At 44.7% G+C, this 275,760-nt stretch overlaps 83 protein-coding genes across 83 annotated transcripts; 42 read left to right on the top strand and 41 right to left on the bottom strand.

Moving 5' to 3' along the window:
- Positions 1-520: 520 nt before the first annotated feature.
- AOL_s00080g216 (uncharacterized protein) lies at positions 521-1,000 on the top strand (the record flags this gene model as incomplete). Its single annotated transcript, XM_011124591.1, has 2 exons — positions 521-754; positions 977-1,000. The coding sequence occupies 2 exons, from the start codon at positions 521-523 to the stop codon at positions 998-1,000; spliced, it is 258 nt and encodes an 85-aa protein (XP_011122893.1).
- Positions 1,001-1,918: 918 nt separating this feature from the next.
- On the top strand, positions 1,919-2,802 carry AOL_s00080g215 (uncharacterized protein; the record flags this gene model as incomplete). The annotated part of the gene is made up of 3 exons (XM_011124590.1): positions 1,919-2,209; positions 2,375-2,506; positions 2,578-2,802. 3 exons carry the CDS (start codon positions 1,919-1,921, stop codon positions 2,800-2,802), a joined length of 648 nt encoding a protein of 215 aa, XP_011122892.1.
- Positions 2,803-4,110: 1,308 nt separating this feature from the next.
- AOL_s00080g214 (uncharacterized protein) lies at positions 4,111-6,000 on the top strand (the record flags this gene model as incomplete). Its single annotated transcript, XM_011124589.1, has 4 exons — positions 4,111-4,204; positions 4,301-4,988; positions 5,070-5,722; positions 5,801-6,000. The coding sequence occupies 4 exons, from the start codon at positions 4,111-4,113 to the stop codon at positions 5,998-6,000; spliced, it is 1,635 nt and encodes a 544-aa protein (XP_011122891.1).
- Positions 6,001-7,020: 1,020 nt separating this feature from the next.
- AOL_s00080g213 (uncharacterized protein) lies at positions 7,021-8,678 on the top strand (the record flags this gene model as incomplete). The annotated part of the gene is made up of 3 exons (XM_011124588.1): positions 7,021-7,099; positions 7,177-7,714; positions 7,781-8,678. 3 exons carry the CDS (start codon positions 7,021-7,023, stop codon positions 8,676-8,678), a joined length of 1,515 nt encoding a protein of 504 aa, XP_011122890.1.
- Positions 8,679-9,765: 1,087 nt separating this feature from the next.
- AOL_s00080g212 (uncharacterized protein) lies at positions 9,766-11,351 on the top strand (the record flags this gene model as incomplete). Its single annotated transcript, XM_011124587.1, has 4 exons — positions 9,766-9,835; positions 9,918-10,497; positions 10,580-11,196; positions 11,272-11,351. The coding sequence occupies 4 exons, from the start codon at positions 9,766-9,768 to the stop codon at positions 11,349-11,351; spliced, it is 1,347 nt and encodes a 448-aa protein (XP_011122889.1).
- A 1,732-nt stretch (positions 11,352-13,083) lies between these two features.
- Positions 13,084-17,197, top strand: AOL_s00080g211 (uncharacterized protein; the record flags this gene model as incomplete). The annotated part of the gene is made up of 2 exons (XM_011124586.1): positions 13,084-13,767; positions 13,826-17,197. The coding sequence occupies 2 exons, from the start codon at positions 13,084-13,086 to the stop codon at positions 17,195-17,197; spliced, it is 4,056 nt and encodes a 1,351-aa protein (XP_011122888.1).
- Positions 17,198-19,028: 1,831 nt separating this feature from the next.
- Positions 19,029-20,371, bottom strand: AOL_s00080g210 (uncharacterized protein; the record flags this gene model as incomplete). The annotated part of the gene is made up of 3 exons (XM_011124585.1): positions 19,029-19,474; positions 19,572-20,123; positions 20,200-20,371. The coding sequence occupies 3 exons, from the start codon at positions 20,369-20,371 to the stop codon at positions 19,029-19,031; spliced, it is 1,170 nt and encodes a 389-aa protein (XP_011122887.1).
- Positions 20,372-20,773: 402 nt separating this feature from the next.
- Positions 20,774-21,118, top strand: AOL_s00080g209 (uncharacterized protein; the record flags this gene model as incomplete). The annotated part of the gene is made up of 1 exon (XM_011124584.1): positions 20,774-21,118. The coding sequence occupies one exon, from the start codon at positions 20,774-20,776 to the stop codon at positions 21,116-21,118; it is 345 nt and encodes a 114-aa protein (XP_011122886.1).
- A 228-nt stretch (positions 21,119-21,346) lies between these two features.
- Positions 21,347-22,387, top strand: AOL_s00080g208 (uncharacterized protein; the record flags this gene model as incomplete). Its single annotated transcript, XM_011124583.1, has 2 exons — positions 21,347-21,630; positions 21,709-22,387. 2 exons carry the CDS (start codon positions 21,347-21,349, stop codon positions 22,385-22,387), a joined length of 963 nt encoding a protein of 320 aa, XP_011122885.1.
- A 62-nt stretch (positions 22,388-22,449) lies between these two features.
- Positions 22,450-23,553, bottom strand: AOL_s00080g207 (uncharacterized protein; the record flags this gene model as incomplete). The annotated part of the gene is made up of 3 exons (XM_011124582.1): positions 22,450-22,558; positions 22,614-22,889; positions 22,961-23,553. 3 exons carry the CDS (start codon positions 23,551-23,553, stop codon positions 22,450-22,452), a joined length of 978 nt encoding a protein of 325 aa, XP_011122884.1.
- Positions 23,554-24,656: 1,103 nt separating this feature from the next.
- On the top strand, positions 24,657-25,135 carry AOL_s00080g206 (uncharacterized protein; the record flags this gene model as incomplete). The annotated part of the gene is made up of 2 exons (XM_011124581.1): positions 24,657-24,870; positions 24,963-25,135. The coding sequence occupies 2 exons, from the start codon at positions 24,657-24,659 to the stop codon at positions 25,133-25,135; spliced, it is 387 nt and encodes a 128-aa protein (XP_011122883.1).
- A 176-nt stretch (positions 25,136-25,311) lies between these two features.
- AOL_s00080g205 (uncharacterized protein) lies at positions 25,312-26,100 on the bottom strand (the record flags this gene model as incomplete). The annotated part of the gene is made up of 1 exon (XM_011124580.1): positions 25,312-26,100. The coding sequence occupies one exon, from the start codon at positions 26,098-26,100 to the stop codon at positions 25,312-25,314; it is 789 nt and encodes a 262-aa protein (XP_011122882.1).
- A 485-nt stretch (positions 26,101-26,585) lies between these two features.
- Positions 26,586-29,798, bottom strand: AOL_s00080g204 (uncharacterized protein; the record flags this gene model as incomplete). Its single annotated transcript, XM_011124579.1, has 3 exons — positions 26,586-27,286; positions 27,391-28,686; positions 28,763-29,798. 3 exons carry the CDS (start codon positions 29,796-29,798, stop codon positions 26,586-26,588), a joined length of 3,033 nt encoding a protein of 1,010 aa, XP_011122881.1.
- A 1,150-nt stretch (positions 29,799-30,948) lies between these two features.
- On the bottom strand, positions 30,949-31,995 carry AOL_s00080g203 (uncharacterized protein; the record flags this gene model as incomplete). The annotated part of the gene is made up of 1 exon (XM_011124578.1): positions 30,949-31,995. One exon carries the CDS (start codon positions 31,993-31,995, stop codon positions 30,949-30,951), a length of 1,047 nt encoding a protein of 348 aa, XP_011122880.1.
- A 3,177-nt stretch (positions 31,996-35,172) lies between these two features.
- Positions 35,173-36,300, top strand: AOL_s00080g202 (uncharacterized protein; the record flags this gene model as incomplete). Its single annotated transcript, XM_011124577.1, has 1 exon — positions 35,173-36,300. One exon carries the CDS (start codon positions 35,173-35,175, stop codon positions 36,298-36,300), a length of 1,128 nt encoding a protein of 375 aa, XP_011122879.1.
- Positions 36,301-38,644: 2,344 nt separating this feature from the next.
- AOL_s00080g201 (uncharacterized protein) lies at positions 38,645-39,182 on the bottom strand (the record flags this gene model as incomplete). The annotated part of the gene is made up of 2 exons (XM_011124576.1): positions 38,645-39,065; positions 39,160-39,182. 2 exons carry the CDS (start codon positions 39,180-39,182, stop codon positions 38,645-38,647), a joined length of 444 nt encoding a protein of 147 aa, XP_011122878.1.
- Positions 39,183-41,942: 2,760 nt separating this feature from the next.
- Positions 41,943-46,332, top strand: AOL_s00080g200 (uncharacterized protein; the record flags this gene model as incomplete). Its single annotated transcript, XM_011124575.1, has 2 exons — positions 41,943-42,187; positions 42,375-46,332. The coding sequence occupies 2 exons, from the start codon at positions 41,943-41,945 to the stop codon at positions 46,330-46,332; spliced, it is 4,203 nt and encodes a 1,400-aa protein (XP_011122877.1).
- A 1,103-nt stretch (positions 46,333-47,435) lies between these two features.
- Positions 47,436-48,098, bottom strand: AOL_s00080g199 (uncharacterized protein; the record flags this gene model as incomplete). Its single annotated transcript, XM_011124574.1, has 1 exon — positions 47,436-48,098. One exon carries the CDS (start codon positions 48,096-48,098, stop codon positions 47,436-47,438), a length of 663 nt encoding a protein of 220 aa, XP_011122876.1.
- Positions 48,099-49,959: 1,861 nt separating this feature from the next.
- AOL_s00080g198 (uncharacterized protein) lies at positions 49,960-52,504 on the bottom strand (the record flags this gene model as incomplete). Its single annotated transcript, XM_011124573.1, has 2 exons — positions 49,960-50,705; positions 50,785-52,504. 2 exons carry the CDS (start codon positions 52,502-52,504, stop codon positions 49,960-49,962), a joined length of 2,466 nt encoding a protein of 821 aa, XP_011122875.1.
- A 928-nt stretch (positions 52,505-53,432) lies between these two features.
- On the bottom strand, positions 53,433-54,677 carry AOL_s00080g197 (uncharacterized protein; the record flags this gene model as incomplete). The annotated part of the gene is made up of 1 exon (XM_011124572.1): positions 53,433-54,677. One exon carries the CDS (start codon positions 54,675-54,677, stop codon positions 53,433-53,435), a length of 1,245 nt encoding a protein of 414 aa, XP_011122874.1.
- Positions 54,678-57,664: 2,987 nt separating this feature from the next.
- AOL_s00080g196 (uncharacterized protein) lies at positions 57,665-58,789 on the top strand (the record flags this gene model as incomplete). Its single annotated transcript, XM_011124571.1, has 1 exon — positions 57,665-58,789. One exon carries the CDS (start codon positions 57,665-57,667, stop codon positions 58,787-58,789), a length of 1,125 nt encoding a protein of 374 aa, XP_011122873.1.
- Positions 58,790-59,072: 283 nt separating this feature from the next.
- AOL_s00080g195 (uncharacterized protein) lies at positions 59,073-60,768 on the bottom strand (the record flags this gene model as incomplete). The annotated part of the gene is made up of 3 exons (XM_011124570.1): positions 59,073-59,254; positions 59,340-60,619; positions 60,692-60,768. The coding sequence occupies 3 exons, from the start codon at positions 60,766-60,768 to the stop codon at positions 59,073-59,075; spliced, it is 1,539 nt and encodes a 512-aa protein (XP_011122872.1).
- Positions 60,769-62,842: 2,074 nt separating this feature from the next.
- On the top strand, positions 62,843-63,800 carry AOL_s00080g194 (uncharacterized protein; the record flags this gene model as incomplete). The annotated part of the gene is made up of 2 exons (XM_011124569.1): positions 62,843-63,658; positions 63,756-63,800. 2 exons carry the CDS (start codon positions 62,843-62,845, stop codon positions 63,798-63,800), a joined length of 861 nt encoding a protein of 286 aa, XP_011122871.1.
- Positions 63,801-64,765: 965 nt separating this feature from the next.
- On the bottom strand, positions 64,766-66,307 carry AOL_s00080g193 (uncharacterized protein; the record flags this gene model as incomplete). The annotated part of the gene is made up of 3 exons (XM_011124568.1): positions 64,766-65,598; positions 65,657-66,100; positions 66,187-66,307. 3 exons carry the CDS (start codon positions 66,305-66,307, stop codon positions 64,766-64,768), a joined length of 1,398 nt encoding a protein of 465 aa, XP_011122870.1.
- Positions 66,308-67,790: 1,483 nt separating this feature from the next.
- On the bottom strand, positions 67,791-68,201 carry AOL_s00080g192 (uncharacterized protein; the record flags this gene model as incomplete). The annotated part of the gene is made up of 1 exon (XM_011124567.1): positions 67,791-68,201. The coding sequence occupies one exon, from the start codon at positions 68,199-68,201 to the stop codon at positions 67,791-67,793; it is 411 nt and encodes a 136-aa protein (XP_011122869.1).
- A 3,014-nt stretch (positions 68,202-71,215) lies between these two features.
- Positions 71,216-72,109, bottom strand: AOL_s00080g191 (uncharacterized protein; the record flags this gene model as incomplete). Its single annotated transcript, XM_011124566.1, has 1 exon — positions 71,216-72,109. The coding sequence occupies one exon, from the start codon at positions 72,107-72,109 to the stop codon at positions 71,216-71,218; it is 894 nt and encodes a 297-aa protein (XP_011122868.1).
- Positions 72,110-72,555: 446 nt separating this feature from the next.
- AOL_s00080g190 (uncharacterized protein) lies at positions 72,556-73,884 on the bottom strand (the record flags this gene model as incomplete). Its single annotated transcript, XM_011124565.1, has 1 exon — positions 72,556-73,884. One exon carries the CDS (start codon positions 73,882-73,884, stop codon positions 72,556-72,558), a length of 1,329 nt encoding a protein of 442 aa, XP_011122867.1.
- Positions 73,885-74,397: 513 nt separating this feature from the next.
- AOL_s00080g189 (uncharacterized protein) lies at positions 74,398-74,772 on the bottom strand (the record flags this gene model as incomplete). Its single annotated transcript, XM_011124564.1, has 1 exon — positions 74,398-74,772. The coding sequence occupies one exon, from the start codon at positions 74,770-74,772 to the stop codon at positions 74,398-74,400; it is 375 nt and encodes a 124-aa protein (XP_011122866.1).
- A 1,418-nt stretch (positions 74,773-76,190) lies between these two features.
- Positions 76,191-78,177, bottom strand: AOL_s00080g188 (uncharacterized protein; the record flags this gene model as incomplete). Its single annotated transcript, XM_011124563.1, has 4 exons — positions 76,191-76,386; positions 76,448-77,375; positions 77,639-77,982; positions 78,050-78,177. 4 exons carry the CDS (start codon positions 78,175-78,177, stop codon positions 76,191-76,193), a joined length of 1,596 nt encoding a protein of 531 aa, XP_011122865.1.
- Positions 78,178-79,061: 884 nt separating this feature from the next.
- Positions 79,062-79,702, bottom strand: AOL_s00080g187 (uncharacterized protein; the record flags this gene model as incomplete). Its single annotated transcript, XM_011124562.1, has 2 exons — positions 79,062-79,271; positions 79,469-79,702. 2 exons carry the CDS (start codon positions 79,700-79,702, stop codon positions 79,062-79,064), a joined length of 444 nt encoding a protein of 147 aa, XP_011122864.1.
- Positions 79,703-80,667: 965 nt separating this feature from the next.
- On the bottom strand, positions 80,668-81,126 carry AOL_s00080g186 (uncharacterized protein; the record flags this gene model as incomplete). Its single annotated transcript, XM_011124561.1, has 1 exon — positions 80,668-81,126. One exon carries the CDS (start codon positions 81,124-81,126, stop codon positions 80,668-80,670), a length of 459 nt encoding a protein of 152 aa, XP_011122863.1.
- A 54-nt stretch (positions 81,127-81,180) lies between these two features.
- Positions 81,181-81,816, bottom strand: AOL_s00080g185 (uncharacterized protein; the record flags this gene model as incomplete). Its single annotated transcript, XM_011124560.1, has 1 exon — positions 81,181-81,816. The coding sequence occupies one exon, from the start codon at positions 81,814-81,816 to the stop codon at positions 81,181-81,183; it is 636 nt and encodes a 211-aa protein (XP_011122862.1).
- Positions 81,817-83,983: 2,167 nt separating this feature from the next.
- Positions 83,984-85,120, bottom strand: AOL_s00080g184 (uncharacterized protein; the record flags this gene model as incomplete). The annotated part of the gene is made up of 3 exons (XM_011124559.1): positions 83,984-84,067; positions 84,489-84,568; positions 85,024-85,120. The coding sequence occupies 3 exons, from the start codon at positions 85,118-85,120 to the stop codon at positions 83,984-83,986; spliced, it is 261 nt and encodes an 86-aa protein (XP_011122861.1).
- A 906-nt stretch (positions 85,121-86,026) lies between these two features.
- AOL_s00080g183 (uncharacterized protein) lies at positions 86,027-86,755 on the top strand (the record flags this gene model as incomplete). Its single annotated transcript, XM_011124558.1, has 1 exon — positions 86,027-86,755. The coding sequence occupies one exon, from the start codon at positions 86,027-86,029 to the stop codon at positions 86,753-86,755; it is 729 nt and encodes a 242-aa protein (XP_011122860.1).
- A 718-nt stretch (positions 86,756-87,473) lies between these two features.
- On the top strand, positions 87,474-88,687 carry AOL_s00080g182 (uncharacterized protein; the record flags this gene model as incomplete). The annotated part of the gene is made up of 4 exons (XM_011124557.1): positions 87,474-87,486; positions 87,577-88,502; positions 88,560-88,602; positions 88,662-88,687. The coding sequence occupies 4 exons, from the start codon at positions 87,474-87,476 to the stop codon at positions 88,685-88,687; spliced, it is 1,008 nt and encodes a 335-aa protein (XP_011122859.1).
- A 1,054-nt stretch (positions 88,688-89,741) lies between these two features.
- Positions 89,742-90,461, bottom strand: AOL_s00080g181 (uncharacterized protein; the record flags this gene model as incomplete). The annotated part of the gene is made up of 1 exon (XM_011124556.1): positions 89,742-90,461. One exon carries the CDS (start codon positions 90,459-90,461, stop codon positions 89,742-89,744), a length of 720 nt encoding a protein of 239 aa, XP_011122858.1.
- Positions 90,462-93,822: 3,361 nt separating this feature from the next.
- On the top strand, positions 93,823-95,346 carry AOL_s00080g180 (uncharacterized protein; the record flags this gene model as incomplete). Its single annotated transcript, XM_011124555.1, has 1 exon — positions 93,823-95,346. The coding sequence occupies one exon, from the start codon at positions 93,823-93,825 to the stop codon at positions 95,344-95,346; it is 1,524 nt and encodes a 507-aa protein (XP_011122857.1).
- Positions 95,347-98,224: 2,878 nt separating this feature from the next.
- On the top strand, positions 98,225-98,703 carry AOL_s00080g179 (uncharacterized protein; the record flags this gene model as incomplete). The annotated part of the gene is made up of 2 exons (XM_011124554.1): positions 98,225-98,562; positions 98,640-98,703. The coding sequence occupies 2 exons, from the start codon at positions 98,225-98,227 to the stop codon at positions 98,701-98,703; spliced, it is 402 nt and encodes a 133-aa protein (XP_011122856.1).
- A 353-nt stretch (positions 98,704-99,056) lies between these two features.
- AOL_s00080g178 (uncharacterized protein) lies at positions 99,057-101,321 on the top strand (the record flags this gene model as incomplete). The annotated part of the gene is made up of 4 exons (XM_011124553.1): positions 99,057-99,677; positions 99,753-100,310; positions 100,408-101,061; positions 101,265-101,321. The coding sequence occupies 4 exons, from the start codon at positions 99,057-99,059 to the stop codon at positions 101,319-101,321; spliced, it is 1,890 nt and encodes a 629-aa protein (XP_011122855.1).
- A 2,778-nt stretch (positions 101,322-104,099) lies between these two features.
- On the top strand, positions 104,100-105,787 carry AOL_s00080g177 (uncharacterized protein; the record flags this gene model as incomplete). Its single annotated transcript, XM_011124552.1, has 2 exons — positions 104,100-105,113; positions 105,200-105,787. The coding sequence occupies 2 exons, from the start codon at positions 104,100-104,102 to the stop codon at positions 105,785-105,787; spliced, it is 1,602 nt and encodes a 533-aa protein (XP_011122854.1).
- Positions 105,788-114,037: 8,250 nt separating this feature from the next.
- On the bottom strand, positions 114,038-114,355 carry AOL_s00080g176 (uncharacterized protein; the record flags this gene model as incomplete). Its single annotated transcript, XM_011124551.1, has 1 exon — positions 114,038-114,355. The coding sequence occupies one exon, from the start codon at positions 114,353-114,355 to the stop codon at positions 114,038-114,040; it is 318 nt and encodes a 105-aa protein (XP_011122853.1).
- A 5,026-nt stretch (positions 114,356-119,381) lies between these two features.
- Positions 119,382-121,441, bottom strand: AOL_s00080g175 (uncharacterized protein; the record flags this gene model as incomplete). The annotated part of the gene is made up of 4 exons (XM_011124550.1): positions 119,382-119,513; positions 119,692-119,736; positions 119,903-120,421; positions 120,485-121,441. 4 exons carry the CDS (start codon positions 121,439-121,441, stop codon positions 119,382-119,384), a joined length of 1,653 nt encoding a protein of 550 aa, XP_011122852.1.
- An 805-nt stretch (positions 121,442-122,246) lies between these two features.
- Positions 122,247-123,167, bottom strand: AOL_s00080g174 (uncharacterized protein; the record flags this gene model as incomplete). The annotated part of the gene is made up of 5 exons (XM_011124549.1): positions 122,247-122,279; positions 122,353-122,502; positions 122,832-122,955; positions 123,068-123,081; positions 123,144-123,167. The coding sequence occupies 5 exons, from the start codon at positions 123,165-123,167 to the stop codon at positions 122,247-122,249; spliced, it is 345 nt and encodes a 114-aa protein (XP_011122851.1).
- Positions 123,168-123,721: 554 nt separating this feature from the next.
- AOL_s00080g173 (uncharacterized protein) lies at positions 123,722-131,009 on the top strand (the record flags this gene model as incomplete). The annotated part of the gene is made up of 3 exons (XM_011124548.1): positions 123,722-123,931; positions 123,991-124,110; positions 124,251-131,009. The coding sequence occupies 3 exons, from the start codon at positions 123,722-123,724 to the stop codon at positions 131,007-131,009; spliced, it is 7,089 nt and encodes a 2,362-aa protein (XP_011122850.1).
- A 540-nt stretch (positions 131,010-131,549) lies between these two features.
- AOL_s00080g172 (uncharacterized protein) lies at positions 131,550-132,678 on the top strand (the record flags this gene model as incomplete). The annotated part of the gene is made up of 7 exons (XM_011124547.1): positions 131,550-131,652; positions 131,823-131,888; positions 131,969-132,127; positions 132,215-132,260; positions 132,330-132,357; positions 132,424-132,532; positions 132,611-132,678. 7 exons carry the CDS (start codon positions 131,550-131,552, stop codon positions 132,676-132,678), a joined length of 579 nt encoding a protein of 192 aa, XP_011122849.1.
- A 937-nt stretch (positions 132,679-133,615) lies between these two features.
- Positions 133,616-135,269, top strand: AOL_s00080g171 (uncharacterized protein; the record flags this gene model as incomplete). Its single annotated transcript, XM_011124546.1, has 2 exons — positions 133,616-135,142; positions 135,207-135,269. 2 exons carry the CDS (start codon positions 133,616-133,618, stop codon positions 135,267-135,269), a joined length of 1,590 nt encoding a protein of 529 aa, XP_011122848.1.
- Positions 135,270-136,632: 1,363 nt separating this feature from the next.
- AOL_s00080g170 (uncharacterized protein) lies at positions 136,633-139,837 on the bottom strand (the record flags this gene model as incomplete). Its single annotated transcript, XM_011124545.1, has 3 exons — positions 136,633-139,032; positions 139,098-139,750; positions 139,816-139,837. The coding sequence occupies 3 exons, from the start codon at positions 139,835-139,837 to the stop codon at positions 136,633-136,635; spliced, it is 3,075 nt and encodes a 1,024-aa protein (XP_011122847.1).
- Positions 139,838-142,726: 2,889 nt separating this feature from the next.
- Positions 142,727-143,575, top strand: AOL_s00080g169 (uncharacterized protein; the record flags this gene model as incomplete). The annotated part of the gene is made up of 2 exons (XM_011124544.1): positions 142,727-143,267; positions 143,382-143,575. The coding sequence occupies 2 exons, from the start codon at positions 142,727-142,729 to the stop codon at positions 143,573-143,575; spliced, it is 735 nt and encodes a 244-aa protein (XP_011122846.1).
- Positions 143,576-146,218: 2,643 nt separating this feature from the next.
- On the top strand, positions 146,219-150,453 carry AOL_s00080g168 (uncharacterized protein; the record flags this gene model as incomplete). The annotated part of the gene is made up of 6 exons (XM_011124543.1): positions 146,219-146,266; positions 146,333-146,775; positions 146,844-147,753; positions 147,851-148,314; positions 148,797-149,845; positions 149,924-150,453. 6 exons carry the CDS (start codon positions 146,219-146,221, stop codon positions 150,451-150,453), a joined length of 3,444 nt encoding a protein of 1,147 aa, XP_011122845.1.
- A 387-nt stretch (positions 150,454-150,840) lies between these two features.
- Positions 150,841-151,474, bottom strand: AOL_s00080g167 (uncharacterized protein; the record flags this gene model as incomplete). The annotated part of the gene is made up of 3 exons (XM_011124542.1): positions 150,841-150,858; positions 150,980-151,368; positions 151,462-151,474. The coding sequence occupies 3 exons, from the start codon at positions 151,472-151,474 to the stop codon at positions 150,841-150,843; spliced, it is 420 nt and encodes a 139-aa protein (XP_011122844.1).
- A 2,004-nt stretch (positions 151,475-153,478) lies between these two features.
- On the bottom strand, positions 153,479-154,840 carry AOL_s00080g166 (uncharacterized protein; the record flags this gene model as incomplete). Its single annotated transcript, XM_011124541.1, has 3 exons — positions 153,479-154,033; positions 154,102-154,531; positions 154,596-154,840. The coding sequence occupies 3 exons, from the start codon at positions 154,838-154,840 to the stop codon at positions 153,479-153,481; spliced, it is 1,230 nt and encodes a 409-aa protein (XP_011122843.1).
- A 3,343-nt stretch (positions 154,841-158,183) lies between these two features.
- On the bottom strand, positions 158,184-160,833 carry AOL_s00080g165 (uncharacterized protein; the record flags this gene model as incomplete). Its single annotated transcript, XM_011124540.1, has 14 exons — positions 158,184-158,374; positions 158,431-158,475; positions 158,532-158,543; positions 158,612-158,711; positions 158,771-159,162; positions 159,218-159,649; positions 159,707-159,739; positions 159,797-159,964; positions 160,022-160,141; positions 160,210-160,317; positions 160,379-160,382; positions 160,442-160,482; positions 160,557-160,617; positions 160,705-160,833. 14 exons carry the CDS (start codon positions 160,831-160,833, stop codon positions 158,184-158,186), a joined length of 1,836 nt encoding a protein of 611 aa, XP_011122842.1.
- A 1,556-nt stretch (positions 160,834-162,389) lies between these two features.
- Positions 162,390-163,004, top strand: AOL_s00080g164 (uncharacterized protein; the record flags this gene model as incomplete). Its single annotated transcript, XM_011124539.1, has 1 exon — positions 162,390-163,004. One exon carries the CDS (start codon positions 162,390-162,392, stop codon positions 163,002-163,004), a length of 615 nt encoding a protein of 204 aa, XP_011122841.1.
- Positions 163,005-165,847: 2,843 nt separating this feature from the next.
- Positions 165,848-167,666, top strand: AOL_s00080g163 (uncharacterized protein; the record flags this gene model as incomplete). The annotated part of the gene is made up of 4 exons (XM_011124538.1): positions 165,848-165,944; positions 166,027-167,090; positions 167,144-167,288; positions 167,344-167,666. 4 exons carry the CDS (start codon positions 165,848-165,850, stop codon positions 167,664-167,666), a joined length of 1,629 nt encoding a protein of 542 aa, XP_011122840.1.
- Positions 167,667-168,969: 1,303 nt separating this feature from the next.
- On the top strand, positions 168,970-170,745 carry AOL_s00080g162 (uncharacterized protein; the record flags this gene model as incomplete). The annotated part of the gene is made up of 3 exons (XM_011124537.1): positions 168,970-169,141; positions 169,211-170,565; positions 170,656-170,745. The coding sequence occupies 3 exons, from the start codon at positions 168,970-168,972 to the stop codon at positions 170,743-170,745; spliced, it is 1,617 nt and encodes a 538-aa protein (XP_011122839.1).
- A 4,197-nt stretch (positions 170,746-174,942) lies between these two features.
- Positions 174,943-176,192, top strand: AOL_s00080g161 (uncharacterized protein; the record flags this gene model as incomplete). Its single annotated transcript, XM_011124536.1, has 4 exons — positions 174,943-175,074; positions 175,163-175,496; positions 175,591-176,045; positions 176,136-176,192. The coding sequence occupies 4 exons, from the start codon at positions 174,943-174,945 to the stop codon at positions 176,190-176,192; spliced, it is 978 nt and encodes a 325-aa protein (XP_011122838.1).
- A 3,803-nt stretch (positions 176,193-179,995) lies between these two features.
- Positions 179,996-183,571, top strand: AOL_s00080g160 (uncharacterized protein; the record flags this gene model as incomplete). Its single annotated transcript, XM_011124535.1, has 7 exons — positions 179,996-180,198; positions 180,290-180,364; positions 180,444-180,506; positions 180,589-180,802; positions 180,861-181,281; positions 181,362-182,843; positions 182,901-183,571. 7 exons carry the CDS (start codon positions 179,996-179,998, stop codon positions 183,569-183,571), a joined length of 3,129 nt encoding a protein of 1,042 aa, XP_011122837.1.
- Positions 183,572-185,983: 2,412 nt separating this feature from the next.
- Positions 185,984-186,211, bottom strand: AOL_s00080g159 (uncharacterized protein; the record flags this gene model as incomplete). Its single annotated transcript, XM_011124534.1, has 1 exon — positions 185,984-186,211. The coding sequence occupies one exon, from the start codon at positions 186,209-186,211 to the stop codon at positions 185,984-185,986; it is 228 nt and encodes a 75-aa protein (XP_011122836.1).
- Positions 186,212-187,222: 1,011 nt separating this feature from the next.
- Positions 187,223-188,055, top strand: AOL_s00080g158 (uncharacterized protein; the record flags this gene model as incomplete). Its single annotated transcript, XM_011124533.1, has 3 exons — positions 187,223-187,249; positions 187,307-187,526; positions 187,598-188,055. The coding sequence occupies 3 exons, from the start codon at positions 187,223-187,225 to the stop codon at positions 188,053-188,055; spliced, it is 705 nt and encodes a 234-aa protein (XP_011122835.1).
- Positions 188,056-191,121: 3,066 nt separating this feature from the next.
- Positions 191,122-191,974, top strand: AOL_s00080g157 (uncharacterized protein; the record flags this gene model as incomplete). Its single annotated transcript, XM_011124532.1, has 2 exons — positions 191,122-191,136; positions 191,243-191,974. The coding sequence occupies 2 exons, from the start codon at positions 191,122-191,124 to the stop codon at positions 191,972-191,974; spliced, it is 747 nt and encodes a 248-aa protein (XP_011122834.1).
- Positions 191,975-192,789: 815 nt separating this feature from the next.
- Positions 192,790-198,118, top strand: AOL_s00080g156 (uncharacterized protein; the record flags this gene model as incomplete). The annotated part of the gene is made up of 6 exons (XM_011124531.1): positions 192,790-193,658; positions 193,732-196,688; positions 196,748-197,026; positions 197,100-197,610; positions 197,676-197,952; positions 198,011-198,118. 6 exons carry the CDS (start codon positions 192,790-192,792, stop codon positions 198,116-198,118), a joined length of 5,001 nt encoding a protein of 1,666 aa, XP_011122833.1.
- Positions 198,119-199,319: 1,201 nt separating this feature from the next.
- On the top strand, positions 199,320-199,917 carry AOL_s00080g155 (uncharacterized protein; the record flags this gene model as incomplete). Its single annotated transcript, XM_011124530.1, has 3 exons — positions 199,320-199,515; positions 199,633-199,758; positions 199,838-199,917. 3 exons carry the CDS (start codon positions 199,320-199,322, stop codon positions 199,915-199,917), a joined length of 402 nt encoding a protein of 133 aa, XP_011122832.1.
- A 348-nt stretch (positions 199,918-200,265) lies between these two features.
- On the top strand, positions 200,266-202,983 carry AOL_s00080g154 (uncharacterized protein; the record flags this gene model as incomplete). The annotated part of the gene is made up of 4 exons (XM_011124529.1): positions 200,266-201,307; positions 201,401-202,171; positions 202,320-202,581; positions 202,689-202,983. 4 exons carry the CDS (start codon positions 200,266-200,268, stop codon positions 202,981-202,983), a joined length of 2,370 nt encoding a protein of 789 aa, XP_011122831.1.
- Positions 202,984-203,511: 528 nt separating this feature from the next.
- On the top strand, positions 203,512-204,252 carry AOL_s00080g153 (uncharacterized protein; the record flags this gene model as incomplete). Its single annotated transcript, XM_011124528.1, has 4 exons — positions 203,512-203,535; positions 203,683-203,752; positions 203,826-204,128; positions 204,212-204,252. 4 exons carry the CDS (start codon positions 203,512-203,514, stop codon positions 204,250-204,252), a joined length of 438 nt encoding a protein of 145 aa, XP_011122830.1.
- An 893-nt stretch (positions 204,253-205,145) lies between these two features.
- Positions 205,146-206,275, top strand: AOL_s00080g152 (uncharacterized protein; the record flags this gene model as incomplete). The annotated part of the gene is made up of 3 exons (XM_011124527.1): positions 205,146-205,537; positions 205,626-205,824; positions 205,895-206,275. 3 exons carry the CDS (start codon positions 205,146-205,148, stop codon positions 206,273-206,275), a joined length of 972 nt encoding a protein of 323 aa, XP_011122829.1.
- Positions 206,276-207,352: 1,077 nt separating this feature from the next.
- AOL_s00080g151 (uncharacterized protein) lies at positions 207,353-208,216 on the top strand (the record flags this gene model as incomplete). Its single annotated transcript, XM_011124526.1, has 2 exons — positions 207,353-207,387; positions 207,499-208,216. The coding sequence occupies 2 exons, from the start codon at positions 207,353-207,355 to the stop codon at positions 208,214-208,216; spliced, it is 753 nt and encodes a 250-aa protein (XP_011122828.1).
- A 1,649-nt stretch (positions 208,217-209,865) lies between these two features.
- On the top strand, positions 209,866-210,535 carry AOL_s00080g150 (uncharacterized protein; the record flags this gene model as incomplete). Its single annotated transcript, XM_011124525.1, has 2 exons — positions 209,866-210,275; positions 210,373-210,535. The coding sequence occupies 2 exons, from the start codon at positions 209,866-209,868 to the stop codon at positions 210,533-210,535; spliced, it is 573 nt and encodes a 190-aa protein (XP_011122827.1).
- A 1,102-nt stretch (positions 210,536-211,637) lies between these two features.
- AOL_s00080g149 (uncharacterized protein) lies at positions 211,638-212,714 on the top strand (the record flags this gene model as incomplete). Its single annotated transcript, XM_011124524.1, has 1 exon — positions 211,638-212,714. The coding sequence occupies one exon, from the start codon at positions 211,638-211,640 to the stop codon at positions 212,712-212,714; it is 1,077 nt and encodes a 358-aa protein (XP_011122826.1).
- A 6,327-nt stretch (positions 212,715-219,041) lies between these two features.
- Positions 219,042-220,341, bottom strand: AOL_s00080g148 (uncharacterized protein; the record flags this gene model as incomplete). The annotated part of the gene is made up of 3 exons (XM_011124523.1): positions 219,042-219,445; positions 219,500-219,575; positions 219,634-220,341. 3 exons carry the CDS (start codon positions 220,339-220,341, stop codon positions 219,042-219,044), a joined length of 1,188 nt encoding a protein of 395 aa, XP_011122825.1.
- Positions 220,342-229,706: 9,365 nt separating this feature from the next.
- Positions 229,707-231,004, bottom strand: AOL_s00080g147 (uncharacterized protein; the record flags this gene model as incomplete). The annotated part of the gene is made up of 2 exons (XM_011124522.1): positions 229,707-230,417; positions 230,474-231,004. The coding sequence occupies 2 exons, from the start codon at positions 231,002-231,004 to the stop codon at positions 229,707-229,709; spliced, it is 1,242 nt and encodes a 413-aa protein (XP_011122824.1).
- Positions 231,005-232,479: 1,475 nt separating this feature from the next.
- AOL_s00080g146 (uncharacterized protein) lies at positions 232,480-233,251 on the bottom strand (the record flags this gene model as incomplete). Its single annotated transcript, XM_011124521.1, has 2 exons — positions 232,480-232,694; positions 232,771-233,251. 2 exons carry the CDS (start codon positions 233,249-233,251, stop codon positions 232,480-232,482), a joined length of 696 nt encoding a protein of 231 aa, XP_011122823.1.
- Positions 233,252-233,943: 692 nt separating this feature from the next.
- Positions 233,944-237,537, bottom strand: AOL_s00080g145 (uncharacterized protein; the record flags this gene model as incomplete). The annotated part of the gene is made up of 5 exons (XM_011124520.1): positions 233,944-236,833; positions 236,889-237,128; positions 237,194-237,313; positions 237,385-237,424; positions 237,504-237,537. 5 exons carry the CDS (start codon positions 237,535-237,537, stop codon positions 233,944-233,946), a joined length of 3,324 nt encoding a protein of 1,107 aa, XP_011122822.1.
- A 1,270-nt stretch (positions 237,538-238,807) lies between these two features.
- Positions 238,808-239,581, bottom strand: AOL_s00080g144 (uncharacterized protein; the record flags this gene model as incomplete). Its single annotated transcript, XM_011124519.1, has 1 exon — positions 238,808-239,581. The coding sequence occupies one exon, from the start codon at positions 239,579-239,581 to the stop codon at positions 238,808-238,810; it is 774 nt and encodes a 257-aa protein (XP_011122821.1).
- A 692-nt stretch (positions 239,582-240,273) lies between these two features.
- On the bottom strand, positions 240,274-241,742 carry AOL_s00080g143 (uncharacterized protein; the record flags this gene model as incomplete). Its single annotated transcript, XM_011124518.1, has 2 exons — positions 240,274-241,145; positions 241,262-241,742. 2 exons carry the CDS (start codon positions 241,740-241,742, stop codon positions 240,274-240,276), a joined length of 1,353 nt encoding a protein of 450 aa, XP_011122820.1.
- Positions 241,743-242,493: 751 nt separating this feature from the next.
- On the top strand, positions 242,494-242,957 carry AOL_s00080g142 (uncharacterized protein; the record flags this gene model as incomplete). Its single annotated transcript, XM_011124517.1, has 2 exons — positions 242,494-242,496; positions 242,559-242,957. 2 exons carry the CDS (start codon positions 242,494-242,496, stop codon positions 242,955-242,957), a joined length of 402 nt encoding a protein of 133 aa, XP_011122819.1.
- A 2,866-nt stretch (positions 242,958-245,823) lies between these two features.
- Positions 245,824-247,592, bottom strand: AOL_s00080g141 (uncharacterized protein; the record flags this gene model as incomplete). Its single annotated transcript, XM_011124516.1, has 7 exons — positions 245,824-245,998; positions 246,050-246,336; positions 246,404-246,929; positions 247,011-247,121; positions 247,189-247,294; positions 247,372-247,449; positions 247,526-247,592. The coding sequence occupies 7 exons, from the start codon at positions 247,590-247,592 to the stop codon at positions 245,824-245,826; spliced, it is 1,350 nt and encodes a 449-aa protein (XP_011122818.1).
- Positions 247,593-248,480: 888 nt separating this feature from the next.
- On the top strand, positions 248,481-250,818 carry AOL_s00080g140 (uncharacterized protein; the record flags this gene model as incomplete). The annotated part of the gene is made up of 4 exons (XM_011124515.1): positions 248,481-248,654; positions 248,742-248,921; positions 249,010-249,226; positions 249,293-250,818. The coding sequence occupies 4 exons, from the start codon at positions 248,481-248,483 to the stop codon at positions 250,816-250,818; spliced, it is 2,097 nt and encodes a 698-aa protein (XP_011122817.1).
- A 139-nt stretch (positions 250,819-250,957) lies between these two features.
- On the bottom strand, positions 250,958-252,301 carry AOL_s00080g139 (uncharacterized protein; the record flags this gene model as incomplete). Its single annotated transcript, XM_011124514.1, has 2 exons — positions 250,958-252,050; positions 252,210-252,301. The coding sequence occupies 2 exons, from the start codon at positions 252,299-252,301 to the stop codon at positions 250,958-250,960; spliced, it is 1,185 nt and encodes a 394-aa protein (XP_011122816.1).
- A 2,073-nt stretch (positions 252,302-254,374) lies between these two features.
- AOL_s00080g138 (uncharacterized protein) lies at positions 254,375-255,369 on the bottom strand (the record flags this gene model as incomplete). Its single annotated transcript, XM_011124513.1, has 2 exons — positions 254,375-255,056; positions 255,149-255,369. The coding sequence occupies 2 exons, from the start codon at positions 255,367-255,369 to the stop codon at positions 254,375-254,377; spliced, it is 903 nt and encodes a 300-aa protein (XP_011122815.1).
- A 726-nt stretch (positions 255,370-256,095) lies between these two features.
- On the top strand, positions 256,096-259,819 carry AOL_s00080g137 (uncharacterized protein; the record flags this gene model as incomplete). Its single annotated transcript, XM_011124512.1, has 9 exons — positions 256,096-256,343; positions 256,450-256,584; positions 256,657-257,090; positions 257,155-257,499; positions 257,602-257,907; positions 257,959-258,431; positions 258,492-259,289; positions 259,363-259,517; positions 259,585-259,819. 9 exons carry the CDS (start codon positions 256,096-256,098, stop codon positions 259,817-259,819), a joined length of 3,129 nt encoding a protein of 1,042 aa, XP_011122814.1.
- Positions 259,820-260,249: 430 nt separating this feature from the next.
- Positions 260,250-263,668, bottom strand: AOL_s00080g136 (uncharacterized protein; the record flags this gene model as incomplete). Its single annotated transcript, XM_011124511.1, has 4 exons — positions 260,250-260,683; positions 260,802-262,812; positions 262,885-263,413; positions 263,523-263,668. 4 exons carry the CDS (start codon positions 263,666-263,668, stop codon positions 260,250-260,252), a joined length of 3,120 nt encoding a protein of 1,039 aa, XP_011122813.1.
- Positions 263,669-269,129: 5,461 nt separating this feature from the next.
- AOL_s00080g135 (uncharacterized protein) lies at positions 269,130-269,573 on the bottom strand (the record flags this gene model as incomplete). Its single annotated transcript, XM_011124510.1, has 1 exon — positions 269,130-269,573. One exon carries the CDS (start codon positions 269,571-269,573, stop codon positions 269,130-269,132), a length of 444 nt encoding a protein of 147 aa, XP_011122812.1.
- A 2,814-nt stretch (positions 269,574-272,387) lies between these two features.
- On the bottom strand, positions 272,388-273,484 carry AOL_s00080g134 (uncharacterized protein; the record flags this gene model as incomplete). The annotated part of the gene is made up of 4 exons (XM_011124509.1): positions 272,388-272,429; positions 272,539-272,622; positions 272,696-272,728; positions 272,807-273,484. The coding sequence occupies 4 exons, from the start codon at positions 273,482-273,484 to the stop codon at positions 272,388-272,390; spliced, it is 837 nt and encodes a 278-aa protein (XP_011122811.1).
- Between the last annotated feature and the right edge of the window lie 2,276 nt (positions 273,485-275,760).

Raw genomic sequence — 275,760 nt, 5'->3', positions numbered from 1 at the left:
CCAACCAACAGATATCTTATATTTAACCTTGGGTGGAGACCAAAACCATAGCCCTTTACATATATCTTTTCGTGTAGAAACTGGCCGGTTAGCCATTTTAGAGCTATAGAAGTCTGAAGCGAATGTTGATTTTCCTGTAGGCCTAGTGTCATGTGCAAGCTGTCATGTTCAATACAGCCTCACAAGGCGTTGCAACAGGCGCCACGTATCGGACCACGCAGGTTGTTGGAAGTAGCCACCACGAGATAGATCGATATGCAGAGCGCCATGGGCTCGGAAGGCTGAGCGGGGTAACTGGTAGCCTCGGATCAATTAAGCATTTTTCACTTTTGTAAAGGCACTTGATTTATATAAATTTATTCGACCGCTGGATCCATGGACGTTCACAGTACTGTACAGTATTGAAAACTGGAGAAAGCCCTGGCCCTCAAGGCTCGTCGTTCATAAAAACTTGAGCCGATATCGATATATCATCACTAAAAAATAAAATCTAGGATCCAGAACAGAAGTGGCTAGAACTATGGGGAATGCTAATGCTGCAACATGCGAAGTCTGCAAAATATCCCTCGATACACCTCAGTTGGGGGACGACACTGACGTCAAAATTTCTCTCTGCCCTCGTTGTCGTTCTGAATGGGAGTGCGACCTTTCCAGTATCGCGTGGTTCAAAGATAGTGAACGCGATCCCCTACGTGTCGAAAGAATCGATGTGCCAGTTCTTCGCCCAGACTCTCAAGAATTGGGGGCATTGAAGGTGAGACGTACGGATTTGAGTCTCGTTTAGTTAATTGATTCGATCAATGCATTTTTTCGATGTCTAATTAGGTCTTCTGATATCATTATGAGTTGGATAGGATAACCTACGCTTCCAGCGGGCGAACTCTCGAGTTGAGTAAGAAATAGCTTTTTCGCGGGATGCTAGCTTTACTGAGTGCAAAAGTTCGACTGTAGCTATAATATGATGCTAACCGTGAAGGAAATCGACTCTACCTCGGTGTGAACTTGGCTTAGTATCGCTCTATTATCGTCGAAATCAGATTTTTCAATTGCACACATTCCCCACTACGATGAACTCATAGATTCTCCTTTAATTGACCTACTCAAACCTCTTGATTCTACCCTTCGTATCGACGGTCGAGCAAGAAATTGTAAGTTAGTATAAGCTTTACACTCCCCATTGATTCCTTCATTGGGGAGTCGAAGGCTTAAATTCCTGCATTATTATTTCTTATTGTTATTCCTTTGTGAATTCTTCTTCTTCTCCTTCTTTTTCTTGTTTTTTTTCCCCTCCCCCGGCTGGCCACCTTGGCCTTGCATTGCATTTTATTTTTACATAGTCACTATGAATATTACGTTCTATAAGGTTCTTCCTGACCTCGAGTATCCGTTAATTAACGCATCCTCTAGACTTATCTTTTAGCCTTCAATTCCTTGGATGGCCCACCAACGGCATAGTCACCGGGGCTGAGTCTAAAAAATCGATGACTTCGCCTGAATATACTGACTCACTGGGTGTTCGCATAGGCCCTAGATTCCGATGGCCAATCTCACGTATTCACGTTTACATCAAATGCGACGTGACTTTTCATCTTAGAAGGTATAACTACTTACTTCTGATAGATCGGGCGGATAGCTCATTGGCTGTTGAGATGAAATCGCTATTTTACGATAGAGAGACGTCTGTAGACAAGGAGGACCCAAAAAAATATGATGCTTGGCAACCGAATGTGGTGATCCCGAAGATTTTGTACTTCATTGCGCTCCGATCATCCCGCTTCCTCAAGCATGCAGAAGCCCACTTACAGTCGCTAGCTGACACAGTATGGCCCCCTCAGCCGAAATAATCCCAAGACCTTACGAGTGCAATATTGATGTATATCTTTTTTGTTCCCGCACTAAATTTAAAAAACGACAGATAATGACGCGGCCGGATGAAAAACCAGATGTTAAATTTCAGATTGGAACTACGAAAGCACTCCATCAGCTTATGTTTATCTGGGCCGAACTACGCCGGCGAGTACTCGCAGCACTAAGCCTTGTTAAAGAAATACCTGCCCACCCGTTCATAGTATCACCAGGCCCCGAATTATGTCACTCCAACGGGGAGCCGAAAATGAGAACAAGCCTCCAGGAAGCTCGAGCGATGCTAAAAGATAATGTTGAACGATTGGATAGCCTCACCGAAAAGACAAAGGCCCTGAACAGTCTGGTAAGTTAAAATAAATGTTCATGTTAAATAATTATTTTGTTCAACTAAAGTTACACCACGTCGACTATCTGATGTTCGACGCAGGTAGTCCATTCTACCCCCACGCGGCTATATATATATATTAATATATTAGTTAGCATGTGTATACTAATTTCTTAATTTTAGGTTTTCAACTTAGCAAATCTGCACGACTCTCGTGCAGCAGTTGAAGAAGCAAGAGCTGCTAATGCCGTCGCAACAAGCCTTCAGCGCATCACTTCATTGACCTTTGTCTACTTGCCCATCACACTAGCCGCTGTAAGTAGCTAGAATATTATTATTGAGCCTTGAACCCCTCCACCTTACTGAGAATTTGTTTGCAAACACAGACGATATACGGGATGAACCTGAGCCCGATAACCGGTGATGAGGGACAAAAAGGGATTTGGGCCTTCTTCGCCGTTAGTGCGGGACTACTAGTGGTGACTATCGGGGTATTGGGTATCTGGATTTGGAAGAGTCAGATTGTAGGGTGGTTTAAACATGGGCACAGGGGGAAATCTAAGGTTGAACTTTACCAACAAGAGAAGAATATAGCGCTCGCAGAGCCATAGTGAAGGCGCAGGCTTTGACGTCGCTTTTAAAGTCCTGAAAGGGTGGTTTTGCGGGGAACTATATCAAAAGTTAATTATCAATTATTTGAATGCATATAATACGAAGTAGACCGGTCTTGGCCATTGGGAGCCAACCAATGTGAATACGTAATCCGGCATAAAAATGGTGGTAATATCGATAACTGATAACCGCTAGTACGGCCATTATCAATTTTTGAAAGAATGATCAATCAACCAGGGGATACATGTGTATTTAATATAAATCCATAGACTACTGGGCTGGCCTTAAGGCCTTGGGAGAGCTATATATTGATCAATAAATGAATAGAGCCACGATCGTGATATCATCTGCATGAGTGGCTTGATTGAGGGCCATGATTCTCCAAAATTCCGTGGTACTGCTAGATTTATGAACGGGAACATTTCAAATAGGATTACCGTGAAAACTTAAGAGTACGCAATTGGTAGCTGTAGAGGTCTGAGCGGGAAGGTTGTGCCTATTTGCGAGACCGGTCCAAATCCATAGAAAAAAAAGTATCGCTAATATGGGTGTAGCGGCCTGTATATACGTATACGTATAACGCAGCTGGGTACTATATAACCAAAGGATCCCTTGTATGTACTGTGCCATCCAGGCACCCAGAAGATTATCACTCTATAGTTATGTAGGGATCAACCCCCGTGAAAGAGCGACGTAAGCGCATGTATCGATATGGCACAAATCCAATCCATAGTAGCAGCAATTGCAGTGGGTAGAATTTCAATGTTCCCATCATGACGATCATGTATATGATGATGACCGTATTTTAAGCCTCAATTATCGATCAGTGAAATCGTCTATACGAGAAAAGTTCATATGAAAACTGTCTGTTAAAAAATCCGAAAATGGTGGCAAGGCATGAAAGTTGAAACCCCTCACCCTCATGCAGGAAAGTAAGGCGGAATGGCTGGGGTTTGCCTGTCTCAGTCGGAGTGGCTGTATAAAAGTTCATGCGTCGGGCCTGACGCCAAAACGAAATCTTCCCCTCGACTAACTCCCACACTTCCGAGATAAGATAGCGGTAGTATTAAGAGCATGCAGTGGAAGCGTTCGGAGAAGATCACAGTCTAAAGACTACAACAGCATTTCTAACCTAGCTCCTCTCAGTGATATACGAACGTCACTATCTTTTCGCACGCGCGGCTTTCATATAATTTCTTATAACACAACTGCATCTCTGGCCAGCAACCCCCGCCCCCACTATTCCCCACGTGTTCCAATCCCCCGACATCTGCGGCTTAAAAGTCGCACTAGTCTAGCTGCTCGAAATGGGAAGAGTTAAACCAACGCAGTCGGACAACCAGGTCGTCGATGTAGGCTCTGATGCTCATCTATGGGCGTTCATGGGCTCGTCGAGCGCAGGTTAGTGGCCCTGATCCTTGATATGTGTAAATATACCACAATTTGAGGGCGAGGGCGAGGGCTCTCCGTATGAAAAATATCTGACTGTCTTGTCAGACTCTCCTCCATGGCAGTTTTACGATCAGCTCCTCCCGGTGGACTCCGAATCCTTGTTCCAAATGCAACAACAACGCACAATTTTTAATACGAACTATCCATGGAACGGACTTGACTTTGACATTGAGAACTTGAAAGCAATGCAAGAAATCCCGGTTTTGCAGCAAACTTCTGCATGGGGAGAAAGCGACGGTGCTTCGCCTAACTCGCAGAACTACGTCCTCAGCGACAGTCGAGATTCTAGTCCTTGCGTATCAACAAATGCGGCTAGTGAATCCGACGCTCATAGACACAATATGGGCGATAGTTACTCTGGATTTCGAGATGACTTTAAGGCGTTACCCTTGACAGAGCAACATAAGTTATTGTCTTCTGAGACCGATTACTCTCGTAAGGCTCAGTTAACTGAAATCTTCATGGACAATGTATCTCAAATAAAAGCACGGGTTTTTGACGATATGGATGTAGCTGGAGTGTCGACAAATGTCTCGAAATTAGAAGCGGCTAAGCCCCGGGGTGGTCAGGGAAACCCAATACAACCAAGAACATCGAACAGTAAAGAACGGCTAAGAGAACTAGATTTTGATGCTGATAAAAAGGAGGCTAGGAGGGGAGTCCTACCGAACGAGGAGATGCCCTTTTCATGCACTCGTTGTGGAGTCGGTTGCAGAGATAAAACTAGTTTACGGTAAGGCCTGTCATTCGGTTCATTGATTAAGTTCTAGAACTCTTTATGTGCTCGGTACTTACGAGGAAATTTTTATTTTAGAAAACACATGTATGTCCACCAACCTCGCCGCTACTTCTGTGAGTCGGACGGTTGCAATATCGGATTTCATACGAAACGTGACTTAAGACGACATACCGATACCAAACATGGAAAAGCAGCGGCTGGAGTCATTGGTTCTAGGGTGCGACGGAAGTCTTTCATTTGCAAAATCGCTGCATGTGAACGTGGAAGAACGAAACCATTTTCGAGGCGGGACAATGCGAGACAGCATGTTGTCGGGGTTCATGGTATCAAAAACACTCGGGGAGAGGCAGAGAAAGTCATCGAGGAAATTGATATCGATATCGAAGGTGACACTGCTCCGGAACCTGTGGAAGAGTCAAAGTCCCCAACAGTGCACAGAGCCGAATCGAAGCCTTTGGAAGCACCAATAAAGCCGAGTGCAACCGACAGAGTTCCTCCCGTTTCTAGTCACAAGATTACTAAACCCAAAGAGTCAGAGGATGTCTTTGCGGAATTTACCAATCTGCAGGAAGAACGTCAGAGCAGCAGTGTAACAAAGGGAAATTCCTCGGGTCAACCCACACAGGCGCTACAAAAGAAGGTCAGCGCTTCGGAACCAGGGGATATCAAGCCTCCAATTGACTCAGGCCTCCCAACCGCCCAGGCGGAGCCAGATGAGCAATTCAAGTGTACGTCGCCTATTATTTTCCAAGGAATCTCAGAATTCGGAGAATTTACACTAACCCTGTGCAAACGCGCATGTCTAGCTTTACATCAACAACTCATCTCGTCTTCGTCACTCCTTGCTTCCTCACAATTCGATACTCCTGGGGAAGATATCGATCAAGCGTTGGACATCTGGGAACAGATGGCGAAAGCGGAGAAAAATGGAACTGCTCCCCCGATCGATCCTTCAAGCCTGTTCGATTTTGACATGCTGGCCGGGTTTGCCAAGATGCATATTTGAACACCTGTGCTTTCCTTGTCTTCAAAATCGTCCGACCAATTTTTCTTTGCATTCATGCTTCGTTCCCACTGCCGTTCTTTACGTTTTGCTTCTTTTAGCTCTTCTTTTCATCGGGAAATGCTTTGTGTTTATTGTTATTTATCGTTTTCCTTCGGTCGATTGTTTACCAATGCGCTTCGGATGTCGGCTTTACTAATCGCACATGCTACCAAATTATCCTGAGGCCATGACCTGTGGGTTTGTTTTTTTCAACATCGCATTTAACGGGATTCTAGTTTGAGCTATAGCTATATTGAGCCTGTGTTACCCCTGATTATTTATATATTTCTAGACATATATGCTCCGGATACCGATGTAGTCCATCCACAATTCTAACTGGGTGTGTAAATACCAGCCGTGCTAGAACCCTGAACCAGAACGGGTGAAGGATCTAAATTTATCAACTTGGCAAGGCAAGGGCGGGAAAGCCCAAAATACATCTCGGAAACCTTAACCTTGTGCATAAATTCCGTAAAACGGCTCGGGGACGTCGAAAACCGGGAAGTTCTCCAGCTTTTTTGAGGCCCCCCTTTTCCCTCAAAATTTGAAGGTCCTCTCTACCAATTGGCAAAAGTCGAGGATGCGTCGATGTCGCCAGGCGGAGCGGCAGGAGGTGAGAGGGTTGCAAGGATCAGGTACAAAGTTTTCCCAATCCGGATGCCGGGCCTGAAGTTGTCGCCTTGATTGGACTAATATTGTTGCCATAGCACAATCCGCTTGGGACCCGTCTACGTCTATAGGAAAAATGAAAACATGAGTCTAAGGTGTCGGACGATGAGTCGAGAAAGGGGTACGACTTTGGTATATTCTATGGGGCAGTTAATATGTATAAATAGCTGGTGAAGAATAGGGAGAATGTCACTTGTCTATCGACCCAACCGCAGAAAAGTCAGAATTTCCAAACTGGGCTTTAGCGCGCTGACAAGCGCTGAATTAGTTCACTTTTTCAGGGGCAATTAATTGCCTCTAACAATATTCAAGATGAATCCAGCACATTTATCTGATCAAAACCAACAATGGTGGGACCCAGATGCAAGTTTTGAAGGTTCCATGAATGCAGGTATTCACCACCCTACCATAGAAAACCTTTTTTGTTGGTTCGGCTTATGCTAATTGTTCATTTCTACATTTAATTAGGTGCATCATGGTACCCGGATTTAAATCAGGTTCCTGCATCAGAGTTCGAGCCCTACAGAATACCACACGAGCAACACAGCTACAATCACCACGAACCAGTCCATTCGTTCGAGGGTGGTCAGCATGGCCGGTCTCATAGATCACGAAAACGGTCTGATCAGAATCCTGACCTCAGGGAGAGGGATTTCAAAGTCAATTCTTATCGACCTGTATTTTCCGTACCGCCGGAAAATATATCAAGGACATCTAAAGATGGTAGTTATGACTTCGCAGAATCCTGCCATGCATTCAGGGCCAGACCCGATTCAGCGTCAGAAAGGGCACCACAGGATATCTCTAGACGGCATAGTATGAGAAGACAGGGCACAAATCGGAATGCCATGAATTACGCCCAAGAAGTTGAGCTTGACGATACCTACGTATCAGAGGCCCATCAGTCAAGCGAGTTTGAACACAGTAGCAATAAGGATGCAACACTTATATTTTACTGTCCTCATGTTAATTGTGGCTATGCAGGCCCAGACAAAAAATCTCTCCGGTAATTCCCTGTCCCCTTCTAAAATCATCGAAGAGTCGGGCGTCCTAACTATTTGACTGCTTTTAGAAAACACCTTAGTATCCATGGTGAAAGAAAGTTCTCCTGTGAAAAATGCAGCGCAGATTTTCATACGGCTAGGGATCTTCGGAGACACCAAGAAGCCAAACATACCATCTCGAACGCAAAAAAGAATTATATTTGCAAGGTACCGGAATGTACCAGAGATGCGACGTGGCCGTTTACGCGTAAAGACAACGCTCGTCAACATGTTATGCATGTTCACGAGATCGGGAACGGCAGGGTGGATGATTTCATTGAAGAAGTCGTTCCGCCATTCCGGGGTGGCCATAGGCCTACAAATAGCTCGTCGACCGACGATACCGTGTATTCCACTTTGTCGGGAGACTCGAATATTGGTTACCATAGCCACGAGGACCCAGAGGGTGAGGATATCATAGCAGAGTTCACATACCTTCAGGAGTATGACTCTGATTTAGATATCGGCTACCCTTCTACACAAGAGAACTGGCAGCAAGCCGGACTTGGCCCTTGGGATTTGGATCACGAAATCCAAGCGAAACCCTTCGATCTTAACCCGCGACTACAAGGACGAAGACGCTCAAAATCAGAAATACAATCTCGATCAGCTTTACACCTGGACCCACAGGCACCCCTGTACTATCAACAACAGGAGGGCATGGTCCAGGATGAAGACTTTCAGCTGTACCATCATAGCGAACAATCTAACTGTTATGATAGCCGATCCCCTATCAACCATATTTCGCAAATCAAGGAGGAGAGCCCAGGCCCAGGCCAACATTATCGCCTTCCTTCAACAGCTTCAACAGCAACCAAAAAGCCACCCAAACATTTGTCTAGCCGCACGAGTAAGACTTACCACCCAGAGGCTTCAGCCACAACAGAGTCTCTCGAGGCAGCCTTTGAAAAGGTTCTCATCATTTAGCGAGAAAATCGAGATCATGTGAGACGCAGGAAACCGTCAGTCATGTCTGGTCATTAAAAGAGCAATATATTTTGCAAAGCAAGTGATATCCCGTTTGCGTACTGTTTTCCGTTTTTTATTTCCGTCTTTCGGTTTCTGCTAATTTTAAAATATCCAAACACTCGTTACTGAGCCTTCATGTTTGTATCTTAAGTTGATAGAAAGTTACTGTTTGGATTAGTTTTTGCCGCAAGCATCTCAGAACCGAGTTCTGAAACTCTTGTCCTGTCTTAGTTTTCCTGTCTTGGTTCTCTACGTCATGTATTGATACTAGACTACAAGAGCGTTGAACGTTCAATATAACAATCAAAAATGTTTGCCCCCCGGCGGGGTTATCAACAAATTTTCAAACGTAGAAGTGGTCCTGCGAGGCTTCCACAGCTCTCATGGGTAAGTGAGACACGGGAACATACAGATAGGACTGTTTGAGGCTCATAATAAACTACATACCCTGTGCTACCCAAGCTCACTCTAACATCGTCGACATATGGCTAATCGAAACATATGTTTGGTCGGGTGATTCCCAGAGTTTTTCAAACACGGGGTTTCCTAACTGTGTTACCAGCCTAGCGCCTCGACTCAAGTTCCTCGCGCCCTTCAAAGCGTTTTATGTTCTGTAGTGTGCCGGGACAAACAGTTGGAAGGTATGTTTAAGGTCTAGAAGGATTTTCCCCGGGACGTATCAAGATTGCGGGACCTACTCACCCTTCTAGAACACTTTCCGATCATGCATCTATTAATATTCGCCCATTTCCTTCGATATACCCTCAGTTTAAACTATAGTTATACTAGTCACTCACTAAATATATAGGTACAATAGCAAGTCTATTAAGCCTCCCACATAATCTTTGCTAAATTATAAACCCAGGCTAGCTTCATTCCCGGGCCTCACTTGCAAAGGAAGACTTCCTTAAACTATAAATTTTATACACTCCAACACTCGAAAGGGAATCCTCGATTTAAAACCCTTTTAAAACTCTTCCTCTGCTTCGAGTAATACTAAGATTAATATCCTATCGAAACGCTATTTAAACCTATTTGTTGGATAATGGAGCCTAACCAGCCACCTCAGGCTCTGGACCATTCATCGATTGGTTTACTTAGTAGCTACAGCTGTTGTAAGTTAGAAGACTTCTACTAAAGCGGTTTTTTGAATACGATTTATCGGTGGCCTAATTGTAAATGTTACTTCATACATAGACCCGCCGCCACCACTCCCAGGGCAATCTGAACCTTGGATGTTGATGGCTGTGCCTGAACTCACAGCACGCTCTGGCTCTGAGAATATTTCGCTACAAAAAACCTACCCTAGTCTGCAACCGTCAATCATCCAGCCCGTGCCATCGTCATCACCAATACCACATTCTGTGATAAACACACAGCTACAGAAACTAGAAGTTGATTCCCAGGATATTGGGAGCCGAGTAATCAAGGGGCAGGACATCCTCGATTTGGGGCGAATTAAAAATCTGTCGTTGTCGGACCACCAGGGCTTGATCCAGAATCCCAAGGTAACGAAACTCGATATCCGTGATCAGATAGCATTGCATGAAGCTCTGGTGGAGAAATTGAATGCAGAGTACAGATCAAGAGTAGATAATCTCCAGCGAAGTCTTCATTCCGGATCTGGCGAAATAAAGCCAGTGAACATGATAAACTTCCGTAATATTGACGAAGTCGAGCCTGAGAAGGGGAAGGGGAAGGGGAAGGAGGAATTACTCAAGGGCCTCAAAGAATTGGAACAAAAACTATTTCAACCGAAGAGATCTAACAGATTGGGGTAAGTTTCGGGTTTAATTGGGTTTAAAAAGTATGAAAACCCACGCTTGTGGATCCAAGCTAACATGAAATCGAACCGATAGGGATATAGCAAAGCATTACTGTACTGTTGAAGACTGTGATAAGACTTTTGGCAGGAGTAGCGATCGCGAACGACATGAGCGTACTGTCCATGTACACGGAGGCTCAGGGCCAAATAGACTCCCTCGTAAAAGATATGTCTGCCTTGAGCCTAGTTGCAAAAGAAGCGAAGAATTTTCTGGTCTCGAGGCTAAAGAATTTTCACGGAAAGATAATGCAAAGGCACATGTGACCAAAATCCACAAACTTCGCGGTTTGGATGCGGTAAAGAAAATCGGGGAAAGGAAGATCTTGGTGGGAGATCTAGAGCAAAAATCTGAAGGATGGCCAACTACAAACCCTCAGGAGCCCTTCCCAATCCAGGCCCGAACTCATAAGATAGTTTCCTCTAAGCATACTGACCTTCAAGCTGATTATTTCAGTTTTGAGAGTGGGTTGAATGCCGAAGTCCTCCGTGGGGACTGGTGGAGTGATGCCAGAGGAGAACTTTCTTCCCAAACATCTCATAATGAAACCAGTCTCAACAATGTCGCAATCTCGAGTTGTTTTTTACCTTCTCAACGGCAAAGTATTAATTCTCTACAACTTCACCAAAACCAAAACGATATCACAATTTTGGGTGAGAAAAAGCCCATTTCTTTCGCCCGAAAGGAGTTCGGGGACGATTTAGCTAACACAATTGATGAATCAACAGCGCCACAATCCCGCATAGCCGAAGAAAGCAGTGGAGTGATTACAATTGGATATGTCGAACCGGGTGCGGAGGGTGTGTAAATATATAGCTAGAAAAATATCTACTGAAGGGTTGCAAGTGAAAGTAATATTGGGTATGCGTGTCTATGCCTCAAGCTGGTCTTAAGGTAAAATGGATACTATTTGAGCGTGTAACAATTAACTATTATTGTGGGAATTTTATGTCTTCCAGGTCTGGGTACGAGACAAATTTTATGTATATATCGGTATTACCGGATACTAGGTCGGTGCTCTTTGGATGTTTTTTTTCTAGATTATTTTTGAGTATAGGTATAACTACCTAGGTACCTAGCTAGCGATATTTGGGCTTTATATACTACAGGAAACACAATTAAAATCACAATGACAGCTGCATATAGGCTTTAGGCAAGTAGGTAGTCTAGTTTAGGTAAGTAGGTAGGTATACTTACTTAGGTATGCAACATACCTAAATACTAAGTACTTGATATGAATGCATTTACCTCAAGACTGCTTTTGATAATGCAATACTGGAATATATTTCCTACCTGACCTTGTGGGTGAGATTTACAAACAATACCTAGGTAGGTAATTACCGCTTCATAGATATAGCATTTATAAATTTAGTTACGAGCTAACTCCCACGAGAAACCGGTCTAACTGGCCCTTACGAGACCACCGGCCCCCAAACAAAAAACGAATATCTACAGGCTAGCACCATGTTGACTAAAGGGCCAACTAGGAGTGTTGGAAATGTTGCATTTTTTAAAAGAACGATTGTGTTGCGTCCGCACCCTGGCCACTTGGGACGCTTGGAACCAAACCAGGCAAGGCTAAAGGGAGGCCCGCCTCGCCTTATCTTTCCGCCATCCTTGTGATTCCCATCGCCATCGATTATCGACGAATCCACCTTCCTTCTCACCTCCATCACCACTGATTCGGCCACTATAGTCAAGACTGCTTTATCGACGCCAAGTTTGCAGAGATTATCTGAGAAAGGACAGGACTGGGCTGGAGGCCATCCTCATCTTCATCGAGTGAGCCCGGCTGGATATCACGCCCGGCTCCCCGACCTTCAGTACATTTGCATGCATTAGCTGGCTGGGCCTGCTGCATGCACGCCTAGGATTCTGCAGCTTCACCAAAGTTAGGATCCTTCGATAAAGCAGCATACTTGTCTCTACATACGTACTTACTTACACACATACACATTCCTCATATCAGAGAGCTTGCTTTCTTCCCTGCTTACTCCCTTGTTATCTGGATCCTGCTTGGAAGACGAAGAAGAAGGAATTCTCGATAACCTCGAACGAAGAGGCTTTTGGGGCCTGCTCGAATTGGATTTAAACGGACCTGGTCTACTTTTCGCCTCAAGGGAACCCGGACTGTACACTGCACACCCCCCTTGTTCCCCCCCACCAATAGGTTCGAGTATGCTGAGCTGTCATACGTCCTAAACACGCATCATCACCCGAGAAGGCGCTGGATTCACAAAATCACACCAACATTCCACCAGCGACGAGACGACACAAATACCCAGGTTTACACGTAACCGTATCAAAATTTGGTAGAGGAGGTTGGAGAAAGCGCTCTGGAAGCACGCTAGCCAGGTCTTTAAGCAACTACGGGAGACAGCTTGAATTGGAATCGGTTCCTGGGATTCCCCATTTCTCTTAATCTTTCCATCCTCCACATGCATTTTGTGCGGTCTTACATACGCCTGCGACCTTGAACTAGCATAAGCACTCAACTTTCCGACACTAAACCCTCTAGACGAAATATATTGTACCTCTAGATGCCGGTTACCATTGGGCAAAGTGAGACTGGAGACCATCAACTTTATCGCGACCATACCGCTGGTGCCCCTACGACTCGATCACACCACTCTGGAGTATCCTTAAACCCCTTCCAAAGGCGGCCACTCGCGGCTGGGTTTGCGAATAGAGACTCTCGAGCGTCTGCCCGGGCCAAGATCACTGTATCTTACAACGACGAAGACGATACACCCCCAAACGCCAACGTTGCTGAGGTTCTCGAGCCGGTAATGACCGATCACCAAAAAACAAGGAAAATACCGGATTACGGACAACAACACGAGATTCCATCGGTCGCTCAAGACAAATCAGCAGAGGTCATCTACACACCTCCAAGTACGGCATCGGAAGAGGACGAAGAAGAAACCATTACTACCGCCGGTGCTTCGCGTGCTGGACCATATCATTACGCCACCTTCGGCCAAACTTCCCAAGAAAAGTTTTATCCAAAAAAGGAAGAAGAACAGGGGGACGACGAAGAAGAAGAAGAAGACAGTGAATCCGACGCCGGGAGAATGATGTCGTCGGACAATGTGTCAATGTCTGAGGTGACGTCTGATGCTCGGCCAAGAAGAGGATACCGACGAACTAGCAATGACCAAACTAGGAGGGAGCTCAGGCAATTGATGGGCCAAACCTTGAAAGAGATGGAGGAGAAGCTGAGGGTTTGTTGATGCGTTTCCCTGATTCATGCATGGTTTGACAAGGCTAACAATTGAGTAGAACCTTGAAATGGCACGCACCAAACAAGATCAAGAAATAGCTGTTATGGAAGTTCATCACCAAAAAGAGCAAGATGAGCTACTTCTCCGATTATCAACGAAGCACCATGAAGAAACCCAAAAACTCAGAGAGGAACATGCAAAGCAAATAGTGAATGTGAAGAAGGAGGGGGCGACTGCTGAGCTTGTTCAAGGTTTACACAAAAGCTATGGTCAACAGCTTGAAAACCTGATCCTCGAAATTGGCGATGTCAAACGATTGAACGAATTGCTACAGGAAAGACTCAATGTCGTTGAACATGAAGAACGTGCAGCGAGTGTCCAAGAGACGGTTAGACCCGCTTCGCGTCATTCGACGATCCCCACCGTCCTCGAAGAACATCGTTCACCGCCTGGGTACCTGCAAGTTAGTTTACAGTTTGTGTCCTTTAACACAGCTTATGATGTCCCGTCTATTCGAGTACCCCACCCTGGAGCTTCATATACTGCGCTTTCGAAGAGTGTTCGATGTGCCATTGGGAATTATCTGGCATTTCTAAGATCTAAAGATTCTATTCACTCGTCCTCAGTCGATTCCGCATTTGCATATAGACTATCCCTGAACTTGGATAGTTGTACACGGTTGTTGTTCTTTGGTAAAGGCGACTTGAATGGCGAAGAGATCACGGAAGATAAATGGCTATCAAGATTCAATAAAACTGATGACCTGATTGCATGCGTTTCTCCACCACCACAACATGGCAGAAAACCACCTTCAATCAACGTTTCCCAGATTCCCGAATCACACACTCAGGCTTCCAACTACGAGGACCCTCCACCCACCGCTTCGACGGTTCGCACTTCTCGGTCGTCTGCTATCTGGGGGCGCCAGCCATCGAGTGTCACTTCTTCACTCCTCCGAAGATCGCACTCTTACAGTATATCAAGTGCTCGTCCCGCCACCAGTGACATTGCCGAAGAGGAGTCCGTCAGCACTGAATCGCCGCCTCGAGGAAGATCGCGTGTCAGATCGCCTGAATATGTTGCTGCGTCTGAAGCCGATGAGCCGACCGTGCCCTACTTTGATGCGGCCAAGGAATTGGAAAGGATCAACGACCAATTGAGCCAAATGGATGAATCTAGAACAACTGTCAAGACTGCATCGCTGATAGATAAGGAGGACAATATGACAAGGGTATCAGGGCACGCCAGTGGCATTTATACCTCTAGACAAGGCTCGTCAGCTTCAGTTATTGCGGCGTACGCTAGAGTTCGGCAACCTCTTCTCAGAACAAATACCGACAATGAAGAGGGACTAGAGGTTGAAGACCTCCGAAATGATGTTGAGGATGACGATGAAAGGGGAGAAGGTGTAGAATTAGAGGCTGGTTCGGTGTTGAATGCGATGTCCCCTCACTTGGTCCCTGATACGCGTGATCTGAGAGATGTTGAGGAAGTGCCTGGGATTCATGCATCTCCTGTCGACAGCCGAACACATCAATATGAAATGGTGGGAAGCGGCATCGATACTTTGCGTGTAGATGAATCTACTGAAGACGAAGAGGAGGACGAAGACGAATCAAAAGGGATGATGGTTGGGGACAAACGTGGGTTTGAGAGCCTACTTGAGAAAGAAAAAGCGCCACCTTCATACTTGGATGAATTCTTAATGCAGCCTTTAGAAAAGGGTGCGTTTCATTTTTCTATTGAAAACCCTGTTGGTACTGACTATCAAGTAGAAAAAGACCAACATGATCGCTCGAAGTCACCAGCTTTCCCGTCCCCAAACCAGTTGAAAGCTCATCTGACCGGGACCAAGAGTGTATATCAGCCACTCGAAGAGATGCAGTCTCCAACCAGTGGCCCCCCAGAGCAAACGGAACAACAGCAGAAGAGCCAAGAGGCTATCCACACTGTCCTCAAAGAACTCAAGACTGGCCCTTCTGGCACCGCTGAGAATCCTCTTTTGCAGGCGCTCGCCAGGTCCATCAATGTTGATGTCCTACGTCGGGCTCTTGACGAAACTGCAGCTGGGCGGGAGATTTTATTGTCAGCGACGCCTGTCCCCCGCCCTGTTTCTAATCGGGCGATGGAGGATCCAAAAATCATCCCTATGCCTGAGAGCGAGAATGTTCCATATGACAAAACGGGTTCATCTCGTTCCCGCTCCAATAATCCTTGGAGCCATAGTCGTCCAGCAGAAGTGTCTCCAAGGACTACCGAGCACCCTCATCCCTTGGTTGATATCTCTGGAAATTCTCCACCCCACCCTACCCCACCCCCTCTCGCAGAAGCTAAGGTACGAACAAGCACCTTTGCTCCTCTTCAAGGCCCTGCAGCTAAACCACTTCCGAATCCTCATCTACAGGCACCTAAGTTTGGGATCTACGGTTTTGTCAAGCCAGATGGACCACTTCCTGGTCGATCCCCAATCAGTACCCCTAGCATTATATCCCGGGAGGAGAATAATGAGGCCAAAAAGTTATGGATGAAGCAGACATTGGTGACGAGTGCGCCATTATCCCGCGTGTCTTCCCCTACATCTACGGAAGCTTCATGGGGGGCTGGAAAACAGCCAAGGAGTCTTACGTTGGAAGATGACGACGCGGCTACTGCACCAAGGGGAAGAGCTCGACTTTTAGAGCTAGACGACGAACCTCCATTCTATACAAGAGGGAGCCGAGGCAGCGGACCGTCCGAGCAATACCCTTCGCCATATATTACCTCAGCAAGCGTTCGAGGTAACACCTTCGCTGCACCGCCACCGCCACCTCATCCCTTTCCAACATTGGAAGAAACTTACAGCTTACGGGACGATGGTAGCGTAAGAAGCCAATACCGAGAACCATCCTTAGCGTCTTCGAATCCATTCTCAAATAAAATGTACATGGCACACCACCACTCACAAATTCCGCCGCCACCACCGCCTAGCACTTCAACAAGACGCTCACAGCAGGTTCCCGTATACCCAAGTCGAGAACAAATTCTACGAGTAGGTGAGTCTCTACGGGAAGCGGGACTGAATCCACAAGATTTCTCTACGTCGTTTTATGCGGAATTCGCGAGTGCGACCCCAGAGATGCAAAAGGAAGCCATCGATAACATTATTCTTCATCAAGCTCAACGAAAGCGTGTTGAACAAGTTCAGCAGGCCCAGCAGGCCCAGCAACAGCAGCAACAGGCTGGTTCGCCACAGATCGGTTCCGGATCACAATCCGGAAATGGAGGATGGGGGTTTACGAATGGAGTGCCCCCACCACCATTGCCAATGGGCTTTTATACTGGACAAACTAACGCGAGGCATGGGCATGGGTATGGAAGTATGAGCTCTAGAGGAAGTGGACAGACTGGCGGGGCCAGTGGATACCCTGGGAGTGGCTACCCTTGGCAGTAGCCAAAATTAATAACCGGTTGGTAGTTCTGAAGTCCTAATACGGAGGGCGGGATACTGTTTTTTTCTCTTTTTTTTCTGCCCTGTTATCCATGCCTATGGAATCTTTATTCATTGCTTCCTCGGCGGTATAGGTGTATTATTGGCGCTTCTGGTGTTCTTCTTTGCATAAGTTTTACTCGTTAGGATTTTCTTCTTCTCTTTTTTCTCTCTCTCTTTTGGTTCTGCCCCTGGCCTTGGTGCTAGGCATTGGAAGCAATTATTGCTATGGTACTTGCAGAATATTTTTTGGGACATTCGTGGACTAAATATGATTGGATAGGATTGGATAGGATGGGATTGGGGTACTCTGCACCACCTTTGACATGTTTCTTTTGTGATCGCTTGAATGAATTAATACCCTCGCCAGGACTAGAAAGGGCATGATCCCTTTCGCAATACCTGCAGGGCGTCTACGCAAAACTTTAGCTAAGCAAATTGTGCTTACAAGTATGCTATTCTTGACCCTCTTTCTTGCCGTCTTCTTTCATCTTCCCTTTTTCTCTTTGTTTTTGTTTTCCTTCATTTTTTGGGGACCGTTTTTCTTCTTTCCTTCTAACGTAATCCGCTTGAGCGAGGCCGGCCTTCAGACGCCTTATAATCTCTTTTGTTGAAATGATGCATATGCATTGGTGGAATTCTGAAGAGTTTTCAGCATATCGTATACACAGAAATCCATACATTTAACAATTTAAAATATCCCTTACTTCAAACTGGAGGTCCAAGCTATTAAATTTAGAAGTCTACCGCTGAATGACGTTTTTACGTACCATACACACTGGGCAGTTCTAGGTATATGCCACCTGCACTCGATTTTAGCTAGCTATGGTGTTTAAACATAATTACAATCCCAGGTGGTCATGTGGTTTGGCTCGTGGCTTGAAGTGCGCATACCAGAATTTAAATTTAACGACTAGACTATTCATGCAGTCGTACGGTGTGATGTTGAAAGTATGCTGTATTATACTAGCCTGCTTCAACAATCTCCAGACCGCTAGTACCTACTAAGCATACATTACTTTTCAATGGATTTAGGATTAATTTTCTATTGATATTCAATTGATCAAATAAAGTTCACGGGTATATTTGGCGTATGCGACGTTGATATAGTTTAATGTGCCCTCGGCCCCACCGCTGACCAGTAGATCATAAGTTAATTCCTAGCATTACACTAGACTTAACCCTTAATACTTCGTCCGATTGTAATTAACTTCTTTACCCCTGGCTTGCTTTTTATGTCATTACTAGGAACCCCGTACATACAACATGTCTCTCCTAGGGTTGATATTGGATACGGTTTTTGGAGGGATGATCGTGGTAAGCTTTGATGAATTAATTGTAATACTAGAAATTGTCATATTTAGGAGCGGTTTCATTATAACATTTTCCTTTTTATATAGAGTAGGCTGTATAAAATTGAGGTGTCTGTCAAAGGTTTGAAACAGAGATGGATATAAAGATGGGGAGAATTGATAGGGGTATAGGGAAGATCAGAGAGGCCCAGAAGAATACAATGGATCCGAAAGGAACGGGAGAAATTATTAAGAGAGAACCGCCTGGGTCTGATCAATTGTCAAGAAAGCCTCGAAAAGGGACAGTAAATAAATATGAAAGCAGGACTCATGCTCCTTTGTAAATTGGTCGAAATCGGTCAATATTTTAACCGATAGAAGAAAGGAACGGCCTTATATATTGCAAATTTCGCTATAAAAAAAAAGACACTTGCGGTCTAGAGTACAGGGGAGAATATAGATAAAAGAAACCTTTTTACGTAATATATTTCTGGGTACAGGTTTTAGGACTTAGGTATGCAGCATGCCCGGAAAAACGGTTTTGGGGCACCTCCAATTATTGGCCTCGGCGGGCCTCTAGGCCTTGGACGTCGTAGGTTTGGGTCTCTAGAATTTTTCCATCTAGGCTTTGTTCGAGGGTAGTTTACGTTCTTTGATGTGCCGGATTTTACCCTTTCTTGGGATGGTGGGGCCTTGAATGATTTCATTTGAGTAGACTTTGATTGCTCGTACTCTAGTGGTATTGGGGTTATCAAAGCTGGAGCTTTATGTTCAAATTCGAATGCACTTGGGATATTGGCTTGGGAGGGGTCGGTTCGAGGCTTATCGGTTCGAGTGCAGGTAGCTAGGGACCCTTGGCCCACAGCTGTTCCCTGAAGAGAAACTGTGGATTCGGCGTCTGTGATATCCAATCTTAAGTTCTTGTCGGGTAGAATCTCATATCCTGTGTCTGATACATTGAAGATTTTATTATTTTCATCAGCAAGTATCCTATTAGAATTCTACAAGGCTAGCCTATCCTTATTTTTGTGGAATCGCGCACTCACAACAAACTAATGCTGATGTTTCCGTGTCTGATTGAAAAGGAACCTCACACTTTTCAACTACTGAGAGTCCAGATGTCAAATGAAAATTAGAACTCCGAAGATAGAGTTTTGAAGTGAAGTCCCTTTGAGTTTTTTCAATTTGCTCAAGCCTTTCAAGAATGATTGTAAGGACATCTTCAGAATTGGTCAGATTGCACGTGCACCGGCTATTTTGTATACTATCACTAGTCGATAGTTCAGGGATACCGAAGTCTGTGCTGGAACACTCTTGGCTCTCTTTGTCGATAGAATTTGTATTTACTGTAGAGGCTTCTAGGCTGTACGGGTGCGAGCTGGCTTCTAGCTCTATCATTTTGATATTTAAAATTGAATCGGGGTCTTGCTGTTTATTTTGGGTGCTGTATTCTTGGGTATAGGCGTAGTTGTTATGCTTCATGTTCAACTCCAGCGTAAACTTGGACGGTGAATTCTGGAAATCAAACTCTAGGATATGTGGTAGATGAGTGTCGGATTTCCCATCGCTGGTAATATTACTATTGACATCCTGTAAATCTAAATAAGATATTCAGTGATCGGATTAGTGCTTGGAAAATGAAATTCCTAGGAAATCGCCCTATAGAAAACTTACCGGTTTCGTCGTGTTCACTCCGACCATGATCAAGACTGCCGTCTACCGTCCCATCAAAATTTGGATTTTGAGCAAGTCGAGGAGCTTCTTCTATTTCGTCTGAAGAAATTGAAGGTGTACGGCAGCAACAGCAAAAGTGCTTTAAACGCTTTATGACCTTCTTGAACCTCATTTCGATTTTCGAAGGTACTAAGCTATGCTGAAAATGTGGATTAGCAGGTTTCGATAATGTGCCATTAGCGTAGTTAAATATCCTACAAACTATGAGTTAATAATGATAATTTAGGGAGTCCATGGCACTTTAACTGTGTTAGACCAATAAATATAGTCGTTTGCGTCTTTATCCCTATATATAGGTCGACGGCTTGCGAGGTGCTTCCATATCCGTGCGTTGTAAACGTTGGAGTTCTAAATTAGGGAAGCTGCTGATCTTGGCTTCGTATCGGAGATAATATAAGTCCGGTAGTTATCAACGTTGGGCCAGCTTCGGGGTGTAAACTGATGTTATTCTTTCCACACGTGTTCGGGATTTTCAAATTCCCAATAGACACCTTCTAAATATATTTTCTGGAAAATGGAGTTCCAATTCATAGATAATACAAATATCGATGCATCAGCACGGAAACAAATCCGAAGTTCGGTCATGCGTGGCCGCAACACAGGTAAAACCCGATCACGCAAGGAAATAGTACGTTGCCCGAAGCCACGGGCTTTGGTGCCAGATGTTAGAAACCTAAATCGTAGAGGTTTGGATGGGAATAGTCCGAGCCCAGACGATGTGGTTGGTGGAATGTTGAGGACAGTGGGTAATGACTTTACGGCTCTGAGGTACCCAAAGCCACTAGAACCACCCGTACAGAGGATTTTGAGGCAGTGTGAGTCTATGAAGGCTTCATGGCTTTCCGGGAACCTGAGATAAACAGGTGACTGAGTTAGGATAATTGCTAACTATTTTGGCTTACAGTCATGGAGATGACTAGTTCAATTATTTATCCCAAAGAAGTATGCATAGAAGTCCCGGAATCTCATGGAATTTGGTTCGAATTTTTCCAAAGCGATGAGGCTTGTAAGCTATTCTCCTGCTTCCAATCACTTCGCATGTCCAAAGCACTAATCCAAGTGTATAGTCTTCCATTGCATACTCGCAATGGCACAAGCTTTCTCGGATTGGTTACAAGGAGGCGAAGGAGAGTCCATAAAAGTCATGCGGTATCTAGCGAATACATATCGCTGTGTGAACGATAAATTAAAAAAGGAGGGTACACCTGACGACGCCACTATTGCCGTTGTTATGTCAATCACGATGCACAATAATTTATTACGTGCACCTGGTGGGGCGAAAGTCCATCTTAATGCTTTACAGCGGATGGTCGAACTGCGAGGGGGGCTATCTTCGTTCCCTACTCTACTGCTACTTCATAAGATTTGTCGGTAGGAAGGAACACCGCACTGGCTAAGCTAGAATTTAAGTTTTTAAGAGTCTATGCTAACACTTTATAAATTTGATAGAACAGATATCGAGTTTTCTCTACAATCGGGTTCGCTACCCCGCTTTTATCGTGATGAATTCCCTTACACCACTATGCGCTCATCCTCAACATGGGTAGATACGACCTATGAAGCATTTATAAACGCCACAAATGCCCACATATATAACGTTGACATTCAAACAGTTTTTCGAGATATGCTATGCGCTTCAAGGTTTATCAACACCTTAAAAGTTACAAATCAGAAAATAGCGCCACTAGTGTTCCAAGAAATATTGATATCGACAGGGTATAGATTGATGTATATCTGTCCCTTGGATGGACCTCGACTGCTCCCTGCAGCAGACGATGTATGTCACTTAGCTTTGTTGGCTATGGTGACGACGATTTTGATTCGGAAAGGTTACAATCGCTTATCATACCCATATCTTGCTGGGTTGTTTCATGACTCGATCGCAAAGATAACTGAAAATCCATCAGTTTGCAATGGGTTCTTGCTCTGGCTATTGTTTATGGCGGGGATTTCGATTTTTGATGTCAAGGATGATGCTTGGTTGCAGTTAATGCTAAAGAGACATATCTCTCTCATGGAGCTGGAGAGCTGGCAATCTGTCAAAATTGAATTAACGGAATATCCGTGGATCGACTATTTCCATGATGGACCAGGACTTGAACTTTGGGACATATTGGCCAGGTCTTGAAGAATAAAAGCAAAATCACGACAACAAATAAAAGAACACTGGAAACTTGACTACAATTTGGCTCAGACACAACCTGGCTGGATAGTGTTCAACTTATTCGTCAAACTGTCCCATACCCGCTGTTGGATTCGCCTCCCGGATTCATTGGTCATCCACTCTGGAACATAGTGGCTATGCCATTGTTAGAGAAAAACACTTGAGCTAGAGATGTTGGATATATGCTTACTCTTTTACCACACATTCCGAACTATACTTTCCATGCGACTCCTCTCCGGCGAAAGCCCCTGCTAATAATGTCCGACTACCAACTTCCGTGCTCCGAGCAAAAAACAGTCTCATAAGGTTTATCTGGGTTCTAAGAATAAAGGGTGCGTTTCGAGTTAATTCGGAATAGCAAAGACCAGGGTTAATGTAATTTATTATGACGCCGGTTTTAGACACTGGGTTGAGAGAGGCAAGTTGTCGAACGGCGTACAGCTGCAGCAACTTAGACTCCTGATATCTATAGGGTTTAGGAACGTTAGTTTCAATTTAATTGAAGTTTGACTCCAGTGTGGGGTTGTATAACTATACCTGTCAGGCATTACCGAATTATTCTTTTTTCCCATCGAATCCAGAATGTCGCCTTCAACTTTTTCCAACCTACCCGGAACCATAAAGGCAACACCACTCCCGATGACTGTCAAATGTGTCTTCTCTCCAGTTTTTCTCGCTGTGTCTTTCAACTTCGGCAAAACCATCGCAGCCAATAGAAATGTGCTTGTGACATTGACCGTTAAAGTTGTTTCCAATCCCTCAGCAGGTTCCCAAACTGCCAACGCTACACTGGCATTCTCAATGATGGCATCCAGCCTATCCAATCCCTGAACTTTCTTTGCAAAAGCTTTAACGGAGTCGTAAGAAGATAGGTCAAGTTGCCATACTTCTGCGATTCCCTTCTTCCCAGTTTCGGCCTCTATTTTGGACTTGGCGGCTTCACCATTTTTGAGGGTGCGTACGGCGAGGATCACGCGAGATGGGGAGAAAGATACGAGATGTTTTGCGGCTTCAAACCCTAGGCCGGTGTTTGAGCCGGTGACTATGAAGGTTTTGTTGGCGCAGAGGGCTGGAGTTGGAATTATAGGGAGTTTGGTGTATTGGTCTGAGACGAATTGAGACAGAGACATTATGGGGTTAAATGAATATTTTACTTTCTTAGGAAGTAACTGGCTTTGAAAAAAGGTAGAAACACTAGAAGTATGGATTTTGTAACCTTTTCTAGTTAATTTATACAGCCGCACAATGCAGTAGCGGAGTTTACGAATTTATTGCAGTTCGATCAAGTTCGACTCGGATAACATTTTATATACATTCAGTTCACCCCCAAGGCTTCACGGGCTTGTTAATTTTTAAACTCCTAAGTCCATTCGAAGGACATAACTAAGTCCTTGAACATATATGACGACCACATCGACTGATATTATTATCTTTTTTAAGAAAGAAGGGAGGAAGGAAGACGACTAACTGGAGCTGCCGGCTTCAAACCCTCATGATATCATGCATCAGGAAGACAAGCGGGTTGGTGGACGCCAAGAACGGAAAGTTGCAGGGTTATGATTGGTTAATTATTGGTGCCCCGATTCGGAATAGGCCAGTTTAACTGACAAGGGTATAAGTGTCCTTCGGAGTATTCCGAATTTCAGCTCTTGGAGTTAACTTGAGCTCGCTCTACGAAAAAAAATTAAAAATTAAAAAAATTTAGATTCTGAGCGGTAGAGAGATCTATCAAACGTTATCATATGAGAGTGATTTAATTGGGTCTTCGAATTCGTAAACGGAAATATCCAATAGAAAAATATTAAAGGCAAACTGGTATTATGCATTCTATCAGCCAATTACCATGTAGGTTATGACTAGAAAGTACTCGATTACTAAGCCTTACTACTTGACACGGTTTGAGATATTATCTAATATGCTCCTCATTAGATTCTTTGGGATTGGAAAGCATCAGTAATCGTGCCGGTACGTGTGGAGTAGATAAACCGTAAGTTGGAATATCATGATGTGATTCCCAATCAACAACCTAAGTCGGCCGAGTCAACACAATAGTCTGTGGTATAAATGGCCGCCAATATAATCAACCGGATGAATTTTTATAATTTCATGTTAACTATAGGATCGATCAATATTCGACAGATTTAAAGATCCGCATTCCTTGCTTTCGAGAATTCCAGTTGTTGGATATCAGTTTAAACCTATAATACAAATAGAAAACACCCAAACTACCAATATGGCTTCTGCAGATCTTATTACTTCAATTCTCAAAGAGAACCTCTACGAGATCTTTGGTTCTCCATCCCACGAAGATCGTTTACAGAATCTTGCGCGCCTCTGGAACCCCGACGCCCTTTTTATCGACCCTTTCGGTGTCTTTAAGACTCATGAGGAGGTATCCAACGCTATTTCCGGGTTGCAGCAGGAAGGCTGGGTGTTCACGGAATTGAGTAAGTTTTCCTTTTTTTAAAAAATATATGTATCTATGCGCTTGAAATTGATATGCGAGTACTCTATGACTAATTATTATTTTTGAATATAGGCGAAGTACAGGTAACATCCCCACCAGGGAGCGAGATTGGAGTCGCGAGATTGCGTTGGGGTTATGGAAAGGCAAGCCAAGAGCCGGAGCTGACAGGGCTAGATGTTATTTCTGTGAAAGACGGAAAGGTTGAAAGATTGTACACCTTTTTAGATAGCAAGTCGGGCAACTGAATGTAGAATACACATCAATTGCAACTCTATGAAAGGAGATATATATATCGCCAATCTAGAAACAAAGTATCTTCTATTCTTTAGTTTCATCTAATAATTGCAGCTGAACTGAAAATGAATATAAGTTACTCCGCCAATAAGAAAAGCGAGGGATCATAAAGACGAGGTTCCAAGGGTTAACCGCCGACTCCAAATTTCTCACCGCCTCCCTCTAGCCACTCTTTTTCTTCGTTCGTTGATTCTCTGCCCAAACCATCATTCCGATGTGGATATCTACCGAATCTTTCCACAATCCGTACATGCATATTTTCAAAGATTTCCATAGTCTTCATAAACTCGGCTATCTCTTCATCTTCTTTCGTTTCTTCTTTTAATTCCTCTAAGATATTGATGAAATTTTTATGATCCGCCAAATTCTCGGAATGCATGAGGGGCATGTAGAACCATTGTCGGTATGGTAATGAATGTCTGATCCCCGGCAAAAGATCCCATCTCGTGCTCGAACCACCAATAGGCATCGAGGTGATATGCCTTGCCAAAGAAATAGCGATAGGGTCATAATGAGTGTAAACCAACGGTAGCGTTTCTTTGGTCCGGTATAGATTCCGGGGGATCTGATCCAACAAGATCATAAAACTCAACGCGGTTTTTGTCTTGGCTTCTGCATCCCCGCTGCCTTCCGCCGCTTCGATTTCGGCTACGAACGGTGCTGCGATTTCTGCGTCGGTGAGGCCTTTGATAGGGAAGTTCGAGGGAGAAATAGAAGAGATCGCAGGGTTGAGGTGGAGGTGGCATAGTTTATCAAAGGCGGCCTTGGCTTCTTTGGAGCCGGAGAACCAGCGTTGCGTTGCCTCTTCGGTGGGGGATTTGGCAGCCCATGGGAGCCCGGAGAACCAGAGGTCTCGAATGCTCTGGTAAAGAGTGGGCGTGAAAATTGTGTTATTCAAGACGCGGGGAGTAGCCATGATACCTGAATCTGGTACTAAAACTCGTGACGATAATGATCGATAGCGCAGCGCAGCAGAAGATATAAGGTATGGGCAATCCGAAATCCAACAAGGAAGCCTTCTAATGAATTAAGCTGACAAATTCGGCTTGCTTCTGGGCTGGGCTCTAATATCGTGCTCTGGGCACTCGCTTCTATGCTTTTAAAACCCTCGAACACCAGCACCTTATTTACATATAATCTACAGATATGAAAAATTCATACACAGAACCGACTCGAAAATACAGAATTGAAGTTGAGAAAGAGAATTGGGGTTATAACACACGTATGACTGCCATAAGTAATTAAATCTGTAACACAGTTGCAGTTGGTCCAGACTGCTGCTGCGCAGCAGCAATTAATCCTGGTTTACGAGATAATCCAGACCAGCCCCCCAAGAGAACTCATGAATGATCCCACACTGACAGGGCAAACACTTAGGTAGGTGTTAATCCGGCGTTGAAGCTATGGTTCAAGTTGCATCGCATTCATAAGTACCCGAGTGAGCTCTTCGCGGCCATTATTGCAATCCTGACAACGGCAAGTTCGCGCCTTCATTGCATCTAATGCATTTTTGTAACCACCACCCTCCGCATGGACATCAGCGCCAAGGTCAATTAGAGCCTTAATCACAGCGATATTTGCTTTGCTACATGTTCTTTGTGTAATACAGGTCTGTAGCAGGCTCCCAGAAGGTCGTTGAAGATTAATGTTTGCGCCGGCCGCCACTAGCATTTTTATAATGTTGATGTTGGTACTAACGTCAACTTCTTCGTGATCCAGCGACATCTGAAATCGCGAAAGTGCTGCAGCTTCTAACGGGGTTGTATTGGTACCGTGTTCTGGCGGGCATCCAGCCCGATTGGGGTCTGATCCACCCTCAATGAGTGCCTCGATGGTTTCTAGGGAATATTTGTATAAAATTACGTTCCGTATGGCGGAAACGAGAGGTTGATTCTGATTGATGTTGACGCCCACAGCTCCGGCGCTTATCTTACCGTTTGTCAGCAGAATCCTGACGAGGCCTGGGCAGTTTCTTCTAGATATAACCTGAAGCAGATCGCTGTCAGTAAATTTTCTAACAGAAAACCTGGCGTTCAGGCCAATGCAATACAGTAATTTGAGGACGTGAGGTTGTCTAAAAACCTCCAGGAAATGCGCCAGCTCTGTATCAAGCATTTCCGCCCGATATGATAGAAGATATTAGCTGCCGCATAATAAAAGAAATCGCATGATGGCAGCGCCAGTATCGATTTAATATCCTGCAAACTCCAGACCTCAGAAGGGGGGTTTTTTAGAGCCGTAAGACAGCAGCCAGCGAGCCTTTTATGACTTGCTTTAACCATCTGATCTTTAAGAATCGGATATAGAGTTTCAAGCCTCTGATTCCGAAGGAGGAAGTCTCTCACGGTCTCGTGGATAAATTGAGATCTTAAACTACTTTTGGAAACCTCGATAAGCCCTTTCGAGGTACTGGTAATATATCGCTTGATAACGTCTAGGGTGATGAGCGGATTTTGTCGTGCTTCAGGAACTAAGCTCTCAGGAGCCGTCCCGGCTATTACGGCTTCATATAATCCCTGAGGTTCTAGGTCGGAGGCTACAAACAACTGCCATTGAAGAATCAAAAGAGTTTCCTCTTTATGTGTGTTGTCCTTCCCTAGCAAATCTAAGAAGACTTTTTCGAGGCCTTGAGGTATTTGTCGAAGCTTGTACTCCACAGCAGCGATGTCACCTTCGTCAAATGCACGGTTGAGCATCTCGACAACAAGAACGGCCCACATAAAAACTCCTTCTGCCCTCGTACGCACTCCCGCCCGAATCCACTGAGTCTCCGGTATCATTGGCGTAAGTCTTTCTTGTATATAAATTTCGATGTCTTTTTGATGGTTGATGTGGGATTCAAGAATTATCTGGAGGCTCTTCTGCATCGTGATGGTGGGATAGTGGCGGCTTGACAGGCAAATTGAGAGATCAGTTTTACTAGCAATAGCAACGGAGCTAAGATTTTCAAGGTAGGCGACGACGGCTCTGATTTCTGCTTCATCACACTCATCGAGCGCATCCACAAAGAGGACAATCGGCCGTTGGCTTTGGGTGACGGCTCGAATGAAGAGATCTTTAAGCTCGCCTTCAGACCAATTCCAAATTTTGGGCCCGTGCTTTTTCTTCTTTTTGCGGAAGTATGAAATGAAATTCTGACATAACTGACTGTCTTGGTCTAAAACCTGATAGATCAGCGATCTTAGCATGCCAATAAAAGATTTCTCTAACCTCTCGCTACTGCGAGCGCTAAAGAAGTATGCTGCAATCATATGATCCTTCAAGAGACGCTCGCAATGATTCAATGTGTGCTTTAGCAGCGTGGACTTCCCAGCACCGGGTTTGCCCTTAATCCAAAGTACTCCATTATGAAGCTCAATATCTTGTCTTTGTAGCCACTGTGTAAAGACTTCGGTTTCGAAAAACCAGTCACAGGTATTGCGAATAGGTTTTTCGATGTTATCCCGTCGGTTATCGATCTCAAGAAACGAAAGCGATTGAAGAAACAGCAGTTCAATTTCTTCTAATAGATGAGTTAGAAATCGAATAATGCCACTCGTATATTGGCCTTAGAATTTAAAGCCCTTAGAGTTGCGTACCTTGATCATGATCTGGAATGATAACGGATTGTTTTTGTATTTTCGCCCCCGGAATTCCAAAGCAAAGGAGCTCTTTGGTATACGCAGCAGCAGTAGCTGCCGAATAATCCTGCCATTTTTTGTTTTTATGGGAATCGGCGTAATCACAAATTCCCCGTATCACCAAGCATGGAAAGGTGTCCATCAGGCCGGCGGCTTCCATTTCGACGCAGTATACACCCATCTCTTTTGCAAGTTTATTCCTCATCTGGCCATGTTTAATAACTTGATTTCCGGATGCAATCACGCCGTAATGAATTCGGGGTTCTGGGCTTGACCGAGAAGCCCTCCTCTCTATCCTGTTGATGTCACAGTTCCTGCATGTTTCCCCGCCGGTATGCTCATATTCCCAATCGAAAAGTTGATCTTGTTGTGCACCAGGATAAGTGAAGTTATCCTGAATTAGAGGATACTTTTGAATGGCTTGGGTAATAAAACGTGATATAGATGGTTCTTTCGTTTTGTGATCCGCCCGCAATTTGCTTACAGCGCTTAGTAGGGCGTGAGGAGGCTTATTGAGAACACCGATCCTTTGGAAGTGGCCTCCAGCAACCGTCTTTCCCAAGTCATACTGGACGACACCAGGTAGATTTGTGGTGGGTATGCTGACTACGATATCACCAAGTCGAATATCCGCATCATTGTCAGGTACACCCCCGCCGATGCCAACCATCAAATAGTGTTCGATTGATGGAAAACTAGCTTTTAACCTTGCGGCTGCAGCCGTGGCATTTATCGTCCCGTACCCTCCTGCCGGCAGACAGACAATAACAACGTTATGATGGGCAACAGATCCGAGTATGTAAGAGTTATCGTCATCGGGTATCTTCGGAGCTTCTAAGTGGATTTCGTCCAACATTGTTTTTGCCGCGGCCATCTCAAGGGATAGGGCGCATATCCATCCGATCGTATAGCTTCGTAAGGATATCGAGCCTGTGGCTGTCTGCAAGGAAGATTCCCCGAGAGTGCCTTCATTATTTCGCTTTCTCTTTGACATTTTTTTATTAGCGGGATAACGGTCCCGCGCCTGCGCCGTCTAAGTCTCTCAACCTTTAGTAGGAATCAGTCAAGCACCTGTGTGTAGTCTTGCCTGATTTCATGAAACTCTCCACCGATTACAACCTAGGCCTACCCAGCCAAGGAAGCAAACAAGGCTCCCACTAAGCAGTACCTAGGCAGCCCGTAGTTCAGCGTTTAGCCGCGATATACTAGTATACGGGTATTGGGGGCAGCGCGCAGTTAGTGATTATAATAATCTAGAACTAGTATCAATCTAGAATTCGAGCCGATGGGAATCGATCGCGTATATATCTGGGGTGTTTAAATTGTTGTTGGGTGGGGTTACAGCTGAATTAATAGGAGGTGAAAAACAAAAATCTGGCAATGTTCTTGGGATCAAACGAAGCATGAAGAGGCTGAAAACTTTCAGAACTCAAGCATGAGTTTATACTAACGAGAGGGCTTTGCATTTCCAGGATCCTAAGAATCCGTTATATCAATCGCAAGGCTTTCAACTTATAAGTTATTACTTTATCAAGGATTCAACTTAATTATAAGAACCATTTATGTTTGAGACTTTTATACGTATAAGTACTATATAACCAGAGAGCGCCTATGTTTTCTCGACAGACTACAATGGTCAGAGGTTGAAGTTCGATTAGATCTTAGGTTACAGTTTTTGTAGAAGGGTTAGCCAGACCCCTTTATATTTTATTTCCTGTATAGTTTCCCTACATACCATAGCTAGCACAATACTCACCATAGAAATTGGCAGGGCACTTGGGCATTTATATTTATCAAACATTCCGCTTTGTCTCAAACCAGACTTCGCATTTCCAATTATATTATTTATAAATTTCTGGACTAGTTATTTACAGAGTACTGTGATAATATTCCTAGATATCTTCGAGATACGCTGTGCGCATGTACATGCTTGCTAGTACTTGGGCCGATCTGCTCCCTTCGTGATGCCTGGGAGCGAGGCCATGCGGGCCCCTTTTTAAAAAAAAACCAAAATTAGACTTAGAAGGGAGTATACAAACAGCAATAAAAAACTACTTCTATCCACAGGACCCAAATTTTCTCAGATATTGTGGTATACCAAACTTGAAGAAACGAGTCGAAGACCAGATATGCATAATATTAGTCTAGACTGGATTGCTAACCATTCTCTTAATATACTCCCATATCTCTTGGCTCTGGCGATGGTAGGCAATGTTATATCCAGGAAAGCATTTGTATGAACGAATATTTTTCCCCCGTGCATCTCCGCCGTCCTGATCTGTCCATTCGATTTTACCCGTCGACGCCAGAGTAAACAGCGGATTGTCCATACCACCTTCTGGCTCATTGCAATTCTCATCTAGATAGAAATGACATGTAGCATGAACGACACTAACGTCTGTAACACGAAAGTTTCCAGATTCTGTATCTGGATGACCAACTTTAAGACATTTCCTGCTGTCCTCAATTCTGTGAACGCCAGGGCTCCAAGTCCCTTGGAAGCTGGCACCGTCCGGGATAGGTCCTAGTCTTTCTACTTGGTCCGGACGCCTTGCAGTCTTATTATCGACAAATGTCACTGTAAAGCCATCAACACCCCCCCAACTCTCAGCATATCTACATTTAATGCTCTGGATCGTATTGTCGTCTTTCCCGTTTCTCCACATCGCCTCATCCTCTCGATTGTAGGCAGCAAATCTAGAACTCTCCGGATGACAATCCTCGTCCGCAAAGAACTCACACTCACAGTATCCAGTAACCCTGAAAGAGGAGAGCTGTCGAGGGATGTTACTATTGAGATCTTTGAGGTTATTACACTGGCCACTCATTCCGTTTCTGTTGTCTCGAATGTTATCCCAATAGCTGTGGACATTGCCATTAACTGGATCTACATCCGGATTCCCCAGAGGCCATCCAACCCAGTTGTTTTTTGAGCGATATCCATCTGGGCTATGCTTCCAAAGGGCCACTAAGCAGTATGGCCCATCAAAAATCGGTGTCCGAGGACGATCAATGGGCTTCTTTTCAGAATCTGGCGCTGGTTGTAGCCCATTGACGTAAGAAAGATCCTCGAATAGCCAGTTCGGAAACACCTCATACTCCTTGGTTGGGATGAGCCTCGGGGCTAACTGGGATATATATCCCATTTGCAAAGGCACACCAATAGCAGCTGGTAGAGCTAAAGCAGGCATTTTCAATTCCTATTGATGTTCGGAGTAAAAAAAGAGTATGTATGAAGGAAGATAAATCCGGATTAATCCAAATTTTAAAAAGAGAGTTGATGTCAGAATTTGTAGCAACTGTTGATTGGAGTTCTGATCAACAGTTGGTCCAAGACAGTCCGCAGAGCCTATAATAGGATAGTTGGCATAGAAGATTCTAAACTAATTTTAAAAAATCGCATAGTTCCGGATAAGGCTCTTTATAGATAGCAGCCTTACTATAGTACCGGTATTTTGATCGATAGAACTTAAACGCTGTGGCTTAGAGAAGCAACTTTGATTACGACATTTTCCGTGTAATTTTTGTCGGTGGGGCTAGGTATACGTACGAGACAACATTCGAATATTCCCTGTACATGTGGTATACACATGCAAATTTACCCCTAAAACAAAGTCTAACGATTGCAAAAGACGTAAGAATATATTTTACGAAGCATAGCGAATTGGAGTTTTACTGCTGAACTAGGCGTAAGACGGTTGCCTTCCCAAGAACATATATATAACACCTAATGAATCAATATAGAAATACTAACATTACATGTATTTTGTTGGAGTTTGGAATTAGCATGTGTTGCAAGAGCCGCCTAGACAGCATAAAACCGACGACGAGACAACTACACACCAACCGGTACCATGATATCTGAATGGGCAGGGGCTTAGCGTTAAAACTATCGAAATCTACGACTTTTAGTGGTCTGGACTATATTTTCCTCATTCGGACCGTTATATTATCAATAAATTTTTGATGACCAGTTACGCAATTGCAATGCTCTCCTGCTGGTCTTAAGGCCTGGTCCCGGTCTTGTAGGCGGCTCATCATTTTTTCTCCTGTACCTTTTTTTACTGGTCCTAGTTATGACGACTACCCTACAATCTGAATTTAATGCAGACCGCAACAGGTTCTTGGCTAATATATTAATAGCACCTCGAAATAAGTACAGAGTATCTATATCTAGAAATATCTCCAATTAGCAACTCTAACACAACTATCAAGATGCCACAGGAATGCCCGAACGTACTTTGCCTACGTATATATAAAAAGTAGCCATCTGTATCGCTTTTAGCTGCCACTGCCTAGCTAACTTAACCGTCGTAAGCTAGTATCCATGGCATGCTTGTCCGATTAATATATTCGATTGTGTAGCCTTCGAAATTGCCTGAGCAATGCTTAACATCCGGATATCCTTACCAATGCAACGATAATAGATGGGGGAAATGGCGCATATACACGCTTGGAAAAGGTGGTGTTTGAATATACAGCCACCCGGTCGAGTTGGTCGAAGTTGACCAGAAACGATACGGCGCAATCGTGTATAGTCTGACGGAGCATGTGTACAGCTAGTTACCCCCCAAAACAGTACTAGTATACTATACTACTGGTAGTCTCGTTCCCAGTGGCTACGTCGCGAAACTTTATTTCTTCCAGCCGATCTGAGCTGCCTCACTACTCAATGTTGTAGGTTGAATCCTCTTACACAACGTTTGGGAATTTGAAACCCAACATGACATCGCATGAGTTGGTGCCACAGCTGGCAAAACACGACTCTCTGTTAACATGTTAACATGTTGCAGTCTAGTCGACATGCATGTTGGAACTCATACGCAATGAAATTTGAATTAATTCTTTAGATTCGAGGTAGCAGGAAAATAGATTTTTAAAGTGACCAGATATCTAGATACCTCTTGGTTTATTGAATTTGGCACAATTATACGATGGCGAGGACAAGGCCCGCCTCGCAATTGACGAGACCAGGCTGGACCCGAAACAAGCTCAGCAATGAATTTCAAGTCTCACTGGTGGTAGAGTGGCACCAGAATACAACAAGGTTTTAACCAACGCAGATCTAGATCGATATTCAGAGATATCGAGATTATACTAGCATGCGAAGTGGTCTGGACATGCGAAGCACAGTATGTTTGGGTATATGGACACCGCACGCGAACCTCACAGACCCTGGTAAAAAAAATAACAACTTAATTTTGAGCCACCAATACTCAGTTTCATGAAGCTTACGTACGTAGGTTGTAGATGTGTCAATGCAATGTTATGTTAGATTTTGACAATTTGGTATTTTCACTTGCCAGGCAATTGGACTTACTCCTCCTGTCAAAATCAAAGTGATAGATGTTTAGCTGAGCCTCCTAAAGCTTCAATCGATGTAATCTAATCCCCTCTGGATGCCTAGCTATAGGTTTTCGTAAAACCGCTCGTGGGCTAACTAGATTGATATTATATTACTTTGGTCGATTGAGAAGCCAGAGAAATGGGCATCATATGAAGTCCTATATGATACAAACGAACCACCCATCGGGACCAAATTTCTCCCCAACATCATAGCCTTCAATGCTATGTCAAAGACTTTATATATAATTTAAACTTTTGGCTACAACGAAATATACAGGCGCCGTCAATTAATTCTAACAGAATGCGCTAGAAACTTAAGGACATTGCATTGAGGCAGTGTGAAGGTCGTTTTCGTACTCAGTTGTGCCATACTAACTATCAATAGAAATGGTCTTGCTGTTTCAATTGCAATACTGAAGGCATAAGAGAACTAAAATTCAAACGGTAATCTGCCACCTGTTCCTCTTGTGGAAAGAGACCCAAGGGCTTGTAAAATATATATATAACCCATGCCTTCGTCCTTCCAAGCCGTCATGATGCCAAGTTCTTAGCATAATTCACCCTGCCCATATTCGACAAACTGCAGAGTTTATCCATCTTACGAGACTCCCTTTAAATCTTTAATCACAGATATATCGAGATCCACTATTTTGGCAACTTTCTATCTTGCTCCAGAATAGAGATTTAAATATAAACATATTACGGCTTCGGACAGCCCTCAGCGCTCTCTAGTATACTAGTGATTGTCTATCAATCTAGTTATACGTTACATACTCGATCTTTAATCTTCTCACTTCCATATATTCTTATTTATTGTCACCGTGGGAGAATAGTCTATTAGTAGATTGTGAACGCGGTCTCGATTCTACAATATACCGGCAGGTCCCATATACACTGCTTGAGATTATAGTCGAGGGTGGTCTCGTTAACGCGTTCCCAGGCTGAGGGTATAATTTACACCTTAATTAAGCTTGGTTTGCTGTCATTCTGTCTCATAGGCTACGAGCTTATAGGCTAACACAATGGTTAAATACAAACATTTACCAACCATCTTTACTGCGGTCGTAGCAAGCTTACAAGGTGTTGTTGCGGCCGGTGTCCCCAAATTCGACAAGAGACAGGACTCCTTGGATGACGATGGCGACCTACCAGGATTTAGTGACCCGGTACCGGTGGCGCCGCACCAGGTTTATGAGTGGTATAATCGGACAGGCCTAGCTGGGTTTGGGATGGCTAGATTGGGTCCCAATGCTACTGCCCAGGAAAGGTTGGAAACCCTCGGGCCCTACAAACCTGGGAGGTTCCAAGCGGCTCTCCAGAGCTGCCTCGATGATTTTGTCGATGAAAGTCAATATTGTATCACGAGATATGGTCATAGCACTGATCCTAATCCAAATGAAGAGGTATCCAGCGCTCCTCAAGGCAGTACGGCAATTCTTTGCTGCAAAGAGGGATACACTGCATACCTCTTCAATTATCGTAATCGGAATGCGGAGAATCCTGATGTTCGCATCAATTGCTATCATGCTGCCCTGATTGCCAACGAGACTTTAAGCTCTCTCCTTAATCAAGACACTATGGGCCCCGTATTTCAAGGCTCAGTAGAACCCGTAGTGCAGATTGGGGATAACTCGTCAAGCACATTCATGGCTAGAAGCTATTGGAGCGAAGACAAAAGCTGGGGTATCGATATTTATTATCTTGAAGGTGGCGGCAGTTCAAATTCCACGAATGATACCAGCGATGCCTGCCCTATCGAAACTCCGTACACCTGGGTTACAAGAGGTAAATGGGCAGATCTAGACAAACCAGAGGAGAATCCGGAAGATCCCCCAGAAGAAACTCGCGACCCATCCCCAACCATGGATCGTATGGATCCTGAAGAGACAACTACAGATATGATGAATCCTGAAGAGACGACTGCCGCCGAAGGATCAACTAGTACTATGGGGTTGAATAGTACGGCTCCGACAGCAAGTGCGATGATGAGGTCGGCTTCAATCACTGGAGAGGTTACGATCCAAACCGCAATCCCAGTACCTACGAGCGCAATGTCAATAGTTTCGACGACGCCCCAGCGAACGGGTACACCTGTTCGAAGTGCTACACCTGTCCCAACCGATGACGACCTAAGCGACGGGAGCTTCTAAGGCTGACTAATATTATAATGTATTTGCAGTACTAGTAGTTCTGATCAGGGTCAAAATATGACCATTCAGGATCGATGAAAACCCTTGCCCAGATGCCCAGATTTGTCAATACATCTAGCTGCTTCTTAGCACACTTCGTTCAGACCGTAATTTTCTTTTCTTTTGTCAAGTTGTTCGATTAATCCATCTGCTTTGTTTATGGGTCCATTTCTCGTCTTCTCGATTAGTTTCGATCCGAAATGCAAGCATATTCCAAAAGATTTTTAGAGTGGGTAGTACTTTTAGTTGGTTTTGAAATTTCCTGTATTTAACTAGGTTGCGCCTTCCTGTATGCATTTATCTTGGCTTCCTGATGGCTTGAACGTTTGTATACGCAGTATATAAGTATATGTCATTATGTGTTATAAATTCGATTTTAAATTTTCTGGGCAATTCTGGCGTAGTAAAAATAATCAAGAATGCATTTGTAAGCTTAGAAACGGCACCTGGCTTCGAACTGGGCTATGGAATTGATAAAATCAACGTCCACCAGGTACTAGCCGTGATAGTTTTCATAAACAACTTTACAACAGTGTCGCTTCTACCTGCACTGTACATATGTACATGTATACGTTTAGGGCGAAAAAACGTCAAAAAGCTCTTTCAGGGTGGAGCCATCTAACAATACCGACCAATGAAATATCCTCGGATCCTTTGGCACATGGCAGCCCTTTCGTCCCATCTTTCTTATCTGAGTATCATGCCCTGCTTCGAGCCCTCTCACTTTATTTGAGTTAACATACCTAAGACTACCCTAGTAGATATTCAGACGGCTTGTTATTTGGCCATTCTGCTGGATTGTTTTATACCCCGCACATCCTTTCGGGTAGATTCCCTTCGAATCTGACAAATGACATTATCGGAGACGGGAGAACAAGTGATAAGGTGTGGCTGGGCAACTGTGCATAAAGCGTATTATCAAGAATATTTCTTAGAATTGGGCATTCTTGACTTAATCAATATGCATGCACCATCCAACCTCATGGAAGATGAGCTAATAATAAGCATTTAATATATCGAAAGTTTGAATTCTTTTGGAAGGACAACGCAACAACTATTACCTTGCATTGAGAAACAAGGCTGGGTCGATACTTTCTGTTCCAGAAGTTTTTTTTTTTTTGATACCAGGCTACTCAATTACCCTAGCGTTCAGGTTAGGTTGTGGTAAGCCGGCAGTTGAACGCAAATGGGGCCTCACCTCACCCCACGGCCACATGCAACGATGTCGTATTGTGACGGAAAAACCATCCGACGGGTTTGGCTTGGCTACCAACCCTTTTAAGTATTCCGAAATAATAGTCTGCATGTGAAGACGTTCGCAGGGCCTAGGAGTTAGAGTAGCTCAAAGTGGTACGCACTAGTACTTGGATACGATCTATGCATGCGTGAACACCCAATGATATCTGGTTGCTAACATTGATAGTCGAGTAATTCACAGCCGGCCGTCAGCGTCCAATATACCATCGGTATCATCGAATTTCATTCGTATCTTCGTGGTTTGTGAGAAATTAGAGCCAACGGATCGCTACATTCCAAGCTGACAAAGCTGCTGCCTTAGCAATATTATTTTTTAAACACATGGCTGATCCACTGATGTTAATTCTTTATTCCCTGCTAAATAATCTACTAACAATAAAAGAATGTTCCTTCCCAATTTAAAGTAATTAACCTGTGCGGTGGGATCCGCACCCGTCTTCCGGACGGCTTAAGTATATAAATCATGTTACACAGATAATTTCATCTGTCAAGGCTTAAAGGATGCAGGTGTGAGGAGGCTTCGGAACCCCAAAGGTTCCGAGCTCCTAAGACCCTGCCGTCGATCCTTCTTGATACATACTATCAGCTGGCTGAAACAATGTTGTGCAACCTTCTAAAGTGTGGAAAATGTGTTGATTCACCTAAAAATACCACATTAGTTAATTCACAATGCATGGGTGGCTTAAGCCGGCCGGTCTCCATGAAGGATACAAACAGCTGCGCAATGGTAAGGAATTCATCTTATTCCTCTCTTTTTCTGGTGCATATCAGAGCTTGTGATAGAAGAGTGGTTAAACTAATATATCAGTTAGTGCAGTTATAATGTGATCGGGTTTGGGGTTCGTATTCGATCAGTACCCGTGCGGACGCCTGCACCGGTGCCGGACCGGATGGGTTCCCGAAGAATTTGAATGGCCTGATAGTCGAGATATAAATCCACAAATTTAGAGGAAAGGTATTGTTCCAATCATTGTCTCACAATATACGTTTAAGACTGATCTGTCATCCCTAGATTCTGCCGGTATATACATGACAATACTTTCTATCCTTAGAACGCCGCAAGCAAAGCAAGCAACCCAACAGCCATAGCAGAGCCAACCTTGACACCTGAAGCCGTATTACTAAACACCGGCGCAGGTAAAGCGGAAGTCTTAGTGGCACCACTGCTACTTGTAGTAGCAGCCACGGCCTTATCTCCAGCTGGAGACTTTTGGGTGGATGTAGTAGCCGCTTTTCCTTCATGATGAGCATGATGGTCAACAGAAGTAGTGGCTTTGCCACTCGGAGCACTTTTAGCTTCTTCGCCAGCCTTGGAAGTGGTAGTTTTTAAGGTGTTTAGAGCTGATGTAGGAAGAGAAGTTGTCGGTTTAGCTGCTTCTGAAGTGGTTGCGATGTTTGTGGGTGGGGCTGATGAGGTTGCTGCGCCGTCTTTTTCTGCGGCGGCTACAGAGCCGCAGATGGCCAGAAGGCTGCGATTACAAGACGCAATGTGAGTTAAACTTCTTCCAAAATATTTAATATTTGCGTGATGCACAGTTCTGAGGCTTAACGCATCAAACTGACCTAAGGAAATGGAGCAACTTCATTTCGAAATTTAAACAAATCAGTGAGCGTTAAGGTCGTAAAAGAGCGTGAATGGACGACGATTTCGTATAGAAAATTTAAAATGAAAGCAAAAAGGAATGATATAAGCATAGATGGACAAATATTGAGGCCGGAATAGAGATAACTCAGGGCACTGTAACACTTTATTTAACCTCTGCTACACAGCTTTACTCTCGCCCTGTCTACGTGTATACTCCTCTTTGATTGATCCTTTATACCTAGTAGGTATCTATTCAAAAATTCACGGGTGTTTTCAATTCCGAGTTCCTGAATAGGTATTTTATTCCAGCGAAGACGTGGGCACCGCTCGAAGTGTTTGTTTCCCAAGAAAACATCATGGCGTATCACCGGGTGACTGGTACCTATTCTTGATTTTCTAGCCGGGTTAACGGCCTCCTAGGCGAAAATGTTTATAGACAGCGGAGGAAAAACATAAATAGCGAGAAGTATGCTAGAGAATTTGTTTCCATTGACAGGCTAGCCGATCCAGGTATATACCGGATATCGATGGTGCGACCGTTCACGCTTCGACATTTGACAGGTACAGTCGGAGCTTGGCCTTGACCTTAAATAAACAACAAAAAGCTACATGTCACTAGCATTATCGGTTAACCTAGCTACGTTAGAATATCTGGGCAAAAGCTTGAGGCTCCAAATAGGAGAAACGGCGGAGAGGATTATAACATCATGTCAGAAAGTAAGCAGGCCGTAATTACGACGGATGTATATGACAGTCATCTATATAGTCAACAGGTTCTCTAACAGTTAATATAATCATCACATAGCATGAATGGGCATAGGCAGTGAAGTAATGCTATAACCTTGAGGAGTTTTGGAAAGGGCTGCTTCAAGAAGGTCAGTAATACAGGAATGTTTCAACCGAGTCGGAGTTATGGCAAGGGTGGTCTGCTTCGCTAGGGTCTGACGAGGCGTCAAGTCGAACCGAGATGCCCATTTGCCATCTTTTCGATGCAGGAGAAGGGGGAAACGTCGAACTATCCGCCTACTTGGGGGGCAAGGGAGGCAACAAACCAGCTCTCTGGAGGGGACATGTACACGGAGTACATGGAACATACCGAATGTTCGCATCATGTCGGACAGAAGGTTTGAACCGGGTATCACTGTGGGAGGACGTACATACGTATACCTTTATACAAGGTTACAATTGATTAGAGGTCAAGATGGATCCAGCCATCGGTGTTAAATTACGAATGCTACGACAAGCCCTTGCCTCCCGTTTGCGCCGATAAAAAATTCGTCGACATGCCATATGGCCATTCCAAACCTGATTCTTGATTGACCGATTGATTCACCGATCAAGTTTTTTTTTGTTTGCTCCCCTTTACCCCTTGAAATTGACGAATTAATTCTGAGTTCATGATATCATCCCGTCGTTAAAAGAGGCTTTTTGCGTATACTACTTAAGTTAAGTACCTATACCATCCGTCCATTTTAGCCGCTTGAATAGGGAAAAAAAAAAAAAGAAGAGAGGGAGAGAGAACGAGAGGGACACATTCGCCGTCTTTAGTTCCTTAGTTCGCTCTCTGACTCTTTTCCCGCTTTCCCACGTTAAGCTCGAGCTCGTCTGCTAATTCTAGCTTCAAGCTAGCCCGGTATATCATATCATATCATATACAGCACTTACTAAGGAATTGAAATATTATCATATGCATATCAACATTATATGTAATGTATGTTGAATTGGCGCACTATCGCATTACGTTATTCAGACTGCCAGTCAGTTTGGAATTTTAATTCAAGGCTTGTAACATTTCTCTCTTTCGTATTTGGTCTGAGGCTGAAGATCTGATTCGTACGACTCGGCTCAGTTCTTTCTTTCTTTTCCATCCAATACATTTGATTCATGGTAATCCATGATCAGTTATTGCCATCCATCCATCCATCCACCCATCCATCGTAGGTGCGAGCCGTAGGAGCAGAGTCCATAGCACATACCCACATAAGTAACTACCTAGGTACGTTGAAGATATGCACAAGACTGACCACCCTGGTGATATATTAGAGTAGTAATCTATATTTGGGGGCTGTTCTTTTTCATCTTCTGGTCGTTCTATGTAGTCTTATTCTCATTCTTCATCTCTTTCTTAATCTTAAATCTCGACAAGCCTCAAGCTAGCTAGGCAGGCTTTCCTTTGGACTTTACAAATCGAGACGCATCTTATTACAATATCCAAGAGTACTCTATAATATCTATCCACCCGGGAAGCACCAGGGACATTTTTTAATCGAAAAAGAACTCCTTGGGCTACATTCGACGGTACATTGCATCACAAATCCAAGGATACTAAGACTGGCCCCCCCAGCAAAAGCAACTGGGACTGGACTGGACTAGGTCTAATGCAGCGAGGAAAGGGATACTAAATTGGGCCCGCCTCCCGTTCGCTCCATCCCTTCGATTTGCTTGCCTGCTTGCCTAGTTCACTATTTGACTTGCTTTTGACCGCTTCTTTACTTAAGCACTTAACATCTTTATTACCAGAGAAAGAAAAAAACCCGCAGCTGGACTTCCCTTTCGATTTCTCCTTTGTCATCGTAACACAGGAACACATCCCGCCGAAAAATATACAGCTTTGAAAGGACGAAGGCGACATTCACGAAGACGTAGGGAGGGCGTACAGAGAGTGTGAAAGAGAGAGCGCGATAGAAATATATCGGAGGAGACCGATATATATCGATACGCACGCCAACCCGCTGCTCCAAACTTGGTTCGAATCACCACAATGTCTTCAGCCTCATTCGACCAAGCTGCCTCCGACCAGCCAATTCTTGTACAAGAACAACAGCAGCCGCATCCAAGGAACTCAATCGACAAGAAAGGCAAAAGGAGAATGTCGGCGGAGAACAACTTTGACCAGAGCAACAACACATCGCCCAGCAATGGCCATGACTCGCGGAGGAGTTGCGAGAAAGGTAGAATGCGGGGCCCTTCGGCATTTTCGCGTCTCCCCAAAGAGATAATGCAGCAGTGAGTTATCTTTCCTCCTCTGCTACTATACATGCATTTCTTTCTCTCTTAAGCCAACATGCTTAAGTGCACCTTCGTCTGATGAATCAATTGTCCGATGAGGTGTTGGAGATTTTGAATTTGGATATACTTCGCGATGGAAGCGGGATCACGCTAACCGCAACTTGCGTTGCCGTCATCTTCCTAGGATCCTCTTCTTCGTCTCCCCCAACGAATTTGACTCCTTGACCCTTATAAACTCCTCGTGGTATCAGGCGTCCCGATCATGTTTACTATACGCCCGTCAGCTGTCACAATGCGGTGTCGTCGTTTCCAAGGATATCGAAGACACCCCAGAGAATCTCGTATCGCTCATTCATCAGTTCGGTCGCGCTTCGCGAAGAGGCTTGTTCGAATCTATGCTCCGCCCGGAAACAACAGAGATCCAGTTGATATGTCGCAGTTTGTCATCCTCTGCCGCTGTACCCGGAGGCGAAGTTTTCAAATACGAATTTTCACCAAAGGGAACACACTTGGTGGCTATTTCTTCTTCGAGGATGGTGGTTATCGATACTGCGACATCTTCCAAGGAGTTACCTTTGACTATCAAACGTGAACTGAAGATCCTACGAAGGCCGATCAGCGCTGCTATATTGGATAATGGAACAGTCATGGCAGTTCTTTCGACAGAACACAAAGTCAATATCTACAACCTGGAGGAGAAGAAGATCAAAAGGGTGAAATCGTTAGATCTAGACAATGCACCTCGAGCTATAGCACTAGCTCCTGATGGTACTGTCCTGGCCGTAGCATATGATGGAGGAGTTGAGGTTATTTCACTTTCCCCGGGTTTCGAACAAAAACGAGCTGTCAAATGTGACCTCGTTGATACACTTTGCTTCTCACTGGACGGGACGGTCCTAATCGGATCAACTTTGAACTCGGGAAGCCCAGCTACTGTGGTCATTTCGGCACCATACTTCTCAGATGTTATGGTTGCTACGGAATCGTTGGTTCAGATGTGGACGACGCAGATCCTGTTTCCCACGACGTCGAGAGACATCTCGCATGCTACACTACTAACTCACCACGGCGATAATTCCTCATGGACATTTACGTACGACAAGGCGTTCGCTGCTTTCCGGGCTGTCCGCGTCGACGATCTAAGAAATGGGCATACCTACTTTTCGACACCAAACACTAGCCCATTGCCGCCGACTATGATACCAGCTCCAAGCGCTGATGGTAGGGTTGTGGCCTCAGGATTCAGTACGAACTCGGTGTGGATCTATGGAATCCCATCAGATTTGGAGAACCCCGTGGAATCAACAGCCGAAGGCAGTGGGAGTAACTCTCGGAACAGCCTCATGATCGGAGCCACATTTGTACCGTGGCAGCATTCCGTTGAACGAAGTAGAAATAATTTCGTTCAAGGCAAGTTGGTTGGGGAGGTGTCGGGTTTGGTTGGGCTAAAATTTTCTATGACCAGCAAGGGTGAAAGACTGATCGCAGTTGCTGCTGGTATTAAAAGCGAGGAACATGACGAAGGCCCGGAACCTGAAATATTGGAAGGTGGCCGAGTGATTCTATACAATTTTTCAAGAAGTCCAAGCACAGGGGAGCGGAAGGTCATAACTGTTGACGTAGGAGATGGCTCGAACGTTGAATTAGAGCAGCTTGAGGAACAGCAAAATGATATCGAGGCAGAAGTTAACATCGTTCGACGCCGAACGGTGGCTCAAAGACAGAGGCTTTCTGTTGTGGGGCCTGTACCGCCTGTACCTCCACTGCCTAGTGCGGTACCACTTACCTCGCACGCCAACTCATCTTCGACGAGCATTGCTACGACACCGACTGTCTCCCGCCAAGGAACAGATGTATCCCATCACGAGGAGGAAGAAGACGGTGTATCATTGAGCGAGGCGATTGAATGGTCATACTCGCATACTGATACTCGGTCCCATACTATTCTTCAGCGGGCGGCCACAGCTGCACGAGCTAATGCGGAACGTACACCCCGTCGCAGGCCAGACGCAGCCCCAGGTCCGAATTTCGCTGTCACGAATTATCGCCTTCTCGGCCTTCGCGAGGAGGAATGGGTGGAGCCACCCCCGCCATATGTTGAGAAGCTCACTGCGGTACCGCTCTACGACTACGAGGCTAGGCTTTTAGAACGTGCTAGGAGTATGGGTATCCTGAACCCTAATGAGCGAGTCCGCCGGCGAAGTAGCGGAGGTGAATTAGATATCGATAGAAGGGAACGTGATCCTCTGGCTTCTGGAGCTTCAAGTCCTAGGCTCCGACGGAACGTTCCGAGCTTGAGGATTACAAGTCCTGTGAGTCCTGGCGGTGGCGGCCTTTCTCGAAACGGGTCCGTTAGCGCCGGACCAAGCACAACTTTTCAAGGTTTCAACTTCACGGATGGGTCATATACCAACATGGGAACGCCACCAGCTACCAGTTCTAGCTTTATGACGGAGCAAAGACGACCTTCAACTGCACAATCTCTTTCTCGCAGGAACTCTATCCAACGCGAACCACCTGGTGGTATACTATCAACGATCAACGACACGGAGATATCGTATTCCCCTCCTAGTCCACAACCATCCCGTCGTAGTATGGAATCCCAATACTCTGTGCCCCCAGCACAACCATACGCGCAACCTCAAAGATCGACAACTCCAACTATGGGCCGACAGGAATCCCCAACCCAATATCACAGCCGCCCGAGGCCACGGGATCCCGAAAGTATGCCGCAAAGAGTCTTTTTCGACGAGAGATCGCCGTCTATCCCGCCCGTGCCAGCAATCCCAACTCAGTACCGCTCAAACTCTATGCCCTTAGAACAGAATGCAACGCCAACTCCAGGCCTCCAACAGCGAGCCCATACCGAGCGTCCACAATCGGCGATGTACTCACATCCCGCTCCCTTTGCACAGCAGTCAAATAATAGTGTTACATCACTACCAAACTTTGATACAAGTCGGCCGTCAAGAACAACAGTATCACCACGAGCAGCTAGGATTCATCCCCAGCCTAGCACCCCACCTGCGGCACAAACGCAGTTTCAGACCTCCTCGCCCTCGCGGCCCGTATCTGCGTCCCAACGCCCATCACAGGCACAGCAAGCACAGGTATCCCCACAAACACCGCAACAATCTGGTCAGCTGCTTCTCCCTTTGATTTCTCGCCTTCCTTCCCATCGTTACAGCAGACAGAGTGAAGCGCCATCTAGCCCAGCACTTTCGATTCCTTCCACGACCTCTGCCTCCCAGCCAGTAACTCCAATAACACCTTTGGGGCTCCCTGCCACATCTGCAACAGCACCAGTAACACCAATTACTCCTCGTAACGTCACCTCGAATCCTCGAGGAATGATCCCCGTCTCAGCCATGGTAGCCCAACCAGGACCTCCACCAGGAAGCTCAGGATCCACGCACAGCAACTCTTCAGTCGGGCACCCGCAATTCAGAACCGCAATAACAGGTGGGAACCACAGGAACACCCTATCTCTCACCGTCTCCCCACCGCCACCTCAAGCAGGAACCTCCACAGCGTCTACTACTCCTGCTCAACCGACTGCAAATACCAATACCCGTAGCGCCGGCACTCAACGCTCCAGATCGCGTGGACGCCGAAGCCAGCACGGCCCTGCGACGGGATATGTCAACCCGGCGTTTATGACCGTTCCCAATGGTCCACCGGGACCAGCCCAAGTAGCATATGCGCCAAACGTCACTGGTGAACGTCCACTCCCATCACCAGGCCGCCGAGCGAGCCGACGATCCCCACTTCATGGCGGGTTCTACGCTCAAGGTGCACCGGGGACTCCAGGTGCGAGCAATTCATCAGTAAACAATCTCGCCCGTGGGAACAGTCGTGCAGAAAGGTCAGCAACCCGAGCTGCCTCGATGAAGAAGAAGAAGGGCTGGGGAAGGAAAGGGAAGGAAAAGAGTGCTGGTGCAATGATGATGGAGAATAATCGTGCTGCAGCAGCGGCTAACCATAGCCAAGGTGGAAATATTTCCGCATACTCTGAGAATAGCAGTCGAGGAAGAAGTCAAGTTGCCGGCGGAGGTGGGGTGGATGAGGGTTTCGAGGTTGTCAGAAAGGGCACTGGGAACGAAGGTGGTATTTCTGAGAAGGCGAGCTGTTCGATTATGTAAGATGACAGGGTGGGTATATGGGGGATTGTAACATCAGCGGTACATATAACTACGGTAATTTTCTTATATAACGGCGTACGATTTTTATTTCTTCTTCTTCCTTGTTATTTCCCCAAAACATGTCTTTTCAATTCAATGTTTTCATCAGCATTCATACATGACCCCAACAATATCTTAGCACTATCTTTTATACAGAGCCACGGAAATCACAGCGAAATGAAAAAAGGGAGGGGGACTAAAGGTGGTTTTGAAAGCGGTATGGAAAACTTTATGGAAACCTAGCGAGCTTGTTCCTTTTTTTTTAGCTAAAGTATATAGATTGCATTTTAAAGAGGTATTTAGCTAGCCTCTGGATGTTATTATTATTAGTAGTATAGTAATGAAATTCTTTACATGAACAAGGTCTATCATGCTATAGTACTATAGAATGAGAAATGAAATTTGAGGACAAGACGGTGGTTGCGATATTGATTGTGGCCTATCATAGAACTAGAATGCGATATATATCTCAATGCTATGAAACTACAGACTATTACCACGGAATCACAGAGCAATGCCCAAAAGCCATATATAGACGATATCATATGAAACGTAGCTGGGCCCCTGGGTATTGTTGGATTTTTTTCGTAGCAACACATATATTTCACTCACCAGACGGTGTAACGTAACGTAACGTTTAGGGAGGTTTGATATACACTTTGATGAGATCCGGTATATTGGAAGTACTACCCTCGCGATACATAGTATTGCGCCCAACGTCTTAAGATATGTAGTTTTGACTAGGCTTAAATTTACCAGTACACTAGCATCTAACCTTGAGCTAGTTTACGAGATAAGCCTCAAGGCCAATCGACAAGATGCAAGAAAATAATTGAATTATCTATTAATATAGGCTTTAGGCTGGCTAATGAAAGGTAGCACTGCCTCCGATTATACAGATATCATTAAAAGCAAGTGAGCTCAGGTCGTCCAGTACAGCACAAGATAGCTCTTTCCTAGTCATAAAACTGATCATCGCTATTTCTTTTCCTTCCTCGAGCGCCATAAGCCGAGTCAAGGTAAACTGACTCTAGTTCGCTTTGAACTTCTCTCTCGTAAATTTTTTACCACCCGACATTGTTGTAAAATAGAGGAGTGACAAATTCAGTACCAAGGCTGAAAGTAACGCAGTCGCTCTTCTTCTTGGATGGGACGTCTGAGTCCTTGACGGTAATTGTCTTAGTGTCGGCGAAGACCTGCCATGGGCCAGTGTTCTTTTTGGAGGAATGCTCTGGACATGCCCACCATTTCTTAACTTCGCGAGAGCGTAAAGTTTGGTATCGATTGGTGGATTTTGGGGCATCCCATCCGTTTGCAGCAGCAGTCCACGTCACCGGCAATGGCTCCTTGACTCCGTTGTAGCGCAACGCTCCCTTCTTGTCAATATAAACCTGTTGACCACCTAGTACGCCGACGTGAAGTCTAAGCATATATATTTCATGGTGGAGGATAAATTGAGCTTGGCTTGGTTTGGTGTTGCAGAGTTGGTCGTTTGCGCAGAGAGCTACTGATGAATTTCCGATGTAGAACCTGTTGTTATTGGCGTTGATGGCGCCGTTCTTCCATGGGGGAGATGGGCAGTCTTTCGATTGGACGCCATTGACCGTGATGATTGACGCCCATTCCTTCGTGCATGGAGAGTTTAGGCTGTTTTCGCGCTCCACGATGACGGCAGAGGATGCGACTCCAAGGAGGGCGATAAATGCAGTAGCTGGGAACCAAACCATTTTGGCGTTTCGCGTCCGCTGAAAAAATACAATAGATTCAAAAAAAGAGCAAGATCTATATATTAGATCAGAGATAGGCAAGCTAGCGATTGGCTTCGTGGGGAAAGCTTAAGATGCTGCTGTGGAAGCTGATGATGAAAAAAGAACACACCAGCTGGGGTGCAGAACTGTGGTTATATAGGCTTTTGAATTTAACTCACTAGAGCGACTACATTATAATATCAAAATATGACCCGACCATTGTATACGTACAAGGGTACAAACGGACGCGGTGCCGATGTGCCCTGTGCATGTACTGCAACATTGATCCTCGTCAATATTCTGTCTTGCAGGTGGGGTGGAGTACTGAGACTAGACTATGTTGGGTACGCATGTTTTCTGGAAAATGTTGTAGTTTGTCATCGCTCATAGTCTAGTTACTCTGCGTAACATTGGCGGCCCAAGCTTCTAGCCTCCTTCCGAACCGAACGAAAGATGCACAACAAGCTTAATCTGTTCTGGGCGTGTGGTTTTTTGAGGCCCCTGCTAACCAACAGTATTACGAGCAGCCAGGGGCGGAGAAACATGTTAACGGGGTTGAGCAGGGGCTCAGAACTTCTATGGGCATAGGAAACTTCAGAGGCGGATAGTTCATTCACCGTTACTATTTTTAAATAGCGAGTTTTTATTATGGATATCAACATCGTCGATAATAGACTTCTCAGCTGCGCAATACGGCAGGTCTAATCAACGATACGTTAGCTTTCGGGCAAACCGGGGCTAATTATAATGTCATGGCTTCTGCCGTGCCAACATCAACGCCTTCACCAGGACCATTTTTTGTGACCATTCCAAGTCAGCTCTCTACAAGAGCTAGATCCCAGCCATGCGATTTCCATCCATTGCATTGTAACATCGGAATACATGCGATTTGTGATTTCTTTCATGAATCCTTCCTTGTTGGGGCTCCTCTGATTCATCCCGCAAAAAATCGGATACTTCTCCAGGTTGCGATTTGGGCGCAAGGTCCTGATCACCTGTTTCTCCCTACACGCGGAGCTGCTATCTTCCGACTATGCAACGTCTTTCGCTTGCTAGGATTGGTGTTTGACGGGTATGTATGTGACACGATGTTACCCCATAGCGAAATATCTTCTCAATATAGATGATGGGTGATATCATGATTTCAAGAACTGGAATGTAGCCTGCGGATCTCGGCTATGAACTTTTAAGACATATCAAGGTCACGATTTCTGCATGATAAAGACTTGACTCGGTTTATGGACATGGTAGATAGTGAGCTCATGATGCACGCCATGTTGATTGTAACATTATATGAAACCCAATTCATAGATACCATAGTAAAATCTCCATATTCTTTAGAGCTTTTCCCATGAGACCGATTGCCCCACTCCGACAAACTTCGGCGCTTTGCCTATTCCAGTCGCAGGTGGACGAGCTGAGTAGCTTGTCGGAACTCGCCTTCTTGGCGGCCTTATTAAGAAATGCTGTTAAGATTCTCGGCCTGATGTATTATAGATATATGGTATACAACTTGGAATGAAGACAAAGGACATTCGGATCGCGGGGCCCGCGGGTGGAATGCATGCATGCATAAGTAAATCAACAAATAAAAATTGCTTGTACTTATACAGAACAAATAATATGATAGTTGTTGTAACATCTAGATATCTGACAAATCTATGCCGCATCTAGTCTACGAATACATTTATACATGCGCCGTGCTCCTGGCCATGCTTGGTAATTGACAAATCAAAAAGCAGAAAAATGAGAAAAATGTTCAAAGCATGCCAATCGCACGCAGAAGCAAAAATAACAAGGACTTTTGGTGATATAACAGAAAAAACTTTTGGGGATTTTATTAAATGCTGTGTAAGTTTGGATAATGTTTGGTTTTGAATTTCTTCCTCGACGCAGGATTGCCTGTTTCGACCTTGAACCTGAACTTCCTTTTATACCCGCCCTGTATTGTTTCCGCGTTGAGATTTGATATCTTACTTGGGATTGTTATTCCCTCGTCAACTCCTGTTTGATTATGATACCTCTGTCTTGAGCACATGGGTGCCTGGGGATCCGGGGGGTTCGGCGATGTAACATCTGATATTGGTGAAGATGTAGGCGTAGAACCTGAACGGCGGGCTGAGCGAATGAACCCCTCTGCCTCTTTAAATCTACTCGACACATAACAGGCATTCTTATACCGATCATGTGGGCATTTCACCCTTGCAGGGAGTTGGCTATGGTAGTAATCGGTAAAGTGTGCAACGATTGCCGAGAAAAAGTTCAAAACTGAGTGCGAAGGTTTGCATAGAACCCTGAGGAAAAAGATGGCGCATTCCTCGAGATCCTCTAAGCCGGCTAAGTAGCCCTTGAGGAAAAGATTCGAGGCTTTAGAAACAATGGATGAAGCCTGGGGATAGATTGGGCAATCCAGAGCCCTTTGCATCGATTTCACTACCTTTTGTCGTTCTTGGACATCTGGTAGCATGTGATCAAGGCATCCAGCCGATTGTGATAAGTCCTTCTTGTCATCGCAAACCCGACTCGCAAAAAGGGTTTCGAGGATTCCAAAACGATCAAGAAAGAGGATACCAGATGATTCGAGTTCTGCAAGTTCTCGTGGTTAGTATTCGGCGATATGCTGTTCTCTGAGGATTCTTTTAGCTAGTATCTGAATTGAACGCACCTTGTAAAAATGATGAGGCAGCCGTAATAACCAGACTCGCAGACAAAGATTCCCATGGGGGCGGACCCAGGCTCACAGGTGGCGAAAATAAGTGTGGGTCACAACATAGATCCGGGAATAAGGGGTCAGAAACCCCCGGATAGAGGGGGTCGCCGTCTTGAAAGACACCGGTAGTTGGTAAATCGGGATTTGTTTCCTCCTCAATCATAAGTTGCTCGCGATTAAGATTCTCGATCCATTCAGTTAGATTCTCCATAAGCTCCAGCCCTCCTTTCATCTCGGACCACATTATCTCCAGTAATTCCTCGAATACGTCTCGCTCTCGAACACCAGAGTCAGAAACTACAGGTAACCATTCTTTCCAAGTGGCAGCTGACTCTGAAAACTGTGTATCTGTTATTTGTGGAGAGTGCGATAATGTGGTAGAATGAGACATCGAATAGGAAACATGCAACATGCAGTAGATGCTTTTCAGGTCCTTTGGAACTTTCCGATCAAGAAAATCAGAAAGTGCAGCAGAGCCAGCAGTGATTATATTTTCCACATTGATAAGCGATGAGATGAAATCCTTAAGGGCTGGTGACCTCATGTTTATCGGGTCTTCAGTAGCGTCTATGAGCTTGAGGTATGCGTTATTCGCCTCTTCGAGAAACTTGTCATATAAATGTAAGACTCTGTGTTGATTGATTCGTTTATCTTTCGACGGTTCCATAGTTTTCCGAATCTTTTGGTCAAGAAGTTCAAAAGCTTGATGGGGTGTATTGGAAGGTGGCGTATAAGAAGAAGTAGGTGAACCCGTGCACGTGGGAAGTTGGCTCGTTAGTGTAACGAAGGACCGTGCATCTTCCTTTGCATTTAGGGCCTCTTTTATTGATTTTCTTATATCGTCTCCTTTTCTCGGCGAAGGTTCATCTGGAAGTTGTATAAGGGCATCCTCACCGGCGAGTTGAAGTAGACCTCGAAGATCAGATATTGATATCCGGTTCAATGGTTGCTTGACGACATACGCATTGGGCCCCCCTAGATCCTCCCACCCGCCGTCCCGTTGGAATCCCACCTCTTCAATCGAGGCACTAACTTCCCAGCTACTGTCAGTGATCGAGCACCAACCGTCCTCTGTCTCGCTAAATGACGTAGCCGTGGAACCACCCGGTGATGATTCTTGGGTACTAGATGCCTCTGAACTGGAGTCAGGATTGCTGGAAAGTAGGTACTGGTTGTGGTTCCCAATGTATGCAATGCCATCCGTTTGGTATTTTTCTTCTGGGTGTACTTGTTTTATATGTCGGGCGAGGTTATCAGGGCGAGAGAATCCTTTTTTAGATCGCTTGCAATTCGGAACTGGGCATAGATGTAGCTGCCTTGTGGCATTATGCTTTGTTCCTACGTGGCGCTCAAGTGTTCCCTTATGTTTAGAAGTGTAATTGCAATCACTACACTTAAAAGATTTGGGTGACGAAGCAATGTGAGATTGCCCTTCAGAATCTGTTGCCCTTGGACTCTCTATAACGTCGTGTTGACTTTCAGGAAGATCTGGTTTTCGAGAAAAACTACTAAACCGTAAGCTTGAGGCCAAGATTTCTAGAATATAGGGGGTGGGGGTGTATACATACTCTGATGGTATTGCTCGGTCAGCACAGGCCTGCCATATGCGGCGGAATATTCCTTGGCCCTGGCCTGAAGAAGGAACAAGATGTTCATAAGACATTCCAAGAGCCATTGCAACAAGGTGTATAGGGGTATGGATGCAAACAGCTGCCAATAGTAAAATATAATATCATATTAAAATACGAACATATACCCAGTTCTATTGGGATATAACGTTATATTAATTCTGCTAAGCTTAGCTGATTTAATATTTGCTGTATAAAGTAATGTTTCCTGCAGGCGTTCTGCCCAAGACTGCATTAAGGTCTTGAGAACAATCCGAACGCCCGAAGGCGTTATGAAATGTCTTGCGACAAAAGAAGAAAAAAAAGTACTATAGGCCACCGTCCTCAAGGTATGTAAGACGGGTAACTAGATTTCAAGTACTCGCGGCGATATGCATATGCATACGAGATACTGATTATGGGTGAAGAACAAAAGGAAAGTCCGAGATTGATGCCCGATGTGGTCCCATACAAGCTTATAAGCCTGATTTCTCGGCAGTCCGCTTAAATCTCAATTCGGTTTCCTCATTAGGAGATTGTGCCTCAGGAAGTACTGGGACCGGGGCCACCTAGGATATTCCAAAATCTCAAGCCTCACCAGACGTACTTGAACCTGAGCCTTGTCCCAGCCACAGTGTTGCATTTTTGAACGCGGCAACACAAAATGGGACTCGTACCTCACTTTTAGTCTCGAGACTAAGTCATTCGCTGACGCTGGTTGGCCACGGGTGCATGTACCCATGGATCTAGTGCTAGTCCTGCTCAATTTCGAAACTAGCTAGAAGGTCTTGCTGATGTCAATATTCAAGGTTTTATCTTTAGATATAGGCTAGGACTCATGTCACACAAAAGTATAATACGCACTGAAAAGATTCGATCCAATAGAATATATTGGTTGTTTATATACTACAATGCACCTAGCCTACTAGGTAGGCACACTACATACAGTTAACTAAACTAGCGATCCGCATCCACACTAACACTCCACACCCCCATCTAATAGCTTGGGGTGGTGTTACCACCACCACCTTCGTACTTGACAACGTTCCATCTTCCGCAAGGACCGTTGCTGACGTATCCTTGGAATTCCTCATCATCAGCGTGTGGCTGGAACATACCGACATTCTTGTTGCTGCAGGTGTTGGTGATTCTAAGCATGCAGGTAGACTGTCCATCGGTGGTACCGAAGAAGCTACCGGCACAGTCCTTTGCACCAGAAGCATTAGTATGAGCCTGGCACTTGTTGCAGCACTCTTGTGGAGTCTTGACGTTGCGAACTTCAACGCTATTGCTTCCGAGCTCAGCGCCAACGCTGCCAGTTGGACCATCGAAGATGTTGGCAGAGTTGCAGGCAGCATAAGAAGTTGTGACTGGACCAGCTGGCTTTGTTACGGTGGTGTAAGTGACCTTGGTGGAGGTAGATACAACAGTCGAGGTGGAAACACGGGTGATAGTGGTGGTTCGGGCCTGAGGATAGACAGTGGCGACGGTGACGCTCTTGGTATAAGTAACAGTAGCGGTGTTTCCGTAGACAGTGGAAGTGGTCTTTGAGCCGGCTGTGTAAGTGCGTGTGGAGATTGTCTGGAGAGTCTTGGTGCACTTGATGGTCTTAGGGTAGATGGGCTCGTTGGCATAACGCTTCTTGTTGTAGCTCTCATCATTTGGTGGGAAGTTTGATGGAGCATTGGCTGGGTCCCTGCTGGCATAGACGAAACCGCTTGGGGTTGGAACAACAACAGTGGATCCCTTAGCAGGGGCAGCTGTTACGGTCCTGCGGACGGAAGCAGTGCGGACGGATGTAACCCTGACCACACGGGTTGCATAGGCGGTTTTGACAGTCGCCTTAGCAGTATAAGTACAAGGCTTGGTGGTAGTCTTGGTGATGGTCCTGGTCTGATCCTTCCTTGTTACATAGTAGACTCCAGAATCTGTCTTGGTAACTGTCGAAACAATTGGGGAGTTGTAGACAGTAGCGACGGAAGTAGCCACGCTGGAGGGCTTTGCGAAGCACAATTCGGTGGTGCAGGTTTGGATGGTCCTAACCGATCCGACCTGGGTGCTGTAAACCGAGGTGGAGTACCTGTTTGGATTTGGACCTGCAGGTTGGGTAGGCGCGGCGCCATTGGCAATCGGGGTGCCGGAAGATGATCCGGCGGGATTGCCGTATGCGTATGCGTTCGCGTTATTCACGAACGCAGAAAGGGCCAAAAGGCAAGCCCCTGTCAAAGTTGAGAAATGCATTTTTAGCTGAATTCAAATGCGAAAACGATAAAACTGTTAAAATAAATCACAAAAAATTAAACTGATAAAATACGATAGATATAAGCGATTGAATGAGTGACTAGAAGAAGACAAAAGATTGAATGAGTGACTGGAAGTAATAGAAAGAAATAAAATGTAAAGAGTGACAGACTCCGTGATAGTAAAACCACAGGCCTAAATGATGCTGAAAGATGATAGTGAAAGATAGAGAACAAAAGTAATCCTCCAGGCGGTTTCCATGCCTTTAAATATTCATCCTGACATGCCCATCTATGCACCCCTTTACACTACTGTGCAGCTGTGAGAGCCAAGCCTTAGATCACAGTCGTCTCAAGAAGGTTACGACGACCGGGATATTAAAGCTTAAGTGCAGTGTCAAGCATAGGGTTATTAGTGGTGTCTTAATCCCTAAATGGGCCAACATTTGTGGAGCCGAGATTATTTTAACAGGGATTCACACCCTAGATTGAACGCCACACTCACAATTGTTGAAAGGCAAGCAAGTACCAAAAAAAGATTAAAATTGCCAGCTCAGAGAACTCTCCCTTTCGTGAATATTAAATACCATGAAGTGTCTTAACACCGCCCCCTCCAGAGCTGAAATTTCCATCGGTTTGAGTGCAAAAGTAGTACCAAGACATCTGCACTCAAATATCACATCGCCCAAGTTTTTGACAAGATACTAATTATCCATATGCCTCACCCTTAAAAACGGGAAACTCAAATCCGAACGCAACCGATCCGTCGGCGTTCAGAATCCGTAGTGGCCTAATTTTCGTACAGTTGCAAAAATGGCTGGTTTATGAGTATCAAAGATACCAAAGCCAGCATAAGCTTCATCAAGATGACAAACTACAAAAAAACCAAAACTGTTTGAACATCATTGGATACCCGATAGCAATCATCAGCGAGGTGGAACGACATTACTTTGATACTCGATTATGCCAAGTGTGCATGTGCACCTGGACAGTACTGTGGCATTTTCCCACGAGAATCAGGGATCTTAGGCAAAATCGCCAGATCAGGAGGTTAGGAGTGGTGCTGTAAGACTCCCCGGTAAACTCATAGGTCGTATGTCGTAAAGACTCAGGGATCAAGCTTAAATAGGCTTGTGTGGATGAGGTCCTTTCTATTGCCGTGCTACGTATGCAATGGGAGCTGATGTCGAAAACCAGGATTCAAGCTCAGTAGGAATAGGTTTTGACGCCTTTGCAAACTATTGACGGTCGGTAATGCTAGAGCTGTTTCATTTCAAGGTTATGCCAGACCCAACTGATTTGATCTTTGCGAATTTTTACTCTCAACTTAAGGTCTAGATTTCCAGGGGTAATTAAAGCAGGAGGTTGTGCATGTGTTGGCGCTGTTGGATTCTGGGTAGAGGCTTAGCCTCTAGATGTATCCATGATATTGCTTAAATTATGGGTGAGGCTCAAGCTCGATCGAATGACTTACGGATGACTACCTACATTCTGCCCTTCGTTATTATTGCCAAATATTCCGGAAACATATTTTACAATTTTCGTTCTGTCATGGCAAATCAGGTCTTTCGCGATTGGGGATTGACCGGGAATGAGACAGTACCAGATTGACGTAATTACGTAAGTGTATGTATATTGTGAAGACATTGTTATCTAGCCTCGAACTTGAGCCATACTTGAAACGAGAAAATATACTTGAGTCGACTTGAATGGTAGAAATTGTGATACCACTAATCATGCATAGAACTTCCTGATCCAAGGCCAGTCTGCGGTTTGAATGCCGGCACCAAAGCTAAGACCCTGATTAGCTTGACAAGACAGAATGGATATCGCGCTCAGACTATGCCTGACCAATCCTATTGGTTCTGACTTACACTAAATAAATCGGTATGCACGTTTCCTTCCGCTTAACTAATGATATCATTTATACGAGGCTGAAATCCTTATGAGCAGGGCAATATTGACACTCTGTTGCCTAGAATAATATCCCATCACCTTTCACCAACTTCCTTCTTCAGCTTCGAAGTACCCGAGGATTAGATATATCCAGTGTCCAATGTAGCAAAAATTCTTATGATCAGAATTTTCATATTATAAATGGACAACACTGAAGATGTTATGAGAGCTGGCTATAGGCTAGCTGAGCCACTGTGGCTAATCACATGGAGAGTTGTGTGCCCAACACAATGGTAAGCTGGTCTAGGACTAGAGTGCACCTGTACACCACAAAACGCGTTGCTGTTCATAATGCAACAAATCCCCCTAAAATACCCACTTAGGTAGGCTACCCTTCAAGATGGATTCAAATTCAGGCCTGACTGGTAGTCATCTAGATTCTGGGATCCTTTCAATAAGATCGAGCCTCGAAATCCCGCTCGAATTACCCCGCAGGCGAAAGGTTTAGCCGTTCCTCCTTGGTTTGCACGCCGCTAAATCGTCGCCAAGCCTCACTTACGTTAAGCTTCACTCAATCGATCTCAATCCAAATTTTGGATAGTTGGCATTATGACCAGCTAACTGCATCGAGGATTGTCTCAGAGGCTACTTAAGCTTTAACACGGAAGCTATCGCCGGCTTACACCGTTGGAATGTAGCACATGCAACGACTCATTCGCAGATGTTAAGAGGTATGTACGTAAGGCTATGGCTTTGCTCTTGTACGACAAGACCTTGGGTCGAGAAGCATAACGACATGCATACCTAGTTGTTCCCCCGCCTTGACTTCAATTGCTCCGTCGCGAAAAAACGCGTATGACGGTTTTACGTCACGGATAGTTGCGAAGTACTTCCTAGTCGGATGTATAAATTCCCTTCCAATGCATGTCGAAAGGATCCAAGAATTCTCACTCAATCAAGCAGCCCCACCTTTAAAAGCAAAGACTACAGTAATATAAACCCAATTGACATCAAATTTTCATCTTTTCAAAAATATTTCGTATCCTTGTCCAGAAAACCGTGTCCAGAAAACCGTCTTGAGATTCATACGAAATGTCCAACCCTACTCCCCTCCAGGCAACCTGCCTCTGCCGCACCAACACCATTCAGATCCCCACAACCCTCCCCCTAACCGCCCATGTCTGCCACTGTACCACATGTCGTACTTCTCACGGTACTCTCTTCGCCATGCACACCGATCTCGAGGTCCTCCCATTTTCCGAATCCTCCCCACCTTCAACCTTCCGAGTCTACCAATCCTCCCAGGACTCCGGCAAGGCATACTTTTGCGGCACCTGTGGAACGTACATGTTCGCTTCCTACTTTTACATGCGAGAAGGTGCACGCCATGAAGGTTTCTGTGTAAGCACCGGGTGCGTCTCACTCTCGGATTCCTATAAATCCGAAAACCCAACTACCAAACTCGAGGATGTGCTCTCTGTCGATTTCCATTGTATTATCAAGGATACCATTGACGGTGGTGCGTCGCCATGGGCTGGTGATTGGAGTAAGGAAACGCAAGTTCAATTTCATGGAAACTGGGAAGAACCGCCAATGCCTTCCCAAGAAGACGCAGAGGAGCTTGGTAGGAAATACGTATACCCTGCTGGACGTAAAGAGTTGGATGGGTGGTGTAGGTGTAAGAATGTGAAAGTTAGGATTACAAGAGAAGACACAACAAAGAAGTATAAGACAGGTGTTTGCGCGTGCGATAGCTGTAGGCTTGCTACAGGAACGGATGTAGCGACTTATACTTGGGTACCAAGGGACAACGCGTTCTTTGTTACAAAGTCGGAGAACGGGGAAGAGCAGATACAGGAGTGGCCGACGATATGGGATGATGCTACAAAAGCGAAGTTTGGAAATATGATTGTTTTTGAGTCGACACCAGGGAAAGTTGTGTGGGGCGCCTGCGGCACTTGTGGTGCTAGGATCTTTTATCAGAGATACGGCAAGACTTTTAATAACGGGAAAGATCTTGTAGAGCCTCTGACTGCCCTCTTTGGAGCGGATGATACGCAAGGTATCATGCATCTGGACTTCTTGGATTGGGCGGTTTCCGAGGATGGGATTTATTGGGCTGAGGAAGCAGAAAAGGCGGGTAGGGCTGGGATAATGACTAGGAATGTGAATTTAATGTATCAAAAGTGGGTTAAGGGATTACAGAGTCGTGCTTGAGGATTCGGCGGGAAGTTTAGCGTGCTCTGACAAAAACATGGCGCTTTGAATTTGCTCCACTAGCTAGGTATCAAACTACTATTAATACGAAATCTGGTTTTACATTTTAAGTTATATGTTGAGTTAGATTCCATAAAGATATTTCAAAACTCCAATCTCCGAGTCGCAAGCAGTTCAATAAAAAGATACAAGGCAAACATAATAGGCAATTAAATACAATCATCAAACTCGATCTCTTGTGTAGTATCCCGGTACTACTCAGCATAATATATAAATTCAAGCCTCAGGCCGCCGTCTGCATCTCAAATTCACTCGGCAAAATAGAACCGGTTGTATTCCCTGTCCGATTTACCCTCTCCTTCAAACTCTTCCTCAACTTCTTCAACGGTGTAATCTCGAAAACTTTATCCATATTCTCCAAAGACCCAATGCCCTGTGTCTCTGGCATGTACATAATATAAACCACTAAGTTATTTAGAATATATCAATTAGTCAACTTAACTCCTCTATAAAGATGTGTCTCAATATAGATCAGGAAGCGTATACTCACACAAAGCAAAGGCTGTACACCCCCCAAAGAAAAAGTACGGCCCACAAGCGCTCCTCGCTAGAAAGACGGGCGTAGTAAGCGCAATAACGTAATTAGCCACCCAATTCGCGCTATGGCTTAGGCTATTCACTGTTGCTCTCGTTTCCATCGGTTGTATCTCCACCGCATAAATTCTGAGGATCATGCTCCATCCAATTGTAAATGTTATTACGAAGAGATAGATTGCTGCAACGATGGTCCATTTTGCACCTGAAGTGTTGGCACTGGGACTAGCGTAGAGGCCACCGATCAGAAACATGGAGAGAACGATGCCAAAGCCGGTGTAGAGTAATGTGGGACGGCGGCCCCAGCGGTCGGAGTATGTAAGTGAAATAGCTGTACAGATCAACATGAGGATAGCAGTAACCCCTGACGCCAAAAAGCTAGAGGATTGGGAAGATAACCCGGCCTGAGAAAAGAGAACTGGAGCGTAGTAAAGAACTCCATCGATACCCGTGGTTTGCTGGCATATCATCATGAAGATGGCGAGGGATGCGCGCCAGCGATTTTGTTTCTTTGCTAGAAGCTTAAGTGACTTTCCAGCGCTGAGGATGGACTTGATACCCCGAGGCGCCTCTTGAGTTATAACATTTTCTCGAATGGCTAGAAGTTCCTGTTTCTCCTTTTCTGCCGCAGTACCCATGCCCATTCTCTCAAGGGTAACCATAGCTTCATCGCGCCTATTAACGTGAAGCAGCCATCTCGGAGAATGCGGCAGAAAGATCGAACCTAGTGAGAGTATTGTGGCAATCCCGGTCTGCCAAAAAAACGGAATCCTCCAAGCCATGGTACTCTGAATCTTCGAAGTCGCGTAACACAAGAAATAACCAAAACAGAGACCACCAGTTATCCCCATAAAAAGAATGGAACTAACCCGACCTCTAACATGACCGGGTGCTATCTCGATAATATATACCTGTGTAGACGTTAGGAAGAACCCTTCGCCAATACCGGCTATCGATCGTCCAAGAAGAAGAACTCCGAGCTTGGCGGATCTGGTACCCTCACCAAGACCAGCAATAGCCTGTAGCAGCGAGCCTATTGCAAATATTCCAGCGCCTAGGCATGTAGTGTATGTTCTAGATATCTTGTCCGCTAAATGCCCAGCAAACACAGAAGATATAGCCGCTGTTAGGAGTATCATGGATATTATAACTCCATGCATTGTGGGGGATGTATGTCCAAAGTCCTTTTGGAACTGGTCCATGACTGTTATAGGGCCAATTGAACCAGTATCAAAACTACGCAAAGAATTTAGAGCTAGAATTAACATCATTTCAACAAGGGGAGATAATTTCTGGAAGGGGAATTACCCAAAGAGCAATCCTGCTTGAGATACAAACAGGGCGTACCAGATATACATCGGCGGCGCCTTAAGCCGGAACCCCATTTTGATCAATTGTAGTTAAAAAGCACAATATTATCCTATATGAAGCCTCGAGGGGGAATATGAATAGCAATGAACCAATATGCAATTGGCCGACTATTGAGCCCTTTCGACAGATGTAATATGCTGTGTTGTCCTGTGGTAAATCCTGAGCAAGATTCCGCTGATTCTTCACGACAGCTCTTATATATACAGGTTTGAAAACTACACAATCACGTACAAAATTCGGTAGAAATCCGAATTGTCAAAGCGGTCAAAGAACGAAGCTACCATAATAGGACCATACTATGACGGCCGTTTTTTTTCTTCTCCTTATCGAATAAATTATGTGTGGAACTCGTGTCGGGGAGACCCAAAAAAAGATCCATGGTCGAGAACCTTCATAGGCGAGTATGTGGAGAAAAGAAAGAAAGAAAAAAAACCTAAAAAGATAGTGATAAGGTTGTGTGATTCCCTGCATGAAGGCGGGAAGGGGGGCGTTTATGTTTCTGATAACAAAAAGTCTAAATTCTATTCGTTATTGGTAGGCGGAGTTTCTCCGCAATTAGTTGAGAATCTAGGATATGTTAGTCCAAGAAGAAACTACATGTCTATATGAGCTTACTAATTGTCGTATTGCATTCCAGTAGGCCTGCCATATTGAATCAGCAAGCGGTGGCGGACGCAAATAACGACTATCTGGTACCGATCTTAGAATCAATTCTATGAATTCATGAATCATAAACTCATGCGGCATGCCCATCACATGCACATAGACTGCCTTGCAGGAGGATCTACGGCCGGCCGGGATATAGCATTCCGAAGCTAGATACTTATAGTTAGTCCCACCTTACGTTACTTAACAGTCTTATCGATAATAATCGAATCTTCAACATACGTATACATATACCAACACACCGGACCAAGATTAGGTGTGTGGTATCGTGAGATTTTTAGTCCTCCCGAGATTCCTCCGAGGAGTCCAATTACATGGCGGCAAGAAAGTATGTGCTAACTCCTTCGAGGAAGTTTAGTGAATAAGCATGGAATGTGTCGTGTAACCTCAATGTCGAAAAACAAAGTGAGCTCCGAGCAAAATGTGTGAACTAATGAACGGGTAAGCGGGTCGTCGCACACAAACCGAGAGTTCGGTTCGGCAGCTTGGAAATCCGACGATATGGCTGTTGATTACTAAATGTAAAGCGTAAATAACCGTTACATAATCAATATCTCGCGACAGTACCGACCAAAATACTAAAAATACCAGGCATCCCCAGGTTAGAAAACTACGACGTTCTGCTTGTATGTCGTGCGATCGATTCGGATACATATACAAGCTAATCTTAGATTCGGTAGCTATAGCCATCATACGTGCATGTTAGCTAATTAGTTCGGCTTGAAGAACGGCACATTATAATATTCTCGGACCACCTCGTCGAGCTCGACCTCCAACAATGCAACAGCGAGGCGTAGCTGCGCACAATACGTCATATACCTAGGTATGTAGGCACAGATGTTTGTGACAGACGTCCGGGGTCAAGTACGTAGGATTAATCCGGATTGTGCGGGCTCACAAGCCCTCAAGCTGGCCTCGACTGTTGGAATTTTGTCAGACACAACACATATTCCAACATTCTTTTCCTTCCAATTGCGAGAACGGCTTCCAATAACTAAACTGCGCCGCATCTCCGGCATATAATACCATGTAGACACTCTAAACTGTAGTCATCTAACCATTCTCAATAAATTTTTGCTTGGTTTATTACATGGCCCCCCTTGTTTGATAGTCTACAGCTGTTCTTCTAAAAACTGGTTGCACTTTCGAAGAACCCTACTATAACCGGCTAGGAGTCTTGGGTCTGAAACGGCCGGTAAGATATATCGTAGACCAACAGCTGTGGCGAAGATGTCTTCATACAAGGCCCAAGAAAAGGCTCAGCAACGTATTGAATATATATGTCCTGAACTACGGTTGCACCGGACATGGCCCTCATAGGATCTTTTCCCGTTGCTTAAGAACAAGTAGTTTTATCTGAATACGATACCAAAATACATAATTACCGACCTCAGTATAGAAAAAATTCTCGACGCCGGGGAAATGGCTCCTCCTAAAGAAGTTCCTCAAGAAGCTCCTCAAAACATCCCCCACTCTACTGGATTAGTCCAAAGAATTAAGGACATAGTATACAGAATCGGCGTCTACTTCAAACTTGACAACCTCGCCATCGTCCAGCTTCCCCTCAGACCCTCAGCTGTTTACATGCCCATCCTCCAGCCATTCGAAGACATCACCTTCCATGGTCCCACGATCGGCCCGCCTAACACCATTGAAGTCACAGATATTGATATCTGGTTGCTACCGGCCCAAACCTGTAGCATGGATATCCACTGGGTCTTTAAGGGGTTTTCACAGCGCGATGGCTCAGTAAACTGGAGAGACACCATTACCATGAAATTCTTCACCAATTCCGGACCTAACAAAGAAATTGTTGAAATACCATTATCCTCATCCCCCAAAACGGAATGTAACGGCGATAAGTCCAATAGATGCTCCGCAACTCCGATAAATAGTCGAACTATGATCGCGTCACCCCAACATTTTTATCGTCGTTCGAACGACGAATATACATTCAATCGGGATTATATACAGTTCTATTACGGAAGGGATGGGGAAGATGAGTTTATAGCCTTCCATACAGACACGAATGGTCGTGCGGAGGATAATTATTTAATTCCCTCGAGGTTTCCCAGTTGTACTGTTCCTCGACAGGATCCATCGGATGTGTATACTAGGCAGTGGGTGAGCGACAGACAAATGGTCCCGGCAATCCCCGGTTGGTCATACTATGAAATGCACGACAAGCATCGACAATTTAAAATCCTTGGGGATGATAAACCTTATTATGATGGTGATGTAAGTTTCCACTAGAGCTCTTTCATGTTATTTTATGTTATTCTATTTTATTTCCCTTGCCACGTAATTGAGACTAATAATATGGTAACTCTTACAGGCGTTGATGTTTACTTGCTTCTTCCCCTGTCCTAGGATTGGTTAGAACCCATCCGAGGCCACTCTCATGGCGGAGAGGTTGATAAGGGGTGCACCCCCAGGGCCGCAGATGCTATTATGATCTGAATCTAAAACTTTCCTCCTGTCCTTCTATCAATACGCTTCAGGTTTGTTTTAAGATACTTATATGCATCATAATTAGATAGAAATAAAACAGCAAAAGACGATATCGCACAATGAACCCCAGACTAGTGAAAGAAAGAAAGAAAAACACCTAGCAATGTCACCACCTTAACCTTTAGCCAAGCCACCCCGCAAACTCCATCCGACTATTCCAATTGCTTTTTTGTTTTGTTTAACCCTTCGTGAAAATTCTATAGAAGAAATGGTTCGTTGAGACAACATCCCAACCCATGCAAGGGCGCGAGGCCATCATATCCGCAGCGGCGCTAGCCGTTGGTGTCTTGGAAATACCAATTCCGGCCAGGGCACGCCTCGCGCCAGGGACTTTGCACCAAAACTGTTCCTGCATTTAAGGATTTGAAAGGGATCATGCATGCACGCACAATATGGGCCGACGCTAGCTTCGTAAGCAAAGGATGATACGCGACCTGAGTGTTGGAGGGTGGATAAACTCATAACCTCGACGATAATAATGAGAAGCGCGGCGCATTAACGTGGTGATAGAGAAGAGTATATGCACATGTGAATTAAAGGCTTCGATAAAGAGATGCAAGCTGCGTGACCAATCAGGCCTAAAAATATACCCATTATCCTCCAATAAAATCCATAAGATATGCGCACGTATCATCGGTGAAAATGAAAAAAAGGCGTTCTTTTTAATGACATAACAAGCAAAAACAATAAATGGCTCCGAGTGTGAACGTAAAATCGGGGAAGAGAAAGGGACAAAAGGGCAAAATAAAATTGTACTCCAACTATAACATGAAAAAGGTTTCAATGATAGACAAGAAATAAAACATGAGAACTACACAAAGGCTGCATATTCTCTTACAGAGTTACCATAAGTGCTCCAAGTACTAGCATTCCCACTAGATTTCCCCATACAAAGACCTGTCTTGTTGCATCACTACCCGCGTTCTGGCCGGATTTCGAGCTCTGGCTCCATTCAGTGGTGCCAGGGCCATAAGTTCCGTCAGTGTTGGATCCACCATTTCCACCGCTAGTACCACCGCTTCCATCATCTTTGTTCAAGTCCCCGGAGTCGAATCCGGCACCGTCCAAACCAGGCACAGTTCCGACACTCGATTCAGTAGGTTCGATGGTATTAACAACAGTGGTGGCCTTACCTGCAGCATCGGTAGTAACTTGGGTTGTAGTCTTCGTCTCAGGCTTTGGTAGGTCCTTATCCTGATCTTCACCAGTAGAGAGGAAAGACTTCAACCACGTTCTATCGTTGCTGAGGGTAACCGAGGTATTGACTTTATTTAGATCCGTAAATTTATAAGAAGTTTTACCGTTGCCCTTGGCGTTAGGTGCATTATAACATTCGACTGTGACGTCTTTGACCATGGCGTAATAGTATCCGTTCTTTTTGATCTCATCGGTATCCCATTGGATTAGACCACCGGCCCAGTCGATTGTGCCTTGGCCGTTAGTAGCAAGACCACCAGGCCAGAGGGAAAGTTGGACACGGGATGGAGTCTGAGGGAATTCAAAGTGGCCGGTGGTAGCATTATAGGTGTCGCCGCGTTTAGCGACACGGCCGACCTGGCCATCGACAGACCAAGTGATGGAATCCGGGGTCCAGTCGATGGTATATGTGTGCCAGTCGGAGTAGGTGTTTGTGTTACCGTCAAGGGTGATGTTGCCGGAGTGAGTATCTACAAAGTCTATTAATATTTGAACGAGGCAAGAGGAAATTGAGAGAAATCAACATACAATCCGGAATACCGTTCCAATAGTAGTTGGTCTGCGATGTTTGAAGGTCCACGCCAACCCACTCGTAGTCGATTTCGTCCTTGACATCGCTCATCATGATGAAAGCGCTAACCACACCAGCACCTATCGAAGTTCTCATGGTTGCTGAGATCTTACCATACCAAACATACCTTGTCGAGGCAAGGACGGTACCGACGGTTTCCGGCGCCATAGTAAGGTAGACGACTCCATTAGCGTACAGTGGTTGACCGTCAGAAACCCAGTCGGCCGTCGAAGGGTCACCGAGGTATTTTGTGTTGGAGAGGATTGGAGAGGATTTAGAGTCGGTGAATTTGTATGTTTTAGACTGGCATTGGGGAGCGGGCATGCATGATTCAAGTTTATTAGACCAGAAGGGGTCGCAGCCACCAAGACAGTATGCGCCGACACCACATTGGCCGTACTCTAAGTTGTAGATACTGATATTAGTCGGATACACCAATATATAATATAAATAATGAAGGGACGATCTCCAAAGAGAAATAACATACGGGAGCAACAAGGCTTGTTCGATGGACATTTTCCAAGACCGTCACCACATTCTTTCTTGATTTGAGCGGCTGCAGTGGAGGCGAGCAGCAAAGTCGCACCAAGAGTCGAGAAGCGAACCATTTTTTTGGATCTTGTCGGTGCTTCCGTATTATAGGAGTATAACTATTATTTAAATTCGCAAAATGATATTATAGCGGGAAAAACTGTCGGAATAAATGTCGGTGTACGTTCGTTTTCGTGTATTGTAGTTGAGGTCGTCTGTGGATTTGCCCCTTTCGAGTTTGATTGACCAGACTGATGGACGTAATATAACCTCAACGATCAACCTGCTAACGAGTGTCAAGAAGAATGGCTGGGAGAAAACGAGAGATTAGAAGATAGTTTAAACGGAAAAGAACGAGCAACTGCAAGAAACGAATGACAAGCAGCTGGCTCTATTTTGTTCTTTGTCTGAAGGATAGAAGGGGAGGAAGGAAAGATGTTGATGGGAAGAAAAGAGGGAAAGAGATTAAAGGAAAGAAGGTGGTGTGGTGTGCAGCGGGACTCGACTGCCGGATTTGACTGAACCAAACCAAACGACCACAACAAGGGTCTCCGACAAAAACGCTAGCTCATTTGGGGACCCCGGTTAATGCTATTTCAGGGGACGAAGCTTGTCGAGGAGCAGGAGGGTTACATCAGAATCAAACCTTTCTTCCTTATTATCGATATATACTTTCCATAGTGTATGTACATCACGGAGGCCAAATGCCATATTGTTGTAGACTGGCTCACCGGGTCACTTTAGGCCAATTGAAAAGATCAAAGGCGACCTTAGTATTCCCACTATTGCGTCAACTAGCAGCAGTATGCTCTGCCATTGTGGTCGTACCAATACACATTACGAAGCACCTGAGGAATATTATATTTGGAATCGCCTGGCCAGGAGGCGAAGAACTTTGCAGGTGCAATTTCGCTTCTGACCAAAAATGCACTTGCTGTGATGTTGCCAACGCACAAAATGCAACATCCCAATTACCCGGTTCTTGTCGGACTGCCTTGGCCCCAGATTCTCCACATTTGAAGTTCCATGGACCGAAATAGCTTTGAATTCGCTACCACTGATAGTAAGGCCTAAACCTTGCATAAGACGCTGTTAAAATAAAGCTCTATAGTTGACTGTGTAGATCACTTGATAAGGTAGTTTATATATGAGGTCTGAGATATCGATACCTACTTTAGTATATAAAATATCATACATATATGCATAGAGCACGACGTTTGAGTATTGAGCGCGGGGGCCATGCGACCGCGATAATGAATACACAGAGTAATACCCTGAGATAAAATAAAATCAAGCCAAATCAGATAGAAAGCGCCTCTAATTCCTGCAGAACCTCCCCAACATTCCCAGTCGGACTCCGCGTCAAAGTCAACCTCGTCTGCAGTGCCATAACCTCATTCATCCATTTCGACCCTTCGACCCTTTGACTTTCGAACAATCTGCGGAGTTTCTCCCTTGTAACAGCACTAAGCGGCCAATATAGCCCGCCTACATGGATTTGCAAGACTCTTGCAAACGCTTTTATTACGAAACATTGTTCACTAAGAGTAAAGATCCAGTTCATATTTTTTCGAGGCGTGTTAGAGTTAGAGCTGAGAATTGCTTTACCGGTTTATTAGTCTTCGTATTCGTCATAGTCTTAGTTGTCGTAGTCGTAGTTGTAGTTGTCGACGACGCCGCTACTGTTACCTCAGTGATACTTTCAGAAATTGCAGTTGCATCTTCGGTTATAATGAAGTTCGTCGCATCTTTGGGTGGGGAGTGTGTATTCTCTGGAGGAAACGGGCCCAAATCTGAAATAGAAGTGTTCGAGGCTGCTTTGGTTTTAATCTCCTCCATGAATAATTGAGACGCGACGACAGGACCTATCAACAGAGGCTCCGGTAGCACCTTGAGACTAAATTTTTCTTCAAATCTTTCTATCATCTGATTCAATATAGATTGCGCCTCAAGGTATAATCCATTCGACATTCTGAGAAAAGTGTGCAATTCATCATTTCCTTCTCTGCCGTCAGATGAATCTGAAGCTAAGGGCGCCATGTGGATTTCTATCATCAACTGACAATATACCATGCTAGTGGCGCGTTGGGAACTGAGATCAGCGAAAGCTCATGTTTTCTTCTTTTTTGAATTCGTCTTTTCTATCCTATCTTATTTCAACTGCTCGGAGAAGGGTAGGGAAGGGTGTGCATGACCGGAAAAATCTTTAGCTTACTGTGAAGTTGCGATGGAAGGCGCGCTGCTTTCTCCTTTTCTTAACCCGTTCGGTAAACCATCTTTCTATTCGGCAGTCTCTTGATATAAATGCGTCTTCTCTTGCACCGTCAGGGGTGTTACCCCTTTGCCTTCCGTAGTGTGTAGGTCGCATAATTTATAGCTTATGGAGCTGATGCTACAAAAGGCTCGAATGCCTTTTCCGGTTCTATCTGGTTCTGAAGGTTGCGTATACGGATAGGGCCGCCAAACCAATGGCAATTTTGCATTAGGGCTCCCCGGGCTAGCATCAGCGCCTCCGCTTCGGCCCTAGGGTAGGGGAATAGTCGGAATACCCACCAATGGTCGATTTTTGTAGAAAAGTGAATCTATGCTGAAGGGTATTAAGAGAGCGTATAGCTAGTAAGTACTGTCGCCAATTTTGCGAATGGGGTTCTGGTCTGTATTTGTGTACTGGTGGGCGTTAGAACTCACCAAGATAACCTAAAGGTGGCCCAAACAGTAGCTGATATTGCCCGCTCCATCTTCTCATCATTATGACTGTCTCCACAAGTATCCAAAATTGCGGATTCTTCCCTCCCCTCGGAGGCAGATTTTGCCTTCGATAACTCCAACTCAGCGAGTAATTTCTTTAACCGGTCTACAGCTGTCTGAAATAATATCGACCCTAAATTATCCATCCCATTAACACTAACAACCTCGGAAAGTACAAGCCCAGCTTGAACGTTCGTTAATGTCAGATTATCATATTAATGGTGCCAGATATTCATCGCCTCCTGTAGGAACCGATATCCCAAGGTATTCGGGTTGTGTGGGTCTGAGCGGATTGGTACCCTATTTGAAAAGTCCTTTTTTTTAAAAAAAAACTGGACTTGTCAACCCGGATTTAAGGCATCATCACCATTTGCAAGAGTGACAGGTTCAGTGGGACTTACACAAGCCATCGCTAGAACAGAGTTTGCAAGAAGTGGGGGACAAAAGTTGTGATTTTCTTTCTCCATGCCTTCCAGAAAGACATCCATATCAAAGAAATGTAATGCATTTGCATCCCAAGTTGGATATGACGAAAGAAGATGGGAAACCAGTTCGTTATCATCAGTTACTGTTGTCCAAGGCGCTGCCGGCAGATACAGGTTAAATAACGGTGTATCGTCGATTATTCCAAGATCCATCTGCTGCAAAACCGTCTACCCCGCTGCTTCAACATAAGTATTCGCTAGCAGCGTTAGCTCCATCGTCTCATGTAGCGGCGGCGAAAGGTCTCGTATAGGTAAAAGGGCACTCCCATCGTTGCGGATGAATGCAAGCATATCTTCAATAGAACTTTGGCCTTGTATCAAATTTATTGTTTTCCGTAGCGAAATGCTAGATGTCGTTCGCATGTGGTCAATTATTTCTCGATACTTCCTATTTTCGGCGCTTTCCAGCTCGATTTGGTGGCGAAGGTATGCTACCGACCGATGGGAATGCTTCTCTTCGGTTGAAGTATCCGGGGCATATTGGCACTCTTTGTTCAGACTTTGGCATCTGGCGCATTTTGGAATTTCTGCGGTGCACTTTTTTTTTTAAAAAAAAAGAGTAAAAGGTTAATAATTATCATCGAAAGTTTTAATGTCAAGTTTTTAAAAAGGTAATATCTGTATATAGGTATATACCTAGGTAGGTAGGCTATGCACACAAAGTGCCCGCGTACGAGGACGGCTTTTGCGGGGAACGGAATTGCAGCCAATGCAATATCGGAGTTTGTCAGGTAAATACTGGTTAGTACCTAAGTAGGTACGTACCTTCGTCTTTCCCCGCCTACAAGTATCACAAGCCTTCACAACAGCATGGCGCTTTGCTCTTGGCTTCGGCGTCGATTTCTCCACCGCCGATCTCGACAGGAGTGGCTGACGCTGCATGGCAATTCGATTCGAAATGACGGACTGATGTGAGCCGTGTGTTGTAGATATAGGTTACGGGTCTTAGTTTGTATTTTATAAGGTTATGGATACTTCTTCCAAGCTTGAGCCAGGCGAATAGGTTACTGATCAGCAGAAGACCAAGACGGGGACCAGTTGAGACAATTGGGGATTGGATTTCGACTCTAGCCTTACGAATGGAAATACAATATCCGGTATTAAATCAAGGGTCCTTTGCTTGCCGCAGGGAGTATTGCTCTGTAGGGCTTCGAATTTTGGCTCTGTTCCACGAAACGGTAAACATAACGGTTTGCTCTCGTACGCCGGGAATCGTGTCCGTCCAATCATTTTTTTTTTTTTAATTAACAAAAGATGTCAGGTGCGGGGAGAGGAGATTTAAAGAGTAATACGAAGTAGGATATCAGAATTTATGTCTCAAGGTTAACGCCCGAGCCATGTCAACAGTCAAAACGGATTCTGTGCTATATATTTGCATAGTGACGTCCCCATGGATTCAGAACTTATGTTTATAAATGGCAGCATGTATTTTGATACTGTTCGTCCGATAATCGATGCATATATATTCCCTTTAGATTGAATTTAATTGATTTATAGTATCCGTGGATATACAGCTTCCAATAAACACTGCAAGTGCTTAATCCATTATAGGCTCATAAGTCGACCGATCTCTGTATAACGGGGTGCTTGTACTGAGTATCATGATGGCAAGGGTTACATACCAGGCTTGTCTAGCTACAATCTAGCATTTCGACGAATAGAATATGTATATATTGGGATCAATTTAAAATAGTATACAATCCTAGCGAGCAATATGCTAAGTTAATAGGTAAGTAGCATTTTAGACGAACTTTATTCTATCAGCCTGTCCACGATAGACTCATAGCCACCACCGATGACCTCTACCGTTCCATCCTCCAGAACAACTTCCTGGCCCTTCTTTGCCCCCATTCTGCATATTTGCACACGATCTATCTCCACGCCTACCGCCCATACGTGGTCCTTGTACCTCTCCAGTACCTCCGAGCCATCAAACTCTACTCTTTCAATCTTATTTGACCTTGAACCCCTATCTCTGTTTCTGGTATTTCTGGAATCCAATGCCGGATTTATCCGTTTACAGTAGACTGTATTTATAACTGTCGCATGCAACTTCAACGGCCTATTTTCAGACGTTAAAATACCCTTTTCGATGAGATGTGAGCGAAGGGCTTCGCTAAACTGTAGTAGCCGGGTTTGAGACGACGACGAGGCATCTGTTGGTGGGAGAAAAATCACACGGCAACCAGCGATTGTGGACTTGGAGTTTAAGAATGGTTGCAGGCCCTTGAGGTCTACATAGAGCTTCTTATCTCCACCCGATACAGCAGGGGGTAAAAATTGTGAAAGATCTAGGCTTTTTAGTGTCGATATCGCATTTTCGACTTCTTCTTTGGTAGATAACGTCATAACACCGAGTGTTAGGTGTAGAGTATCAAATGGCCGGAAAGCATCCGGCGGGATTCTGAATTTCTCATCGGACTCAGACAGCCCACTTTCTGGGTTTGCCTCATCTATTGTGAACTGTTTTAGAGCTGTTTTTAAGGATAAATGAGCCGGTGGGAGTGTTTGGTAGTAGTTTCCGTGGAGAGGAAGACAGAGGAAATGGGTCGGCGACTTGGAGGGACCGCGATCTTTGAAAGTTGGGAATGATGATGACTGTCCCTGATCCCGCGCCCTGCTGTTGCTGGAGCTGCTTGAAGCCATCTGACCGATGGGTAAAAAGGCACAGGGGCGCAAAGGTAGGCTGATGGTTTTAGCTTGAACTGAACCAATCGTTCGGAATGGCCGTGGTAAGGTGCCAGTGCGGATGGAAATGGGGGTCCTGAACATCGACCGACTCTGAAGTCCGTTACGTAGCTAGTTCTCAGAGGTAGCTGGGGAATATTAATGACGTTATACATCGGCGGGAGTATGCAGGTAGTGACGACTTCTTTCGGCCGAAAAAAAACTGCCACCAAAAAATACCACAAATCAGCTTCACAGAATTCGCTTTTGGCCTTGAAATATAAATATCGATATGCATATATGTATTGAACAACAGGATTGCAATTGTAAGTTATTGTTATGTACATAATCTTGTATTCATGAATATATACCTAAACAACTATACTCTAGATACTATCTAACAAGCGGATTTTGGACAGTTTGTCTCACAAAACCTCTGGGATATGCTGGGCACGCAATAGAGTGGTTGGGAACCCGCCGAATTCGGATTCCCTACGATAACCAAACACCTCTTTCATACAATTTCTAAGGCACAGCAGATCATGTTCTCCATGCCTCCCCACCGGCCGGCCTTCCCAGTTATACATCACTCCCTGAAGATACTCCGCAGGCACGGTTCCAGCTTCGACATCTACAAATGTCGCAATGAACTTGACTATCTCGGTGTCATCTGCGCAGTTTTCGCAAATCCAATCTCTGCATCTAATACACCGTCGGTGTTGAATACAGTAGTAACATCTTGCATATAGCTCCGGATATGTTCCGTCCGGCCTTTTCAGTGGCCGCCAAGCAGCTTCTACTGAACTGGTTGTTATAGGCGGGGGCGCTAGTAGCGGTAACCATCCCGATGGCGTCTTGCCGTATATCCCTGGACCCTCTGGGGAGGATCCGCAACTCATACATCCGAATCCTAGAGGGAGGGTGGCGAGTTGTGATACGATTGGGTCTTCTGTGAAGTTTGGATCATGGTTCGGTCCACGACATAACATGAAATCAAACTTCATCACCCCCTCTGCAGCTTTTATAATATTGTCCGCATCTATCCCAAGAATATCCTCAAGAGAATCAATAATTTGGCGAGGAGCACAACCTAAAGGAAGATACCAAGGGTCCTCTGGTAAATATGCAACCGGCCCTGGAAACAGTCGCAAAGCCTCAGCTCTCCAATTTGGATTTTTGAGGTAGGTTATAGGAGTAGTACACCCGAGAATATAAAGTGCTTTAAGCCGTGGAGGTTTTGGCCGTGTAACCGCCAATCTTATAAGTTGAAGTATCTTTTTCGTTTCAACTTGTGGATAGTTAAATCTAAAACAGCCACGAACACTTAATATGCGAACATTAAATCCTCCGGAAGTATCCAACGTTATTTCCTCTAGTATATCCGTTGTCACAGCCATCCCGTCGAGGATAAGCGTGCTCACATTCTGGAGGATCTTTTGTTGTGTGAGGCTGTAAAATATTCCACGAAGTGGTCCAGAAAAGAATTCCTCTTCGGTAAGGGCTTCATCCATGCGCTCGGCGCGCCAAGATATGCCACCGGTATCAAGAGGTGTTCGGTCTACATTTGCAATCGGTAAGTCCGTGAAATCGAGGTATCGGAAAGTATCGGGAGAGGATTTTAAAAGCGAACGGAGTGAATGGGAGGTTGATAAAAGTGCAAGTAACGACTGGATAGGAACACGAGGTATAATAAGGTTAAAAATTAAGCTATTCGATAGTACCGAAATGAGACAAGGGGTGGCTTGCGAAGTCATTGAATCGTAGTAATGGAAGTATCAGTAAATTGCTAACTTGTCTTGTTATTGAAAGCTATCCGTGATCCGTCCGTCCGGACCATTCACTTTATAGCTGCAGAATGTTGTATTCTGAAGTATCAACGCATACCTAACTGGTTCAGGAATGAGGTCTGCGTCCGTTGAGTGCCGTGAAGACGTCAGAGTGGCTTTCTCTCTACGACGTTTTGATTTTTCGACAGTGTCAGGGCGCTCACTGGTTGTGCTTCCACGAATAAGTGGCTTATAGATTTCCGAGCTCCCAAATACGTATACAGCGCTAAACTGTGTATATATATGTATATATACGTAACTTACTTACCTAGGTAAGTACTTATATATATTTAAATATGTTGGTCAGTTCGCTCCTTGACCTGCTGGTGATGATGTATATATATTAGCAACACCTCAGGTTAGTTAGCCCCATTAATGTATACTTAATATACTTACCAAGTCCAAAAGTCCATCAAAACGGGGCCGCTGTTGGTTTGTGCTTCATATATTCTTTTTATCTAAAATTTTAGATAGCCACCCTGGCTCAAGTGTTTTCCCCTCTTCCTCTCCTTCCTCTCCTTCATTCTCTTTGATCGGATCCCCTTTCCGATAAGTCCTCAACCACTGCTCCTTTTCCTCGCGCTTCTGCTGTTCCATTCTTTCTTTTCTAAGCGCTATAATTATAGCGCCATCGGTTGCAATTTTCCAGTTCTCCGAAAGGTTCTTTGAGGTTGTTAATATTCCCCTCTGTGATCTCGAAAGCTTGAGATAAGGAATGATTGGAACCAAATGGTCAATATCAGACCCTGTGCTCGAAACTGTGGCCGTTGACGAATTCGAGGATGAGGTAGAGATTGAAGATATGCTCGACGGCATTTTTGATACGAATGCTGTGGGAGATACAGTTATTATAGTCGACGAGTGGACTCTTATTTAAATTTATTCGAGCTCGAGTGGTAATCCAATTCGATTAACCGGATAAGTATATAGGGGTGTATACAGAAATATGCGAGGCCGGTGTTAACTTCAGATAATTATTATAAAGAGACAAGGTAGAAATTTGAATTAACTAAGGAAATTTAAAATGACAGTACTTCAAGAGGATTGCTCTTTCGTAACCCAACTTTTCCAAAGTTTTAAATTTTTATAAAACACTATATGATAGACATGAATTTATTAATGATCGGCGATAGTCTTGAAAACAGTGAGAATGATCGTCCGATACTTGAAGACAATAGATCTAAGTCCCTATTTAAGTATCCCCACGTGGGAAATAGAAATTTGCTTCTGAAGTAAGTCTATTTTAGACACGCAGTAAATCTTGGTCCCTAATACCGTCCTATTCTGGATTATATTGGTCGATCAATAATATTAATTATAATTGGTATTATAGACTGCCGGTCGAGAAGCGTGTTTAGTTTCTCTTTGTCGACGTTTGTGTTCCATCTATTTTCTAGAATTCTAGGTTTTGCGTTCACCAATGCTTAAGCTTTGTATTCCAGTCTTCGGTGAGTACTTTATATAATAGATACTTAGTATGTATATAGGTATCCCGGTCCGAAGATTGAGGTTCAATATACTACAGATGTGAATAATTCTAACATAATATAGATCGAGCTTTTGCCAACATCTCGCGCATTCGAGTAACATACCCGAGACTAGCCTCATATCTAGGACTAGTGATTGGTAACAAAGGATATATTTATCAATAAGAAACGTATATACATACATTCGGAGATCATGGAAATCTCGACCATTGAGGCTGTTCCATAACGAGTGCTGAAGCTCGAGCTCTTATTCGGCTACAGCATCCATCTAAAGAAGGTCGATAATATAATAACATAGACTCTGCACTTCCTAGCTCGCTTCCACAATAAAAAAATGAGGCTTGGTTGTGGCTGGACAGTATCAACGGCGGGGGCAGTTAACTAACAGCTGTTTCATTCGTTATATATATACCCCGCATTTTCCTCACGCCTACAGAGTCTTAATTTGCCTAGGAGCACAGCGCTTCCCTGGTACATATACAGGGGTGTCACTGTGGCGTCTATTGCAGGGGAACGCCGGATCGGCGGGTCTCAGGGTATCTGTATGTCATGCCGACATGTTCTTTCACATAGGTCAAGGGTATCAGATGAACTTGAAAGACAACAAAAAAAACTTTTCCATGCCCCACCCAAAGCACATATAACGTACAAGCTGCGCCCCACCAAAGTAAAAGAAGAATCAAGAAGGGAATATCATAAAAGTCTATATGTACAATACAAGGCGCAAGGTCTAATACTTCGAAAAATCTAAGAGTACAACCTCTTCTCGAAGCTATGCAGACCGTGTACGTTTCCTTCCATCTGAGCGCTGGCGGTTCGGATTTCGAATCTAACAGTTCCGGCTTTAACACCTTCCTTCAATTCAGCAACGGATTTGACGCCGATGTCTTGAAGTGAGTGCTGAAGACCGGCTTGGAGGTACGGTACAAACTTTGTAACAGACCTATTAAATGAATTATTAGCATTGACTTCACTCCTTCACTGAAACTAAAATAATAACTTACCCTCTATCGGCGACACTGCCACTGACACCTTGCGCAACAAAAATCTTGTCCGCTTCACTGAAATACCTGCCGGTAGCCGCATTATCACCGGTCTTCTGGCTTTCCATGGCGTCGATACTTCCCATCCCTCTGTAAGCCTTAACCAGCTGTCCCTTCTCGCTCAAAAAGTACTTGCCAGGGCTTTCCGTTGTACCGGCCAACAGACCACCCATCATAACAGCGCTGGCACCCAGAGCCAATCCCTTGACAATGTGGCCGACGTTCTGGACACCACCATCAGCGATACAAGGTACCCCGAATCTAGCGGCAAACTCGCAGACGCTGTAAACAGCTTGAGCCTGTGGTCTTCCGACCGCCATGACTTCCTGTGTGATACATGCGCTACCAGATCCCATACCGATACGCAAACCATCTGCTCCAGCAGCGATCAACGCGGCGGCTTGCTCCCGAGTTACGACGTTTCCGCCGATAACATCGATCTGTGGGAATGTCTTCTTGATCCACTTGATCATCTCGATTTGGTATAGCGAGTTACCTTGCGACGAATCGATGACGATGATATCCAAACCGGCGTCAACCAACTTTTGCAATCTAACCCGATCATCGGGTCTTGTTCCAACGGCAGCACCGCAAAGAAGCTGCTTCGAAGCGGTGACTTTGGAAGCCAGGGGGAAGTTATGGTTTTTCATGAGATCGGAACGGGAAAGAAGGGCTGTCAGGTTGTCGTTGTTATCAACAATGGGCAGTTTTCCCTTTTTGCATTTTTGAAGGATAACATTGGCCTCGCTGAGGGTGACACCCTGGTTCGCAGTTACGAGTTCGGAGCGCGGAGTCATGACTTCTTGAAGAGGGGTGTTTGGGTCCCGAACGAATTGGATATCACGCATGGTGACCATACCGACGAGCTTCGAGGAGAGGGTACCGTTTTCTGATCAAATTGCAGCCATGTTAGCGAGCTGGTCACATTCCTCATGATTGAAGAGCATTTGATATCCATGTTCGAGGTAACGCTTATCAGGAGGTCTCCAAGCTTTTTTCCACAGGGACGTGAGTCCATTGCGGTTGAACGAAAGTTATTTAAAAAGCAAATTGGTCATCATTTGGGCGTTCTAGGGCTAGAAGGGATTTCCCTATCCGCCAGACTTTGCCAAGGTTGTTTGGAATATCGAAATTGAATGACTGAAAACCTACCAGTGATTGGGATACCAGCGAACCCTTGCTTCTCCTTCACTTCTCGAACATCCTTGACGCAATGCGAAGGGCTGAGAACAACAGGATCTAGGATAAACCCGTTCTCGTACCTCTTGACCTTCCTAACCATCTCGGCCTGTTCCTCGGCGGGGCAGTTGTGGTGGATGATACCCACACCACCGAGCAGCGCCATATGGATCGCCATGTCTGTCTCTGTAACGGTGTCCATAGGCGAGGAGACTAGTGGAATTTTGAGGGAGATGTTACGAGTGATTTTGGAATCAAGAGCAACCTCGCTAGCTGGAAATCCAATGTAGCCGGGGAGGACAAGAAAGTCATTATAGCTGTTTGTGACTTCTTGTTAGTAAATCTCCTGGACTTCGCTATTTTCCACCTGATACGGGGACGTACGTTAAACCACCGCGTTTCTTAGAGTCAAGTAGCTCAGTGACAGAAATACCATCACGACCTTCGTATTCCTTGAGGATATCAAGAGCCTTGTTGGCATCGAGAACCTCATTGTCGCCGTTGGAAGCCATCATACCAACAAAAATAACAAAAATTGAGGATTAAAAATAATAACAAGAACGAAGAAATTAAAGTAAGATGGGTGTTCCTTGTCTGTGGCCGACGGTATGGAAGGTATCAGGTGAATGAGAACAGTTGTGGAAATCGATGGGGATATCGAAGACAGAGAGGAAAGAAAGGGAAAGAGGTTTGTGCGAGGAAAAAATTTTCAAGTGGAATTTATAGGTTGGGTTCCTCGACACCGGCTGTTCGAAAGCTTGTCCTCACACTTTCTACTGAAAACTTTTTTTTTTTTTTTTTGGCGAGCTCGCCCAATTTGCCTGAACAGGCAAGGCGATTCTAGTGCAGGGATCTAAAGCTTATCGATATCGATAACTACGAGGTCAGCTGTGGGGAAGCTTAAGTATTACAATGTGCCAAAACTCCTCGATCGCAGCGGCAACTTCAACAGCAGATCGTAAAAGGACATAAACCGCTCTTATTGCAGGTATCAAGAGGCCATGACTCGACTAGACGACCGCTTGGACGCATTGGCTCAGTGGGCAACACATATATTGAGTGGGACACGTGGTGTGGGCGCTCATCTACACGGAAAACAACCGCATCTATAAACATTGAGACCTGGGGCTTGAGTCTGGTCTCGAGGCTAAACTAGAGCGTAGTTTGGTGAAGTGCATCTGCATGTGCGTATATATATATAAACAGAGCGTAAGGGTGTCGGATTGCAGAGGACTTTTTGTGGTCGCGTGTGGGCATATCATAGTCATGGGTTCCGTAGTAGAACAGAAAATAACTTCCGACGGTGCCAGTCCAAGAGAGGTGCTGTCATTGCTGCTAGACCGAAGCCTAACTTTCGGATCAAATAATATTGAATCGCTTGTACATCCAACCTGGACTATTTCTGGTCGTTCTTTTTGGAAGCGGCAGCAGCAGCTTCAGCAGCGATTGCTACACTACCCGATGGTACCGCTTGCTTATCCTCCGGCTTTTTATCGACTGTCGTTGTGGTGGCAGCTTGAGGTAGGGATGAAGCTGAAGGAGTCTCCAGTCCCAAATTCTGCTTTAGTTCCCCATATTCATTCCATTCCTCAACCTCCGTAAAATCCTGTACGAACAAACAAGGGAAGTCTCCGCCAACAGACATGTGTTGACGGAGGTTCGGTTTATGGTTAGCCTTCGTGTCGCATGGGGATGCTTTATCGAGCTTCGCCGCAGAAATAGAGGGGGGCAGAAGGTGAGAAAGATGGAACAGCTCTCAAGGGCATAATGAGCCAGTCCGGAGAGAAAGGAGTGAATACGAACACCAATAACCTGACCGTCTTTCACCAACGCTGGGAGTTTCTGCTTCGGACCCTTCCTCCGAGTCCATATACTCCTCGCCTTGTCATCTGTGCTTATATCTATCACGGAGAAAGGGATCTTGTTTGCTTTCAATATCCTCTCAAGAACGCGGAGTCCGGTATCGATTGTAGATGACCCTGCCGAGAGGGAGAGATAGATGTAGAGGACCTTTGGATCTTGAGCTTCGGAAGGCATCGTGATATGTATTCGAGCTATCGTAGAACTAAGGGCAAAATATGCGGGGTAGGTATGATATCAAAGCTAGTCGTGCGAGAGGCCGTCGCTATTGAGATATAGAAGGAAGTACCTACCTAAGTACTTTAAGTAGCTACTGATGTCCCAATTGCCAAATCCTGTCCGCGAGAATGCAGCTGAGGGATTATATTATGGCCCGTACCGTGTCCACCACGAAAACGTCCCGTCTTAACTTCTGGTTTTAAGAAAAGGTGGCGTGAGAAGGGAAGCTCGAGCCGTCAGTGCACCTGCATGGAAGTTGGGAGAAACTGGAACGAGAGAATTATCCGGTTTTTTGGAGCGCCAATGTCTTTTTTTTTTTTTCTTCTCTTGTTGAGTGCCTGCCACCACAACACATGCCTGGTGTTGGAATTAGTATCTAGATCTCCTGGTTACGAATCCATTGTCATGAGCTATAGCTAGCGCTAGTCTCACAGCTGTACAGGCTCAGTGGTAAGCTGCAGCTGGTTCAGTGTCGGAATTGCCATTCAGAGGGGCTGCCCAAAAGTGGTAGAAGTACTGGTGTATCCAGCCTCGCCAGGGTATATATTAGTACTCAATACTAGGCAGATCTGACCGAAGCTAAATATACAGAACGTAACGTTCGCGTATACGTATACGCGCACGTACGACAAACTTATAAATATACGTACAGGGAAACGAGCCTAGTGTCCGCAAATTCAAATACAAGTAATATACGCACCATCTACAGAAACTTAAACTCGGCTCGAATATCTAGTACATATAACCCTTTGAAAATTTGAAAATTATGTGCACAGCCTCTGCCCCCAAGAGTGTCTGGATTCGAGTCTAGTGCGCGGTTCGGTTGGCGATATGTTGATATCGATATATCATGATGATCTGTTGTTACTCGGCAAACAAATGTGGCCCTAGCGAGAATGACTCCACAAATTCTTTATTTTTTTCTAATTTGCTACAGCCCTTTCAGTATCCATTTCAAGACTGTTCTTGAATTCAAGGTCATCTTGAGCTTGGGGGTCTTGCTTGATATCTTTACCGACCCCCTCAATCCTAGATCGCTTCCAGGCTAATTCAGACCCAGAATTATAGCTCCCTTCAGATCGCCAGAAAGGTGTCCTTAGCCACTCCAAGTTTGTTTCCTTCTCCTGGGGATCAAACTCATCAGGACCCTCCAGGTCGTATGGTTCTTTAATCATTCCTAGGTCTAATTTTTTATCATAAGTAGCCCGATAGTTAGAGCTACCGTCATTCGATGACCCCATCTTGTTCCAGGACATGGAAAATCGATCTACGGGACTCCAGCGCCACCCTGGGTTCTTGGATTTCACAAAAAAGGGTATATTGTCCAATGCATCTTGATGTTCTTGGAATGTACTTTCAGGATCAACTTCGAGTTGGTGCATTGTAACTTCGCAGCGACAGGCTAAGGGATGGTTAGCCGACTCGAGATTCTTCCTTTACGTTTGACCTCCCATGGCTAACTCACCGAACCAGGCTGTGCATTTTGGAGTGAAATCTGCCATTCTACACCGGCCCCTTTTTCCTGGGCCGCCTTTAACAACAGGCAGACTAGGGTTTGCTATTATGTCGCCGTCATCAGAACAACGACAAGCTTCACAATTGAATTTGCCATAACGAAATGAATCTTGTTCGACTCTGTCCTTAGGATTCGGGCGCCGGCGTCCTCCTATCTTGGGATAAGCTTCAGGATCTGGGTTCATGATGTACCTCATCCGCTGGTGTGTGGGACAGACAACCCGCCATGCGTAAAAAGTTTTGCTGTTAATCGTCCTAGCGCTATCGTGATTTTGCGCTGATTTTCTGAAAAGGTCTGAGATATTCTGATCCGAGCTGACTAGGTCCGCTTCCATTAGGCTTGAAGAAGATGTCTCCGTATTTTCTGGCTTGAATGATGAGGGTGCAGCTAAGATCGTTTGATTTCCTTGCCATGCTGTTCGGCTGTCCTGTGGGATTGTGAGATTTCCCTGCAGCTGGGATACTAATGCTCCACTCTTTTCCAGAGGTGGTATTATTGACGTCGACGCCTCGAAAGCCGGCAGGATGAAGCCTAGAAAAAGTCTAGAAAACCGCATCGAGATAATACTGGTGTCGATATATTGTATAGAATTCAAATCAAAGTTGCGTTGAGGGGGGAGGGTATACTATCAGCCGGGTCAAGCGTAAGCATGCTGTATCTTGCAAGCTTGACATACACTCTTTTTAAATAATACTATCACTACTCAGGTGATCCCGTCTTAGGGGTGCGAGCCTGATTAACAGATGTTGATAGCCAACGTCTGCAATGTCCATAACAATATCACCATCTTGTAGGATCACACGTAACTTTCAAACACTTGATGAGCCCCTACAGGTTGTCTCAATGAGAAAGATGGACTCAGCTGTGCGCACGATTTAGTTTTTGAGGGCCTGTATCCGTAGACGTTTATCCCACATCAGCATTGAAATCAGCATCAAAATTTTCAAATTCGATTGTTTCATTCAGTTTGATCAATTGACGGCCAAGTGTAATTGGAAGTTTTGTTTCTGAATAACAGTTGGCCCTCGGCACTTCGTTTCGTTTCGAGGTTTCATCTAGTTAGACCTAGTGCAGTTTCATATTGAAGGATCAGCCCGGTCAGCTTTAGTTTCGATCAAACATTGTTACATGGCGAGCGCTTAATTAGTATTTATGCACATTGATTTTAGCATATTTTGAAGATCTAGACAAAGACAGTCATATAGGCCTATACTGTCAATGATTTTAGTTTACTCCAAAAACATATTTACCATTCTAAGACCTTCAGTTGTACCTGGGTTCAGTGTCATTCTTAAGTAAATCTACGCCTAACTGGTTGGGGTTTAAATTTTACGTCTAGATGATAGCGCAGTCTTTCTGTATACATGGCACAGACACACACCAACAAGGCCACAGAGCCATGTTTATAGTAAAACTCCACCAAGACTCGTTTCCGGCAGTGCTGTATAACTTTCCCAGCATGTGTTCACATACCTACCTGCCCCCTAGTCTTGTCCTGCCCCCCAAGTATACTTAGCTGAGATAGCAACATTAGAGACCATAAATTGAAGGTATCTTTACCTCCCAAAAGTCAACATATGAAAAAACAAGCTAATATGCATGCGTGAAACCTGTAGGATAGTCTGAGGGCTAGGCTTGCAGGGGAAAGTTAACTGAAAGTCTGAATTCATGAATTTAAAGCAGTGTGGCGACTACCTTATATAAGTAGTTATCTAACTATAGTACTATGAGTACGTTACTTCGTTTATATACCTAGATGCTGTATATTTATAAGCACCGACTCAAGAATATATAGCTTGTATTAAAACGCTTCGGCACGCGGCTGAATCCCAGTATAAAATGAGATCATTCACCCCATGGATCTAGTGCTGTGGTAGCGCTCTGTTCACTGCCTGGCAGGATAGCGAGGCTAATATATTAACTATTCTGGCTAGTGCATAAGGCGTAGAGTGCATGTGCATACACGTTTATGTGTCGAAAGCTAGCCAGCTGTCGGTGCCAGGGACCTGGTCGAGACTGACTTTTGATCTGGCCAACTTTCGAGGCTGTTGGTGCATTGAAGATAAAACTGTGGCGAGACCATGGCCATAACTTAGCTGAGTAACCAGTCTCAGCAGTAAACAACTTGTGCTTGAGCAGCTAAACTGTGAGCAACATCCAAAAATCTTCAACACATAATGGCAAGTTCACACCCACACGGCCACAAGGCAAGCGCCTAGCCCGGATTATTACAGCCTTCCTGAGTCCCGATACCGATCTAAAATAAGCCTTATTTTGAAGCCTTATTTTGATTGTTGATATAGAATGGCTCCAAGGGCCAGACAATAGCAAATAAAGGGCATTCTAGCGGGGACTGCGCGGGAAGAGCTGACCCAGTTGTCATCATGGCTGTCTACACATGAATTAGGCCAGTTTTGTCTCCTAGAACTTTTTTAAACTGGTAGCTGATGAGTCAGTTATCCTTCACCTTTGTTCAGATTGGTTTGCCTCACATAATTTGTTGTAAATGAAACGTCATTGAAGGATAACTCCCGCAGCCGGATTGCGAATGGCAACTCGTTCAGCATTTTCGGAGAACTCCCTTTGAGCAGGCCCGGACTGAATTACAGTAGCGCAAGCGAAAACGGTCATAAGGTCTCTCTGCGATAAATCGCCTATTGAAACGACGCACCATTACCACCCATGAGGCTCTCGGGTACTCGACTCACGTTTGGATATGCACCTCAAACAGCCAATCCCAAGCTGATTTTGCTTGGGATGTATTGAAAACCATTACCGGAGATGTCATATCCAAAGTCTTGGTCATCCTAGCGTTGATAATATACGTTAGGCTTATTGCAGGTCGTTGGCCGCTTGGTAGGTAGAGCGCTGCTTTTCCATCACTATACTTGTATAATACTCTTGTATAATAGTTATTCTATAATGCCCATCCTTAATCTTTTCCATTACCAGCCCTCCCAGTTATCGTAACAGAAGACCTAGAGCTCCTGCAGCCAGATAGGGGCCAACCGGTAGCTCGTTACCAAGAGCTAGGGAATTTTCATCGCCAGGAAACCATACCGAATTAGAGAAGCACAGGTAAGTACCCCAACAACGGCCACTATAGAGAATTCTCTATATACTACCCAACCACTAATCTATAAAGACTAACGTTAACATGAACATCTGCAAAGGACGTTATTATTTAATGCTTCTAAAAAAGCACTGCTGTTGCCACGCGAGATGTACCCTTTTAGTTTTGATCTTCTCAAGCCACATATCCCTCTTGATCATGCCTTCGCGGGTGGTATCGTCTTCTGGCGAATACTCTATTTAAATGACATATCGGCTTCGTCCTATGGGTCATTTCTTCTTCTGTTTCTGTTTAGACATATAATATAAGTTTTCGCCATTTGTATGTATTTTTTTTTCCCTCCTTTAATTATCATTCTTTCCCCTTCATATTGTAACGGCTACCTGTCTCCTTTGTTCGAATTCTCCCCCTAGGCGCATCTGTGTTGTATCTACGTCGTATTTTATAGCTTCGCTCATGCATCATGCTCATCAGCCCGGACATAGAGATATCGATCGTCAGATTTCCTCAGCATTACTATACATCGAAGATGATAATAATAATGATGATGATGATAATAAATAATATTTTTTATGTTCCTCTTCTATCAAAAGTACTGTAATAAAACTTAGAGCTTAGTTATCGCTCTAGCTATATATACCTAATACAGTTGATTAAATCATATCATAAAATCCGATCAATCGGACTTACCATCCGGTACAGTGTCATAATGCGTGAGAGGCTGTTTAAAGTCTGTTTGGTTGGCCGCTACAGCCTCCAGCTCCTTCAAGTCTGTTGGATCGGCCATGCTGAGAGTTTTATGTAATGCACGAAACTGCTGGATGTTATATTAATAATCTGTTATAAGGTCGGAACTGGACGGCTACCGCCTACAACACTACAACACCACTAATCTGCTTTCCCAACTACGCAAAGGACCTCGAATTCTTCTCGAACAGGACGTTTTGTCAAGTTTTCTGAGTTTCTAGGCGTGGAAGAGAGAACTCGCGAGGAGAGACTCTAGAGATCAAACGGATAAAGAAAATCTTCTTTTTCTACTCGAAATATTTAAATTTTTTTTCATGTTCAACCCATACATTGACGGTGAGTACCTATCATGAAATAGATATATTAAATATTTACATTAGGTTTATACTTATAGCCGTAGCTTAGCTTCTCCGGGCCCAGGTGGCGCTATAGTTGCGGCACCAATCAACCAGCGGCTACCCGCTGCGAGTAAAACTAGAAGGACCCAAGGTCAAAATCTATATTTACGTCACGTAATGTAATTACGAATGAGGCTCTGATAGTACTTAGCGCCAAAGTCTAGACACTAGATCGAACATTCGATGACAGTCGTTGATTACAGCAGCTGATATGCAATTGACCACTTTGGTTGTGGGCATCTATTTCCGCTTGACTACGGATATTCGTTTCCGTTCAACTGATATCAATATCTCGAATTTTCAATTGTTGCCATTTCATAGTCGATTCTGCTCTATATAAGACAGCCTCTGCTCATTTATTGACCGTTCACTCCACTATCTAGCACCATCATCCAAAAACCCAAAAGCCTAACGCATAGTACTCTATATAATCCCCCCAACCCACTACTTGCACTTAAAGCATTCCAATCGATCAGTCAGTTCTTCAAAATCTTAGTCGAATAATACTCAAATTAATTACATTATAATATTAACATTCCTTCCCGAAAATGGCACCAACTAATATCAAGCCAATCACCGTCTACGGTCACTACTTGCCATTCCCAAACCCCCCAAAAGTCTTTATTCTTCTTAAACTTCTCGGTATCCCATATAACCATGTTATGAAAGTCGCCTCAGATGACCCGACCCTTGAGGATGGAATCAAGCACCCGAACTTCACTTCTATCAACCCTAACGGCCGTGTTCCAGCCATTGCCGATCCAAATAATAACAACTTTCATGTTTGGGAATCTGGCGCCATTCTCCAATACCTCGCCGAGATCTACGACACAGATCACAAATTCTCCGGGAAGACCGTTGAAGAGCGATCTATGATCAATCAATGGATCGCCTTCCAGATTTCTGGCCAGGCGCCTATGTCCGGGCAACTGATCTGGTTCAGCGTTCCTCAAGGCCATTTGCTTAAATACGGCGAAAAGACCCCGGACCATGTCCTTCTCAGATTCAGGAACGAAGTTAGAAGGATTTATAGCGTGTTTAACGCTCATTTGGAGCAGCAGAAAGCGAAGGGGTCGGATTGGATTGTTGGGGATAGGATGACCATTGCGGATATTGCGTGGGCGCCCTGGACGAGAACTATGATTTATATGCCTACTTACGACCCAACCTTTTACGATGAATTTCCGGCGGTCAAAGCGTGGTTTGCTAAAATGGAAGCGATCCCAGCTGTGCAGGAGACTATTGCTGAACTGACCGCCCCTGCGCCTAAGAATTAAAAATGAGGGGGTTAGATCTGTAAAGGGGCTGTCATACCGTATTTGATAAAATTTTTGGGCAAATAAATTTGTTCTTTTCCTTCTAAACCTGTTTTTGGGCTTGAATTTAGGATCGATAATTTGGAAAAAGCACCGTGTGTTTATAATATTCTAGTGGAATATAGCTTCCATCCTAGACGCAACGTTACAATTAATCGAAATCTTTTTGCAGGCCCGCCTAATGAGCTTAAACCGTAATCGATCAATAAATAAATAAATAAATCGCCAAATTAAGAGGTGTAGTTTAGTCCTCTATAGACACCCTGAGAAGCAACTATGCATAATTTCGAGTATGGTCAGATTTGAAACTTCCCCAAGACAGAAGCTTGCTGCGTTGGGAGTCAAAAATGCAACAGCCCTCCAAAAGTGGTAAGTGCGGGAGCTTCCTATCGGCTCGCCAAAGTTTACCGAGGCGGAAGGCTAGTTCGGCAAGTATTCAAGTTTATACGTCACGATCCGAAGACTTCCCGGACAACATGCCGCACAACCTAATTCGTACTTTGATGGTTGTGGTAGATAGCCATAGGCGATTTGTAATCATTACCGATAAAGCTGCATTCTGTTAGGCCAACTAACTTCGTATTCACATCTTCATAACTCTTGGAAGTCGAAAGTTAAGTTCTTTCGTTGGAGTCGATATATATATCGATATACATACCTGAAATTCGTCTCAACAAAAATGAGGGCAGTCAGTAAGTTCAATTGAATCAAACCCGAGATCTGTCACATCTGGCCAACATTTATATGTACCAGGAGTATATCTAAGTAAACCAATGCGGTAGATATCCAAAACGATGTGGGTCCTGCGACCTCCCTATTCATAGACACGATTGCAGAGCCCTCTCTATCTCCCGGTCAAGTCCTCGTCTCAATCAAAGCCTTCGGCCTCAACCGAATGGACCTTCTTCAACGAGAAGGAAAATATCCATTGCCCCCACAAGCCCCAAAAACCATGGGCGTAGAATTCTCCGGCAAAATTGAAAAAGTCTACAACGAAGCCCCGGAAATCGAGTCTTTCAAAGTTGGAGATGAAGTATTCGGATTAGCATATGGTGGCGCCTATGCCGAAAGGATCGCGGTTTCGGCGAAGATGATAATTCACAAACCGAAGAAAATGAGTTCCGAGGAGGCAGCAGGAGTACCTGAAGCCTGGATTACAGCTACACAAGCTTTATTTCTAGTTGGGGGGTTTAAGAAAGGAGAAAGGGTGTTGCTTCATGCTGGAGCTAGTGGCGTTTCTATCGCGGCTATCCAACTTGCGAAAAATGCAGGAGCCTCAGAAATTTACGTCACTGCCGGATCGCAAGAGAAGATCGACTTTTGTGTCAAAGAATTGGGAGCAACTGCTGGCTTTAACTACAAGACCCAGGATTTCGCAGAAGAGGTACTAAGGTTGACTGACGGAAAAGGTGTAGACGTCATTGTTGACTATATCGTCGGACAAGGGTACCTAGAGAAGGACTTACGCTGTGCAGCATTTGACAGCCGAATCGTGATATTAGCTATGATGGGCGGAGCTAAAACGGAGGATAAAATCGATGTTGGACAGATATTGAGGAAAAGGATCAGAATCGAAGGGAGCACTTTGAGGAGTCGAACGCCGGAGTATCAACAATTGCTAAGGGATAGACTAGTTGAAGAGGCTATGCCTAGGTTTGAAGAGGATAGTTTCAATATCGTTATTGAGAAAGTGTTTTCGTGGAAGGAGGTAGGTGAAGGTTCCATAAAGCTGTAAAGATTTAGTGCTGATGCTTATTGGCCGCAGATTATCAAAGCTCACCAGTTGATGGAATCAAATCAAACTAAAGGTGAATATGAAATTATTTCAATTAAATACTCCAAAGCACTACTAACGGGATATCTGTAGGTAAAATCATCTGCGTGGTGGATTGAGTAATTTGTCAGAAGGTTTGCAAACGTGGAGCCTTCGCGAATCGGAATTATATATTATGTTTAATCTCGAATATGGAGAACGGCTGAAATTGAAATTTTAGCAATACGCATACCTATGTGATTACTTCTATTTAAAATGAATCCGAATCCTAGTTCGACAGCAATAAAGCAGATTACCCTTGCGAAATCCAGCATTCCCACAATTTCTAGAATACTATGTAACAGTAATTACTTAACGCACACAGTATAGCGGTAAGGCTTCGCTGAGGAGCTAATGCGCTAGGCCAGAGTATTAAGCGTTGAGTGACCTGATATATCGATATGGTAAATTCCGCCTGAAGCCTTTGGCGAGAGACTTGGCACTAGCGGCAGAGCTTCTTAAGGAAATTACTGAACCTGTTAGACATCTGGGCACCGTTCCAGATATGGGCGAGGTGGTTCGGTATCAAGATGGAGCAATATTTTGTTTCAGGTTCGAGGTTTTGTAGGTCGGAGGGATTGCGCAACGCCAGGGGTGTCTTCAGAACCTAGAAGTCATACAGAAGACGCATCCCACTCATGATTTTCTATTAAGAGAGACTAGTACCGTTCGATCCGTTGTGGATCTTTGCGCCTTTGAGGTGCTTCTATGTCGGTATATTCAACAAGGAACACGTGCACGCTATCAGTTTCCATATATGCCTTGGTAAGGACCTGTACCGACACCGAGCTTCACAGCGATATCACCGACTTTTTGATCTATGTAGTATAGCAGTAGTGCTATAGCTCACAATTCCTCAAGAGATCACTATGATGACTGCTCTAGCTTTGAATAGAAAGTTTCTCCCACAAGATAACGAAGCGTGCCGAAGCGAATACAAGACTGATCACGACTTTGTATCTAGGATTGAAAAATCCGATTTCCGCTTCCTTCTCTAGACAGAACGGTTACAAGATAAGACAGACCCCCGAGAAAGAAATAAGATAGTTATTTTCAAACGATTTATTATTAATATTGGGGCTGAAAACAAGATCGCGCTTCCATGATCTACTCCTCTATCAGAAGTTTGGATGTTTATCCTTCTTCAGAAGTCTCCTCTCCTGGCCCATTAGTTTTATTTGCCTCAATAAAGATCCCGTTAGTGGGGAATACGTTCTCAATCTCCACCCAAAGGCTGGTCCCACATGTCTCGTCAATATTATCTATGGATTGAGCAATTTGTACGAGGATCGTGTTGAATTGTGCATCGCTCGTGTTTGTTCCGGCTTGACGGATAGATATGGTAATAGTTTCTGCCATGGCTCGAGTAAGTGCCTGGATACAAGAATCCAGCTTGTTGATAGCTTTAACGATTCTCTCAATTCTTTGTGATTTTACCATGGAGCTTGAGAAAATCCCAAGAGCTCCTGGAGTTCTAATTAGCAGGGGATGAAAATTAGCTCCTTGGAGATCGATATCCTGACGAAGGACGACCACTTTATCGTTCTTTTCGGCCTTTAGGGCGTTGATGAGTTTGATAAAAATCGTCTTCGTAATTTCTACCTGAGAGATTGCCGCTTGTGGAAAAGCTGGGTCGCTCTTTGCGACATTGCTTCCAGGGGGGGCGCGGAACAAGCGACATTCCGCTAATTTCATGATTTCTCGCTTGTTTGGGATAACGTCTTCAGTCCCATTTCGAATAGTGTAAAGGGGTGATGGTTGGCGACTCAAAAGGGTCTCTAGTGGGCCGTTGACACCGTTCTCGGTCAACTGGGCCCCATCAATCCAATGTCCCCAATAAGTAACGGCGGGCATATCGATGGCTTTTGGACCTATATATTCATGAAAACCTGTTAGTACAGTCTTTGGTGCATTATTGAATCGATCTTCAAACTCCGATCCCCTTCGATCGACCATATATCATATATGTGTATTGAAATAACCGATAAAGTTGGGGCTAAACTTTTGGGTTGCTACGGTACCCCTCAAACTTACAAATTACTTGCTGCAGCTGCGCAGCTCAGAAAGAATAATCTATAAACAAATTGAATATGTTAGATAATACTATTTGAGATACTGATAGGTCACGGATCTAATAAAGAGCTTACGCTATGTAATATGATGTGGTAGTGAAACGGCGGGTGAGTTAGTGGTGGGAGCTCCGGAGTGGTAGGAGTGGTTGAGGAGCACAAACGCGTCGTTGCGATTGATATCCAAGTCTCTAATAGCTTGAGCCAGTCTAGTCTTATGTCCAGTCCCAAATGAGTTGTCATCACTCATTTAATTCCTCAGAGATCATATTCCACATATTTTGCCTGATAATTTTACATGGAACAAATAATTGAATGCTAGCTAGGGCTCTGTAGTTTATAATTAATTTAGAGACCTGAGACTTGGGGTTATTTTCTAGTCCAGGCTGGTCTCGTACATGCTTGATCTTTCGACACACTCGCATTTGTAGCACCACATAATTTTTTGGAGGAAGTTTAACATTAAAGCGAGAGGCAGACCTGGAAGTTTTCCCGATATAAGCAACATAATACCCCGTAGCTTGTGATGTCTAGGAATGAGCTGTGTTTTCTGCAAATGCGTTGTTTGTGGTGTTTTAATAGCAACCGGACCTAAACTGGCCTAGCAGAAGCTGTTCAATATGATCCGTTTCAGAGGAAGCTTCACAGTACATATGTCATATGTACCTAATATCAAATTTCGAGGCCCTTTAATTGTAATTTTTCTATTTAAACCAGATACGCCTCGTATAGCTGGACCTATAGACTAATGTTTGTGCACAATTGGGGTAGACTTGTTGATCGACGTCATCCTTCCGTGTTGGGCCAGAATATCGTCCCAAATTAGTTACGGTCTTGGAAACCAAATACAACAGAAACACGTTGTGTTGATATCAAGATCTGGACCGTCTCGGTGTACTTACTAACCACACTAAGTAGGTACTCTATGGAATCCAGATTTGCGAGGCACAGAATTAGGAAATAACGCATTAGATTATAATAGCTTTTGTGAGAATATTTGCTCATAAAACCATCAAAGTGAGCCGAAGTTAAGAGAGGAGACTGGGGTAAATATAAACATGAAATATTATAAAGTCGCCAAGTTAACCGTTAGCCCTAGGACCCTCCAATTCCTCCCAAACCAGCAGTTGTGCCCTGAATAGGTAAGTGAGAGATATTCGGGTCAAGGTCTTCCTCAGGAACTCTCGATAACATTGTCTGGCGCTGGAAATATTACAGTAATTCTAGCCAAATAGTACAGCTCTCCTCATAGAACTCATTATATTATCTTGGTTTTCCAATGCTATCCCTCAACTTCCGAAGGCGAACACCAAATTTCCCCATATTATCGGTGTGCTCCCACTCCGTGAACCACCTTGCCGCTTTTATAATGCATATCTTGACGATAATTTTCTGAGCATCCTCTTTTGCAAGCTCCCAGGCTGCCTGGATGGCATCAGAAGTGGGAGGAATGGGTTTTTGCACCAGTATCTCCATGAAAGTTTAAAGCCTCATTAAAGGCCGTGTCAACCGCAGTAACTATTTGGAAGCGAGCTTGAGTACCGAACTTGGGTACCCTGATAGATATCGCCTACGTAATTACAAGATATATCAATAAACGCGATGGGAGAACGAAGTTCTTGACTTTGGCTCTGGATCTTCGAGGCTGGATCTTTTTAGGTGTAATATTAAAACTAGTCTTCATCCCAAACAATATGGAGTACTACATACAATGTGACTTCAAGAAGGTCAATGGGCTGGGGAGCTAAGGACATAGTTAGTAAGGCGTAAATCTTCTGACAGTTGCAGGTTTAATTACAAGGAATCGAGGTACTTAAGTAAAACAAGGGAAATGAGGGGGCCATTTTCAAGGCGGCTGATTGACGGATAGTTTAGAAGATAATTAAGCGTACTAGGCATATTGACATTTGTTTTGTACAACCGGAGTATTAGGACCGTCCCTACTTTAGATTTGTACCTATAGAAACTAGAAATCCTCTTCAGCTACAATGAAATGCAAAGAAAAATTAACCCTACAGTGAAATCATGGGGGATACTCTACCCCTATGAAGAGGTTAGATTGTGGAGGAATCACTAGACACTACTCTATCTCTATTACTAAGTTTGCTTCAGACAAACAAGGTCCCAAGAATATGAGCTGTATACTTCTTTGCAATGGGTTTGTGCTATTTGATATTTGCACTTAGTGATAGAACTTGGGCCTGCCCAGGACTGTTGCCATCCAAAACCCCTACGTAGATGTCAGCTCGAGTGTTGTCATGGCTGCCGAGGATACCCAAAAGACCAAGTATTTAGCTGCCTTCTAACCGTTCTCTTCCATCCTCTTCCTCCTCTCCCCCTTCTCTTTCCTCTATTTGCTTCCTTATCTTCCCTCTCTTCTCCTTCCTCCCCCCTCCCTCTTCACTAACTCGAACTCGATAACCACCATCACATCAATCCCCAACAACATCAAAGTCAACATCATCATTAAAAGCAACATTTTCGATAAATGAATAGCATTATCATCTAGCAATTAACCAATCGATTTCTTCTTCTTTTCTCCTTCTTCCATCATAATATTTCGTCAATCTCGTCCATCTCGGCTATCTCCCCGCCGACTACACGAAATTTCCAACTTCTTCTTCTTCTTCTTCTTCTCCCCACTTCATCAATATCTAGCCCTAGTCCCCATTATTCCTTGTTGACTTCACCCTCCCTTCAGTCCGCTTTTTCTCTTTTTGCTTTTCCATATTTTGCAGAAAGCGAGTCCAACAAGAGGGTATTTGGAGCCCTCCTGCTTTATTCTCCCTCCGGTTCCCCGCTTATGCTCCTCGCCTCTAGCTAGCTTCTTGTCTAGAGTCCACCACGGGGCAGCTTTAGCGAATTAACGCTTTTTGCCGTCCGATTGCTTCTCCGCATTATTAAGTCCCTTCAGCTTTTAAACTTCAAGTCGGGTGGGATATACCTGTTATACAAATTCATGGCGGCCATGGTAAGATGATCCATTCGCAGTCGCTTACTACACCGTATATTCCCGTACCTTCGACAAGAATCGGTGGTTCCATAGCAGTTAATTCTTTCAATATGCCTGAACAAATGCTAATTCCTTCCTTTATATCAAGCCAAACCGAACCGTCTCAAAATCACATATTGCTGTGACAGCCGAAATGGTAGCTTTAGAAACCCGCCCCCCACGTGTCCGATACACCACACCTGCTCTCCCATCCCTCCCAAATCTCCCAACATCTAAGCCTGGTAGAGATGCATTGACAAAGGCGGATTTCCTCTGGGCTCAGTATCCGGAAAGCTACCGAACTGCCCACCTCCTGTATCAACCCTTGATGCAAACATTGATCACTTTCTGTCCAGAAGTTGACTGGACAAAGCTCCTTCAATGGATTAACCACTACAAGCTTCGTCGCCGAAGCCGAGATTTCCTAACATATCTACGTGCCGAAGACATCGAATCCTTCATCGACTACATGCTCAAATATCACCCTGTCAAAAACCTAGGTGATATTGCGAAAAATTTGGATGCACACTCGCTTGAAAAGGACTTGGTCGTTTATTTCTCTAAGTGGGATGCGATCTTAATGAAGGAGCGCGTGAAAAGAGAGGTCGCAAGGCTTGCTAAGAAGCAACCTTCTGCTAGTACCTCAAGCATTCCAACCCTCCTGCCGCCCGTTGCAAGCGGATCTAACGACCCTCAGTCACAATCACCACCTTCGCACTCCAGTCACACGCCTGATTGCAATTCTCCGCAAGCATCGCCTGGCACTACTCTGAAAAAGGATAACGGATTCGAATTGCCTGAGAAAAAACGTCTTCTTATCACCAAATTTGTCGAGGATTCCATTGATAGGGTCACTCGAGCCATGTTAGCAATTCATACTACGATGTATGGTGAAAAAAGAGGTCAAACTCCTAATCAGTCTGACGAGCCAGAAATAGAGAAACACACCAACATCATTGGAAGTAACGTTAACATTCAACGCCCATCTCCAGAAACCGAACCAGACTCCCGTGTCTCCTCGCCCGATGATACAGAGAACAGAGTCCCTACCTCTCCCATATCTGACATTGATATCACCATGACAAAGCCAATTTGTCTTTCTTCGCCCACCAAGTCGCTCGAGAGCAGCAGCTCTTCTCCTTCCAACAAGCAACTTTCACCTCAAGAAAAAGAAGCCATGAAAAAATACCTCCTCGCCCATGACTTGATTAAGAAACAGGCAAGAGAGGCTGGCCAATCCGTTGATGGCACTTTTTCTCTCAGTTCGTCGTTCCGACAGCGACTTACAGAAGCGAAACGCCCCCACTCGGCATTTTGCTTCAAGGCTCCAAAAACCGAGCTTGCTGATCCTATTTACAGCCCTCCTATTTGGCAGCCGAAGCCAGTCTCCCCCCATACTCAAGCTAAAATCTACAGTATGCACCAATACAACGTCACTAACGACAACTACGTCCTACCACTTCCCACTGAGCCTCAGCCTCGCCACGAAAATGATAACACATACGCCACTTTCCCTCGTTCCAACGCTGCCTATCCCAGTTTCCCCATCATGAACTACGTTTGGGAATATGCGGTCCCTATCGGACCCGAGACTACTCCGCATATTGCAATGTTCGCCAACCAACGCCGCGAAAGGGAACGAGAAGATGCAGATACCATGCTAAGAAACTGCTTTTAAGGATCTTGCGGCCTCGTTATTCTAACATTTATGATAGCCCTTACTACCACAAGAGCTCACAAGCGTCAGCACATGCTTTTGACTCCTTGGCTTCTTTACTTTGCATTGAGGCGTGTGCATTAGATGCTCGTATTTTCTCATATGGGCGGAACTTGCAGAGGAGAGAGCATCAAGTTAAGATTCTTTTTACGATTATGAATACTACAAGAGTGCTGTTTCTTTTCCCCTCCATTTTCTATTTTCATAGTTGTTATGCGTTATCATGCCCCAAGCCATTCCTCGATCCCCTTAAACATTCCGAAATACTCCTCATCCCAGTTTAAATACTTTAGCCTGTCATGTATCACCCTGAGGTTCTTTTGCCATGACTGTCCATATTTTGCGTTTCTCCATTTCGAAGTGTTAAACTCGTTATATATTCTGGGGCTCCCTGAATATCTTACTTGTTCCTAATTTCATAATAATAGAATTGCCTTTATCTCCGGGTTATTTTTTATGGGGGTATTGTACATCAATCTTTTAATTATATACTTTTCAATTTCCCAGTACTTCTTCCAGTACATTTCCATATACAAATGCAATGTCTGCTTTATTATTTTTTTTCAGGTTGCCCTACCTTGATCCCGTACTGCGCCCATATCCGCGCGATTATATCGATATTATGATGATTTTTTTTCCGCTTTAGAGTAATCGCAATCGCACAACTCGTCATGACTTCTCAAGAGGATCTCAGATATTGATACAGGGCTTGCAATTACAGTTGTAATATTCAAATTAATACGAGAGCAAGGTGGCCTGACCGACTCAGTCCCATGCCCTCTACTATTTATTTTCAATCTGAATTGCGAAAAATTTGATTGGATGTATAAAATATAGCACTGCCTCGATAACACGAACCGGGCGATTATCGATCTATTGGGTACGATAGTTGCTAGTTGTGGGTGTAAATATCATAGCCATAGAAAAGCGTTACACCAAAGCTTAGTTGTCGAAAATTCTAGAAGGTTACACGCAAAGCTAGTGCCTTTTTTCTTTTTCGCAATTTAGAGGCTGTGGAGGTAGTAGAATAACCAACTGAGTGCTTTTTCTCTCCCCTTTTTCCCGGTCTTTTTTTTTTTTTTTGGACAGCGGGTTCTTGCATATTTTGGTTGCATGCATGATAGTTTTTACTTTTATGCCGGGGTTGAATTAATGTGTAGAGTACATTAGTGTGGTACTGCAGATGACAGATGAGTGTGTATTTACATGTAAGTACATATGCATATACGTGCGTAGCATGTCAGCTAGCATGCCAGGGGTAGGTACAAGGGGGGCATAGGTTGCTGTATAGGTATTTATATGAGTATTATGTATGGTATCTATGTCAATTTGATTTACGGGTTCGTATCCTATAGGTTGGAAGTGCTCTAGCAGCGTGAGTATAGTATTGGTTCGATCGGAGTCTACTGGATGGAGGAGATCTAGTTAGTGCGGTATAGGAGATGTAAGTGACGGTGACGGTGGTATCGATAGAGGATCTGTTATGGTGGCTATGGTTGTGTATTAATTAAGTTTAAAGACTAGGGGCGATCGATCGGGGGGGAGGGGGGGCGTTGGTACCTATGGTATCTATCTGATGACAGATCACGTACTCATGATCACTTTGCGTTAAGGCTACGCTTTGAAGCCTTTGTTGTACGTGCAACGTATGTAACCTTTTATGGTATGTATAAGTCATGCCGTTGATTATGGCGATTTATACTGTAGGATCTACTTTTATACTTTTTTAGCCCGCGCGGTCGATGTAGATTTTGTATTGTCAGTTTTGCGATTGGAGTCTTGGAGGAGTTTGGTGCTTGTAGCTAGTCGACCAGTAGGATGGATTTCCGATGTTAATGTATATGTATATACATATATGGCTAATAAAGTACAGATTTAACAGTCTTAGTGTTGACAGACCTGCCCTATAGTAGTTACGTATATATAGAGTTGGGGGTACCTAGCTATACCAGTCGATGTATTTCAGGGTGTGTGCCCGGATGCTATGATATAATCGACACTTGCTATTGGTCATAAGTAGTACTTATCGGGTGAGTAGCTAGCTAGTACTTTACGTTCTGCCAACGCATCGATCTATCCGCCGACATCGTAGCGATAATTGCGTATCAAATACGTGCATTTACAATATACAGCCAGTAATATGATGGCTAAGCTAGGGTTGTACATATAGTGGTGTATTGCGTAGGCGAATTTTTTCGCGTTAGTGCTATTTGGGAAAGAGGAGGTATGGGATTCTATATAGCTGGGGGTGCATGGCGCGAGGTAGTTATGCGGTGTAACGTATGTATACTTAGTACTTAAGTAGTATCTATACTATGTATGTCATCGTAGTGCTGGTGCTGCTGTTAGTGTGATCCTGGGTATACATGGAATGATAGGCTAGAGGTTAATATTAATTAATGGTCATGAGGCTTTTTTTTTCTTTGACTCCTTTACTTTAGGCCTATAAAAGTGTGTACCATACCGGCCACGGGGAACGGTAGAAGTATACGTCTGGGGGGTAGAGAAGATACTTGATATGGCTCGTTTCAGACATTTACTAAGAAGTATAAGAATTGTATTCAAGAGTATGGACGACGTCGACGTGATGCCGCATAGCTTTAGGATGTACGATGTCGTCGAATAGGACATAACCAGCCAAGCCTAAACGGCACTTTATTGACAATAATGCGTTGTTTGCTCCAAAATGCAACAAATAGCTGTATTTGGCAGCATCAAACGCCGAATCCATCTTGTGTCCTTTTCAAGCCAACATCTCCGTCAATCTCCATGCATATCTTAAGCTTCCTTAGAGATACAACCCCCCCAACCAGCCTCAGTACTCGCATAAAAAGTCATCATGTCATCCTCCAAACGAAAAGACAAAGACAAAGATAAATCCAAAGATAAACCCAAAAAGCCATACCATATAAAACGATCCGACCTAGATCTAGAATTCTACGAACAGCAACAAGAACAGAAATCATTTTCGCTGTTATTCTCTCGTTCCATCAATTCTCTCATCCGTTCCAAACAGTTTTACGCATATTTGGTGTTACAAGGTATAGCGGCATGGTGGGGGTTGGGACAGGTGTTTTTCTGTGTGGGGATTCTGTGGATGATGTATGCGAATACGGGGTTGAAAAAGAAGGAAGGGGAGAAGAGTAGTTGGAGTGTTTTTAATAAGGGGTTTGAAGCGTATGTTAGATATATCGCATTGTGACGTCTTTGTGATATGTGAAACTAACCTTTTGGTACTTATACGTATACTATAGAATCGAAGGGTCGACGGATATGGAGGCTGTGGAAAGGGAGATTCGGTCGAGGGGGTTGATATGACCATATTATATATACCTGATATCCCTGATGTTTAAATTAAATGTATTTTTGCTTAAAAACTAAGTATGTAATACTCTGCTAATTATAACTTGCTCTTGATATAATATCGGAAATGGATCGATTCAATTGAATCGATGCAATCATGAATTGGAGATTCCCGCAGAGCCTCAAACGCCAAGCCTCTACCTGCAAACAGAAGCTTGAACTGAACCTCGCCTACACTTACCACACAAACGACTCACATCACAATATCATAAAAACACAAACCTCTAGGCGACAAATCCTCCCCATTTTGAAACACGTACACGCATGTGAGGAAAGGGAAAAGGAGGGAGGAAATAATAATAAAAAAGATGTCATCAAACAATCAATACAGAGACAGATCGGAAAGATACGGAGGCAGCGACAATCGAAACCGCAAACGTTCACGATCAGGCTCTCCACCCCCGTGGCGCGGACGTGACAAACCTTCTTCGTCATCCCGTCGCGATCGCGATCGCGATTCGGAACGACCAAACCACGGTAGATCAGGCAGAGGGGATCGAGATGGTGAAAGAGGAGGAAGAGGCGGCGGAGCAGCGGGACGAAACCGAGACGGAGATAGAGATAATCGCCGTGATCAAGACTCCTTCGCCAAAGAGCAAACCCGCCGGAATGCTTTACAAGAGGAAGAACAAATGCGGGAATGGGTCTCGCAAGAGGACGTGTTTGTGCTTAAACAGGCGAAAAAGAAGGCAGAAATAAGGGTTAAAGAGGGACGGGCGAAACCTATAGATTTCCTGGCGGTAAATCTTAGGGTCATTGATAAGGACAGAAATCCGTTGGATGATGAGATTGACGACGCGGATTTGGATATCGTGGATCCTGAGGGTGTGTTTGAAGGCCTTGGGGACAATGAGCTTGAGGCGTTAGAAAAGGATATCGCAGTTTATCTGGATTTGGAGACGAATAAGGAAAACAAGGAATACTGGGTGGTATGTGCCCTCTAAACTGGACGCCTTGTCACGATATCTTCGACCCTTGAACGCTAACACTGCCATCTGCTTCAGACCATGAAAGTCATATGTCAAGACCGTCAGCGAAAATCAAAGGCAGCTGCACCCGAAGGAAGAGCAGTGAGCTCAGTGGCAACTGATATTGACAAACTCTTGTCCAACAAATCTCTTACTGAACTTGAAACTCTGGAAAAACAAATAACCCGGAAACTCAGGTCCAACGAACCTATTGATGTCGATTACTGGGAGCAGCTGCTACGAAGTCTGATCGTTTGGAAAGCAAAGGCTCGCTTAAAAAAGGTCTATGAATCAGTTATTAATAGTAGGCTTGATATGCTGAGAAGACAACAGAAGGAAGAGGCTGAGAACATCCGACGAAAATTGGAGGTTGTCCTATCTGGACCATTACCTGTTAAGGAAATCGAAGCAGATGGTGATGAGATAATGGATGAAAATGCAAATAAAAACGAAGGAAGTGCCAAAAAACAGCCTCTTAGGGAGAGGAGACCGATTCAGTACACACGGGACATGGACCCAGAACCCATGCTAAAATTATCCTACGAAGACAAAGGCCTGGAGCAAATGGATGAGAAGGATTTTTTGCGTAAACTAGTAAGTATTCACGCAATCATGGACGCATCCTCGTGACCCCACATGAAACAGACAGCAAGTGCGCTAACAAGGCTCCTATCCGGCTTCCTTAATTTAGGCCGCGGAAAGATTGAAGGTATTGAAGCTTGGCTATGTGCCCATCAAGCGTGGCACAGCTCCTCACGAAAAATCAAGAGATGGCGGCCGAAACAGAAACAGATCGTCCATGAATGATGCTGGCGGTAGTAAAAATGGCGGTGCAATATCTAGATTCAGTGCCATCCCTAATGACGATTTCTCTCAAGCCACAAGGGCTCTCTACGAGAGGGAAGTCGCCAGAGGCGTCGGTGACAACGAGGAAATCTTCGCAACAGAAGAAGAAGTCCAAACGGCCTCAAAATCATCGTGGGCTAGTAAATACCGACCTCGAAAGCCACGTTATTTCAACCGTGTACAGATGGGATACGAATGGAATAAATACAATCAAACACATTATGATCACGATAATCCACCTCCAAAGGTGGTACAGGGGTACAAGTTCAATATCTTTTATCCAGATCTTATCGATAAAACGAAAGCCCCGACTTATCGGATTGAAAGAGAAGGGGGGAGGAAGAGGGGTCAATCCTTTGCACCGGCAGGCGAGGATGATACTTGCTTGATCAGGTTCATTGCAGGGGCCCCATATGAAGACATTGCCTTCAGAATCGTCGATAAGGAATGGGATTACTCTGCCAAGCGGGAGAGGGGATTTAGGAGCTCTTTTGAAAAGGTAAGTCCTTTTTTTCCCTCTTTGGCCGTTGCACGATTGCGCTTTCCATACTTTCAAACTCCTTCTATATCCCGAGAAAAGGACAGCCCTATATGGAACGAATTCGCCAAGTTTTTCGATCTGGCACAGATATTGAGAGACTTTCCTACAAAAAACTATGCAGGGGCGAGGCTGCTAACTTTTCTTTTTTACGGGATTAATAGGGTATCTTGCAACTACATTTCCAGCTTAAGAAGGTACGTCATCAGTCGGCTAGCTAGGCTTTTTTCTTCCCAATTTTTATTAAGTATAGCGACAATCTGACATTCGTGTTCCCACATTATTAGATATACTATCGAAAATAAGCAATTGCATCAGTCAGCCCCCGACACACATTTAATACTCAGATGTAAGAGCTCTGCACACCCGAGCCAAAGTTTGAGAAGAATGTTCCAACTCATGCGCGCGCAAACGGTTGGAAGAACGGACGGCAACGTCAAACAGGCCTCAGCCAGTTTATCTTATCCTCTTTGGGACATCACCGCAAATGTGATATCAGTCAAAATGGATTTGTCTGGGAATAATACAGTGTTCTAGGATAGCATTGCTAGATAGCTCTTGCTACCTAGATTAAGTCAGCCAAATAGTAATTGATATCAATCCATATGGCAATCCATCATTGAGTTCTATGAAACGAAATTGTTTTTTGGGCCAGGTCGATACGGTCACGTTCATTGTGTGCCGCCGAACGCTGCCAGATCTAAAAAAGAAATTCACAATATACAGATTAATGAATCGATTGAGTCCTTGCCACATGAAGTTTTTCTTCGAACCATCATGTTTAGCGACTTTATTGATGTTTGCAATGTGAAATTTTGAATGATATGACAAGTCGAGTCGGACTGCAACGGATATCACATGATGGCGACGAGCGTTTTGTCGGAACCCTTGTATTGATATACGATAACTGTGCCGTAATTCGTCGAAGCGCTTCATGGACTTCGTGTTAGCTGGCAATCAAGCGAGACCAGAGTATGTCACAAATTATGAGGCTCAGTCTTTTGCAGTCGAATCGATCGAATCAAAAGTTGACTAGACTTTTAAATTTTTACCGTTTATGTTGGAAACATCACAGACTTCTTAATTATTATACAGTAATGAACCTGTGATATCTCATAGCCTTTAAAAGAATTCAATTCAAAGGTTGTCTGCCTGGCGTGAGTTCGAATCCCGCGAATTCGGATCCTATAATTAAAGAGTTCACCATAACGACAGGTACCGGTATCATGTATCATGCAACATAAAATGACAAGGCGGGGCTCAGACCCCGCCCGCTTCTTCTGAAGGAAAATACCCTGAAGTAGGTTCATTAGTGGGTAAGTCACAGGTACCTCAGCATAATACTAGCAGCCAGGAAGACATCAACGAATATAATTCTAGATACGCATGTATGAACGGGTGTCAGTATTTGGTCTCGAGGCACAGAATCAAGTTGGCTGAATCGCTTGAGGAACCGCAAACAAAGGGCCGCAGTGCGGCAGCCCTTCTGGGCCGATAGAATACGTTCAGCATGCATGCAAAAGTTATTGCTGTGTAAGAAACCCCTGTTATTTATTGGGTAGGGGACCGATCCAACTTGCCGGGGTACTTACATTGTAAGTTAGACTTCACCAAATTGCGCATTTTGAGAATGCTGCAAGTTCGAACGATTTCTGTGGACTGGAGTTAAGGATAGATACTAAGTACTTAGTATATATTAGAACGGTCATCTCTTCGTAGATTTTCGAATGGGACTCAGACCAGACCAGACCAGACCAGACCAGAGAATACACCGGATATCACAACATTCGATATAATATTCATAGTACTTTTAAATTTTAACTTCGTCCTTTACAAATATTTAGTTCAAAACTTTCTTAAACAAATCTATACATATAAATAATAAGAAAAGAAGGATCGTTCCCTTGTTCTTTCTAGCTCTAAGCAATAAAAGTCCCGCCGAAGTCCCTCAGGGCACTCCTCATTTGCTTTTTTTTAAAAAAATCTGTGTCTCCCAGAACTGCCCCCGAGGTGCTCCACAAAAAGAGGGAAACGGTACCTGAGCTAGTAAATATCCACGGGCAGTAGATGCAGCTTTGGTTTCATCAACTGCCATAGTGTCCTTGCTTTTTTTTGTGTTCCTGGGGGGCGCATTGTACAAAAAAAGAAAAAAGGAAGAAACAAGCAAAGAGTAGAACAGACAGAGCAGAGGTTATTCAATCTGAGGACATCAGCAACACAAAACCGGTCCAGCACCGCTAACACCAAGTTAACCGCATCATACTTAATTATCATATAACCACACGACCGCCACCCTCGAATCTCTCACCTCACAGTTAGTTGACGTTAGACCAGGCCAGGAACTAATTAGACTTCTCAAACAACCTTCTTTCTTTTCTCCTCTCTTTCTTCATATTTGGATCTATAGCTATAGAATTTCTCATCCAACTTTCCCTTTAGCGATTTTATCCAACAGCCCGAACTTCTAGAAAGGATACCATCTGGCTGGCCGGCCCTCTTTGTTTCGGGTACAGGCATCTGTCGCTATCCTCCCCACGACAAACTACACAGTCATCATCTACTACTATCCGAATCACCCGTATTTTACTTTTCGTAGCTTCATCGTCATACACAGTACATTTTCCCGGTTTCTTTTTTCTTTCTTTTCTTCTTTTTTTCCTTCGGTTTCCCTGGTGGTTTTTTAGTTTCTTTCCCCCCCGACGTTCTACCAAATTCGTCTTCGGCCGCCGGTCCAAACCAACTCACACTCAGGGCCACTTCACTGCCTTCCTCGCCTACTCTTTCTGCGCTGGCAGCTGGCCAAAAGTACGCTACAAAGCCTACGGGAATACATAAGAAAGAAAAAGAAAGAATTTAAAGAAAGAGATAACAATTTTTTTTTTTTTTTTTGGAGATCGCAGAAAACTACGGGAGCCCTCCGCACGGTGCCAAAGTCAAAGGAAAAAGGAAATACGCATTGCCCGCCTTGCATATACACCGAAACCAAAAAAGTGGATACCATGTCTACTCTTAACCTAGGTGAAGGTCAGGAGATTATTGTTAATCCTATCGCTCCTACCGCCAATAGTCAAAAGCCATCGTACGTTCCGAGCAAATACCGATCCGGTTATAAAAACCAAGTCCAACCTGATCAACTCATCATTCCACAAGACTCTACCCTTCCAAACTATCCTGTTCCTCCTACCGTTCTTCCTTCACAAGCTTCTCCTTCCTCTCCTTCCTCCTCTTCTTATTCTTCCCATCATTATCATCATCATCAACATCAACATCACCATAGCCGACAATTTTCGCAATCATCTTCTATAAACGACACATCAAATATGGTTTGGGGCCAGGCTCACCTTTCACCTTCGCCATCGGAATCTTTCTTTCCGCCTCAGATGACACACACACATTGTGGGAAAAGCCTAAGTGAAAAGGTCTTTTCTATGGTATCAAGCGGGGCCTCGTCGCCCTTCCTTACGACTCTCGCCGAAGATATCAACCCCACAACGATCACATACGGAAGGAGTAATTCCATGCCTCTCTTCACCAGCAATTCGCAATTCTGTAACATTCCTGTTGCACCAGGATATAGCCCAGAGCAGCTTGAATACGAATCTCTGCTGCATCAAAGTATGGGGGATGTCTCTCCTAACTATCTCATGCATATGGGACAGTGGACACCACCGCTATCACAAATGCATGTTGGCGACGAAATTTACGGACAATCTATGATGGACGGTTCAGTCATGGGTCCAGGAGCACCGCCTACCTCTGGTTCTGTCTATGAATCCGGGACAAGGGAAATCAGTGTCATGACCCAGCCATATAATCCCGATGAGCAAAGCTATTCGGACGACAATATGCCTTCTTACGCAGAAATGATATATATGGCCCTCAAGAGCGCCCCAGGTCATCAGATGCATTTACAAGATATCTATCAATGGTTCCGAGATACGTATCCCAAATTCAGGCGTGATACGGGTAAAGGATGGATGAACTCCATTAGACACAATCTTTCCATGAACGGGGTAAGTTCGATATGGCTACTGGTGGCCTCTCAAAAATAAATAATCATGATAATAATAATAATACTAAGATGCTAATAATAATATAGGCTTTCGTTAAGGTCGAGAGACAAAATGGCGAGTCCGGAAAGGGATTCATGTGGCTCCTCGCCCCAGCTGCTGTCGATGGTGGTATAAAATCCACTACAAGATACCGAAAGCAGGGCAAAGCGGGCGAAAGAGTCGCTTTGACCCCAGATGCATCATATGGCTGTTACGTTACTCCAAAGCGGAATAGGGCCGGCAAGAGAATTCAAACAAAGGCAAGCCGACCTCGAACTATAAGAAAGAAAGCTCAACGCAAACAGCATATTAACGGAAAACCACAACAGCAGCTCGAATCGACTTCATTCCCCGAATTTGATAACACTAGCGGCATGGTCCATACGCCTGTTGGCAGTGAAGGACCACCATTGACCCCTGATCTTTCATCTCGCAGTTCTGAAAGTTTCTCCGAAACTCTCAGCGTTGGTTCTCGCCATGCGACACCGGCTTTACGAGGCACCGAATGGCATGCGCAATCGCCAGCTTCAGCTCATGGACACGCTTCCCCATTCTACATCAGCGACGATGGGTTCTGCGCTCCGTTCGAACCAACTTCATACTACCACCAATACGATGGCGAATGCACTTATTAAGCTTCCGCATCCCAATATCATTATGACCATCTAATTCTTAATTATAATACCTTCCAACCTATCAATTCACTACTCCGACAACACACCAGAACCTTGTAGCCCGAAAGGCAACGCTTGGTTTTTTTCTCTCAGTATCTCCGCTCACAAAGATATCAAAACCTCTTCTGGTTTACGAGACATTAACTTCGGCTGGGGCGGAATCGAAAGGATGTCGAATCCGGTCGAATGCGAATCCGACACTATTCTTTTTCCTTTCCTCTCGTCCCCTGCAGATGGCGCCTACGCTATTACTCTTACTTTTGGCAATCCATCGCCAGTGTAGTAGTGTACGGCCGAAACATCTTACACATATATCCCATGCATACATGCATCTACTGGACCTTAATCCCTGGTTCTTTTTGGCGGGCGCAACTACTTTTCGAAACCCCTTGCATCTAAACACCCACAACAACCTTTGCTTCGATTTCCCTGGTTCTTGCTTTGTAACTTGATTCTGACTGCGATGTGCATTTTCTTGTGGCGTTTGGTTTTCTTGTTTCTTTTTTCTTTACGGGTTTCCTTTCCTTCTCGGTTTTTGGTGAGGTGGAGCAAGCTGGACCAACTTCCCCTCACGACTTTCCGGTAATTTTTCGACTGTACTCAATTGGATTTTTTCTTAGCTACATACGAAAACCTTCTTTTTTTTTCTCCTCTAATCCTTCTTTGCAGGACTTTTTTTTTTCTCTCTCTCTCTGTTCTTCTCGTTTATTTTTGCTTTTCCGGGTATATCTCTTGTTCCATTCCCAACGGCGTTTTTAGATGAAGCAGAAAATTCGGTTTTTTGCATCGAAACTCAGGTGCTTGTTTGTCGGGGCTCTTATCACCAGGCCTTTTCACATTCCTTTTTTCGCTTCCATAAAAAACTTAGTGCTTTTAATTACGATACCACTTGTATTTACTATTCTTCTTTACGTTTTGTTGTTCTACTGACTCAACTTTTTACACTCATTTAATGAACGACACGGAAAACAATATCATTATTTTACTAAATAAAATGTTCTTTAAAAAAAAAACAATATTTCTCAGCCATCCCATTTTTCACTTCGTACTTTGTTCCCTGCCGTAGATCTTCAAAAATAGAGTGGTTCTTTTTGCCGGGTGTTTTTTTTACTTGAGGCGTAAGGAGTTTTATGGTTTACTTGGGGGGAGGGTTGTTCTTTTGATTCGGTTATCGAGCCGTGCCATCAGATGACCTGGATTAAGTGGAGGCGGGATTTTGACCAACCGTAGCCAGTCAAACTTGGAGTCGGCATCATGATCTGGATTTCGCGAAACACACTAGTTCGGATTTTTTTTTTTTTTTTTTTTGGTTCTTTGGGGGGTTTATGCGTATGGATGATAGAGCGGGAGGGTATGATGTGATGTTAAGGTGACATCGTCGGGAAGATAATACTTTCTTTTACTTTGATTTTTTTTATTTAACCTCATTGATATTAATGTGTATACATACACTTCTGTATGTGTGTTTGTATTATGCATGGAAACTTCCCGCTATCTATAGCTACTATCTATCAATCGTAGAACCATCTATCTGTAGAGTCAAGTAAGTACAAGTTTAGAAAAACATATCATCATCACCAAAAAACAAAGACAAAATTTGTCCGACTTCGACTAAAAATTTCTTGTTCCTAGAACATTGACAGTGCAAGTGGCTTTCCCGTTAGTTAACTAGTAGTTACTTAGTTAAGCTAGAAGAATTAATGAAATTCGTTCATGCGTGCGCAATCCTGTCGAGCTCTGAACCTAGTCTTCCCTTTGTTTTTTCTTTCTCGACTCTAAGCTTGATGTAGCTAGCTTCAGGTACGAGATTTGAAAACTTGCTCGAGCACCCTCTTCCTCCGGGGTGGGTCCACTTTTGGTGGCTGTTGTTCTTTGTGGTTGATGAGGTTTTCGTTGAGTGCAATTGGGTTATCATGCTTTCCTCTCTTCCGCTTCACTTAGTTCGATTGATCACTATATTTCCCTCTCATCTTTCTGAGACAGTGGAATTTGGTTGGTTATTCTTTGATAATGTAAGCTCGGACCTTCGTGAAGAGGGAGAGGAGGAGAAAGGTTTAATGCATAAACATCGGACTCTTCGTATTGGATTTGTTAATTAATTCTATAGCAGGTGTGTACATATATAAGATTGTCATTTTTTTACGTTTTAGTAATTAGATGATACATGCGATAGTATAATTCCATGGTTATACTGGGGTAAACCCGGTGGGGAGTAGCTAAGCTAACAGGAGATTGGGGAAAAGAATCCTACTTTTTTTTTGATTCTTTCTTTCTTAGTGTTCGAAATCGAGCATGAATGCAATGGTTCACATGGCAGCGGTGGACCCACTCTTAGATGTATATGTTATCTTGTATGTATGCATTGTATCATATGGAGTGCTGAGGCGGGTGTACCTTGCTCGAAAAGACAAAAGAAGACTTTTCTAGAAGGAAAATGCTATGAATGTAAGTAATGTAACGTATGTAAGTATGTAAGTATGTATGTATGTACTCCACATTAAGTCATTGCATGTGTTATCTTGGCCCACCCACTGCATCAAATCTTGTATGTAATGGGCCGGTACATACGTCTTTCTCAATTTCAAGTACAGATTGAGATAAGTAAGATAAAAAAGAGGAGTATAGTATCTACTATACTATACTATACTATAAAAGTGGGCCGACCGGCCCCTCCCAGGGCGCGAAAATAGTAAGAAGAAAAAAGGTATGTATGTACCTGACTTAACTTACAGATTATTATTATGTACTATTTTATGTATGGAATTATGGTGGTTGTTTCATAAGAGCAAACTTTAATGGGGGGAACTTTGAAGAAGGTGGGGCAAAATGAAGACTGGTTGGTGGTGTTTGTGCAGTGGTCAGGTACGAGTTTGTCCATGTGGGTCCAGGCTTTTGGTCCTTGTTAAAAGCTGAGCTTAATAGGTCTCCACTATTGCGCTATTGAGGAGGTGATGAATGACCTCTTTGGAAACTTGGACTAACTAGGGAGGGGTTAGAAAAAATCGGTACCATGGCGGGCCCGAAGGGAAGGGTGGAAGGGGTGTGACTTTTTTGTCAGTAGATGTTATTATATTTATGCCCATTGAAGAAGTTTCGGCATGGGTTCCTGTTCGGACGACAGCGACGACGGTTGTAAGATGGCCGGGTCAACCGATGGAGCTCCAAGCTTTTCTTCTTCGTTTTTTTTCTTTTTCTCCTTTTAATGGTTTCTTCCCCTTCGATCGCGATTGGAATCAACAAAACGACAAGGGCGCTGAAACCTACGTAGACGAAAGGGAAGGAGCTAGCGAAACGGCGTGCATTCAGGAACACGAGCTTGGCAGTAGATTGAATCAGAGATTATGATCAGATGGCGTTCCGGACCTTCCACCCCCCAGCAATTTTCCTTCCATCAAGGCCAGCTTGAACCAACTTGCACTGACGAGAAAAAGTAAGCTAAGTGCACTAAGCACGGAAAGAGAAACGGTACCTGAATGTCTCTCATTCCAACCACGGGTATTAGATCTAGCGTTCGGAATACGACTAACTATTTAGAGCTCTCGATAGCGAGAACTTTCTTTACGAGTTAGTTAACTGGCTAGCTAGGTTAAATCGTCTGATCCTCGGTGTAAAAAACCCCCCGGCCGTTTAGGGGTGGTCTGACGATGAGCGATGGCGATGAGATCCGATTTGAAGGGAAATGTCCTCGTTTCGTTAAGTTTCTCGATGATTCGCGGATTGCTTTTGCTCATCCTCCTAACCTCAATCGATCGATGTGTAGGTTTATTACATACTTGCATTGTACACATTACATGGGAATTTAAGGTCACAGGATTCGTGGCCAGTTACATCATGAACCTTCACTTTTTCTTTCAAGCGCCGGATTTTCAGGTTTTAATTAATATTAATATTAATCGCAAATAAATTAAAAAGGTACCATTAGTACTAGTTTGACTGAGCTGTGCCTTGAGAGAGAGCCAGCCATGTAGAAGTGGCTGGTCGGCTGCGCCCGATTGCTAGCCTTCTAGCTTTTGTTTTCTCGGCTCGGATTTTTGGAGTTATTAAATCTTAAAAATCTGCATAAGTGAAATAAAATGATGGCCAAAGGTGACGAACTAGTGACGGTGAGAGCTTCAAACTGAGTCAATCAATTGATGTCAAAAGTATATTGTAATTTTAAGTTGACGAACTCTTTCATGCATTCCCAAGTAAGTACATACATATGCACAAGGATTTTTTGCTGTTTTTCTCAGAGCTCTAGCCTTGTGGAAGATATTTCTGATACGATTATCAAGTTTTAAAACCCTTGAAGCTTTGGAGCTTATGATTACAGTGGCGGCAGCTTCCGCTTAACTGGTAGTCAGGTCTTGGTGAGTTGCATTCAATGAGGTTTCGTCTTGACGAGGACGTCAAACTAATGCCTGGGATGCTGATAACGTTATTATTCAAAACATTGCCAAGGGGAGAAAATATACCCGGTGCATATATCTATATGTACATCCATACAGGCATGTTTCGATCTATGGTGACTGAGAATGCCTTACAAAGTAATGAGTGGCTCTCAAACCATGGCCAACCCCCTCCCCATGCAAAACTGGTTGGATGTTACAACTAGCTGTGTGTGTGGAAAGCTGTATATATGGCCAGGGTGGTAGTCAATTAACTCCGATTAGTTTTAGAATACATGTATGTGGCGGCGATAAGCCACGAATGGGGGAATTCCTCTGTAATGAGCTTTTATCCTTGAAAGCCTTGGTCTTGAGAAAAGCCAAGGGGTGGAGTACCCGGTCTATGTTCTGGCCATGGGTGTAAAGATCAGTAATGCGGCAATATAGTTTTTGCGCGCATGCGGCGGATCATGCATGCATGGGGGAGGCATGCTACCACAAAGGGACATATTATGACTTTCCCATAAGTTTAGAATATATTGCTATATATCAGGATCTAGGATAGTGTTTCGGTACGCCGATGTGATAATCCATTTCTAAGAGAGAAAGAGAGAGAGAGAGAACGATGTGTAAATATAGAAATTACTCACGGACCGTACACCCCAAGGGTTTTTGAGGGTATCGAAACTCTGGGGGTGGGTATTTTCAAGGGGATATGGTACCTGCGTCTATACAGCTTCAGATCATGCCCGTTAAGGCCATGGGGGAGAGGGAATTCAGCACGTGGTTAATCGCCTATATCACGAAACAACCCGAATGGGTGTGAAAAAATATTAAAATAATGGTAGTAGGATTGTGAGTTAAAAGTTTTTTTCATTGAGGTGCATGATACATGGACATACGTTACTGGCATGACAGATGAAAGCAATCCGGGGCGTTCTATGTGCTCAATGGGGTCTAGACAAGGTGTCATATCCTAAGTTTATCTTTTTTTGGTTCTCAAGGTTAATTTCAATTGTTTGGGTATTTTATTTTTTTATGATCTCTCGGCTGGTTAAAATCGTGAAATTGATACCAGCCCTAGCTTCAGGTACGAGATCTTTGTTTTCACCAGCCTTTCTTTTTAAGGGAAGTTATTCCCCCGCCCGCTCTGACCCTTTCTTTATTTGAGACGGTACCTGCATACTCGAGATGATAAATTTGGAAGGTCGAGTGGATCGGTGACAGGTTTTCAGGAACCGGATTTCATGCCGCGAGAGCGCTCGAGCATTGGGCTACTTTCGCTTCGTTGGTGGCGAGCGAAAGTCGAGGCCCGTTTCATTTCGTTGACCGGCCTCTGGGGTGGTTGGGTTACTTTATCGATAACAGCACGGAGCACATGCACACCTGACCGGTCGACCGCGGCGGTAGAATTAGGAGGGTGATCCCGTAACTCGTCCCTGAGCATGGGAAAGCCACCCCAGCTGTGGAAGTGACATGACAGTCTTCTAGAAGATCCTGAAACACTTCTCACCCTGAATATTCGGAAAATGGGTATTCGATCAATACGTCATTTCAAAAGTGGTGGAGATAAAGACTTGGTATGTATGCAATGGCGCTTTTTTACGCCATCTGAACTCCTACGTTGACCCACGTTCGGGTTCGGATGCTGGTTAGATGGTTACTAGTATACTAGCTCACGCAATAATCCTCCGCTCAAAACCGTGTTATCCAATTGACTTTGTAGATATAGGTTGAATGCATCTACCGGGCTTCATACTAAGAGCCTTCACCAGAGGAGCCCTTCCGAGTTATCCACTTTCGCAGCTACTTTCCAAGCATCATCTGATTGCTGCAAGAATCAGCTTTGCAGGGGGGTGTGGTCCCCCAAATTCGGGTCTAGTGGGAACCCCTGCAGAGAAGCCGTTTCAGGATATGCTTGTTTTTGGAAGCATTCTGGAAGGCTTCGAAACCAACACCCCTGCAACGGCCAAGACCAACCGAGTCTTCCTTTCCTTCCAAGATGTAAGGATTGACATTTACTTTCTACTCACGAGGCTGACAAGGGAAATTGTGTCTGTAAATTATTTCTTTCTCTTCGTGATGGTGTGCGGGCACGCGCGGGTCTGCAATGGAAAAAAACGTGGGCATGAACTGACGCATGCAGGAGTGTCTTGTGGTAATGTATTGTCGTTTGGATCGATCGAGAACATAGTCCCGTTGGCTAATATTAGATTATTTTTCCTTCGTTCTTCTTCTTTTGAAATCAATGCGTCTATGTATACATGTATGTATGCATTCGTAGACCTTGTCGATGTTAACAGTTTTCTGAACTAACATCTTGGCTTGGCTCGCTCGGGTCCTCACAGTCCGAGCCGTCGAGGTTTGCCGCATCGTTGCGCTAGCTTGCTTACGTGTTATGCAGGATACTAATGCAAAATGAGACAGAATCTAGGCGTAATTGAAGCTTAGACGGTGAGCCTTCTTATAATGCGGTGAATCATGATGAGGCACTAGATTCTGATGTAATCTTTGAGATTTCATGCCTCGATCGTGCCTGCGATGTATACACAAAGTTATTCATGGCTTGGAATATTAAATCGATCGTGAAGCAAGTTACGAACAATACGGATTACTTCTGAAATGAGAAAGGTTTTTTTTTTTTTTCGTCTGGAGTAATCCTTTTAGGAAACCTATCCATGGGGGAGCTAGCTAAAGCATAAGCATTACATATTATCTTTTTGTCATTAACTACCGTCGAAAACACTCAAAAATGTGATAGGCATCGAACCGTGGGAGGGGAAAACTTTTTTGGTGGGTCGGCACTTGCCATAAATTCTGCAAGACAGAAGTCCGTGCCCACTTTCGGTAAGGTATTGTAGCACAGGCCAATCAGCGATCCAACATCACTTCAACACATAGACGGTGTGGTATATTTTTCGACGAATCCAAACACTAAGCGCCCGCCCTGCATGCACCTTTTCTCCACTCAACCTCGTGGCCATTTAGCCTCCCACGCTGACAGAAGCGAATGAAGGGCTGCATTCTAAGAGAACTCGCAGGAATGAATGAGTCCGAACGATAACCTGAGTGGTCGATCACCTCTGCTCTCGAGCACTTTTTTCTTGCCGATGCATTGTGAAATGTGTGAAATGAGCTGCGTAGGACTCTGCAGCTTGGGTTACATCTTGGGTGGGAGGCTAGCTGCGGGGTAAGAGGTATGTTCGGTATGTAAGATCAAGCCTCCATGTCATGCCCACGCGAGGAACTCATGGGCCTCGAAAACGTGGTTCGGTAGACTAGATCGGATGGGCACGCCGATATGCCGTCTCAAGATGGTGGGATACGAGTAACGGTTCGGTCTCCTTTTCCTTCACTGTGAGTCTAGGCATGCATAGTCTTAGAATTTCTAAGGCTCGGTGAGTTTTCTCCTGCCACGCGATATTTAGCGAATGTGCTTGAGTGTCCGTCGATTCTGCAGGGGTTCAGTCGAATCGAATCCCTATTCGCTATTGATTGGTACTTTCAGAGTTTCTGCAGAGTTAAGGTCGGGGTACGAGACAGGATGTAGAAAGGCTGCAAACTATTCACAGACACGGGAAATTGCAGTTCGAGATCCTATTTGTGGTTACTCTATAATGTTATTCCAGGGGGGTGTCCAATATTATAGACACCAGCCACTATATGCTCATCGATGATCCTCAGTTTGCACCACGAGGTTTATTCCCTTTCTGGTAAAGCTAGCAGCCGTGTCGGCGGCATTTTCGACGGAATCACGAAAACATTCAACACGGCAGAAATTACGAATTCCGCTAGTGTGTGTGTGTGAGTGTGCATGATATATATGCAACACCATCTATAGAGTTTAAGCTTCTGTACCTGGATGCCCATGTGGTTTTCGTCTTGGAAATGCGTCGACTAGGAGCCACGTGGTAATCGGTGTAGACGATAAAACGTGTGAGTGGGTCGGATCGCTCAGCTTAAATTGCCATGTGGTTGGCGAGCCTGCATACCCCGTATAGCGTGCAGCCATCGATGCACCCTCTTCAATGCGTCTATGGACATAACATTCTACAGCCCTGGCATTTTTAGCCAAGAGACGCCTTTTTTCAAGACCCGGTATCCTTACCCACGGATCCACTTTACACCCTCTTCCTTTCGTGGGTTTTGCTGCGCAGCTCATGGGTGGCAGCCACAATGATAATAGGGAAGATCTTATGCCTTGATAATCATCGTAAATTAACTTTTGCACTAGCTTGGGCGCATATGTAGCAGAAATATTGAGAGCAAACAAACAACGGGTGTCCCTGGCATGATGTATCGATGGCGAAGGGGGGGGGAAGGAACAATGGGCTTGACAGACGCCATAGTTTGCTTAATATGTTCGGGATTTTTTTAACATGCTCAAGGATATGGATAGATTGGACGTTTCTAACTGTTCGAAGTAAGGGAAAGGGGAGCCATGGTTTCGTAACAGGCTTGTGTCATCTGTGGCTGCATCGTGATTTAATGCTGGTCAGGCTGGGAAGATAATATTAGCGTTCGTACATAGAAAGAACAGTCTGGGTTTCTACATTTTGATCTACGCACGGGTGTTAAATTTCACGCCGATGTATACGCTAGTTCTGTATCCGGGTCTTGGGGCTGATACAGGGCCGCACTTCTGAATCAATCTTAGAGAAATGCGGCCCTGAATGCCTAGCTAGGAGGGCTGGTATACATGTAATATAAAATTAAATATCCTGCAGCTATTTCGAGTGTATGTTTGAGCTTCAATGGAATGCATTGCTACGACTTGGTCTTGTGGCCACTGCTATTTTGTGGTATATTTGGTCGCCGTAGTTGGCCTGTTTCGACGCTTCGTTGTAGCCTGGGGTCGCATGCATGTAGCCGAGCACGAGTGGCGGGATTGTGCCTTCCCCATGCTTAATGCCATACTCATGGTGGCACAAGCTTAGAGAGCCTCCAAGTTTGCAATTTTCGGATGCTATCATGATGTAGACATTTGGTAAATTAAATTTATATTGCCCAATAGTGGTTTGCCTGAAGCCCCGGTGGCTAGAATTGCAGATTTGCAATATGCAACTTCGAACCAAGGTAATTATCTGTCATAAATGCGGATGAAAAGCCTCAGGATTTCCGGATCTCGATATCCGGAGCTAGATTAGGTAATCTGTTGCAAATCCAATGATATAAATATATAAAACTGTTATATTGGGGCACAGTTTGGTAGTTAATCAACAAAGGTTTATACCGCCACGCATATATGGAAAGAATATCATGCAGTCCATGCATGTTGGGATTGGTCGATATTGGTATATGGTGGTCTCGAGGCTAGTATATGGTTTCGTAGCCGCTGGGTCGCGGCACATGCAGCCTCCTGGCTTCCAACATTCTAATTCTTGCCCTGCCCTTTCCCTGCGCCTGGTCTCGAGGCTATAATTCTTGTACTTAATCTGGTGCCAACGTTTGACTACTAGAGCATGAAAAGCTCAGCTGCACGCCTCAAGTTTCGAACCAGGCAAGACCCGTGGTATCACTTGACTTTTTATCAACCTGGTTCCAGGTGAAACTGCAAAACGGGAGGGTCATAGTTACACAGGATACCTACAGAACCCGTGGTTTGTTTCATAATTCGCTATTAGGCATTGGTAAGTAGCTCACAGCGTCTGGGCTGCAGATTAGTCTTTTACTTGATCTTGGTCCTATACTTCCTTGGACTATTGACGGCCGGACGTGTATCGTCAAATTTCCAAAACTTACCGGGTATATGTTTTCAAAATGAATTGATAGCGATCAATTGATTCGGCAAACTCCTTCAAAGTTTCAAGCTGATGCTAGCCTCCACTGGTTCTGTGGCAAATACTAGGCACATTCCTGATTACTTTGTAAATACAAGGCTGGTATCTGTTTACACAGCCGTAGTCGTACGTCATAAGCAGAATCATCCGTGTGCTATATATATATGTAACAGGGATGTCACTGGAAACGCGACCAAGGCGGCGCGAATTAGCTAAAAAATTGGCACTATAGCGAATTATAGCGCTCCATATGTATCATTTATCTCTATATGTTGGAGCCTAGTGCTAGATAGCATATCTCTACGGGCATGGCAATTCTGACGCCTTGAAGTATCTGCAGGGTATATTCGGCACAATTCAAGGCTGTTGTCAACTTTAAATCCGGACGATCGAGGGTACTCGAGGGTTAGGAAGATCATTAGGTCGTGCCCTGGTAAATTTTCTGTCATGTTAGTTGGGTCGGGTATAGTACTACCAGAAATAACATCATTCTTGGTGGATTTTGAGCCGTCTGATCATGTCCCGAAGTACTTTGCCTATGCAAACATCAAAATTTCTGCTATCAATTGATCAATAGGATAGCGATGAGACCCCCCTCATTCATCCTGATTTGGTTAGATATACTCGAGGCCTTGGTTGACTAACTTGTGCTACCTCTATGAAGGATCACATTCGCATATCATATGGCTTCGTGGATCTGAGGTTTAAAGGATTTTTTTATATATATAAATATATCGCAGGAGCGTATTATACTATAGTCTATTGCATATTGAAAGTTATCGTAAGGACCGAAATCTGGCCTAGGATCCTAGCCAGAAGGTCTACGCTAGGCCTGGGGTCCCTAGACTAAAGCTAAAAGCTCATAGGACACCTAGCTGCGCGAGATTCATTGATTTTGCTGGTTACCAGGTTCTGTGTGACCGAGTAAGTTATACACATGGAGCCAGCTGTGGACGAAATCCGCTATATTGAAGTTCGGCGGACTGTAGTTTATGTGTCGTACTAGCGCCGTGATTAATCGATCGATTTAGATGGTATCATTTGACCATCACCATCTATACATATGAAGCTCTGTGTCTATGTAGCGTATTATAAGGGCTCTTACTACGCATCTGTATGATATATAGGTATTTTTGACCCCGGCCTAGAAACCTAGAACACATAGCTATAGGTCAAGTAGATCGATATATATATCCTAGATTCGGTGGCTCAAATACCTGGTTCTGTTTTGAATTCATGGAGCCGACTTCAATTGATCAATTGATCAATTTCGTATTCGGTGATATAGTTGTTCCGAGAGCGATGGTATCTCCTGCAGCCTCTAAATTTATTAAAGAATACAAGGATAATTTCCTTCTTTATACCGGCATTCTGGGATCCCCATGAATGGGGGGGCCTGGCCGTGATTAAGTTATAGCTTTCTTAAGGTATCCCCGGCTAGATTCGACTCTCGCAGGTGAAAAACATGCATTTGAGGGCCGAGTCGAAATATGTATCCAAGACCCATCCTAAACTGATTAAGGTTGATGAACACGGGATATATCGTAAACACTCAGCGTGGTAATCTCGTACGCTCGTAACGTAACACATATTCATGTGTGATGATCTTACCTTCGATTCACCAATAGTGGACTGGGGTGACGACAGTACCCATCCGGAAGTTTTCCTAAGCTTGCATGGGGCGGCAGGGTAGGGAATGGGGGGTAAACATTTACAACCTCGAGATCTTGCAAGGCGTGGGGCTGAAGAATTGTAGTATTATCCTGGTACCTGACATGTGCCGAATTCAAGCTAACTGATATAGTTTCCGTTGGTTACACAACTTGTTAGCGACCAGCATTTTGATTACATACATCTGTTCTCGTTCCCGTGCAGATACATCCATCAATATGTATTATCGAGCACAAGAATATGCATAAGCATGTACATACGTCGTTCGATCCATATGCCTGGATCCATGGATCTATATCCTGAGCCCATGAGATGTAGTTTGTGGTACACTTCACGCAGGCACGCTAATAGTTAAGAGTCTACCTTGCATGTGTCTGCCATGGACCTCAGACACGGGCTACAATAGGATCTTGTTTGTGGCGATACGCACCGAACTATGATTTTATCGGTTTCTGATATACGGATCCCCGATGCCCCTGCTGTAGTTTTCATATGTATATATGCGCTCATGTGAGCCCAAGGACGTCGGGTGTTTTCTAGGGCCCTTTTAATTGCAGCTTTCAAGTTTACATAGCATGAGTATTGTTACCTCTGCAAATACTGGGTTTACGAGTTTGTGAGACATTAAGCCAATCCCATGGGTTAACACTCATATAAGCTCGCTCACAGTTGAGGAATCTGGCGACGAGACAAAAGCTCGCTAGTTAGCTCTAAAGCTGTAAGATCTCATAAAGTTACAGTCTGATCCGCTTAGAAGGTAGAAATTGAGAAACAACCAGGCTGATTTACTAGCTCACAATGGTTACTTCAAAAATACAACAGTTCATTCATAAAATTCGAACGAGATAAGGATATGATCACCATTTTAAACGTTATAACGTTAGGGAACACGAAAGCTATAAAAGACTTGGAATTTAGACTATCAAACCTCATGCTACACTTACATGTTTGATGTTTGCCTTAGCTATTTGATAGATTTATCTTGCTTGTCACGCGCTAAGCTAATCGTCTAATTGGCTCAGCCGGTGGGATGGTGAAAGAATATGGGGGGAAATATGAGTGCGCATGATATGTGATCGAGTAGGGAGATAAAAAAGATAAATTGCAGATACAAGGTGTACCTGTATTCGAAGAGCGGGGTGAACTCCGACTTGGACTTTGAATCAGGTAACGGAAGGAACCTCACGATTTGTATATTAAGGCTTTGTTGAAATAAGCTATATTAGACATTACATAGTAGACACATAATTGTATAATCTAACATGAGACTATTCAATTGCAAAAAAATCTAGGGTCGTGGTAGGTCTTTGGTAGTTTCTAGAGATGAGGCCGGGCGAATCTTTCGACAAGGAAGAATCAATAGAAGCAAAACTGTTGCCCGAGGCGTTTTTTTTTTTGATATTATGATGTGCCTTACTTACCCTGTGCATGCTTGGACTTGGCAAGATTAAACTAAGGATAGTGATACAAAAGAAACTGATACTTTTATAGTGACTCCGGAGCTCTTCACTCTATGCCCGAAAAGATTCACGGAGGGGAGATACCTTCTATGGCTTCAGTAGCTTTGAGAAGGCGTGCTTACTCCATGGGGCCAATTGAGACCTCCTGGCTTTCCAGCTAGTCGGAGCAAGGATATGGGAACGCCGAAAATAAACTCAAGGACGCCTTCGTCGTGCTAGAGAAGGGGAAACCTTGGCCCTCAGTGCCGTCTAAGTGTCACGACATTCCGTCCACATTTTAGAATTTCCGACCCCTCTTTTTCCCTGCCGCTTTAGATGCAAGTTGCCTTTGTAGATCTTCACGTCGCTTTTGTGCGGCGTCCTCGTCCATGCCTTGAATGGGAGGAGATTTCGATTTTGCCTTCTTTTTCTGCCGTTGTACTAGCGGTTAGTTATGCAACTTTGAGGTGAAAGGAAATACGGTGTGCTATCGTTTCGATATAAGGTTGTCCTCTAGAGAAAAATGGGTCTTCATGCATCTCTTTGGGGCGTGGATGAAGAGTTTGGTAAGGAAATTGAGAAAATAGCAAAGAGAAGGATAACCATACAGGCGGTGGCTTCGGTGCTTCTGGCTCCGGGTCGACCATTTCCTCCTGATAAAGAGAAAGAAATTGTTGTTAGCTTGCGGATCTTGTGATTTTCATCACTTCAACCACATTCAATGCTACCCCTGAAACATAGGTGACGCCGTTTGTACCACCAAAGAGAACGGCGGCCTAGTTCTCGGGTTGAAAACAAGAAGGAAAGGTTGGAACTTACATCACTATCTGGCTCTGGTTCCTTGCGCTTTGCAGGCTCTGCGCCTGGTTTGCGGCTTCCGATTGTCCCCTTGATCTTTCCCAGACGTTTCGGAGCCTCTGTTTCTTCTTCCACCTTGGGTTCTGCAGGAGGCATACTACTGTCTTCTAAATCATCTTGTGGCGGTTTGGGTTGTTCCTGCTTTCTACCACCGATTGTTTTCTTGATACCACCTGTTTTTCCAGCGGCAAGTGCCACTTTTTTTGGCTTGGGAGCTTCAGTTTCAGAATCACTGGTAGTTTCATCATATTCAACAAGTGAGTCAAGGAATCCCATTTGGCTGCGAAAGTTTTCTTCGAACTTGGATTGGCGGTCCTGTGGCTCCTTCTTCACAGCAGGTCTAGGCGAAGTGCTTTTCGTTTCCAAACGTATAGGGGAGACAGATCCCTTCGTGGGCAAAGGTGTGTTCTGTGAAGTTGAGGTTGACCGAGACCCCCCAGTGGGGATAACATTCATCAGATTGTCATCTTCGTCATCCGTCTTATTGCTATGTTAGCAAGAGTAATCAGACCAATAGGGATATAGGACCTTAAAACTACATACAGTTTCATCATCAAGAGGCGTCTTAGTAGGAACCTCTGGTTCGACCGCCGAAGCCCGGATTGGTGATGAAGGAAGCGCCTGGAAATCGTCATCTGAGTCGGTGTTTATCCTTACAGTCTTTGGCGGCGGCTTTTTCGGCGTAGTAAATGGAGTTCTTTCAGCCTCTGGCTCACCCTTTACTGTTGTTTTTCCTGAGAGTTTTTTCCACCACTGGGCTTCTGGTGCCTTTGGGAGCGAAATCTCTATCTTCTCCTCTTTCCTCGCTAGTTGATAGAATGTAGTCTTCACCAGCTCTTTCGAAGCCTTCGATTCGAACTCGGCAGCTTGTAACTCTTGCCGCCAGGCATTCCTATCGAACGGTACCAACCCCTTCGCCTTTCCCTGAGGCGTCCTACCCTTCTTATAACCTGGAAATATACTACTAAGATCAAATTTATACTCTTCAAATTTGTCCAAAAGCCGTGCGATAGTCGCATCCTTTTCGTCGATAATCGTTAACAGACTGTTCGTCTGCCGCGATAAAAGAGAGCCATAGTACAGTAACGGTAAAGAAAAATGCTTTGTAAAGACTGCGCCGGACTGAAGTTTTAACCGGAACCGCCATTCTAGCGGCTGTAATGGAGCTTGTAGCTTTTCTTTGGTATTGATATTAAAGGTGTCACTTCGAACTTCGAGGTCTACCGTGACAGAAGGGTTCAGCCCTGTTACCCCCGCTGCCAATTTCTCCAACAGGATTTGGAACTGCGAATCATCTGTAGATGGGTCGATGGAGCAGTTACGGTCCTCGGCGCGATCGCAGATGGCGCCTTGATCCAACGATTCAGCCCATATCGACGTCAAATCAGTGAGATATATCGTGTAAGACGTCGTTGTAAATCGGCGCTGAATGTAGAGCGGTGGACTGAAGGCGCTCTGAATGGGAAAGGGTTCCCAAGCCGCTATAGTAGTTGGAGCCATCAGAAAACACGGTCTGTCGTGGTGGACTGTCGAGTCGTGTGAGGTCGCGATTCGGCCTGTTTACCGTGGCTATGACGTACGGTTTAGTGAGGGTTTGATGCGCGAAGTGGAATTCCGATATCACCTTTCCATGAGTGATACGGCGGTAAAGTGTCAAATTTATAGTACACGTTGGTGTTTAAGTCGAAGAGGAGTAGCGATGACCGAAACTGCAGGAAAGATGGAGAAGTCATGATGGGCTCACTAGCATCAAGCTAACCCGCTGGGCTGTGACTCCGGGGCCCCGAATCCCAGTTTAGTTTCGTGTGTGCATTTTTGGGTGGGATCTTTTGTCACTTTTCACGGCCCAACACGGATTGGCAATTCTGTTTAAATCATGTAACAATATGGCCCACTTCGAGCTATAATGCGGCCTACGGTATCTACAAACTAAAAATGAGGTTCGTGATGGAGATGAAAAGTCCGGTAGCGGAGCTTGGAATGGTGGTTTGGTTCAAGCTATCGGCCGGACCGGCCTGAGTTTGAGAGGATGCTGATATTAAGTAAGAATTATTATCAACATGATGTCTATCGCCCCCAATCAATCCCTCGGGCATTCTCCACGCGTCGAAAGTGTAGAATCGGGTGGCGGAGCGTATGTAAAGAGTCGATGGTATAGAGGAGGTCGGACGGAAGAAGATGCATAAGATGTACAGAACAAGAATGAACACCAGCCCATGGGAAAAGGATCATTATAAACCCGTGCCGAAGAAGAAAGTGCGAAAAGATAAGATAGATACAAAAGAAAAACAGAGGTTCGCTACGTTTACTTCTTCTTGGCAGCGGCTTCCTTGAGGACCTAGATTTTGATATAGAAATTAGTTATTTGTTATTGTGGCTATAGGCCTATGAATAAAGAGCATTTGACCAACCTTCTTGACAATCTTCTGTTCCTCGATCAGGAAGGCACGGACGATACGATCCTGGACGCAGTTACCGCAGCGGGAACCACCATACGCTCTCGAGACGGTCTTTGTTGGCTTGGAGACCTGGGAGTATTCTCGTGGGCGGAGAGCTGGGATCTGTGGTGAGGAAATGCTTTGTTAGTATCTATTGTCAAGTTCCGTGATGTTGGCCGCGCTGTTGATCCGAAGTAGCCAATGCCCTGTCATCCATCCGTCGGTCTATTCCCTGACCCTGCTCCTGTGTTTTTTTCTGGCATCACTCTTTCTGCTCATTGCACAAATTTCAAGGCTTTATTCCTCTCCAGAAGTGCCGTCGCCCTCATCATGAAGAACCCCAATTGCATGTTTCCCATTGATCGCTTAACACTCCACCCATTTGATGACCGGGACAGCCGCTACTTCGAATCCAACTTTTGTCGTCCATGGTTTTCGGATATTCCACTTACACCAGAGAGCTTGGTCTTGCAGTCACCGCATCGTGGGGCCGATCCTCTCTTTTTGATGTGTAGAGCTCGGAGAGCACCGCCTGGGGTCTTGATGACACGGATACGGTTGCTGCGAGTGTTGTACCTATATCCATCAGATTGTCGTCAGAATTTCCTGTTCCATCTTCTTTCCCAAGTTCGACATGTCGTATAAAATCGCCAACGTCAAATTGTATCGTCGTCAGGGCATTACTTACGGATTTCTCCGTCTCTGTTGATTTAAACTGTTAGCAATTATCGTCTGAAGGCGTACCAGAACGGAATAGAACGTACGTAGGTGATTCTGGAGGAAGGCATGATGATTGAGGTCGGACGGGGGTGTCGGCGGGTCGGTAAAGCTGTCGGTTAGATTGAAGATGTCGATGTCGAGATGGGTCGTCTTGTCGCAGTATGGTGAAGCTCAGTATCGAAATCTTTTTCGTTAGCGTTGAAACAGCCCGTTCGTTTGGTGAGGGCACAAAGCCCTATGGAACAAACCTTCCTAGTTTGGAGGATTGCACGACAAGCCCAACACATTATCAAACGCTCAACGCATAAAATTAACTAGTCCTAATGAGGCTAGTCGAGTTTGTCTCCCAAAGTTTTCCAACAGAGAGAACGAGACTCATGGCGCATATTCAGACCTCCATCGCCTCCCATCAAACAGACATTAGATCTCTCTCGTTATCAACAATTCATTGGAGGCCGACGCGACTCGGACTATAGATCCATCGCATCTGACTCCAAAGACCATCATCAACCTCTGTAACCAACGTAAGAACCAGGTTTTGACGCGTGAAGCGCGTGCATAGCTCTAGCTCTGCTCAAACTGCTAACACGAGACTTGACTTGATTGACAAAACAGCTTCAAGATGGCGGGTCTACCACCTCCACCGGGATGGTCTGGTCCGATGATGGCAGGGGCGCCTCCGGGACCTAGTATACCGTTGACGGCTCCACCTCCACCAGGCTATCGCCCTACTGCTGACCCGCAGGCGGTGAAGCTGGAACAGAAAAAGAAGGAATGGCTAAGAACCCAGAAGAGCCGCTTCGGCGAGAAAAGGAAGGGTGGATTTGTCGAGGTAGGCGGTTAGACTCCTTATGGCTACTGTGAATTCCACTAATGATAATATAAATTTAGACTCAAAAGAGTGACATGCCACCAGAGCATCTGCGAAAGATCGTAAAGGATATTGGAGATGTTAGCCAGAAGAAATTCTCGGCTGATAAGAGGGCATATCTTGGTAGTTTGAAATACATGGTAAGGCCCACTGTCCGTCCTATCTTATATGATGTGCGAGGAAGTTGTGTACGCTAAACAGGTCCTGTGTGGATGGTTTCTTTGCAAAAGGCGTACGACCCAGTATAGACGCGACTAACATTACTATTCAATCTTTCTAGCCACATGCTGTCCTCAAACTATTAGAGAACATGCCTATGCCATGGGAATCCCAACGTGATGTTCGGGTTCTCTATCACGTCAATGGCTGTTTGACCCTCGTCAATGAAGTTCCTCGAGTCATACCCCCAGTTTTTGAAGCACAATGGGCAACAATGTGGACGGTTATGAGGCGAGAAAAGGCAGACAGACGACACTTCAAACGTATGCGGTTTCCAGTATTTGACGATGAAGAACCACCACTATCATACAGCGAGAATATCGAAGACGTCGAACCACTCGAGCCGATTCAGATGGACCTAGATGAAGCTGAGGATGAGCATGTGTACGAATGGTTCTACGATCATCGCCCACTTGTTGACACGCCACACGCCAATGGGCCGAGCTACAAGAAGTGGAACCTGAATTTGCCACAGATGGCTAATCTTTATCGTTTGTCGCATCAACTACTGAGTGACGTGAATGACCACAATTACTTCTATCTTTTCGATAGAGAGTCATTCTTCACCGCCAAAGCGCTCAACGTGGCCATCCCTGGAGGGCCCCGATTCGAACCATTGTACAAGGATATCGACACCAATGAGGATTTTGGAGAGTTTAATGCCATTGAACGTATCATTTTCCGTGCTCCGATTAGAACTGAGTACAAGGTTGCGTTCCCCTACCTTTACAACTCGCTCCCGCGTTCTGTCAAAATTTCGAGCTACCACGACCCGCAAGTCTGTTACGTTCGTGCCGACGACCCTGATCTCCCAGCCTTCTATTTCGATCCTGTCATCGCTCCGATCAGCAGTAGGGAAGTTCGCGCCGCGAACGCTAACTCAAGTATCGAGGATGACGTACTGGGAGTTGGAATCGAGGAGGATGATTTTGAACTTCCCGATGAGGTACAACCATTCTTAGAAGAGGAGGAACTATATACCGAAAATACCGCCAGCGCCATCCAATTGTGGTGGGCCCCGTTCCCATTCAACAAGCGTAGTGGTCGCATGGTTCGAGCGCAGGACATACCGTTGGTGAAAAATTGGTACCTCGAGCACGTCCCTGCGGGCCAACCGGTGAAAGTTAGAGTTTCGTATCAGAAGCTGTTGAAGGGTTACGTTCTAAACGAACTTCACTTCCGGCCGCCGAAGAGCCAAAACAAGCAAAACCTTCTCCGAAGCTTAAGAGGAACTAAATTCTTCCAGAGTACAACAATTGATTGGGTTGAGGCTGGTTTACAAGTCGTTCGACAGGGTTTCAATGCTTTGCAGTTGCTCATTCATCGAAAGAACCTCACTTATCTGCACCTGGATTATAACTTCAACTTGAAGCCCGTGAAGACGTTGACAACTAAGGAGCGAAAGAAGTCTCGTTTCGGAAATGCTTTCCATTTAATGCGAGAAATCCTTCGCCTCACTAAACTTATTGTCGATGCACAAGTCCAATATCGTCTCGGTAACATTGATGCCTTTCAGCTTGCGGATGGTATTCTTTACGCCTTTAATCACGTTGGCCAACTAACGGGTATGTACCGTTACAAGTACAAGCTGATGAGGCAGATTCGTGCTTGCAAGGATTTGAAGCATCTTATCTACTACCGGTTCAATGGTGGACCAGTTGGTAAGGGTCCTGGGTGTGGTTTCTGGGCCCCAGCATGGCGTGTTTGGCTTTTCTTCCTTCGTGGTATCATCCCGCTTCTCGAGCGTTGGCTTGGGAACTTGCTCGCTCGTCAGTTTGAGGGTAGACATTCCAAGGGTGTTGCAAAGACTGTCACGAAACAGCGTGTTGAGTCTCACTTCGATCTTGAACTGAGAGCCAGTGTCATGGCCGACCTGACGGACATGATGCCAGAGGGTATTAAACAAAACAAAGTCAATGTTGTCCTAGCACATTTGTCTGAAGCTTGGAGATGTTGGAAGTCGAATATCCCCTGGAAGGTTCCCGGTTTACCCGCTCCTATTGAGAACGTCATTTTGCGTTATGTGAAAGCCAAGGCCGATTGGTGGGTCAGCGTTGCCCACTACAATAGGGAACGTATCAGACGGGGCGCTACTGTGGACAAAACTGTCGCAAAGAAGAACCTAGGCCGCCTGACTCGTCTTTGGTTGAAAGCTGAGCAGGAGCGCCAGCACAATTACCTTAAAGACGGTCCATATGTCTCTTCTGAAGAAGGTGTCGCGATATATACGACAACTGTTCATTGGCTAGAGTCTCGAAAGTTCTCCCCAATCCCCTTCCCGTCTGTTTCTTACAAACATGATACCAAAATTCTTATCCTCGCCCTTGAACGTCTCAGGGAGGCATACTCCGTGAAAGGACGTTTGAATCAGAGCCAGAGAGAAGAATTGGCTCTCATCGAGCAGGCTTACGACTCCCCTGGTACGACTCTTGCTAGGATCAAACGGTTCTTGTTAACCCAGCGTGCTTTCAAGGAAGTTGGGATCGACATGAATGACAATTATTCCGACATCAACCCCGTTTATGATGTTGAACCGATCGAGAAAATTACCGACGCATACCTAGATCAATATTTATGGTACCAAGCAGAACAACGCCATTTGTTCCCCAACTGGATCAAGCCCTCTGACAGCGAGGTCCCGCCCCTACTTGTCTACAAATGGACACAGGGAATCAACAACCTAAAGGATGTTTGGGAGACTAAAGACGGAGAATGCAATGTCCTGCTTGAGACTCAACTCTCGAAAGTTGCAGAGAAGATCGACCTTACACTCCTCAACCGACTCCTGCGACTTATCATGGATCACAATTTAGCTGATTACATCTCCGCCAAGAACAACGTCTCCTTGAACTACAAGGATATGAATCACACAAATACTTATGGCTTGATCCGAGGTCTCCAGTTTTCCGCATTTGTCTTCCAGTACTACGGCTTGATCATCGATCTTTTGCTTCTCGGTTTGGAACGTGCTACAGAGATTGCTGGACCCCCGGGCATCCCCAACGAATTCCTTCAGTTCAAAGACGCTGCTACAGAGTCGGCACACCCCATCCGTCTCTACACCCGATACGTCGACAAGATCCACATCCTCTTCCGCTTTTCAGCCGACGAAGCTCGCGACCTCATTCAGCGATTCTTGACAGAACAACCCGATCCCAACTTTGAGAATGTTATTGGGTACAAGAACAAAAAGTGCTGGCCGCGTGATTCGCGTATGCGCCTGATGCGACACGATGTCAACTTAGGTAAAGCTACCTGGTGGTTGCTTGCCAATCGATTACCCCGAAGTATCACAACCATCGAGTGGGATGAAACCTTCGCAAGTGTTTACAGCAGAGACAATCCAAATCTCCTATTTTCCATGTGCGGCTTTGAGGTCAGGATTTTGCCAATTTGCAGGAACCAGAACAATGAATTCCCAGTAAAAGATAGTGTTTGGTCTCTCGTTAACAACTCCTCAAAGGAGCGAACGGCCCATGCTTTCCTACGTGTCACAGAGGAGGATGTCACCAAATTCAACAACAGGATCCGTCAGATTCTCATGTCTTCGGGGTCGACTACATTCACGAAGATAGCAAATAAGTGGAACACTAGCTTGATCGCTCTGTTTACCTATTACCGTGAAGCCGCCATATCGACCACGGAACTTCTCGATACCATCGTGAAGTGCGAAAACAAGATTCAGACGCGTGTGAAGATAGGATTGAACTCGAAGATGCCTTCCCGTTTCCCTCCAGCTGTGTTCTATACACCGAAAGAACTGGGTGGATTGGGCATGATTTCTGGTTCCCACATTCTTATCCCGACTAGTGATCGTCGTTGGTCGAAGCAAACAGATACCGGTATAAGCCATTTCCGTGCAGGTATGACGCATGACGAGGATACTCTTATTCCAAACATATTCCGATACTTGTCGCCTTGGGAAACCGAATTCATCGACTCGCAGCGAGTTTGGAGCGAGTATGCTATGAAGAGGGCGGAGGCCAACAATGCTGGTCGACGATTAACCCTTGAGGACTTGGAAGACTCTTGGGATCGTGGTATTCCTCGTATCAACACCCTCTTTCAAAAGGATCGAAGCACCTTGGCGTTCGACAAGGGTTGGCGCGTCAGGATGATCTTCAAGCAGTACCAGATGATGCGTAGCGCACCGTTCTGGTGGACTTCCGGCCGTCATGATGGGAAGCTGTGGAACTTGAATGCCTACAGAACCGACGTCATCCAAGCCCTCGGTGGTGTTGAGACAATTCTCGAGCACACCCTATTCAAAGCCACTGCTTTTCCGTCCTGGGAAGGTCTCTTCTGGGAACGTGCATCTGGTTTTGAGGAATCCATGAAGTTCAAGAAGTTGACCAACGCCCAGAGATCCGGTTTGAACCAGATTCCCAACCGTCGCTTCACACTCTGGTGGAGTCCAACAATCAATCGTGCCAATGTTTATGTTGGTTTCGTTGTCCAACTTGATCTGACAGGTATCTTCCTGCACGGAAAAATTCCAACACTCAAGATTTCATTGATCCAGATCTTCAGAGCTCATTTGTGGCAGAAGATTCACGAGTCCACGACTTTCGATTTATGTCAGGTCCTTGACCAGGAAATGGAAGCTCTGGGTATTGAAACCGTACAGAAGGAAACTATCCATCCCAGAAAGTCTTACAAGATGAACAGCTCCGCCGCCGATATCTTGCTATTTGCCTCAAACAAGTGGCAGGTCTCGCGGCCATCATTGCTTCACGATACCAAAGACAGCTACGAGACCACTGCCAACAAATTTTGGGTCGACGTTCAGCTGCGTTACGGAGACTACGACAGTCACGACATCTCTCGTTACGTGAGAGCCAAGTTCTTGGACTATACAACGGACTCTCTGTCAATCTACCCTGCACCGACAGGTTGTATGATTGCTATCGATCTTGCCTACAATCTCTACGATGCCTATGGTAACTGGTTTCCTGGTATGAAGCAGCTGATGCAACAAGCTATGGCAAAGATTATGAAGGCCAACCCAGCCTTATACGTTTTGCGTGAACGTATCAGGAAAGGTCTGCAGCTATATGCGTCAGAATCTAGCCAGGATTTCTTGAACTCGCAAAATTACTCTGAACTTTTCAGCAACCAGATCCAATTGTTCATCGATGACTCCAACACCTACCGTGTTACCATTCACAAGACGTTCGAAGGTAACTTGACGACCAAACCGATCAACGGTGCTATTTTTATCTTCAATCCTAGATCCGGACAGTTATTCTTGAAGATCATTGTAACGGCGGTTTGGGCTGGTCAGAAGCGTCTTGGGCAGCTTGCCAAGTGGAAGACAGCTGAGGAAGTGGCAGCTTTGATCCGTTCCCTCCCAGTTGAAGATCAACCGAAACAACTCATTGTCACAAGAAAGGGTCTATTAGATCCTCTTGAAGTGCATCTGCTTGACTTTCCGAATATCTCAATTCGTGCCTCCGAATTGCAGCTTCCGTTCCAAGCTGCCATGAAGATCGAGAAGCTGGGAGACATGATCTTAGCTGCAACTGAGCCCCAGATGGTCCTGTTTAACCTGTACGATGATTGGCTCAAGTCTATCTCGTCTTATACCGCATTCTCCCGACTCATCCTTATTCTTCGTGCTCTCCACGTTAATCAAGACAAGACCAAACTGCTACTTCGACCCGACAAGACAGTCATTACTCAGGAGCATCACATTTGGCCCTCACTTAGTGATGAGGACTGGGTCAAGGTTGAAGTTAGCCTGCGTGACCTTATTCTCAACGATTACGGAAAGAAGAACAATGTCAACACGTCGAGCTTGACAAGTTCTGAAGTGCGTGATATCATTCTTGGTATGGAAATCTCCGCACCAAGTTTACAGCGTCAGCAAGCAGCGGAAATGGACAAGCAGCAGCAAGAGCAGAAGCAGTTGACGGCAACTTTGACGGAAACCGTTAACGTTCACGGTGACAAGATGTTGACCTACACCACCACGCAGTATGAACAGGGTGCTTTTGCTTCCAAGACGGAATGGAGAACTCGTGCTATCGCAGCCAACAACCTTAGAAGTCGATCCAACAACATTTACATCTCTGCTGACGATCTTGGGGAGGGCAGCAAGTTCACTTATATCATGCCCAAGAATATTCTAAAGAAATTCATCATGATCTCGGATTTGAGGATGCAGGTTGCCGCGTACATTTACGGATCCTCCCCTCCAGACAACGACCAGGTGAAGGAGATCAAATGTTTCGTTATGGTGCCGCAAGTGGGGAATACTACTAGCGTGCAGCTACCGCGCCACTTGCCACAGCATGAGTATTTGACCAAGGAAGCGGGTCTGGAGGCGTTGGGGTGGATTCATACACAGAGCGGAGCAGAGACCAGCTATATGAGTGCTTACGATGTGACTCAGCATTCCAAGATGATGGCTGCACATAAGGATTGGGATTCCAAGACCATCACGATCGATGTCGCCCTGGTCTCGGGTGCAGTGTCGCTCAGCGCCTGGGGCCTCACACCCGGTGGGTATGAATGGGGTGCCCAGAATAAAGACCCTAGCGGCGGAGAGATGCCACAGGGATTCAAGATGGACTTGGGAGAGAAATGTCAGCTCTTGTTGTCCGACAAGATTTTGGGATACTTTTTGGTTCCTGAAAATGGTGTGTGGAATTACAGCTTCCTGGGAGCGCAGTTCAGTGATGGGGCAGAGAAGAAGCCATATCATGTGAAGATTGATACGCCGTTGCCGTTCTATAGTGATTTGCACCGACCTTTGCATTTCCAGAATTTCAACGAGCTAGAGGATCTGTGGGTTGATCGTAGTGATAACTTTGAGTAGTCTCGTCTAGACTTTAGTAGGATCGAAGTGGAAGGGGGGTATAGAATGGATAAGAGACGTGCATAGGTGGGCTTTTTTTTTCTTCTTTCCTTTTTACCTTTATTTTCCAACAAGAGCCTTGTTTCCTTTCAAAAAATTATTATATCTTTATGGCGTATGAAAATTGCTGTTTTCATGATGCAGCTGTATATTAGTGTATTCTAATTTCCGTAATTGACATGAATTCACGTCCTTCTCCATCAATGGCAAACTATCGACAGACAGCATGTATTGATTTATATTGCGAGGTTTTGATGATGTTGAAGTCAGGCCACCCATCCCAAATGTGTTGTGAAGGCAGGTAAGGTTTCCGAAGCGTCATAATTTTTGCCGGGCGAGTTTCCTCAACCAACCAGAAACACCCGAAAGACCTTAACGACGTCCACAACTCTCCGCTCTGCCGACACTTGCATTATATCACGACCTAGACTCCCAATTGAAGCACCAAAACCCCCTCCTCCTCTACTCTATTAATCGAATACTCCGACTATTTTCTTTACGATGTTCTCGAGATCGGTTATCGCTACTGCTCGTCGCGCTGCGGTGGCGCAGGGATTCAAGCCGGTGGTTGCGAGGAGGGCTTTTTCGGCGAGTGTTGTTGCTAGTATGTCATACTTTCCTCTTCTCTTCTGCTTTAGGGGGGCAATATAGTGGGGAAATGTCGGGATCTCTGGAATATGGGGATACTTAAATAGTCAATTGTGGAGGATAAAGAAGCATACATGGGAACTATTGAGGATTTTTAAAATACTGATACCATTTTTTTAACACTAGGAGGAGGACATTCTCACCATCACGAGCCAGAGGTTACCGGACCCGGTACTTTGAAGCCGCTTTCCGGTACGATATACCAACTTCTTCCATTTACAAAAACCATATTGGAAGGGAAATATCTAATTCAATATGGAGGATGACTATAGAAATCAAGGTTGCATCTGATCTCGTCGGTCCCGGAGCTCAACCTGGTACCGTCCCTACCGATTTGGAACAGGCGACTGGTCTCGAACGTCTCGAAATTTTGGGAAAGATGGAGGGAATTGATGTTTTTAATATGAAGCCATTGGATGCCAGCCGACTAGGTAATATATATATTTTCCTATGGGATATCAGCTTTGATATCTATACCCGAGGAAGGGGATTGGAGGGCTGATTGAGTGTCGAACTAGGAACTATGGAGGACCCGATTATTGCCCTGAGCGCTGGTGAAGAGCAGTACGTATCAACTTTCCTTGGTTTTATGACTACGAGTACAGAACATACTAACGGGGGTTTTCGATATAGCTACGTCGGATGCACCGGTTTCCCAGCTGTATGTTAACGATTTTCGTCAGATGATTGGCATGTCGGAGAGATACTAAAGGGCATGTGATTATAGGACTCCCACGTCACCATGTGGTTGACTCTATCCCGTTCGCGACCTATCGAGCGATGCACCGAGTGCGGAAATGTTATCAAGATGGAATACATTGGCGCTGAAGACGCGCGTATGTTTTATCCTTAATATTCTCCAAGCTTTCATGATATATATGATCAAGTCAGCAGCTAACGTCGTCCAATCACAGACTCCGATGCCCCAGAGGACCCGAAGACCATGGCTGACTTTGTCAAGAAGGAGTACTGGTACAACTAAGCTACCATCCTTGTTTCTCTTCTTATCCTCGAATATTTATTGTTGGTGTTTGTACAAAGCGAGATGATGGATCTGGCGGCAGGTTGAAAACAAAAAACAAGAAAACTTTAGAAGTTGAAATGGGAGTGAAAGCGAGGGGAATGTGAATATAACCTTTTCTTCTTATTTATTATTTTTTCCACGGTTCTTTTCTTTCTTTTCTATCTTTTGAATATATGTATATGCTTCTCGAATTCACAAAAACCGAAGTGTACAAACGACCATTCGGCAACCAATATCGACTGTAATGTCGAAGTTTATCCAAAGATCCTAGGGATCCCAAGTAGTAAAATATAGATAGTCACGGCAATAGTATGTATCGTATTTACGGGACAATCACTTCACATAATCCTAATAAAAGGAGAATCGGTGGCTGTTCTTTGGGAATACGAGATATCCTTCTCCCCACGGGCGCCCACACACTTCCCCCTCCCGAAGAAGAGAGGAAATGTATGAACAGTTTCAAGTCAACCTGGCAATGTCGAAGAAAAATATAAAATTTTCAGGCCAAATTTCGAGGGTGTCAACTTTCTGAGGAGAGAAAAGGAAGAAGAAGAAGAGAAAGAAAGACGGGTTGGAAGGGAAGAATTTATAGTGGTGGGTCCCTTCGCTTGTGTTTTTTTTCTTGGCGGAATTTTTGGATAATGGTGGGACCACTGGCTTCCAAGTTTGGAACGACCGACTTCAACTTCAAGCTTCAACTTCAAACCAACGTCACCGACGACATCGCCCTCGCCATAATTACTACACTCTGTCTTTCATTCAAACAATACAGCCCGTAGCTCCAAATAATCGAGGAACCGTCAATTGAGACCGAGGGTCTTCTTCCTTGCGGACCAAAAGAAGAGCCCGCTTGAAGCGGCTCCCCGCGTCCCTCCCAATGCTGCCCGCTAAGATCATGGCGGGGCGGCTGCTCCAACAGTCCTCAAGAACTATCATAACGCCATCACTATCCCGATACTCTGGCCGATTCTACTCTACATCCCTCCTTAGGTCGTCTTCTACCTCATCTGCTAGAAACTCTTTCGCATTACCATTATCGTATATAACTAAGCGAAGCTATGCGAAAACCAACCGTCCCGATGACCAGAGTCCTACATCAGACTCTCCTTCCTACTCGTCAATAGATCAAATCCCCAAGAGAAATGAGAGTACGGAACCAATCCGACCCGAAAATGTCGAATCCTCTGAAACAGAACCCGCCATGCCGAAATTCGATCCTCGTACGCTCCTAGACCAAGGCATTCCCCCAACTCCAGATCAATACTCCACCACCATAGCCACAAAACCCGATCCAACATCCTCGGAGCGATCTAAAGACCCCATCAAATCCTCTCAATCTCGAGGTTCTGGCGGTGGTAACCCTGAATATGTCTCTTCCACCGACCGAAAACGTGAACGTCTCGCCACCTACCTCTTCACACTCTTCATGCTGAGTGGCGTCGGTGGCGTGGTCTATTTGGGCCGTAACTGGGAGACTCAAGAGGAAATCGATGCTCACCCAGACGAACCGAACGGATGGGGTGCAATGCTCTTTTATAATCGTATCATGTCCCGCCTTAATGAGGTATTGGACTACTATAACCTCCCTAACGGCGATAAACTCCTCCCGGACATGACAAAGGACACTTACAGACCTTACACCCTCGTTATCTCCCTCGAAGACATGTTGGTACATTCAGAATGGACCCGAGAGCATGGTTGGAGAACTGCAAAACGTCCCGGTGTCGAATATTTCCTAACCTATTTGGGACAATACTACGAAATCGTCATCTTCACATCTCAACCAAACGTCATGGCCGCACCCATCGTCGCAAAATTGGATCCATTCAGAACATGTCATCAATTATACCGCGAAGCTACGAAGTATAAGAGAGGGAAATATATCAAGGATCTAACCTATTTAAATCGAGATTTGTCGAAGGTTATCATGATCGATACCAAACCTGAGGCCTGGGCTGAACAGCCAGAGAATGCGATCAAGATGAAGAAATGGACGGGAAATCCAAGAGATAAGGAACTTGTCTCTTTGATCCCCTTCTTGGAGTTTATCGCTGCAATGGGACACGTTGATTTACGAGAAGACATCAAGTCCTTCCCAGAAGGTTCCCACATCCCAACAGAATTCTCGAAAAGAGATGCAATAGCCCGTGCAGAACTACAGAAGAAAATCGAAGAACAGAAAAAACACAGAAAATCCAGCGGTGGTGGAGATTTCTTAGCCAGTTTGTTGGGTATGAAGCCCAAGGAGGTTAAGGAGGAGAAGCTACCGCAGGATTTAGTGAGAGAGCGAGGTCAACAGTGGTATGATGAGATCACCCGGGGTTTGAAGGAACACGGTGCGGAGATTTTGGAGGCGGATAGGAAGGCACAAGAGGAGATGATGGCCGGTATGAAGACTAGTTTGTCGAAGATTTTGACGGAGGTAAGCTATTACAATCACTGTATTCCCATATCTGAAGCTCGCGGCTAACATAATCGTGATTTAGGGAATGCCACAACCGCAATTGCCACCTTTGCCGGAACAGGAGCAGCCACAGCAGAAGAAGTAATCAATGATTGAAAAAAAAAGTCTCATTTCTGTATTATACTACTATTTACACCTTGAACATAATATTCCAGCCTTTTTTTTTATCTCCAGATCTAGCCCAGCTCATCTACCATCTTCTTTTGAATTGCAGGACTACATTCTTGAATGAACACCTCAACTCTTTCTTCCTCTTCCTTTTCTATTTTAACGACGAGTTTACGCTCCCTGGTTCACTTTACCCTTCATTGTATATAACTGAGTTCGCCCTTCTCTTCCCCCCTTTCCTTTTTCCCTGTCTTTTCCGTGGCAAAGAAGTATTTAGGTATCACCAACGCCCCTCTGTTTTGCCTTTCTTCTTCCTGTTCTTCTTCTTAGTAAAGTCCTGAGAGGTCCTGAGATTCCTTTTCTATGTGAATATATATAGTTCAGCAGGTTACAGGTATATAGCTGATGTGTATGGTGTATCCACGAAGCTATCAAGAATCCATCGACCTAATATCCAGATCTATAACCCCCAATTAAGAGAGAAAAAATCATTTACAAGGGGAATGAACTTTGATGCAAATTAGATGAGAGTATGTCATTCTTTGAAATTCGGTCTCTATCGCTAGCTAGTGCAGGTATATATCGGACTTAGGTAAAGACTGTTAAGTAAATTAAAATGAAAAGAAAACTTTTTTTTTGAGAATTGAAGAGAAAAGTGGGTAAAATAAGGAGAAAGGATAAACTACATATGGTGAAGATACCAATATATAGATATAGATTAAGGTTAAAAGGGTAGGGATATATATATGGATAGAAGTTAGAAGAGAATCGCTGACAAGGATACTTTGCTCATACACTATAGCCGCCGGATTTTAAAAAGAAAAAATGTTTGTTTTTGGTTTTGAAAAGGTTCCCTGGGGTATCATATGTCTGCGATTGATGGATTCGAAAGGAAAAACGAAACAAATGAGAGTTTATGCAAATGCGGTTTGGGGAGGTGTGGTAAAAGGAAAAGGAAAAGGATACTTTCAAACAAAACAAGCTAAATCGACAAATGATGAAAAATCGGAGAGAGTAAAGGTGGTTTTGGTTCCTCCTGATGTTGCTGTTTGGTCAAATTCGCAAATTATTTTGGTAAAAAATCAAATCGCGTAAAAAAAAAGGAACGGGAAAGGAAAAGAATAGGAATGGCAGAAAGTGCTAAATATCGCTTTTTGCTTCGGGTTTTGCTAGTCGATATTCGCTGGACTTGCTTTTGGGCTGAGAAAAATAATAAAAGATTTTTGTTTTGCTTGGGCCGCTTGCTGTAAGTGGATAAGTAGTAGATAAAAAAGGAATCGTGGAAACGGCGGGAGAACAGGTTGCGACCATCGGCGGTCCTCTGTCCCGTTCTCAAAGCTCTAATACCTCGACTCTCTATACTCGCAAACCGCCTTGATTCCATACAATAGTTCTCCCATGAACCTTGCCTGCGTCGCTAGCAGTGCCGTCAACACTACATCTTCACTCTTCAACCCCATCCCCACGCCTTTCCAATCCCTCATACTAATTAACTCAGGTTGCTCGCATATTCTGCGTAAGAACACGCGAGATCCCTTTGGTAAGAAGAATTTAATATGACTGTAGGAGTAATCATCCTTTTGGATTCCCAAAAGACGCAGTGAATAGAACCAAACTGCCTCGCTAAGATGGGGAATATCTTGCGCAGTGACGTTGGGACTACTTGTTGGTTGGCCGTGAGCGGAGAATCTGGAAGATGATGACGTATCTGTTGTCTGTTGTGATAGCGTGGGGGGATGGAAGGCTTCGATGGGTGATTGGAGACGGGAATTTGGAGTGTAGAATGATTCTGCGCCATCGAAGATTGAGAATTCAGAGATACCAGCTATGCTGCCTACACGGCTAGCGCGACCACTGTATGGCTGGCTGGAGTAGTAGCTATTCTGTTGGTATTGCTGTGAGTGGGATAGCGGTTCTTCGTTCTCGAAGTTACTATTATCTTCATATATTTTTCGAACAGCTTGGAAGTGCGAGTCGAGAACGTCTTCGAGGCCTTCCACATATTCACCGATTACCTCACACGCGTGTCTTTCCCAGTCGAATTCCTCCATAGGGAGGAACGAGTACTCTTCGCTGTTTAGATTAAACTCTTCATGAAAACCTGAGTCACTTACACCTGCTATTCCTGTTTTCGAAGGCGATAATAGGAAGCGGGCTGTGTCTTCCGCAAAGACATTAATGGGAACTTGTTCATTCAGCGATTTTGTAGAAGATTCAACAAGTGATGAGGTTGACGATGATGGAGAGAGAAAGAACTCTCGGCCTGTGGTGGCTGTGTGATATTGCGAGACACTGGAGACAGGGATGTATGAGCCCGGAGCGGAGAGAGAGGTTGAAAGGGCTGGAGGGGGGATATCTTCGGCGGTAACACAATCTTCGAAGGATTTGCGGCGTTTTTGAAGTTTGAGTGATCTTTGGTCGTTGATTATCGGGGTGGTAGTGGTATGGCCACTGCCGACGCGGAAGGTCTGGGCAAGCGGAGAAACGTCATGAGAGGCTGGAATCGAACCTGTAGGCGTTTTCAACCATTTGTCAGGTGATCCAGAGCTGCCCTCATCTGGGAGCGTCATTTGTTGACGTTTACGGGTCAACAGAGATATTCCTGGAGATGGTGTGCGCGGGAGGTCAAGTCGCTTCATTTCCGTAGATGCGTTTTCTTTGTCCGCATCTTTAGTGAGTTTAGAGGGGACCTGAAGGTAGGGGACTATAGATAGAGTAGTGTTTTTGATAGATCCTACTGTTCCACCGGGGAGATCGGTTTCTGGAACCAATCCGCAGGCAAGGGCGAAGCCGGATTGCGCGTGATAATAAGAGAGGATGCAAAGGGCCAGAACGACTTCTGAGGTTGACCAGTTGTCACCCAGTTCATCAGATGGGTTGTTTGTGCCTTTGATTAGATCTTGGATATCACCGTGTGTTAGTCGCCATGGTTGGTGAGCAAGTAAGGTATTGAGTTTTGCTAATCGTTGAAGTTTCTTTGGCGCATATTCCAAACCGCGAAGCCAGGTCCTATTGCCGCCGTAGTCCAGAAAGTATCTTGAGAGCAACGAGACAAAATATTGACATTTATGCTCTGCAGCGGCAAGGATACCGATGTACAATTTCCAAACACGGGAGAGAGCGCTTCCAGGCCGATTTACTAATCCATCGATAGTCTCCATGTTGACCGTCGCATATTTCGGGAAGAAAGAGAGAATTTTGTTCATATTTGTCACCCTTCCCTGCGTCATCCATGCGACCTTGTGAAATGAATGGACTTCTTTAGACGCCGGCCTGGACGAAGTGGTGCTACCTTGTGAACTTCCCTGTGATGACGAGTGCTTCCTCCTCCTGCGTTCGCGCACTGGTTGTCCGAATAATATATCATTTCCAGAGGGTGGTGAAAGTGGTGTTCCACGGTCAGAGTTCGAGCCTGTAAAGCCAAATGATTGATTATAACGTCTATTCCCTCTGTAGGACATGCTGTTACTAGCCCCACGGCCCCTTGACCTGGATCGTCCGTGGAATGTATGCCACGATTGGCCGGGGATCGCAATTGAGGCAGCGCCCGACATAACACTGTCGTGGATAGGTGATATAGGAACTTCATCCTCTTCATCCGAGTTGTCTTGGATTTCATTGAGCTTGTTACTATCGGTTCTCAACATGGCGTTGAATTTGTGAAGTCCAATCGTTTCGTGAAATGGAATCAGGCGTGAAGGACCCGTGCTAACAGGCTCGAGCAACTGCATGCCGCTATTCTGTTCTCTATTGTTAATATTTCCCCAAAAAATTATTGAACCGTAGCCTCCTTTTAAACACTTACAACAACCCTCTGGAGAACCATCCGACTGCTGATCCTAATATCCTTATGTGGGCAGTCTGTCGACAACCTCAATAGCGTAAGATAGTAGTTATCAAGGTTATTTTTCATTTCATGCACTGTCAACACTTCATCTTTCAGATCCTCCAACCTGCTGCGGTCGTCTGCATTCAGTATATGCTCAAAGATGGCCAAAACCGAGGTATTGTACGATATCGTAAAAGTCGGAGAGATAAAATCAGGTCGTTCATCATCATCGTCTCCGAAGCCTGAATCATAGGTCGGAGTCAAAGGAACAGCTATAGGACTCCTACTTGCGGATACAATCCTTGGATCCGAATCACCATCGAAGTCGTCGAATACATCGTCAAATTCTAGTCCAAGTTTTGAAGAAGATTCTCGCTTTAAATTTCTGGCCGTTGTAAAGCTCGCTCGGGGACTTTGGTTGATGGATTGATGAAGCGGACGGAATCCACTAGGGTGATGGGTGAGATCTCTTGTGTGGCGAAGATAGTAATGTGTCCATTCTTCAACAAGTGACCCTATTGCTCCGAGTATTGCTAGTCTACTCTGCTTCTCTTCCCTGTAGAGACTGGTAAACAGCAGGTTTCTGGCATAGGAGCAAGAGGGTGTCTCAGTAACATCATCGTAATCCGCTGCCAACGAGAAGAAACGTAAGTATTTTAGACATTCGATGGAAACTTTGGATAGAAGAACTTACAGGGTTTCGGCATTGTAAACATGAAAAAGAAGAAGCCTATATCAACTTTCTAGAAGCATAGCAACTATGTAGAGGAAGGTTCGTCGGGGGGTGTATAGATGTTGAATCTGATCCAGCAGATATTGACTTATGTGTAAGTCTATATTTATTTCTGTTTCGTTGAAATGTTTTAATGCGTCCGTCAGGAGAATATAAAATATCCGAAACTAAGCTCTCAGATCATGGATTGGATCCTAGAAGGTGTTGGGACGCATGGTATTTGCCTTATATAGTGGGCCAATGCTGAGTTTCAGAATCCAGCTGTTGGCTTCTGAAACCGGAGTGACGATGGAGCGAACGTTCGAATAGGTTACCAACGCAAGTCGAACCCCGAAACACTGGTTGACGGAGACGGTATGTTAGCCTGCCTTTTAACTTGAGATGTTTAATTTCTTTATAGAAAATGAATGGGACAGCTCAGACTCATTGAGGCTGGGGCCTTGTGGGGCTAAATCAACTCAAGAGTATATATGACTGCATCTGAAGAGAGGAGGTTTTGGCAAAAGGGTTTAAAGGTTTGTGAATGGCCAGGTCAGGGACACGTTCAAGTTTAATATGCAATCCAATATGCAGTGCAACAGCTCACTCCGACCGCGCAGGGGGGTTATGGCTGCTAGGTGACGACAGAACGCAAGAACGCGAAGCACAGCTTTTTCATGCATGCAGGAAAAAAAATTCTGCTATGGGTGTGGTGTAATCCTGATCTCGAGATCCTTCTTGGGGCACAACCAATCGAAGGGGCATGAACGTACCGAATAGGATCCAAATTAGGCCTTGAATAGTTCAAGCAGAGAAATAAAATGGACAATCTTTGAAGGAATGCGGTGAGAGGCTGACAAAAAAGGTTCTCTTTGCAAATTTGTCGATCCGTGAAACTAAAGTCTTTTGTCCGAATACTTTTCAACTTCTCGAATTTCCTTTCTCGCAATAGGCCAGCTCGATGGCGAAGGGGGTTTTGCGTGGGAAGAACCTTGTGCCTGATTGCACAATATCGCAGGGTTATAACTTTTTCTGTCTCTCGACCCCGCAAAATGCCTTGTGCCTGTGCGTCTTTCCACGGCTGTTTCTTTTTAAAAAAGAATTAACCAACCCAAGCTTCCGGGCTTCCCGGCAGCATGCGCAAGATGGTGGAATCTGGTACCAGGGGTTTGCAGATTGTTGCTGTTCGAGCAGCGTGAAGGGAGTTTTGCAACTGCTTGCTGTTCAAGGGAATTTAACTGTTGCGACGACGGCCTTCAAAAGGGCCTTGCCTGAACGGCCCACCTCCCAATATAGTTGCCAGCTTGGTGCAAGATTGCTATGACGAACGCCATTTCTGTTTCTTTGGCAGTTCCTTGCTTTTGTTTTTTAGCGACAGGGTGCGTGGGGGCCAAGATTCCTTGGGTTCAAGCACCAGACTACTTTCTTTTTGTGGGTGGCAGATGCTTTTTTCTCCGTTCGGTTTTCTTTCCTCTGTGGTCACTCAACGGTAGGGAGAGCATGCGATAAGGAGGTGACTTTAAACCGCTCGCTGTCTAGACAATATAAAAAAATATGGACAAATATTTCAGGGAAAATTTTTTCTTCTGAGTCTTTTTCGACGCTTGCCCAGCGATCATAGCTCCCTCGTCTATGCGGACAGGAAAGGGAGGATGCTGCCGTAAACCGGTTGATCTTTCCGCGGCCTGGCAGGTCTTATCTCGCAGCTTTTCTTTCGGTTCACCTGCCGAGTCGCTTTCCAGACCCGTGCTGCTGGGAGCTTGAAGCTAAGAGTAAAAAAATTTTCATCCCTTGATTGGTCCTCGGCGCATCTCTTGGTTGATTGAGCCGCTCAATCGTAAAAGAGAGATATTTGCTTGGTTCCTCATGGGTAACACCGATAGGAGATGTTGAGGCGAAAGGAGCGGTCCAACGAACATCTCCTTGCGCCTGCCATCTCACAAAATAACCAGAAACTTTCAAACCCAGGCAAAATGCTCCGGCAGGATGGTAACGTAACCACAAAAACGAGGAGATAGAGAGAGAAAATCCTTTCAATCCAAAATGCATTCATCGAAAGGCACCCTGGAGTGTCAGAAAGACGAGGCGCGACGGCCAGCCATGGGTTTACCCTGTTAGCCCCGCAAAAAAATAACTTTCCTCGAAAAAAAGGAACAAGAGAGGTGGGTACTCTCTTGCAGGGGAGGGTGCTCGATATGCAGGTTGGAAAAACTTTCCATTCAATAAATGTGCAAGCTGCATCTTTTCAAGTATGTAAGTGCACAGTACATCACTTATGAACCTAAATGTGAGGTGCTTAGGCAAAATGTGAGCTTCAAAATGCAAGGAAAATTTAGAAAAGTAGATTTGAGTACCTTTGAAGGGCGGAACAAACCCGTCGATTGCCGTGTCTTTGATCTCTCGACGGACGGCAAGATGGCAGAGCGGGTGCCCCTCAAAGCTAATCGACGGAAAGGCTCAGTTTCAGAGCTTAACTAGGTCTGAGACCGACCTTCCATTTGGGATGGCTCCCGTCTGCTAGTTACTTCGTTACATTAGTAAGAAGATACTGGTTAGCTTCCACAGGAATAGTTAGTTACATACCAGGGAAGAGCCGAAGCTTGTCGACGTCATCGGGTTCAGTGTTCCCCACAATCAAATTCAGATTCGGTATTGTATTTGGTGAGATATCACAGGTCATACTATATCACACCATCTTATATCACATCGGCTTTCTGAGAAGCTGCAGCCGCAGGAGTTTCAAGGAGATTGGTATCAATGTCTTCGACTTTGGAGATCCAATTAGAGGTTGTGTTGAGTGAAGTCTCTGCTCACTAGCTCACTAGCCTTGTCGCTAAGCTGATGCATTTCTACCGGATGCCCAATTAACTGCAACTTCCACAGCTTTCTCACCATGACCTCCCTCCCAGAGCTCACGACTTTGATAAGACCTCTGCTCCGCGTGAGCAGTCGCCGAATTGGAGCCTATTCCCAATGTCATCGATTAACTCAAACTCCCTGCTGGTTATCTTATCCCCGACGCCACCTTTCTCGGCATTCCCGATTCCCTGTGACTTCAGCCGTAGGCTTGAGGTACAATCTCAGACCATTCCACAGCACACCCATCAACTCCAAAGATGACTCCGGGAATACCTCAAAGCAAGAGCCTCCGCCTAAGGCAGGTCCAAAGCCTGGAGGCAATGATCCGAATGAGGTATTTACGGACATGAATGTACTTTCTGGGGTTCCACCGCCAGCCAGCGCTATAGAATGTGTCTACGAAGATGGATTTTTGCTCAACAATGGCATGAGATTTAGCGGAAAAGACGGAATCATTATCATCCACAATGAGGCGTTCAATTGGCTCTCACACGGAGCTGCAAGAGTTCGTAACGGAGTGCTAGAATTGGACGAAGACCTATGGGGAGTACTAGATGTTGTGGCTCCCAAGCCAGGTATGCATACACAAATTGTCCTTTCCCGCCTTATATTTCCTCCCCGATTCCAGCTTAAACTACTTTTGCTAGAATGCAGATTGTGATCTCAATGCTAATCTCTCGCGTATCTAGAATTACTGATTTTGGGGACTGGCGCACGATCTATTCCCATCTCCCCACGGACGAAGAACCATCTGCATCTCTTGGGAATCCGTATCGATAGTATGGATACGAACAATGCAGCTTCGCAATATAACATGTTAGCTACGGAGCGACCCGGCCAGATTGTAGCTACTGCTCTCCTCCCGGCCTTTTTCCGTTCCTAGTCGGAGGGTTTCGTATACCCCCGGACTTTGGGGGTCGTCCTTATCGACGACGTTCTTTCTCTTTTTTTCTTCGTGAGAAATTTCTGTTGGGATGCAAGCGTGTAAATTTTGCATTTTGTCACTTCGTCCGTCGGCAGCGTGATAGCAGTAAGAAATCCAAACTGCAATGGATGTTGGGAGGTAAGGCTGACCTTGCATAGATCATGCATTGAGATGATCGCCTCGTATTTTTAGTGAAAATGCGGGGGTGAAAAGCACGGATCAAAAACGTGGGGGATTTCATTGCCATTCATAGGGGAAGTCGGGAATTGGGAGAAGCTTCAGAGAACTACGCTACGATATCCACCCACGCAATTTTTTTTCACAAAAGATAGCGTCAAAAATTACAAGGGGCCCATGACCAAATCTAAAAATGTGATATCCTCTTCATATCAAAAGGTTTTCTTTCTTTCCGGGAAAACAAAAAAAATTCAAAATCAAAAATCAAAACCAAAACTTATGCATATGGTAACAGAAATTAGCAACCCTGAGCTATTTTTACGAAATATTTCAGCTCCATATGATCATTTACTTCTGACCACGTTGTTCGGTGGTCAGCGGCAAGTGGAAATTTTCTTTATACCCTCCCATTTGGGATATTTCTTTGTCGATTGAGCCATGCAATGGAAGCTTTTTTTTTTTTTTTCGTCCCTTGTTCGGTGTGAGTGGGTCCCATCGATATCGGCCTCGGCAAAAAGTGCTGTCATGTACCCCGCAAATGGCACCAGATTTGGTAACATTCGATGGGCCAATGACACAGAGTCATGCGACTCCGGGGTGAAGCTGAGGAGATATCGGGATGGGCCGGTGGCCGGAATTCCAGTTATACGTGGGACTATAAGGGGGTACCCGTGGGATGATCAACTCGACCCGGTTTGCCCCATGGCCCAGAGATCCCATCCAATACCTCTAACCATCGCTTGGAACATTTGTGGAATCCACTTGAGGATATCTGATAATTCAAGTAGCATGTATATTTAATGTATAGATTATTTTGATATGAGAATGCCACAGAATGATAGGTGTGCCTGTGGGGCAAAACTTATTCGACCAGCTTATATACCCACGCCTCTCTGGTATCTTATAGCCTAAGCTAGCCTCTGCAAAGTAGCATCCGACCATTCACAATCTGTATGAATCGCTCGAAGCCACCTTCAATCCAAAATTAGTAGCCTGGAGTCAGTCTCGCAACTAAGCCCTGAAGTCCGAGATGACCTCTTGCAAAATCCAACAAACTAATCGCTCATACCCCATCGGCCCTTGGGCCTCCTCCCATCATACAATATTGATCTCAGCAGTTTTTCGAAATATGACCATAACTCCCACGGTACAGGAAAGAACTACTTTAAAGTTTTCCCGAGTGCTTGACAGTCTAAGCTGTCTGTTGCGCGGTTGAAGTCAACAAGTACTCCTATATTCAGTCCCCTGCGCATGCGAATTAATTGTGAAGCCCCAAATATATATGCTGCCTTTGTGGTGGTTTTAAATGGATAAATAGTGGTACCTAAGTGTCAATGAGTTTGAATGGGAACTCGATTTGTCCTTGAGGTATTCATGATCCAGACAGTAAGATCTTAAGAGTAGTCTAGTTCCTAGACATCAGTCTAGAGAACTGGAAGAAGGCCCAAACCCAAACTAGAAAATCGGTGTCTACTACGAGCTTCTATAAGCTACTTAATTAATTACTTTAATAGTCACACCGGAAGATGCTAAAATGAGTATTGAAACGCCCTGTTTGTCCCAAAGATCCATGCATGACCAATCGGCCATGTGAATAGACCAATCCTGTAAACTTACTGGAGCCGAAAAGTTCAGCATTCTTCTTTGAAACTAGATTGGGTATAATTATGTCGTTTTCAGAGGCATTCCTAGCTACTTGGGTATATAGTCAGGATTCCTTGTCAGTCTACATGTAAAAGGTCTCAGTGAATGTTTACTAATCCTACATTCTACTAATGGGATTACAAGGAAAGCAGCTCGATCTCGGAGTTCTAATGTCGCACCGTTATCGCAATATCAATTGTAACACTGTTTGACCACAAGTCAAAGTTAGATCTATAGAAATAATTACCAATTCTGGTTTAAAATGCGAACTAGCTTCGTAAACCATGAGAAGTTTGCTTCCAGATCGATGTTAGCTTGTGCGCTCACCAACCGGCAAGCTAATATTTGAACTCACCCCACACCGGACAAAACCAACTTTACTTTTAAACGTTTCATGTGCATATGCGGGAGCCCGTAATTCTGTGAGCTTGAACAAAGCTTAATATTGCTTATGTATAGCCATCCCTACGCTAACATGATTTTGTGTTACCTCCTTGTTGCATGTTGGTGGACGGTTTAGTCACTTCAGCCTCAGCCCGTGCACGCGGCTGAGGCCTCCACCGCCAGCTATCTTGTGACTGGGTAGCCTCGAGACCATGACGCGACTAGGTCCTCTAGGTTAGTATATGCATATGAAACTGGCAAATACCGAAATTTTGGTATACTACGCCGAAACACCACTCTACAGGGTCATAGGGTCCTCCGAATTAACCGTCAATTGCAACCCCTCATATATTTCCTTAACTAACTACGAGTCCAATATTCACGACCCGGGCCAAAATGCTTCCCCAGCTGCCAAACGAGTTGATTGGAACGGTACTCGGTCACGTAAGCTAGCCTTTACCCTTCTTTTACGCGTAACAGAATATTAATATTAACAATTTTGGAAAATAGCTACCCCGTCGCGATCTTTTCAACATTGCACTATGTAGCCGCTTATTACACTCTCTTGTGATTCCAATTTTATATTCAAATATAGAATTGCGAGTAGTGAATAAGTTCAATACAAAGTTAGGGAAATGGGTGAACTTGGTGGACCCTGAGTTGACGCAACTCCTGCTTCACGACGAGCGAAAATATGGAAAGTATATTCGAAGGATTCGGGTGGTCTCAGGCCAGGGTGCTGCACCAAATGTAGAGATGGAAAAGAAAAAGGAAATTGATGGTGATGAGGGCGAAGAAGAAGAAGGGGAGGATGGGGACGGGGGGGACGATGAGCACGCATCCGTGGAGAGTAGTATAGCGGTGGATTCTCGGCCTAGTGATACAGATTTTGTGATTGCAAGTCAAATATCAACGCTGATGGAAATCGGGGAAGCTCCGTTGACGGGCTTTAAGTAAGAATGCGAACGCGTTCGAGAATGACTTCTTTCTATTATGCTAATCGAACCTGACACAATATTAGATGGCTTTTGGACACAGACATCTCCCCTGAATTTTTTCAAAGGATACTAGTCGAAGGGCTTGGGAGCAAACTCTCTACCCTAGAGATCCTCTCCTATGGAAGTAACTTGCCAGCACGCAAGTTGCCCGAGGACCGCCTACCTTGTCTCCGAAAGCTTTTGGTACGAGGGGTTTACTCGCCCCAACGTGTAGCAGAACTCCACTACATCCTCCGCGCGAGTCCGGGGCTGCAATCTTTTGGCTTTGGGGTTGGCGAAGCGGTTATCCCTGAGGCAGACTTGAATTCACGATTCCGCTTCAGCGACAGCGAAATAGCAGGAATTGGTTTGGAAAATGATGACTTCGGATGGGAGAGAGCGCCAACTAATTGGACCGACTTTATCGAGACTTGTATTTTCAAAAACTTACAAAGGCTCCCGCTAAGAGAACTCATGATCGAGGATGTTGGTCTAACGCCCATAATGGCAAAACTTCTACCTTTCGGCAGCCTCCGTCACATGAGCCTTTCGGGTATAGGAAGTTCGTTCAATTTCATTGAAGAAATTGATATGCAAAAATTACAACTCGAAACTTGCAATATTGTATACGAAAGATTCGGAGAGAACTGTCTGTTTCGTAAGTTCATTGGGGATCTTCAGCCCGGACTTCGTCATTTGGGGTTTAGGTGTAAGGCCTGGGACGTGGACATACATTTAAATGAGTTAGGTCATACCCTCGAGGTAGAGTATCCAGGGATATTCTTGCTGCCAGAAGGATTCACAGAAAAACAGAAGGATACTTTGGAGACCCTAATATTCAATGTGACCATACCTGATTGGAAAGGTGGCCGGGCCACTCCTCCCAAGAATTTCGAGATTTCATCGGAATTTTCAAAGCTAACGGAAGCCTCTGTTCCCTTGCTAATGATAAATGTCAGTCCCTCAATTGCCCTAGAAGTCTTGCATTTTCAAAAAAAACAAAAAACTAGAATTAAGCTGATCTCGCGTTAACCACAATTTCTGATCACAGACTAAGTCTAAGAAAAGACTCCCAAATGGCCCAATCCCCGGGCCCCAAACGATTTTTTGGACCTTAATACCGATACCTCTGAGCGGTGCATCCAGATTACCCAATCTCCGTACCCTCACCTTAACTCCAATTTCAACAGAATACCGAGCAGATTTCGTCGAAAGTATTTTCGAAACAGACATCCATTTCAAGGGATGGGTAGAAATGCATCAAGAGCATCTAGTGAAATATTTGGAGGATTTGGTAGGAGAGTACGCGAATGGATACATGCAGGAATTTGGGATAGATCGACAGCCGTCACTCGAATGGATCTTTGTGATCGGGGAAGAAAATTGCCATTACGAAGTTGGGTTCAGGATTGAATGGAGTCTCGTGAATGGAGGATTGAAATATGACTCTCGGATAACCTTGTTACCTGGAACTGACGCTCGAAACTCGATAAAAACGGAAGATATGAGATTTCGGTAAGTAACAGACCGATTAAATTCTTATTTTTTAAACCAAAACCCCACTAACAAAACTGTTGTGGCGTCTTTAGCAAAATCCAGAGTTAGGACTCTTCATGTAACTTGAAAATTATTCTGTACCAGCTCGCCTTAGCTAAGCTACCGCCATGTTGATATCGTGCAAATTTCTGTGTTGAATTTAAAATACCACACGTGGCACGTGTCCAGGCGTGGCTGATCATGAATGGGTTCTTGTTCCCCGCAAAAACCGCCGCTATCTTACTTCGCGATCCATAATCTTTTAATCATCAAGCATAGCATCTTTATAGCATGTCTTTCTAGCCCCGTTTTTGTACGATATAGCGCTTGTATATTCTTCCTCTTCTCGCTTTTCCAGTTTGTTTTTGGTTTGATATTATGCGTCCCTCCAACATTAACTTTCGGCTGCATTTACTGCGTCTATGCGTTCTACCGATAACCATATTTACAGCACCGTCTAGCACCGCCCAGATCCCATTATCGCCACAATTCGTAGAACACAGGCGTAGTGGCATAACTCTAAACTCAACAATTGGTTCCGAACCTCTGCGGTACCTGATTCATTCGTTCGAAACTCTACAATCCGTCTTCTTCTCTCCCGAACGTGGCGATTACCCTAGTGCAATCGATTGGACAGCAGCAGTAGTGCAAACCCATGCTGTATCTGCGTTACACAGCATCCTTCTATCTCCATTGCCCAAAAACGAAACCTTAAACATCATAGATATCTACTTCCCAGATATTATCTCTTTCTACCATACTCAAAATGTCGGATCTCTCAAGTTCCAGGCATATGATGATATGCTATGGGTCGTTTTGGGTTGGCTAGCTGGCGTTCGATTCCTGGATGCATATTACTACCTTTTCCCCGAAAGTTATAATCCGGATTTTTATACTTATCGTATGGACTTTGCTCTCCGTGCTCGGGAGTTCTGGGTCTATGCCGAAAAGGGATGGGACGAGTTATTTTGCGACGGTGGGATGATTTGGAATCCGAATTTGCAGCCGTATAAGAATGCCATTACGAATGAGCTGTTCATTTCGGCGAGCATACAGATGTATACGACTTTCCCACCGGAATTTAACCCGCCTGAATCTTGGGTTTTCTTTGGCGGAGGAGGAGATGATGGGAATGATAAAAGGAAAGGGCAGAAGAGGGATGTTGCTTACCTGGAATATGCGGTGAAAGCATATGATTGGTTTAAAGGCAGCAACTTCACGAATGATGCTGGATTGGTGACGGATGGGTTTCATATGAGCAGTTATTGGAAGAGAAAGTGCGATGAGAGGGATGAGCAGACATATACCTACAATCAAGGTGTGGTATTGAGCGGTCTGCGTGCATTATGGGAAGAAACGGGGGATAAAGCTTATCTTGAAGATGGATATCAACTTATCGAGAGTGTAATCGAGAGCGCGGGTAAAGTTGGGGAGATGGTTAGGGCCGATGTCTTAGAGGATCATTGTGATAGCTGGGGCTGGTGTAATCAAGACCAGCAGGCTTTCAAGGGTACGTCCGATACTACGACATATACCAAGAGGAAACTAGTGTTTACAGTGTTACTAACGAATGTGATATCGATCATAGGGATATTCTTCCATCATTTAACAGCCTTCTGCTCGCCGCATCCTTACACAAAAACCTGGAAATCAAAGGATGAGAAACACAGTCCTGAACTCAATGCTCATGTTGAAAAGTGCAAAACTTTCTTTCCCTTTATTGGTCGCAATTCGATTGCTGCTTGGACTACCAGACATCGAAATTCTTCAGTTTTTGGGATGTGGTGGTCCGCACCGTTATTCGAGAAGGACCCAGGGTTCGCCGACAAGCTACAAAGTGGAGACCTAGAAATGAGAAGAGATCCCAATGCAGTAGACCTCGTTAATACCGACAGAGGTGGTGATTGGGCAATCGGTGCCACGGAGGCCGAAGTACAACTTGCAAGATCTGGGAAGGTAGTTTGGGAAAAAGAGCCGAAGAATGGAAAGCCCATAACCCTAATGAATAGAATGGAAGATGATTTAAATGATAGATTTCTGGGAAGGACAGTTGAGACACAGACTGGAGGCGTTGGGGTAATGAGGGCAGCTTGGGAAATTGGGAGTTTGTTTTTGTAAAAGAAAAACTATAGCTGCTCAGGAGCGATCAGTTACGTACGGAAAATTTTTTGTTCTGCACCTATGCGGGTAAAACGACGTAATACAGTATCTAGTCCGTAGTCCCCGAGGGGACCAACTGCCAACGTGCATGGCATTCTGTGCACTTATCTTACACGAAATCAACTAGTATGAAGTAATGACTCCAACATAGCCCCGTGCCTAAAGCACCCATGCAGACAACAGACTCCAACTCCGTGTACACATCGAAACCGCTCAAAAAGCAAGTTAACCAATTGGTGCTGATATAATCTAGCTACGCATCAAATACGCGAACCACCGAATCATAACCAGCCTCTCTAGATCTACGACACCAACAGCACCAGACAGCACCGCAACGAGAACACCTCAGCCCACGTGCATAGCCTACGATATATATTTGCACTTCACCCACAACGGAGTTATTGTACATCATCGAACAATGGTCGCATATGTATCGGCTGATATCGAAACATTGAACACAATCCAGATCCGTCGTGAGACTGACCTGTGATGTCGACATAGTATCGGCGTTGGCACTGGATGGGGTATCAATGGGGTTGTCTGGGAGTATAAACCAGTCTGGGTCCTCTGGGATAAGGACAGGATCGTCTGATGATAAATCCATACTTTCATCCGAGATTGTGTACCCCTCCGAGCGTACCTCTAGAAACTCCATGGTTGCTTGTGTAACTGGTTGAAGTTCCGGCTGCTGTGGTTCGTAGATTGTAGCGGTATTTGAGGGGCCTCTAGAGCGGTGACTTAGCCGGGAACATGGAACTCGATTTGGGCGGGGCGGTTCGAGAATCGTAGGTTGTGGTAGTTGTAAACCGTTGGACCGAGGTAGGAAACTGTTAATCGTCATTCGTGATAAATTTTCCGAAACCCTTCTCACCTCTACAAAAATTAATTGTTCAAAAGATTCAGTGAGTTTTCAATCATTGATAGTATTTGTCCGTATTGCATTCACGGTATACCGGTGTTGCTTACCATTTCCATGCATTTCAGCGAAAATTCGGTCCACCCTTTGCCGAACGTTTGTTGAATTGTGGTCTTGTCTAATAGTCTGAGGGGCAGGAGGATTTAATGACGGGTCTGCTAGACTCCCAGCATCGGGGGACCGGGCCCCGTTCAAGCTAGCCCTTCGCGAAGGTGGCACCGGTATTGAGGGCGAGCCATCGTAAGGTCTCTCGATGTCGCCATGCCGTTCATCGTGGGGTTCGGGTCGAATATTTTCATTGTTCTTTTTATTACGTGAGCCAGGTGGCCTCCCACGCCTTCGAGTTGGTGAAGGAGATAAAGAATTCGAATTAGTAGGTGGGTGTGTTCTTGTAGTCCTTGTATGTCTGTGTCTGTGTCTACGTCGAATCGGGGATACAGATTCACCAGGACGAGATCGTGATCTTGATCCCGGTGGCCTCCCCCTGCCACGACGAATGGAAGGGCTGCTAGCGTTACCGACTGTATCGGTGGGCAGCTCCCGTTCCCTTCCAATTTCCGTTCCCTCCGGTGCCATACCCGTTGTGAAGCCGCGCTTGTCTCTGGGCTGACTGAAAATGGTAACGAAATCGAGAGACAGTGTAGTGCGTATTGTCTGGTGAGCGTTAGAGGAGGGCAAGGGAATGGGGTCACCAACTACAACTAAGGTGATCTTATTATAGTTTGTATTATGCAGTAATAATAGGTATAAAGTGGTGCATAATTTAGATGGACCTGATTTGATCTCCCTTCGATCCAGTTATCTTGAACATCATTATGGCCATATAGGTATATACCTAAGGTACTATATAGGCCTCTATACTGGAACAAGGCCTGGTAATCACGCAGCACAAAACCGAACCAGCATCGCGTTGCATATTTTGCGTTGCAAGGTCGTTTGTTCTGTGTCGGTCTCGGCGCTGTGTAACCTAGCGAGGCGACGGGCGGCATGCCATAGAAACGCAGATAATCACAGCTGCGTCCACAATGCAACTAAGCCGCAACTACCTACCTACTGCTCATAAGCACGTAGCTTAGCATCAAGGACTAGTAATGATTTTTATACTTGTTCACGAGATAACCTACTCTCTGACGTCTCTTGTCGATTGAAGAAGGGATATTTCACATGCGACTCAAAAGTCAAAAAGTTTTTTTGAGCCTTTTGAGTTTTCGGAGCTCCCAGACCCTGTCCTTGGTGAGTCCACCCATGAACGGGTAGCAGGGGAATGAGACCACATAATTTGGTTCAACACACACTAACAACCAAAAAAAACCAAAAAAAAAACTCTGCGCTTTGTTGAGCTTCAACGATCCATCTCCACAAAGAGCAAAAAAAAATATTCAAAAAAGAAGATCAGTTCCTAAAGAAACTGGTTGCTATAGAAGCCCAATGCGGGGGTCGAACCCGCAGCCTTCAGATACCATGGTAACTGGGTTGAAATCCCGTTATTAAGAGTCTGACGCTCTACCGATTGAGCTAACCGGGCTTTGTTGAAGATCGACACGGAAATGTGCAAGATGAACCTCCTTTCGATGCGACATCCATTGTACCATTCAAGCGCCGTTAATATTAGCCTTGAGCCCCATTAATATGCAGGTTCCGGCGGTCTATTATATACAATGGTAGGTTATGTTGTACCCTTGCGTTACGTCTCTCAAATCACTTCACATAATGCATCCTTATTGATGATGCGTGATGATACGGCTAATGATATCGAAGAAATATACCGAGAACAGTTAATAATTAATTGATAACCTTTAACGCCCAATACCCTATTGCAATTGCCTAGACCCTTCATAAAAACAAAGATCAAATTCGAAAGGACACGAAAAACAGTGTATTCCTTCCTCAAAGATCAAATCGGATCCTTGTATACAAAAACGTGTAAAATTGATCAAGAACAAAAAAGGAAGGATATCATCATGTACAAAAGAAATTCTTTATCCATGGCCCATTATATTCCCAAATCTAAGAGTCGGCCCCTTCCTCCTTCTAAATTCAGACGTAAAATTCTTTTTGTTTTTTGATTTATCTCCTGCCCATTAACTCACTATTCTCAACATCCCGGCTCGCCGCTCCTATTGGGGCACTGTACCCCGTAGGCGCCTGACCAACTGGCGCATATCCACTTGAAGCCCATCTGCCATTATCATAGGTCTGTCCCTGTGGCTCGTAAACTCCATTACCACTGTACGCCATTCCAGTACCTCCCATATAAGGCGGTGCCGGTGCCGGTGCGGTTCCATGGGAAGCATAGCTCATCCGCTTATTTGCATCCGGGCTCTGCATAGTATCGTATGGAGACTGTGCATACGGCGAAGTCATTGGTGGTGGCGCACCCATATTGTATTCTGGCTGGATATCCTGTGGTAGACGAAGGAAGTCCCAGCCTCTACCGCTAGCGATCATGAAAAGTGAGAAGAAGGCGCCGAAGAAAAAGAGTAACGAGATGCCGAAGCCGACTGTGACACCGATAGCTGTGAGGCTTCGTGGGTCGTACGCTTCGAGGAACAATTCTATGACATTGTAGAAAGAGAAGCCGAGGATGCAGATTATGAGTACTGGAATCCAACCCGTAACGCCCTTTAAAACATTGTGGTTAGCTTCTACACCGTTGGCTTTGAATGAAAATTAAGGATGAAAAAACACACCTGCTTGCGTTCTGTCTTTTTTGCCAACCGGATCCATGCCAGAACCAACCCAATAACAGCAAATATCGCCAGAAGGAGGTATAGTACCACATAAGCCTGTTGCAATCTGTCTCTTGCTCTTCCTCCTGACCTTGTATCAACGCTCTCCACACCCCATATAATCAAGCAGGCGAGTATAATCCATGCCAGAACTAAGATGAAGACGATGGAAAAGAAGATGGCGCCGAGGACAACCATTGTCCGTTTGAGACTAGTTGAGCCGGCGAGTTGGAACAGGCGATTTACCGCGACAAACAGGATGAGACCGAGTAGATATACTTCAGTCAACCTCTGAGTGACTATCATTGCAGTGCCGATAGCAGTAGAATCGAAGGAGTTGAGGACGCCACATTGGTCCAGAACAGCGCGAACGATCAGGAGTATAAACCAACTACGAAATTTAGCTAGGGTAAAGCAAAAGAAGCTATAGCAGAATGCATGTTGGAGATACTTACGCAATGACTAAGAACAGGCCGATTCCGTACTGGTACCATCTCAATATCGACTTTTCTTGACCAGCCTTCTTTCTGTTTCCACTTCGGCTGCTCGTGCAACATGCCAGTATTAAAAATAATAATAGAATTCCACCTGCAATACCAATTTGCGCCTTATAGATGTCGCTAGAAAAAGCACCGTATCGGTTGCACTGGTTATCGACAGAGCTGCCACTCCCTCCTCCACCACCTCTTCTAGGGGCCATGTTGATTTAGTTGGATAGATAGTTGTCCGGCTGTAGCGACTTTGTATATCTGCGTTGATGCTGTTTCGAATTTCAGGCTGTGATAGCTAGAGCTTCAATGTCGATAACCGAATCTGGGCCGGAAGGAACACAAACTTAAGATCTAAATTATGATCGGAAGGATACACCCGAGCTTATTAAATACCAAAGCATTACTTCTGAGCTACCAAGTGCTTCTTAAATTCTAATTTTTTTCTGTATTGAATTAGCCGGGGGGAAATCCGTTTCTCTTTCGTGCGACGTGTGCTGTGACCCCTCAACCATGAAATATAGCTTCGTCTTGCGAATTACAGGATCATGCGTTCAAACCATGCATTTATCCCGCTTTTGGTAAAGCAGGGAAAAAAAGAGGACCAGGGCATAAATAGAGCTCAAGGTGCATACATACGATTGTGGGATCCATCTTGGTGACAGCTCCCCTTTGGCGCGATTTTAGTGCACCGTAGGCCAAGAGAAAGTAGCTTTCTAAGCCTCCCCAAGACAACCATCTTGCGATTCTTCTATCAGACCCCCATAGCAGATGCGTTTGGTCGGATGAGCGATCGCGGGCCACTAAGACACCTTGATGTTTCAGTCTCTGCCTACCTAAGTTAAGATCAAAATTAGGTACCTAACCTACGTACTCTGTGCGCCTCCGGCCCAGGTAACCAACCGACCAGACAATAATCAAAATCCAGGCAGAGGACTTTCGCTCATGTAATAGGCTGTGGGCGGTTTAAATTTAAATTTGTCATCCTACCCTTGTTCGATAGACTTGCATTTTTGGGTCCCGTTTTTTTTTCTTTGTGCGAAAAGAAAAAAGTTGGCCCGCGGTTGTCGACAAGGGATCAGGGGAGGCTCATAACGTTAGCGAACAAACTTTGGTAGAAGGTGAAGAGGGGTGGTGTGGAGATCAGATCAAACTTGGCCTGGGCGAACTCAGCCTCAAGTTTTTGAACGAACAGGACGCAAATGACCGAATTATACGGGCGGACAACGCAGTGCAGCTCAATGGTCCACGCTTTATGAGGCCTGGAGTGGAAGCTTCGAGGGCAGTCTCGTATCCCTCGATATGGTTATATCTTGACATCGACAACATATATTTTGGTTAGATTGTCTGGTTTACAGGCAAAACGAAGGCGTTTGCAACCTTATACCACGCACAGATAAGCTTTTTCGCCGGAAATTACATCAGATATATTAAAATTCGCCCTGTTGAAAATGACACCTTTTGGAGAGTCAACTAGATACACTACACCAGTCATTTCTTCCAGTAAGGTTTTTTTTTTTTTGAAGATTTGGGGTTTTCGGGCCGCCCTGCAAGCTTTAGCGATATATTTCCACGGAGTACATGTCGATATGTACTCTACCTAGGTAAGTATTTATCCACCAGGTTTTAAGTTTCCACATACTATTTAAGTCGACGGAGTATAGCCAGAAAACCGAGAGACTAAGGGTGGGGCCAGACCACCCCGCTGCATGCACCTGAGTCATTCTTGGGACTCAATTCGCTATTGTTAGAAGAAGCACATCAGAATACGCATTTCGCAACCCGGACGTCGAATTCGGTTTCTCGGATGTTCAAAGCTAAGTCTGGGCCTAGCTCGTCCATCTTGGCATTTAAAGATGTAATATTTGGCCATGAAGGAGAACCTTCTGTCACTTTTCTGGAACATACATCCATAAATCTATCCCTCCGCGCAATCACAGATATTTCTACTTAATCATCCGAATATATTTTGATTCATACCAAAATATCGTGTTAACTATGGGTCTTGGTCGCCATGCTTACTCCGTTGTAACTGGTCAAGCTCGTGGCCTCGAGGTCTCGTTTGTCGGTTATGGATTTTCTTTATCGAATTTATCAAGGCTCTTTAAATTCACAAATTCAGGAAATTACGGCTACCTGTAAATACAAAAGTGTGGCAATGCGGTTTGGTTTCGGAGTCCCCTGGCTTCATACGCCGTCGGCTAGTTGATTCTAGGGCGACTCGCCTCATACAATAATTATAAGGTCGAGCTAAAGGAACATTTTGAGCGCGGCCAATTGCAAACTTGCAAACCCTTTTGAAAGAAACAATTATCTTCAATGCCGATTCCATCGAAAAAGACTAGCATTGGTTGAATACAAAAAGAGTTAACACATTATCACAATGACGGAACGACAGCTTGTATACCTCATACGAGACATGATAAAATAAACTGCGGTTTAAGATGAAATCGCAATAAAGCGCCTATTGCTATTCACTAAGGCTTTCGGCCCTGGGGCGCCCTAAATACCATGCGTATGCCGTTTCTACCCACCTTGTCCTTGCGCTTGTCCTTAACCTCGCATTTCCTCTTAGTACCATTCTTCCTCTTAGTGTAGCCCTAGACCATCTTCGAGACTGGGTTTCTGACGCTTGAGTAAGTCGATAATATAATCTAGTAAGCGCCTTTCCTAGGATCCTTCGCGCGATCTAGCGGGGCTAAGGCAAAGCCTTTCATATCGAGATCGACCGCCACCCGCAGAAGTGATTCAGCCAGGTCCTGCTCTACTTGGCTAACCAGTCTCGGCTCCTCTCCTTCCGTTGAATCAACCCGTTCAAATTGAAAAAGGGCCTACCGCCTACTATAAAATATTCCACGCATTCGATATTCAGCACTTCAGGCTTTGCTTGGTCTCGCTTGGTTGCCAGATAACACTACGAGACCATGGCCAGCTTTGCTCTACCCACCAGACTCTCCTTTAAAGTTGCCGAAAACACCTTCCTTGCTAGGTACTTACCTTACAAGCTAAGCATTGCGTCAGGTTTTGGTCGTATAGATCTCGCAAGCCCCCCCCATAAGAGAACTACACCGGCCACCATCTGGCCGAAGTCTCGTAACCAGACTCGCCTGGCCGATTGTGTTAAGACTAATTTTTGTTATTTTGTGTTGTCGTGTTTCATTATTCCAAAATCACATATTATGTAATCAACCGGCATGTTTGCACGAGAAGTGGTGAAGTGACGTCATAACACCCATTTTCAGCTGAACGCCTAGCTCTTTTATATGCGCCCAGCCACAGCTACAAATTCAACTAGAAAGACCGAAGAAAGTAATGCATATCCAATTTCACGTCTATCTCCGCACCAGTTGCCATGCAAACCTAAGCTAAACCATTATCTAGAATCGATACCGATATCCTTCACATGACAAAAAGAAAAAACCCCAGAAGGGAAGATTGGAAGGAATAGAAAGGAGCATCCTGGTATGTGTGTATATTCAAGTAAAAGGGGAGGGGGGAGTACAAGAAAGAATAGGGCGCTCGCGTTCTGGTAAAGTAAAGTCATACAAAGAGGGTTTAATCGTCAAACGCATCAAGAACGGCACCGCGACTTGCATCCGAGACGAGTCGAGCGTATTTAGCCAAGTGGCCACGATTGACCTTGAGTCTTGGAGCCTTCCATTTCGAGAGACGGGATTTGATTTCTTCGTCGGAAACATTCATGTTGATGGTATTGTTGACAGCGTCGATGGTGATTATGTCGCCATCTAGGTTTGAAGGTTAGAACGATATAAGAGGAAAATTATGAGGGGGGAAGATGTACCTTGAACGATAGCGATTGGGCCACCAGTTTGGGCCTCCGGGACAACTAGAAGTATCATGTTAGTATGCAAGAAAATCAAGAATTGTTGGAAACGCTCATACTATGTCCGACGACTAAAGATAGGGACGAGAGTTGTTAGTAAATGTATTCTCGAAGTGGATTTTTGATCTTGGTGACTTACTAAACCCGTGTGAAGCGCCAGAGTAACGACCATCGGTAATCAAAGCGACCTGCTTGAGACCGGCGCCGATCAAAGCACCAGACGATTTCAATTGTTCCGGCTAAGCAGCTTGCTATTAGTACTATTGTTCGGCTTGCTGACTAAAGAATCGGTACGTACCATTCCCGGACCACCCTTTGGTCCTTCATACCTGACAACTAAAACCGTTGACTCATTTGGATTCAACTGACCCGAATTCAAAGCGGCAGTCGCCAACTCCTCCGAGTCGAAAACCCTAGCCTTGCCTTCGAACTTAGTTCCCTCCTTACCTGTAATCTTGGCAACAGCACCACCTGGGGCAAGGTTTCCGAAGAGGACTCGTAAATGGCCAGTGGTCTTTAGTGGATTGTCGAGAGGGCGGAGAACGTCTTGATTTGTGAAATCAATAACAGGGGCGCTTGCGACGTTTTCCTTGAGAGTTTTGCCAGTAACCGTAATAATTTCACCATCCATGAGACCGGCGTGGATGAGGAGCTTTGTTACCGCAGGGGTACCACCAATCTCGTAGAGGTCTATCGATTGTATAAGTCCACAGCCTTACGAGTAATTGTAAAATAGGTGGCTTACCTGACATGTAGTACTTTCCACTAGGCTTAAGATTGGCAATATATGGGGTCTTGTCACTAACGCGCTGGAAGTCCTTGAGCGAAAAGTCTGGAATATCTGCAGTATGTGCCATCGCAAGGAAGTGAAGGGCGGCATTGGTACTTCCGCCGAGAATCATGGTCATAACGAGAGCGTTTTCAAAACTTCGCTTGGTGATAAGGTCTCTCGGGCGAATATTCTTTTCCATACAAACCCTGAGCGCTGCGGCTGCCTTCTCGCATTCACGCATCTTCGCTGGTTCGATGACGGCTTCTTGAGTTGGGCTGCCTCCTGCGGTAGTGGCAGGCCTGGTGATGAGAGTCATGGCCGGGATACTGCTGCTGCCCGGGAGGGTGAGGCCCATGACCTCCATAGCGGTGGACATGGTGTTCGCCGTGAACATACCGGGGCAGCCTAAAATTATTAGCATGACGCTTTAAATGTTTGATAATGGATCGTTATAATGAATACCGCCAGGACCGGGGCATGCATGTCTCGTGACGTCTATAGTTTATGGTTATTAGTCAAGACCTCGGTAAATTGAAAACTCAATGATCTTACCATCCAACTCTTCCTTCGATGCATTGCCATAGTGGAATGCACCAAGGACTTCAAAGCATGATGATACATTACTGCCTTGTGGAAACCTTTTAGTCTTCTTTCCCGGAAGGATTGTGCCCCCATAAATCAAGACGGAGGGACGGTTATGACGAGCCATTGCCATGATGCCTATGAATATTGGTTTAGCTTATTTACGGGTAGCATAATAGCGTAACCGGTACCTACAGCCTGGCATATTCTTGTCACAACCGGGAATCGAGATATTGCCATCATGGAGCTGGCCACATGTGGCTGATTCGATACTATCAGCGATAAGGTCGCGACTAGGAAGAGAATATCTCATCCCTAAATTATAAAACTGTTAGTATATATGATTGCTGTTCCTAAAGATTACAAAAAATGAAAATACTAACCTTCGTGACCCATCGTGATAGCGTCCGATATTCCATTGGGACTGTAAAGCCATCCGATAAAACCCTGCTTGTCGACAGCAGCCTTGGCAGCACGTCCAAGATCGAGCACTATGCGATTGTAAGATGCTCTGATCGTTTTTGGACTTCACAGGAATCAAAGCGAACTCACAGTGCTACACTGTTATTAGTTATTGTGATATCACACATCTTCTTTTGAATGGAATAAACTTACAGTGTTACACGGATTGCCTTCCCACCAAACAGGTGAAATTCCTACGAAGCAAAGTGTAAGGTCGATGCTGCGAATGGATGCAAGCTAGCTATAGCGATTCGAATCGGTGGCTCACCGATATGTGGCTTGAGCTTCATGTCATGCTCGTTTTTGATGCCTGCAGCATACAGTTGGGCCTAGTTCAACCGAGGAACATGGGTTAACCGGGATCAATTGGATAAAACCGATTATCAATAAAGACGAGATGAGATTGAAGTATGTACCTGAGCAGCTGCGAACTCATGATCGTTGGTGACGGTAGCAGACCAGCGATTGAGGATCAAGGAACCGTCCTCTCGTTTTGTCCCGTATGGGATTTCTTTGAACTGGATAAATTGGCTTGTCCCCGCCATTTTGAACGGATCAATCTAGGCAAGATTGTGGGGTAGATTGGCTGGGAGTAGTGACAATAGAAATAAAGATGAAGGCGAAGAAAGAGATGTCGCGTGCGCTGGAGGGAGAGGAGGTATCAATTGCAAAGTTCGAGAGGAAACAACCGGCTGAGCTCAGAATTTGAAGTTTAAAGAATAAGCAGCATTTTAATCCGGCGGCCGAATCATGATTTGATTCGATTCCAACAACCGCAAGTTACCTAACCTGAGCTCAAATCGCACTTGTAGACGGCACTAATGGCCACAGAGACATGGTACAAGACCAATTTACCCTGCTATTTTCCCGGTTGGCTGGCGTTCATTCCTCAGGTGCCAGCTGCCAGCTGCCCCTCGTTTGAAGTACAGTCCGGCCTCGTCTCGAACTAGCGGCTGCCCGTAACCTTATCGAATGAGTGGTCGCGGTTGTGGCCTGCCGGAGTGGCATTGGCATTGGCGTTGACATGGTTAATGTGACATTGCCAATACGGCTGTTTTCATTGGCCCTGTGGCCTGAAGAATGTCGAATGCGGCAGCACCAAGAGCAGCTTTACCGAGTAGCTAGCTCTGTATCGTGCGGGGAGCTTTGGCAAAGCCCGGCCGAGCTATTCGTGCCGAGGTTTCAAACTAGTTTGTGGCTCGTAACGACCGTTGCTGTCGAATGTTTCTTCGAACTTTGCCTATGAAAATTCTAACAAAAACAACACACATCGGATGCAATTCACAGTATAACATGTAGATATGGAACGTATATAGCTCACAGGTCTATATAATTATATATAAGTCGTCTATAACTTTCAAAATATAGCTAGGCCGGCTCATAGGTCGAGATCTATAGCTGTGGGGCTGTAGGCACCACTAACCTGTCCGGCTATTTTGGGCAATATCAACGGTTAAACTTTAACGTTCACTAATTATCATTCCACGTGCGTATATGGTCATATGGCAGATATAAGATATATATCTATTAATGGGTATGACTAAGTCGGTACTAAAATGATAATCGAAACTCCGATATGTATTATATAGAGATCCTTGAGGCCTTATGATCGGAATTTCTTTACCATATTCATGTTAGACTTCCGTTTGATGGGAATAATAACGGATATAATAACTACGATACAACAAGTATAACCTCTAGGCTCTTATATCGACGATCCGCCAATCGTGAATATGCGGCCTTTAACTTCAAAATTACATTTTAGACGAACCAACTTCCCACGAGTACGCGGGTTTATATATTCTAGTACATTGTCAACGCCGGTTTCTAAATTTAGTTTACCCTTAAGTAAATTATGGAAGGTCTTCGAGATTAAATGAAAGATCAACTACCACATGCAAGACAAAAAAACCTATATATCTATAACGATCAGCTTAACTCCTATCGCAGGGTAAATGTTGTAGATCTTTAAATTAATCCGGGGATACAAAGAGGCCTTGTTTCTCTATTCTCCCATCCTCATAATTCACTACCAATACGTACTACTCCTCAAACTTATTGCAATTTCGTAGCCCGGGGCTCACGTATCTTTTATTCGAGAATGTCCAAGGAATACGAGAAAACACCCATTCGGGATATATTCCCAGTGCCGGATTGCACACTTACACAAGTAGAATACAGGACTTCAATTCGAAACTACGCAATTCCCCCATGGTTTAATCCCGAATTTCAAGCACTGCGACAGGGGCCGGAGATCCTTCGGGAGGCCAGCCTATTCATATCGAAACTTTACAATGAACACTCAACCGAAGGCTTTGAAAACGACTTGGCCGAATTTATATATTTTTCTAACGCCATCGAAGACGCTGGCTTGAACAAACCCGAGACATGGCGGATTGTCAAACAAATTTTGGCAGACGAATTTGTTGAAGATGATGAAGAGTTTCTCTCACAACCCTCACGATTCTCCAAAATTCTACATAGGAAAGAAGTTATTCAGCATGTCCATGCCTATCTATACCTACAGAAAACTTTATCAAAAAATTTCTTGACTGAAGCAATCCTACTCGAAGCGCATAAGGTTCTCTTGCGAGGGATCCCGGCGGCGAGAGGCGAACAAGGGTACCAAGGAAAGTACCGAGAGGTTGCGGTTCAGGTCGGTCGACCTACGATAGAGGGAGGCGTCGAAAGCCCAGTATCATTAGAGAAGGTGTAACCATTGATGGCGAGATGGATCGAGGATTTCTGCAACTTTCAGCAAATTTCTGTAAAAGACCCTATAGCAGCAGCAGCTAGTTTAAAGCTACGCTTTGTCTATATCCATCCTTTCTTGGACGGAAATGGCCGTATGAGCCGACTGCTTTTCAATATTTTGTTGGGCCAGCATTACCCTCACATACTGTGTATCTTTGGTGAGAATGCTAGAGAGCGTACACGGTACCAGCATGCCATTCACCAGACAATTCATAAGGATAATGCGCGTATTTTCTCGTTCTATGCTTTACGACGGACCGTTAAGTCGGTCATACGGCAACTTGATAACATCCAGCAGTCACACGGGGACACTTCGGCTTCCGCCCAGGCGTCGGTGATGGTGGCTAAACTTGAACCGATCATGGGAAAGACATGATTTTGGGCAGTTGCAGGGATCTGACCGTGAATTCGGGGCCGTTGCACGATGTCATTTGCAATAATGAAATAGATTGGTACTGTTCTCTCAAGCTCTTAAGGCCTTTAGCTATTACAAGTGTTTTTGCTGTACAGAAATTATTCCTCGCTGGGATATATTGATTTTTTAGAGCATACCTGATGTCATCCATACTATAGTACTACCGTTTTTAAGCTTCAATTGCAAGCCTGTGGCCTGATCTGCTCGTATATTTGCTCGACTTGATTTTTTCGAAGGAAATTGGGTTCCGGTAGTTGACGAACTGATTAATATTAATATTGGGTCACCGTCTGCATAATTGATACGTAGTACGTACCTAGTATGCGCGTACCGACCTAAATACTTAAGTAGATAAACATCATGTATCGGTCGAGTCTCGTTGGTACAAACCCACCTACTGGTACCTACTCAAATATATATATATATATAGTGTCACTCCCAATTCAATTCGGGCTTCAGGTAATAGATAAACGTCAAATAGATAATCAATAATCAATTCAAAGATCATAGTGCGCTTACGTATACTTGAGTATACTACCTGAGTACTAAGTAGTAGGTGCCTTGGTACTTGTTGGTTCCCGTACTTTCACCCACGACAAATCGATTAAATATACGTGTTGTCTCTGCTGTACATGTGTCTGTAAACTACTCCGGTTAAAGCTTCCTGAGGTTCACGATTCACTTCGGTATACCAGTAGCGAAACCAAACGACCGTTATCTTCATTTTTATAAATTCTATGCGAAACATGAACGAAATGAATGGAGAACAGGGAGAATATGAACTTTACTAGCATATACTGCCCTTGAACTACCCCAGATCCGCCGCTGTAAGTTGCCGCAAACGGCCGGCTACAAGGGACGGAGCGGATTAATATAATAAATACCCTACCATCGATGCGTCTGGGAACGCTACCATCCCAATCAACATCGAACACCCTATTGCGTTACATTAATTGCAATCTACGAGCTACTCCTGTCCTGGAAAACCCCGTTCAGCCTCGTCTCTCACATACATACTACCTGCTTCCCTGAAAAATATTCCTTTGCTCATTCCTTGGTCGTCTTGTGTGATCTTATGGGTCTTTCGAACGAGGCGAGAATAGTCCGGCCCGGGATATATCGATATCCTAGCGGGGGCACGTGGCCGAGGCTTCAAATCTGACACGCCGAAACGAAAAAAAACCTGCCTCAACTCAACGGGTCTTACGTGGATTCTACAAAAGGCAGAAGAGGATCATGTCAGTGCAAGTCAGCCGGTTTTTGTGGCAGGACCAGGGCTTGTCCCGGTACAGTCAAAGGATGCATTCGAAGCCTAAACCGACATTGCATTGAACAACCATAACCGCAACCGCAACCGCAACCACCGAGTGTTATACAATTGTATAGCATTGAACCCATACGGCGAAAGATTGCCGACTGAAAGCGACGGATGGGCCCATGGAACCCGAATATCAAACAAAGTGCTACTCAGCTGTCCCTTGCATCGTCTTGGGCGGCCGGCGGTCGATCTAATGTCACCATAATCTTATACTTAGGCAATTAAAGTCTTGGCCAAGTGGATGTCATTATCCGAGAGCCGGCTGGTGCACATGAGAAAGAGAGAGGAAGAGAGAGAAAGTTCAAGTTAGAGAAACCGACCATCACGGGTGTTTTTGGTCGAATGGCGGCTGTTTGCCAGGGCACGATATCGAATGGATCAATCTGGACCGGTTTGTCGGCCGCCAAACCAACAGCTGTTGACCCAATCGGCGCAAGTTTCTTTTTCTTCCTCATCTCTACTACAACCTCCACCACCAGATGCATGATACAGTCCAGCTCGGAATTTGACGACAAAACGGTATGAACCCGCATACCTAGAAGTTCCCAGTACACCCAACCCGTCTCCGCCCAAGCATAGAGCAGCACGTACGTACGTGCAACGATGTGGCTGGTGTAACTGGCTGCATGGCCGGATGATTCCACTACAGGAAGGGAATCGAAGTTATATGGTAATGGTTACAAACTGTTACGTTACAAGTTATTGAATTATTCGAATAGAGCGATTAGCCAGCCAGGTCACAATTTTTATACAACCGTTTATAATTACAATCTTATATGCCCCAGCGATGCCTTCCAACTCCTTTCGGAACGTTGCCTCCTCCTCCTTTCACCCTTCCTCTCATCCCTTTCATACCCATTCCAACCTCTTCTCCACTTCTTACTCTCCGTTCCTTGTTTTCATTCTTTTTACGGCCTTCGCATTACCTACAGCTGCCGCTTCGAATGGGGATTTTTCTGTAATACCAAAACTTGGTGTCGTCATAAGAAGCCAGGTTTCGTCGTTTGTTTCCCGACTCGCAACCATCACACACCTGAATACCGATTGGATCGGGCACCAACGAATCATCATCATGACCCTTGCTGCTCTTTGCGGTATTGGGCCGGTAATACGATGGGCGACTAGTAAGAAGGCGCAGGACGAACAAAAGTTCGATGGCCGCATAATAAGTAGGTCATTTCATTCAATATATTTCCTAAAATTGTTAGGACTTGTTCTCCTTGAGCGAACGAATGAGCTAACTCTCGCCAGCGTCAAAGACAGTCGATACCCCACACATCATCGACAACACCCATCTTGAATCCTTCAAGACTACCAAATACACTTACCCTTCCATTCGGATATACAATCATCTACACCGCAAAGCAGCTAAACTCCCATCTAACTTACCACTAATCGTATTCCTTCATGGCCTTGGTGGACAAATTGGACAATTCCAGTATCTGCTGGAGTATTTTATCAATGTTTCACATGTATTGGCGATAGACCTTCCCGGTTGTGGTGGTTCCGAGATGTTACCGAAGGAGTGGGAGGCATACTCAACAGCCGCCTTCGCCGAATTAGTTAGTGTGATCGTTGAGCGATATTTGGAACCCGAACAGCAGTTCATCGTTGTAGGGCACTCTATGGGATGCTCCATCCTGGCTACACTACTCGGCAGTGGGAACTCCGAAATTACGGATCGATGTGCCGGATTTGTGGGAATATGCCCGAAAGCCGAATTGTCCGATAAGGAAAAGAAACAAAGGGATTTGATCACGACGTTGCCTCGGATTGTCTTTGACACTTACAGATTCTTGGACCGGAGGGGAGGTGTGAACTCGCCCAGTGTCAAGCGTTTTGCGTCACCATCGTCACCGAAGACAATACGAGAGTATCAATTGCTGATTAATGAACGATCAAGAACGCCGACGGCTTTGAGGGTGCTAAGGGGCTTCCTAACGCCGGACCCAGAGGTGTGGAGGAACATACAATGTCCGATATTGCTAATTACTGCGCAACACGATCATGCGACGCCACCGGCAAATGCAGACATCATAGCTGGGTACTTTTCTCTGCTAAATCAGGAACGGAAGAATAAGTTTAAGCAAGTTGAGTTGCCGGATGCAGGGCACGGGGTGTTGTACGAGAAGTATCATCATGTGTGCCATGTCGTTGCCGAGTTCTTCACAAGGTTTGTGAGTGAACAGTTGTCGATGGCATGGCAGTTGGAAATGTTAAAGGAGGGCAAATGGATCTTGAAAAATGAGAAGAAGTGGATGATGACTAGTAGTGTTAGTGGGAGGATTGGGACGAGTATGTTTAAGGCTATGAAGGTGGGTTTCAAGGAACGCCTAGTACTCCAGTAACCTCGCTAACAAGAGAATAGACATTACGGCAGAATGACCCAATTCATAACCCACAGGCATTCATCGAAGCGAATCCTGATGTGTCGCATATCGTCGACATCTCGTTTGAGGACCCGCCATATATTCCGTCCTCCTTTGATGGATCTCACATCACATACCACAAGTGTATGTCACCTTTGCCTCATTGCTCACCTTGAAACATACTAACTATTGTCACCAGTCTCGACAAAGTCTAAACTACCCCCAACTCTCGACCAAGTATCTCTTTTTATCTCTCTGATAGACTCGATTCTTGAAAAGAACCCTCTGCCACCAAACCCTACCACTGGCTTAATAGCAGTTCATTGTCATTATGGTTTCAATCGTACTGGACTATTTATTTGCTCGTATTTGATTGAGAAGCTGGGGTATTCGGCACAGGAAGCGATCGATGCTTTCAAAGAGGCGAGGTATCCGGGTATCAGACATGCACATTTCATCGATGAGTTGTTCGTAAGGTATGATAGTGGATCGGCGGGGATACGGCGGGCACCGACTTTTTAGTGTAGTTATAAGTAGGGCAGGAAGTTGAAAGGCGAAAGCTAGGAACGTTCGTTTCGTACATGTGCTGGTGAGCATGGATTGTTTTACGATACAGTGATTTTTAATGTAGTGAAAACTTAAGGGGGGCAAAGTCATGCAGGAATCGAGGCAGTATGAGAGTCTAGGATCAGGAGCCGGTCGTTTTTTAGGAGAGCATAAACGGTTATTCAAGAACATGAGCGGTCGTTTTTATAGAAGGGAAACATTATGAAGGCATGCATGGGCGTTTTCTAGTTTCTTCCTTTTTTTTTTTTCTTTCCCCCCTTTTATTATTATTATTACTTCTGAATCCAGTTTCTCATTTTTCATTTTCCAAATACCTCTCTCCTCTCAATCAATGGTATTGTCTGTGCGTATGATCATACAATGCACTATCAATGGAGGCGTGGAGCATATATGCTTAGTAATGATATCTAAATCCGTGGTCGCCAACGAAAAGATGTAGAACGCAAGGAGACACTAATCCCGTAGGCCCTGATCCAATTGACCTTTTAAAAAAAAGCCAAAGAGACTAAGAACGGGGAAACGTTCGAGAACAAAAAAGTGTACTATGAAGGTTCTAAAAAAAGGTAAAGAATTGATATTGCATAGTAAGAATTATACTCAAAAGATACACATCCGAAAATGAGATCTCTCGAGTTCCCTATGGTACTTCCATCCTAACCGGATCTCGTTCGCAAGACGCAAAGATGAGAGTGGTTATAAGTCTGTGAGAGTTCCCTGGAGGGGGAAGAGACGGATGGGTGGGACTATGCTGGTGTTTTATATTGATGCATGATGTTTCGTGAGAATTGTGGAACGGGGTGGATTGCATGAATGAATTGATTGCTGTATATAAGTACATATGTATATTCGTAACATTCAATTAATATGAAATATGTCGTTGACGTCGCTGAGTTTAGTTATTCTGACTTGTCGCGACGTCGGATGTATGTTGATGATGATGATGATATGGTGCATGATGTTGTGGATGATGTTGAGGAGAAGGTTGAGAATGGAAGAAAATTTGGCGGGTTAATTTTTAGGCTAAGCCTCGCTTGTGTTTTTGCGTTTTGCGTTTGTGGCAGCCACACAAATCGAGAATTAAGATTTGAACTTGCCCCCTTCCATCTCTTGTCCTGATCTTATCACCAACATCATCACCGACCGCCCTCTCTCTCTCTCTCTCTCTCGGCGTACCGTCAACTTCGACAGCGATATCGATATCGACGACTAAACCTACAACTAACCGAATAAAACAGCCGACGAATACCAACCCTCAAAGATGGTCTCCCGAAAGAAGCGATCTCACAAGGATGACGCGCAGGAGCAACTTGCGCGTCCATGGTGCTACTATTGCGAACGAGACTTCGACGATGTCAAGATATTGCATTCCCATCAGAAAGCTAAGCATTTCAAATGCGAACGGTGTAGGAAGCCCTTGAATACGGCCGGAGGTAAGTTCTGAAACTATCCCTAACCGGACTTTCACAGTTGACTAATCATTGAGCGCTTGAATTTAATAGGTCTGGCGGTGCATATGACACAAGTTCACAAGGAGACACTCAAAGAAGTGAAAAATGCTATTCCAGGACGTGAGTCCACTGATATCGAAATCTTTGGTATGGAAGGAATACCTGAGGATATCTTACAGACACACCAGACCCGAGTCCTGGCCCAGATACATCAGAAGGAAACTGAACGTCGTGCTGCTCAGGGTTTACCCCCACTTGGCCAGGAAGGAAACGCGAAGAAGAAGATCAAGGTCGATTCCGTAGATCCGGAAGAGATCATGAAGAGACTAGCAGCCCACAAAGCGGCACAAGCAGGGTCGGCAAATGGAGCATCACAAGCGACCGGTAGCCAGAGCCCCATGAGCACACATGATACCGGTGGAAATGCCAGTCCGGCTCCACCTCCATCTGTTATGAGTCCTGGATTTCCTCCAAATGCATATGTTGCGCCACCTTCTGCTAGCCCTCAACCATTCCAGCAGCCACCGCAACAATATGGAATGCCGCCAGCACCCCAGTTTCCAGCTGGACAGGCTCCGTTTGGACAGCCGAATCAGCCACCACCGTTCTATCCCCCTCCAGGACAACAGGGTTTTAATCCACCTCCTGTTCAACCATATCCTGCTTTTCCCCCACAGCAGCAGCCCCCACAGCCTGCTTACGGTGGATATCAAGCCCCGCCAGCCCAGGCTCAACCACCATATGGAGGATATCCGCCAACACAGCCCCCTCAAGCATATCCTCCTGCTCAACCTGCTTATCATGCACCTCAAACTCAACCTCCCTTCCATCAGCCGCTGCCATCTGTACCACAATCCCAGCCCACTACAATTGCTCCACCACAGAACATTCCAGGTCTGCCAGCCAGGCCTAACATTCCCGGTCTTCCACCAAGACCAAAGTTCTCCACTCCACCTGCTGCTCCCGGGGGTGCTTATCACCAGCCTCCTCCGAATCCTCAGCCGTCTTATCCAGGTGGCCCACCACAACCACAGAATCGTAACACAAATACATCGCCACCTTCGACTCAATTTTTCCCACCACCAATTCCAAGTGCCTACCAAGCTACTCCACCAAAGCCGTTTATTCCACCACCAGTGGGAGCCCAACAACAGCCCATTGTTAGCAACGGTGAAGTGATCATCAATGGAGACGGGCAGGTTATTCTTAGTGGCGGGAAAGACTGGACTGGGAATCCTATTCCCCAAGCTGTGGTTCCTAAAGGTGAGGCTAAGGCAGATAACGTACCCGAGCTGAAGGAAGAGAAAAAGAAGGATGAAAAAGAGGCCACAAAAGCCACCGAAGATACCGGCAGAAGAAGGGATAAGGATACTAAGATGGTGTATTCGGATAACGAGTATAGCCCAGTAAGTCACTAGTCCTTTGCCAGTTTTTTAAATGATTGGAAGACCCCTACGTTTCGTGATTTGTTTACTAACGACGTTCCCTTCGTATAGGAAGAAAAACGGGCCGCACTTGGAAAATACGCTGCATTTGGCGTTCGAATCCTACCGTCTGGGACAGATACAGAAATGACAAGCAGCTAAGCTCTCGCTCAAATACTAAGCAATGCAGAATTCAGATTTTAGTGATAGGCAAAACTCTAATTTTTTTTAGAAAGGGTTTTTGGCTAGAGGATTAGGATTTTATACAGTGAGGGAAAGCATGTTCACACAATTCTTTTCGAGTCGATTCGATCGAGAGAAAGTTGGGATGGGCGCAAATAGGTGTTTTACTTCAGTATGTTGTTAATCTGCTTCTTGATTTATCATTCGGACCCCTGGCTCCTCTCCTTCTTCCCCCCTTTGTATTTCCGTTTTTCCAGCGTTTGATTTCAGAACGGGGTGTTAGCCTATGCTTCTTCCGTCAAGAAACCCTTGGCCGCAGAGCGGAGACCAACACACCGTTGTCACTCAGTAAGTCCTGTTATATCTTTTTTCGGTATGTTTGTGAATTATATAACCTCTTAAGACCCAGATTTTCGATCACCGAAGAGATGGCAGATTGTGGATGGGAGGGTACTGTGAGAGGTCAGTCTATTTTTCGCGCAAGCCTTTGAATACTAATTATTCTTTACCTTTATCTTTACTCTATTATGCCGGTGTCCCTTTCTCAGACGATGACTGAGCAACTACCGTAAGTGACATATTTACTTGTCTGTTTAATATGAATAACCATAATATGCAGCGACAGAGCCGGCCCTTGTTGCCAGAGTTGGTCTGCCTAACTGTTGGGTTTTCCTCTGGGATTAAGGGCCGGCTGTGACTATTGATCAAAAGTACCTAGAACCGCTTGTGGAGGTTTCCCAGATACATTCCTTCGTTTCCCCGAATGGGTGGGTCCTGCGATTGCTCAAACGGTTAGATAAACAGGATTCGGATCTAAGAACCTTCTCATACTCATATTCGTCTCGTCTCTCGAATGATTATTGAAGTAAGTGTGCTTTCACGGCAAAGGTAACGCGAAGGCAGCTTAGTAGGTTCCTTGAATTATGCATTCCCCCATTACATGACACATACATATGCACCGCCCCTCGAATAGATTTATATCTAGAATGCTCCAGTTTGCTAGATATTTGTAGAATGCAGCTGATCATTTCTGATCCTGTCCCCGTGTTACCCGTTCGTAGACGATATCCACTTTTGGGGGTGTGGCCTCCGCCTTTTTTTTTTTGTTTGTTAATTTCCTTTTTCCTTTTTTTTTACTTCCTCTATCTTGTCTAGAGTATGAAATAGCTTGCAAACTTGGATTCTCCATCCTTGGATGCTTGATATTCGTGTTTTTTTTTGCTTCAGAGTTTTGTTTCTTATCAAGCCCGCAAGTGGCTTGGATACTAGATTAAATAAGAGAATTGATTGCGACGGCATATAGTTAGTGGATTTAGTCATGTCTAATACTATCACTTAGCACTACATCTCCAATATTCTGGACTAAGCCTGTATATACTGGATTGTGTAACCAAACTGCTGTCCAGCAACATAGTTTCTTGCATAGTTGAAGCTTGACAGAGCTAGAGAGCGACCCCACTGCACTGACTACTGTATATGCTTGTCAAAATCAATAGACGCTGGGGTATACGTAGTTATAATACATCTCACGACTCGAGCTCTATTATATAAGATATATCAAGTCGAGGCAAGGTCAACTAAGTCGTATGCCTCTAAACCATGTGCATGTGTGAGAGAGCAGTCGGCAATGCTAGGGGTATTAGCATGGTATTACGCATATCTTGACAGACGTGATTATGTAAGTACTTACTCATGCTCAGCCGACCCCGACATGTATGGCAGTTCAGGATTGTACACTTTTATGTATGAGGGAGATCTAGATCGCGGCTTGCGCAACCGGTTGGCAGTGATCTAGTCGCTACCTACTACGCCGAACAAAAACAAGAAATTTCGAAACAGAAACTTCTGGCAAGCAGTTAATTAGTTCAGCTACGGCACTTAACTGAGTATGCAAGAGGCTATAAATATATATTTTCTCAATCCACCCCGCTTCAGCTAGTTGCAATTTCCGTGCACGGAGCGCTAAGTGGACATGTGCATGTGCCCCATCTGCGCTTTTTATAAGTAAAAGAAATAGTATAATCTTGTTTGTAGTGGATACTGTGCCGTCTTTAAACTCCGTTCCTTTTAGAGATACATTACATCGGCAAGATTTCGTCTCATCTCTGAGAGTTTTCCCTCTCGATCAACCTCCTCTACCCTTTCTTTTTTGTTATTTCTATTTTTTTTTCTTATTCCTTTCCGATGATCTCGGCCAAAGGGATCCCGGGATACATCAAGTACGACATTCGTCGCAAACCAGGATATAATAGCCTAACCAGCTCCAGCAAATGCCACAATATCGGATAACAAACGACAGGAAGTACCTTGCAGATATTGCCAGAGCGAGAGGTGAAAAAAAGGGACACGAACCTGAATTTTGTAAATAGCCTATAGCCGTTGACCTTGGTTCGTGACAAAACAAGCTTTTCCTCCGGCCGAACGATATATAGTATGGTCATTGACTACTTTTTTTTCAATTCAACCGTTTGGCGTGTATGTATACGTATGTTATGTATGCAATATATGCGCGTGTGATACTGTGTAGTATTATATTAATTAACTACCCAGATATTAATACGGAAAAGTGGCTGCCGGTGTTTTGTAATAAGTGCCCCTTCGGCCTTCTATATGGCCAAGACAATGTGAACTCGGTAGCTGGGTCCTTTTCCTTAATGTTTGCAACTATAACCATAGCTAGACTTAAAAGATCACCAATCTCTTACGAACTAGATGCATGAGCAGGAAAAATAAAAAACAAAAAACAAAAAAATGTAAGTTATCCCATATACCGGGATTTAAATTTATATTGAAAGGTTTCTTATGGGAAAAAAGATGGTGGTCTGACAGGACATTGCTTCCCGACATCCCGAAACTGGCGGGCAAGATGAAACAAGGCACTAGGCTTGTGAGCCGCAGATTTATATGCAGAAATGCAATCGGGGTAACCAACGCGGATTTTCCAACATCTTGCAACTGTAGTTCCCCCCCACCTTACCAAACGGCTGTCGGAACACGACCCCGGACCCACATTTTCAAGACTCTCTCTCTCTTGTTCTTTCCTTAGATTTTGGAGCCATGTTTTCGACAATTTATTTTTCTTGTCCTTTAATATCAATCTGGTTCCCTCAACCATTGATGATGCGAACCCTGGATGGAGATCACCTGGATCATAGTGATCACTGCAGCACGTGGCTAATTACTTTTTTGCTTGCTTCCTACTTTCTTACTGGTCTGCTGGTCTTGTTACAAGTTGACGCCGGCATAACTGTTGCCGGAGCTAAAATATTGCGCGGGTAACTCTTCCTTACATCTGGTTACATGTACGCAGTGAAATGAACCATGGGAACTCTCTGTCCGTTTATTTCGGAATTGTGATGTATTCAGGAATTTTTTGGTTTCCCTGGGTTAGGATGTTACCTCCGTTCGTTAACCAAGACGAAGAAAACCTGTCCGGACGTTGTCAAGCCGTCTTGGAAGGGGCAACATGGTGGAGCGAGAAAATGAGCGAGCGAGAGAGGCTAGAAATATGGGTTGGCTAAATTGGATAGGGACGATGGATTGTGGATATCGTAGGCTTGGGTTAGTTGACTCCTGGCGGCGCATGGGTATCCCATGGATAGTTAGGAGGGGATCTGATAACCTTTTTTCTTTCTTTCTTGTTCGATGGGATGCATATGTCAAGGTACGTAATTGTTTATAGTATGAGCTTCATGGACAGTCTTTGGAGTATATATACCGTCGTCATTTCCTTTCTATAAGTTTTTTTTTTCCCGCTCTTAAATACTTAATCTTGAAGATATAGATCTTTATAAGATCATACAGAATACCAAACGCAGGACCGGGTTCTTTTGTGTATATATTCATATCATCATCTTTTTTCTTCTTCGACCTTTTGTTATACTTTTATTCCCTTCTATTGAGGTTTTGATTAGCCTTCGAACGCGATTTACAAAGTTCTGTCTTAATCCTAGTGATAATTAACGACAAAAAAAAAAAATTCACCATGAAGTTCCTTTTGGCCTCTGCCCTCTTGGGTGCTAGCCAGGTTGCTGGCCATGCTATCTGGCAAGATTTGTGGATTAATGGCGTTGATCAGATATGTTAACCCTTCCTCTCCACTGTTGTTTGAGGGAATATAATGATGGCGGAGAATACTGACATATCGAGTCTCTCTACGGATCTGTCTGTGTGAGAATGCCACCAGGAAACAGCCCAGTTACCGATCCAGCTAGCACCAACATTCGATGCAACGTTGGCGGTGGAAGCGGTATTGCTAGCAAGTGTGGTATCAAGGCCGGTGATCAAGTTACTGTTGAGATGCATCAGGTATGACTTGAAGAACGATTCTTCCAGTTAACATAATCTATACTCGTATATATATACAAAATACTGATAGATATATATATAAAAATAGCAAATCGGTGACCGATCCTGCAGCATGGAAGGTATTGGCGGTGCTCACTGGGGTCCAGTCATGGTTTACCTTTCCAAAGTCGACGATGCTTCCACCGCAGATGGTTCTGGTGGATGGTTCAAGATCTACCAGGACTCTTGGGCCAAGTACCCAACTGGTGACGGATCCTCGGATTGGTGGGGAACAAAGGATATGAACTACTGCTGCGGAAAATTGAGCTTCAATATCCCTACAAACATTCCTTCTGGAGATTACTTGCTCCGTGCTGAGGCTTTGGCATTGCATGCCGCTCAGTCGCCACCACCTAACGGTGCACAGTTCTATATGAGTTGCTGTGAGTACATCACTTATATTGATCATGATTGGTCAAATCAGATCAAGAAAGATTTTGGAGATCGGGATAGCTAACTGAAGTCAATGGGTTATAGACCAGCTCACCATCACCGGCGGCTCCGGATCCGTCCCACCAACTGTCAACTTCCCAGGTGCCTACAGCGCTAACGACCCAGGTATCTTCATCAACATCTACCAATCTCTCTCTACCTACATCGCCCCAGGTCCAACCGTCATCCCAGGCGGTGCCACCAAGTCTCCAAACGTCCTTGCTTTCAGCGGAAACTGTGTTGCTACTTCCACTGTTGTTGGTGGCGGCACTAACCCAACTACTGCTGCCACTACCACCGCTGTTAGAACTTCGACTACATCTGCAGGTACCGTCAGGACTTCGACTACTACCGCTCGCACTACTACCACTACTGCTCGTACTACCACTTCTGCCGCTGCTACTACTAGGACTACCACTACCGCCGGAAATACTGGATGTTCTTCGCCTTTGTATGGACAGTGTGGTGGTATTGGATACACTGGTTGCACTAGCTGCGCTGTAAGTTTTTATTCTTTTTTGTTGTTTTCTCTTGGGATCTTGAATCCATGGAGCTATGAAACACTGGTACTAATGAATTGTGCGAAATAGTCTGGATCTAAGTGCTCTGTTCTCAACGACTACTATTCTCAGTGCGTCTCTGCCTAAATCAATTGTTATGAGGGTTGTGATGTGAGAAGTAAGTATACATGGCGGAGTGTATAAGTGCATCGGACTTGGTGTTTTTATTTTTAACATTAAAAATTGGCTGTAGCGATTCTTGAGCATCTTATTCTTCCTTTCTTCTTTTTCTTCTTTTTCTGTTTATAATTTTTAAGTTGGAGGAGAGGTGTATATAATAGCTTGAAGCTGAAAAAAAAACTAAGATGAAGTCATGCCAAGTTTTTCCTCTTTAGTGTGTAACATTGTGCACAATGTTGGGGGGTCTCGTGATCATTGTGACTCCTTCGACCTGTCCTACGCAGGGCGTTTTTGGCGATACCAGGCTGGGGGCCTGATATATTGCAATGTGGGAGCTGTGGTACATGAGATGCATCTAAGCCTCAGTACAATTTTTGTCGGGAGCGCGGGGTTTCTATAACATGGATATGGGGTAACCTAATCCTTCATGCAGTGTTACAGGGCTCCCCCACAAAATCCCCATTCCCTCCCGCCCGGTGGCCCCCCCATGTGTGAAATAACTGCATAACTAAGAAGTACACTAAGTTGAGTAAGTAATATTAAGTATTAGGTGATTAGGTAGCTGCGTTGTTTTTGTTGCGATCTTAAAAGATCCGAACCAATGGAAAGCGCACGATGCTGTGTGACTTTGCTACGTCAACGGTCCGTTTCGTACTCGTTAACATTTCAATTTAATTTCTAGATATGGGGAAAATCATCCCGTCGCTCATCGGCTAAGCACCGACTGGCCGAGATGCTTGGCTAAAAAGTCTAAGGTCTTTATACTATCTTGGCGATTTGGGCCTTAGAGCTTTCCTGTCCGTTATTACTGTTCTGTCGGAGCTTGTCGGGATATAACGTTTTTTAGCGCTGATCCAGCCTTGGAGGAATGTGCTACACGTATTTCTTGGGGACTCTTGGGAGTGTGCTTAGCTAGATGCTTGATCATGTGAGTCTAGCGTGGGAGGCTAAATTGTTCTTCCCCATGTCTGTACATGTGTGACTAACGAGAGTCGAAAGGTCTGGGCCTCTTTGGGGATTCCCCTAGAGCTCTGAAACTGATTAATTATGCTAAGCCTTCTTATCAGCTTCCTTTTTGATATCTTGGGGTGTTGATACGAAAGATCGACTTGTGGAGATAGTTCCAATTGCGACGGGAGTTTAGTAAGTTTTTTTTTTTTGTTTTCGTGCTTGCTTTAGCGAATAATGATGTAGAGGATTAGTATTAGTTATTGGCATATGTATGAGTTTGAAGAGTTTGTTACGTTCCAAGAGATCCCGAGATATATCTGAGGCCCTTGGCTTGGGGGTATACACGGGGAATATATTGATATCATTTGCTGGAAAGGATATCTTAAGAAAAGATTGAAGACCAAAAAAAAAAAAGGTATTATCACCTTGCATGCGCAAAATATGCATAATGGCTTCCCGCGGGGGCGGGAATCGACTATTCAAAGACAGTCTTTATTTACCGTTTCCATTCCTTTTTGATGTTATCTGATCCTCTTTCAATTAATTGATACCTTAAGAGAATTTTTCGCCCCTTGTTCAAAAAATTTCTTTTCTTTAATTACAATGCGTTTTGGCAATTGGAAAGGGAATGAAGGCACGTGGACGTCTCGTGTTCGACGTTGCCAACCGTTTTGCGGAGTTCCCGTTGCATTCCACTGGGAACTTTTTGGTGTCTTAAGCTTTGGGGCTATATAATTATCACATACGATATACGGAAGCCGATTTGCATGCCGACGATTCTTGGAAACTCCGGAAACGTCTCGGGATATCCAATTGCTCACGCAATGGTGGGAGGCTTAGAGCGAAAGAAACCCGGCCTTATGAAGCCGATAAGCCGAGTCTACGGCGTTCCGAAGTACGCTAATGTCTATGACAAAATCGCAGAAGAGGCGAAGGAACAAAAGGGCTGGGCCAATTTTCTTGAACCGGTGCAAACCTTTTTTTTCCCGTTCGGTTTTCTCCAAGTTTCCATTCCATTTTTCCAATTAGTTGGTTTTTTTTTAAACCAGCCATCTGGCATCGGGCTTTTCCCAACCCGGCTGATGCCGAAAGCATTCCCCAGTCGTTTACAGCTGGGAACCCATTTTCTATAAATCTCCAAGACAGGCGTGCATTTCTCGGCACTCGGCACTGTCAACCTCGATTGGTTTTGATTGGTTGATAACCCCAGGCGCCCTTCTTGGGAAAACTCTTCCCCACAAGGTGTTATCTTGTTCGAAATAGCGTCGACGAGCTAGTTTTTTCTCTTCCCTTGTGTGTGTGTTTGCGTTTTTTCGCTTTCTCGTCTCCTAGGCCTTAAATCCTTTAAATTTCAGGTGGGAAAAGCGAGGAAAGTTTTAGAGTAGGAAGGGTAAGACAAGAAAAGGATCCCTGGAGGCAAAGGAATGGGCATTGCATCGATGGGGGATTTTATCGCCGATGGGGTTTCAGACGGAGTCTTGGAAGGTGGTAAGCTGGAGCATTGGCGAACATGTGGGAGCTTTAACTTGTTAATTGGGGGAAACTTATGACATCAATCTACTCGTGGACTCTTTTTTTTTTTTGTTTCTTCACACACTCTCTCCCACGAGGGAAGACTGAAGCCATACAGTCGGGTTATTAGCGAAAGCAGGTTGTGGATTTATGTATGTATGTACGTATGGTACGCACATACTACATGTACGTACATGTGGATGTATTGTGATAGATATGTGCATGATCGAGTGTGCCTTGTTGCAGATATTAGAAATGTTTAAGAGCGCGGGATATCACAGCAGACGAAACGGGTTTGGGGGTAACAATACATGACTGACCTACATTGACTAGTAATTGTAGACGTGGGCAAATACTGTTCGATCTTCGAACCCAAAAGAAAGGACCCGCATATACCTAAGATATGTGCATGTAGCTTTGTACACACACATACACACTGCTACTACCAAGAAAAAAAGTGAGATCGCGAAAAGATACCATCGAAATAACATGAGATATGGGTATTCCCTGCGAAGGCGAAAAAAAACAGGAATGGTGAGCAAACCGAGCACCGAGACGGGCTGTAATCAACTGGGACAATCCTCAAAAATAAGCAAACAAATCTTGCAAGAAGCACCAACTTTTCCGGACTCCGAGCTCAATACGTGATAGCCAAGGGAAGGCCTAAGGCCTTGGTGTTCGCGGCAAAGAAGGGTGGAGGGTAGTCTGAGGCTCGGCGTCTAACCATTTTTATATGTCCTAACGACTGCGCCAAGCGCCAAGACATCGAGATAACTCGGCGGACGTCTACAACGCCGTCATGGTGTTGAATCTGTTGACCAGCCCGCCCCATACGACAAGGGTCTCGATAAAGGACAAAAAAATAAAATATGGAAAATGAAAAAAAAGTCTTGGAAGATGTTAGTTAAGTTAGGCCGATGGCTGTCGGGCTTCACCTTGTGGATTTCCTGGATTTCCTAGAAGTCTTGCTTCGGGATTATAAATAGGAATGCTTCTGCCCTCTCGCTCGACGACCGGTTTTGGAGCAGTCTAGATTCTTAGTAGCAAACAATCAGCTCTCTGTGCTCGAATCCGGAGAACTTGACGAAACCGCCATCGCTACTATCATCGTCATCATCATCGTCATCATCATCATTACCTCAGTCACTTTCACCTATACATTTTTAAAGAAGCAGTCGAAGAAGCCACCAAAAAGACTGCAGACATCTTCTCCTCTGGAAGGATCAATTACATTGATCAATCTTTCCCCTTCTACCTTTCGCATAGTCAATCGAGGAATGATCCCTTGGTTGTCTTCTCCTTGAATCATGTCTTCCAATAACCCGGAACCAAAAATTAAATTCTCAACTCCACCTCATGCTCAAACTTTCGAAGATGTTGCCGCCGAATTGAAAACCAATGTAGACAAAGGGCTTGCGGCCGCTGATGCCAAGCAAAGGCTTGATGAATATGGCCAGAATATCCTCGAAGGAGGAGAGGGCGTTCATGTTTGGAAGGTCCTCTTCAAGCAGTAAGTATTTTCTTTGGGATTCTCTTATCCCACGTGGTTTTCCGAAAGCGCTGGATGCTGACCCTCTCTCTCTCTCTCTCGCAATTGGCAGGCTTACCAATGCCATGATCTTGGTCTTGGTCTTCGCCATGGTTTTATCGTATGCAACTAAGGACTGGATTGAAGCGTAAGTACTCTCTGTCTCTTTTTTTTTTTTTTTTCGAAAAAAAAAAGTCACCTTCTGCAACCGGTACTAATTGAAACAGTGGTGTCATCACAGGTGTCATCGTTCTAAATGTCGGTGTCGGCTTCTACCAAGAATACAACGCGTGAGTATCTTCCTATTCCTTTTTTTTCTTGTCAATTCTTGGGTGATGTCAAGGTTCGACTAACCTTATGCTTCGGGTATAGTGAGAAAACCATGGAATCCCTGAAATCGCTTTCCTCGCCAATCGCAGCTGTTGTTCGCGACGGTAACCTGGTCTACATTCCCTCTATGGAAGTCGTCCCCGGAGATATTATCGAACTAAAGACCGGCGACGTCGTACCTGCCGATATTCGCATGATTCCTGAAACTTTGAACTTTGAAGCTGATGAAGCTCTCCTAACTGGTGAATCCCTTCCTGTAAGTTTCTATTCTACTTAATTGAGGATGATTTGCAGATATACTAACCTAAAACTAGGTTGCTAAAAGCGCTTCGACCGTCCTCGATGTCGATATTGGTCTCGGAGACCGTATCAACCTGGCTTTCTCCTCTACTACCGTTACAAAGGGCCGTGGTCGTGGTATTGTTATCGGAACGGGCATGGAAACTGCCATTGGTGCTATCGCTCTATCCCTTCAAGGCAAGAAGCAACGAAAGCCCAATCGATCGCTCAGTCGCAAGAAGCATGGCCCTCTCCAACCCGCTAAGGGAGCTATTCTTCGAACATGGGATGCCATTGGCAAGTTTCTCGGTCTGACTGTCGGAACTCCTCTTCAAAAGAAGTTGGCAAAGTTGGCGTATTTCCTCTTTGGATGTGCTGTGATCTTGGCCATAATTGTGTTTGGAGCTAACAAGTTTAACATCCCACACGAGGTTGTTATTTACGCTATCTCTCTTGGTAAGTTTGATTGACGTTTATCTTTGCCTTGGACCCCCATCACCGCGGAAGGAGCGTGGCGCTAACCACACGTCTACTAGCTATTGCTATCATCCCCGAAAGTTTGCTTGCCGTTCTTACCATCACCTTCAGTGTTGGTATGAGACGTATGGTCCAACGTAAGGTCATTGTCCGAAAGCTTGACTCCCTCGAAAGCTTGGGAGGTGTCACAAATATCTCTTCAGACAAGACCGGTACCATTACCCAAGGCAAGATGATCACTCGTAAATTCTGGATCCCTAGCCTGGGTGTCTACAGCGTCGAAAATACTGCCGAGGCCAATGATCCCACTTCTGGTGACATTCGCCATGAAAGCGAGGCTCCAAGACTCGGTGAGAAGGCCGATGAATCCGTCAGCAAGCAATACAACTTGGATCTCATCTCTGGGCAGAAGGCTGTCGAGATTTTCACCCGTGTCTCTGCTCTCTGCAATGTTGCCACTGTTCGTTATGATGAAGAAAAGAAACAATGGCAGTCTACTGGGGATCCAACTGAAATCGCCCTCCAAGTTTTCGCCCACCGATTCGATTCCGGCAAGAAGCAGCTCCTCTCAAGAGGCTGGATCCAAGAGGCTGAATTCCCATTTGATAGCGATATCAAACGTATGTCTGTCATCTTCCAGGAACCTGCTACCGAATCCTTCCATGCATTCACCAAGGGCGCTGTTGAACGTATCATCGATCTCTGCACTTCCTATGGTATTGACGGTGACGAACACAAGATGACCGAGGAATACAAGGAGACTATCATGGCCCAAGTTGAAGAACTCGCCGGTCAAGGTCTACGTGTTTTGGCATTGGCTAAGAGATCTATCTCTAAGTGCGACAACTGGAAAGATGTTGACCGTAAGGATGTCGAACAAGATCTCATGTTCATTGGTTTGGCCGGATTGTACGACCCTCCTCGTTTGGAATCCAAGGACGCTATCAGACTGTGCAAGCAAGCTGGTATCAAGGTACACATGTTGACTGGTGACCATCGTCTTACTGCTGCTGCCATCGCTCGTGAAGTCGGTATCATTCCTGGTTACACTGGCCGTTTGTCCAAAGAAGAAGTTGATTCGCTCGTTATGACTGCCTCCGAATTCGACAAACTCACTGACGAAGAAATCGATGCTCTTCCCACCATGCCTGTCGTCATTGCTCGTTGTGCTCCTGATACTAAGGTCCGAATGATTCAAGCTCTTCATCGACGAGGTCTTTACTGCGCCATGACTGGTGACGGTGTAAATGATTCTCCAAGTTTGAAACAGGCTGACGTTGGTATCGCCATGGGTCTTGGTGGCTCTGATGTTGCAAAATCTGCTTCGGACATTGTTTTGACTGATGATAACTTTGCCTCCATTGTCAATGCCATCGAAGAAGGACGAAGGATGTTCGATAACATTCAAAAATTCGTTCTTCACTTGCTTGTCTCCAACATCGCAGAAGTTATCCTCCTTATTATCGGTTTGGCTTTCCGCGATGAAGATAACTTCTCTACCTTCCCATTGGCTCCATTGTCGATTATCTGGATTAACATGCGTAAGTGCTTCTCATGATACACTCCTGATTTCCGAAATACTAACGGTTTAATTACAGTTACGTCTTCGTTCCCTGCCTTCGGTCTCGGTCTCGAACCCGCCAACTCCGAAATCATGCGTCGTCCACCACACAACAACAAGAAGGGTGTCTTCACCTGGGAAATCATCACTGACATGTTGGTATACGGTATCATCATGGGCGCCTGCATGATCGGAACCTTCACCATTATTGTTTACGGAATCGGAAACGGTGATCTCGGTAGACACTGCAATACCTCTTACAATCCATCTTGCGACCTGGTTTTCCGCGCTCGTGGTGCAGTCTTCGTTACTACCGTTTGGCTCATCCTTCTCAGCGCCTGGGAATTCAAATCTATCCGTCGCTCACTTTTCAGACTTGACCCTGAAGATGAGCATCCCTTCCCTATCTTCAAGGATATCTACAGGAACAAATTCTTGTTCTGGGCTGTCGCTATCGGCTTTGTCTCTGTTTTCCCAGTCTTGTACATTCCCAAGCTTACTACAAACTTCTTCAAGCATAAGGGAATTACATGGGAATGGTCGTTGCCTATTGTTAGCGTTGTTATCTTCATCTTTGGTGTTGAGGCCTGGAAGTTTATCAAGAGAAAGATGCATTGGTTCGAGGCCGACAGGGGGATGTATAAGAGCAACCAACTTGATCGATTCTTGTCGACTGATACCAGATTCTCTGGAACCGGAAAGGTTTAAGAAAATAACCACTTCTATCTCGATACCTAGGAGGTTTTATGATGGGGAGAAAGGCATATTTGGCACCCTAGTTTTTTTAAAGGGATAATGTGCTTATGTTGCAATACCCTGGATATCACCCTCCAATTTTTTATTTTTTTCTCTTTTATTTCTTTTATTATCATGAAGGACCGTGTACGATCCTTACCCGTATTTTTCTTTTCATAGCGTTTTCTTTTCATTTTTTTCCTTGGTTAATGTGTAATGCTTTGATGGGTTTTTCTCGTTTTTCTTTTCATTTTTCTCCCCCTTTGGGTACACATATAAATACTTACATACATGTGAAATAACTACATCGGAAAGGTTGGAGAAAAGAGAGGTAAGATATTGAAGAGATGGCATAGCTTAGATAAAAGCGTTTAGATCATCGTTATGGTGGTCATTCTGAATGATATTGATAATGTTATTATCTTATTATACTCTCATGATTTATTAATATATATCGTTCCTAGAATTTTTCAAGTGTTCGTCTAGCTATCTACATACCGAAATACCTGAGTACCTAATATGTAGCTGTAGCATTGTTGATATAGCAGGTATTTAAGTTAAAATCATTTCAAGGGCCATATGTTCCACTACACTCAAATACGGAATACCGAGCCGACTCTGGATTCTCTCATCGAGGCATCGATCCAACCCTCAAAATTTAAATACGTATTAATACATCCTAAAGTAATTGTACTCTTGAACACTCTATACCATATTACACCGCATCGGCGTCGACTTTGAATTCAAGAATTTGATATTTGCCTTCGTCAACCTAGTACTAATTCAGTATAATTATCAGGCAACCGTCATGAATATCACTTCGAATTCGAAACAGACATTGAAAACTCTTCCCTTAGCTCAATCGATACATTCCTGTAGTCCGAGCAGTCAGTCGCAGCCTTACGTAAAAAAACAAAAAAAATATATTTCTCGTTAACCGATCATGCATTTCGGAACCTACCAAAGACTTTTATTCCGATCCGATCTACTCCGTGCTCCGTTTCCCGTTTCCGTTGCTGTGATCCCTGCTGTCTAAAAAGGGCATCGGTGCAGTGGTATGCCCTTTTAGGCCGTTTTACGCACACACACAACACAGAATTTTGTGTTGAGGCGGCGCTCTTTTGAAGAGTTTTTTGTGAGGGGGCTTTTAAGAGTATCACGAGATATTCACGAGATAATTCTATTAGTATCATTGGTAATGAAATAGTAATTTTTTTGAAAAGAGAGAGAAAGAAAAGGATTTTACCAGGAATATACGGGTTATGCTAATTATGTTTTTTAGTAAATTAATCCATCGGTGTTATAGGCCAACGAAGTCAAAAAAGTGGATATCTCAAAAGTTTTATTTCATGCAAAAGCAACGTATGTTTTGTTGTATTTTTTTATTATTTTTGCGTGGATGGAAATGATTGGATGTTAAACCATGTTACCAGCACGCCAGCTGCGAGAGCGAAGGATGAGAAAGGCAGCTGAGGAGGCTCTTTCAGCTATCGCGCTATCGATCCGTTCGATATCTCGGGTCGCGGGTTGGTCCCATGAAGGGAAAGGTCATGAGGGGCGGGGTCAGGCCGAAGAGCTCGCTTGAGAGGGGCACGTCACTGTTATGCACGATATCATTGGTCGCAAAAATAAAACGAAGAATATCTTCATAGTGTTCAAGATTCAACTAATTATTTTGAAGGAGAAGAATGGAAAAAGAGAAAAGCTGTCTTCAGCTCGTATTCGGTAGAAATCTCCGTGCCAGGCGGGGTTTTCTTCTTGGATTAAAATACAATTTAACTGTGAAAATAAAAATTATGCAAAATGCCGTGGTCCCATATTTTCTTATCCTGCACCCGTATACACACACAACCCCCCCTTGCAATTTGGATTAGAATTCCTCCCGTTTTGTGTATAGCCAGCCCATAACCGTATACTGATAGAAAGAAAGAAAGAAAGAAAGAAAGAAAGAAAGAAAGAAAGTAATGATGAATGTGCAATTTGTGATCTTTAGGTTTCCCTCCCATTTCGTATGAAAACAACGCCTTGAAACAAAAAGAAGAAAAAGAAAAGATAGCCCATTTGGAACGCCTGGAAGAAGAGGTGTGGAGACGTGTAAAGTGTTGTTATTAGGAGTGAGGTTTCATTTCAATCGCTCGATGGTAAAATTGTAATAAAAAGGGCCGGAGGAAAAGGAGAGGAACGCCTGAAGAACGAAAACTCCGTGATGAAAGATGCGAGGTCGCTGAAGAAAGAGATTGTGTCCGTTCTGTATATTTGCGAATGATGAAAGAACAAAGAGGCATGAAAAAGAGGAGTCGATGAAAAAAGACGTGTCGTTATCCGAGACATGAAAGCGATTGATTGAACGCCTGCCCCTTTCGGCGCTTTTGAAGAGAGGGATTCTCAGCGAATCCAGGGAACGTGAATCAACTCGGCGTATTTGGCTTCATGGCGAACAGGAGGATTCCACCATGGATGCTCCGATTTATTTGATTTTTGAGGAACTTGTGGCTCGTGAAGCTGTTTCTCAGAGAGCGATGTTTTAGAACGTTGACCTTGTTGGTTTTTGTACATCTTGTGAGAGTAGAAGGAGGCGATGGAGACGCCGAGGATAGCTAGTGGAGCTTTCATTGTGATGATTGTCGGATTGATTTTATTTCGATGTGTGAATCTGAAAGTGACAGTTGGTTGGTTGGTTGGTGATGATGGTTGATTGATGATTGATTTAAAGAACGGTTTGGTGGTTTCCTTTATACCCTTCCCTGGACAAAAATAGGTGATGTGGCGTCGCTTATATATGTAGAAAATAGAAAATAGGGTTTATGACTGACCCTGAAGTGAAGGTTGAGACAGTCTTGGCGAACCCAAAAAGTCCAACACTGCAACACACTTTACGATGTCCTCACAGCGAAGATGTTTCTGATAATTTAATTATGAGCATAGATATCTAGGGGATTTGTGAAGTAAGGGCCCTTTCCGTTAGATAACAACCGTTGGATTGTTTGTTCATTCCTAACCTCCTACAATAGTATTACTAGTGGTTTTGTGTTGCAAACGCAGCCAACATTGAATTGGCTGTGTTTGGGTGTTCAGGGGCTAATGAATTTAGCTTGGTAGTTACAGTATACCCCTTGAAGATATGCAATAAGAGGAGCTGGCTAGTAATCCGGCTTGGTAGAATTAATTTTGGGTCAAGCCCGAGGTGTGGCTAGTGGTGGGGAATCACCATCACCCAATGCAATGCTCCTGCTGGTCAACACTGAGCTTTGTTTTAGTGTATGCAGAGTTTGTCATGCAGTGTCACTTAACTTCAGGCATCTTTAGCTTTTTCACAAGTAGAGGGTGGTATCTATTGTATAAACTACATACAAAAATAAGGGCGGGTTACAAGATCGATACTTTTAAAGGAATTCCTGTTAATCTCAATTGTAATAGCCTTACGGTCGTCGAGGAATCCTGTGGGGTAAAATCTGTAAAAGGATAATTAGATAACGAGACTAGGATTCTTTATTCGCGGCGATGTTCGAGGTTTCCATTTACTAAGTTTTCAATTGAAAGCTCCTCCAGAGCTCTACTCTTTCCTTTAAGCTACCGGTATACCTCTATATATTATAAACGAAGCTAAGCCACGAGCTAGCCTCCATGGAATACGCTATTCCGACTGGACTAGTATACACACCCTTGATCATTGAACGTTATCAGTCGTATTTACTAATCCGTCTATAGCCTATCTCTTTCCAGTGCATTAAGGATTATTGGAATGCTGAACAAATCGAAGAAATATGGGAGTTGAGCCGACCTCTCCAGTTCGACCCATTAGGATCCATCTATAAGACCATCCGATGGTTCGGTGGTGGTGTCCCAAAAGTGTCCCATCACGCAGTATTAGTCCGCTTGAAAAACGGGGCGTTTCATATCATTGAGCGAGGAAAGGAATGCATAGAAGGTAAAAAATATGCTACATAATTGATGTAGTGTTGTGAATTCTGCTGACGTTCGGTTGTCTCCTTAACCTAGGTTCAACTTTGGTTGTCGTTAGTATCTCCGGATCGGGGGCAACCATCGACGGCGTCAAATGGGGCACGATTAGTAAGGGAAGACCAGTAAAGGATGGTCCGACTATAAAACAATTGATAAAACTTCGAGATGAATATATTAACCTCAATTCGTACCACTGGATGAAGGAAAACTGTCAGAAATTTGCCATAAAGGCTACTCTGGGTGTACTGGACTATGAGAAAGAAAATCTAATTCGTAAAGTTTTCCGGTGGAGGGTTTTGAAATTGGCATTTGCGGGGTTCCTAGCGATTTTACTTGCGAGGTGGTGGCGGCTGCGTTCAAGAGTTCAATATAACCAAGGGCGTTCTGACAGTCGGGTGGAACGAGATTTAGAGGTTGGAATAATTGACGGCGTCCCTGTTGAGGAGGCGGATTACTCACGAGATTTGAATCAAATCGAAGGGACCGAGGTGTAACAATAATAGACCTTACAAGTAATATATAATCAGTCTAGTTACTAAGAGAATATTACTGATTCACTCAGTAGCTATTGCTGGAAAGCTTAAGAAGGCACAACCATTTCAATTTGAGAATAGGCACACCTTAGCTTAGGCCTACATGAGAGGCCTGGCAGCTTTATTAGCCTAGGGTCGCTCACCTCCGCCTTGGAGGTACATGGAGTTCAGCCTCTTTTAACCCCTGCCCAACACGGTTTGCGTCGATCCATGTTGCAGTTTGGTTGTTACACCACGCTAGTCTAGGGGGCAGCAACCTGAGCATACATTGGTCTGGTAGAGCCTTCGCTGTCTAGAGCTAGAGAGGGAGGTGGGGTGGACGCAAAGGCACTTATCAAGATCACTGATGAAGATTTTAATGAATTAGGAACCTTAAGGATGCCGGATGGAACTCCTATGTTATGTTCTAGGTCTAGCAGTTACCGAGTAGTAGATAATATATGATAGTAGGTGGACAATCTCTTAAATTTGGGTGTTGACTGTATGGCCATATATATGACGCCATGGCTATGGTTGTATTCAACAATTATCAATTGTTTATGTACATATGTTGTCAAATTATGAAAAAGTAAAGATTTCTTTTCAATTTATCGCCTATTCTCCTGAAGTAATTGGGACATGTTTTATATGATTCCTATAATATGTAATACGACAATACTTATAGACAGGATAACCCGACGGTATTCGTAAAGCAAAATAGTTTGAATGCTGAAGATGATAAATCCACATCCCGAATTCGCAAAATCGCTCCGGAATTGTGCAGACGAAGTCCTTAATTTCCATAGAATAATCTTGGGAGATGAAATGCTCCGCTATTATCAGGTGCTCTAGAGCTCTTACATAATGGAAACGGGACTGGGCTCTAGAATTCGGTATCATAGGTATCGATAGAAATACAGCACACTAGTAACTGGCTCAAACGAAGCTTCCTTGACCGCATTTCTTGGCTATTCAAGCTTTGGCTAAAAGCTGCTGGGTCACATATCTAGCTCGGCAGACCAACTTACTACAAATCGACACTATATCATCCTAAGCCCCAGCGAGCGAGGGGTGTGGATGCAAACTTGATCAATTGAGCGAGGCTACGACATTTCAGCCGGGCCTTGGCGAAGTTGCAACATCAAGTCGGGTGCGGTTGGGATGGACTTTGACTGGCTGATGATGCATCAAAGCATGCATGGTGGGATGTGATATTCGGCAGGTTCCTTTCATCCTTAGGACTTCCGATATGGATGTTTATTAGGTTGGGTTACATGCATATTAATATATTCCTTTGGTTTTGAGGTTTATATTATGGAAGGCCAGCGGATGCGAAGCCTGGTAGTAAATACAATATTCGACTTGACCAACCACCTGCAACTGCTGGAATACCAAACACTATAGCTGTCCCGGTCATGGATCCGTCGCTACTACCTCAAAAGGGGTTTCAGCATAGTCTGTCAAAGTAAGGATTTAAAATTAGGAACTTAAGAGAATTCACGCTAATATGGCTGTATATATATTAAAAAAAACAGGTGTTCTGGCGAAATTATACGTAATCAATATCTTCATGTCGTTGAATATGTAAATCCAGTCCAACAGCCAGATTTCCCGGTACAAGCAGCACAAAGGGATCGGTACGCAAAGATCTATGCATCTTTGCAATTGGGACCAGTTTTAGTCGAATCCAATCGTCAACGAGATTTCCTTTTAAACCCCGATCTCGACCTCGAGCAGCTTATCATACCAACGAAGTATCTGAACCCCGGTATACAGCAAGTATGCTCATCAGATAAACTATGCTGTTTGAACAATCCATGGTTGTACCCAGAGCCGAATACGGGGGGAAACAGTGGCGATGAAGAATACGGCGAAACCCTTAGACGACAAATTAATGGCGACATATGTACATGTTCTTCGTTTGCCAGTAAACCGAAAGCTCGTCCGGCGTGGGGATAACGATATAACACTCTACATCCTCAACATAGTTGAGGAGTCTGGCGACGAGACAAACTCTACAGTACTGACATAAGCACAAAAATTTGTACCCCACTTACGAGGGATATAGCTAGCTATAGTATTCTTTTCGAGAAAATTATATTCATGAATGTTAATTTCTCTAACTAACCGAAGGTGTTGAGTGGACATGTACTGTATCGTGGCCACGCTGGGACAGCTCGAGCTCTGGGCAATATGCCGGCGTGCCATGTTGGTAATTGCGCAAGCTGCTTGTACAACAAAGACCCAGCAATAATATTGAAGTTCTTGTTAGTTTCATACGCATATTTAGGGGTGTCTGGCCTGGACATCCTGGCGTATAAGGAATATCGACGAGCTTGAAACATGTCCATACAACATGAACAAGGACTCCAGTACCGCGGTTACGAGAGTAACTTGGGCAGCGCTCTGTTGACTATCTTTGCATATCTTGTGGTACACGAGTGCAGTGTCGATATCGATCTTGTCGAGATCCTAGATTGTGATTAGATTCGGTAGTTACACAAGGCTGGACGGATTCGGTTCTTAGGCCTGAAAACTACGGCTATACTCCGCTCAAATGCATGCATTACAGTTATACTCTTTCACATCAACATCTAGCCTCGAGACTAGAATCAACATCATCACCATCGATATCACCCACACCACAACTTAAGCACTTAAATCCACAATTGTATAGGAAGGACCTGAGCAGCTACGCCACCACGTAACCAAGCTTTACTAGTCCGTCTTTACAACGCCAATTACTCCCCTGGCCCTGTATGGACTTACGTTGTCTACAAAATTTAAAACCATCGCAAACGATATATATGTGCTATGAGTGCCGCAATGATATCGTTAGAAGTGGCGGGATTTATAATCGCTCTCGCTCCCATTTTGACGTCCCCCTTCTCGTATTTTACATTATTTGTACGCCTCTACGGAGTCGCGGGGATATTTGTTTTCTTCTTTGGAAGCATAACGACTTGGAGGACGCAGCTTGAAGTTTTATCAGGTATGCGGGATGAAGACGCGTTAGCATTCAAAAAATGGATAATCGATGAATGCAACATGACTGCTATCACGGTAAGAAACCCCCCCCCCCCACATGATTACGACGGATGGCTATCGGTGCAACATATCGATTATTAGACTACATGGCGATATATATTATACTAAGTAGTCTTAATAGGGAGCAATCATTGCGCAACTTGTTATATCTTCCCTCTCGCTGGACCTCCTCAACGAAACTCATTGGTCAGCCCGTGCCTGCTTTATGTACAGCCTTGTGGCATCCCTTATGGCGGTATACTTTGCAGCGACGCAGTCACGGAAAGTTGGTATCCTGTTTAAGGGCAAGGACATCAGGTCTTGGATGAGAAAAGGACGACCGGACTATACAGAAGAACTTATTTTGGCAATAAGATCGGCTGAAAGTCTTGAGGACCACGAAAATATCCGGAGGGGAGAATACAAGCGATTTAAAGATAGGAGAGCCGCGCGGAAAGGTCTTCGAGCGCAAAAAGGGTTTGGGTGGGATGAAATAGACCACTTAATTTCTGTCAACATCACACCGGCTCTTACTTCACTACTATCGCTATCGGCCCCATCGATGCTACTCTCCAATTCGGTCTTCACGTTCTTGACTGGTATAGGGATATACCTTGGATTCCTTTACACAAGGCAGCTGGGTTTAGGTTCTGCTTTCGATGATGATCGCAATGTTTTTATCGTTTATGTTGTAGGGTTGGGTGTTTGTGGTATGGTATATTACATTGCTAGCAGTGTGAGGGCTGATATTCGAGACTTGACCTCGGCTTGGGGACTGTTGGCTTTTGATCGCGAGTTAAGAAAGGGAGTGGACACCCGGCGTGAGATGTTGACAGCCGCGTTGGACAAGCTAGGGGTTCAAGAAACAGTGTAGGGCCTTGAGAAGATGTACTCTGTAACTAAATGAGGTGTTCACTTAACGTTTTTGTTGCATGTTGTTGTTCATCCATATCCAGGTTAGTGAGCGAGTGGGGTCCTCGAGTGCTACAAAGTACATTTGTAAAGTCACGTGTTGAATATGTAGTTTGACCTGAGACTGTGTTGAGACGATTGACCATAGTCACCGTGGCAACGCGGGGCTTTGATTGGACCAGGTGCTGGAACGTAAACAGACAACAAAAGTGGCTTAGTCCTGTCTGTTTCCGTTAGGCTCAGTAGAGCGAAGCAAAGCAAAGCAAAGCAAAGTAAGGCAAAGCGGAGCACATGCAGAGAATAATATGTCCGCTAAGTTAAAAAGTAATAACTGGAATGGCGCACCCAATCGAAGATGCATCACAATTCCATCTAGCATCTCTGATATACCCCCCTCCCACGATCCTGAGGACCCTCCAGGGCTGTTAACGAGTCGGCCCGGAATTTAACCGTCGACGGCTTCACCTCGCGAGTACCAGCGCTTCTTATTCTTTTACCTGAGGAGTAGTAGACCGTACTAGTATCACTTGGCGGGCCAGCGCTTTTTGTTGTCAACAGAAAGAAGCCTGATCGCATTCGCAGATTGAGCTTCGACTGAGTTCTCCACCCGACCGACTGGTGTACTCCACCTCCATCGTACTTTCACGATCGTCATAATCATCATAATCATCATCAGGGCATCGATCAGCATCGATGAATCAAACAATTCCACAATAATAATAAAGCGCTTTCTGCTCTCTAACTACTGAGGCATCATCCTCGATGTCATCGTATAACATGTACCCCTCCTCCCCGGGGAACCGCCGCAATAGTTATCTCAACCAAACCTCCCACCACACTCGCCAGCTTTCAACGTCGTCTGTCGCATCAGGTGTATCGTCTGCTTACGGCTCCAACTACTCGACTCAGTCGATTGGTTCCATGCCTTCTCAAGCATCGACAAACTCGTCGGTGCCCTCCGTCTCCCGATATAATACAGATGGCGTTGTTTCTTCATCAACATCATCATATCTCAACAAGTACAATCTGAACATACCATCTTCGCCGGGGTCTGGGTCTCATTATACCAGCCGTCACCACCCGGATCCGTATTCTCCTCTCGAAAGTCCGGTTGCTAGTCCCACCGGAACGCCAACAAAAGGGGGGCACTACACAAGGAATCTTGGTGTGTCACAAACACCAGAATCTGCTGCTCGGAGGCTGGATTTTTCATCAAATAATACTACACCTCGCGGAAGTGATATCCAAGGTTATTACACGCCATCGGCGACCCCAACTACCGATCAAGCTTTGTCGAATGCCATTTCAGAGATTACTTTGTCGGAGAGAGATCCTTCAACTCGAAGAATGTCTCAGCGGCCGACTAGCATGATTCTTACTGGCGCATCTGGCGTTGCGACTTCTGCCGACTTGAAGGCTTTGAAAAATTCATCTGTTAGCCATCTTCGGACCCTTTCCGAGACTGGTGAACAAATCGTTGCTGCAACTAAGGCTCACGATGTCGTCGGACTTCATGGTAGAAAGGCTTTCAAGAAAATGAACATTAATGATGGTAGAAATAACTGGTCCTCTGTCACTTGGATGGATGCTCAGAGAAAGTACTTGAAAGCTTACGAATACCTCTGTCATATCGGTGAAGCAAAAGAGTATGTCATACGTCATATGAGTTTGTGGGATGTGAAACATTGACCTGGTAACTGACTATAATGCCTGTGGTAGATGGATCGAGCGTTGTATCGACGAGGAGATCCCTCCAATTATCGAACTGGAAAATTATCTTCGAAATGGAATAACTCTCGCCCGAGTCACTCAAGTCTTCGCGCCGGAATTGGTTCCACGTATATTTACTGACCCCAAACTTCAATACCGCCATACAGACAATATTGTTCGGTTCTTCAAGTTTATCAGACGCGTCGAATTACCCGAGGTCTTTTACTTTGAACTTACCGATCTTTACGACAAGAAGAATATCCCAAAGGTCATCTATTGTATCCACGCCCTAAGTTACTTGCTGTTGAGACTGGGCTTTACGGACTTTTCGATTGGGAATCTTGTTGGCCAACTCGAGTTTACAGAAGAAGAACTACATAGCACTCAACGGGGACTGGACCAGGCTGGAGTATCCTTGCCAAGTTTCAGGGGTGTCGGGAAGCATTTCGACGAAGAACCTCAGGAAACCGAAGAAGAACGAATTCAGCGAGAACTCGAAGAGGTAGAGAGTGAAGTGATACAACTCCAATCGGCCGTCCGTGGGGCACTGATCAGAGTTGCCCTAGGGTGGATGATGGACGACTTGTGGTCTTGTGAACCCGAAGTTTTGGATCTCCAGTCCCGAATCCGTGGAATGTTCGCTAGAGAGAGCTTTGCTTATACTTTTGAGATGAGCGGCTGGGCTTCTGATATGCAGGCTCTTGTCCGGGGTCTTTTGATCAGAAAAGCTATGGAAGATAAGAAGCGATCGCTCAAGAGGAATTCCAAATTGTTTGCAAAGTTGCAGGCTATACAGCGTGGTCAGCAAGTTCGTGAAGGTCTCGCACAGCAGAGGAAAAAGTTGGAGCAAGCGGCTCCAGCCGTTACCAAATTACAATCAGCGATCCGCGGCGCTTTGTTTAGAAATGACCTCGGTGCACACATGGACGATATCTACGAAGGCGAAGCCGATGTTTCCGGATTGCAAGCCCAGATCCGAGGCATGCTTACTCGCAAGGTGCTCGCCGACCAAGAAGCCGAATTACAACAAGCCAATAAGCAAATCGCTAAACTCCAAGCTATTGCTCGAGGAGTGATGTACAGGAGCCGAAAAGCTAGCGTTATGAACAAGCTGCAAGCAAAACCTGGGTCTTGGGAAGCGATTCAAGCTCGTGCCCGGGGTATACTGTACCGCCGAAAGCATGCCGAGCTCAAGAGACGACTACAAACCGCCTTACCGAGTATCATCAAGTTTCAGGCAGCCATCCGTGGTGCATCGGTTCGACACGAAATCATGGGCCACCAAGACGAGCTTTACGACGAAGAAGAACCTGTGGTGGATTTGCAGAGTAGCATCAGGGGTATGCTCACCCGTAAGGCACATCAGGCCAAACTTACCGCTCTCAATGCCCAAGTCAGCAAGATCACCGAGCTTCAGGCTCGTGGCAGAGGTGCACTTATGAGAGGAACCAAGAATGTCTTTGTTGCCGAGATGATCACTCACCACGAGGAAGAAGTTACCGGGCTCCAAGCTTGCATTCGAGCAGCTCTGGCACGAAAGGCTGTTCGTCATACTGTCGAGGCTGTCATTGATGAAGAGCCTGAAATCGTCGATGTCCAATCCCTCATCCGAGGAGCGCTCCAGCGTAAGGTCTTCCACGGAAAGCTCCAGCATTATAGGCAAAATATGGACAAAGTTATCAAGCTCCAGAGCTTTGTCAGGGCCAAACAGCAGGGTGAAGCTTACCGAAGTTTGATGTCCGGCAAGAACCCGCCCGTCGGAACCGTCAAAAACTTCGTTCATCTTCTCAACGACAGTGACTTTGACTTCGACGAGGAGATGGAGTTCGAATCAAAACGCAAGACCGTTGTTCAGCACATTCGACAGAACGAACTACAAGAACAATACATTGAGCAACTCGACGTCAAGATTGGTCTCTTGATCCGCAACAAGATCACATTGGACGAAGTCATCAAGTATCAAAAACTCGGAGGGAATCATGGTATTCTGCTCGGAAACACTGAACTGGGATCCTCCGACCCGTTCGACCTCAAGGCCCTCAACAAGAACTCACGAAGGAAGCTCGAGCTCTACCAAATCCTCTTCTTTGCACTTCAGACCCAGCCCGTCTATTTGTCTCGCATGTTCCAACGTGTGCGCCAAGTTGGGACCGCTGAAAAGGATTTGAAGAGACTTGAAAACTTGATAATAGGCTTATTTGGTTATGCTCAGAAGAGGCGAGAAGAGTACTACCTGCTCAAGCTCATCGCTAAGAGCATACGGGATGAATTGGATGCATCACAAGAACCACAAGACTATCTCCGTGGAAACTTCTTCTGGAGTAGACTAGTTGTTAACTACATCCGCTCACCACGGGACCGAAAATACATGCGTGACTTTTTAGGACCTATCCTTAAGGGACGGGTTGTTGATAACGACGCGCTTGACCTCGAAAGTAACCCACTTCAAATATACATGAGTTCCATCAACAACGAAGAGCTGAGCACGGGAAGGAAGAGTCAAAGACGCAGGGATATTACTCCAGAGGAAGCAATTCGAGATCCTGATACAAGGAAGGAGTTTGTGCAGCATCTCGAGGAATTACGCGACCTCTGCGATAGCATCCTTGATGCGATTGAGGAAAATGCTGCCAGGTTGCCCTATGGTGTGCGACATCTTGCACAAGTTTCACATGATGCTCTTCTCTTGAAGTTCCCACAAGAGCACCCAGATGGCATTATGCAGGTCGTTGTTCACTTCTTCTTCCTCAAATACTTCAACCCAGTTATTTTGAGCCCGGAAACTTTTGGAATCATTGATAGGAGCCTTGCCCCCGCGCAGAAAAAGAACCTAACAATTCTGAGCAAAGTGCTCAGCAACATTAGTGCTGGAAAGCTGTTCTCGCATGGTGAAGATGTTTATTTGCAACCCATGAACAACTATATGAATGAAGCTATCGGGCGGCTCTTGTCTATCTTCAGAAACAGTAAGTTACAAAATTTCCACTGATCCCGTAGGTAGATGTCATCACTAAGATCCGAATAGTTATCCAAGTGCCCAACGCAGAGAAGCAATTCGACATGGACGAGTTTGATGACCTAACTTCCCGACAGAAGCCGACATTATTCATCAAGATGGTCGATATCTTTGCTCTTCACGCAATGGTATCCCGGGAGATGGATTTCATGGCGCCTGAGCGAGAGGATCCTCTCAGGGACCTTGTCAGGGAGCTCGGTAATGTTAAGAATACGGAAATGGAGTTGGCGAGTGTTTCTAGCAGCGAAATCTGCCTTACTCTAGATCCAAGGCTCAGCAAAGTCGAAGGTAGGCCAATCAGATATATTAACAAGCTAAAGCGCCATACTAAGATTTTTTTTTTTTTTTTTTTTTCGCGTAGACCCCGAGAGCAACATCAAGGCCCTGTTCACCGAGACCAAGAGATGTGTTCTGTACATCATAAGGGTTCAAACAGGCACGGACCTCATGGACATCCTCGTCAAGCCAGTTACAGATGAAGATGAATATAAGTGGCAACAAGTCATCGCTGAAGATGCCGCCGACACTCGAAAGCGCGCCGCCTACTCTGACCATATGCCAACCCACCACACATTGAGCGATATCAGTCTAATGACTTATAGCGAATTGAAGAAAACGGCATTGGAGAATGTGTTGAAGCTGGAGAAGACCGGCAAGATCACAAGGAAGAACCAATTCCAGGACCTTCTAAATGCTATTGCGATTGATATCCGGACAAAACATAGGAGAAGGGTGCAGCGCCAGCGAGAGTTAGATGGTGTCAAGCAAACTTTGAGCCACTTAGGCGAGAAGGCGAGGTTCTTAGACGACAAGTTGCAGAGTTACAACGACTATATTGAGCAAGCTATGTTGACATTGCAAACAAAGAAGGGGTATGTCTCTATCATGAGTATAGCAGAACCGGAAGGGTTGCTAACATATATTTCTCTGGATATAGGAAGAAGAAGACTATATTGCCTTTCACGAAGCAGTACTTCCATCTCAAAGAACTCCAACGCTCCGGCCGGGTGCCGAAGTTCGGCAGCTACAAGTACAGCGCACATAACCTAGTCGAGAAAGGTGTCCTAGTCTCGATGGAGGGTTATCATCATTACGATAAGATTAACTTCACCCTCAGCTCTGACGAAGTCGGGGTTTTCCTTATCGAAGTTAGCCAGGGTGCTATGATGCTTCCCGGCGGCAGCGCAAAAATCCCATTGGATGATTTGTTGCAGGTAGGTTTGATTCCAAGTTTATAGCAAAATCTCTAGGGCTGAAGCTAATTGACCGTAGGCACAATATAACAATCATCAATTCATGACCTTGTTTGAGGGCATGTGTAAGTTGAATGTGAATCTGTTCTTGCATCTTCTGTTCAAGAAGTTCTATAAGGATGGCTGAATGAGTTGAATTGGTTTCTACTCTAACGCTCTCCTTTAATTCTCTGAGTTTCCTTTGGGCCTGCTGGATTGGCTCTTTTGTTGACTATATTCTTGGCTCGGCCCTTACGAGTAGCGTATTTTTTACAGCATAGTTACTTCTTTTTACTTCCTAGTTCTTCATCATGGGTGGCGCGTTATTCGATGATCAGGGGTTAGATAGAATGAGGCACGCTGTGACGGCCGTTTTCTCTCTCTTTTTTTTATTTCATTTCCTTTCTTTTTTTCGTTGAAAGAGGTATATGCGCAAAATGAGTGTTAACGTCGATGTCTTTTTCCCCCAACCTATTATATCCCATTTTGTCTCAAGTCTGGCGGTTTGGAAGATTGCATGCTCATATACTGATATCCTGTCCTTCTGTCCACCTCAAGTTTTGCGCTTGGAGTACTTCTCCCGTCTTGTTCTAGCGGGCGTTTTTGAATTTGTTGGCTTTTGTGTAACCGCTCCTTTATTTTTGTGCTCTTTTGTATGGCGATTGACTCGATGGGTGGTATACGTATACGATGCTACTAATATGAGTAATTACCTAAACTTAGATATATATCGAATATATAATATCGGCTGAGCTGGCCGTTTTTGATTTCATGGTCTTCCTTACTCTTGTTTGAAAGAGGTAACATGAATCTTCGTTGTGGTACTTTCGGATTCCAACTTAGATCTACTTATGACTTTGAGACTGCCTACGACTACTACTTATGCATGTAGAAGTTGATGTTGTGGTCTCGGGGACGCTCACCTCCGCCTCGAATTAGCGTTGAGCTCGTGGTTTTGTCGAAAGCGGTAGGCTAAAAGTGGATTTTTCGACACTCTGAACTATTTAAGCTATAAAGCTAAGAAAGGTTTAGGCTTCGAAGCCTATTTTTGTGTTTCAAGACGTCATTAGGGTTGTAAAGTCCCCGTCTGATAAGAAGGATGTATCGTCATACAGATCGGATGATCTGAGCCTGATGGGGGTTGTATACTAGGTATATATTGTGCCATATATTCACTGACAAGTCCGTGGCTGGTTACTGATCACTGAGTACTCTATCGTCACCTCATCATCGTCATAAGTCTCTTTCTTCTTCTCATTGAGATACAACCTCTCGAGTCTATCACCCCACAGAGTCTCTTCATACCAATTGAAAGAAGGAAACAAAAGAATTGATCAACAATATTCAAAATGAAAACATCGCTTTTTACTACTATCGTTGTTGCGGTGTCCCCGTTGCTTGTTACACCAGGGTTAGGGCTTCCGGTTATGAATGATCTGGAAGGGTTGGAATACCAACAGCAGCAAGAGGGAGGAGGATTGCCAGATATTTGGGGGTGTAGTTCGCAGGTTGAAAGTTTGTTGGCTATGAGACGGTGGGAGGGGGGTATGTATCTCCTTTCTCTCTTTCCTTTTGTACCTATTTATTTCCTGTCTGCTGGTATTTTATATTGAAGAGATAATTGTGCTAACTTTGACGTTTTTTGTACGGCTGGGTTGTCAGAAGCTGAAAAGATTTTACAGAAACAGAAGGCGTATTTGGCGGATAATAGGGAGAATTTGTCTAGTTGTGTAGAGTTTGAGGAGGGAAGTGTGGAGGAGTGTGTGACATTGGGAAAAGAGAGTTCGGGTAAGAATAGCCAATTTATTCGTCATATTATGTTCACTTTTCTTTTTACTGATGTACTTTTCTTTTATGAAAACTCTAGGAACTTTGCCGGAGGTTTATATTAACCATATCTGTCAACTGTGCATTAAGCTCGAAGATAGGAGAGTCCTCTGGTTTTGATATCAGATTAGGGGTATTGTGGCTATGGAATGTGCCGAACTGAATGGTCTTATATGTGCTCATGTTCGGTATGAGCTCCTTTCAATTGATGACATCAGAATATGAGACCAGTACTAGTACTCGAGTCAGTGATAGGAAAAGGATAGAAAACGTGCTCAGGTTCTGAAGCCATGAGAGAGGGAATGAGCAAACATTTTCATGTGCGCCGGATGGCCGGATTGCATGCATGTTTACCACCTGGGGTAGTTCTTTTTAAATTTATTTAGATGTATGGATAAAGCCTAGATTCACTTATACGAAAAATGCCACTCTTCGTTCGAATTCGCTGAACGTCGAAAAAGGGTCAAGATGCGGGTTGATGGAAATATCAAGTGGCAGCAGCTTCTGGCTGTTATTGCTACCTTGAAGGGATACCACGTGTCTGCGAATGGTGACGACGTCGAGAACGCCAATCCTGGTGGTAATGGTAACGGTAACGGTAACGGTGGCGGGATAACTCCTACATGGGGACAAAGCCCAAGTAGAGGGTTTACATTTCCAAGTCCGCCTTATACACCTCAAACTGGGATACAGAATACTCTTGATACTAGCAGGACTAGTCATAGTGGTATGGCAAATAGTCTAGCTTCAGGACGAGGCAATAGTTTCCTACTACCACCAAATGCAAATCCTTTACTCAGCCAGCCTGGGAGAATATTAACGTCGTCCTACCGACCGCCGAATTATGATAATAGTTATAGCATACATCGCAGCAATAACAATAGCAATAGTCCAGATAACTCTGGATACGATAGTCCTGATGAAGATCTTCCGGAAACCGAACCGGATGAGCTATTATACCCGAGAATAGGCCAGCGGACATCGCTTTTCTCAGATAATCCGAGTCGAATGTTAGAAAAGGGTCTGTTTGATAGAGGGTCGACGACTCCAGGGATGACTTTGGGGACTGCTATTAAGGCTCTGGGGATCAAAGAACCCGAAGAGAATATTAAAAATATCTGGCCCTTAATTGATCTACAGAAAACACCGCCAACTAGTGAAGCTAATACCCCCCGTTATGATCTTATAAGCGGACAGACTACACCGCGGTATGATCTTAGTGGGCAGAATACACCACGTTATGATATGAGCGGGGGTTTTACATCACGTCACGATAGTAGGCGGACGTCGAGATATGGAAGTCCACTTGCGAGAGATAGGTTCACGATAGCGGATCCGATCTCGGTAGCTAGTATGGGGGACGATGAAGGGAATGTTGAGGATGATGAAGAAGAAGAATTGGCAGTGAATGTACCGGTGTTTGGAAGGGCGACGGATTACCCTGGCTTGGAATTTACGGGGCCGAAGAAAGTTAATCCAATCGATGTTGATACGGGGACTATTTTTATATGTGAGTTATCAAATCATGGTTTTATATTTTATATCGCTATATCTACACTTACGTTACGGATACTGATTTTATATGATTGATGGGAAACAAAAGCGGCAACTACAGAGAAAGACATTCCAGCCGAGCCAGGGATTCCATCCCTACAATCAATCCCACAGGATACGACTGACCCGTTATATCCAAAAGCGTTCGTGATCACACCCGGCGGCGCCAGCAGCGCAGCAACAAAAATAAACGCTATCGTTAGCGAAAAGAAGGATTACCTGGGAAACCCTCAGATGATACTAGTGGCCCAATATCGAGACGTTAACCCTAATCCCAGCAAATGGATTGTAGACAAAGCGAATGGCGGGGTCCTTCGACTCGCCGGTACTCCTTATTTCGTTTATTTATGTCACAGACCTAGTGAAAAGGTTCCGTTTCTGGTAGGGAATTGGAATGAATTTGACAAAGTCTCGAAGACTTGTGTTGGCGAGAATACAGGTTACTTCTATTATATGGGATGGGAAGTAGTTCCGTCGACGCCAAAAGCCGGGCTTCCTGCAACGGCTGCTGAGGCTGAAGTACAATTCAACAACCCCAAGTTAAAGTCGCTTAATAAAGAGGGAGTCTTCAATATCAGATTCCCTCCGGGTGATAAAGACTATTTATGGGATACTGCTAAAGACGGCCGAATTAGGCTACCAAGATATGTACAGGTTACGACATTGCCCAGTTCAAAGGTTAAACAGGTAGTCGGGACCGCGATGAGCGAGGACCGTCGGTTTTGGATGTACGTGGGCAATGTGATTCCCACGGGGAATGACGTACCAAAAGGATGGACGGCCGCAGAAGTTTTGGCCGGGGATCCTATCCAGATACAGGGTGAGCCCAGATCTATCATAAGCATTAAGAGACTTATAATATAAGATGAACTCTAACGATCTTAGCCTCCGTACCAAGAAAATACCCGATGTCATGGTAAGAAATATATAGGACTAGGTCTCCTACTAAGTGTACAAATATCTCACAGAGCATCATTTTAGGTTCTTAACGGAGATTGATCCGAAGCGCTATACTTTTGGAACAGAACGTAAGTACGGAGCAGAGGTTGCTATGGCTAGTCTGGAAGGTTTTCCTAAGCCTGGTGTCTGGTCCTATAATGTTACGCGGAATCGGATATACAAACTGGGCACAAAAAGATTCATTTATACATGTAGGAGCGAGGATAAGGGAGGCGCATTTCTACTTTCTGGGCTTTACGCTGAGGCTTTGAAGGATTGTGGGAAAAAAGAGTAAGTTATTGTGCTATATCTCGAATGATTCTCTGGTTGAAGCTTGTTGATTGATTTAAGTATAACAAATGATAATTTTAATGGTCTTTTTTTTAAAAAAAATATAGTTGGATACATCCGATACACCCGAAGTTTGAAGATCATATTGGGAGCCATGGGCGACTTTCAGTATCTCTAGGCAGGGGTGTCTTATGGGTAACTCCGGATCCGGATTTTACGACACCGGGTTTAGCTTACAATGAAATGGGGGTACCGTTAGTTGGGAGGTTGATGACATTGGGGAAACCTGACTATAGCGGGATGTCGACCAAAAAAATTGCAGAAGCAAGGGAGTATAGAGCAGAGGCGACAATTATTACTGAGGTATTCGTGGTGGACGTAAAGAAGACCTATACGCAATAACCTGGCCTTGAGACTAACATTAATATATGGCCGTTTTTAGTCTCGAGGCCAGCAAAATGGCCGTTTAACTTGATATTTACCTAGGTATATTTAGACTATTATGTTGCATTCGAGTTGAATCAAAAGTGAATTTAGTCAAATTCTGTGTTGATGTTGTATTTATGAACCGTGTTGCACAGAACCGCCAAACTTTCCATATTTGGACCACACGACCGTCGAGGGCCCAACCCTACGCCCCCGATCCGGTTAGACCGCCTTCTCACACAAAGGACCCAGCCAACCCAAGCAAATTTGCTGGAATCTTGAATCTCGACGAACTATCACCAACATCGACGACGACACCCATCTATACCTCTCCCGACTTATACCTACCGACAACTTCCGAATCTTCATCACGTAAAGCTCCCCCTGCTGCAAATATCCGGCGTTAGGTCTTACGACGACGACGTTTTCGATTTCCTCGACAATAGGCAGTTTAGAGCTAATACAAGTCTTGCTATCGATTATAGTCTTCCAACAACCGCAATCATGCCTGGTGTTTCCGTTCGCGATGTACGTACAAAAAACCATTTCCGGGGGCTCAAAAATTACGATAGTTCAACTTTCTAAAGGGCTGGGATATCGGTGGTTTTTGGGAGGGGAATATTGCTGGATATTGGAGTGGACTTTAATGCTGATGGTTTATGGTGGTGGATATAGGTCCCTGCGCAGGATTTCATTGAAGCCTATGCCGCCTTCTTGAAGAGACAGGGCAAGCTGCCAGTTCCCGGTATGAGACAGCTTCAGGAATATATCTTTCGAGGATCTAGGAAACAGGAGAACTGATGGCTGGAAATTTCTAGGCTGGGTCGATACCGTCAAGACCGGTAACATGAAGGAATTGCCTCCTCAGTCCATCGACTGGTACTACACCCGCGCCGCTGCCGTCGCCCGTCACATCTACCTCCGCAAGCACGTTGGTGTTGGCCGATTAAGAAAGGTTCACGGTGCTACCAAGAACAGGGGTTCGCGTCCCAGCCATCACGTCGATGCCTCTGGAGGTGTCGACAGGAACATCCTCCAGTCTCTCGAGAAGATTGGTGTTTTGGAGCAGAACGAGAAGGGTGGCAGAAGCATCAGCCAGACCGGCCGAAGAGATTTGGATCGTACGTTGTCCCCGTATATTGTGGCGGAACGAAAGCAATTAGAATATTGTGACTTGAGATGCTAATTGATATTGATGATACAGGTATTGCCCAGACCACAATCGAAGCCGAGGAAGAAGAGTAAATTTGCTTTTTGACCTTTTGCTTTGTTCAGTCTTATCCTCTTGTCTATACCCACCTAATCCAAATCCTCGATTTACTCCGACCTTCATGGACTTTTCTATCAATCTCCGTCAAAAACCACCCCGTCGACCTGAAATCACTCCCAAACCGACCTCCCACATCTTATTCTTTCGTGCACCAAAAAAACAGGAAACGTCGTAATGAACATGACCTTTATACTTATTTTTGTCACACGGGGAAAAAGCTGCAACAACCTTTTTAACACATTTTTACATTTTCATTCGGCGTACCAATGGGCTGATTCTTTTTCCTTGTTCCCTGTAATATCGATGTTCCCCTTTTTTTCTTTCTTTCTTCATGAATATATATTTTTTCCATGATGGACGTCCTCTTTTTTTTGGCTGCCCACAAGCTAAATGGAGACGCAGGTTTTTTCCTCTGGGAATTGACTAGAACGAAGCGGATTCGAGAGAATTATAGACGTGGTATACTGGCACTACATCTTCATTCCTTATTATCTCCAACCACCGTGATGTATCAGTTGTAGTGACAAAAGCTCACCCGGAAACCGAATCACGGTAAATGCCATCGATGGCTGTAGAATGTGTAACTTTTGACAGCATTCTTGGCGGCTGTATCCTGCTTAGTGCTGATGCGGCTCGCAGTCTGCAAACGGAAAGGATGCATCGCCGCACCTTGTTTTTGGCGGCCCTGTGACGTCAAGCAGCGCCAACGCTCAAAGTTATCTCCAACTTTACTCTAAATTTAAATTCACCACCAGTAAAATTCTCCTTAACTGTTTATCTTCACGATCTATCCTTCTTCTCATCAATCTATTAGACACTTTTTACTATTTGTTCATACCTCATTCACGAAAGCCAATATCACACAATAATGGCAACTGCTCCGTTGGTGTCCATCAAGGACGTAAAATCCTCCCAGATTCCTCCGAACTCCTCTACGCCGATTCCTTTAAAATCGGGGACTCTAACTCTCACAGAGCCACTAGTTGGTTCCAATCCTACCTCTGCGAAGTTATTCCTTACAATCACCCCAACTGATCCGTCAGCGGATACTACGCCTCTCACACTACCAATTCATCCGGATCTCTTTCTAGGCAGTAAAGAAGGTCTCTGTCAAACCTTCAGGTTCAAGATTACAGACGAACTCGGGGCTATCGAGATTGAATTCCCAGAGTTGATTAGTGAGGAAGATGCGTTGACATTTGAGAAGGTTATGGTATATAATGGGTTTTTGAAGACAGGGATTGTGGCTGGAGCTGATGAGTATGTTCCCAAATTCTACTGTTTTCTTCCATAGGCCGGGTTGCAAGAAGGCGGACATGCATGATTAATTGAGCTTCATTTTCCGTAGCTTCTCGAAAACTATCGCTGAAACGGCCAATAACCTCAAAAACTACCTGAGTCGAAAGACAGACGAAAGAAACGAAGAGGCTGTAACTCCAGACAAGGAGTCTGAGTTTTCTGACATCACGAAAGAAATCGTAGATACTGCTGAAGTAGCTACGGAGAAAGTCGCCGAAACTTCAGCCACAGTCGGACAGACTATTTCAGTAAGTTATCCACTTCTACGACCCATTTTCTATTACACTGGGTTATATTAATTGCACGCATATTAAATAGGAAGCAGTCTACGGCGCTGGCACATGGATCGGAGAAAAGTCCGGCCTCAAGCCCCACCATAGTGAACCATCATCCGACCAGCCGAAATCACTAGCAAAGGAAACCTTCGACCAAACCATCGAAGGAGCGGCAATTGCGGGTAAAGAAATGGGCAATGGTATTAAATTAGTAGGGTCAGAAATCGGAGAATCAGCTTCAAAGATAATTGGGCATGATTATGGAAACGATGCTAAGAAGTTAGCCGATGGTACTAGACAAGCCGGGGCGAATGTGGGACATACAGCCGTGAATGTGGTCGAGGGGACAAGTGTTACCCTAAACTCCGCAAAGGCGGGGGTTGGAGCTGTATCGAAAGAGAAGGAAGGCGATGGACAGGAATAGGTGTTTAAGTTTGAATAGTGCATTGACGATGGATGGCGTCTGAATGTATGTAGGCTATTTTTTTTGGTCGTGCTGCGGAAACTGCACTGTTTGAGGCGGTCGGTTTGATATTTCGTGATACCTTTCTGTACTTCCCTTCTTTGCTACATACGTATACAATTGGACATCGCCCATATGCATGGTTTCAATATTACGGCCGGTATTATCTTTAGACCTCAAGGCCTCTATGGTCGTCTGATCATAAATCACACCTTCTAGATTCTAATTGCGACAGCGCCCTCCCAGCAGGTTTGCAATTTGAACGCCACAGTTCCAGACCGTAAAAATTGTAAGCGGTTGCGACTTATCGGTCTCAAAATCAATAAAACCCAATTCTAGCTAGCGCCAATGCTATTCCCTTGTTAGAAGGCGAGTCGCATTCCCGCCCGGTTGCAAAACAATTACATTTGCCGTTGCGGGCGAGCAACGAAAAGCTTAGCTACTTTCATTGGGCTCGTGTATTTCTGAAACTTGTGTACGCATACGTGTGAACCTGATTCTTCGTACGTACTTGAGCTCGAGGATGGGGTTTCTAGATTTTCGATGTAACGTTTGTCTGGGCTGGGCTGGGTGGCTGAGCCGGACGGGTGTTTTCAGAATTCGAATTCCCCATGTGGGCGCGGGATGGGATTCTTGAAACATCAATGTAGCGAGTTTCCCATTTTTCAACTTATGCAATTGTTGATTTCCATGGATCGAGATATATAAAGTCGAGGAAACGCCTCTAGATGAATTCTTTATTCTACAGATCAATCAATACTGCTTACATTCACATTCACATTTACTTTACACTTCACTTCACTTCACTTCAATTCAACTTATTTCAGTTCAATTCGATTCAACTTCAATTTCAACTTCAATTTCAACTTTTAAATTTAACCATTTCACTTCGACCCATTTCAATCCAAACCACTGCAATTCAATAGATTTGAATTAAAGCCAGTCCCATTCACTTTGCTTCTATTCCACCCATCTCATACACTTACATATACGCCTTCTTTTGAAAAAAAAAATCTCGTAAAAATACCAATTCTCAAAATGAAGTCCTTCGTTGCCTCTGCTACTTTGGTTGGGTAGGTTACAGCCTGTTCTGTTATAAAATAAATCCCCTCGTCGACACTCCGCGATTAGCACTTGAAGAGAAAAAAGCGATATATACTAACTCGAGGTTTACGACGATGTAGTATCTATGCATTGGGCGTTGCAGCTCAGCCTACTGCCAGCTGCGAAAGCTACAATACCCAGGGCGGCTGCCCAGCTGTCTATGACCCGTGCTGCCCCTTCATCTGTACTTCCCCAGAAGGCATCACCAGTTGTGTCAAGTCTTATGCCATTGAAGGGAACTCCGGTATTGTCTGCAGCGCCTGCCCGCGCCCATCGCCTGGATTGAAAGCCACTGTCTCGCCAAACCGCGGAGCTCAAAAGGCTACTCCACAGGCTACTCCAAAGGCCGCTACATGCGAAAGCTACGATACTCAGGGCGGCTGCCCGGCTGTCTATGACCCGTGCTGTCCCTTCGTTTGTACTTCCCCAGAAGGCATCACCAGCTGCGTCAAGTCTTATGCCATTGAAGGGAACTCCGGTATTGTCTGTAAAGCTTGCCCATCCGCTAAATTGAGCCCCCTCGCTCGGCGAGATACCGCAGCCCCAACGGCTGTTCAGACCTCTGGTTCCAGCTCCGCCGCCACGGAAGCTCCTTCTTCTTCTTCTGCTCCTACTAAAGCTGGAGGAGCAAGTTCAAGCGCACCTGCTGCGGCGAGCACTGGAAATCTTAGCACCAGCGCCCCAAGTGCACCCAAGGAAACTAAGGACCGCAAGTCTGGAGCTGCGGCTGGTATTTATATGATGTCCTTTGGTACCTCATTCGGGCTAGGATTGCTCTGCGCAGGATTGGTTTTGTAATCTCGAGCTCTAGATGGAAGTTTGCAGGGCAAAACCAGCTTCAGCTGTTTCTGTAGTATTTACATAAGAAACGAGTAAAAAGGATGTATTATATATGTTTATAGCTATTCACTTACCTAAGCAGCTGTATATCAGTTCAATACATGTACATAGGATCTTTCCTTGATTAAAAAGTTACATTGCATTTCTCTGTCCTTTTAAGAGTCATCCAACCCTAAAGTATAAGGCTTGATCCGAGTTAAGTTGTTTTGGTATCGAAGGTATAGCTAGATCTAGGTCTAGACCGAAAGTTGTATATATATTGCTGATAATCAAAATACAACAATCCTCTAATTAAGCCGTAGGCGAGATGCTTAGTATACGATATTTGGAGCCAACTCTCATGCTTACTATGAGGCAACGTGGCCGAGTGGTCTAAGGCGCTGTGTTCAGGCGAATCGATCTAATTGGTCGATTTTCAGTATCGCAGTGGGAAACCGCAAGGGTTCGAATCCCTTCGTTGTCAAAGCTTTATCTTTTTGCGTCTTTCGAAGTTTTTTTGTCTCGTTTTTAGAGTCGGGTTTCGTCGGCAAACCGTTTTTTCTCCTTCTCGTTGTGGATTGTTGGTTTTTTTTGACTCAATTTAAGAGGGATAAGTATTAGACAATGCTTGAGCTCCTTGCTAAAAAAACAACTCTAGCAAAAGCCTACTTAAAATTGAATGAGGTCCAAAGTATCGCGAGAGCTTCTGATCAGAAAGAAAGACAAGAATCATATTGCCTTCTGAGACCGAGGGGCCTGGCGCGCGAATGTCAATCCATAACAGAGATACTTCAATTAACAGTTTTGTGCAACCATGCTCTAGAGCTTGTGGTATTTTGAGTCTTGGCAGCTCCAAAAGGGAAATTCCGGGTGTATGTCGTCGCAGATACGATCGATACGTATCGATACCTCATCTGTACGCCAATCATGGGAAACGCTTCGTTTCGTGATTATATCAAACTAGCAGATATTTTTTATCAACACTTAGGTGTGTGTATTTTCTGGGTTAGGTTCCGGATCATCCGTTGGTTTGTGACGTAGTCCGGGTCGCGGAAGCTTCGCAACGGTATGAAAAGTGTTTCTGACTTGTTCATCGGTTTTGTAAAATACTACAAATTCTATCAGAATAGCATGTGATAGTAGTATATGGAACGACTTGGAAGTACGGAAGCTTAGGGATGCATCTTCACGTTAGAAGAATCTACCTGTACCCCGATAATTGATCTGATGACCCGCAAATTCTGAGATCAGGACGGGGCCGTTGATGACGTCGACAAAGTATCATTCCCGATTAACCGTATTTAAGTTAAATTTCTACAGTTCCGGACCTATAAAAAATCATACATTGTGAGTGCGGCGTTATAAGTTGCATATTGATGACGGAGAATGCCGTATGAATTGCGATATTCGGAGGTAATGTGGATACGTAGTGTATACAATCTTATACTGAATTATGGAGGCGGTTTGGTATATAACCATACTATAATTCAGTTTCTAGACCAATTTTCCCTCACCCTTTTTTCTTCGGTCCTGATAACCTACACCGACTCAGAAATCCCCTAAGGCTACTTTGCAACACCGAAAGAATCGGGCCAATATACACCTTCAATATCGACAATTATCTTGAAATGGCTGAACGATCGCAGAGAGACAGGGGAGGCCTTTTGGGGCTTCGTTTGCTTGAATTTATTTTTGCGGTTATCCTCGTCGGCATCTTCTCTTGGTTCCACTCTCAAATGAAAAGAGCTGGCTACTTCAGCTACTATGTCTCCGATGTACCCTTGGGCTTCTCAGTCGCCGCTCTTGTTCTCACAGTTCTTGCGAGTTTCAGCCACTTATTCCTCCACAACGATGCAAACACTCTCATCGCAATACTCGATTCCTTTTTGTTCATTGGATATTTTGCGTCATGCATCGTTTATCGACAAAACTTTCACGTTAGTTGTTACAAAAACGTTCTAGTGAGAGTTTTTGCAACAATTGGGTCTCCACATTGCGGCACGGTGAGGACAGGGGCTGCTCTACTGGTTCTTCAAACGTAAGAATTTAACGCCTTCATCTCTATCCCTCTCTATTCTATATTCATTTCTTTTGTTTTTCGGATAGGGAAAGGTTCGCTAATAAATATCTTGTAGGATCCTGTTCTTCGCCACAACAATTCTATCATTCGCGCTTGCTCGACGCCATCAGGTGGTCAATAATGCGACAGGTGTACATGAAGAGAAAAGCCGCTTTGGGTTCGGAAGACGAAATCGAGGGCAGCCTGCCCCTGCTCAGGCCGTGGGCACTACGGTCTAATAGTAAGACGGACTTGGAGTAGTGTATGTAGGTGCTGAGACGGTCATCGAAAGGCTTTCAAGAGGGAAAGATTGCCTTGAATGGAGAGGATTTTATAGCTACATAGCATATCAGAAATAGGGTATTCTATATGAAAGGGAATTAGTTACATTACTTTTGGGGTTCATGTCTGCGCCATTACTATATTTACATACTTAGGTCGCTATAATATTAACCATTAATAATCTAGTTTTATTATCTAAGCTCTTTTGTTAGCAACTCTCTGTGATGCTGATTCCTAATTAAGCAATATATATATATTAATAAATTAGTGAAAGTTACCCAACGGACATGGTAATATCTAGGGCCCAAGATACTACCGCGCAAGCCTCAAATCTCGTCTTATCATTTCGCAAACATTTAAATAGAACCGAAGACCCAGACTCAAATTCCTCATGATCACACACATACGGAAGTAGCAGCTTCCCGAGGGATATCCACGGAATCAGCTCCGGCTTGTCCCAGGACCGAAGGTTTTCGCTAATCGCGACCATATGTCTTACAACATTAATACATTCCACAGGCTGCCGAAACCCTGTCCTAGAACAGACATGTGCATATGTGCCAAGGCCTAGACACTGTGTTGAAATGGGTGGTTACAGTGGTTTAGGTATAACATTCAAGCCCCTTGTTGAGTTGGAGATTGTTTCTCTGGTGCTAGCCTGCCGGTACATGGTATGCATATGCATATTATGTCTCTAAATCTGACTTGGCCATGAAAGTAGAGATGCTGTTAGTATGATTGAAACGGAATGGTGGATTGGGATGACGACGACGAATGCCGAATGTTCGGGATTGCCGTCGGAATTCTCTAGGATTCCGCAAATTTCAATTCGCTAGCTAGTTGCGATAGTTGAATGTGTGATATATAAATACTGACTCTCGCCCCCACTGAATGGATCATGATCGAGGACTAACGTGCATATACAAGGAATATCAAAAGCTATTTTTATATACGGCTACCAGTCAACTAGCTACGCTACAAAAAAAAACCCCCCGACCACTCCTAATATATACTACCCGGTTTTGAACTTTACGATCAAATCATAATATCGATATCAAAATGGCCTGCGTACAAGATATTGAAGTAATCCGATACAGCGTATCTGCCTTTTACTCAGAGCACTCCAAGGATCTCAAAACAGCACAATCACTTCATGAAGCGGCAGTTATCGGGCTAAAAGCAATTGCGGAAGATACTTGGCATGATCAAGAAACACGAACAATATGTGATAAACAAGCAGAGTTCCATGCCAGCCGGTATCACCTTATCCGATCTATACTAGACGACAATAACTGTGATCTTCCATTGGTTCTACCGACAACATTAAGTGCTGAGGAATCGATAAATTCTACATTAAAAAGTGAACGTCTAGCGATTGGTCTCGAGGAGTCATTATTATCAGAGTATTTGGCTAAGAAAGAGGAGGATCCAGATCTTGCGGTGCCCGCTCAAATAAAAAATTTACTTGACTCTACCACTCTTTCGACATACACTTTAACCCTGGATTCAAGTCTTCTTCCAAAACAATACACGATCGCCGTCGAAATGGATTCCACAAATTATAGCTATTGGCTCAATGCCCACCCCATAAATCAGCCGGACCAAACGTGTTACCGCCTTAGAGCCAATCGGTGGGGGAAAATCCAATTCGATAATGTTGCATTTTATCGCGCTACGGAGTTCGTAATGCCGTGTATTGACATCAAAATTACACCTGTATCGTCTACGGGAGACAGAAAACTATCTGCGATGAAAAACCGAACAATAGAGTATACGACATCAAACAATTCGAAGCCTACTATCGAAACTCCCGAGATCATGGAAAAGCGCACATGGGGTTCACAGAAGTTTACCTATGCTGGAAGATCATTTGTGTGGATTACGCCGGAAGGGAAAGGAGCTATGCAACTTCCTACACTCTATGAGGTGGAGAATGGTGTACATGTGGGACTTGGCGTTAAAGAATCTGGGTACAAAGTTGTGGGGAACGAATTGTGCTGGGGATATTTCAAACCCGGGGCAGGCGCCTCAGCAACTGTGACAATTCTGGGTGCGGTTGATCAGCTATTTGAGGAGCTACTTCTAGCCAGTCAGATGACGAAGATGGCGATTTTCTTCTTCGGTCATGATATTTAATGTTACTAGTACTACGCATATTGGCAAGGCTTTTTCTATATAAGTCGGTGAATTGGATGTCGGACTTCGGAGACTCCTTTTTTAGCCCTGTCCATGAAATTAGTTTAATCCATTGCCAATTCATGTATCGTAAGCTTACATGTAGACATTTATACAAGAATTTGAATGCCTTTAACTTTCTTGATAAACAAAACTCTCTAATATGCATCCACCCTCGCTATAAAGTCTCGTAAGCCCGCAATATCGTTAAAACAATGAACACTTAAGTTACTTTCATCAATCATCTTACAATATAAAATACAGTACGCAATTGCCCGAGCTTCGAAGCTATTGTAATTAATAAAGCACCGTGCACCGGGAGGGTACAGGACCATGGGAGCCTGAACCCTTGGACTCTGTCCTGTTCCCTGCTTCCATGAGTACCTGTAGCCAGCCCTGTGGTTACGTACAGGAATTAACCCGTGCAGGCACAGACCATTGTTGAGGGCAGTTAGCTAATTACACGCTCAAACTTAAACCCACACTCGGGTTTACCTGTCCTTGTAATTGATAATCCCTCAGCTCCACATGGGCACGGAACGACGAGCCTTAGGAAAAACCTGCCGCTTGTTGTCGAAGCGAGGTCGAATACAAGATGGCATATTCCGGGTGGTTGATGTGGTCCGCAAACGCTTCGGCGTTGCCACAAAGTCGAATTACAAGTGTTTTTTGTGGTATCTCGGAAATCTGGTCCTGATGAGAGGGGTGCATCTGGCGTGCATTTTTATGTCGATCCCTGCATGTTAGTTCGAACATTCCACGTATTACACCAGTCGCACTCGCTGGGTTTTAGTCTGACACCGAGAAACCGAGTTTTTTTCCCAGTTCAGACCACCGATCATCAAATTTACTGGATATGTTATAGTGAGGTTGTAATTTCTTCCATACTTAGTATCCCTATTCGCTTTACCTAGATAAGTCTGTTCTCAGAGTAGGACCACCAGAAGACAGAAGTTTGAAGCGAAACCGGTATACTGGTAATTAAATTGCTTTGTAAGCCACCCTTCAAAGTGCTTGTTCTTCTATAAGCTCTAGCTCACTCTCGCAACGAAATAAGCTAGAAACTTAGAACTTGCGGGCTCGTTTGGTGCTGAGCGCTTCCCGTTAACTGGCCTGCACGGTTCAACCATAGGCACACAAACAGAAACAAAAACAACTTTAAAAGAAGTTAATAATGCGGTTGAATACATCCACGGTTAACTCTTTATATTTAGATACGCACATGCGAGGACAATCAATGAAGAAGGCATTATCGATGTTGCGATATACGATATGTTAGCCATATACTGTGCATGTGTTCGCAGCCGTTCTTGAACACAAGTAATTACAAGTGTTCTGATCTTCTTACCAATGCTCCATTCCATATATCTGAGATTGAAATATGCTGGTATGTAGAAAGCTAACTGTATATGGCATAGACGATGCTTGACGCCCTATCCATATGTCTGGCTTCTATTACCTTTGCAGCTATATCGCCTCTATCTCATAACCCGTTCCGAAATACTATAATATTATAAAGCTATCTATAATATATAGAGAGAATATTAATGGAAGAATATTTTACCGTGACTGATTTCTACATGGGAATGTAAATCGCTATAAGAACGTCTTTAATGGTCTAAACAAGCGAAAGTTGCACAACATATGCAAGCCAGCGCCTACAGAGTGCTTCATAGGCGTTGCTGTGTCAATGTAACTTACTAATGTATAATGTAACAGCTAAGACAGGTCGTTTGAGGAGGAAAAAGGAAACAGTAAGCTTGAATTGATATCGTTCACGGTTCGCAAAGCCAGTTTGGGCCTCCCGGCACGTAAATCATGCCATTGCTTCCCTTTGTTGTCACGCCAGATTCCGAGAGCTCTATGGGAACGGGTTCTCCGGCCGCATGATGGGATTTGAAAATTTGTCCATGTCTTTGCTTGCATTATTTTAGTCAAAATAATCGAATTTGAAAATGAATTCCATCCGGGGGCAATCGTAAAATCTAATGAGGACACTAAGCAAGAAGGAGTATGTCGTTTAGGAGCTGAAGGACGCAGGGCTTAAACCATATCTGGCAGCATGAGCAGGGCCCCGATAAATATCGGATTTTGCCAGCTAACAGATATGCAGCTTGCAACCGGCTTTCCACATATGATCTTGGTTGATGCTCGGTAATCTTTTAACGGATATAGTTTCCCCTCTTAGCTATAGCTATTCCATACGCTCTACCTAATTAGTTTGCCGATGGAGAAACTCGGGTAATGATTTGTTGCGTCGATTCGAATTTGAACGTTTGGAAACTAGTCGAGTCATCAATGCAATGATCATGTTATGATTCTCTAGCTCCACGCCCTTAATCATGCAAAAAAATCTTCCCTTTTGCAGAAAACATCTAGACTAAAGCCCTAACTTACTGGAATACGAAGCTCAATAAGACAGTCGGAATGCTAGAATATCGAATACTTTTTCGTCAGGACTCAGCACCAATATCGACAAGAGCTTCCTTTTAGAGCCTTTCCAATCCGACGTGTGTTGCTGATCTCCCGTAAGAGTGGCAAGCACATGAGTGCCAAGACAAGGTCGATGTCGTACAAACCCAGCTCCGTCATTCCTCGGATAGATCTCTTGTTAGACCTTCTTGTTCTGGGGTATTGATAGGGTCGGCCAGGTCCCGCTTTCTTCTTTTTATCTGTCAAGTGTATCATGATAAAATCGTAGGAACAGGCGTGCATAGCTTTTCAAACACCATCCGTCCGTTTCCTAACGGGGTACGTCTGGATCTGAAGTTCACTGTGGAGCCGATGCCAAGGGCGCCGGAATTCGAAGTACTCGGGATTTCGAGAGAGGCCACGGTTGAAATCTTATTGTTTAATGTAGGGCCGGACCCGGAAGTGTTAGTTGTAAGTCCAGAGCTGATGGTATATATATTGCTCTTCATCTTATATATTATCTGAGAAATCGATCAATTAATTAATTGGGTGTGGCTTGACATGGCCAGGCATGTCCTCACGGAAAACTTTTCCAATGCAAGTCATGCCAATTATTATATATGAGGAAGCCACTCTAACTCCCACAATTAAGTTTGTGGGGAGAATACAGCGATTAACGTCGCAGTCAATCCGACGCTAATGAATTAATTGCAGTTAATATGTAAGAAGTATGTACTTAAGCAACGAAGTTACGTCGTGGTAGGGCCGGAAATGCATTGTGGATAGAAATTAGCTTGTTTGCAGGGGCATCCGGGAACTTTCGAACCAGGAGCCCCGAGCACAGGATTATATTATCTGAACACCCCAGAACCCGGAATCAAGCTAATTAAGCCACACACCAAACGCAACATGGCCAACGCGTCGGTGCCTGAGCGTTGGATATTATACCCTTTACGATATTTTATACCCCCCTGGCACCGATTGCAAGATATCACCAATCTATTGAGATTGGTAACATGGGGTCTTCCCCTCGTCCCGAAAGCCTATTTTTCTTCCCCAAATTAACAATAACATATAACTAGCATGGTATTTTTACCAAGAATAATAGATGGCCATGCAATCTCAGCTTTGAAAATTGGAGATTACTCGGACGATGTCATGTCGGCCTTTATCCCTGCAACTTGACTGGACATATGTAGCCTGAGAACTTGTGATTTCTTTTGCATGCATTTGTACCCCAATGTTAGCTGAAAACATGATGATACTTTATGCGTTAAATTTCATCATCAAATTTCACCTGAAGAAGCGGAGAACGGTTTGCTTATCCCTCCGGCCAAGGATTGCTAATTCTTGACATAGCAAGATGGAATAAGAAATGATATTTTCAAGGCATTTAGACGCAAGTTTCGACGCGCAGTCTAATGAAAGCTTTTCTACCCTTTTACCCTTTTTGGGACTAATTACTAGTTTCCATAGTTCCGGCGCGTTGGGGGGTCTCTGCAGACGTATGGGGTTTCGACTACTCTCCGTTAAACTACGCATCAAGCCAGGTTAAGTGACTCGTGCTTCTTTTCTTGCCTCGCAATCGGCAAGACTCTACTTTTTTTTTATCACAATAGCCACACGGGATATTGTTCAAAGATGGATGTTCCTCCGCGTGCGTGTCCCAGCCGAAACGCTGCCAGGGGGCAGTCATTGAGAGCTAACTCTTTGTGCAATGAAATGGTAATGATTCTCGAAAGATCCGCGAATTTTTCTGCAAGTGGACTTCAATGTTCCGACATGAGAGTGGGTGCCTCGAATTTTCTGGAGGAGAAAGAAAGGCCTGTTGAACAAGTTGTCTGCAGCCAAGAACCGTTATATGGCATGCGATCCACACGTAGCGGCAGAAAAGTGTTCTGGCGAGCCACTTAACTCAAATGGGTGGGCTGGTTATGGGGGTTATGCTTTCTTCTTTCTCTAAATGTTTCCATAACTGTTTTGAGGGTCGGAAATAATTGCATGGACTGGCGGGGGACCGGGAAACATGCATCTGTCACCACAGAAAGAGGAGGCCAGGAACTGGCTAGATCCTTGAATGCGTCGGTGAAAGGTGGAGCGCAGCAGCACAGTTGTCTACACGGTAGGTAAAGGAGATGCTCCGCCGAAACCAGGACGTACTTGATGTATAGAATTTCCCTTCGAATGACGATGGGAATCCTGTGATAATCCCCTCAAAGGTCCGATCGCAATCAAACCCCGACAGCAATCTCCAAATTTGTAAGCTAGACCCGTTATTATATATAGCAGATAAAAACGGTTATTATATGTATTTTCATGGATTAATAAGGTTGTTCGGTTTATTTTGCTACAACTAAGGGCGGGTCTCTTTTTAGCTCCATGAGAGGGGGGATGTAGCTGTCGGTGCCACAAGTAGATGACATCTAGCTCTGTATACATCGACTACCATATTGAGACTGCAAGGGTGGTGAGTCTGGCTCTAGGATCAGATAAAAGGAATATTTCCTTATTTTTATTTTCAATCATCAGGCCATGTGCGGAGAACCAATGATCCAGAAGGCTTCCACAGGCTTTGGACCTTGAATGGTTCGAAACGAGGGGCTAACCTTGCCGTAACTTTGAGAGTTTCTGTAGGCCGGCCTGCAGGGCGGCTAGTTCGAATGGAACAGCTGAAGATTTTTCTCCCTTTCTCTCCTATGAGAAAACAAAGCAAATACTTTAGCTAGCTAAGTTCGAGGTAGCGGAGAAAGACAAAAAAACCAAGATCGGTACTGTGGAAAGGCTGAAGGATATAGGAGACCTTAACAATGATAATTGCACCGTCGACAGGGTGCAATGTTTAAGCAGTATAAGTGAGATGTTAATATTAATATTATATTATTCTAACATGTATTAGTCTTACCACGGATTTCGAACCATGATCGATCATCTAGGTTTCCGTTTTCTATGATCGCTTATGCAATCAAGAAACCTTCGATGGAACTCAAGACTTTAAATGTGCGACACATCCACAAGGTATATCATCTACCAGAGGTCACCTGTCCGTAAACCTCGGCCAAATTTACCAGCGCAAGTGTCAGAACTGGTACCCACGATGACATGATTCATGTAAAAAAGCTATGTGGATTCAGCTTTTCAGCCCTGAGTGTACATATGATAGTGGTCAGAAATCCTTTTAACCGTTTCTCCCTAAAGTTCATCGACTGAATCATTATATTTAATTATCACCCGCGAAGCTCGGAGATCCTTCCGAGCCGAGCATGCACGCGGAAGGCTTGTTATTTTATTTGGGCTTCATAATTACGCCTATATAGTCTCATACCCAAATTTGTGACGATTAATTTGAATTTTGATATTTCCATGAAGAATATAGCTTCATTTGATCAGTAGCTAAGATTTCTGCCGCCTCCCATTGATTTGCTCTAATAATAAACAAAATTCCCCCATTGAAGATTGGGATACATACATAAGAACCAGTTATTGTGGTTGATTCTTTCACCAAATTGAGATGAGATCTGACTGCCCCTAAAACATCGGAGACTTTCAAAGACGTTTACCCAGATAAATAATAAAGCGGATATAGCAAAATAAGTGAAACAAGGTGGTTGTGAGAAGAAAACAAAATAGAAATATTGCAAATCTTGGAGCAGATACCGAGGAACATAGAAACTCAGAATTAACGCCCCCGACCATGTAAGAAACCCAAGAGATAGATATAAAAAATTTGCACAGAATAAAATCGTAAGTGAAGATCCCGAAGGAAACAAAAACTCAACTCGCCATTATGCATGATCTTCGACAGAAATAAGATGAGGGACAAAAATGTTTGAGGAAACGACTCAAGGTATCGTTCTGATATAACTCTGCTGTGCGGTGCTAAGGATGTGGGTGTTTTGGAGGTAAAGTTTGGTAAGGATGTTGGAGATTCTGGTATCTATCGGGATTCGAATCAAATGGTAGGGGTAGATGATGTGGAACCGGTGCTGCTCTATGCAGCGGTGGAATCAAAGGCTGCTGAGACTGCTGTTGCTGTTGTGAAATAGGTTGTGACATCGGCTGTGGTATGGATTGCGGCAGGGTCTGTGACATTGGCTGCGGCATGGATTGTGGCATAGATTGCTGCATAGGCTGGACCATAGGCTGGGACAATGGTTGTTGCTCGCGGTTGTCTGGTTGGTTTTCTCGTTGATCGAAGGAAAGGGAGCCTTCGTTATCCCCAACAGGAAATCCTTCATGAGAAGGGGAGTAACTCCCCTCCTCGGACTTCCCGTCAGGGTCGGCTAGTCAAATGCCCATATCTTTTGATTTCTCCCTGCAAGCAGCTGGGGAGAAACCATTCCCAACTTTGGCAGAGATCAAACGCCATCTATCATTCTCATACTCTTGCATAGCATTTCTTAATCGTTGGACCTAAATAGAATATTAGTCGACCTTCATTCGAGAGTATAAACTGTACGAAAATACGTACTGTATCATCTGTCCACTGCGTCGTCTTTGCTTTCAGCTTTGTGCAATATCGCACCTGTAATGTCCCAGATGACCGACCAGGGAAAAACTCTGCAATTTGCTTCCAGGTCAAAGCTCTATTTTCTTTGAGTTCTAGTAGGAGCGCATCGTCTTCTGGTGTGAACTTGAGTTTTGGGCCTCTTGGACGGGGCATTGGCATTGGCATCCCTGGCGCCCCAACTGCTGTTGTCATGGATTGCGCTCCATGCGACATGTGCGGTGACCCAGGAACAGGCCCTAGCATTGGAGGACCGCCTTGGCCCTGCCTCAAAGGCTCTATCGGCGATAGATGGCCTTGGTTTCCAAGCCCCGTTGGTGCAAACATTTGGGCAGATTGCCCAGGAGCTTGTAATGATGGGGGACCTCCAAGAAGGCTCCCAGGTCCCCCCATTGGCATAGATGTTCTTCCGAGTAGATCCTCAAAATCAGCCCTCTGGATTTTAAGCGGTGGCGGTTGATCGGGGTGGTGATATCCATTATGGTTTGGCAGTTGGTGGTGATGGTGATGGTGACCATGCTGTGGTTGTAACTGGTGGCTAGCATGTTCTACATCGTGAACATCGTCATCCATATCATGAAATGTTCTACTACGGGGCTTTGTAGCTGAAGAATGTGGAGTGTGGTTTGGTGTCAAAGTATAATGGTCAGCATGAGGTAAATGGCCACCCATATTGCCATTGTTGGAGTGAGGTGCTCCTTGGTGAATAGGTTGATATTGCATTGAAGAATTGCTGAACTCCGTCAGAGGAAGCTGGCTAGGCGGGCTGGTTACGTTTGATTTTGGGAACGAAGGACTGAAATGCTCGTTAATAGGTGATCGCCAAAATTCAGGTTGGCGGAAACTATAGAGAGGCAGTGGCTCGCCTCTGGATATTTGGACAGCCAGGTTTTAAAATAATTGGGGAAGTCTGCCAAAGTCGAAACTTTGGAAGACTTGATCTGTTGGTAAATTGATAGGAAAGGTGAAGCGTAGATGCAAGCCGGGAGGATAGCAGTACCGCTCCTTTCTTAATACTCCTTAAACAATAACCCCAAAAGTATAACTCTCGCGAAATGGACAGCCGAATAAGGGTATGGGAAACTTTAAGTCCGCTATTGCGACTGTTGTTTGCTATCAGCTCAGTCGAACACACTGCAGCTGCACGTAGTAATAGTTAAATGTACTCTCCAGTAACAAGGCTGTGCGGAGGATAGTCGAGGATAAACGAAACAAAGGATTGGCCGAAGTATATCGGACGACGAGGACGTCAGGCTTAGGTGTATTTAATGGTCAGGATAGTAAATAAATATCCCCAGCGCGAGCGAGCAGGCCAGAAACCAAAGAAATAATAATAATAATAAAGGAAGTTCTGGAGGTCAGATCAGGAAGTACAAAAAAGATAGTTTCGGGGACAAGAGATGTACTATTATAGGTTTCCTTTTATTGTGTATAAAATAGAAAATAAGCAACCAGAGCGATGCTTAAGTGCGACTGATAAAAAACGGCCGCGGGAGGCTTTGTCCAGTTATTGTGTGTGTGCTAGCTGGTTCCTTTTTTTTTTTTTTTCCCTTTCCTTGTTTCTTCCCCGATGGGATTATATTGCTTTGACAGCAGCTTAATTCGAACGGCAAGCAAAAGAGCAGGGTGGGCAAGGCAGAGCAGGGGAGGGGAAACTTTGGCAGCAGTTCCGTTTGATACCAAAGGGGCCAAAAGGAGGGCGACTGATACTGTTTCTTTTTTTTCCTTTTGATTCCTTGCTGTCAGGAAAAAGGAGCAGAGGCATAAGATATAGTCATATAGTCGCTCGGCCCGTTGGTTTCTCCACCCTGAAGCTTGCCACACCAAAAAGCATTTTTGTACATGTATCCGTCAGTCGACGAAAAGAAAGATGGTTTCTTCTGCAAATATGGTACCAGGTTGGTTCGATTTGCCGGCAAGTGCAGGATCCGGAGCAGTGACAATGCAGTAGAACTTACCAGGGGTTCTTGTTGAGCTGAACCCCGGGGCCATTCACACCAGGGGAAATCAACTTCTCCGGGGCTTTGAGGAAATCACAAGGTTTAGTTGTTCGTTTAGAGACCGATATATTATTTGGATCCGAATTAAGACGCTTAACGACCAAGCGAATAACCTAGGCCAGTTTAGCTCCTCGAGTATTGGGGTCTAAAAGGCCGGATTGGGAAGTTCGAAATTGTGAAAGAACAGAATTCCCTGTATCTTCGTCCAATCTTCGATATCTTCAAAGTGGCATTTTTTCAAATCCGTATTTGTTTCCACAAGGCATGGCTTCAAAGCCTGCTGCAACCCATGGCCCAGTGGATTGGGACAATTGCGCTGTTACAGCTCAAAATTGAGAGGTCATTTGAAGATCAGAGAAGTGAGAGAAATCTCTAATATTAAACATCTAGAGTTTGTATAACATTAACCAGACGGGAATACATCAATGCGGCAGCAACAGGGGGTATTTTTTTCTGAAGCGGGAAACAAACCTTGCGGCGAAAACTACTTACATATGAAAGGTGGGATGTGACTGCCAAAAGCAAATTGATGCGAGACAAGACAGGCGGTGACCCAGCTTGGGGGTGGGTCAGAGAAGCCCGGCTGCCTCAGGGAGTCTTCGAAGGACAGGGGAAATACATACATACTATGCAAGAGAAACGACCTGTCAAGGCTGGGACTGCCCACTGAGTAAACCAAAGCCGGGTTGTTAACGTTTAAAAGATACCAGGGGCATCCTGTGTCGGCCCACAATCGCAATCAAATACCCATTGATTGGAGAGAAGTACAAACCATCAGCTTGGACATCTGATATCGCCAATTCCTAGTCATCAGAATGGAAAAGACGGCAAGAGAAGAGTGCAGAATAGGTGTTCGTTAGCACAAACAAATGGACAATCGCAAATGGCCCCCCTAAGTCGCCGAACCCTCTCGTTTTCAAACAACTACTTCAGTCGTCCTGTTCCGACTAGACCTTATGCGGCTTAAGAGCATCGCTTAGATGATGGCAAGGAGCGAACATGGCGCCCAAAAACATACTGTGTTGGATTTGAGGTCAAAAATGCCCACATTCTCCCTTCTGTAACTTAAGGCCAGTCGCAAGGTAACGGTTAACGGATCTGTTTGAACTTGCTTGAGAGAACACAGAAATGTTTCTACCCGTGGAAAGCCGACCCTTTTGGCAACTTGTGGATACAATAACCAAACCGCCTCTGAAGGAAACTCAGGTTTATTCGACGATTTGGCAGCAAGCGCTAGACCTGGACGGCTGAAACCATGCAGAGTATGACATCCAGTCGCCAATCGGGTTGGATTCTCCACAGGAAATTTGAGAACATACCAGGTGGAATTGAAATGCCATACTCTCGAATTCAATCATTTCATGAATCCAAGGGTATATAGTAGGCTCTCCGGTTGAGCATGAGCAAAGATTGCAAATAGTGAGCTCATCAGATTTCATGAGGGTTTCCATACAAGCTATCCTGGAGACATTCATCTTACAGAGTCGTTGATACGTATACCCGAAATTATGTAATATTCTGTGTAGATTTCCCTTCTCGAAGTTTGTCATTGTAATGCAGGGCCCGGTGGGCAGAAATCAAAACCAAGCTAGTGACCCCCCCAGGTTCCCACCCATGGGTTATCCCACGAGTTCTTTCGTATGAGTTGAGTATTTCCGGTAAAAGCACGGGCGTCCTTTTGAGCGGGTGGATTACCACATGGAGTTTGGCTGCTACCAAAGCGGTAAACTGGTGGGTGCGAGTGGTGACGGGATCGTTTTGTTTTTTTAAATGGTCTTCCCAGCACCCTTGTACCTGGAACTCCCACACCAAGCACGGTTCACCATTTGCGTGGGTGGATTTCTAAATAACCCGATGATGGTTGGGAAAACTACAGGGGCCTATGGCAGAAGATGGGTGTAGTGAACAGCATGCTCTTGACAATCTCTGTGACCAACAGAATGAGGTGGTGCCCATCTTCATTGCATAGAACCATACGGCTGGGTGAAGGCGAAATTGGCAAGCTGTTTGGCCACGGATAATAGACGATCATCCTGGGACCCAGGAGTATGTCTACGGATTAATCAGACCTTAGCAAGCACCCTTCCTTTCAGTACTGCAGGCATTTACCCCGATGCGACCATAGTGGTTCAACATTTGAAGCCTTTAAAATTCTCCTTTCATATCATTCTTTTTTCTCTCTCCAAGATAGTGATAATCATCAGTACCCCAAAAAGGATTCTAACCATCTCTGGTGCTTCCTCCGCTCCAATATTAATTCTATGCCTTCCTGTTTTTTATTTTTTTTATTTTTTATTTTTTATTTTTTTTTCAACCGCGTTATCAAATCTTTGACAGGTTTCAATGAGGAGACAATCATCAATTAGAATATGGAGTAAAATACCACGTTATTTCTTATTTTTACGACACTCCGAGACGCCAAGACTCGGTGAATGTTGACCTGCATGGCACCGTATTGGGTTATGGACTTACGAGGCTTGGTTGGATTATTGTTCTTCCACATAACGCTCACCAATAACGGTTTGTTTCATCGTTTACCGCTTGACCAAGTGTTTGGTAGAGGCTTTCCAAGTCGGGAGCACGGACGTTGAGTACTTCTTCCCCTCTTACCCAAACGCAAACGTGCACCAGGAACAGTGCGGGAAATCCCATGAAACTTCAAGTGTGCTAGAGAACAAAAACATGAGTGTTGAAAACCCCATCCCGCTTGAGGGGTTGAGGATGTGATAAACCATACTTGTGAGAGTTTCAAGTCGCTTTGGAACCCTGGCGCCAGCCCTCTAGTTTGTTCATGGCATCATCTGACTCGATTCCGACTCCTGATTGATAGCGGACCTCAGTTAACCACCGATTCTGCAATAGATTATGCAGGAACAAAGACACAAAGGTTAAACAGCCGTCGATGCATAATAGGCCGAACTATGCCGAAGATCTGGGGTTCATATTGGCTATAAGCGTGTTAATAAGAGCCGACGATAAAGTACCGCAGAAATTATCGAACCATTGGTATCGAAAATGTAGCGTGTTTGAAGTTAACCTATAATATCTACTTGCGAGGTATAGGTGCTCAAGGGTAAAGTCCTGGCGCTGCATGTCATGGTTGCTCATAGCCAATATAGACAGCCGATGTTGCGACAATATTGGTGTTTCGTCAAGGGAAAAAAATTATCTCTGACTGCCAAAACTTCTCTAGATCATTCTATACCGATGATAAAACGTCAAAACTATAGATCGCTTCTCCCCTTGAGACATCAGGGTCCATGATTCTAGATGCCTTCGAAACGTTCTGCGGCTCACACAAATACTGCGTACAGCCTTTTTTTTTTATCCACACCTGTTTCTATTCAAAGTCTGGAAAGTTTCTCTTATCGATCGGTTCTGATATTTACCGAGTAATTTTGCCGAGGAGCAAAAAACAAAACTTGCATAAGCCCAGCATTTTAAAGGGAAACTATCTGATCGCCTTGACCGTGCGCAAGTGTGCCATCATGAACGAATCGTTATATACCTTGTGTGTAAGCTTGGTTTGCTTAGGGACCACACGGTACCAGAGTTGAACTTGAATACGGTAAATTCCATTAGGTTAGCTCGACGATCAATTAATTAGTCATCATCCCGTCGTTTAACGGATGTGCGATACTGACGTATGTACTTAGTGATCGCATGCCTCAACCATCGTCGGTCTCGCAGAAACGTTTGGGCAACTGGCCAGGTCGCAGCCTGGTTGACGGTTCGCGGGAAACCTTACATTCTGGGGCGATCCACGGAGTACTCGAGTACTGGAGCGAGTTAACGCTAGTGCGGGGACGAAAACGTACCTCATTCTCAACACTACACTTAACTCATAAGCTAAGATGACAATTGAAGGTTGACATCTCATTCTCCCATTCTCTCCCGAATCTGACTGCCAGCTGCTTGGGAATATCCGGATTCCCAGGTTCAAAAACGTCAAAACATGGTGAAGAAACGCTCTTGGAGACGTTTTCGTTTGTCTTGCCTCGATTAAAATCGCTTATGCAGCCCTTTGTAAGGGAGTTCACATGTGTGACAATAAACTCCAACGTTTGAAGTTGTGTTGCAGGGTTGAATCAGGTTTTAGACTTCCCGTAAGAGACATCCAATACTATCTAGCTATACTAGCGGTTTCTAAACCTGCAAGTTCATGTTTTCACAGGCTCTCTGATAAAGTAGCGGTCTTCAATGTGATATCAAAAATAGATTTATTTCTATATTGTACTCAAGTAATTAATCTGGTAGAAGTGCCTTTATTGACTTGAAATCCATGGATTGGTTGTAATATAGGCTGCCTCCAATATGAAAATAGAAGCAGTTTATTTCTCCAAAAACACTAGCGCTTATGTGAGCCTCCAGAAAACAAAAAAACTGTATAGTATTCACTGCGTTAGATTGATGCGGGGGAATTTAGGCTCCTTATCAAGTTCCCTGGGTACTTGGTAGTAGGGATTTTTCGAGGACGGTACGGCCTGGAACCAGCTCGACTCGTGCTGCCTACAGGCCGTTGATATGCATGATTGTTGCTTTAGCGTAGACAATATTTGGAACCCTAGCCCTGAAATAAAGACACTTTCCTTTTTGCGCTCCCCTTTGTGGTTCTCGATCTGTTAAACAGATATATGTATACATGTACATGTATATACATAGGTATCCCGAGATATACTTTTATATCCAAACATTAGAGTTCTTTTGGATCATACAACGTCAGTGGACTCGCCGATAGCTTGCTTGGGAATGTTTCCGTTCAGCATAAATGATCACAGACTTAGCTGCATAAACAACTACCACCAGGTGGTTAACCTCCGCCCCGGTGTGTGCATATTTTAGCTTGTGCAGTGGGGTATATATGAGCATTGTTAACCACATCCCGATGACCCTAGTTCGCTCTTGGCCAGTTCGTCGAAACATATCGTTGAATTCGTAGAGAAACAGGCCCCACTCTGTAGAAACGGGTTGCAAATTTGCCTTCCATCTCCCCTATCAAACTGAAAAGGGTACTTCCTGGGAGCTTTTGACTCAAGAGCTGGGATATTCATGTTGGGATTGCCGTGTCTGAGAACGCACCAACTCCCCGACCACGGCCAGATGGGAGGCCATATGCCGTCGCCCAGCTTCCCTAAAGCTGTTTCTTAGGCTGCAGGATCAAAATGCCCAATAGGAAGACTCTCCTCCGACCCCTGCCTCGACTTTTCACTGACCATGCATGCATATCTGTCTTACAACGAGCTGAGCTAGCCAATGATCCCCCGCCGATAATATGCATCCTGCTGAACGGGCGAGCAAGAATGCCTCAAATGTGGACGAAAAGATGGTGTTCCATTCGAGTTGGGGCCTTCTAGAGTGTCCTGTCCCTATGCCTGAAGATGTCAACCGGATACCGCGCCATGCTGCAGCTACATGACAGCTGGGGGAATTGAATCCTTGTCCGATATCTAGGTATCAACGCCGAAGATTGCGCGCATACGTTATATAGCTCTGCAACCTGCAATAAGCGGGGAAAAATTAAACAGATGAAAAGAAAAATACACGAATGCCATAATAATACGTCGACGTTGCACCACCGCGGCCACACTCTCCTAGGTTAACCGTTTTTTTCCCCTTAAGTATTATCTTGATGGGAATATGGGGGAACACGCTGACCGCCCGCATGTCGCCCTCTTTCACAGTTACTATCACAATTCGATGACACATCGCTTGTGAGATAATCTCAAATAAAGGGCGGAGAGTCCGGACATATCGAAACCTTGCTTCGGCAGAGGCCATATGGCCATGCATGCACGTGTGCTTGAAAGCTTGCCGAAGACTCCAAGGCCCTTGTCCTGCCAGGTCAACCAGTCAGTGCAGCCAGCACAGCTGCTAGCTGCATTTGCGGAGCATAGATGTTGATAGTATTGAACTCTCGCACTCGGGATATTAATTCGCGAGGAAACCCAGCCTTTTCCCTTTCGCTAGTTTGAATCTCGCCATTCATCCTTGCAAGGTTGCTGTTGTGGGTTTTTTTATTGCATAGTTAGTATAGATTATATTAATGTGTGCTTTGCCAGCCGCTGAAGCCCGGATCACATTCCCCCACCTGACTGGCTCTTCAACGTCGGATATGGAATCTGGTTTTAATATTTCTTCCAATCTCCGGTTGCCCCTCAAGGCAAAAGAAAAGAAGATACTGCTAACAAGCTGCTGCCTTGGATTATATTGGAAATTGTCTTGAAGTTTTTGAACGAATTATATCCGAAGCGCTGATGTATAAATTTCGTATTACAGCGCCTTGTTGTTCCTGTTGTTCCTTTCTCGTGACCAGTCCAATGGCTCATTTCCTGTCAATTTAATTTATCCAACAGAACCAGGCTGTTCCTGGACCGTATTCCGGATATATTCTCACGCACATACTGTGTTAATGTACATGTACTTTCACACGAACAGGGATGTTTATCAACCCCGCGCAGCTATGTAACAAGCTTGCACCTTGTAGAATCGGATCAAGCTAGAGAGGGAAAGAGAGAGGGAGAGGGTTGGCAAAAGGATTTGGAAAACAAAGAGGAGAGAGAAAAAAGAAACAGGAAAGAAACATTTAGTGCTTTCTGATCACGAATTATTTCATTTCTTCAACTGGATTTGCGATGGGTGCATATTATCCCGTATAAGGCACACATTTCGTCCAAGCGAATATTATTAATATGGCTGGTTGCATTTCGATAGTCCTGACCAGCTCTTTAACCGGCCGATGCGAATGTATGAAGCGATCGCAAAAGATGGGTTCCCCCGGCCGATTTCCTACATACGTAAAAAAAGCACAGACCTCAATTGCAAACCGATGATATCAAAAAACTTATCTTTTCCACCCGGTGGCGACGGTGAGGCTGTGAAAACACCCGGGCCATATGCACGCCGGACGCCCATGGCTAAAAAAAAAAAATCCACATTTTTCCAACGTCTGACGTCCAGTATTTGGCACCACACTGGTCTAGAATGTTTCATGATGTTCCTTAGGGGCTAAAACTTCTAGCTATTTTTTCGAGATTGAGCGCCTTCTTGTTTTCGTTCGTTCGTCGTTAGTGAACGTGTTTTTTTGGGGTGCCTTTAACACGAACCGTGCGCTGAAGCTGCAGAATTTATGCGAACTACGTTTCAGCTGTCATGTTACACCTGGCTTGTTTTTCCGGATCTGCAGAGCACTGATCTTTCGCAACGAGGGACGTCTGGGGTATCTCGATGGGTACATGAACCTCTGCTACACGGTTAGCTATCCGAGAGGTATCTAACGGCGAAACCGTGTCATGGAACGGAACCCTTTCGCTTGGCTTTAAGGGCATCTAGGCACACCTCACGCTACAGCTGCCCCCAGAAAAGGGAGGCTGTCAATCGAAGCAGAAGAATAGGCCGAGTGGCCAAAATTTAATTTTCTCAGAAACAAAAAACGAACCTGGCGCTACTAGACATGCAAGTTTCGTGATGTGGCTAGGCCTTGGGTTTCGTCCCCACACGGTACCGCTTGCGTTTGTGGGGCTCTGATCGAGGTCCATGTGACCAACCTCGTATTTTCTCAGGGCACGATTAGGTAGCGGTCATCATAGGAAAGAAAAAAAACGCGGAGAAGCCTGTCGTAGATGTTTGTCTTGGTAATAACAAGACTGAATATTCATCTATTTCGCCTGTCCTTTTTGATGTTCTTCAATCCTTGTTTCGCGAGCCGTTTTTAAACAAGAACTCTCGGTTCTTGGGAAAGAATCGTTTCAAGATATCGGCAAAAGTCTAAAGAAGTTGGGATGGGATGGATTGGGGTATAATATTCCATAAAATGCATAACGCAACAGCGAAACCATATGCAACAACCGGTTTTTCCATGATATCGTGACAAAGCAAAATCAATAAAACGAAACACCATACAAGAAAGGAAGAAAAAAACGCCAGCGAATCGACCGAGACTCGGGAAAGCAAAAACGCCTGGTAAATGCATATCAAACGGTCTTATCATGCGCCTCTTTCCCCAATATGCAACCGTGGCGAGACATGGGGTAGGCCATTCTAAAATTCTTCTTCCAACTCTCTCAGGTCGTCCTCGAAGGCTTGACATAAAAACGAACTGTCAAACCCTTGCTCGGACTCATCAGCATGGACCTCTTCAGCCTCGTGTTCAAAAAAAGTATCATGCAACTCGTCAAATTCCGGGTCTGAGAGACCCATTCCGTAGGCCTCTTCGCTTTCCGTTATGTCCAATCCCTCATCTCCGTATGTTTCATCTTCCGCTTCGTGTACGGGGCTCGTATAGTCTTCCACATAATCGTAATCAAATCCCGGATCATCTTCAAGATCATAATCGTCGTCAAAGTCGTTGTAATCGGTTTGTTCCCGCAGAATTTCTAATATCCTCTCATCCTCTTCTTGTCTTGCTTCGGCTTCTTCCTCTTCCCGTTCTGAGGGTAGAGTTTGTGCATGTAAAGGTACTGGAGGGGATGAATCGGGGAGGATGCCACGTGGTATAGTGCATGGCAGACTATCATAGGGGGATGAAAGAAGCCGTTTCCCCTTTAGTGGTCCGCCCGTTGTTAACCGTCCACCGGCTAGTTTCTCTGGTGTATTATTAGACCCAGGTAGAGATAGTTGCGAACAAAGCTTCATGGTGGCCTTCCGCCCCTGAGCAAAATCCTCGTGATCCTCTTCCCCCACTAGAGTTGGGGAGATGGCAGGGACATTACGGTCATCAATTGGTATCTCTACCAGAGCGCTCGGCTTTACCTGGAAATTAATATTAGCAATGCACATGATAACCGTGTATCTGTATAATATCATACCTCTGTTTCTACTACCGAATCTTCAAATTCATCCTCAGTTGCTGGTGGTTCCGGATCAACGGCTTCTACATCCTCGGGTTCAGACTCAGGATGCTCCTGGGCAATATCAGCAGTTTTTACATCCTCAACTTCGGATCTAATATGTCCTTGATCAACATTAACGGGGTTATCAAGCCCTCTCTTAACAGGAGCCGACGGTCCCTTCTTCGACACAAAGAACTTGCTCAGTTCCGGTTGACTCGAAGTTATCCTCGCAATCTTCTTAAACGTCGGCCCTTCCTTTTCTTCCTTCGCTTTTCTTTTCAATGCATTCTCCTTCTTCCTCTGTTCCTTCTGCTTTATCTTTTCGGCTCTGTCATCAAGAACTCTTATCCGTTCAATCCGCTTTTTCTCGGCTTCAGATATCAATGTGCCTTTCCTTTTGCTGTATGCTTTCTTGACTTGTTTTGAGGTTTCATAAATGACCGGAGCATCCGGACTCCGGGGAGGTGGATTGAGTCGCAAACTCTCACGGGAAAGTTTTTGTAACATTGTTTATTGTTCTCCAGCTAGACCAGCTTTGGTAGTGTTTACTCTTTCGCGCAGTCTTTGGCTATATGAAAGGATAAAGTCGAGTCGATTTAGATGACCAATTTGCCGCGATTGTGCCCATGGAAGGATATGAAGGAAAGAAACAAGCAAGAATATATCAAATAAGGATAGTAGCAGACGTGGTATAGTCTGTCGATGCGGTTTGGGGGACTATTCGGTCCGGAAGGTTGAATGTTGAAGCGTCGGTTGTCGGCTCTCCCTCCGTCGTAGAGGATGTCGCAAGGATGGCGCAAGGCTTGTGTGTTTTGTTTGGCAGCGGTTGCCAGGCGAAGCCACTTTACGCGTGTAACAAACAATGCGCCACCAACGTCCAACAACGCCACTCTGCAACGGTGTGGCTTGTTCAATATCAAAATGTCAATTCAAGCGATTGATCCCAGGTACTGCGGGCAATTGTAATTGTCACAACTAGTAATTTGATAATTCATACTGATCGAAAAAAACGTCTATCTATGCTCACACATTTGGAGTACATTCCACATGCTGCCTCAAAAAAACTGACCGCCAAATGGACTACTAGTGATTATTTAGCCTTGGGGCTTAGCTAAACACTCACCTAGGCCGGGATTATCAATGCCAGAGACTCCAAATTCAGGGTCCAACCTTGCTAAAAGAAAAAATTACTATTATTGAGCATATAATATCATAATTAATGGCAACGAGATCAATTAATAGGGTATTGGATCTTTCAAACTCGAAATCGGTATTTGGGGTTCTGGATCTGCTATTGCATCTAGTATTTATCTAGTAAACCAGTCTAGAGCCTTGAATTACACTTGAATAAGATCATCTAGTGTTGTATTGACCATTTATAATTAATAAGAAAGATGCATAAGTAGTCATGAGCTCACCGGTGCCATAAAGCTGTCTGGCTAATATAATCGCACTTAGCGGAGAAATCATATATTTCTTGACACCGAATGAGGTATTGAGCCTTGCAAACCTCATATATATATATATAGTCTCGTACTGATATATATATATGGATAACTCGGCTTCAGAGAGTAAATATTATGTCCAATGAAAAAAATACATATCTATATACAAAGTCCCAAGACCAAAGAGTGCCATAGACTACAGTTCCAGAACAAAATAACATAACCAAAGGGCCGTCTGCCATATCTTACAACGATAAACTTCCGCTCATTCTCCCTTTGTAATATCTCGAGATGAAGCTGACTTCTGTTGACCAAACTTCACAAAGTAGTCGTGAAGAGATCCGCCCCGCCATAAAGCCCTTCACTTCGTCCTACAAGTCCAAGGAGCATATTATCAACTTGAGACCATCTTGAATGCCTTTCTTCCTCTGTGATGGAAGAAAGAGGGGGTATCATTCTGCGTCCTCTCAATCCGTCCAAAATCCATGCCACTACCGGTCTCCTAGACCAGTCCTTTTGTGGAGAACTCAAAGCCCATCACCGTCCCTCACTAGTATCGTCACCCACACCCACCCCACTCCTAACCCCCTTCCCCCTTTTTACAATCTCCCTCCCTCTACTCACAAATGGATCGATCCAAAACACCCGTTCACCCCTCATAGCAAGCATAACATCTTGCGCAACTCCATAAACGAATCCATACCAAAGTCCCTTCTTAACCATCAACGCCTTGGTCGGTAACGGTAATTTCCCTAAAAAAACATCTTCATCAGTCCTAACTTCCCCACCCTAAGAAAAGATACCTTAGAGGATGATAATAAAACATACTAGCAACCCCAAACCAGCCCCCAGTAACCCCACCCCCCACCAAACTACCCACAAAGTCCACCCCACCTTTCCACCCATCAACCGCACCTTCAACCACCAAAAATAAACTAACATACCCACATACCCCTCCAGCCCTTCTAAAACCTTCTGCTAACCCCTTCGAAGCTGCATAATGGTTTTTAGCTCGGTGGTAGTGAAACCAATCTGCTCGTTTCTCGGGAAGCCGGTGCGCATTCTCTGCTCGATAGACTAATGACGAGATATGTGCGGTACGGATGGTGGTGGGGATGAATACTGCTGCGAATGCGAAAATGTTGGCAATGGTGAGACGGGAGATCGGGTGCAGATTCAGACGGTATGGGAGGGTTGTGGAGGGCGGTATAGGCTTTGAGGCGGCGTCCGGGTCGGTGAGGAATGGAAGGGGGTAGTCCGCCGGCGGAGGGTCCGATGATTTAGACGGCGACGACGATGGCCGTGGCATCGTGGGAGAGGAAGGGATATTTGTCGCGATGTGAACGATGTGAAGGGTGTGGAGGGATGTCTTTGAAAGTGTGATAGTTGGGATTGGAGAGCCGATATTAGTGTGGCGGTGCAATTATCTTGAAAGCCACCAACAAAAACATCATCAACTTTGCTGCGGCGTACAAATCTCTAACATCACGCGTAATTCGAATATTGTATCAACATCCACTTGTGTACTGATATTCTACCACTATACTACACCTATACTACACCACTCATTGCTAACATGAAGGAAAACAAGAAAAAATCAAAAGACCAACAAAGCCGGGCATAACAGTAGTAATACAAACAAGGAATCATACACAGAAAGAAGAGGATGAATTGAAGCCTTCTACGCCGCAATCAGTATTTCCGACTTAGAATATCGTCGGCTTGTCGGCGTTATGGAAGGGGTAATTGACAAATGGTTAGAGTATTCAAATGCAAATGAATGCACCGCGTAAACAGAGAAACAAAAGGATAGGAAAATGGGTGGAGCAATTTAAAACGCCGTCGTCTCATTCTAAACCCCCCCAGATGCCTCACGAACGGCATGCAATAAAAACTCCATATGAAAGCACAGTAAAAGTCGAGTCGCAAAATCAAGAACAGTCGTTAAAGCGGAGAAACATGTCCTCATCGTAACCTCCCTACAATATCGGAGCAGTGAAGCTACTTCATCCTCACTGGAGGTGCGTTAAGCCCAACAACAGTGATGCTGCTAGCCCCACTACCATCGATATTCTCCTTTTCCTTCTGTAAGGCTGACAAAATTTGATCCCCCATGGCCCCCGAAACCGTCAACCGTCTGCTTCCACCGCTAATAGACCTACGGACACCGACCCTAGAGCTCCTTGGACTTAAAGCCCTGATTTGAGCGTCCTTGTCCTTCATATTCCTTCTAACCCCACTTCCGCTCTTCGGATTCAGAAGGACCGTAGAACCTCCATCAGGCGACACTTGTCTGACAGGGCTCTTCCGCCGGGCTTTTACGCTTGCTGTCGGAGCGGCAAAAGAAGCCGTGACCGAGGGCCTGCTCCGACCACGGTTGTAGTCGGTGTGGCTAAACCCGGGCGCAATTGAGTTGCGTTTGAACGAAGACTTGACGTGAACGGCTCCCGAGAGCTTCCCAGGTTGGAATCGAGGAGGCCGGTACGTAGTGGATTGCTCGTCTGACGAGGAGTAGGAATCCGCGTGGGACTCGGCGAAACTCGCCGCGGCTGCTGAGCTCTTGGCAATCGGCGAGGCGGCACTACCAATCGGTCCTCCTGAGCTGCTGTTGAGGGTTGACCTGAGACCGTAATTGCCTGTTGTCCGGTTGATAATGTTGCCGATATTGGTTTCTCGAAGTGGAGAGTGGTGACTGGTTCGACTTGACTCGGTTGTCTCACTAATACCTGAACGCCCGATGTCTGGCGACGACGTAGACGAGTTAGCGCCTCCTTCTGCAGCATCCTTGGAGAGAAAGCCAATGGTCATTCTGCTGCTGCGGACCGGTGGCGCGCTTGTTGCCGTCGACGACGATGACGACACTCGGGCGGGAGGTGGAGGCATAAGCTCGCTATCGCTGTCCACATGTACATCCACGTGCGCGTGCGAAGAAATAGCAGCGGAGGCAGAAGATGAGGCAGGAGTAGCAGCGTGAACGCTGCTACCTGCTCGTTTGGCCTTATTCACGGTGCTTGAATCCATAGAGAGACGAGAAGAGGGAGGCGGTGGAGACCCGCCTCGCCGCAGTTGCTGCTGATGCAACATCATCTCAGATTCTTGCTTCTTGAACTTCCTCACCAGCGAGTTCTCGTTTTGCTCGACATCGACCACGTCGTCGCGCCACCTAACACGCTTTTTGAATGTTACAGCCTTCTTACTAGGAGTGTGTACCTTTCTTCTCGGTGTGCCCTTAGCCGGTGACTTGGGCATAATTAGTTCCTCTGAAATTGGACCTGTGATTGTGGTCGTTGTCATAATATTCGTAACAGCAGCAAGCGCAAAATTAGGTCGTTTCGCTGGGGATCCAAACCCAAACTGATTGCTGCTGATGCGCTTCCTTCCAGGTGTAGCAGCTACATATTCGGGAACCGCAATCTGTCCATTAGGAGTAATCACCTGTCCCGTCGCAACTGTGCATGACTGAATAAGGTTAAATAGCGCCATAGGAGCTTCGGATAATGCGGCCTCGGGTTCCAGCTCTCTGACCCTCTCAAGCTCCACAATTGTTTCGAAATGAGCTTTAGTCAATCCTTCGATCGTGGTCGTATCCAACTCGTCGTTAAGCAACATCTCCATAATTTCCTTTTCCCCCGTCGCCTTCTGCAAATTTGCCTCTCGGTTTAGGGTCTCCAGATCCTCCTCCTTCACCCCACCTTCTAGCCTGGCTAAAGAATCGATCGCACTTTTTAATGCTGTATCAATACTCTTGTCCCACGGCTCACTTTGCAACCTCTGCATCAACCACATTTTCTTCCCCTCTAAATCCTTAACGCCATCCTCTGCTTGTGCCCTTATGTTCCCCAAACTCTCCGACGGCAAAGCTCCACTCGCGAAGAACGAATCAAACGCGAACAACCAAGCCTTTATAGTTGCAATCCGCCTATCAATTAACCGAATTCCTCCCATATCGTTCAACTTCCTCTTTCTCAATTCGAGCGAGGCATCATACGCAGCTCTGATCCTCCTAACACCTTCCCTCATGGCCATATCTCGTGCTTGCTGTTGCTTCTGAATCTTGCCCATGGCTTCCTTGACGGAATCCCCAAGCCGTTGCTTAAGGTCGGCAACTTCTTGTTGCAAATCATAAATCGCCTTGACGTACTGACTAACGTGGCGATTCACATTAATCATATTCCTAGACACCTTTGTCTTAATCTTCTTGGCCCGGTCTGCGTATTTGAGGGTGTTGTGTGTTTCATCGTAGTGCTGGCTCGATGGTGACACGCAAACAATCATGACCGTCTTGCAATTCCCACCTAGCGAAAATTTGAGTAATCTTGTAAGCTTTGAGTCACGATATGGGATATGATTCTTTTTAGCTGGATCGCAAAGTGCATTGATGCAGTTTCCTAGCGCTAACAAGGACCGGTTAATATTGGCACCTTCCAGTAACCTATCTCCTCGGTTCTTTGTAACACTAGCTCTTTCGCTACCAGCAAGATCGATGATTGATAATGTGGCAGAGAACAAATTCTCTGACAATCCTGCAGTTTTATTTTTCTGCACAACATTGATTTGTAGAACGGCGTGCGATCTCGAGGATGTGGCGTTGGCTTCGGTAGGTGACATGGTTCTGTTTTCGTTCCCCATGACGATCATATCCATAACTTCCTGAACATTGCAAGGTCGGTGGGTCGAAAGTCCGGCAACTGATATTGATGCATTCGAATCTTCGCGTAAGCTTAGGCCCAGCTTGCTGCCACCGGGTACCAGCAGATCTCTGATTGTTTCGTTATAGATTTCGAGGTAAGACAGAGATAGCTCAATAGACTTCTCTGATTTTAGGTCGTCAATCCGTTGAAACAGCTCCTCCATTGTGAGGAATATGATACCAGGCTGTTGCTTGGTTCCACTATTCCCGTAATCAGTATATAGCTACTAGACTGATTTGTCGAAGGCGAACTCACGAAATAGTATGCGTTTTCCCGCAACCGGTAGCACCATAAGCAAAGACCGTAGCATTGAATCCATCAAGGACACTATCCAATAAATTCTTGGTGGTCTGCTCATAGACTTCTCCCTGCTGTGCATTTTCATCGAAGACCTTATCGAAGCCAAACTTCATATCCTTCTGTTGTTTTCCACGGGGACCAATGATCTTTTGTCCGAACCTAGCGATAGGGTTTTCCTCCGGTGGGTCGAATATTCTTTTTCATTTACTTATATTAGCTCCTGGAACGCAATTAGTAGTATTGGTGGAATGTTGACATACAAGAATTGATCATCGACAACTTTGATAACTCTTCGAATACCCTTATTGGTAAGTGACGGCTTCGGTGTACCGGCGAGGTTCCCATCGCCGAAGAACGTCGGACCGTCATCGATTTTGGTACTACATATCGAATCATTCACATGTCAGACCTTTAACCATAAGATGGAAGGAATTTAAAGGAATGAGCCTACATCTGAGCCGCCTCTCTAATGGTGAACGGCCGTACTCGGACTGTATTACATAAATCTTAGCAATCGTATCCCGTTTACTCCACAAGTTGGGTGTTGTTGTTGTTGGAGTAGACCCTTACCCGTCACCTGTATAGACGAAGCACTAGACTGCATATTATCGAAACCCCGACTCGCTTAGAAGAAAAGAAAAGAAAACGAAAATGAAGAAAGACCTAGGATCCAGATCCACGATCAAGAGAGCGTGTGAGGGAAATGAGATAGGGAAGGGGGGAAAGATGTTGCTCGAAGTTGGTGATGAATAAGAAGATTGTTGAAGCTGAAGATCATAAAGGGGTGGCTGTTCCAAATGACCTTTTTTTTCTTCTTCGAGACTATCCGAAACCAAGAAAATACTCCTCGTCAAAGACCCCGCGAACCAGCGGTTCCTGCCTTTTCGACGTATTGAAAAAAATGTGTATCTGGTTCCCTTCCCTCAAATTGACGTTGTTGGCGATATTGTCGATGTGGTTGAGGGAAGTTCAAAAATGTTGTCGCCGTGTGGATTCCGATGAGTAAGAAAAAAGAAGCCGGGGTTTCTGTCTAAAAAGGTTTACCGTTGGCTAGGCTGCTTGGACCTTTTTGTTTTGATGTTTTGATCGCCCTTTCAGCAAAGCAATTGAGCTGGTGTTGAGTTGTCTCAGAATCACTGCTAGTGCTTCCCTGCGCTGCCAAGTGAACAGAACTGCAGGGCTAGGTGCACCGCTTCTTGGATGGTTTCCCCAACAACCGAAGGTTTGTGACAGTCGGCTGTGGTTGCCAGATAGGGTAGATTTAACAACGGAGGAGGCGCTGTGATGCCGTGGAATTATCTGATTGATCCGTTTGACGACGTGGTTCAACAATTGGTTGGGATACTCGAGATTTAAGGCATCTTTCTCAATGTATCAAACCGGCAGCTTCTGAGTGAAAGTCTACTTAGGAGACTAATAAACCTGCAGTCTCGTAACCAGACTTTTGTGCGACGTATTGTTGCATTTTTTTGTGTTGTCATTCAGCTAAGATCGCGGCTGGCACTTGGTTACGATAGTCCGGAAGTCGCTGGTTACGAGACTGGCATGGTTGTGGACCTCTAACTAGTTCTAGCATACTTTCATTTTATAAAAAATTATTAAATTACTTTGCTTTGCAGGTAGTGCGATAGAGATAAGTACTAAGTAAGTATATATTATAAGGATTGTTAAGGTATGTATACCAACTAGAAACCTAGATCTAGAACGCTTTTGTCGAGACTATGTTATAACGTTAATTATGATTACGTTCAGACGTTACAAAAACACTTTAATACGTGCGATCCTATACAACTAACTACCTTGAATTTGTCTCGTCGCCAGACTCCTCAACTGTGCCTTGAATCGGTCAAGTTTAATCCAGGAATTCGATCGAGTTAGCCATTAGACGGCGGCGGTGGAGGAATTGGTGGTGGCGGCCCACGAAAACCCTTTCGAAACCCTTTCTCATATACTGATAATGGTGGATATATGTCTGGGAACCCAAGTCTACCGTGAGGTATCGAGGGTGGTGGAGGCACCGATGAATACCTAGGTTCTCTACCCGAAAAATTTGACTCCAATGGTGCTCTTTGGGTAAAAACTCGACTATACAGAGGTGGCGGCGGTGGGGGTGGGGGAGGAGGAGGCAGCATACTGGCGACTGGTAACGGTGACCCTGTCATCGAAAAGCCGAGTCTTCCACGTGGAACTGGTGGCGGAGTTGGTATTCTTGAAACACTGGGTTGGTCGTATAAAATAGGCGGTGGGACTGGTGCCCCTGAAAGCCCAGGCTGACCTGACGGGACTCGTGTCAACGGTACTTGTGTATGGTTATGAGCTACTATGGCAGGCCCACCCCTAATTAAGGCATCCATATATACAATTTCTCCAAGGGCATCCGCTGAAGATGGGGAAGAGCAACGGCGTCGATTCTGTCGTCTTAGTGCCACTTCATCGGGGACTCTCGTCGGGACGGTAGGAATCGTATACATAGGGGGGTTTGGGGGACCTCGGAGCCGCTGAGATTGAGATTCACTCAGTTTGCTAGATTTTGAATGAGCTATCACATCATCATCATCATCGTCTTCAGAGTCGTCAAAGCCCGTGTCGTTCCTCAGTGACCTGAAAAATCTTCTGCGAGCAACCATGAGCTCTCTCTGGTCCACCATTCTCTCTGTCGCATTTTCGGGTATATTTAAGTACCCTAGTATAATTAAAAAAACATCTTCGGGTAGTCGGCCCAAGCCACTAGTACGAAGTATCTTTTCGTATAATCCTGGCTGCTGTGGCAGTATATCTTTTGTCGTGAGTAGCTAGTCGAGCGTTTGTCAGTACTGCAGTTAGGACAAAATTAAAAGAGCACAGTGTCAGGGCTTACGTTAAAATTCGGATCAACAAGGTGAAACATTAGCATTTTGAGATGCCCGGGTTTTGTCTTATCAATCAATCTCAGTGGCTCGGAGAATAAACAGTATTCGTAGTTGCCCGTAAATACAACTGTGCGGTTTTCCTAAGCAAAGTTAGTGTGGAAAAATCAAACGATAATATATATTACGATACTTATACATATATACTTTGAAGAAGGTGGTAAGAGGAGTATAGAAGAAGAAGAAGAAGAAGAAGAAATTCAAAATACAACCTACTTTTATCAGAGCTCCATCAATTTCTTGCGGTTTAGGTAGTCTCGAAGTTCGATAGGCCATAAAGTCGTTTCGCCGTAGACCTATCCGAGCATCCGCCACATTCTCCTGCGAGTAACAATATACTCCAGTAGCTATTATTCGTTCGTGCTTCACAATCCAACTAATTAGCTCTAGATTCTTAGGATATATATTTTTTCGTATAAAGGGATAGGATAAAATTATACCAAGCTTCCAGGTAAAACCCACTTCTTACTACTCAACTCCTCTGCACTCTTCGGTGTAACCTCAACCCCCAAGATCCTCACAAAAACCTTCACCGTCTTTCCCTCCAATTTTGTTGTCTCTAAATCCTTTGATAGTGTCAGATTCCTCCCAGACCTTAACTTCCACTGGTTTCCAGTCAAAACTTTGTCCTCCCTACCGATATCATAATCATAATTGACACATTCCCTCAAAATATCAATATTCATTTCCTCGCCGGCCTTGAACTGCCCCAAGATCTCTCCAAAGGTCTTAAGGTACTCCGATCTCAATGCATATAGCTTCGGTCTATACCACCCTCTCCCCGGCTTATGCCGCGCACTTGCATTCGGATATCCGTCATACCCCTTTGTGATATCCCTTTTCTCACATCCCGATTTCCTCCATTCATCTTCCGCCATTTCCGCTAATAGGTGGTCAAATAACGGCACAAACCCCGTAAACACCCTTTCAAGAATAGGATGAAATAGTTCCCCTTGTCCCAGGTTTGAAAGGTTATTAATGTATGACAGAATTTTTGTACTTTTCCCGTCTGGAGAGATCTTGAAGTCGGTTGGTAGCCAACAGGAATTTGTACTATACTTCTCCTCTGAGATGTCATATGGCGGTTTGACAGTCTGGAGTTCTCCGTTTTTGAATATACGGGTTTTGTTGTAGACGACTGGGTACATTGATGGATCGAGGAGCTCGAGAGTGGTTGGTCTTATGGAAGGATCGAGTAGGGCGAACAACGTGGGAAGCCGGGGTGGGGGTGGGACTGGTGCAGCTCCAGGTGCAGACCATGTATGTGAGATTTTTTGACCTTTGGATCGACCGAGTACAGTCACCGCTATTAATATCATTGCTTAGTACATGTCCAATTACCGAACTATCAATCCAACCATATGTCTGGATATCCCTGATGTCAGAGGCACCCAAGTAGCTGAAAAAAAGGAAAATACTAACCATCTATCAACTCCCTCCTCAACTCCTCCTCCACCGCTCCATCCCTTTTCCAAACCCCATCGTTGACACCTTCAACCCCTCCACTAATTTTTAAACCCTTCTTAAACCCCTTCACCTCCTTGAACCAATACTCTACGTCTTCCTTATTCCAAACCGGTACCTTCCACCCATGTAATTTCGAGCTCTCTTCTACCCATTTAAACAACCAGTCTGCCACAAACCCCCTGTCCTTCAACTTTTCTGTCCAATTTTCCAATTCACGAAATGCGCATGAAGCCTTCCGAATAGAAATTTCTCGATTTCTTAATCTTTCGAACTCAAATGATTTTTCTAAAACATGAGGATATTTCATTGAAGGTTGGGAACGAGGAGGGGAACCCGGGCGGCGGCGGGAGCCCGGGCAGCGGCGGTGGCGGTAGCGTGGACGGGGGTGAGGAGGAGGAGAAGGCTCGTAAAAGGGAACAATCCTCGAATAATGCATGTTTTCGTTTCTCCCCCTTTCTACAAATCTATCTTCATATATATACCCATCAGTCTCGTGCTTAGATAGCTAGCCAGACATAATTGCACAAAGATGAATTGTGAATGAGTGTAGGGGCCAAACGTACAAACCTTGAAGAAAGTCCTAATAATCTAGAAGTTCTTCCGAGAAAACGAAGGTTAAAGGATCTAGCACCGTGCGGGGCCAAGATATAAATATTAGAATATAACTCGCTGGGCTATAACGAACGCCGAAACACCACGAATCAAAGAATTACAATTCGAAAAGCAGTTTTATCTAAAAGTGCGGAATATTCTCTAGCTTCCGCCTGAGTGCGGGGTTCATATGCGCAAAAATGCATGTACCGTGTGTAGATGCATATGTACAAAAAGTTGTATTTCAATTGAATCAATTTCTTAGAAAAAAAATCAATGGCATAGCTAAAACCCTTTGAATTGAATTTTAAGCCTCAAATCTACCTTACGTTGCAGCACAAGACTAAGTCTTGCATAGCCATGTCTAAGCTAGCTCTACCTTTTACAAGTGCGAAGCACCTGGCCAGCTATAACTACGATCCCCGCCGGGTCGACCCTCAAGGCCAATTGTTGTATTTTCTGCGTTGCCACCTCCAACTCGTCATCACAGGAACCCGCGAAACCTAAGCTCCAAACCTACGCTGACGCGACCTCATTTCCCTATCCAACCTCCAACCCCCACATCACCATCCTAACAACCCATCACAACCGCCAAAATGGTCCGTCTACCTCGTAAACCCCCTTGTAACTCCTCAACCTGCCTACTAATCCATCTCCATAGCCACCGACCCCTCCCTTAACAATAACCTTAAAATCCCACACAACAACCCTTTACCTCCTCCTCCCCGCTTCAACCCCCCTCACGACCTTAACTACTACTCTCTTCGAAACTCTAACAACCTCCTCTCCTCACCTTCCCTTAACCCCACCAACTTCTGTTTCCTCCTTAAAACTCGGTCTTCCAAAGGACACGATCCCGGTTACATTCCAACCTCTCGACGAATCGAGTCTGAGGGGGAAACCCACATTAACGAGTCTGGGAATCAAAGATGGGACTATTCTAGCGTTTGAGGTAGTTAATGATGATTATGAGGGAGAATGGGATGGGGAGTTTACGGTTGTTTGGGCAAGTGATGATGAGGATCAAAGTCAGAGTCAGAGTCAAGGGCAGGGTGTTTAGCGGAGGTCGTTGGTTTCGTTGTTTTGGGATTTGGATATGATTTGATATCATAAGGATCATGATTATGATTTGGTTATACGATGGATATGAGACGGTAGATATGATGGTATATTATTTGATCGGATCGATCGAACAAGCGGAAGAAGAACGGACAAACTAGCCGAACAACCGCAATTCGATTTCAATTATGGGCGTTGATAGAACCTAGAAAATGTACTGTACATTACGGGCAACGATATACAATCAGAAGCATGACTTCATGCTGGTAGAGAATCTACAAATAATACAAACCTAACAAGCTCAAAATAACTAGTGGAATAAACTTCCCCCACCACAAACACCCTTTAGAGTATAAATGGAATATTATTCATAAGGCCGGAGTGTCAGATACCTATTGAGATATATGTAGTTCTTCGTTCCATTATAAATTTGAGTGGCAAAATGCACCATGGCGCATATGGCACACTCGCGCTCCCATGTGTATAAGAAGGCTAGAACTGCCCATATGGCATAGAATACAGAAGCCTCGCATTTGGTCAAAGTTGCCATATCTCTCTGGCTCCGAGACTATCTTGGATATATATGTCGGCATAGAATTTTGACTCAATCGGGATCCGGGACCGCTGTGACAAAGCAACTTATAGCAATCAATTTGATAGTTGCAACATCCAAAGTCCCTGTCTGAGTCCTTTGATATCTACATTTTCAAGATTTCCGGTGAGATATTCACGGCACTCCGTAGAATTTATACCTAGATGTTAAACAAAGCGTTATTATGAAGGTCAAGATCGGTTCGAAATTACATAATCTTGATATATACTTCTTACCTAGGTAGGTCTATATCTTAAAAAGAGACCATGGCTACGTACCACTTTAACCCGTAAACAACCTTCCCTAGTCTTAAACAAGGTATTTTCTTGGGATTAAATGCTTCGAGATGTTTTTTTTATAGGTAGATATAACGTTAGCACCCTTACATTAGCGTTATAACTACTACTTAATACTAGCATATGTACCTACTGGCCGTAGTATACAGATTATTTACTTGGGCACCTATGAGATCTCGAGAGCTGACCTTAAATTAGTTGGCATCCAGGTAGTAAACATGGTTTATCGATTAATCTAGCTATCACACATACAAACCTGTGCAGTAGTAGGACTATGTAAACCAAACGAACTAGATAATAGGATAGTTTCATAGTATATAGTTTAATTGAGAACTATATGCCTTGAATCGGGTCTGGGGGTGCATTGATTTTGTATAATATACCGTTCACGCGTCCCCCTCCGAATTGATACTGTATTATTGGTAAATGTTCATGTGCGCTGCTAATTTAGTATAACATTCGTCCGGATTGAATTTAACGTTATAGTACCGTATGAATCATAACAAAAAAAAGGGGAGAAAATAGTATTATAGATGTGAATAAAAACACCCTACGCTCCCTCGAATATTAAGTACTTGCTTGCTATATAGCAAGAGTGATTTCAAACCAATAAATTAAGCTAAGTAAAATATTACCAGTATATAGATAGATCACACCATATATTTTAGTGAAGTTAGATGTTTGGCGGCTATTCAACTTTAATAAATGCAAGCTATACGTAGGAGGTATCCATCGACTGTAAGTATTTCCTGGGTAACTGGCTACCCGGTAAGCTTCAAAAAGAATAAAATACTTATACAACAAGGCAAGGATCCACCAAGCTACCCTAACAACCTGAGTAAACCAGTAACCAGGTAGCTCAAGCTCCACCCACCCACTGATTAACCCATGCACACTAGAACCCCTGTTCCCCGGAAACCTCTCCCCCCAGTAACCAGCTAACCATCCCCAACGTTAACATCTACTCAACATCTTAAGTTATGTATGTCACCATCTCCGACCTCGCGCCGGCACACACACCGGCACGGAACCCATCTCTTTCCGAGTCCTTGAAAAAAAAAAAAAAGAATCCCAACCCCGTCTTCCGATCCTTCTTTATTCGTTCTTAACCCTAACGAAAAAAAAAAAAGTCCTGGAAAGGATGTACTTAGCAACTAGACCAGTACTTAGCTAAGTATGTGAGATGTATAGTTCTGGTAAAGGTATGGTAAGCTTTAAGCCCTCGCTAGTTAACAGCAAACGAATAATATAAGAACGTGCACTCCGAAGGTATCCGAACAGACCGGGGGTATAGTATATCCCACAACAAGAAGATTGAAGAAGAAGGGAAAAAACCTGCAAAGCGAATCAAAGGTTAGGTAAAACCAATGTATGAAAGATATCTGTATGTCTGTATATAATCCCAACATTCCATCGAACAAAAAAAAAAAAAAAAAAGGAAGTCCCAAAGAACGAGAACGAGAAAGAAAAAGAAATAAAGGAACACCATCATGCCCAAAATGGCAAGTTGGTGATACAATCGCAAGAGTAATAGGATGATGTAAAAGGCCTCAAACCCTTATCTCCTCCATATCTTCATCCAAAAACATAAAAATGCCATGCAGCTTTTTTTCATTCTCTTTCTCAAAAAACAAAACCGAAAAAGGACATTATTATCATGTTGAAATTATATGCGATCTCAGCTGTAACTTCCATAAAAAAAAAGCACACAAGGCTAAAAAAGAAACAAAAAGAACCAAAAAAGTTCCGTATTATACTCCGTACACTTGCTTGTTGAAAACTCCACCCCATGTTATATCTGGGTGAAAAAAAGTCGGAAAAAAGAGGGAACCCCAGGTGTAGAAAGTAATTTTGTATCAAACGAGTGTATCTTCTAGTGTTAGGCCAGCCCGGGCCCTGGGTCCCCAAACCAGCCGGCTCAACGGGAACCAGCCTGATACATACTGTATCGAGTATGTGGATATATATCCTTAAAACCGTCATGTCTCCGCCCCTTTAGCGCCTGTATCCGGCTCCGTCCCTGTAATATGCGTAACATCGTTTGGATGGCTCTGATGCGGCGGAATCGCGAATTTCCCGGTTGAGTGGCTCCCTGGTAGTATCGGTGTAATGGCCAGTACCTGCTTCTCTAATGTCTCTGGATCCTTCCCGTCACTATTCCACCCGTTAGTAGCCGACGATACTTATTTCGAGGGGACAACATACATATTAGCATAGATAACATAATCTAATCCATACTCATCCGTCGGTTTGAATAACTGCGGCACCCATTCGATTCCATCGGCCTCCCGTTTTCTTGTGTCAGAGCGTTGTTTTTCTTCCACCTTGATCTTCTCATCTGTAGCAGCTTCCTGGTCCCTTTTTAGAAGAGCGCTGATAGTAGGTGCCCAGAGATTCTGCGATTCCTTCTCATTTTGCTCGGAGATCGGGCGAACGAGCGGTAGGGACGGTTTCGCATTTGTAGCATCGAAGAGGAGTTCTGATCGGCCAGTCTGTTTTCGTCATCCTTGATTAGTATATCTATCCATCCATAACTCTTGAGGACGTGGTGTTCCTCACCAATTCGTTCTTGATGTACATCTCCTCATTCCATTTGCCAGTAATCTCATACAACTTCTCTCCTGTCTTCTCATTCTTGATAGTTCCCTGAATGGCATTATACGTCCCCGTAAAGAAACCCTTCACTCGGAATTCAATCTCCGCTACCAAATTGGTCTCCGGGCACCTCACATACACATAGTCTCCCAATTCGTACTTCATCGTTCCAAATAATATCCCTCTTACGTAGATATTCGGTTGGTTTAGGATATATTTCTCGCCGATTCCCGGTTTTCCTTTGTTGGTGAGGGTTAGGACGGATACTCCTTCCATCATGCTGGCTGCTGAGTTTCCAAGGAATCGAGAACGGGGTTTTAGGGTACCATCGATACGGATGTGATGGTGAGGGGCGAGATAGAAGTAGGAGGATTTGGGAGGATGGTGGGAGGTTTGTTCGGAGATGTAGTAGGCACGGCATTTGTCTGGGAGGTCCCAGTAGCAGGCGAATTGTTCACCGAGGATGGGGTTCAGTGGTTTCTTAACGCCTCTATATCACATTTTTATCAGTTTTCATTTTTTCTTTCTCTTAAATTGAGACGTTTTATTGAGGAAAGAGAGAAAGACATACGGCGGTTTTAGATGCCATCCACTGAGGTAGAACTTGACGACGGATACAAATCGTTCAACCGGGTCGTCGACGGTAGTCATAGGCAGGAGAGTTTCAGGGTGCTGCATGAAACTACTGATTGTTAACATATACCGTATAGCTAAGCATACAGAAGGACAATAAGGGAGAAGAAACCGACTTTGTGATTCTTTCAAGCATAGACCTGGGCTCCAGAATGAAGGTCGGCAAAGTTATACGGCTAAGGTCGGCACCTGGCTTCAACTGTGATATTATCGAAAGCAGCACTGCACACAAATACACACACATCCCATTAGTACCTTCGCAATATAGGAAGTTTGAAATGGGGTGAATAATTGCTTACTGCTCTTTTCGCCCTCATCGACAACGGTAGTATCATCCTCGGTCGGATCCGGACGGTCGGCTTCATCGCTCTTTCGACCTAAATATCACACAATTCAAGCCTTTAATATCATCGAGTAGAAGGTTGTAGGAGAGTATGAGAAAAAGTGACGTACTAGAAGTAGTGGAACCGCGACGTCGACCGGAAACGTGAGGGATGTGAGGACCGTGGCCGCCAAACATGCTGGACGTCCACGAGGCGTATGAGCCGAGCACTGTTTCTTTAATTAGTATAATAATTCGAAAATGGCCTCTGAGTAAGAGCAGAGCAAAGCAGAGCTAGGCCAAAAGCCGGAAGCCGGTGGATATAAGATATAGGGTATGTAGGTATGTACGAAGAGAGATGAGAGAGGTGATAGGTAAGTACTTTGATGAGGTATGTATGATGGTTGATTACGGGTGATCGATGGTGGTTGACGGTGATGACGATGAGGTAGCTCAGGAGGACAACTGGGAGTCTAATATAAATCCAATCCCTTTGTTGATTAATTACAAAGTCAGCCCAGTCCACCAAGAATACATAATAAGAATACCAAGCTGGCTCCTGCCTTCGTTAAAATATACTATTCGGCATCGACAAGTATAATTATAAGGTATAACAGCATGCAAGCGGAAGAACGAAGAGCCTTACTCTTTAAGAAACCCGTATATATGCTGCAGGCAGTGTGTATGGACTATCACTGCAAACAAGGCATGGATATCGATATCGATATTCCCTATAAGCACTAGCTAGTAGCTATGACGGTATCGCAAGAATGCCATCTACCAACCAAAAGAGAAAGAGTAAATGTAAAAATGTCTGAGATGGAAAAGGGCAAATACGTCAGCGGGGGGATTTTAAAGCAGAGAAAAAACAAGCAGCTCATTTTAACTGCCAGTCAAATCTGTTATGTCCGGTCCGGTCCCCGCTGCCAAGACTTGCCCTGTGGTTGCTTGGAGCTGCCCTGTGATGAGCTCCGGGCCCCACATTCAATTCGTCTATCTCCAACCACACCTCCAACATCAACTTCAATTGAACCTCATCTGCATCTTCAACTTCATCTTCGACTTCACTTTCTAACAGATAACAAAATGGCTAAAGATAAAAAGGCCAAGGCTGCCGAAAAGAAGGCCCGGACAGCTGCCAAATCCTCAAAAAAGGCAGCGAAAAAAGAAAAAAAGGTCACCAACAAACGACGTCCAGGCGATGATTCTGACTCGGACGACCAGGACATTGATGCCATTCTCGAAGAATACAAACTCAAGGTATTCTGATCCTTTATTTACTTATGTATACTTGAAAGCATTTTATGATTGATTGGTAACTAATACAAAAGTTATGTTGGGTAATAGCAAGCCCAGCATATGGCCATTGCAGAAACTATCTGTCCTCCACCCCCCGTGCGCGCAAATTCAATCCTAATGCCCCACCCTACAAACTCGAAAGAACTATTCCTCTTCGGTGGCGAAATCTACACCGGTACTCCTCCTATCGCTAAGTTCTTTAACGATCTATACGTCTACCACACCGAGGTACCCTCCCGTTCTACTTAAACATATACATATGTGTATATACACTCTCTCAGAGGAGGGAGGTCTAACTAATGGGAACGGGCAGTAGCGAAACGAATGGCGCTCCTACACCTCTCCAAACAGTCCCATGCCCCGCTCGGGAGCAGCAATGACTTCCAACGGCCAAGGAAAACCAGAGCTATGGCTATTCGGTGGAGAATTCAGTTCTCCAAAGCAAGGTATCTTTTACCACTACGCCGACTTTTGGAAGTTGGATTGTAGTAGTAGAGAATGGACTAAAATCGAAGCCAAAGGCGCTCCTTCCGGTACCGTATCCCCCCAAAAAAACCCGTATTTTTTTGAATATACAGAAGATTAATAAGAGAGGATAGGGAGATCCGGCCACCGTATGACCCACTACAAAAATTATATCCTCCTCTTCGGTGGCTTCCAAGCCACCTCTCCAATAACCACGAAATACCTCAACGACCTATACATCTTCGACACAAACACGCATACCTGGACTACCATCCCCATCCCGGCCAGTTACCTCGCATACCCACCACCACGCTCTTCCTTCTCCTTCCTCCCACACGAACACGGCGCCGTCCTATTCGGCGGCTACAGCCGAGTTAAAGCCGCCTCGTCATCATCAGCCCAACAAGCCCTCAGCCACAAGAAGAAGAGTTTAGGCCAAAAAATCAAAGATCTACCACTTTATCACACGGACTCCTACCTGCTCAGAATAAACCCTGCAGACCCAAAACTGTCGAAATGGGAGAAGAGGAAGAAACCGGGGAACATGCCTACTACACGTGTAGGTATCACAATGGCACACCATCGTGGTCGTGGTGTAATGTTTGGAGGTGTATACGACGTTGAAGATTCAGAGGAAGCACTGGAAAGTAAATTCTTTGAAGATATGTGGGTTTATGCTGTCGCGCAGAATAGGTTTTGGGAGATTAAAATGAGGAAGAGTAAGAAGGTTGTTAAAAAGGATGATGGCGGAGCGGCAATTTCGAGAAGGGATAGGGCGAAACAAGATGAATTGGAACTTCTGAAAAATTTGGCGTTATTGGAAACGAAGGCTGGGGTAACGACAACGGCGGAAATTCCGTTACCTATTGAGGTTGAAAAGGAAGAGGAAGAAGAATTGAAAAATCCGTTGGCGAAGGCAGAACCTTCTCTCATCCTACCCGCAGCAAGATTTAACGTCGCATTGGCAGTGCAGGGGGATTGGCTGTATATGTACGGTGGAACCTTCGAAAAGGGAGACGTGGAAATTACATTCGACGAGATGTACAAAGTCAACCTCGAAAAACTCGACGGCGTTATAACAATTTTCAAACGCGACAGTGTGATTGGTGGAGAAGAAGATATGGATCTGGATGATGACGATGAAGATGACGATGGTGAAGAGGACAGCGAAATGGATGATGAGGAAACCGAAGACGAAGACGAAAAAGCTAAGGCGGATGAAATTAAGCGGAAGCAAGAGGAAGGAAGGAAAGCAAAGGCATTGAAAAAAGAAGCTGTCGAAACACCATTATCGCCTATCTCCCCAACATCTCCGACATTTACAGACAATGCTACAGAAATTGTAGAACCCGAGTCAAACCTACCGCTCCCATTACCGTTCGAAACTTTACGCGAATACTTTGTCAGAACATCAGAACTATTCCAATCCGAAGTCGTTGAAGAACTAAGATTCAAACCGGTTAGTGTGGCAGAAGCTACCACCGTAAAGGAGATTAGAACTGCAGCATTTGAAATGGCAGAAAAGAGATGGTGGGATGTCAGAGAAGAAGTTAGAGAAGAGGAACGCAAACTGGAGGAACTGGGGGTTACTGAAAGTGTGGTTATGACGGATAAAGACGGTGGTAGCGGTGGTGGTAGCGGAGGACCTCGAAGGCGATAGTAAAATCCACCTCCTATCAATTCTGTGTAAATATAAAGCACCCAATGTGCCTGTGTATGAAGTATGTATGCAAGTTTGAGGTATATAACATGTCTCGTAAACCAGCCATATGAGAATATAGGTACTTAAGTAGATATAATCAACCAGGCAAATCAACCATCTCACTATCCCCCCTCCCCGCTTCCAACCCCCTAACCGTCTCCCTCAATAACATCTTCTCCTTAACCACATCCTCCACAGCTCTAATACTAACTTCACTATCCCACCCCCTCAACAAGTCCAAGATACACCTTCTATACCCTTCATCGAAAACCCCACCTCCAACCACAGCCCTCACAAACCCCCATAGCGCTTCATGCCCCGGAGCAGTATTATGACTATACTTCAAAACACTAAACAACTGATTATACCTAACCTGCAACGTCTCCATCCTCCTCTCCCCCTGTGTTGCTGCTATCGCCAAAGCCTCATTCGTCCACAACCAAGCCAAAAAATTCCATCCACTAACATCACCGGGATGTTTCATACACCAACTGACCAAATCCTCATGATTAAACGCCACTCCCTGAGAAGAAACTAACCACCTAGCATAAGTCCATGCGTAATAATTCTTAGGATGGGCTTCGGCAGCTCTAAGGACCGTTGATACTTCTTTTCTACACCATCTTCTAAAACTCTTTGTTAAAGCGCTGTTATCTGCTGTTCCTGGTCTTGATGATATTGACGATGATGATGACGATGTTGTGTTACCTGCCGCTCCTGGTGGTGGCGGCGGGATCGGGTGTTTTAGAGATGGATAGGTGGTGATTAACCATCTCCTGTGAGACCATAGATGTGGAGATTTTGTATGACGGTGGAGAGGGGAGGTTAATAATGATGTTATGAAGAAATATTCGGATTGTGGAGAGATGGGTAGTTCTTGGCCTCGGTTTCCAATGGGGAATGGTGTTCCTGGTGGGAATAAAGTGATTAATACCCTTTTTCGGGCGTTAATGGCGGTGAGGTGTTCACTATCATGAAGAAGGAGGATCGCGGAGGTGTTTAAGAGGGTTAGAAAAGTTGAGGTTGGAGGGGTGGAGGTTGAGGACGAGAGGTTGGAGAGGGTGGAGAAGAAGAGAGGGCGGGCGTGACGGAAGGCTTTCCAGAGACTGGATTTGGGGATGCCGAGAGAGGTTGATTCGACGAAGATGTGGGTCGGGGGGACTGGATAGAAGGGGAGGAGTTCTATTTGTCTGGTTATTTTTAGATATTAGAAGATATGTATTAATCTTGTTAGCTTTTGATTCTTTTAAAACATTTAAGTCTCCAAGTTTAGAGAAATAGAAAGACATGTCGACAGATAGATTGATTGAGAGAATTAGGAATTATAATAGGATGTTATAGAAACGTACACAGTCTGTTGTTTGAAGGACTGGAAGAATCCGGAGATACGTGCGTATACCTCTCGGCAGACTCCCTCGTCACCTTCGCTTCTTGCCGCCATTGATGCCTAAGTAGGTATATACGTATACTTCTATATCTTATACTTTACTGACTGAGTGAAAGTATAAGAATAGATATATAATCCTGGTCGAAGGTACGGTGTATATCTCCAGAACCTAGACAGTTTCTTCCCACCGCGGTGAGAGGAATACAAAGAGAAAAGGTTCGAATTAAAATAAAATAGAAGCTAAAAATAAAAAAATGGAAATAAAAAAGAAGAAACGATGGTTTGTTGTATTTTTTGCGTTGTTTTGGAGACTAATAAAAAGTATCCACTCGTCTCGTCTCGTCTCGTCTCGAGCCCATTTCTTTTTTCTCGCTCTCTTTCCCACTAATAATATATCGAGTCAGGTCGAGATGGCAATCAAATTAATCAAATCCAAACAGCTTGACGTCAAGCTCCCAGATTATATACTTAGCTAACTAAGTATACACTAACTTTTAAGCTATTCCATTCCCTCGGAAAATCCTCCCCATCGACCGTTAGAAGGAGAGGGAAAAAAAAAAATGAATTCTTCCATTTGAGTTTCGTCGACGAGCATCAACGAGCTAGCTAGGGAGCATACGCATATGGTTTTATTCCAGTCGAGACGAAAAACAGATCCCAGAATCCCGATTGTAATGTATGCATGTTCTATGTATGCATCGTTCTGCTGCAGGAGCAGGGCATCCACCATGAACCGGCATGGGCCAGCAAAAAGGAAAAAAAAATGCCTCCTTACCTTGATACGAAAAGCCTACCTACTGATCTAACTTATTTGAAAACTTATACTAGATTTGAAAAAGAAACTTCCCAAAAAGAAAAAAGCTTAAAAATAAACATCCACAGCTATAGCTGTTACTATATGTCCTGTGTACTACAGGTATTGGAATCGAGTAAGAGAAGCCAGTCACAAGGACGGGGAAGATAGAAGCCGGTCAAGCTACCCTTGTAGCTAAAGCTCCACCGTACTCGAGCTAATTGAGCTAGCTTCCCAAGCTCGCAAGCTCCCCAAACGTTATCCCATCCCCAGCTGAAGTCTGGCCAGCTACATACATACTATGTAGGTACTAGGTGAGTACCTACTTACTTACTAAGTATGTAAGTAGCTAGCTGGTTCTGATCAGAAACCCGACTACCAAATCATTGACCACCCTCACAATTTTTCTCTCGGATGACCTAAGCCAGAAAGGAACAAAGTATGCAGAAAATCCCACCATTCTTTTTTTTTTTTTTCCCCCTCTCTTCTTGGTGAAAAGTGTAAGTAAGAAGCAAGTAAGAAGCAAGTATTTTCAAGTAGATTCGGCCTGGTGTGGAGCAGAAGTTAAACAGTAGACCGCGGGTACACATGAACGGTCAAAGCGATCTCGATCAAACACCGGCCATACACCCCAAACCGTCTTTTTGCAGTTCATATACGTAATTTAATCTAAAACGCAAGGGAAGAAAAAAGGTTGAACGATGGAACTGGGAAATTGTAAGCATGCACATATATCTTTCCAAGGTAAATGTAATATTAGAATCCCAGCCAAACGGGACAGATATGTGATGATATATCACAATTGGTTTTTTAATTTTATGCAAGATATCATACCTGCCAGCTCTCTCTTCCCCAATCTATCTATGGTACAATCCAGCCGATTGGCTTATAACGATTAAAAAACAAATGATACAAGATCCACCCATCGTACATATATTCCACTTCGCACAAAATGCAGAAGACAGAAAAAAAAGAAAAGAGGGTTGTCCCTTCCGGAATATATTGTAGATGTGGTCAGCTTTGCCTTGAAAACGCCGTTATATGTAAGTATGCATGCAATGTTCTCCGCTGTCATAATATCCCCTTCCCTCCCTCCCTCCCCTCCCTTTCTCATCCAATCCGATGGGCCCGTCGGTCGTAATCAGTGGATCCCGCTGGATACGGAAACTTTTCTTTTCTTTCAATTGCTTCCCCCAATAGAATTCCCCTGTTCGTGATATCCACATCACATGAGGAATCCAAAAGATATGTCCACCTGCCCTACCTCTCCTCCTTTTGCCCCCCCACTTCTTGCTCTATGGCCTGTATATCCCTCTGTATGCCTGTATGGTTTTTTATATCTCCGCCAACCATTTCTCAAAATATACGCAGTTTGCCGCATTGATAGGTCCATCTTCATTACACAGGTCGAACACGGGACACCGTCCGCATGGCGCTTCTGTGACACCCTGTTTTACCGCCCCTTCCACCTTTCTAATAGCCTTATATGCTGTTCCTCCAATAACCCTTTCCAACTTTCCATCATAAATCAAAACTTCCAAGAGCGCTTTTATATCGGCCTCCGATAACTCGACTTCCGTCAAATTACTGTTTTTGACCCATTGTGTAATATCCGATAACGTAGGATACCCCGTATAACCCGCCTCGAACACCACTACCATTCCTGCAACCCCAGGTTTTTGTTTTGGAAAACTTCTAGCGGTAACGAAACGTTCGATAGCGACTAATAAAGCATTGATGAAATCTGCATCAAGTTCTGCATCTGTGAACCATGGTCCTCCCGTGACTTCGATTGTTGGGGTTAAATCCCATAGCATGTATATTTTCCTTGTAGGGAATTTTACAGACTTGATGGATTTTATGTATCGGTGGGTTTCGAGGGTTTTTAGACATCGGGTTAGGACCGTTGGGTGTAGGTTTGTACGGGCTTTGAGGGTCTTAGACCAGATTCCTTCGCGAGCGGCAGATTCGATATGTTGGTAGACAAGGGCTTCGTCGGGAGTTAAATTTCGAGTTCTATATTATATAGACATAGATAGAGATATTAATTGGCATTCTAGACGCTCATAAAAGCAGCTTGGTAGACGGTTTGGGAGAAGACAGCGTACCTATCAACCTCATCTTTACTGACAAACTTGTAGACATAGGCATCGCCTTGTTTTAATGTTCTGAGATAACCGCGCCCGAGAAGTTCGTTGATGGCCGCTACCAGTTCATGTTGATCACGGCTGGGGACGAAGGGTAGCAGTTCATTTGCTGCGTATAGTTTTTGGTGGTCGTGACCGCAGGAGTCATAGATTTTGCGCGCGACCGGCTGGAGGTCGGACATTATGTCTTCTTCTTCTCTCTTCCCCTTCTCTTTCCTATTTTCTAATGGATAACGATGGTGTTCGAGGTATTAAAAGTATACCGATTTGAAAAGAGGGTTTGGAGAGATGCCGTCGCATCTGGTGGAAAGTATGGTCGGTTGGTGATGGTGTAGAGATGGTGGTTTGGTGATGGGAAGAGGAAGAAGAGTCGAAACTTTTTAAGCCGCATTTGAATACTTTTATGCGGCCAGACAGCTGCAGCGGCAGTTCCTATTTGATATGCGATAGCGAGCATTATGACTCCGATTTCTAATAAAAACTACAGGCCTGGAGAATTTTGAGTATACTTGACTATTTTACATATCAATCGATAACAATCAGCAGTAGTAAAAGTGAATTTGTAGCTCGTATCGAGTTATATCAGCTGTGAGGAAAGTGCCAACCAAATTGTGAAACGAACCCCACAACGCGATATCGCCAGCTTCAATATCTCAACCTTCTTCACCCCCTCCATCACCATCATCACCACCTCTTCAACATCATCACCACCACCACCACCACCACCATCGCCATCTACTCTCACCAATCATACAGACTGACATACATAAGCTGCTCCGACTACAAGACTTCCACCATCATTTACATAAACCAAAATTAAGTTAGGAACCTCCAATAAGTAGCTAGAACCACCCAATCATTCGACACCATCCTTACGAAGCTTCATTCTAAACCATCCCCAAAGAAAGATGGCTACCCACCCCATCCCATTGACCCCCGAAAACCTTCTTCAAGTCCTCCAAGCAGCTGCTTCAAATGACCAATCAATCCTCCAACTAGCCAGCAAACAACTCCAATCCTGGGAAACAACACCGGGCTATTGGAGTCTACTCCAAGATGCCTATCTTGATCAATCTCTAGAAAAGAATGTACGGTGGATGAGTATCATCACGCTGAAATATGGTGTTGATAGGTTTTGGAGGAAGGCTGCCATAAAGTATTTTTTGTTCTCTCCCTTTCTGTTTATCCGACTTATGTTGTCGAAAGCTTCAAATTTGAAGAATTTAAGATGGCTGATAACAATGCTAATGGACGTGAGATAGTGCGATATCTAAAAATGAGAGAACAAGGATTAGATCGAGGTTATTGGACTCCGTTAATGAGCCGGATAATAAACTGGCTTTGCAAAACGCTGTCATAGTAGGGAAAGTCGCTAGGAACGAGTATCCACTCGATTGGTAAGTTCTACACCATTGCATATTTTATATACCGAAGATTGAACATAAACTAACAAATGGGGAGAACAACAGGCCAGACATCTTCTCTCGCCTCTTAGACATAATCCGCACCTCAGCGCCCCCACCAGACCGATCCCAACTACTCCCAAACCAACAACCATCAGTCCTCCGTCTCCAACGTTCCCTCAGCCTTCTCCTCCATGTCGTAAAGGAATTATGTACAGGCCGAATCCCTAGGATACGAAGTAACCTACAAACAGCATCACCAGAGCTATTCCGTGTTATCGCAGGAATATATGTTCAATATGTCGAACATTGGAAGCATGGCGTGGAGAATAAGTCGCATTCAGATGAATGGGTTAACGAACGGCTACATATTAGTCTGTCTTGTTTGAAGGTGCTGAGACGATTATTGGTCAGTGGGTTTGAGTTTGCGAACAGGTCGGACGAGATCAAGCAGTTTTGGACAATAACAAATGAACAATGGACTTCATTTATCAACATGAGTGAGCAAACCGCTACTCTCTCTTCTGCGTAATCTTAATGAGACTAATAGATGTTTTGTGGCAGCAAACGCGGAGGTACCGGATCTAAACAAAGTCCTAATATTCAAGCACATCGTCGGCTTAGGAAAGCTCTATCTCGACCTATCCAAAGGCCAGCCTGCCGCATTTGCATTGATGCCCGATGTTCTAACCGTTCTTCACAACTACTGGCAAGTAGCGAACAATTACGGCGACTCCCTAGCAAACGGTAGTAGAGCAGGACTTGGGAAGCAATCTAAAAAGAACGGCGGTGTTGCCGGAGACAAAGATGATGATAAATCTTCATTTCTTGAAAAAACCGCCTTACAAGGGATGCTATTATACAGGAATTGCATACAGATGGTCTTTAAACCCGTCCAGACATTTAAGTGTAAGACATATTATTATTATTTCCTCGTTTAGGTACGTTTTGATTGTAGATCTACGTTCAGGGATTAGCTAACTTAGCATACTGTGTCGTCGGGATTGAAAGACCGACATAAAGAGGAAAAAGAGGAAAACATAACGGCAACGGCGTTCATGAAGAATCAAGTCTTGACGCTGGAGCTAGCAACCCAGTTCATGGAGCTGTTGGTCACGAAGTACTTTATACTCAGGCAAGACGATTTGGAAGCTTGGGAAGAGGACCCGGAGACATGGGCAATAACTTGGGATGATCAGACGGAGTCTTGGGAGTACATGATACGTCCTTGCGCTGAGAAGCTATTTGCCGATCTTGCCATGAATTTTAAGATGGACCTCGCGCAGCCTATTGTGAATGTTTTTAACAACGTTGCAAGTACGTACTTCATTCCCTAAACTTCTTCAACTTGTAGCTGACTTCCTTCAGCCCTGGACAACCACGACGTCCTCCTCAAGGACTCTGTCTACAATGCCGTCGGTCTAGTCCCAGCCATCCTAGAACCTCACCTGGACTTTAATATATTCCTGCAGAACGTTCTAGCGAATGAAGTTCAAATCACTCAACCAGACTACCGCATCCTCCGCCATCGGATCCCAATATTAATCGGCCAATGGGTTTTCGTTAACATCGACGTCCAACATCGGTCGACAATATACCAGATCACACAGCACCTACTAAACAAGTCAGATCCATTGAATGATCTCTGCGTGAGGATCACGGCTGCCAAATCTTTAAAGTGTTCGATTGACGAGTGGCGATTTGACATCAACAGCTTTTTGCCGTTTGTGGACGATATATTTGACCAATTGATGCTGTTGATCGATGAGGTAGAAGAAACAGCGACGAAGATGTCGCTGGTGGATGTTATCGGATTGATTGCGGAGAGAATGTCACATAATGTAAACCCCCCCTTCTCAAAATTCTTCATATCCATACGATTTACTAATAGCCAACCCCAGATTGCCCCGTATGCCCACCGCGTAATCAGCATCCTCCCCCCACTCTGGGAAGCCACGGGCGAAGAACATCTCTTCAAACAATCCATCCTGGCAATCCTCACCAAAATCGTCAGCGCGATGAAAGACTCCTCGCTAAAATACCAAGAAATGGTAGTAAACCTAATCCGCTTCTCCGTGTCCCCTGAAAACGGTCTACAGACATTTTTATTAGAAGACGCATTGGAACTCTGGGATGCAGCAGTCACCTCCACGCCGGCTGATAGCGCCGCACCATTATTAGAGTTGGTACCTTTACTAATTCCATGTTTGGAATCGGATACCGCCTTAACACGAAGAGTTTTGGAGGTTATCGAGGGGTATATCTTACTCGCCCCGCGTGAGATGTTGAATAACTATGCTTTGACGTTATTCAATGTCTTCGGCGGTATGTTAGGAAAAGGTTTGAAACACGATGCGGCGGAGGTGATAACCGATGCGATGGAATTGATGATTAGAACGGCATCAGCGGTTCAAGGTGAAGAAGGAATGAAGGCGTTAGGTCAAGCGATGGTCAGTAGCGGTGTTGCTAGAAAACTATTTGAAGGGGTTTATACGACTTGGGAGGCACATCAGACAACGGGACCCAACAAGAAGTATCCGGAGATAGATGTTCAGGTGCTTACGGCTTACTTTGGGGTGTTGAGTAGGGTTATACTGGGGAGTTTGGAGGTGTTTGAAGGGCTGGTGGGGTATATTTCCAGTCTGGGGGTTAATGAGAAGAGGGTGGAGGCATGGTTGATGGAGGAGTGGTTTTCACACGTAAGCTTCTACTTTTATGTCTTCTTCTCTCTTTTTGTTTGAGGAAACTGAAGATGCTAATGGTGAGGAATAGTTTGGAAACATAGGAAACCCAAGATCGCGGAAACTCAACGCCTTAGCATTAACGAAACTCCTAGAACTCGACCAAGAATGGATACTAGTCCAGATGCAAGATCTAATGACCGTCTGGACTGATGTAGTTCAAGAACTAGTTGAGGAAAATAGAGAGTAAGTACCCCTCATTCTACCAGATCAAAGGGAAACTACAAAGAGACTAACAAGCTCTTCTTCTAAGCAACCTCGTCTACGACATCCACCCCGAATCCGCAGACCCAACCTCTGCCGAATCCAAACGACGGAGAGAATTAACTGCAACGGATCCGGTACATACAATCCACATTGTAGAATGGATCAGACATTATCTCCTACAAGCCCAGAATAAACACGGAGCCGAAGCGTTTAAACACAAGTGTATCGATAATGTGGATAAGGATATTCTGGCAGATTTCATGAAATTGAAGATTTTTTGAAATGACCACGGAGGAATGGGGGAAAGGGAGGGGATGATAATGGTTTATATGGCCTTATAAGATTGCCTCAATCTTGTAATGTGAGGTATGTAATGCATGATGTGTGTTTAGGATATCGATCGATAGCTATAGAGATAGATGGGATAAGGTAGATCGAGATATTACTTTAATTCATTGTTGATATATCGTTTAATTATTCCGGTCCCATCTTTTGATCCCTCCCCTATTTTGACTCTGGACATCGGTGCTCCAACCGTGTCAAGCAAAGATATATTATATTACATCCATAGATGATCAAGCCCTTCACCACCCTTCAAGAACGCCATTTCGCTATGCATATATCCTTCACCCTTGGAAAGAAAGAGAGAGAAAAAAGAACCTCCAAGCCCTCAGCAAAATAACCCCTAAATACCCCTTCGAAGTTGTTTGTTCATACACAATCATGCCCACACCCACTAGGACACTGCTTCATCTTCGAATCCACATACCACCCCCTCAAACAATCATCATGACCACCATGACAACATCCCTGACACATAGTCCACCTCCCCCTAACAATTTGATGACAAAGCATACACCCATCCGCCATCCTTCTACAACTCTCACAGTAAAGACTTCCTTTATAACTCGCCCTTCTCGCATCTGCGTCTCCTTGTAGAATAGCAGAAGTAGAAGGATCCAGAGCAGCGTTATTGATACCTGCTGCGCCAACACCGCCGCCGCCACTCATCATTGGTGCGTTACAGTTCCCGCAACTTAGGTGGATGAAAGTGTTGGTGAGTGCTTGGGAACGCACGTGTTCTACTGTTGTAGCTTTGATAACTTCTGCAGCTGGGACGTAGAGTTTGAAACGTTGGAGTTGTTCTATTCGGTACGATGTTAGATTAGTAACCTTTACAACCAACTATTCTTAAACCCCGCCACCAATCCCTAAAGGATACACCCAAAGTAATAATTGAAAAGAGGGAGGAAAATAACTCACCAACATATCCTTCAATCCAATCCCCCATCCTCCTCTCATCAAACACCACAAGATCCCCAAACAACAAAGCCAAAGTAGCACACATCTGAACCTCCCCACGATCGCTGTAATAATCCGTCAAAATCGTAAGGAAATTCTGTAGATTCCATGGTAACTCTTTCATCCTTCCGTATCCGGATCCGCTAAGTTTGATCGTGCCGTAGTCTTTCACCATATCCTGGATATCCTTCCCCAACGCTTCAGCAGTATTAAGTTGGTGTTGGTGTTTCAGATTGTGTGAGGAAGTGTTGCGCATGGCGGGGTTGAGCGGGGCTGAGGGGTTATGGTGGGTTGTTTGGTTATTATGGCGGGCGCTATTGTGGTTATGGTGATGGTGGTCGTCGTCATCTTCGTCATCACTTTCCTTATGAAAGGGATGGGAACTGCTTAACCGGGGTCTGTGGCCGAAACTGTTGGTTGAATCATCGTAGGAGCTAGAAGTCTGTTCACTAGTCAGACCGATAGAATACTGACGTCCACGGTAGGCGAGTGAAGCCTTGTCGCGGTCCTTATCAAACGACGAGGATGCAGCGACATCCGGTACTTCAGGGTCATGTGTGGCGCCGTTTTTGTCGTTGTTTCCACGGAATGTGACCTCCGGAGTAGCGCTAAAAATGTCGGAGCGGAGCGGGGTGATCTTGTCTTCGTTTTCATGGCGGTGATGGTGGTCTACGGGTTTCAGACTTAGTTCCTTGTTCTCGTCGATCGCCTGGGGGCTTCTAGCGATTACTGAAACTCGGCGAGACGCCATGTTGAGAATTTCTCCGCCATCTGTGGAAGCTGTGGAGGAAGATACCGAGGTACCGAAGGCCTTTGGTGGTAGCGAAAGATTTTCATCAATGTTGCCTGGTGGATTCGTTGGAGCCTTCGGAGTAGGCGTGAGGATTGGCTGAAGCTGGGGGGTATCGGCGACAGGTTTAGCCAGCGGTGTAGCCACTGCAGAGCCGTTGGAACTTTTTCTATCTGTATTCGTGACTCCAAGTGCTCTCTTCGCAAATATCCCAGATTCAAGATGGGACTTCGAGGATGCCATTTCTGCTTCCTTGTTCAACCGCTCCTCTTCCTCCTGTCGAGCTTCTATCTCCCATCCTTGAATGAGGTCCAGCATCTTCCAGGTTTGTGCCGTTCGGTATTGCCCGAGTACCCAAGCTGTCTCTGCGTTCTTTTGACAAGCATGCGAGAGTGTCATTCCATCAGATAGACTTGTAACCCAGTTAGTCGCCATAACCGTAAATGGGACACCACTGAACATGGGCAATGCCACCTCAACGACCGCTTGCTGAGGTGCATATTTTGCCCCAAGAGTATCGATGCCACTCTGCTGTGTACCAATCTTCGGGTGAACTCTTCCAGCCGCAGCGCTCACAGACGACTTCTTCCGACCTCCTCCACCTGAGATTTCATCATCCATCTCGAACCTGACATTCCTATCCCTCTTAGCCGGAGGCGGAGGCCTCTGACCCATTACAACAATAAAACTCAAATTGGGAGCCCAGGCGGCCGCCGAATGATTCAAGGAGTTGATTGGATTCACGGCGTATGACAGGTCATGCTGAACAAACATTTGGTCCTTCGAGCATGACCATAGTGTATTTTCATCTTTCCAGAGTAGACCAGATGTGGCGTTTGTATGTTCATCAAAGGCGTATTTCCCCACAAACGGCCGTTTGATATCCCAAACGGTAATTCTGTTATCATGGGTCATAGCACATGTTGCAATCTCTCGAGTTGAGACTCCGCGAGGCCTCCAGGTAGCTCTACCGATGGCGGCCATCGTGCTGATCGTGTGAACCGGACGCTTGTTTTGGGTATCCCCTTCTCCGAAATCCCAAACCTTGACAGTCTTGTCTCGACCTCCGCTTGCAACATATTTGCCGTCGGGATGCCAATCAATCGAGAAGACAGGACCATTATGTGCACTGATCTTCTTAAGATACGAGTGAGCAGTCCCACCCATCCTCCATTCCCATTTCTATAAAACCATGTTAACCTTAGGCTGACCGCTAGGACACCCCTAAATACTTTCATCGATAGATAGGCCTACCTGGATCGTGCCATTATCAAAAGCCGCTGCAAAATGCACAGCATTCAAGGCATTGAACTGTACATCCCTCACAGCGTCGCTCTTACCCCATAATGTCATTGTACTCTTCTTCTGCCTTAAATCCCAAATCTTCATCATCCCATCTTGACTCCCACTGATCAAAATCTTCCCATTACCCGGATTAAACGCAATCTTATGCACCGATCTCTGGTGCTCATGCATTACCCTATCCAACTTCCCGCCACGACCCAAATCATAGACGCATATATTACCGTTAGTGTTAGCCGTGGCAATAACATCTTTAGAAAAGTTACACCCCCACTTGACGTCACTATTAGCGACTGTCTTTCCAGGTGCATTTCCTGCTCGAAGGTCCAAACGTTCGGTAATGTCGCCGTGGAAGGTCACCCGTAGGACTTTGAGAACTTCTCGACCGGCGACGACGACAAGGTCTTGGTCTGGAGAGGCGCTGAGGGATTGGATCGGGACCTGGAGGTCATACCGGGCCGTTCGTGTTCCATGGTATGAACTAGCGTCAAAATCGTCCGAAATGTTAGCCATCATGATTTAAAATGATGATAGCATAGTAGAAACGCAGAATAAAAGTACACCAATCTAAGGCTTATAGCTTCTCATACCCTAAATTTGAGGTCGAATGGGCTAGACTTGGGGGGCCTGCTGAAGTTGATGGCCTACTACTACCTCCCCCGATGAATCTTCGAACAGCAGCAGCAGCACCGACAGCCCGGTTATTGAAATGCTGGGGGGCGACGAAAGCATCCATCGCTTCAGCCTACACCTCTTCCGAAATTCCCCTAGAAAAGAAAGAAATGCTGATAATGTTGTAACCGATTTTTAAGGCAAACTACTTCAGTGGAACCTGGACGTGTCCCAGCGACCATGACGATTCAACATGATGAAATTGCGCGTTTCTTGGGGGCCACAGTTTGGTATTCTTCGTTCCGCCAGTCCGGTCTCTTCCTGGAAGAAAAGCTGCGATTTCCCGATTTTGAAAAAGGCGAAGAGGGTGAGATGTTGGTTGGTTTAATGGTTCGAGCAGGGTTTCGTGGTGCAGCGCCTTCTGCAGACCGTCAGGTGAGGTTGGACCCGAACAGGGCCGTCATTGAGCAATCTAATCTTATCTCGTGGAACACCGGGCAACATCGACAACATCGACAACACAAAACCAGCTATTCCTTTACAGCGGTACATTGCATAGGATTCAAGGCTTAAGGCAGCCTCAACCAACATGATATAACTTCCCCTTCAAACGCTGAACGTCTGATACCTATGAATGCCTTGAATGATAGAATACTTTATGACCATACAGTAAGTAGCTTCTTATTCATGGACTAGATACATGCATGAATTTTCTTATCAGTGCCCCCTCAAACGAATGTACCTTGCCTAGCTTCCCCCAAAAATAAAACAAATTCTCAAGCAAAATTATAGCAAAAACAGAAGTAAAAACAGAAAACATAGAATAATAAGAAGAGACAGAATTGAGAACTGAGAGATCCACCCATCCGCTAAAGAACTGTGAGGTGTAAATACGAATCTATCCACCCGAGGCTGAAGAAAATAAATACGCCAGGATACTACCACTCAACATCCAACATCCACACAAAACCAGGTTTCCATCGCTATTCAATAGCACAAGTTCTTTTGCAATTAGAGCACTCCCAGACTAGAATTCCTTCAATTGTGACTTTATACATTTTACCGCCGCAGTTTATACAATCTTTGGCTTGGGCTCTAGAGACTGGCTCTTTGACAGGTTCGGACTTAGCATGCTTGATACCTAGATTGTTCACAACTAGTTTGTCAGTCATAGATACAGCAAATATTGAGATTTCTAAGGACTGCTTTTACCTGAGGTGTTTGTGCTAGTAGTGATAGACATCGTGACTCAAAGATGATATTCAATTTCGATATAGCAGATACGTAGGCTTGTATATGTATATAAAGATCTTTTGAAGATCGATTTGGTATACAGTCTTTTTTCTATGTAGCTAAGGGACTTTTGGTCAGCATATATAGCAATCATAAACGAGCCTGAGCCAGTGTGGTCAACCTACCTAAGACCGTATGTATCCGAAGTTAAACTGAAGAATAGCGCTTTATCTCGAGAAGAGTGTGTATTATCTTGGAATGTACTCGTATAACTATACTGATGATGGAAAGAAAACTTCAACAGTATCGGCCAGAACAAGCCCCTTATATACTTTTTCCCTCCTCTATAATCATCCCATGAACCAGTTTGCGCTCTGCTGTGCCTGAAGCTATATTGCCTAACGCAATTGAAATTTCCTCACATTGGTATCACCTAGTCCTTGCTTTCCGTCTTCCTTCCGATATGAAGTCGACTCACAATCCCCCCAGCCCGAGTAAGTACCCCAACCTGTTGGCTGCCTGGACTGGGGAGGCCGGCTCTCAAAAAATGTGATATATCGACAGCGCTTGTTTAACCTTGTATCCCGTTGACAAGGAACAATCCAACACCTGTAACACAGGAACCTCAAAAACGGTACCGATGCATACGGAAACAAGGCGCACGCGCGCACAAATCCGTTCCATAAAGGATATCGATGCCATGGTACATACGCATGCTTACCCTTGTCTAGCTAGCTGCCTTCCGCTGCAAATCCCGTCCCACTTAATTTGGCTAGTCTTCAATGCCTATAACGAAATTGTAAATGCGGATATCCTTCCCGAGAAAAATGATGTTAGTACGAGTTCGTATCGGCCGCAATTTCGTCCGAACCGTAACTCTTCGCTGATCATTGATGCAACAGTCCGCAGGGCTTGTTCTCTGAATCGTCGATTTGAGTGAGTGAGAATGAGGTCGGGTTATCAATATTCGCATGAATCCGTAGAACCTCACAGCCCACCACCACCACGACCACAACCAACTGTCCTATCGCAGATGTCTGTTCCAAAATTAATGTATATTCGGCTTGTTACATGCATCCCCTCCCTCCGGTCGAATCATATTACCAGGAGTAACGCTTAATTATCAGTGTAACTATCATACGAAAGTACCTCACTTCTTTTGGCATTCATCCCTTTTGTATTGTCTCGTACTCAGCCTTTTGTACTGAATATATTCCAAGTAGGCGAATTCCAAGAAAAGAACCTCGCGCTCGCATAAAAAACATTAAATCCTCCCGCACCGGTTTCGTCACCAAACCAGGAACATAATGCATACATGCGATATGTACCACAAAAATGACTAGAAACAATGTGTATTGTTCTTGGTCGAACCCACTTGGAACGTTAATTCTAGGCGACGTGCATGATTACAACATTGCCTAACGTGAGGTATACGGTACTACAATCCATCCAATTGCAATCTTAAGGGATACATAATATTAGGATATTCTAGCTAGCTAGCTCTATAGGTCTCCACTTTTGATTCTGCCATCCCACGCTTTCCTTTCGATGTGACAATGAGACAACGGGACGCCGAAACAGACGGCGCTAGCTTTGCCGCAGACTTACACAGAGCAGGTCTGAAGAAACCAGTCACGCTCGTTAGCATCAAAATCCAAACAATTCAAGCTAAAGTACCTTTTGTTCCAACTGAGGCTGAGAATATCGGACTCCCCGCTTCACCGCTCCAAAAGCCCCCTTCTAAAAAAAAAATTAAAAAATTGATAAAGTAGTTTCTTGAAAGAAAGTAACAAATGTAACATGACAATAACCTCGCAAGTATGAGGTCAAATAATTCCCAAAATGTTGATACTGCACTGGTAGCCTTCTTTCGCTGCCGCCGACGCTAGCGCACCAACACGAGGTCAAGTCTCCACTATTTGCACCATGACCAGCTGAACATCAGAATACTTGCATTATAGAATATCTGTCAAAAAAAAGCTATTTGCCGTACGATGTTTTAGTTTGCAAATCGTGGGGTGACATATGTCTATCTCATAAATGGGGAGTTCTGGAATGTACCACTCACTTATATTATAGATCATATGTCAATATTCAATCATGATCCTTGAAAAGTGGAATCCGCACGGCCTTCAAGCCTGCTCCCGTGTACCGCGTGGGAAACGTCTCGAACAAAAAAAAAAAGGCCAATCGGGCCGTCGCCACAGCTTCCAGTGAAACCAAAGTCCCACTATCGATTTAAAATGAACCCTTGTTTGATACCGGCCCGGAAGGCTAGCTACGCCGCACGGGAAGACGATTTTGTAGGGGTAAAGGAAAACGCCACAGTGTTAATTCTAGACCATCGTATTCCAGGTACAATACACCCTCTAAAAATTAAAATAAATAAAAATAAATCTTTCTCAAGAAAAGCGTTTAAGAGAAGGGCTCGGAAGAAACAGACGTAGGATGACATAAAGGAAGGGTTTCCAAGTTCAATGCCTGATGTTTCCTACCGATCGGATCGAGTCCGCCTCATGTCATGCGCAGCTTCCTACGAGCTAGCTCTAACGTTCCAATCTTAGGTTTGCGATTCATGTAGGCATATGCATCCTGCATCGAGAATCAATGCAAATGCAAAGTATTCCCAAGGTACACAAAGAACGTACCGCGGTACCGTCTATACGTATACATGTACATACATGAGATGGCTGAGCAAGGTCGGTTTGCTCGAACGAAGGCAAAAACAAGCGTTTTTTTTCGATCCCTAAAAATATGATTGATAGTAATTGCGAATCTTTTCATCGCTATACCGTTCATTTTCCAAAAATTTCCAGGTTTTGGTGCTTTTCTTGAAAGCTCTTTCTGCAGAAGAGCGGCACAGTAAGGGTCGTATGGACAAGTTCGATTTCCGGATTAGGAGCTTACGATATCACTCTTCAAATTCCAACGTTTTGGTTCGTCTGATAAAATAGCTATATAGATAAATGTTTAATACTAATGTAATAGACAAGGAGACAATAAAATCCTTGATAATCATCGTCATATTCCAGAAACAAGGCTCTGTTAGCCATGATCCTTGTATATTGTTGCGCTTCGAAGGCACAGCATATGGATAGCTAGCCAGTAGAGCTCCGTATTCTCGAAGATCAAAGAGAACTTTCGAATTTCACAGTTGTATTTCGGATGCGCAGGCGATGACACATGCTCAAAGGTTCGACCACCATATCGATATGTTAACTTGTTAATGTATGATTAATAATACAATATCGTTCCAACTTGCATGCATGAGGATGTTATCAGAAGCTAAGTCGAAGCAAGTCCTCATTGTATAGAGCAAACATCCAAAAGCCTCACGCCACCACTTGTAATAGTTCAAATGTCGCCGCTAGCTCGACAATGCCGAATTTTGGGCTCTTAGACGGGACTTATAATTGGATCACGGCTTGTTATGATCACTCTCGGTCGCTATAACTCACCTGTGTCTTAAGAACTAAACCTTGTGGCGTATGTAACCGTCAGCTCACCACAGATAGAACGATACATTGTTCAGCCGTCTTGCCCGTTGTGCAACTCTGGTTGATAGCCGATTAATACCGTATTCTATTCCATTCAGGAGACCCGACAGCCTGGAACTAGGCCACGAGGATTGTTCCAGCCCGCGAACCTAAGGCACTAATGCTGCAGGCCGTCTATATACCGCCTACTTCACTGCTATTTCAAGCCTCACGCGTACGGGCGTCTCCTAAATTTGCCTGATTTACAACATAAACAGACATGGCCGGATATGCCGTCGCATATGATCCTCCAATCACACATTCCTATTCGGCGGGGAAACGAACGACACATGATTTTTTTTTGGCCTCAAATCATAAGGTGGGTACATAGCTAGCGGCTGCTTTTGCTGTTAAGATGTAATAAAAGTACTGGTTTTGTGTAACAACCTTTTTTTTGTCGGGGGGTTCTATTCATTTACGAGACGTTGAAATTAAAACAGGCAAAGGTGGATATTAGGTTGGGAGTGGGATAGCCAATTGTTGACGTCGAAATATGACTGGCTAGTTGGTTTTGTTGATAGATGTTGGATGATAATACAGGCTATTGGCAGGATGTGGAGCTTCAGCCTTGTGGAAGCAACCGTCCGATATCAGGAAACGCGATATCAACGGCATTCCTAAACCATCTGTTTGCCTCCCTTCTTTGCTATTCGCCGTCTATACCATCTATTGACGGTATTTTAGACCCACTTTCATACATCTCAGGCCGTCCTCCCTTTCTCTCTCTTTCTGTAAAGAGGCAGAGCCTCTACCAGGTCATCATTACTCTCATCGCTTCTTTTCGCCATCCCACCCACCTCGGCTTCTCAATCCCTTTTACTCTTCCCCTCCTTCTGCCTTCACAGGGCTCGTACTCCTTTGTCTCCGACCTCCCTGAGTCCCCCTCCCTCTTCCCCTCCCACCACCACCACCATTAGCGTTCGCCCCCTGCGGCCTTACAAACGCCCAATCAGCACTGACCGTCTGATCTAACAGCTTACTCCCATCAATGGAATCAATGGCACTCTGCGCTTCCTCTTTAGTCGAATACTCTACCAATGCATAACCCTTGACATAACCCGTTCTCCGGTCCAGATTTAAATGCAAGTTCTGGACTTCGCCGTGTTCCGCAAAGAGATCGTTTAGGTCTTCTTCGCCGGCCTCTTCATGAACATTAGTAACCAGAACGATCCATCCTTCTATAGAACGGGAGGGTACTGGAGCTCCCTGTGGTTTTGGAGCGTCGGGTGCCGACGACATTTCGACGTCGTTGTCCGCCATTTTTGTGGGAGATTGTGATTGGACACGGTAGATGGGAATAAAGGTTGTTAATGTAAAGCGTGCGTATATGCGTGTGAACGGCGGGAGTTCCGTTATTTACTGTCTGCTGTTTGGCTAAACCTCCCCTCGTTCGCTGCCTTGACTTTGAGATGACAAGACGACGGGGTATTTTGTTTTTTGTGTGTGACTTTATGTAGGATGTAGATGTGGATCGATTCGATTCGAGATGTTCGATGAATCCTGCAGCTGGCTAGCTAGCTAATGGCTAATAGCTAATGGTTTTAGACCAATACTGTCCACTTTTTGTTCTCGTTTCGCCCAATTCCGATGGGATTTCTTTCGTGACGAGCTGTTTTTTTTCTTCGTGACGTTCGTGAGAAAAATGATCCTTGCAGCTCGGTTTTTTGAGTCAAGGGATGCTGATTGGAGACGTATCGGACTTTATCCCGGTCGTAGGAAATAGGCTAGGCAAACGTTCGGGTCGGGTGATGATTCGCTCGATGCCAGATCGATGGGAGAGGATGTCGGAAAGGAGGGGTGGCCGGTGGTTGATGGAGGCCGGCGCGAGATTAAACGTGGAGGTTGAAAAAGCCTAAGATGGAACAAGTCTCTAGGACAGTCTCGCAACAGGGGAAAGGAAGGCACAACACAAAAATTAGCTGGGAAAACGTGACCCAACAAACTCCAGGCGCTCGGGCTGTTAGCATTAATTGAATTGTATGGAAGTTCCGGTCGACTGGGTCCTGGAATAGCCTGAGATCTGGTCCGGCTCGCATGAGAAGTATCTATTCACTTGTAAATGCATCATTCAATCATAGAAGTCACTCGATTTCACTGTTTGGTAAATATACATTTGAAGTACTGGGTACCTTTCCAAAAGTATGTATACCTGCAGCTCTAGAATAACCGTCGACGCAGGTTCTTTGCCCCAGCCACAGGGCGGCCTCGTTTTTTTTATAATTATACTTACAAGCCCAGACGCTATAATATTGGCACTGAGCAATAGATACATATACATTCCAAAGGTACACCTGACACCTTCATAGTACATAAAAGAAAAGAAAAAAAGAGGGGAGCATACAATGTAGTATATTAGTATATATTAGTACCGTTGGCAGCTGTGTGGCGTGCATTGGAAAAGCAATATCAAGGGCAAGCCTGATCTAAAGGGTCCCACCTTTGAACTTATGGCTAGTATATTACCTCGGAATACTTGACTTGAAGTAGATGAGGTAGCCGTCCAGCGCTACTATATGTAGGTTTGTCAATGCATTGGTGTCGTAGCTTATTTTAACATCAGTTCGTTTTTTTATATATCCCCCCCTTCTTTGAGAGGGACTAGGCCGGCCTGTGAGCTTACTAGCACTAATAACTTTAAAAAAAGACACAGTCTGGGATATTCTGATAATAGTACTAGTACTGAGACCGATCCATTGGGATCAAATTCATGCAAAAGGTATGAAGCATTGATTTGGGGTTTAACATTTCAGCTATGCAAATGCGTTCTATATGCGTGACCAAGACAAGAGTAGACTCAGAAGCGTAAAGATGGCCGCGCGGAGGAATAAGAAAAAAAACGATAGACTCCCCTAGCTAGCTATTACAGTTGATGTAGACATGCATGTTGAAACTATTGGACATAGTCGAACAGAAAAAGCTGGATAGGATTCATCGAGAAAAGGGAACGGGAAAGGATAAGAAGAATAAGGGTATACTAAAAGCAGGAAAAACTAAAACAAAACTTAAAAGAAGGCTGAGATACTCAACCTTTTAACTCCATCACTGCATCTTATGCCGCATGTTCTCCTGGTGGTAAACCTCCTTCTCGCCTTCATTGGGGGGGTCCCATAAACATCCGCATCACATAGGAAATTAGGAGATAATAAGAAAATCCATCCATAGAAGGGAAAGTAGGAAAAAAGCCTTAAGTTACAAAGAATTGAACGGCCGCGGAAAATAAATGCTGTGTACAAGTTGGAAAATCCGCCAAAATTTCGCGGACACCCCTTCCGCAGTAAAAGTCCCAGTAGATGGATGTTGCTGATGAAGATGAAGATGGAGAATGAGAATAAGATAAAGAAAATGTAAAAAAAAAAAAAAATGTAAAATAAAGAAGAAACCAAAAGTCCTATTCCTAGCCCAGTATTCCACTGCCCATTTTGCCCATTGTTACTCAGACATGAATGTAATGATAAGAAAGAAAAAAAAAGTACGTCGAAAAGAAACCCAAAAAACGTACCCTTACAAGAAGCGCGCAAAAAAGACAGACGTGGAAGCGATAAACAGATAACCTGACCTTATTGAAGTTGAAGGAAACGAGGTAGAGTACCAAGATGCCATGCGCCCAATTAGAACCGAAACATAAAAGAATAACCAGGAAGATTGGATCGATAAGAATTTTTTGCTGTAAAACAAAGCGAAGGTGAGAGGTGATGAAACGCTAATGGGGACCACTGGTTCCGACACAGTACGAAAGCAAATTTGGAAGTAGCTTAAATAGCCACGAGAGAGATATGTCGTATTGTTCAGGATGTTTCTGTAGGTTGATGTACGCAATGAATGTCGTTCTGATATAGGTGATATGCTCCTTCTAAATAGGTGTTTCGAAGGAGTTGGTGTGTGCGCGCGTATGTGTGTGTATTTGTGTGTTTCGTGAGGATATGTCGTTTCGTAACCGTGATGATAACTTTTTTTCTTGTTTTTCACAAACAGTCATAAAATCCGTATTATTTTCCTTTTCGTTCATAAAAATTCCCCGTATACCAAGTTATTGTGGATGTATACGTGTTGTTCTGTGTCGAGATGTTTCAATATCTATCTCCCGCCCAGCTTCTCTTTCCAATGAGCCTCACAAGCCTATCACGAGGTTATCAAATTAGCCGTCGAACTAACCCCATTTTGACGTGATAGTGATATGTGATAGCGATATCGCCACATCGCCCCGCAGTTTCTAGTTTCTACATACCTTGGCAGGTTTACCTAATTTCTGTCCAATAAACTTCCACTTGTTCGCGTCGTATTCTTTGATCGCCGCTAATAATTGAGCGCTCTATAGGGACATATTAGCCGATGCCTTCGATATCGTAGACGAATCTAGAAATTTCGAGGTCAGATGATCTTACCTCTTCCTCCTTAAATTCTGCCCAGTGCATGTCCTATAAAGTGATGGTTCGTCAGCACCGTCGCGCGTGAGGGTGGTTATTCTTAAAAAAAAAAATCCCATATTTCCATACCTTATACCAGTGTTTTTTCACGCTTCCTTCTGTTCTTGACGGGAAAGATTTCGCGATTTCGCTCCACGTAGAGCCCTGGTCTCTCATCTGCTTCAGCAATTGCTCCTCTTGCTGTGTCCACGCGGTATTTGTCCTCGAACGTTTCGGAGGCGAGCCTGAAGGCCCAGGATCGGCCGAACCCCCAGCTGCAGATGCCCCAGATTTCGACCCACCGGTAGACCTCTGCCTCTTCTTCGGATTCGGTTGCGTAGGTGTTTTGGGAGCTGGTGCCTGTGGTGCCTGGGGCGCCGGCGGTGCAGCATTCTGTGCCTGTGGTGTCGTCTGGGTTGGCGGATGTTGTTGCAGGGTATGAGCAGGTTGGTGCGAGGTATGAGGCATGGGTTGTAACGGTTGATGCTGGTGATGCTGCGGCGGGCCGATGCTTAATGGATTATGTTCGGATACGTGCCTGAGACCTGACCCATATGGCATTTGCGACGGGTCTATTGTGCCATGATGTAGATCTGAGTCGGCAGCCGAATAACCATCCCCACCGCCATAGTGTTTCTGATCTGCGAAATCTGTAGAAAAGAAGGAAGTCGATTCTTCCGGTGGAGGGGCTTTGATGGGCCGTGGTTGTTTTGGCATAGTCTCCGCCGTCTGATATGGCCACGCCTGTCTATTCCAGTCAGAACTCATATTGACGGTTGTTTTTTCTCTCTTCTTCTCTCTTCTATACGATGATTCCACCCCTTTTGTTACGGTGGTTCTTTTTCTCCAGCGGCTAAAGAAAGGAAGCTGTTGTTTTAGAAATTTCGAAGCCGATAATGGAGGCCGGAAATATCCAAGAAAATGACGAAACTGTCAGGGAAAAACTAACGAAAAGAAATTATAACGGGAAAAATAAAAAGGAAAAGGAAGAAGAAATGAGGGAAGGAGGGGTAGAAAAAAAAAAAAAAGAAGAAGATACAGCGAATCGAATGAAAACGAAAAAAGAAACAGGCGATGTCCTAGACCGCACTGTTTGAAGCTGAACCCTCGAGTCGTGAAGCCAGTCGAGGCCGGTGAAGTCAATATGATGGAATGACAGCGATCCAGCGACACCCCATGTTCCGCAGGCAAAGTCGCTGCGGGCAGATGGATCAAAAGCCACAGCGGGGAAAATAGGTAGCTGGAACAGATGACTCGGAGGCTGAACCCTTCTCCGCGATACCGTTGGCTTTGTAAGGAAGATGATGGTTTCGAAGCCCAGGCAGTCCGCAGCTGACGGGAACGATGTTGGTCGGACAGGTCAGGTTGTTGTCGCCCAACGCTTCTGTCAGAAAGAATTCGATCGGCTCGGATACTTTTCCGCCTTGCAAAAGCTGTGGATTCCCTTCTTCTTCTTTTTTTTTATTGCCTTCGATGAAGCAAGATGTGAAATTCTTGTAAAGAGAATTTTATTCTTTGAGGGTTTTTTTTTTGGTGATCTCACTTCTTTCTTTTTTTTTTTCCTAGAAAAAAAAAAGAGCTAAAGGTTTTCCTCCCGGTCTTGGACTTGATCTTGAACTTGATCTTGATGCAACGGGGCAGAAGGAAACAGACGCGCCACTAGTTGATACCTGCGGCAGGCGGGAAAAACCGTTCGTGGTGGTGGTGGTGGTGGGTGATAGTGAGTCGTGTGGGTGGATTCACTGGACTGACTGACCGAGCTTCAGCGGCGAGTAAACACACCAAAAGGTGGATGAACAGGAACAGCTCGAGAGGGAGGAGAAAGAGGAGGGGGAACGGTGGGGACAGGGGAGGGGAGGAGCCTTGAGGGGTTCGGCCGTGATATCCAACAGAATCAATGGCAAAGTACCGCTAGTCTGGGCTGCAGAGCAAAAAGATACAATCCACTCACTCGCACACGCCGGGGCCTGTGTGTGGACGGGTGGTCCGGATGACAGAAAGAGGGCTGAGAGAAACGAGAAACGAGAACGTTCGAACTCGAAAATCGAGGATTGAAAAGAATGCAGCCTCGCACAAAGACCAAAGGGCAGAGGAATAAGAGTAAATAATCGGAATAGGTGAATATCGAATCGAGTTCGAATTGCTCGAGTTTCGCGCCTCGAGGATCGATATCGATGTCCAACTATAGGAAACCAAAATGGAAAACAAAAATAAAAACAAACAAAGAGGCTTGAACTGATATCAAGACTCGAGTATGTGTGTGTGTGTGTGTGTGTGTGTGTGCAGGCGTGTGGGTGTGCAAGTAAGTATTATAAGGTCAGGTATGTAAGTGTATACGTAAACGAGACGCACAAAGGCGCGGGAAAAGTGACAAATGATATGGTATGGTATGGTATGTATAACGAAGTATGTATGAAAAGATTCGGTTCGGATACGGATACGGCACTAACTAGCAGAAAAGTGGCGGTTCGATGGGAGATCTGACGATATGGCTTGTGTCCCCGATATGGAACGGAGATATAAAGCTGGTTTTCTGCGACTGCGAATTGAATCCGCAAATTAACGAGGATGATGACAGTCCGAGTAAAGTGGGAATTGCTTGTGTCAAGCAGCAGCTGTCCCCGCCAGGTACCAAGCTCTGATTCGGCCTGCTCGCCGGTACAGTTTTATTAAACAAGTTTTGAATCAAATCGGTGAATAGAGAGAGGGGTGATAGTCGAAAGAGAAAGTGAGAAAGTGAGAGTGTGAGAGATTGTAATGTCTGTGTATCCGTATGTCTGTATACTATACTGCGCATGTATGTATGTATGTATGTATGTACTTATGTATGTACGTACTTAGTATGTATACGATACGATACGATCGATATCCCAATAATGACGAAGGGACGACCAGACAATCCAAGACCCAAATACAATACAATACAACCGCGAACCTATAGGAACGCACCACCGTTTTGAAACGATATTGGAAGGGGAAAGAAATTGCCAAAAATCGGTTGGCTGGATTGGATAAGATAGCGAGAAGAAAGGGAAGGGAGAAGT

Source organism: Orbilia oligospora (genome assembly GCF_000225545.1).
Source record: "Orbilia oligospora ATCC 24927 unplaced genomic scaffold scaffold00080, whole genome shotgun sequence".
Lineage (NCBI taxonomy): Eukaryota > Fungi > Ascomycota > Orbiliomycetes > Orbiliales > Orbiliaceae > Orbilia > Orbilia oligospora.
The sequence above is the reverse complement of the archived record's forward strand: the minus strand, read 5'-3'. Positions and strand labels throughout refer to the sequence as shown.